At 41.1% G+C, this 265971-nt stretch overlaps 8 protein-coding genes across 13 annotated transcripts; 5 read left to right on the top strand and 3 right to left on the bottom strand.

The window, feature by feature from the left end:
• Positions 1-2083: 2083 nt before the first annotated feature.
• usp28 (ubiquitin specific peptidase 28) lies at positions 2084-47104 on the top strand. Of its 4 annotated transcripts, none has more exons than XM_049593040.1 (26): positions 2084-2251; positions 6345-6422; positions 9152-9272; positions 11010-11097; positions 14210-14372; positions 18073-18159; positions 18242-18379; positions 20021-20088; positions 20179-20252; positions 20348-20496; positions 21938-22065; positions 22295-22390; positions 22734-22907; positions 23176-23384; positions 24743-24813; positions 25407-25635; positions 26611-26952; positions 27077-27216; positions 29372-29650; positions 31272-31367; positions 32164-32342; positions 34421-34499; positions 37142-37221; positions 39212-39335; positions 40984-41182; positions 44300-47104. In XM_049593040.1, the coding sequence occupies exons 1-26, from the start codon at positions 2207-2209 to the stop codon at positions 44473-44475; spliced, it is 3612 nt and encodes a 1203-aa protein (XP_049448997.1). In that variant the 5' UTR covers positions 2084-2206; the 3' UTR covers positions 44476-47104. The 4 variants fall into 4 exon arrangements, with proteins under 4 accessions (XP_049448997.1, XP_049448995.1, XP_049448998.1 ...); XM_049593038.1 differs by having other exon boundaries at positions 20176-20252; XM_049593041.1 differs by having other exon boundaries at positions 2085-2251; positions 6348-6422; positions 20176-20252.
• Positions 47105-51431: 4327 nt separating this feature from the next.
• Positions 51432-62424, top strand: orai2 (ORAI calcium release-activated calcium modulator 2). Its single transcript, XM_049593092.1, has 3 exons — positions 51432-51761; positions 56953-57188; positions 58866-62424. Exons 2-3 carry the CDS (start codon positions 56958-56960, stop codon positions 59436-59438), a joined length of 804 nt encoding a protein of 267 aa, XP_049449049.1. The 5' UTR covers positions 51432-51761; positions 56953-56957; the 3' UTR covers positions 59439-62424.
• A 2757-nt stretch (positions 62425-65181) lies between these two features.
• bckdk (branched chain ketoacid dehydrogenase kinase) lies at positions 65182-91786 on the bottom strand. Its single transcript, XM_049593076.1, has 11 exons — positions 91377-91786; positions 84300-84368; positions 84088-84198; positions 81359-81406; positions 76789-76908; positions 76385-76483; positions 75036-75109; positions 73138-73266; positions 71373-71462; positions 70944-71099; positions 65182-69327 (listed from the first exon to the last, which is right to left on the bottom strand). The coding sequence occupies exons 1-11, from the start codon at positions 91620-91622 to the stop codon at positions 69183-69185; spliced, it is 1287 nt and encodes a 428-aa protein (XP_049449033.1). The 5' UTR covers positions 91623-91786; the 3' UTR covers positions 65182-69182.
• Positions 91787-101134: 9348 nt separating this feature from the next.
• On the top strand, positions 101135-103061 carry LOC125898601 (serine/threonine-protein kinase pim-1-like). Its single transcript, XM_049592441.1, is given in 4 exon segments — positions 101135-101275; positions 101793-101973; positions 102098-102262; positions 102364-103061. Coding segments are annotated over 4 exon segments (579 nt in total). The 3' UTR covers positions 102456-103061.
• A 1815-nt stretch (positions 103062-104876) lies between these two features.
• lrwd1 (leucine-rich repeats and WD repeat domain containing 1) lies at positions 104877-122761 on the bottom strand. Its single transcript, XM_049593058.1, has 16 exons — positions 122706-122761; positions 121710-121796; positions 121027-121261; positions 119181-119300; positions 118903-119049; positions 117823-117915; positions 117251-117616; positions 114294-114408; positions 114022-114128; positions 113475-113685; positions 113115-113187; positions 112596-112739; positions 112064-112167; positions 108580-108741; positions 108068-108177; positions 104877-106952 (listed from the first exon to the last, which is right to left on the bottom strand). Exons 2-16 carry the CDS (start codon positions 121787-121789, stop codon positions 106800-106802), a joined length of 2220 nt encoding a protein of 739 aa, XP_049449015.1. The 5' UTR covers positions 121790-121796; positions 122706-122761; the 3' UTR covers positions 104877-106799.
• Positions 122762-124566: 1805 nt separating this feature from the next.
• On the top strand, positions 124567-128597 carry alkbh4 (alkB homolog 4, lysine demthylase). Its single transcript, XM_049593090.1, has 3 exons — positions 124567-124699; positions 126037-126225; positions 126611-128597. The coding sequence occupies exons 1-3, from the start codon at positions 124583-124585 to the stop codon at positions 127130-127132; spliced, it is 828 nt and encodes a 275-aa protein (XP_049449047.1). The 5' UTR covers positions 124567-124582; the 3' UTR covers positions 127133-128597.
• Positions 128598-131537: 2940 nt separating this feature from the next.
• Positions 131538-162251, top strand: LOC125898957 (E3 ubiquitin-protein ligase CBL-like). Of its 2 annotated transcripts, none has more exons than XM_049593055.1 (15): positions 131538-132014; positions 138019-138266; positions 141390-141536; positions 142874-143030; positions 144108-144229; positions 144434-144571; positions 145265-145352; positions 145618-145749; positions 149214-149420; positions 149621-149737; positions 150328-150617; positions 154189-154356; positions 155249-155352; positions 155663-155848; positions 157373-162251. In XM_049593055.1, the coding sequence occupies exons 1-15, from the start codon at positions 131871-131873 to the stop codon at positions 157732-157734; spliced, it is 2610 nt and encodes an 869-aa protein (XP_049449012.1). In that variant the 5' UTR covers positions 131538-131870; the 3' UTR covers positions 157735-162251. The 2 variants fall into 2 exon arrangements, with proteins under 2 accessions (XP_049449012.1, XP_049449011.1); XM_049593054.1 differs by having other exon boundaries at positions 155246-155352.
• A 2170-nt stretch (positions 162252-164421) lies between these two features.
• On the bottom strand, positions 164422-249156 carry mcama (melanoma cell adhesion molecule a). Of its 2 annotated transcripts, none has more exons than XM_049593062.1 (17): positions 249128-249156; positions 248733-248881; positions 196526-196659; positions 191678-191906; positions 191510-191580; positions 191273-191360; positions 188851-189030; positions 185925-186052; positions 183018-183162; positions 182608-182723; positions 181269-181410; positions 180055-180185; positions 179492-179633; positions 177887-177922; positions 172733-172862; positions 170579-170699; positions 164422-169092 (listed from the first exon to the last, which is right to left on the bottom strand). In XM_049593062.1, exons 1-17 carry the CDS (start codon positions 249139-249141, stop codon positions 169090-169092), a joined length of 1959 nt encoding a protein of 652 aa, XP_049449019.1. In that variant the 5' UTR covers positions 249142-249156; the 3' UTR covers positions 164422-169089. The 2 variants fall into 2 exon arrangements, with proteins under 2 accessions (XP_049449019.1, XP_049449020.1); XM_049593063.1 differs by having other exon boundaries at positions 170579-170696.
• Positions 249157-265971: the final 16815 nt, after the last annotated feature.

The following is a 265971-nucleotide window of genomic DNA, read 5'->3' as shown; positions in this document are numbered from 1 at the left end:
CTGAAGGAGAAAACTGAGACCTGAATTTGAATTTTACAGACATCAAAGTAAATGAAAAATGTTTAAAGTGTGAGAGTCTAGAGTCTTAAGTCTTTCTTTCAGATGACAGATACAGTCAGCAGTAGCCGTCAGTCTTTGTGCTGTATCTTTAGCACTATGCTGTGTTATCAGGTCCCAGATGCTTTAAAATTACTCCCAGATGTTCTTAGAAAAACAGAAACACATAAACACATTATAAAACAGTAGTAGTTGCAAATATGATGTTGATATGTTGTTGTATAATGTTGTTATTATATCACAGTTTTAGGATTTTTTTTTTTTTCACATTTTCATTTTTATTTATCATTGGCACAAAGAAATTATGACAGTCTACAACTGTAAATATGTGTACTTTATGCACTGAATTAAAAAAAGAAAGCTTTAACATGTTTTACACGTCTACGGCCTGGCCCCTTTTCCTCTGAATTTTGTCAAACCTTAATGGCAGTGGCTCGTCTTAAGCCTTCTTAGCAAGGCTAGTAATGGATTCCAAATCCAAAAGGCCGCTGTAGAGGTGCCATCTTGTGGTAAAACATATTTTTTAATGCTCATTTAGACCTTTTTTTTTTAATGTTGATAGGCTAATTTAGACTGAATTCGCAGTGTTACTATAAGGCTCAAATTTTGTTTTGCAGCTCCAGGCCAAATTTGGCTCTTTTGATAGTTAAGGTTGCTGACTCCTGTGAAATCCAGAAAACAGAAGGACAGCAAAATTAAGGTCAGTTAATAAAATGAAAAATACAATACACATAAACTATTTTTAGGGGCTGCAAACTTGATTGTGTAATGTATTTGAAATTAAAGTACATTTTGTCAGCAGAGTGCTGCTGGAGAGAGACATGGAGAAAGATGTCAGCTGAAAAATGCCTGATTTTTATTTATTTATTTATTTTTTATCACAAAACCATGTCAGTGTTGCTTATTAAAATGTTAGATAGGCTATAATGACAAAATCAAAAAAGAAATCTGTTTTGAGAGCAGTGGCGTTGTTAGGTTTGGATGAATTTTTTAGAATTAGTCCCAGATCTAAACAGGCTGTATGTTTTTTTAAAAACAAAACAAAACAAAACAAAAAACAATAGGCTTCATATATATATATATATATATATATATATATATATATATATATATATATCTATATATATCTATCTGTATATATATATATATGTCGATTTAGATATGTATATATATAGATATATATATATATATATATTTATTGATTGGTGTGTGTGTGTGTGTGTGTGTGTGTGTGTGTGTGTGTGTGTGTGTATATGTATACTGCTGGGTAGTTTAATCTATAATTATACATCATCATTTATTGGCTGATTATAGTTTGTATTATTATCTAAGTGTTCAAAGGAACCAAAAGCAGACAAACAAATGTAGTGGAGTAAAAAGTACAATATTTCCCTCTGAGCTGTAGACGAGAAGTATGAAGTAGCATAAAATTAGGAACTGTTATTCATGCTGTTAGTATAGCAATTACTTGGTATCTGCCTGTACAGGTTAGATTTTTTTGTTCCCTTTTGTATTGATGTATGTGAAACAAATAAAAAATGAAATACTTAATTCAATCAATATTTGTAACATCACAAATTATAATAAGTTTGGAAAATGAAATTTAAAAAGAAACAGCTTTAAGGGTAAATAAAATGCCAAAGTGAAGTTCAGAAAAATAGAACTTGTTAATAAAAAAAAAGATAATAGTAATAATAATAATAATAATAATAATAATAATAATGTTAATTTCAAGAAATAAAATTCTCACAGCAGGATCCCCTCGGACCCCCCACCAGAGATCCGGGCTAAGCCCCCCGTGTCCTCAAATCCTAGAACCGCCCCTGTGAGAGGTAACAGTTTAAATGTTTTATATTTTATTGCAGAAAAACATCAAACACAGACACACTGTAAAATCATCTGTGTGAGGGTTTAAATCGGTATCAAACACTGGAAGTATTGTTTTACATTCACAACCGTCATGTGCGTTGTGAGAGCGCGCGCGTTGACGTTCCGGTGCACGCGCTTGTCCTGACAGGTGAGCGCGCGCAGCTGGCCGGTCGCTCTCGGCGGGTGACAGATGGAGTTGGTTTGACTCGGAGTCAGGGGCTGAAAGCTTTTTGGTGAAAACAGGAAGAAATTCACGTCTCTTTTTTATTTTTAATCTGCAATGAGAGGTGATCAGACAGAAAATGGAGAAAACTCAACGAACTCGGTGAGCGCAAAGGATGACGGGACAGTTATTAACGTAACAAGTGACATGTTTGCATCGGAATGCACGAGAAACTAACGTTAACACTAACCCCTGTGTTCCAAGGCCAAACCTCTACTAAAAACCTGTCATTTTAAAGTTACTTTTAACATCGTTTTACTTTAACACAAGGTAGGAAAACACTTTAAACAATAAAATATTGTTTAGAAAAGACTTGTAAATTCGGCTCGCAAAAAAATAAAATAAACTGCTCGTATTTAAATAAAATTTAAATGTTAAAGTTTGGCTGATTAGCTAGCTAGCAGGTGATTAATGTATTTACTTAAGCTTTGATTTTTAAAGCTTCTTAGCTAAGTACATATTTGGTTTAAAATTTTAATTAATATAATAAACAAAAGCTTGATAAATTAAATTCACATTTTTAACTGATGTTCTCAGCTGCTGGTCTCCTAAAACACTGGATTTATCAGTACTATATTCCATTAAATAGCCTATAAAATAAGATTTAATTTTTTGCTTTAGTTCTTGCAATTTAAAAGTTAACAACGTTATTCTAAAGTGTAACATTTACACTTTAATCAGTATTTGGCTCTGTAGCCATCCAGGCAGTCTATTGCTTTATCAATAGGCCTTTCTAATTAACTATTCCAGCAGACAGTATACTGAGGCAAGCTTCTAATGATGTGATGTGTGTGAGGGTTTACATACAGTGGGTCTGCTGTGGTGTTGTTATACTGTTTATTTGCCTGTGTTTTCTCTGTGGTATTGACAGAGGAGGTGTGTATGAGAAACACAGAGAGACACCCAGTGCCTTTGTCACTCATGTCTGGTGGCATGGTGAGTGGAATGATAAACAGAAGCCTAAGCTATCCATGTCAGGGGCCGAAAATAGAGGCTAACCAAGAGGGTCTCAGATAGCCCCCCTGGTCTCCATATAAGTCTGGTCAGCCTGCGTTTGGCTTCCTGTGTGTGTGTGTGTATGTGTGAGAGATACCCTGACTTGTCCACCTGCCGTTAGGGGAGCAGGCTTTATATAGCGTCTCTCACTCGGCAGACTTAGTTATGTCTTTTTCATGTTTATGAGGTCAAAACATATGACGGCCTTGGAGAGTTTGTGTTCACTTGTCTAAATGTGGATAATGGGATGTTGGCATTTTGGTAATATGGCACACAGTTAACCTGCTCAGTACATTTTTTACAGTGTTCAAGTTTAGTTTACAGGTAGGTTTAAAGAGATAGTTTCTTTTTTTGTTTGTTTTTTTGCAGTGTACCTATGCATAGACAGTATATTACCAACAGTAGACGTCAGTCGGCACACCCCCAGTTTGTAGAAGCAGGCTGGAGTCCAACATGGAAGCTAAGCAATCTACTGCTGTGGAGGGGTCAGCAACAGAATGTATTTTAGCCGCCTAAAAAAATCTTTATCAGTTTAAGTGTACGCTATATTACGAGTATTATCACTGTTTTACCTTAATGTCAGACAGCGATTTCCAGCAGGATAAAGAAGCCGTTCTATCGCTCTCTTCAAAGCCAGACTCCATTGAGAAAAACAATAATTTAGCATTGCTGAACACAGGAGCTACTGGTCTACTGTTGCCTCAGTCAGTTATTTAGTTTGTGTTATTGTGTGAATTTGGTGTTTAGAAGAGTTAGTTTGGATTCACCAAAGTCACACAATAACTCACACTAACTACCAGAGTGCGGCAGCGATAGACCTGCAGCTCTCGTGTTCAACGAGGTAAAATTACTGTTTCTCTTAAGGAAGTCTGGTGGCTTTGACAAGAGCATAGATGGGGAACTGAGGGCGTTAACGGCTTCCCTGTCAGAACTGGCTTCCTGATGGAAAGGTAAAGCGGTAAAAAATACTCTCAATATAGCGTACACTTAAACTGATAATGATTTTTTTTTAAGTGGGAATCAAACACAGTACATCGCTTAGATTCCATGTCAGACTCTAGCCTGCTTCTCCAAACTGGGGGCGTGCCGAGTGACATCTACTGTATGTAATATACTGTGTATAGATAAGTACCCCTTACAACCCCACTTAAAAAAAAAACAAAACTTAACTATTCCTTTAAGTAGTTTGTTCAACATGTTACCCCCACGAAGGACAGACTTGTCAAACACAGGGTGACAAAAACCTTTGTTCATGTATTTAAAGATTGTTCAACAATTTGAGAAATACACTCATTTGTCAGAACAGTAAATACAAAGCTACCATGAGCAGCCAGTTAGCTTTTGTTGCAGACAGACTGGAAAGTAGGGGAAATGGCTGGCCCAGCTATGTCCAATGGAAACACAGTCTGCCTACCAGAACACTAAAGTAGCTAAATAACATGTTCAATCTTGTTTGTTTATCATTTCAGACAAAAAAGTGCACAAAAACGTTAAAAATGACAAGTTCCTGATTTATGTGCTGAATATTTCTGAGTTAAGACCAGTAGCTTCCTGGTGTCTCTGCTAGTTGCTCAGCAGTTAGTCCTCATATAGGCTGTAGAGATGTGAGAGTGGTATCAATCCTCTCATCAAACTCTCTGTGAAAGAGCGAATGAGTACATTTTTATAATGTCAAACAGTTCCTTTAATTTCTGCATATTGAAGCCACTGAATTTGGCTTTGTTTCATCAAACCGTTGTCCTGACCGCGCTGACATGCAGGCCTCATATAGGCATGACAGTGTTGGCATTTGTACATTTGTCCTTCAGCTCCATATATACCCCATGAGTGTGCTCACAGCTGGGTCAGAGGCTAAAAGTGAGGCCCACGTAAGCGGTTATCCTCAGGTGCCACATAATGTCATACTGGGACCAATGGAAAGCCCATTTGTGGCCCAGCTTGGTCAGTTTGATGTAAGGATGTCAAAAGTATCGATACTGGTATACTTTTATCATCTCAAATGTTTTATTATACATTTGATAGTATCAAAGGTAACAGAGCTATAAAAAAAAACAGATCTACAGTAAGATTTTTAACCCCTGGCTGCACAGATGAAACAATGGGGGAGAAAATCAAAATCACATATGGCCCAATTTGATCTTAGATGGGCCAGACCAATAAAACCATTGCACAGTTACCTATAAGGACCATCAGCTCCAATATTTTCCCTTTGTTTGTGTAAGGAATTATAAGCACATTCTGTAGATGTCATCCTTTTACAAAACAGACGAACAGCCTGATATATCTTTAAAAGAAAAACAAGTGCAATTTCAACAGTTTGTGTCAGTCTTTCCACATTCAGTAAGTCTGCGTCTCACTGTCATTACATGTGCATTTATTTATACATTTCCTGAAACAGGTGTGACACAGTCTGATACAGATTCCTTTGAACTGAAGCTGACGATTGGCAATCCTGAAACCTGACACCTCTTATTCTAATCATCTAGTGGGGCAGAGTGGACCTTTTGGTGAGCTGGTTCTGGTCCACAGGCCGTATGATTGACACCTGTCACAGACCCTCATGTTAAAATGCCCAGCTTTACAGCAGAGATAAACATGTTAACAACCTTGTACAAGTAACGGTTTTGGTCTGTAAAGCTTCATGTAAGCTGCACAGGAGGTGAATTTTTTATACAATTCACCCATTTATATTTAATTAAGGTCCAGACTTATGCATAATTAAGGGAGTGGCCCACTTGAGTGACAGGCTGTCTGTGAGGATTCTCTACGGTCTATGAGTCACATCCACCCCTCGCTCTTCCACAGCTCCAACCTCTCATCGAAATACGGTCACTTGTGGCTCCAAAAAACCAAGATATTGATGGCCAAAATTCTTCAAGGCTTCAAAATGTTATCCCACAATGCAATGGGTGACGTCACTGTGGCTACATCCAATATTTATACAGTCTGTAGTTCTTTCAATATCACAGGAAAAAAAAATGTCCTGGGAAAACAAAATCATGGAGTGTCAATCTTTTATAATAGCATTATATCGAAGTTTTAAAATTCTGGTTTTGTGACAGCATCAGCCAAATGAAAGTCAAATGCCAGTCCATTACTAACCCAAACTATGTGTCGCGTATGACATGCTGGCAGAGGCATTGAATGACGGATTTCAAACCTGACTGTTGTGTTTTGTTTGTCTAATCATTTCCCTCAGCAGAGTGAAATCCTGATCAACCAGCTGAAGGAGATCACTGGTGTCCAGGACCCACAGATTCTCTACAGAGCCTTGAATGTAAGACCTCAGAGATCATCATCAGTCAGTGATTCATTTATCTTCCATGACTGCTTATGCTGGTACAGGGTCGCGGGGAGGCTGAAGCCTATCCCAGCTGACATTGTACTAGAGGCGAGGTACACCCTGGACAGGTTGCCAGACTATGGCTGAATCCAAATGTCCCAACTTCACCGCTCTTGCAGACTCGCAGACTTTGCAGGCGCGTTCCTGGGTAGTCTGGGGGTGCTTAGGGCTGTCCATATCTACATTTCATCCAGTCCACAAGGGGCCCTAAGCGGACTTTCTGCAGACTTTCAGAGAGTCTGCTTTGGGTGCAGACTTCAGCAGACTTCACTGATTTAATTGCCCTTCAATTTATTGCGAGCTGACATGACATTGTAGTTTTTTAATGCAAATATGTAGAAATCATAGGCTACAGGGGAAACTCAAAATGCATTGTATTATTGCAGCCTAACCCTATAGGTTTCGCACTGTAATGCCAAATATATAAAGGCTAGAAAACTGGCTGAAAAATAACAAAAGAAGATCTTCTGATGTAACTAATAGGCTTACCTGATTTATTTAGTCCTAGTCCAGTCCTTATGTACAAACATCTCTGTATTTGAATGTCTGCAGTCTGTATGTTTTACAGAAATTTATTTTGTTCACTCACAAAGCAACCCTATACATAAGATTTATTTCTTGTTACCTGCAGATAAGCAGACAGAATATGGCCCTGATCACACTGAAAGCGTCTTAGCAGCTGTAGGCGCTTTTTTGTAATAGTTTTTAATGAGAATGAAGCTTTTTGCTCGCTGTTTTGTGTTGCAATGCGCCTCGTGTTTGTGTGCTCTAAGCAACTGGCGTTTTGAATGCGTCGAGTTGAAAAAACCTTGACTCAGAGTGGAAAAGCTCCCTATGTCATCTCTTTTTCTCCCATTGTCCAGTCTGATGATTTGAGAGGCAGGCCTTCTGTGGTGGTCATGACAACAAGTTTACAGTTGGTAAACAATGGAGGAGAAACTGGTGGTAGTGGTTGCTGGATACCCAGAGCTATAGGACCCGATGATAGACAGCAGGTTGTCAAACTACCCCTGAGTCATCCTAAAATATGCCTGGAAATGTCCATCATGGAGGAGAGAAGCTCCTGGACCAACTGGTGGTACTCCCCATGATCCAGCCTCTTTTTTAGGGTCTCATGTACCCACACAGATCTCTGTTTATCTGCTGACAGCCTCTCACCCTCAACCAGAGCTACAGACAGTACCCTCTGCCTCAACATGTGTGTCAACTACACACAGATTACTGTTAACTAAAACAGATTTAAAAAGGGGTAGACTGATTGCACGGGAAGGGTAGAATAATGAGGTGAGTCTGTGGTTGCCTGACAACAATAAAAAGAGGCAGCAAGCGTTTTGTTTTTTTTTCACTAGCGGGGGAAAAAAAAGGCAGTGCAGTGCGCCTCACGTTTTCCTGCAAAACGCTTTCTCTGTGATCGGAGCCTATAACAGCAGCATGTACGTGGTTGTAATTGTGGCTCGAATGTTTCCATGGCAATGAGTAAAACAGTCTCGAGGGCCGTCTATCAGCAGCTTGCGATCTCTGTCCTCGCAGATTTTTCGTGATGGTGGTGAACACGTCACAGTATGTACCACTGACATCCGCAAGTCCAGAGGGTGGACATGTGGATTCAGACTATCACAGGACTGACACATAGAGACAGACAACCATTCACACTCACACTGCAGACAATTTAGAGTCACCAGTTAACCTGCATGACTTTGGACTGTGAGAGGAAGCTGGAGAACCAGGAGAAAACCCACGCTAACACGGAGAATCTGCAAACTCCCCACAGATTGGCTGGTGGATAGAACTCAGAACCCTCTTGCTGTGAGGTGACAGTGCTAACCACTGCGCAACCATGCCACTCGAAATCATCATCAGCTTTTATAACTGATTGTATCTCCCTTGTTTTGCCACAATGCGAGCCGATGAATTGCCTTCATAAAGCAAGTGTAACATAACCACAGCATTGTGATTTTCCAAATACTGAACATGCAGTAATAGCAGAGTAATAGCAAAAGCTAAAGGTGTTTTGTGACATGTTATGAGCATAAATGTGTGAAGAGAGATATGCTATTACAATTCATCCTGTAGAGAACAAGAGCGCCTGTACAAAATGTCATGGGAATCCATCCCTAGAGCCATGCTGCTAGTTGGCTAAAAAACATAGCCCTTGCTGTTCTTGTGTAATTAATGTTCAAGGAACACTCTTTGATTACATTAAAAGCACCCCCAGGGTGCCTAGTTTCCACCCCAGCACACCGCTTATGTTTTGAAACACGGCTGCAAACGAAAAAGTCCCTAGGAGCTTGAGTTAATAGGAACCTCATAAAAGTGATAATTGACAAACAGTACACTTAAACAGTCTGGCTGACTGTGGTGCAGGCATCCTACAACCTGTTGTACCAGGGGCAGACAGAGAAACAGCAGGAGCTCACAGGTTCGGGAGGGGCACACGCTCTCCGAGTTCTATACAAAATTAGAAATGTTTGTCTACCGCTGGTTTCAAACCCAGAAGCGGAATCATTCTGTGTTCCCTTAACACAGTTTGCTGTACTGTATTTGCATGCATTTCATATGCGTTTATTTCGTTCTTGTGGTGAATTGTATTCCTAAATCATCTGCAGACACTATTAATATCCAGAATATCTGACCTTATTTTTTCCTTGTTCCCTCTTCTTAAGGCCAGTCAGGGTGACATTGGACATGCTGTTGGACTGCTCACAACTCAGACTGCAGAGGTTCAGGATCCTGGAGAACCACAGGAGTCAGGGACCTCTGCAGAGGCCTGGGAGGGCCAGAAAGGTACACTGGAGACAAAACAAGCATATGCAAAATTCTGACTACATTCACTTTAGCATGAAATATTTAAAAAATAACATACAATCACATAGAAACTGACGGCAGTGATATCACGTCCAGCGCAGATGACACATGTTCAGATCAACAAGTAAGGACCACATTCATTGAGAAATGTTAGTATGTTAGTAATGAAAGCATTATTATTGTGAACAAATTAGGCGACAAGAAACAAGACATTCAACCACTCATATCTGCCAAACATGCTTGAGGTCTAAATCAGTGGTTCCTAAATGTTTCAGCCACAGTGTCCAGATTTTTCCTTATTCATTACTTCAAGGTCCACACAGTTTAATATATTCAGCATCACACTTGAGTTTGGCCATGTCGTCGAGCTAGTTTGCTGTGTCTGTCAAATAGTTGCCTCTTAGTCACTCAATCTACAGCAGGAAACGACACTTCAAAATAGAGCTCTGTGCCGGAAATTCACTGTGCTTGAAAATAAAATTGGTTTTTTACAAACACCTTTACAGTAGTCGTAAAACAGGCAGAGAAACACACTGCTCTTCTAGGATAAAGTAAGCTAAAGATGCATTCAGGATGTGGGCTACTGTAATTGCAATAATTAAATCAGTGAAGCTTTGTCCTGTTCAAAGACTTATTGGGATCATTTGTTGGCCCATCCAGTTATGAAACCTGTAACAGTGCTGGGATAATTTCTCTGTTAGTGAGCATTTGACCATGACCCACATCCATGCCTATCTACTTGTACATCACTGAAGCAAGTTTAGAACCTGAACTACTGGAGGTCAGTAAAAAAGAATCAAGGTAGTGACAGACAAGGCACACATGGCGGTCGACAGAGAGAGGAATATAGGCAATACACAGAGAAACAAAACAAACAAGCAAAAGATGATCAACTATAATCGTATTCTGGGGGATCCTCCTCTGGCTCCAATTTGATGCTGTTTATGCACTCCGGCACCTTATTTACATTCAAAGTACAACAAAAAAATTAATTATTCTATCTTCATTGTGAATTAGGAAATAGTCGGTGGGCCACCCAGCACCCTATCCCAGGCTAAATTTGGCCCACAGGCCTTGATCTAGCGGTTAGGATTCCTGGTTCTCACCCAGGTGGCCCAGGTTCAACTCCTGGTATGTCTTTGTAGTTCCAACAAGATTAATCATACAGTACAATTGTGGGTAACGGGGCTCACTTTCACATTCAAGGTGTTGCACTCAGTTGTTCACACAATAAGTGCCAGAAGTTGTTGTATGAGAAAATCATTCATACTTTCATACCCTAAAACACAGACCAAACTCTACGTAAGTTGGACGTGAATTTCATGTTGCTTTTTAGAAAATTACGATATTAAGGATCTGAAGTGGATTCAGAGGCTGCGCAACGATCCAACAAGCACATCATTTGAAGCGTACTTAGGCTTTTACTTTTCAAAGTCGCTGCCTTTGGCTTAAACGTAGGTGTCTCGATGCCTTTGGCTTAAACGTAGGTGTCCATTATGAAAAAGTTTTCTGCTGATTCCGATTCTGATATCTGAGAGTCAAACTTTCCTTTAAAGATGTTCTTCAGAATGTAGACAAGGAAGAGCAGAGTTAATCAGTAGCATAGAGGAGGGAATATTTCATGACGAGTTATGCAATCTGTTATGCCCCATATGCTGGTAAAATTGAGCATGAAACTGTTTTAACTAGAATGGCGGGACCTTGTTGTTTCTTCAGAACTTCCTAAAGATGAGCTGCAGACCGCCATCGAGCTCAGCCTGCAGGAGTCCCACAATGCCCAGGAAGAGGAGAGAGAATTCAACAGGTACAGGAGAACCTGCTTTTTATACAGTGCTACTTTGTTACAACTGACTGGTTTGTTTTATTTATTTTTTCTAATTTACTGCTGACTTTCATGGAGAACAGTGTGAAAATAGAAACAATGGTTGTGGACACTTGTAAATTTTCTGCTTCTCCGGCTCATGAACTGCTAAAATTAGAATTAAGGCTATTTGCAAGGTTATTGCACAGCCAAGGCGATCAGCAAAGGTAGCTCCCTCCATCTGGCGAAACGAGAAAACTCACTATAGTTTCCAGTGGAAATTAAGATGTGAAAGCCTCTTGTTAAGATGAAGATGAAATGAAAATTACCTGACAGCTTAATGTAAGTATATTTACATTTTAGTCACATTGGCGGCCTGGCTTCGGGGTTGGCATTGTGGTTAAATTGGTCTGACACTCCAACAGATACAGGCTGAAATACCTTGTCAGCTACTGGATGTTTTGTGAGGGAATTTTGTACAGACATTCATGATCCACGGAGGATTAATCCTGACTGATCCTGGCATTAGTGATCGGCTGACAAAAGTTTTTAATCATCTACAAAGATACATCTCAAGTTACTGAATGAATAGGCACAAAATTTGATACAGGCCTCATTGATTTCCAGACAATGACTTTGGTGAACCCCTGATTTTATTTCCAGCACCACTATGAGGTTGACATTTTCAGTTAAGAGTGAAATGTGTCAACAAAATTGCTAAAGTGCTAAAATGAAAATACTAGCATGATAACATGCTGAACCAGGAATGCCGTCATTATCATCATTACCTGCTAAACAAAAGATATATTTTATGATCATAGTCGCCCAAACGTTAGTCGACCAGAAAGGTCATTAGTCTGCAAGATTTCAAAAATGTTAAAGCTGTGCCTTGTCAAAATAAATCCAAACCTGTATGACTGGATGTGTGAATTTAATTTGAAAGGACAGACACAGGAAGTGTCCACGCTCAGCAGTCAGACAGGAGTCAGGTTAATTTCCAGGGCTGGTACCTGCGGTTATTCCACAGGCTAGTTAATAACATGTCGGACAGGAAATCCAAAGTGTGGCATTATTTTGAGAAGGTGAAGGACAAACCCAAGGTGATATGTACAAAACCCAAAACAAGTGAAGTTGGCACGTTATGTAAATCGTAGATAAAAACAGAATACAATGATTTGCAAATCTTTTCAACTTATATTCACTTGAATACACTGCAAAGACAAGATGTTTAATGTTCAAACTGAGAAACTTTATTTTTTTTTTGCAAATAATCATTAACTTAGAATTTAAAGGCAGCAACACATTGCAAAAAAGTTGGCACAGGGGCCTTTTTACCACTGTGTTACATCGCCTTTCCTTTTAACGACACTCAGTAAACGTTTGGGAACTGAGGAGACCAATTTTTGAAGCTTTTCAGGTGGAACTCTTTCCCATTCTTGCTTGATGTACAGCTTAAGTTGTTCAACAGTCCGGGGTCTCCGTTGTCGTATTTTACGCTTCATAATGCGCCACACATTTTCAATGGGAGACAGGTCTGGACTACAGGCAGGCCAGTCTAGTACCCGCACTCTTTTACTATGGAGCCATGCTGTTGTAACACGTGCAGAATGTGGCTTGGCGTTGTCTTGCTGAAATAAGCAGGGGCGTCCATGAAAAAGACGTTGCTTGGATGGCAACGTATGTTGCTCCAAAACCTGTATGTACCTTTCAGCATTAATGGTGCCTTCACATATGTGTAAGTTGCCCATGCCTTGGGCACTAATACACCCCCATACCATCACAGATGCTGGCTTTTTGCGCCTATAACAGTCCGGATGGTTCTTTTCCTCTTTGGTCCGGAGGACACGACGTCCACAGTTTCCAAAAACAATTTGAAATGTGGACTCGTCAGACCACAGAACACTTTTCCACTTTGCATCAGTCCATCTTAGATGAGCTCGGGCCCAGCAAAGCCGGCGGCATTTCTGGGTGCTGTTGATAAATGGCTTTCGCTTTGCATTGTAGAGTTTTAACTTGCACTTGCAGATGTAGCGACGAACTGTAGTTACTGACAGTGGTTTTCTGAAGTGTTCCTGAGCCCATGTGGTGATGTCCTTTACACACTGATGTCGGTTTTTGATGCAGTACCGCCTGAGGGATCGAAGGTCATGGGCATTCAATGTTGGTTTTTCGGCCTTGTCGCTTACGTGCAGTGATTTCTCCAGATTCTCTGAACCTTTTGACGATATTATGGACCGTAGATGATGAAATCCCTAAATTTCTTGCGATAGCTCGTTGAGGAATGTTGTTCTTAAACTGTTCGACAATCAGCTCACGCATTTGTTCACTAAGTGGTGACCCTCGCCCCATCCTTGTTTGTGAATGACTGAGAATTTAGGGAAGCTGCTTTTATACCCAATCATGGCACCCACCTGTTCCCAATTAGCCCGTTCACCTGTGGGATGTTCCAAATAAGTGTTTGATGAGCATTCCTCAACTTTCTCAGTCTTTTTTGCCACTTGTGCCAGCTTTTTTGAAACATGTTGCAGGCATCAAATTCCAAATGAGCTAATATTTGCAAAAAATTACAAAGTTTACCTGTTCGAACATTAAGTAACTTGTCTTTGCAGTGTATTCAATTGAATATAGGTTGAAAAGGATTTGCAAATCATTGTATTCTGTTTTTATTTACGGTTTACACAACGTGCCAACTTCACTGGTTTTGGGTTTTGTAAACTCATCTTCATTGGTCGACTACAAACATGACGTATCATCTGAAACATGGAAGTAGGTACATGCCCATTAGCCCACAGCGTTATTAACAGGCGGCTCGCTCAGTGTGTGACGTGCACTTGTAGATAAAATATAGGCCTATATTAATGAAGGTTCATTAGTACAGTACGACTAATGGCCCTAAATGATGACTGTTGATCAACTAGGAAAATTCTAAGTCGGGGGCAGCCCTAAGCATACCATACACTCCTTCTTTCTTGTGGCAGTTTGTGTTTTCTTTCAGGAACTTAGAAAGGTCTTATTATTCAGTCTATACACAAGAAAGGAAGTCTAACTAAGTCAGCCTGTGTTTAATACAGTCGTCAGTTCAGTGCTCTCAGACGGGTAATTTGATGTACTGCAGGGCTCTGGAGGCCAGTGCAGAGGAGAATGCAGCGAGAATGAAGAGGAAGAGATGTGAAGCCCAGAATGAGATGTCCAGCCCTGCAGACTGGATCCGTCAGGACGACTGGCCTGTGGGCATTCGCAATGTTGGAAACACCTGCTGGTTCAGTGCTGTCATCCAGGTGGGAATCAGTGTCTAATTGGATACATCAAAGTGATGAGGATGTTGTGACTCACATAGATACAGTACCACATGTTTGCTTGCTTTCTTTTTTTGTTTTCTCACAGTAACACTGTCGTGAACTGTGGGATAGGCATTCTTACATGTGAGACACTTGAATAAAAGTATTCATAATATAATTGCACAGTGCACACCTAGCATTTAGTCTGTTAAGTTCACTAAGCTCCTTCTAAGTGTCCACCTGTTCTTACACATCCTTTGGTGCTAAAACTTAAAATAGCCTTCTCACTTGGCTGAACAAACATTTATAGACTTGGAGTTTCCCATCCAAGATTTCTAAATTTAGTCTGTCAGAGGGGTCGTACCTAAAATTCAGTGAACAAATGTTTGTTTTTTTGGCTTTCAACAAACTCTAAAACATGGTTTTGATCGTTTTTATCCTCTACACTGGCAATAGATGCAGCCAGCATCGTGTTTTTAGGTTATCTATCCGTCTGTCCGTCCCCTCAAGAACACTTTGTGGGAGTTTCCTCAAATTTGGCACAAACGTCCACCTGCACTCAGCGATGAATTGATCAGATTTTGGTGATTATAGGTCAAGCCCACTGTGACTTCATCTGTCTCATTCTTGTGAGTGTGATGTCTTAAAAACAACTCAAGGGAATTAGTGTGATTTGGTCAAAGGTCAAGGTCACTGTGACCTTGCATCCGTCTCATTCTTGTGAACGCAGTAGTTAAAGAAGGCCTTTAGGGAGCTTCCTCAAATTTGGCATGAACATCAACTTTGAGTCAAGAATAAACTTATTAGAATTTGGTGGTCATTATTTGAAAGGCTCAACATCTCTCTATTTATACTCTCAAAAACTTTGACAGCGCAAATTACTAATGTGAGACAACTAGGATGTGTCCCCAGGTTCATTGTAAACTCTGACTTATCCATCTGACTGTTAAGAAGCAGAAAAATAACTTCATTAAAGCCTGAATTCTTTCATAATCTGCAACATGAGGTTTAAACTTGTGTCCTTTCACAGAGTTGGTGATTCAAACTAAACTTTCATCTCTGTCAGAGAAAACTGATCTGAGTTCAGACTGTTTACTTACAGCACAGCTACACTCACTCACTAACTGAGCCTCCTACCTGCCTGTCAAACACCATCAACCCAGAAACCTTATCCAGTCCGGACTGAGTGGAGTCCTGCGGGGTGAAGCTGTGAAGTCCGGCGGCCGCTGGCTGCGATCGGAGCTAACTGCTAACAGCCACTGCTGCAACTAACAAACTCCACAAATCCATTCAGCAGCTCCACCATCCACAGTCAGACACACATGGCTGATTATTTACTGCTGAATTACAGCTCACAACTCACACCAACCGAAACATCCTGGTGCAGACTATTTACTGGAGTTTACCAGCCTGACGCTAATGTGGCATTTGAAGATAATTATAAGCACAGCCGTTCTCGGTTTTTGATGTCCGAAAGTCCACCACTAACATTTTCATCACGTCTCGTCTTGTCAACAAAAATGATTTCAGTGATTTCACAACTTAGAGGTTTTTTTCCATTTTAAAATGAATGTACATGTGGTTAATTTACTACTAGTTTTCTGTGTTTTCAGTGACCTGGCTCAAAATGACCTCCCATCACATGTTTTTAAACTGACAGCTGAAACAGAGAGAGCTCCTTTCAATCACATCTTTTCACTGACTCTATGTCATCTTTATAAAGTTATTAAAAACATCAGAGAGACAACAAAAAGGTGTTTCTGCCAAAACGGAGCATGCAGTATTTCTCTGAGGTGCTAATTCTATTACAAGTCCATTCCAGTCTGAATTTAGCCAGGCCTATCAGGTGGCCCGGCAGAAACTGGAGCCCTCATTGAGATGCACAGGCTGTGTGGATAATTAAATAGCGAGTGATGTGATGATGGAGCGAGCAGTGGACTTCCTAGTATGAGCCTGGAACGGACAGAAAGCAGACAGTAATTGTTTGTCTCTGTTGAACTCAGATATGCTTCTGCATTGATGTAGGAGTGAAACCCCCAAAGGACAGGGGTTATTATCTGGGAATAGAAATGGGAAAATGAGGCAGTGTTGTTTGAATACTAATGGCGTTCAAATGATAGCCTTTTGTTTATTTTTTTCGCTGGTGTCGATACTGTTTGTTACAATTGAGCCGATTGCTGTAGATCCAACAGAGCCTGAGTCTTGATAAAGCAGGCTCGCCTTAAAAAGTAATTATGCTATCAGATTGAGGCAGAGTGACCACATGATTCAGTTGTCGGCTCATATTCCCTCTATTATCCTTTGTGGTATAAATTACAGTAAAACTGAGATAAGCCATAATTGAATTTCCTCCTGAAATGGAAATATGTATAAAGATATTCATAAGGGCTCAGAAGCTCCACTCACCACCACACACGACACGAGAGTAACTGACTGGTATTAATGCATTTAGTTTATCATGACGAACACAAGTATCTTATAACAAAGTGGTGTGCTTTGTGTGCTCGAGTATTTTTTGTAAAATTAAAGAAGAAATACATTTAAATTCTGGAAACGTCTTTCAAAACATTTTCCAAAAGTTTCTGAGACACTGGTATCTTCTTTGTTACATCCCTGAAGCTAAAGAAATATTTTTATTTGATTTTATTAGTGATTGGAGCCAATTTTGGCATATACCATAATACTTCTATTCGTAGCCCGGGCTACTATTTGCTTAAATCACTGAAATCAACAGGCCTGTATTTGGGACAGGCCTTTAATTCCTCACACAAAGCTGTTGCTCAGCAAAGATCATAATATACAGCCAAATTGTTTATTTGAACCAGTATGAATATTAATTGTATAACAATTAGGCTTTAGATAACATATCAATTATGAATCATTCATTTGATCTAGCACTGACTGACAGCACATTAGACAGAGAGTGTTACAACACCTGGGGATTTCGGCACCCAGTATATGGACACAACACCACTATATCCTATTAAAACAAGACTCTCAACTTGGATCAATTTCTATGGAAAAACCCTTTTGATTCTTTTGATCTGAGGACCCTTATGGACTAAAGGACTATGAATAACTTACAGAGTAGTCGAGGAATGGACATATAATTTGACGTAGCCAACAATCCGGTTTTATACAGCCGAAGAACTTCTATAACAAAAATGAACTGCTTTGCAACCAGACCAGGCCTCTAATAGAGACAGGTCTTTATTTGACAAAATGTAGGACCAGGCTTTTGATTGCCCCTTCGCTACATCCCGCCCCTCTGGAGGCAGACTGGCCAGTCATAACGTAGCATCTGGCCAGCTCAGACCAGGGTCCGACAACAACACAGCTGTACTCCATTGACTCTAATGCAGTCATTTCAGATTTCAGGCTGGTTTTGTGGATTTGGAGCTAAATGTTGTGCCTGGGGCACATTGTGTATTAATGACACTCGTTACCTGGAAAGGTTGGAAAAAGATTTACGTTTCTTCCCTGTTCCAAAACCAAAATCAAACCCTGAAAAGTGTAGGGTTAGCTAGCTAGCTACTGAAGATAAAGCCTACTGAATGTATACACATGCTGCTTTTGCTTTTGAATGATTATAACAGTGAAACAAAGGCCGACCCTGCTGTACAGGAACCATCTAATCTCCCACATCTGACCATGACTGGAGAGCTTCATTAATGGTTCTTGTTTTGTTGTCTTGTTGCAGTCACTGTTCCACCTGCCTGTGTTCAGGAGGCTGGTTCTCAACTACCATCTGTCTGAGAGAATACTGGAGAAGTGTAAGAGCCATTCTGTGAGTAAACTACTGTCATCAGCACAAAAGTTGGTTTCTCTGCCACTTTCACAAAAGTTTGACTCTGAGCTTGTGTTCAAAGGACAAGAGGAACATAGCTTTCATGCAGGAGCTGCGTTGTCTGTTTGCCCTCATGATGGGCTCCACTCGCAGGTTTGTGGATCCTTCTGCTGCCGTGGAGTTACTGCGAGACGCCTTCAGGACTAGTGAGGCCCAACAGGTACTATATGTTTCCTGTCTTATGACAAAAAATCTTAACTTAAGGTCCACTTAAAGTATAGGGGGCCTCCCATTTGTTGATGAGGCTCCAGGCAGAGGCACCAATATAGTAATATAATAATCATGAAATTATGCAATGAAAATAGCTTTATTATTTTGTTTACTATTTGTCATTTTGTGGTTTGCTTTGTTTAGTGGATGAGTTTTTACGTACGCATTTTTGTTAGCTGCTCTGTAGCATGCTTGCTAGTCATGTTAGCTGCTGTGTCAGTACAGCTGGAGATATCGCTATCCGCAGAATCCAGCAAGTCTCCATCCTTTGGGCCAAAAAATTGAGGGTCATGGGCGCCCAGTAGCTTACTGGGTTGAGTGGACGTCCCACAGAGACAGGCTGTGGGTTCAATTCCAGCCCATGCCCCCTTGCTGCATATCATCCCCTCTCTCTCCCCCCTCACACTTAGTCTGTCCTGTACAATAAAGGCCAAAAACATGCAGTGGTCTAACAACTCTTCGTCCAGCTCGACATAAAATAGGGCGCACTGTCACCAAAACAACCACCATGTTCTGCACTGATGATGTAGTCCTTGTTGGGAAAACATGAGGATACATTAGTGCTTATACTACAAAACATGGTCAAATGCGTCCCAGACCACCTCTGCAAGTAGTTTGAGTGATTGGCGGTTGTTTACACTTGAATTAACGCTGTCCACTTGCGATTGGATCACCCAAAACACATGTTAATACCAGGTATAAAAGGGATCATAGAGACGGACAGCTATTAATGCTCACATTTACACCTGTGGGCTGTTTACAGTCACCAATTAATCTAACCCGTGTGTCTTTGGATTGTGCGAGAAAGCTGAAGAACCCGGAGAAAGCCCTTGCTGACACAAGGGGAGATAGGCATGCAGACTCTACCTGCTGGCCGGTGGGTTTAAACCCAGACCCTCTTGCTGTGAAGCCACAGTGTTAGCCACTGCATCACTGTGCCGCCCCTCCTGCTTAATAAGTGTATCTCCAAATACTGAAACAAAACGTGCGCCCATGCACATAGAAAAACATAAATACCCCCTTTAAAAAGAGATGATGTGTCTCAAGAGGCTTGTCCTGTGAATAGATTTTGTTAGAGGGTTGATGCTCCCATGTTGAGTGACACAGCGTCCTCTGAAATACTGACCAAGTAATAAATGATCTTTTAGTTTTTTGCTCACTCCTGTCTCTCTCATTTCTGTCTCGCTTATTTTCTACAAGGTTGTGAGGCTTTTGTTTGTGTTTTGGGAGGATAAAAGTGGAACGAGATCGTGCCTGAACCAAAACAGACTGCATCTTGTAATGGGAGGACCCGTGTCTTAACTGCCTTTCTGGTGTGTGTACTGATGGGGTGTGAAGAGGACAATTGTCTTGGCCAGATGTTAAGATCAGGAGGAAACCTTTGGAAAAATGGACCTTTAGTTAATATTTTTTGTCAAAATATACTGTTTCTGAGGTCATGAATGAACTCATGATGTGACATATTGATTCTTAACCCTAACTCTGTCCTTTAATGTTACAACTACACATCTTATTTTAGCTTTGACCTTGAGGCAATATATAGAGGACATTTGTTTTTACTGATATTTTTCTTCTAATGTGTTTATTGCAGGATGTCAGTGAGTTTTCCCACAAACTGCTGGACTGGCTAGAGGATGCATTTCAGCTGGCTGCCACTGAGTAAGTTATTTTCTTGTCTCAGTTGTCTAAGTTCTTGTCTCTTTGTTTACTAAATAACATAAATATGATGTCATGTTTTGCTTTTAGTAGCAGACAAGACAAACAACAAAACCCCATGGTCCAGCTTTTCTATGGCACCTTTGTGACAGAAAGAAGACACGAGGGTATGACTTTCGTGAGAGTTATTGTCACGGTGACAAACAATATGAATTCTGTTCTCAATCACTCACCCTCTGACTCTGACTCTGACTCTGCGTAGGTAAGACGTTGTGTAATATTGAGCAGTTTGGCCAGTACCCCCTGCAAGTCAACGGCTTCAACAACCTGGACGAATGCCTAGAAGGCGCTATGGTTGAGAAGGAGATTGAGTCTGTGCTGTCAGATCACAGCACCACATCTGGTCGTGAGGTGAACAATTTCATTACAATTTTTTCTCCCCATTAAAGGTCTTTTTTCTGGGGGGGAGTTTTTCCTTAGTGGCTGTGAGGGTCCAAGAACCGAAGGATGTCGTATACTGTAAAGCCCTCTGAGGCAAATTATGATTTGCGATACTGGGCTTTATAAATTACATTGAATTGCATTGCAGATGAAGGACTTAAAACTGCACTAAACAAACCAAAGCCAAACAGAGCAAAATAGAGAAAGCAGTGACAAAATGAATGGTAACAACACTTAATAGTCCCCACTTTATGATGTGTATATAAAGGCTCTAGGCCACAGAAGTCCAGGTCCAAGTTCATTATTGATCTCCTCTTGAAAAGAAAGAAAATAGTGGTCAGGTCAGTCTCTCTAGTGGTAGGAATTCTGGTACTTGGTCCAGGAATAGCTGAAAAGAAGGAGGTGATTCATTTTTCCAAGATAGAAGTATACATCTCTTTGCTAAGTATGTTATGGTCATTAATATTCTGCATTTTTTCAGATGTGATTGGGAATCTGGCATATCATTTTATACAAACAAGGATTTCAGTTAAATGTTATTTCCAGGAGTGATGTTGTGAATGAATGAACCAAATTTCAGAATTTGTTTTAACAGATGACATCGCCAGATGCCATCGCATGAATGTTCGTTCGTCAGTTTTGCATCTCGGACAGTTAGGTGTATTGTCCTTGGAAATTTTATGCATTTTTATGGGAGTGAGATAGAATTATTTATGGATAGACGTAAAATTAGTTTCCTTGATGTTGTTACTTGTAAATGGAAAATGTTTAACCAGGTATTCTAATCTAAAACATCCCCAGATCTCTTTCCCACATCTTTAAAAGGGTTGGGAAAGATCAATGATCTCCTTTGGCCATAATATAAAATTCACTAATCTTACCTTGTAATAGAGTGTAATAGAGGAAATTAATATATCCTGTACTTCAGATAACACAAAACTAAACTCTCTTATTAATGTCTTTTAATAAAGAAATTTGCAAATTTCTGTCATTGGACACATCATGTGCGATGAAGCCTTACGTCAGAGAAAAACAAACAAATCTGAGCCTTAACTAGTGATATTTCATAAAAAAAATCTATGTCTCCTTTAAAATTTGCTCATAAATAAACCTTCTGCATGAACTAACCAGCATGCAGGACAAGAAGAACCAAGGCTTTTTTCAGCTCCGAATTTCATTTTCAACTTTTAACCTTTACCTTTCAAACATCAAAGGGTAGGTCTTAGAAAACTAATCACTAATTAATGGTGGAGGGAGGGTCATCACCGTCCGCCAGGAAGAATATTTGTCGCTTTAGGGAGGGTCAAAAACCCCAGCCACCCCCCTCCTCTGATAATTAAAGAACAGTCCCGAAAGTATTTTGTAGATGTTGATTATTTGCAAAGACGATCGTATTTTCTCTTGGTTGCAGAGATGGTTCAAAAAGCTACCACCAGTCTTGACATTTGAACTGTCCAGATTTGAATTCAACACCCAGCTTGGTCGTCCTGAAAAGATCCACAAGAAACTGGAGTTCTCACAAATCATTTATATGGACAGGTGAGCTTTGTACGAACAGCGCAGCCATAGATGTGCACGTTCATTCAGTTTTACTCATTCCAACACCATAGAATAAGCTTCTGAAGTAGGAATGGGGATAACTTTAAAGAACATATAGGCCATTATGCCATCAATTATAGGAGGGAAGAATAATTGAAGCTGTTATCTGTCTATTTAAACATTTAAACAAATCTCTGGGGATTGCCTGATGTTTTTTTCCTGTGTCCAGATATCTGCACAAAAACATAAAACAGACCCATGAGAGGAGAGTAGAAGTAAAGAAACTTAAAGAGCAACTTGCAGCCCTTCAACAGAAACTTGAGTGGTAAGTTAACTGCTGAGACATGACTTTAAAAAGCATCCACAAATCCCACACTTGCTTTGATGAAAGTGCTTTTAATGTTCTCTCATGTTGGTGTCAGCTACAGAGTCACCGTAAACTAGATTCTATCATGAGTATACAGGATTAAGGACTTTTTGACCACTGAATGCACATATGTGGTTACTGAACGCTGCTTGTTTTGCTGGTGTGTTTTTAGTCTCTTTGTTCTTCTCTGCGAAATTCTTCATGCTGATGTCTTGGCCAGGACTCCCTTAAAAACATTTTGAATCTCAGTGGACTGGTCCAATAAAATGAAATACTCAAGGTGTTCTGTTCTTAATCACAGCTACAAAAACTATGGCTCGGGACCTGCCAAGTATCCTCTGGCTGACATGCTGCAGTTTGTGCTGGAGTTCGCTACCACCAAGCCATCGAGTGTTTCCCCAGCTGAAGATCTAAGACCAGCTTCTCCAACTCCTGCAAACCACCCCCTCAGTGAACCCATCTCCACAGACAACAGGTTGAGTAGACACAGCAGTGTAACATATACAGATATCTACAGACTTTTACACTCACAGCATATCATTCATATACCTAATGCCTCTTTCTATGCTGATGATACTAATATTTGGGGTTAAATTGAAAAAAGTAATTCTTTACATCTTGTTTGTCTGATATTAATCTCCTTGAAGAGAATAACATTTGTTTAATGAAAAGAATATTCACTTACAGTATTGAACATACTGGATTTATTTACAGGCCTTTGATGATTTTCTTGCTTCCCTCAGTGAAGCTGGAGATACAGATTCATCAGAGGGCCTGGCTTCCAGTGTTTCCAGTTGCCAGCGGACTCCTATATACAAGCCCTTCACCCAGTGCAGACACCCCATTGACTGCCCACCACATCCAGCCCCCCACAGCATCACTGAAGAGGAGCTGCACTTTGTGAAGACCTGCCTGCAGCGTTGGAGGACCGAAGTAGAGAATGACATAAATGGTATGCTATTGCAATAGTGATAGATGGTTAACAGATGGTTATCAGGTTTAGCTGGCTACAGCGTTGATGAGTGCGGTGAGAGTGAACTGAAATATTAAAGTTATGGTGCTTAAAACCAGAACAATGAACTGAAAGGCGCTAAAATGCTGCAGAGAGCTGAGAGGGACAGCGGAACAGGGTGACAACTCTGAGTTCCTTCCTCACGATAAGTGACGTGTATACAATACACATAGTAATTCTATCAATTGTTTATACAAAAATATTGATTATACCAGTGGTTCCCAACTGGTCCAGCCACAGGGTCCAGATTTCTCCTTTCTCATTAGTTCAAGGTCCACACAGTTTAATACGTTTGGCGTCATACGTGTGTTTGGCCATGTCCTTGAGCTCGTTTGCCATCTCTGTCAAGTAGCTATCGGGAAACAATACTTCAAAATAAAAGCTCTGTGCTGGAAATTCACTGTACTTAAAAATAAAGTGTGTTTTTTACAAACTTGACACGTTTGCGAGTCCATTCAGAATGGCCCCGAGACTCACTTTTGGACCCTGACCCACCAGTTGGGAACCACTGGATTAGAGCACTGTATTGCTCATAGATCATAAACATTTTGGACGTAGCTACTGTGACGTCACCCGCTGGTTTGTAGACTCAGCATTTCGGTTGTCGCCATCCCACTTTTCTAGAGCCAGAAGTGAGCATATTTGGGCGAGAGGCTGGCACTGTGGAGGAAGGGGTGGCAGCCTGTCGCCCAAAGCGGCCTGCTCTTAATTTTGCGTAACATTTAGCATTTTAACATGGGGGTCTATGGGGACTGGCTGGATTCTGGGGCCAAACTCAAGTGGCCATTAGAGGAATGCCAGCTTTTGCTTCATTTCTCAGCCCCACAGGTTGCCACTTGGTATAAATGCAACACAAACAACTGGTAACAGCAGATGGTGCAGAACGAGGTCAGTCTTGACAGTGAGATTGCAATGAGCCCCTGATTTGCCAAAGGCACTTTTTTCTGTTGCACTTCTTCTCCCACTTGGTCGCACCAAAATACCTGGTATATAAATATAAATATAAATAAGTGGTGCAAATGAGGCAAGAACTTCAGCGCACCATGGGAAATAGTCTCCACTGGTTCAGAGCTGCACACCTGAACCAAAAAAGAATCCCAGGTAATATATTATAACATGTGGGAATTGCTGAGTTGTATTCCTCTGAATTTAACCCGGCTCCTCCAAACTTTCCCGTTATGAATCAAATAATAGGTAAAAGAATAAAAACATGAGAAATTCATTTCTTTTTGTTTTGTTTTGTTTTGTTGTGTGTGTGTGTGTGTGTGTGTGTGTGCGTGTGTGTGTGTGTGCGCCAGAGCTAAAGGCCAGCATCGACAGGCTCACTCAGATGCTGGAGGGCATGTACTCAGACAACAGTCTCTGCCAGGTAAGACTTACATTCAACTAATTCACTCTGGCAAACAGCAATTCAATTACGTTTTACATCTACAGCTGCAGAGAGAGCAGCAGCTGAGACTGGATGAAACTTTATTGATCTCTGTGGAGAAACAGAAAATAATGTAATGTAAACAGAACAGAATACAAATAAGAACCTGTCAGATTAATATCACACTACAGTGGATTTAAAGCCCAGCTCAGACCAAAGATTCACGACGAGACGAGTTGAAACAGGCAACAACTTTCAATGCGCAGTTCTGCAACGTTCTAAAAACCTGCAGGTTCACACCAAGTCAACTAGATGAGGTGGTGTATCATCTCAATGCAACAATTCTCTGTTCTTCTGTTCTGATTTCCAGCTTTTCGAGTTTATTTTGTGGCTGAATATAATTTACAGCTTCTTAAAATATGAATGAGGATAGTGATACATAGTGATAGTGGCTACAACTGCATTTGCAGTAGTGATGAAACGGTGAAAAACAATCACATCTCAGTACTCGGATATCGGATGCCAGTGTTACAGGGCTTCAGTGTTTTATACAGCTGGGATTCAGTGCTGTCTCCCACTCTGCTCTTATTAAGGCACCCTACAGACTCCATGCGGTGCTCGTCCATGAAGGCCAGGCATCAGCAGGCCATTACTGGGCCTACATCTACGACCATGCCAACCAGCGCTGGATGAAGTACAACGATGTAAGCATCACTGAGTCATCATGGGAGGAGCTGGAGCGAGACTCATTCGGGGGCATGACCAACGCCAGTGCCTACTGCCTGATGTACATTGATGACAGGCTACCCTATCTCATCACAGGTACATCTCTGAGTGTGTTTCAGTTGTTTGATTCAATTTGATGAGATGAGATTAACCTTAAATAATTTTAGAGGGTATATTGGATTATTGCAGTGGCACTGCAGAAAGGAGAAACAAAATGTAGTAGGAGTAAACTGTGGTGTGTGCTGACTCTCTCACAGTGCTTGTCTCTGTCCCCAGTCCTCACATTTGTGCAACTGTAGTGGATACAGTTTGCAGATCAGGTGGTTGATAAACACATATTTTTAGCATCCCATGCATCTTTTTGTGTTATTTTACACCCACTCCTGACACTACTAAATAAAACTCGTCTCATTTAGCATTCACTTTCTGCAGAAGCACCTCCACTTCAAAACAGATGTTTTTTTAATGTTTGGCATCTGGTGCTCCACCCTCCTCAGACTTTCAGTCAGGCATTCTTGACTTAATTTGCTCAGCTTCGTCTTCCTCTTCACTTTCTGTGTGTGCACACAGCCCTGCGGTCTCATAACCTTATATGGGGATTTGCGGGGCAATTAGGATCAACTGGCACACACTTCTAACTTACGAGGACAGTGGGATTCATCATTATAAGAACACTGGTGTTAACAGTTCTGCCGTTTGAATCTGCTGTAGATTTTTCTGAGGACATTTCTTCAGACCAATTTTTAGAAAACACTCCGGAAGATATTTGTGAAAGAAGCCCAATCTTAAGATGTGAGAGGGTGTCAGACTTTGGTCTCGTTTAAGAAGTATTTTAAGTCTTTTAGTGCATGAAAGGTGTATCCTGATATTGAGAAGCAGGCTATTCCATCATGTTAGAAACCAGAACAGTATAAGCACAGTCCTCTTATGTATTTAACCATTGTGTAAATATGTATTAACATTAGCCTATTGAAAACTGCAAGTATGTATAACAATAATTAATTTATTCTACGGTAATTTCTAAACTATTTCTAATTATCTGTGAACTGACACTGTCCCCCATCCACCCAGAAGACACAGATGATGAGACAGGCCAGGTGCTGCATGGCATGGACTCCCTGCCACCTGTCCTCAGACGCTACGTCCACGAAGATAACCGCTGGTTCCAGCAGGAGCTCAGTGAATGGGAGGAGCAGTTCTGCCAGACCGCAGCGCCACAGGGAGAGTCAACAGCGTCTACAGAGCCCCCAAACCCCAGTCCTGAAAATACACAGCAAACACCTGTCGAGCCAGCACCCCAGTCAGGACCAGCTACTGAAGAGCCGGACCAGGGAGCTTCTTCAGAGCCACAACCAGAGCCAGAAGCAGAGAAGGAGCCAGAGCCAGAGCCTGATTCCTCAGAGAAACCTGAAGGTCTGTATGTGCCGATGAGAGAAGAGGAAACAATAAAAATATAACTACTTAACAGTACTTTTCATCACAGTCATGTGTGTCCACTCACAGCCTGTCTCCTCTCTCTTTCTCTTTTTGACCCCAGAAGAATCAGAGTTAACGCCACCCCCACCACCATCACAGGGCGCCGGCTGCCAGCCAGACGACACCAGCAGTGCGGCAGTCACTGACACCCTGGAGCCAAGCCAGAGCTCCACCTCTGCTGAGAAGGAGCTTCAGAGTCAGGTGGGCAAGTCTGTGACACATCACCCACCCACTCCCCCTCTGTGGAATATGGGTCAGAAATTTTAGGCCACATAAATAGAGTGTGTACATCTGGGTCAAGGATCCCATTCCACCACTTGCATAGCAGCACAGATCCAGGCTTAATGTTAGACGGAGTAATGCACCGATGAACCAAAGGTTAGGGGTAATTACTGCCATCACTTTATCGGTTTAATAGTCAGGAGCTTGTTTGGGGGCACATCATATAACTTTCACTTCATCGCTTTCAGTTTTTGTTGTGGTCAAAATATTAGGAACACCAATGCAGACCAATACAACGCCATGCACTACAGAATGCAAAAATGACCTGTAGCACCCAAGAATGTAATGATCTCCTAAAAAATGTAGTTATTATTGAGAATTTATTACACTTTAATGTGTTTTATTTTCCCAGAACTGATGATGTAATACGTGAGGGATAATACTATGTTCATTTTCTGTCCAGAGTTCTACGTTTTGTGTTTTAACAATCTAAGACTGTTATACACATTTGATTTGAAATCAGAGAGTGACCACTGGGTTAAAGCGCAGACCCTGAGCACCATACAGCCAATGACACATGTGCAGAAACTCAAGGACGTGCACCTACATCCTGGTCTCCTTGAGAGGGTGACAGACTTGCCTCCTTTGGAGACCACCATATGGAAAGCCCAGCTCAGACCAATGATTAGCGATGAGATGAAACCGTTTCAGAACGTTGCAGAGAAATGTTTCAGCAGTGTGAACTGGTTTGGTCTGAGCTCGACTCAAGCCGGCTGATGGTGTCACCTGCAGCTCAGCTGGTCAAATCGCAGATGACTGGTTTTAAAGCATGTCACCTGTTTCAACAGCCAATCAGCTTGTAGTGAAGTCTGCTGGTCAAGTCAAAATGACCGCAGACGGCGTGTTGGCTTGCTGCAGCAGGTGCTCCGTCCCCACTGAGTCCTCTGTTTGCGTCCTCACAGTGTGCCGGTGTCGGTGGGTCGCTGCTGCTTGCTATATGTACTTATGCCCCGCACACACACACACACACACACACACACACACACATCCTCACTGACTGATTAATTGGCGCAGGTTATCTATATTATCGTGGAGTATTTATTATGAATACAGTCTATCTGATGCTCTTTTTGTTTCTGTTTTTCGGCATTTCATCTCTTCTACAAATGCAGCCGTAGCCAGTATCTCACTATCACTATCCTCATAAAGATTTTAAGAAACTACAAATTATATTCAGCCACAAAATAAACCTGAGAAGCTGGAAATCATAACGGAAGTACAGAGAGTTGTTCACTAGAGATCTCATCTAGTTGCATTGGTGTGAACTGGCAGGTTTATAAAACGTTGTAGAACGGCACATTGCAATTGCCTTTTTCAACTTGTCTTGTGGGGAATCTTTGGTCTGAACTGGGCTTAACGATCCAGAATTCCAGATCAGATAAGCCTCTGAGCAGCACAGGAGACCCCAGGTGACTCTTTTCTAAATGGTCTATACCACAGATTTCCAACAAAACACTACCTCCTGAAACTAACCGCAATCCAACGAAACAACTTTTGTTTTATAAGGTTATTATTGGGGTTTATTACATTTTCGATTGAGTCAAGTGCACATATTATTACATTTTCAGGAAATTATTACACTATTGGGTGCTACATGACCATCAAACATTTATTGTGGGCTGTTCTGTTAAGTGACATTAAATAAACTGGTAATTTAGTTGAGATAATAACTCTGTCTTGCCATTGGTGTCAGGAGCCCCACTGACACACTGATTCGTCACATGTAAGTGAGTGTTTTTCCAAATGTATTGAGCTGCAGTCTGTCTGCTGACCCTCCCTGACTCCCTGATATAATAATACCAACCTTTCACTGGATACAAGTAGCCATTTTGAATTTCACACACTCCCTGAGCCAATTTGTTCACTGTCCGAGTGGAGTTAAAATAGAAGCACATGCTGTATGACATTTTTAGATATATACACTTTGTTTCACAGGTGTTTGTAACACATACAGAGGTGTAGATTAGTGTAGGTGCACTATGCAGAGCCCTAAACAGGATAAGCACTTATAGATTATAGATAGAATAGAAAGAAGGTATAGTCGTATGCAGTTTGTTAAATCTGTCTCTATCAGACTCCTGTTGGCCCTGAAGCAGAGCTCAGTAACCAGGCACCACCTGACCTCCATGTGGAAAACGATGACACACAGGCAGCAGGTGGCGGCCCTCAAGCTGAAGGCGAGCCGGAGGCTTCCAGAGAAGCTCCTGAACATGAAGCAAAGCAGGAGGATGAGTTGCAGCAGCAGGAGGTCCCAGCTAGACAGCGACAGACTGAGAATGAGGTCTCAGAAGTGGAGATCCCAAATGTTGGCAGGATCATGGTGAGAGCTGATGCTGATGGATACAATGAGGAGGTGAGTAGGTGCCATAATGTAATATGAAGTCAGTAGCTCGTACAACATAGCTGCACTTGCGAACATCTCAAGTTAGTGGCTCCAGAAATAAATTAAACTGGGTGAAATTTGAGGATAAATGCATCTTCGATATGTCATAGGCATGCTGTTATTCAAATCAACATTGTGCAGTGTCTGCATTGGTTTAAAGTCAGACTTTATAACATTTAAGCCAGTAGAGCCAACATGTGACCAATGCAGGCAGGCTCCAGCCACTCTGCTGCCCACTTTGGACATGTCCAAGGCTATACACATTTTGGCAAACCATCTTCAAGACCTTTTCTAAAATAATTTGAAAAACTGAAGAGCCATTGGCCCCAAGACATCCCTCTTTTCCACCAAATAAGCTCTGGTTCTTGAGCTGGTCTTGGATATATTGGTGCTATCCAGCGAACCCGTCCACATTTCTACCAGTTTTGCACAGAACCTTTGTAATCATGAATGTGTCATCAGCAGAGGGCGTTGCACCATGCACAGTGTAAGTAAACAGAAGTAGCAAAATTATACCAGAACCAGTTTAATGTTGGTGGAAAAGGGAAAATGTAGGCCTCCTGTAGTTACTGGATCAGGGAAATCATGTAACATCTTAAACTGGAGAAGAATAGATGTACTCGCAGAAGGTGTACTTTGAAATGTCACACTATTTTGGCAGCCTTTTTTAGCCTTTGTTGAGAATATGGAAGCTGGCAGCACGACAATGTCACCAATGTCTCTCTAATTCCAATTTATTTGTGTTATTTATTTTCCTTTTGGGGGTATCTGCCTATGTGTAATGGATAAATGTGTGTGGAGCGGGTGGTAAAGTTTTTTCTTTCTTATTTTTTCTTGTTGGACCTGTGAAAAAACACAGTAAAAAAAAAAAGACCTTAACTAAAAGTAAAAATTGCTGTCGGAGAGCCTTAAAATGAAGAAAGGATCTGTCTGCCCTCACTCTTCTGGGCAGGAGTTCACATTTATGACTCCACCGGACTGATTAATAGTTCAACATCAATTCAAAATTTAGCCAAGGTTGACCATTGAGACACAGAAATCATTATTAAAGCCTGTGAGTGTGTGATTTCATCTTCCTGCTGCTCTTTTACAACTTATAGCGATGCATTTGATTGTTGCTGTTTTGCAGTTTTAATTTTTGACTCTAAAGGTAAAGATACTTTGCAGGATTCCTGTTTGTAAACAGTATTGCCAGCCAAAACGGAAAGTGAAAGCCAACCCCATATCGGCATTTCACCTCTTATATTTGCATGTTTCCGGTGCTGTGTCTGTGATTTTTGTTGCTTCCTCTTGGATGCATGCTGCTTAGGGTTAGGGTTAGGGTTAGGGTCTGGCACGTGGTCACTACCTTTTTATAACACAGGCAGAGGGCAGGGTCTCTACAGATGAATACGTCACACACTTCTAATGGGTAATGAATAATGATTGTAAGGAATTATCTTTTGTATGAGTTTATACATTGTTGTTTAGGAAAATCCTGCATAGTTTATTGTAAAGGAAGTTCAAGATGTTTCCGCAGACATCACAAGCAGCCTTAATTGTCAAACTGTTTGCTTCACTCTTGTTTCTGCTCCTCACACTCATTTCATAGATGATGCTGACTCCAGCGATGCAGGGCGTCATCCTCGCCATAGCCAAGGCCAGGCAAACTTTTGATAAGGAAGGCCCTGAGGCTGGCCTCATCAAGGTACGGCCCTGCAGGGATACTGGAGGTTCTCACATCTCACATCCACAACATAATCAAATAATCTCGTTTTCTGAAATAGTTTGCCAGCCAACATGAAATATTTACACGTCTACATTCAATTAGTTCTTTCTTTCCCCACATATGTATCAGAATCATGACATAAAGACAAAAACATTCACATATAGTGAGGTACCTGTTGGCTGCGAGGCAATTTCTTTATTCATCGGCATGTACTGTGTTAACAACAAGCAGCTATAGAGGATCAGACGCCTGCTAAAGATTTCTTTCTATAAATGATGAAGACCAGATTTTTTTATGAACTATTCCAAATACAGGAAGGTCAAAGTCAATAACAAGATGAGCGTTTTAACCTTGTCTTTTGACTCATGAAATCCAATATTCCCAACATTTTAATGACAACACGGCAAACACTCAGAAACACAGAAAATATTGCAAATAGTCTCCCAGTGTCTAAGTTGAAAAATCCATATTTTCTCCTCATGTGAGGAGAAACTTGGCTTCATACGAATAATTTACTTGTTTGTGTGTATTTTTGATGAGACTTTCAACTTTGGTAACCCATAACGAATGAATAATGTCTGCCTGTCTTAACTCTGTTCGCACCAAAACTCTCAAACATACTCAGTTTTTGTATGAGTCATTCTGAGGTCGGTCACTGAGAGGTTGCTGCATCAAATAAAATCTATCCAGTGCTGTTACATGTTTGCTCACTATGAGCATATCGGAGAATTAAAATATAATTAAAACTAAGATACGTTTCCCACTGTTCCTTCAGGCCTTCCATGAGGAGTATTCCCGCTTGTATGAACTCTCCCAGGAGGAGACCACACCCCAGGAGGACGCTCGTCTGCAGCACGCTCTAGTCTACTTCTTCCAGAACAAGGCACCCAATCGCATCATTGAGAGAACGCTGCTGGAGCAGTTTACTGACCGCAACCTGAGCTTCGATGAGAGGTACACGCAGATAGCAGAAAAATGGACCCTCAGTGAGCCTCGGAAATCAGTCTATACCAGTTTTACCCCATCGTTAGGGCACAGTTTTTCTGAAATTGTAGCTCAAACACAAAACTGAAAAGAAATAACTATTTAGTCAAAACTCTCTTGCAAAATGAAACACTGGAATCAAAACTGATTCTTTACACCAAAATGATTCACACAACAATCATATGAATACCTCCGACATAGCACCAATTAAACAGTTGTCCCTGTGATCATGGGAGCTGTGTTGTCCAAGGCTAACAGACTCTGCTAGGGTCTCCCAAGGCAAAGTGGTCCCAGGGGAGGGGCTTTGATATGACCTCGAGTACCTCGCCCTGTATGGGGACATTGGGGCCCTCCCTGTAGCCCAGCGGGGCTCAGCCCGAATAATTGAGGCTGTGGGCTCACCACCTGCAGAGGCAGGAATCAGAGTTGGGTGCACTCTGTGCTAGGCAGCAGGCAGGGGTCCTGGGCATGCTGATCCCTGATGTCGCAGACTAAACATTGGTGTGATAAATTTAAAACACTACCATCAAAATATTGTTATATATGATTTGGCTTCATGAGGCCATGTAACATATTCAGAATTCAGATGTATAAAAATGTGTAGAATTTATTTCCTTTTTTCTCATTTCTTAAAGATTTTTTTTTTTGTGTGTGTCCCAACATAGACTGCATTTTTTTTGGTACATACAGTACACTGCACATTTTTTTAATACTTTTTATTTGTCAAAATTATAGTCTCTTACACTAGTTGGGCTACTTTTCATAGAAACAAAGAAAAAAGGAAAGCGTCAGTCTTTACAACAGCTACTATACATCCCTCCTATCCCACTCCATCATCCCAACATACCATATATATATATATATATATATATATATATATATATATATATATATATATGTATATATATATATATATATATATATATATATATATATATATATATATATATATATATATATATATATATATATATATATATATATATATATATATATATATATATATATATATAAATTCTAACGTACATACATAGGATAACAGCAATTACAATGCACATGGGAGCTCATTGGATAGACAAAGCTTCCCAGAGTCATACTGTAAAAGTTGATATGAGAGAGTCACTTATGGCAAATCACGGTAACTGCACTGGTACTGTGAGTAACATGAGAAACACTACAGCACTTTAAGACAGTGTTTAGACTGTCCTGGTGATGAAATGATGAAATCAGTGCACAAATACAAAAAAGGGAAAATACTTGTTTGTTACTGTAACACAGTAAAATGTTCAGGAGACTAAACTGGCCTCAAAACAAATGTTTTCTCATAGTCGTTCCTCTCTGTTCTCTTTGCCGCACCATTTTCCCCCCAACATGGTCTCATGGCCTCCTTTATGCTCTGACACATGATGGGAGTGTTTTGCCAGTTGAGTTTAAACAGAGCTAGGATGTGGCATTTTGAAGGCCAGTGTCTTCAGGGTGACCAAACTGTGCTAAATGATGCAATCTGTGCTTTGAGTTTTGCTAAAAAGTGATTTAAATTTTCTTTTTGAGTGAAAACAGTGAAATCATGCTGAGACTTCAGCAGCCTGGAGTCTTGCTGTTGATACATGAGCTTCAGGTTTTCAGAGTTATGTGCATAATTCCCTTTTTTGCGCGTGTACGCTGGAGGTTAAAAGAATTACGAGATAAACTAATTTGCCGGAATCAGATGTGGCGTCAGGTAGCTCACCTGGTAGAATGGGCGCCCCGTGTACAAAGGCTGTGTCTTTGCTGCAGCGGCATGGGTTTGATTCAAGCCTGTGGCCCTTATCTGCATGTCATCCCACAGAAATAATCTTGAAAGAAAGACAGGAAATAGATCATGTTTGAGAGGTTTCTGTGCAGAAAATGTGTGTGGTTTTACTCAGAGGTGCAGCACTTTAAGGCCTATACAGCATGCCTATTATGCCATCTAGTGTCCAGAGCAGAGACCTGCAGCACATGGTAAAAGTTCTGTATCCACCCTGATGTAAACTTACAGCACTCGTATGTCCTTTCTGTACACACAGGGCCATCAGTATCATGAGGGAAGCCCGAGCCAAGCTGCGCCTCATCAAACCGGAGGACATGGATATGGATGAGTACTTGGTACGGTCTAACAGATGCACTAACCTCTGTCTTTTAGGGATACACTGTTTGTGTTTTAGGGCTTAATCTGTCCCATTTTTGTAATAATTTCACTGGAAATTAATCTGTCTCTGTTGTCTTTTAATTATTTGGTAATTTGGGTTATGTCCTCGCCGTCTGCGGGTTTTATTCTGACATGACCTTTTGCTGCAAGACATCGCCCACGGTTCCCACAGTCATGGAGCGCCTAGAAAAACCATGGGATGTCACAGTCACATTTTCCAGGCCTGGAAAAGTCATGGAATTAGTCAAGATCATTAAAAGTCATGGAATTTTTTCTGTATTGAAATTGTTACTATAATCTCGAAAAATCATCCATAACATAACGGCAAATTACTTTTCTTGAGCTGTCAACTGAATGTAGCTTGATGTCTGACGCTTCGTCTGACGTCATGTACGTTTCATTATTTTGTCTCTGGGCTGGTCTCTCCCTCGCTGTGTGCCAGCAAGCTGGAATTATATTTGAATAGAGTTTGAATCTGATATGTTTGAAAAACACCAGGCAAGTGGAGCAAAAAAATAAATAAATTCTATGATTGATGACACGGCCACCTGCCTTGGCGTGGTGGGCTGGTCACAGGCATGGCACACTCAGGTTGCGTAGAGGAATGGGCATTGATTTGATTGGCAGACAAGAGGCAGTGCAAATTAAAACAAGAAAATGATAAAAACAACACTCCAAATCTGAGCACATACTGCCAGACTAGTATGTGTATGTAAAGGCAGGACGTGTAAGCCGTCCAGGTTAATTGGTGACTCTAAATTGTACGTAGGTGTGAATGTGAATGGTTGTCTGTCTCTATGTGTCAGCCCTGTGATAGTCTGGTGACTGGTCCAGGGTGTACCCTGCCTCTGGCCCAATGACAGCTGGGATAGGCTCCAGTATACTACACTAGTGTACTATAACCTTAACATCAGAATCTGGTGATGTTCTATGTTTTTCTCAGGACGGGAAGTATTTTTTGTGGAAGTGGGATGGGACACAGTAAAGTCCACTCCTGTTTTACCCTCTATCACAGTGGTTTTTAAACTTTTTTTGCCGTAAGCAATTGAAGGGCATGCACACACACTATTTATAGATGGTAAAACACCACCAAAGGTGGATGGCTAATGATAATCTGTCATGTTCCTGCACTCAACAAGTACCATGACAAGACCAACCAATCCATCTGTCAACTGTGCTGTGTGTGTCCACAGCTTGATGAAGGGCATTCCTCTGTGCAGTCAGCTAGGCCTCCATTCTTTGTCCAAATTGGAGGACATCAGTGAGCCAGAGCCTTGGCTGGGTGTCATGCTCCCTCTTTAGCATGAGCACCCACGCGACATTTAGTTTTGAGTTAATGCACGTATACTCACTGAGTGGAGCGGCATATGTGAACTGATCAGCAGTGCGGCACACTTTAAGGAGGCATCTTCCCAGTGCATGGTGAATGCCACAACTGAGAAATGGAGTTTGGTTACCAAAAACTACTTAGAAAGAGAAGTTCAAAGTTTAAACTACATTGTAAAGACAAAACAAACTAACAATATACATGTGATAAGAAATTATAACAAAATATAATACAAAAGAAAAAAACAATCACTTCAGAAAAAAGTCACTATAAGATAGATAACTAAAAAGGGCGAGCCAAAATCTCAAGGCACACCTGTATTTATATCTGTGCACAGTAGCCTCTATAACGTGTGTTATCAGTCTTATCACAACATGAGACAATTTAAAAAAAAAAAAAAAAGTTTTTCTCTTTTCTTTCGGTGGTAGGTTGTCTTCGCTGGTGTTTTGTTGTAATTTGCTCCACACAATAAATCAATCCATTGCCCACTCACGGGTTTCTCCTTTTAAACATTAACGTCCCTCACACTGGCTGCCAATCAGGGCTTTAGATGTGTCACACACTGATAATTCCAATGCACAGACAGCGACAAATAGGTCCCCCGTGAAGGTTTTTTAAAATTAAATTGAATTATTTTTTTAGGTAGAGTTTGCCTTTTTATTGGGAAATGGGTGTGCACAACATACTGATACAGTCAATTGAAAGTCTTTCATTTAGCTTTTTGTAACGGCCCAGTTGAATATTGCAGTAACAATGTGTGGTTATCACAATATCCCACAGCACACCTGAAATGGCATCCATTTGAGAACCACTGCTCTATCCCATATACACTATCCTGCTGTTGTGAATATAGTAAGTCCGCAGTTGAAAATAGTCCCCAACTCCTGTTAACATAGTAACTAACATTTTCTAAAAACTACAATGACCAGCTGTTTTTAGAAACTATGGAGCCTTCTTTTAAAACACTGTCACTCTGTCAGTAGGAACCTGTTGACGTGAAGCTGAGAGCCACTAAGGAGGTGGGAAGTTGGAAAGTATTGAGAAACGGACTAAGGCAATGTTCGTTTTGGTCTTTTCATGAGATTTGTTGAACAAAAATATCAAATATCGGCAGCTTTATCTTTGAAGGAGGAGTGAAATGGAATCACCGACTAACCACATGACAACTGAAGAAGAAATAATGCCTGTATTTAGTTCCATGATCAGACAATATAAAAACATGGCAAACAGTGATTGAAATAATCGTCTGTTGTCCTGTTTTCTGTCTCACAGCAGTGGCATGATGACTACAGGCTGTTCAGAACAGTGTTCGTCTACCTGCTGACTGGACTGGAACACTACCAGCATGGGAAGTAGGTGTCCAACGTTCATCACTGCACCGCCTGGCCCCAGCATGTGTCAGATCACCTCTGCAGATCAATATCAATCTTCTTGTTTGTGTTTGTTCTCTGAAACTTGACCACTGAAGTTTCAGAGTTATAATAATCATACTGGACATACAGCAGAGAGAAAAAGACACAATCCTCATATTACAAATGATGTACGACTCATTTTCTTAGACTGTGGTTGAGAGGAACAGGATTTTTAAAGTTCAGCTGGCCCAGTCAGAAGAACAGGATGGATAAAATGCATCTTTTATAGATGGCTTTGTTAGATAAGAAAAGATATGCAGCAGTAACGTTATGTGGCAAGGTTTGAGAAAGTTCAAACCTTCAAGTACAACTGAGAATACTTAAATATGTTTAACCCTCTCTGGTACACTGTGTGATGCCATTTGGTTAAACTTTTGGGTATGTGACGTTAAAGCAACACCGTACCATAATGGTAAGAAATTTAAAAAGATGTAGGGCTGCCCCCGACTAAGAATGTTCCTAGTCGACCAACAGTCATCATTTAGGTCCATCAGTCGACTAGCTGCCTGCATGTTTCTGATATGAATGTAATGATTAAATGATATATTTTGGTGGTTTGAGTTGAAGGTGTGAGAAAGAATAGTATCAGTAACATTGTTAACACTGTGCTACATTACAGAGAAATACAAAAGCATACTAATGAACCTTCATTAATATAGGCCTATATTTTATCTACAAGTGCACGTCACACACTGAGCGAGCCGCCTGTTAATGACGCTGTGGGCTAATGGGCATGTAGCTACTTCCATGTTTCAGGTGATACGTCATGTTTGTAGTCGACCAATGAAGATGAGTTTACATATCACCTTGGGTTCGTCCTTCACCTTCTCAAAATGATCCCACACTTTGGATTTCCTGCCCGATATGTTATTGACTAGCCTGTGGAATAACTGCAGGTACCAGCCCTGGAAATTAACCTGACTCCTGCCTGACTGCTGAGTGTGGACACTTCCTGTGTCTGTCCTTTCAAATTAAATTCCCACATGGTCCAGTTATATAGGTTTGGATTTATTTTGACAACGTGCATAATAATAGAGGTTCACTTTTGTTTGTGTTTTTGTTTTTTTCTTCTGCGACTAAGCGACCAATGAAATCTTGCTGACTAATGACCTTTCTGGTCGACTGACGTTTGGTCGACTATCAGGGGGCAGCCCTGGTCTCACCTTACTTGCTATATGTTGTCACCATTTGTTTTGTTGCTGCCAGGCTGCTGCAGCATGTTGTCTTCCGAACTTTAAATTCTTATCCATCCTCACTAACATCGACTGGGAGCACTAATTTCACCCTCTTCATCTTTGAGGGGTTATAGAATAATAATAATAATGCATTCATTCTGTAAATGGAAGGAAAATATGTGTAAAATATAAGCACAGTCACAAAGTATAATTGACTGTATGGTGTCACAGCCCGAAATTTATTTAAACTAACATTGTTAAACTTATCTAGGTTAATTTGTAGAGATAGAAAGGAAACAAACAGTGTTGCTTCAAGGCAACATTTGCATTTTTCCAGCACTTAATTATCAAAGAAAGTACATTAAACAATTAAAAATTAAACCTTACTCATGTATTTTTGTGAATCCAATTTTTCCCGCATTTAAAATGACAGAAAAAGACACTTTCAGACCACTTTTGTGGAGATGCCTGATGGAGCTAAACCATGTGAGGAAGGCCCCAGAAAGAGAGACTTAACATGGCCTCCAGAAAGTCATGTGACAGTTTAAACACTGCTATTGGTTTGAGTAGGGCTCGGCTCTTTTTTAAGTAATGCAACATATTTGAGGATGTATTGTGTGAGTGTAAATGGGCAAAAATGAGATTGTTACTTCGCGGCAACTCAGCACCACAGAGGATTTAAATATGGCCTAAACTGGAACTGCAGTTTTTGTAGAGGATGACATGGTGACTGTCGCCTTGTGTTTGTGCTGCAGGACGCGGGAGGCATTGATCTTCCTGGCTCATGCGTACGAGACCAACGCCACCCTGCTGAAGAATGGAGAGAAACGTGGCGTGGACACATCTCTTATTGCTGTTTACAGGAGGAAATGTCTCACTGTGAGTACAGCAGCTCTTGCAGTCAGTGTGTGTGTGTGTCTACTGTAAGTTATTGTGGCAGCACTGAGCTCAGTCCTTCTGCAGAAAGGTTAGAATAACAATGGAAAGGTATCATTAAAAAAAGTGTGACTTTCATGGAAGCCTCCTCTTGTGATTTTACATGTCTTATGTACAAGTAGAAGTTCTGGCCTGCATGAAAGGAAATTCAGAGGTCATTAGAATCATACCATTCATCCTCTGGGAGCTGGCCGTGTCCAGTAGTTGCTGAAATATCTCCGTCTGGAACAAAGTGCTGGACAGACAGAATTAGACACAAACTATATTTAGGCTGTCTGTGTTAAAGGACATATGTTTTAGATATGAAGCTCTTGGCTTTGAATCCTACTTACAGTCTCGGTAGTATATATAGTATATGTTGGATTTAAAGTAACGACTACAAAGTCGAGGTTCAAGGTTCATCACTCACCCTGGGACTAGAAGTTGGAAAAACAACCTCACAACAAATTCCATTCAGACTTGTTGCCAAGGTCCACTGTTTGAAATGGAGTTACGGAACATTTAGGAGGAGTGCTGTCCATCGATATCGGCCGCTTTCGCCTCAGTTCAGCTCAGACAGTGCCCTGAGCAGCATATTGATTCTTTTCATGTTTTTTTTGACAGGACTTTTACACTTTCTGACTGAAAGCTGTGCACTTCCCAGCATCTGCACCTGTTAGAGGCCGGTGCTGGTGGACAGTGCAAACTTTCAACATGTCCCGAAACTACATTATAGACGGTGGAGCTCAGTGATATATCTGTCTATCCTGCGGTGCACTGAGGCCAAGAGACAGTAAAGAAGGGAACAAGTGAGAGAGACCATAGACATACACTCACTGGCCACTTTATTAGGTACACCTGTTCAACTGCTCATTAATGCAAATAGCTAATCAGCCATTCACGTAGCAGCAGCTCAGTGCATTTAGTCATGTAGACATGGTGAAGACGAGCTGCTGAAGTTCAAACTGAGCATCTGAATGATGAAGAAAGGTGAATTAAATGACTTTGAACGTGTCATGGTTGGTGGTGCCAGACAGGCTGGTCTGAGTATTTACTGGGATTTTCACACACAACCATCTTTAGGGTTTACAGAGGATGGTCCCAAAAAGAGAAAATATCCATTGAGCCAAAATGCCTTGTTGATGCCAGAGGTCAGAGGAGAATGGCCAGACTGGTTCAAGATGATAGAAAGGCAACAGGAAGTCAAGTAACCACTGGTTACTGCAGGTGGGCTTTGCCGTAATTTACTGTGTTGATCGCAGCCGTTCACGGCACGTGGGCTACAAATACCATTATGAAAATAAACAACACACTAAACGAAGAGAGGTATGAACAAGGCTATGATGCCACAGTTATGGAAAAATACAAGATAAATTGACTGGCTAGCTTCCTATGATGTTCATGGTGTTTATGAAGTTTGGAGAATGACGTATGACTTGCAGATTCTACTACAGTCATATGTCATCTTTCAGTTTTAGTAACAACCTTCTATTTTTAACTTTGAGCAGAAAATATTTGGCGAACACAACATAGTAAATACAGGAGAAACCTCATGACAATAACTCTTACTCTCTTCTCCATCCTCCTCCTCATCCTAACATTTACCCTGCAGGCACTGAATGAAAGCGCGTCACAGCTGTTTTGCAGCGGTGAGGAGACCAACGTGGAGGAGGGCATCGCCATCATGGATGAGGCCGTCATCCCCTGCCTTCACCTGATGAGCCGGGACGAGGCTTTATCCCAGGAAGACCGGGACGCCATGGAGAGCATCCGCAGCCACTGGTGCTGCTGCCTTGGCCAGGACATGGATGGTAAGATGTTCAGCAAGATAATCTTTACAAATGAACTCTTTTATGATTTTTGAAGCCTAAATTCAAACACCAGAAAGCTATGGTTAAGCTATAAACAAACTACATTACGGTCACATGACTTCAAAGTCGCCCCCACAGTGATGCTGCAAGGCATGTATGGCGTGATGATATTCTGTAGTCTCTTTTAGCTACTTGTTCACAACTCCCTCCTCACTCCTTTTTGAGACACATAAAAGCTTCAAAATTCACAGTGGGGTATTTACTGAAGTATTTTTATGTCAGAACAAAACGTGAAAGTCTCTCAGCTTGTGTTAACCACAGACCTCATTTCAGACATCTAACCAAAAACCCACTGACTTCAAGATGAGGGAACCAGGAGTGTAATAATGCTAACTCAGTTCTAGGTTTTAGCACTCATTCCTCTGGCACTCTATGTAGCAAATAGGCAACGACATCATGGCGCATTGCATTCTGGGTAGTAGCAGCCATACCATAGGACACACTTTTTCAACAGAGACAAAATCATGAATGGACCGGTCAAAGAGCAAGCGCAAAAGTCCAAAGGAAATTAACAGCCCCAATTATTATGAACTAGTGAAGTGATTAGGCGGTTGGGGTAAGCTTGTTCAAAAATATCGCAGGTTTCAGGTGGGTGGGTCATAAATTGGCAAATTAGTGTTCCAAGTGAGTTATCAATAAATTTTAGAGCCGTGCAGTAATCCAACTTTGACCTTCTCTTCCCCTCTTTTCCTCTCTTTCCCTGTGTACCCGTGGTGCTTCTCTAAGTCAAGGATGCTTCCTTGGTGGGATAGGTCCTTCCAAATGAGGTCCTAAAGGGCAGACATCAGAACAGGCTAGCGAGTGCCCAGGTGTGCATCACTGAAGAGGCCCCGCCTTCAATTCCGTGGGTACTTCATGCCCACTGAGGATATACACATGCATCCTTGAGAATTCTCTGAAGGAAGGACTTGGTCCTCAGTAGAATTCAAAGGATCCTTGACATAAGAATTTGATGGCATGGCCTCCTTGAAATTCAGCCGTTTAAGGATCCTTCCTCGACTTCAAGAAGCACCATCAGTCTTTAATGGAGCCTCTGTGTCCTTAAGTCCCACACAGGGGCGGCTGGCCAATAGAGGGCAATAGGGCGCCGCCCCTCGAGCCACAAAAGAAAAGAAAGATGATAATAAATGTATGATCATCATCATTATTGTCATATATAGCCTACACACAATATATTAATTATTCTGATAATTTTCACTTGAAACAGCTCGTCCTGCCTCTGAATATCCAATCAGATGCAGTGTGAAGTCACATTCCGGCCCTTTGGGGCGATATCAGCCTGGCTGGAAATCTCCCCGACTCACTCTCATAGACTTCCATGTAAAATGCTTTTTTTCTAAATGCAGGCACTCCAATGCAATCTCTATGGGATCCGGGATGGCTTGCCCCAACGTGTTTTCGTCATACGTAAACCACCAAGTATCATTCATGTGCTCCTCGGATGGTCCGATTTCCCATGTCGGGAAGTCGTTCTTACTTCATTGTGTGTTCATGAGCGTTTAGGTGGCAATGTGGAGACACCATGGACATTACAAAGAAGATGTGTTGTATTTTATCACTCAAAATGTTTAAAAAACACGTCGTCAACCGTTTCCACTGAAATATTGCTTTACGGTCGGAAACTCATTTTTCCAATTATTCCGACATCACATGAGGCAGCGCCACTGCGCAGCGGTCACATCCAAGATCAACATGGCTAACGTTTCCAGCAGATCCAAGAGGTTTTTTAACCATATAGGTTAAAAAGGAATGACACATAGTGCATCCAAATTCACACCTGTTCGTTCCTCTCTATGGATTTTCTCCGTGACCATTAGCGAGAAGCCACGCATATCACATGAAACAGCGGAACTGCAGCTTTGTCGGACACTTGTTGGTAGTCCAATGTTTTCACAGTGAAAAAAAATGATAAAGTTACACTTAAATGATGTACAACAGAGCTTTCATACAGCTTTGCACACACATTACTCTTGGATGGATTACTCGCGAACGCAGCATCGCGCAGAAATGCCACGCATATCACATGAAAGTGCAGGAGCAAAGCTTTCCAGTGATACCACACACATCATTGTGCTGTCATCCCATCACGCTATACCTACAGATCAATTGTCTACAAAATGAAAACCTGACGAATTTCTTTACAATCCATTATACAGATCTTGTTATCAGTCACTTCATATAGTGAGGAATATCGTATCTTACCACGTCTTAGGCTTGCGTGTGTTTCTCCCTGTCTATCCACATTTGTAGTCCGGCTTTCAAGATGCAAATATCTCCATATTGTCCAGTTGACACTCCATCAAACTTTGTATGACAAGACCAGCCACTTCACCTTTGTGCACCCAGACAACTGCAGCCTAATTAAGCATGCATGACAGGGCCGTAGTCAACATATACATTGAGGGGGACATGTGTCCCCCCCATTGACCAAAATGTCCCCCCAGTATATAACTGAAACTGAAAAACAACAACAAAAAATGTTCAGGTCAGGTCAAAGAGCAGTGATACTATGTGATGTGCATTGTATTAAGTTGTAGGGTATGCCTGCATTTATTTCTTTAATCAGAACACAAAATTAATTTCCATTTAGCTATAATAAAATGTTTTCTGATTAAGACTGACAATGACTCAGTGAATACCTTACTCAATTTTATTTGATTAATGGTAAAACAGGTCACTTTTTACATTCAAAGGTATTTGTGTGGGCAAACTGATGAAAATTAGTCTGTTGATGACCACAGTGAATTGTTCAGTCATTGCAGAGCCAAATTAATTCAAATTTACCCATTGATCGGGTCACCTCAGCCATCATCACAACAATTGCCCCCCCTGAGAAATTTGGCAGGAGCCGCCACTGGTCCCACAGTGCTTTGCGTTCCTCGCTACTGCTCATGTCATGATCCTGTTCTCTACAGCAGACTGTGTATCAACCTTTTCTCATGTGCACATGCATGCATCTTCCTCTGTGCACTATTAGGGTTGAAATACACAAACAGACATTAAACTACAGTGCACTAAGATAACCTCCCATTTCTGCTGCTCTTCCTTTGTTTTCAGACTCATTGCAGGCGAAGCTGGGTGAGTTTCTGCCCAGGGTTCTGGACGGTTCAGCTGAGACAGTAGTTCTTAAAGACCCACCCAAAGTCCATGTCAACCAAGCCCATGATCTGTGCAGCCGCCTGGCCGCTGTCATGGAGTCCATCCACAGCACCTCGATAGTCATCGTGAAGTAAAGTCCTGAATGAAACCCCCAACAACCTCCTTGAACTGTGCGTCTGACCTGCAAGCAACATGGCTGATAGCTCGTTCTGTGCTGACAGACTGTGGGGTTGAGACAGCGTGTAGTTTTCAACAAGCCAAATTATGTATTTCATTTTACCTTCAGTTTTAGCATTGCACATGAAATTCACTTTGATATTTTAACATAGCACACTGTAAGCACTTGTTAGGGATAGACTGGGATGGGGCAGGGTTCTCACCACCTGAATACATGCTCATTACAATGTTATCAGGACATTTCAGCCCAAACTTCTCTATGAAAGCCCTGTGAAAGAAATGATCAGAATGAATCCTCCGTTTTCTTCTCAGCAGCTTTCATGAATTCTTTCTGTCTGCCCACCACCATCAGCAGCCCCCACCCAGTCTGCTGAGAAAACACTAACAGTGCTTAAAAATTGGAAAAGCCTTAAAGTAGCAGCAGGTTATGTGAAAGAGGCCAACTGTGATTGTTTTCATGCCTCCACGCCGGCAATAGCCATAGCTGGAGCATTATATTTTCGGGTTCTCCTGAAGGAGATATCTCTAGAATGCCTTCAGGGATTTTTTCAGATTTAACACAAACGTCCACTTGAACTCAGCAATGAATTGATTAGATTCTGGTGGTCAAAGGTCACTGCGACCATGTCTGTGTCATTCTTGTGAACGCAATATCTCAAAAACACGTTGAGGAAATTTTTTTCCCAAATTTGGCACAAACTTCCACTTGGACTTATCAATGAACTGATTAGATTCTGGTGGCCATAGGTCAAAGGTCAATGTAATCTTGCATCTATCTCATTGTTGTGAACATAATATCTCATGAATGCCTTGAGGAAGTCTATTCAAATTTGACACAAACGTCCACTTGGATGTTCCATAGAAGAGTAGACTGATTAGAATTTGGTGGTCGAACATTAAAGGTCAAGATCAGTGTGACCTCACAAGATATGTAGAAATTATTTCCTTTCTCTCCTTTTTATGTCTCCACGCCGGTGATAGCCGAGGCCGAACAACTGATCTTATCAGCTTGTCCATCCCATTCTTGTGAACGCAATATCTCAAGAATGCCTTGATGGAATGTCTTCAGATTTGGCACAAATATCCACTTAAACTCTACAATAGACTGATTAGAATTTGGTGGCCAAAGGGTCAAAGGTCAAATGTCACTGTGACCTCACAAAATATGTTTTTGGCCATAACTCAAGAATTCATACACAAATTATGACAAAACTTGACACAAATGTCTAACAGGATGAAATAATGAAGTGATGACATTTATATCCAAAAGGTCAAAGGTCAACTTCACTGTGACAGCATAATGTTCTGCATCAAACACTTTTCTGGCCTTCAGTCAGTGTCATATCTCAGGAACAGAAGGGGAGACATTTGGTCAGATACTGAATTGGTGACTCTAATCTTGAAACTGTGCTGATTGTATAGATGTGCTGCATCCATGTTTTCACTGACATGGATGTAAACTGTAAGAGTGCGCGGAGGCATCAACCGCGGGGCGGTAATTCTAGCTCTCCCATGACCCACAGAACTGGCAGCAGTTATTTGTTTACCAGATCAGTTGACACCTGAAAACATGTTTAAGACTTTCTGCCTCATTTTGGTAGCCTGGCATCACCCAGCCAATTCAAAATGCAGATTAGTGAACAATGCATAGACAATAAGTAAAACATAAGGTTGCATATTTTCCATTTTGGTACCCACTTCAAAAGCTCATCACTTACCGCCATGCCCAGTTCTGGTTCTGTGTAGCGGCTCTGATCTGTTACCTAAAAAAACTGTGTAGCTGTTCCTGTAATCAGCTTCTCATCAGCCGCACAAACAGCTTGAAGCTCAGATCGGCACTCTGAACAGTTCAGGCATGGACGTGTTTTATTGGCCGTCAAACCTGTTAACTTTAATTACTGGTAACAACTGGCGTGTCACTCAACTCTGCAGGAAGTGACTGGATCGGTAGGATTTTTTGTTGTGTTGTTGTGAAGCAGTGTGAACGCACAATAAGGCCTTCATACAGGGCTGAATGATATAAAAGAAACACTAGATTTTTACTGCACAGTAACAAATGCTTTTTTAAGTATATGTTTTATATTACTTTGTATTTTTCCAAAACAGGAAGTGTCACATGTAGGTGAAGCTGGAAAAAGATATCCACAGTACTATTATGCATAAAAATATAAATGGTATGGCATCTGTAACTGTTTAAAGAGCTGCTGCATGCTCAGATGTTCAGACTGCAGTAGATCTGTGCACTTAGAACTATCAGTCAGTGGCGACTCTTTGTTTACGTCTGACAGAGCACTGTTGGACAGCACCTTGCTCAACACGTGCCTTTTCTCCCCTTTTAAAGGGTTATTTGTAAACCATGTAAACCCTTTAAAAGGAAAGACATGAGACAAGAGATGAAATCCTTTTTTCTGAGGTCCCAGATGCAACGCAGTATCAAGAATGAATCCTCTTAATCAGGATTTTTTAGGACAGCAACATGGAGCTCCTCGAACAGCCATTTCTGGCTGCTGATTTCACACTGCTTTTTCACTCTGTACTCTGTGATGATACTCAATAAATGTTTTAAATACCCAGTGTACACCATCATCTTTGACTGTCTTCATTTGTGTAGTGGGAGAAATGCTTGCTAAAAAGTGTCTGGCTGTAATGAGAAATAAAAATGACGTGATTTACGGCTTCAGTGGACTAAAGCCCTGTCACCACCAAACCCTTTCAGTACAGTACCTTTGGAACCAACAGTAACCCCTCAGACTCGGTCTGTTTAGTGTTTCCACCACAGACAGTCCTCTTAAATGTGTGCGGAGTTGTTGTCACTCACTGCTCCGTCCAGCACTCGCTGTATTTCCTCATCAGCGGTGACACAGATGGAAGTCTGCACCTGGTTTATCGTCCACAGAACGAGGCTGCACGCCGACATTTTCAGAACAAAATAGAACAGGCTGCAGTGAGAGTCTCTCTCCATGGGATATTTAAAAGTAGCAGCTTTGTGCATTTAGTCCTTCTCAGGCAAGCTCAGGGGTTTATGTTGCTGTAGCCCACAGGAACAACGCTTTGCGACATGAGGAGTAGAATATATGCAGTTCACATAATCCAGCCAAAATTAATACATATAAATGCTTGAAGATCCACTCATTACTAAAAGTGTCTGTCATATAAAAACTAAAGTGATGGTCAAAGTTGTCACAGTGAAATTTTAGATGTGTTGATTGAGTCACCTCATCACCTCATGCATTGAGTAACATAACAAGTAAACATTCCACCTTAAAAGTTGCCAGCAGTCGGGCCAGTGAATGAAGTTATTTTTTCTCCGACTCCGGGCAAAACATCCTTTCATTTATAGTTACAGTTTACTAATAAAACTCAACCAAAAAAACTTCCCCAGTTGATTCATTACAATGAGACACCTTTTTTACTGTATTGCAAGTTTTCTGAAATGTTATCTTTAAATATGCACTAATTTGCACATTTCCAGAACAGAAATCTGAACATTGGATAAATCCAGGTTCAAAATTCTTGTTTTATTTCATTGACATTTTAGAGTCAAATGTTTTTACAGAGGGGATTTGGGATATTTATTCTTTGTTTCTTAATAAATCAGAAGTCACTGTGCAAACCATTTTTTTTAAAAATCCATTTTCGCGATGTTTTTAGGAATAAAGTGTTACATTAATCAGTTGATATATAAACTCATTTTGAGAAAATGGCCTTTAAAGATATGTACTCTAAGATTCCATATGTTTTTAAGTGTACGAATTTTGACTAATAGATATCACGATTAAAGTTCCTCAGTTGATTATTTCTATCGCAACCATGATTTTTTTTTTTGTTTCATAATTGGTTTTTTTTATTTTTTATTATTGCTAAATATGCAGATGAGGCATAATCTAATTAAATATGTACCTTTTGCATAGAATTGCAGAGCTGAAATCCGAATTAAAATAAACACTTAAATATATATTTTGGACATTTTCTTTCTACTCTTCTGAAAGAAGACATGTTATGGAAGCAAAAAAAAAACAAAAAACAAGTCACCAGACTCCATTGAGAGAAACAGTAATTTTGGCTCACTGAACGCAGGAGCTGCTGGTCTAACGCTGCTTTGATCAGTTAGTGAGTTTGTGTTACTGTGTGACTTTAGTGAATCCAAACTAACTCTTTTAAACACCACAGTCACACAATTACACAAATAAAATAACCGATCGAAGCAGCAGTAGACCAGCAGCTCCTGTGTTCGGGACTGTTAAATCACTGTTTTTTTTTTAGTGGAGTCTGGCTTTGAAGAAATGACATAAAGGTTTCAGTTCCCCATCAGCAATGGCTGTCTGGCCGAAAGGTAAAGATTTCTGCAATGTGAAGTTAAAGAAAATACTCTCAATATACACTTAAACTGATAATGGTGGTTGTTGTAGGCGGGACCTTTTTTCAGGTGTTTAAAATATATTTTATCGCTGACCCCTCCACAGCAGTACATTGCTTAGCTTCTGGGTCAGACTCCAGCCTGCTTCTCCAAACTGGGGGCGTGCTGACAATCATTTACTGTAGGTAACAGATTCACCATGGATGAGTACCTCATACAACCCCACTTCAAAAAAATCTGAACTATCCCTTTAAGAGAATTGCAGATTACCTCCAGGCTCATCGTTTGACAAATGTCCCTGCTTTCTGACCCCTGACACCCATCTTATTTCATACTTTCACACATGAGGCTGTGAGTAACTCTACCCATCTGGTCCTTGATTTATGAGCAGCAGTGACATTCTTACATTTCAGCCTCTTCCGCCTGTGTCTTAAGTGCTAAACTTCTGTGCTGTTTTCATGGCTTCAGTTTGCAATGGCACACATAATCTCCCGAGTCCCTTCTGCAGCACTCCACCAGAACAGTGTTCTGTTTCTTCACTGTTAATTAAATCCACATCAAAGATGAGATTAAACTGAGATTAAGAGAATAATACGAGTGAGTCAGGGTCTGTGCTGGGCTGGATTAAGATCTGATTTTCACTGTCTCTGTCGTCCATAACTGCTCGGATGCAGGATGTGTGAAGGCTGCCAGAAGGGGTGCTTATGATGACAAGTCTTCAGCTGTCCGAAGGTGTCAAGACGTGCTGTTATTGTTCCATCTGAAAACCTGTCGTTTGAGGAGTGTGGTTGGTTTTAAATCCAGCCATTCTGTGCAAAAGTAGTCATCATGTGGTTTGTAGTAATGTTCATTTGCACACAACACATTACAGCAGTGCAGCTGTTACACTCTTAAGATGACAGGACTTGGTCTTCTGTTTGGCAACTTTATTTTTCCCGGCCCTCTCCCCCTCTCAGGGTGGTATCTGTATCATCCTCAAGTTCAGGTCCTCTACCAGCGGCCTGGGAGTTTGAGGGCTCTGCACAGTACCTTAGCTGTTCCTAGGACTGCACACTTCTGGACTGAGGCTTCAGATGTTGTGCCTGGAATCTGCTGGAGCCACTCGCATGGTCCAACTACCACGGGGACCATGCAACATCAACCACATGAATGCCAGGACCCAAGGTTTCTGTTGGGACCTTGACAGGTCAGAGCCAAGTCCGATCCAAGGAGGACCCACTGTGGATTGAGGTACTTCCAGGGTAACAGCACATCACTCAAATGTTAGATCAGATTGGGATCTGTGGTATTTGGAGGTCAGGTCAACACCTTGAGCTCTTTGTAGTTTGTAGGCAGTTTCTGTGGTGTGACATGGTGCATGGTGCATGCTGGTGGGGCACTGACATCCACTATTGCTATTGCCATGAGTGTAACGGATCAGTGTAAATACATATATATTTATTTATTTTATTTTATTTATTTTTTTGTAATAATTTGCTCGGAGCAGCTTGATCTCACATGGCAGCAACAAACATGTCCTCTGAAAGAAAAAGCAAAAAAAAAAGGTGCCCCCTAATGACGTTTCTCGCTCACAGATTATTTTACCCTCTGTCTGTATATACAATGAACTCAGGCAGAAGAATAAACAAAATATTTAATCAAGGGACAGAAAAGGAAATTGAAATGTGTTCTGCTGGAGATGCCTGACGCATGACATTTTCAATGAGTTCATAAAGTTGAATATTTCACAACACCATTCCTGTTCATTCAGATTCAAACAGTGCCAGCATTGTTATCATTACGATTTCCTGAGGATGTTTTGGAGCTTTCTCTCCGCTCTGCATCAGTGAACATTTCCACATCCAGCAATGACGGGTTACATGAACACCATGCATTGTCTATTTCATCTCAAGAGTTGCAGCTGAGTTTAAGACGGACACATGTGAAGCAACAACAAACAGGACGTCTTTGAGGAGATTCAAAGTGTCAAATAATGGCCAGTAACGTGAAATGTGTCGGCTCTATGAGGCTTCAGCCTGCTGGAGGGAAATGTTGCAGTGTGAAACTGAGCATGTTATTCAGAGTTTGAGGCCGAGCCAGGGGTCATTTTGGTTTCCTTGCATTGCGAGCCATAAACATTCGGAGAGCGGCTGGCATAGACGTAGACTCTGGGCCCTTTATAAAAATAGGCTACATCCAAATTTATAAATGGAGATGTCTGAAATAATGTTTGACAGTGACGAACGCACTGCTGTACACTGACGTGTGACTTGGCTGACACAGTGTTAGAGGTACCGAGCTTTATAAATCTGCAGCGACTGTGACACAATGAGTGATGTTGGGAGGAGGAATAACAACACGTGTATAATGATACGGGTCATTATTTCTTCTTCGCCCATTTAAGTTTTTATCCAGCTGCAGTTCTGACATCTGTTTTGTGCATCAGTGGACGGGGATTATTTGCTGTATGTGTGTGTCACACACCTGATTTAATTTGACAGTTTTCTTAATGTGAACCTTTCGTGCTTTTATTTTGAAGGCAACACGCCCAACCGGAAGCGTTCGTTTTAACTAGTTTTCCTGATCTTCACCAGCCACGGGAGTTTCTTCCTGCGAGCGGCCCGAAAACAGAGAAACCCGACGCCAGGTGAACATACCTGGGAATGAGGAAAGCCAGCAGCCAGGTGTGTTAAACATGGCGGGGAGGAGTAACGTTACAGAGCCTGGCTCGACCGCTGGAAGCTGAACAAAGACGCTGCTGATTACCGCATCCGAAGAGCGGAAGTTGTTGAACGAAAACAGTCGGAGGGACCGAGACGGTGTTCATTTATTGCCTTGTGCAGCGTGGACAGAAGACTTGTCGGAGTTTAGGAGTTTGGATAATTCAGAAAGCACCTCTGGAGACAGGTAAGACGGAAAAAGTTGCAAACGGACGAGGGATTTTTTTCATCAGAAGTCGTGTTGAGTAGTTAGCTAACTAAGTTAGCTAGCTAACGTTACAGGAGTGTCTTCCCTCTCTGAATATTGTCTCACTGTCACTAACTTTCTGCTTATAACCGTGACGAATACAGATGATTTAATGTCACATTTTTGCACCAGAAAGTTTGACTTTAATGTTAGTAATTTTCCCTTCCGGCTTAAAGGCACGTTGATGAAAATAAACCAGCGTTGTGTTAGCTAAACTCGGTAAACGGATCCTGCTAACTTGGTCTAAATATACATGGAGGCGTAAAGGTGCACACATCTGCTGAGGTGTGAGCTCTGCACAGATCAGGCCACCACAGGAGCACCCGGTGCTTTACTCTAATTAGATAGTGTATGTCTTGCATTTTGTTGTAACCGGGTGTTGCATCACTCCCAACTTTGCATTTAGATTCACAGCTGTTTTTGACACAAGCCATTTTGGTACTTCCTGTTTATTTTAAAAGTAATCAGTGTGAACATTAACGTTACATATCTTGTATTTCTACTGTGATCAGTTGAATATGTGTCAAAGTGTCTGCAAATCACTGAATTCTGTTTATTTTGACACTTCACAAATGTCCTAACTTGTTCTGGAGCCGGGGTGTTGTACAGTTTCAGGATAAATGCAGAGGATAATAACTCTTTCTTATCTGACTTCCATCTGTCGTCACGTTGACAGGTGTGCTCGCACAAACTTGGGAAACCAGTGATTTGTGTTTGCTCAAAGTCTCTGTTGTTAGCAGAGATGAACAGGCAGTGAGGGAACTGAGCTGAGCTGAAGTATATGGACACTAGAACATTAAATACATTCTTGTGCAGACTGCTGGATATATCTTTCCAAATACATGATTATTAACAGGGCTCCAGACTGACTTTGGTTAGTCGGGGCACTGTAGCCTTTAACTTTGGGAGCACAAGCAGAACATGTAGGGGCACACCTTAAATCGTCCTGCAACACAATTATTCACATTTTTGGCCATTTTAACTACATCATAAACTGTCTGTGTCTACTCTATGTTAACCTTGGACTGTTTTAATTATTGAAGTATTTAGCATCACAGACGTGTGGTCAGTGGGATGTGAGGATTCTTAAAATAACATCTGTACAAATGTGAAGCCCTGACTATATCTGACTGATCTTTAATGAAAGCTTTTGTCTTGTATTTTTTCCCTTCTGACACAATTTATTTAGGCTATGTAGTTGAGGGAACAGGTCAAACTGATATGATTATGAGAATACATGTCAAATGGAGGTTGAACCATGAACATAAATTACAGAAAGCCTGTAAAGCATTTTAATAACTCAAACTATCATAATTAAAACAATTGGAGACTCAGAACTAACTGATATGAGTTTGGATTCATTTGGATTCAGCACAAATGTCCGGACTTCACTGGGCATGCAGATGCACAGACTTTGCAGGCACGCTCCCGGGAAGTCCGGGAGTGCTGTCCAAATCCACAGTTCAGTACTGACCACGAGGGGCGTCAAGTGGACTCTCTGCAGACTTACAGAGTCCAGTTGGGGTGCAGAATTCAGCAAACTACTATTAAATAACCCACATTTTATTGCAATACGGACATGACGTTGTGGGCTTTAGAACTGCCGAAAAACAAACAAACATATGAATGTGAAAAATAGTTATTGATAGTTAGGTCTATTAAATGTTACTTGAATTGTGTCGGCCAGAAATAATATTCAACCACATCATGATACAGAAATATGTATAAGTATGGGCTGTAGGGGAACTGAAAATAAATTTTATTATTGCAGGCTGTGTAGTGAAATAGGCCAAAAAATGGGCAAAAAACAAGAAGAAAAGGATTCTGATGTCAGCATTGCCCAATTTATTGAATTATAGTCCTGTTCTTTTTCACAAACATTTCCGTTTTTATACACTGTAGCCTGTAATACAGAGGTGTATTAATAAATTTTTGTTTAGTCACAAAAAAGGCTATATGTGGGAGTTATATCTTGTTATCTACAGGAACAGATGAGTAGGCATGGTTCATCAAGTTATATGACATATATATATGAATATGACAGCAGCGACAGTACAGCTGAAGTCCGCGAGGGCTCAGTCTGCAGGTCCAGAGTTTGGACATTTGAATTCAGCCTCTGACTTGACCGCAGCTTGTTGTCACCGCCTCCTGCTGCAGCCGTCTGCTCTCGTCCACTTTCCAGGCGAGGCGCATTTCGGCTCCAACGAGCCTACTGAGATGAGTGTAGATGATGTGATCCTCGCAGTTAACCAATCCCTCACTCCCGGACTTTCCTCCTGTCACACACTTTGGCCTACACTGACGGCCTCACTCCCTTGTTTTAAAACATAAAAAAAAGGCTGCAAATTTGCGGGTTGCACACGAGTGAGTAGTTGTAAAAAGCACTTGCACTGACTTCAAAAACAGTGGCACAATATGCTGGTCTTCTTTTCTGCATCTTTACTTTTGGGACCTGGCTGCAGACAGTTGTTCCCTTTATGAGCAATAGTGAGATGATGTTGGGTGGTAAGTCTTGGCTCTCAAGCAGTGCTCCAGATTATCCTCAAAAGTGTTGGGCAGGTTAACATCAGGGCTCTGTGCAGGCCAGTCAGGTTCTTCCACATCAAACTGAGAAAAACAATGTGGTTTGTGCGTCGGGGCATCGCTGCGTTGCAACAGGAAATGATCATCATCAAGCTGTCACCGCAAAGTCACATGAACATCAAAATACATTTGTATGCTGCAGCAGGAAGACTGTCCATATATTTTTAGTCATGTAGTGTATATGACAGGCGGTTAATGAGCTTTTGTGTCGCAGTATGCTACAACTGCTTTAACTTTATTTTCACAGCAGAGTTGGAGTGTAAAAAAATGTGCACACAAACCGTTTTATTCATAATTTTATGTTGCATAGATAATGAAAGCAACTAATCAAGTGAGCCAATGCACCATGCATCAAGTTTGTCCTTTCATTATTGATTCATTTTAATCGTTGTTGCATTTTAAAATACTACAGTCATCAAACAGTAACTAATCATCATCAAATGAAGTTCTACAACTGCATTTTCTTTGCCATTAGCAAATTGTTGCCAGTAGCTACACACTGTCAGTTTTTGTCTTTATATTACCTCATTCATTTATTCATACATTAATTAATCAATTGACAAGCTCTGGCTCAGCCCTGGGACCTACAGGAAGGTGCATCAGACGGGTCAGCAAGTTAAACCTGGACATAATAATAAACCAGCTGCAGGGTAACAAATGCATTATGGATCAAAATGTAGACCATTTTCTTTTTCTCATTTCTGTCAGTTATGGGGTGTATTTGTGATTTTTAACCAAAAGGGGCGGTGTGTAGGATTTAGGGGGATTTAGTGGCCCCAAGCTGTGAGAACTGCAACCAGTTAAAACTTCTCCTGGTCAGAAAACCTTCAATGTTCATTGTTCAGGAGGTTTTTAGCAGGAGACAAGTGCTTGGTGATTTTAAACCAGTAAAACCAGTCCAAAAAAAACTGTTGTTTTCCAGACGCTGCTGTCCCTGAGAGGATGCTAACTTTGTTGGCCGATGTGAAAATGCAGAGACGCCAATGGCCTGATCTAGAGCCAGTATTTGGCTTGTCCGTTCTGAGCTACTGTTGAAACATGGTGGTGCAATATGGCGGACTCCATGGATGGGGACCTGCTTCCTGTATAGACATAAACAGCTCATTCTAAGGCCAAGAAAACACAACCATTTTTATGCCTCTGTGCAGTTGATTGCCGTGGTTGGAGGCATCATGTTTTCAGGTTGTACATGTACATCCATCCCATCTTTGTGAATGCAATATCTCAAGAACATCTTGATGAAAATTCTTCAAATTTGACACAAACATTTACTTAGACTCAACCATGAACTAGGGGTGTGCCATATCTTCTTTTTCGTGATAATACTGGTATAATTTTTAATCTGAAATGAAAAATTCATATCGTGATATTCATGATATTTTGCCTTGTTGATGTTGTTTATGAGCAGCCCCGGACTTCTCAGACTCTTTTAGTGACTTACCGCTCAGAGGGAACTCAGTCAGCGGCTCCTCTGGCAGCATCGCAGTTGGTGTCATCAAGTGATTTTGTCATGAAACTTTGGTAATGTAAACCTACGTGATGTTTGCAGCTCAACAAAAAACTCCATATATGTGAATGTGTGATAGTTGTGGTATCATAACAGCCTGTCACAGGTTACAGCGTGATGATTAGAGGAGAAATGGCAGAGCATAAAGGTCCAGGTGGGAAAAAACAACTCAATTATTTAGGATTTTACTAAAAGAAGGAAATCACCTGTTGATTTAAATATATAGATCCCAGGGGACATTTTTTGTATTTCGGAGCTGTTTAAATGTGTAATTTGTGGTAGATTTTGTTAATATTGTAACAGAATCTGAATCTCACTCTGAGTTACTGTTGTTGTTCACAAACTAAAGAAATGAGAGATCATTTCGCATTCGTTTTAATTCCGTATCTGACATTTGGTCAGATACTGAATTGGTGACTCTAATCTTGAAACTGTGCTGATTGTGTAGATCATCTGTGTGTGAAGCATCCATGTTTTCACTGACATGAATGTAACCTGGAAGAGAAGCGCTAATTCTAGTTATTTTCAGGCGATTATACACCTAAGAAAACATTATATTATAGTCCATTTCCGTCATTAATCCTGCACACTGCGTCTTCAATTGTGTTTTAAGTTATTTTCTAATCTTAGAGGTACAAAAATACTGTGAGGAAACAGAAAATAGTAGTAAAGTTGCTGCTATTTTTAAAGCAATCTTTATTTCTATTAAACATGCTTTGTCTTTCTCATAATGTTTCTTTCCTGTCCTCCATTTCCTACTGCTCCCACTCAAACACTGAGTGACTGAGTGACAACTCCTCTGTCTCTTTGCCAACAGCATGCCAGAGCAAAATATTATTGTGACAGACAGACATTATGCCTCTAAAGAGTTCACTGCGGGTTGTGGAAATATTTGAGTTTTTCCTTAAAAGGAGAGAGTTATCGTTGAATATGAACAGAAACACGGAGCTACAGTGATTTAACTTTTGGGAAAATGTACAGTTGTAGCATCTTTTGTATTGTTGCATTGACATGACCGTCTCTGCCCTTTATACCCACCAGGTGCTATGAGCAGTGAGCTGAACGTGCCGATGGGTTCTCCAGCCCCAGGGGTCTCAGAGCGGGCTCCGGACTGCGGGGGGATGGACTACAGGGACTGGGTGCGACGCAGTTACCTGGAGCTGGTCAGCTCCAACCACCACTCCGTGCAGGCCCTGTCCTGGAGGAAACTCTACCTGAGCCGGGCCAAGCTGAAGGCCTCCAGCAGGACGTCTGCTCTGCTCTCCGGCTTCGCAATGGTTAGTTTACTGTTAAAGAACGTGACCGCTTATTTTTCATGTTTCAGCCTGTGGAAAGTTTTTAGTTTCTCACCGCTGATTTCTGGGTATTTCATGGTTTCAGTTCATTTCACTACCACAAATCATTGTAGTTGATCTACCACAGTGACCTACATGTCTCATGGAAATACAGTGGTGGCAGGATCTGGGTTTAAACTTCCTGTCTGTGCATTCAAGATTCAGTGTTGGCTGCTGAACAATAACATCAATCCTTAAACTTTAATGTGTTGTTAACATAAATCATAATCCAGTGTGTAGGATTTAGGGGGATATATTATATAATAGGTATGTCTTTTTTTGGTGTATAGACTCTTTTAGGGTGGAGGTGACAATGATGTAACCTTAATAGCTGGAGGCAAAACACGACTCTCCTGTTTTCACATTTTGGCGTTGATCACTGTCTTTAGCAGCCCATCCACAACAAGCGTGTCAGAAAAACACTGAGTTATTTTAATGTGAAGGTGCTTTATTTAGTGTGTTTTGGTTTTTTTTACCAGTTTTAGTAACCTCTGGCCTCTTTTATTGAACTCAACGGAGAAACCACACTAAATGTTTGCGTATGCACAAATGAGGGAATGTATGTACGCCAAAAATACTGTGATTTATAAAACCATGAGTACGCCTTTTATAAAGTTCAAATCAACTTGTCCGCACGTGGACCGGCCTCATATCCCTCCCTCATTCAGGCATAAATGTACAATGCAAAGCACTTCATGGTGCTGATGTATTGATATAAGCCAGCTGATCAGTGGTTATTTGCGGTGAATCATGGCAACGGCCGAGAGGAAAACGAAGAAGATGAATATTCCTGACGCAGATATTGAGGTGCTTTTGGGTGAGCTGGAGGTTAGTAGCACATAGCCTTTTGTTTGGTGGGCGGTGGGGTCACAAGCTAAAGAAAAGGCTGTTGCTGCTTCTGCTTTTAATGCAGTCAGTTTTAAAGCCTGGTTAATGTGGTTGGGGTGAAAATGACTCAGTATATTCAGGCTTATTATCGGGTTAAGGAAAGCCAAACTTTCCTGGATCCTGTCAGCTTTTACTCACAGTGCCTGATTTGGTGTGAATGTAGCCTTATCATATTGTGACGCAGTAACCTGTAGGGGTGTAAATCACCAGTTTCATCAAGATATGATATTGTATAAATTCTTTGGACAACGATACGATATTTGCTGAAATTACAAAGTCTGCCACGATATGATTTCGGTGAGATGCGATTCAGTGGCCTGCGATCCTTAGGAGACGATTTTATCTGCCCATTTAACACAGTCAGTTACAGAAGAAGCTGGCGCACCTTTGTTTTTTACTTTTGGCCATAAAAGATAAAAACAACACATTGATAATTTAAATAATTGTAACTGTTTAAGTGCAGTGAAGTTTAGTTTAAACTGACTCCACTAGCTTGCATGAAACAGCACATGGGATAAGCTAACCTTCAGGGCTTTCTGTCAGAGAGACCTTTGTGAAATAAATCTTTTCCATTTAACCCAAACTATCATCTGTTTCCTAAAACTTAACAACTGTCCGACTTAAAGCCCTTAAGGCAAATTTCTCCCAGCAGTTATGTAACATGGACTAACAACAACATCACTTTACACCCCTGGTAACCTGGTTATTTGTGTCCCTGTAAACATGTCACAGGTGGCCATGGTGGAGGTGCAGCTGGAGATGCAGTACAGTTACCCCCCTGTGCTCCTCATTGCCTTCAGTGTGTGCACCACTGTGCTGGTGGCAGTGCACCTCTTCGCTCTGCTGATCAGCACCTGCATTCTGCCCAACGTGGAGGCCGTCAGCAACATCCACAACCTCAACTCCGTCAGCGAGTCACCACACGAGCGCATGCACCACTACATCGAGCTGGCGTGGGGCTTCTCCACAGCGCTGGGCATTCTGCTGTTTCTAGCAGAGGTGGTGCTCCTCTGCTGGATCAAGTTCCTGCCCGTAGACTGCAGCGGGGCCAAAAAACCAAGCGCCTGTAGCCCCGCAGAGAAGCCGACGTCAGCCTCATCTGAGTCGCAGGAGAGTGGCTGGAAGGCCGCGCTGGCCTCCACCATCATCATGGTCCCAGTGGGGGTGATTTTTGTGTTGTTCACCATTCACTTCTATCGCTCTCTGGTGCGCCACAAGACGGAGCGCCACCACCAGGAGATCGAGGAACTGCACAAGATTAAGGTACAGCTAGATGGCCAAGAGAGGGGCCTCCAGACTGTGTGATACCATGCCTGCAGCTTTAAGGACTTCACTTTGTGTCTCATATTTATCTCTTCTCTGACATCTGTTCTGGTCCTTGTTGATGCCTTACTGGGACTCGTAGACAGCGAGCTTTAAAGCTCCTCACTCTGCAGCACAGACAGCCCACACATGTCAGACTGCTAATTTATTCTTAAGGTAAAGTTGCATTGTGCAGTGCCATGTCTGTGTTTTAAATCTGTTTTATGTTTAGGTAAAGGATGTAAAAAGGTTTACAGAAAAAGGGCTACTATGTTCTGTGTGCCATTTTTGTGCCATGTCTATTTTTATTGTAGGGTTTGGTGACAGTAACTGGTTCCATTGGAATCTGCTTCCATGTTGGCAAAATACCCTCATTCACTCTGACGTCAGGTTTACACTGGACGCTGAAGTGCTACAAAGCACGATGATTTTCCGTGGACCAGTGCCCGCTTTCTTTGGCGCTCATGTCAGAATAGCCCCCGAGGTCTGCAGCCGGCTTGCAATCCGAGCAATAGTTCCGGTGTCTGGTCTGATTTTTCCGTGAGTAAATCTGGCAAGAAAACATAGACCACCGCTGTAAAATAGACGTTGATAAAACTGTTGACAGGACACCTCCAACTGCAAACAAGGTCACTTATGACTCTTTCTATTCTGAATTTTTGAGCCGTGGAGGTTATATGTTTGTAAACTTTCCTCAAGCAGAGAAAAACTGTTTTAAAAATCTGTGACGTCATCACAATGTCAAGTGTAAGCGCCGAGCGGGGCCAGCAGGAGAAACACTTCTGCTCATATTCAGTGGGCCGCCTACCGGGGAAGTAAACCTGGAAGCTATAAAAAAATTTTGTATGTAATTGTAATTGTGTATGCACCAGGCGTGCAGCTCCATTGGAATAAAGTGGCTCCATCTTGCCCTCGAGTCATCCTAAAATATGCCTGGAAACGTCCATCATGGAGGAGAAGCTCCTGGACCAACTGGTGGTACTCCCCATGATCCAGCCTTTTATTTAGGGTCTCATGTACCCACACAGATCTCTGTTTATCTGCTGACAGCGTCTCACCCTCAACCAGAGCTACAGACAGTACCCTCTGCCTCAACATGTCAGCAACAAGACACTAATTACAGTAAAATACAAAAAAATAAACATTACATGGGACGGTTAGTGTAAGAATGTAATGGGGTGGTTGCCCGGCACGTGGCATTCCATTGAAATAAAAAAGGCATCACGGTGCTCCTCACGTTACGCAGCCTGCAAAATGCTTTCTGTGTGATCGGGGCCTCACGTGTGATTAGAACAGAACAGAATCTCTCGCTGACCAGCAAGGAGAAATGCGCTTCTGGTGTGAGTGACAGTTGACATGTCGGCGCGCTTCTGCTTCCAGTGTGAACTTGGCATGAGGCCAATAGGTCTCTTCTCAAATGTTTTATCTCCTCACTCCTTGCTAGCAAAGAGCTGCCATCACTTTCACCAGAGGAAATGGTAAATGCCGTAAGTAACTCGCCAATACACCAAAATCCAACTTTATATTATTGTGCTCTCCCTAACATGAGTTTTGTGCTTAGCCAAATACTGTTTGTTATGGTGCTCTCACACCTGTCCTGTTTACTCTTGTAAACTCTTACTCTTTACTCTTGTAACTCCTGTGTACTCTTCTTCAACATTTGGTTTACTTCCTGGATTTTTCCCGCATGGAAATTCTGACCAATCAAGAGCAGCTTTTTCACACAAGTCATTTGATCTGGTCCTCTTGTAAATGCTGCCATGAGAACACGAACCAACTCTAGGCAATTATACAACGTTGTAACAACATGAGTCCCTGATTCAGACCAAAGGAGACGTCTCTAGGTCTGACAGGACCCTAACAGATAGAAGAATCACTTCCTTAGAACACTCAAGGATCAAAATCTGATCACAGATCTGATAGTTTTAGTTATTTATAGATCCAGGTCTTTGCAAATGTTAACTGGATTCAATAAGAGATTTTAATTGGATTTAATATCCTGATTTAATAAACCCAACCCTGCTGCATGGATTATGTGGTGAGTAAAGCCACAGTGTTTACACTTGACCACCTCTTTCGTCAGGCTCACATGTTATGTAAAACCGAGCTTGTTGTTTTAACTGTAAAGAGCTGAGTCATCACACTGCCAGGACTTGTGTGTGTTTGTCTCTTTTCTGACTGATTGAGGGGTTTTAAAGTCTTAAGAAATGTTACATTCTGTGTGAAATTGTCAGAAAGTTGGTGTCACTGTTTTTCCGTCTGTCATTTTCCTCCTTTAAATAGCTTTTATTGACTTTAACAAAGACCACAGCGCCTGTGTCAAAGGTGTCAAACCAACCGACTCTGCACATTGATGCTGCTCCAAGTGCTTCAATATGAATGTTACTGTCCAAATATAGTTCTGCCTTACAGAATTAATGCCTTTTATGAACTACTGTTTTACTAAAAGTCAGAACAGGAGCAGATGGTTATAGCTGGGAATATTGGGTGTGACAAAATGTAAAATAATGATGTTTAAATGTTGAGTCAGAAGAAAGCCCAGAAGGGATGGAGGAGAGATGGGTAAGAGACAGAGTCAGAGTGACGTGTTGCCATCAGCATGACCCTGTGACCTCCTGTGTATACAGTATATATTGGTGACCTTTCAGTAAGTGCAGGTTCATCAACACACACACACACACACACCTCCTTGGATGAGGTTTGAATATGTTACTGTGTTTGACAAAACAAAATGTACCATCCTGTTGCCACATTCCAAATGAGATGACTGACCAAAGTGTTGCTCAGTTTGTTTCTCGCTCCTCAGAAGAGACAGAAGTGCACTTGTAGTTTAGTTGTGCAGCGAGTCAGCGCAGAGAATATGTGTTTCGTCTCGTGTTTGTGGTTTTGTGCTTCTTCAGGGGATGCTGCAGAGGTCAGGGAGACTTGTGTCGGGGAAAATGAAATTCACCGCCTGCGAGTTTCATAATAAAAACATTGTTAAAATTCATATTGTCTCCTGTGTCTCTGTAACCAGTCACAAGCAGGATTTACTGTTTGTTTGCATCTCAAGTTGTCAAACCAGACATTCCCCCTGTAAGTGCATGTACAAACACTGCACTTTTTTTTGTTTTGTTTTTTAGTGACATACTACATTATGACGTTTTATGACTTTTTTTTTTTTTTACCACATGCTGACTGTTTTTTAATGTTTTTTTCTATGAATTACCATACAGTTTTTTACTGACTTTCTGACATTTTTGTAATGCCACACTGTACGTTTTTTAAAAATGATTTTTAAATGACATATTTCACTGTTAATTTTCAGGGATGTTTCTGAGATTTTTTACAGCAAATGACACTATCACTTTTTAAAAACCTATTTTGAGTTATTTAGTTTTGATGACATACTACACTGACTTTTTTTTATGACATTTTCAATGGCATACTACACCAGTGCTTAATTGCATTTATTTAATCATTTTTACTGACATCTTATAACATGACAATTTTATGAACTTTTATGACATAATGTTTATTAAGTATTATTTACATACTATTTTTTATTTTGTATGACATGCTTTACAATTTTTTTTTTAATACTTTAACTATACTGTCACCTTTGAATGATTTAATGACACACCACAGGCAGACCATTTGACTTTTTTAATAATTTTCTATGCTTTGACTTGTTATATGTTTTAACATACTTTACTATTAAGTTTTTGTCATATTTCGGACGACATACTATACTATGACGTTTTTATCATATTTTGGACGACATACTATACTATGACATTTTTATCATATTTTGGACAACATACTATATACAATGATGTTTTTATCATAAATTTAGACGACATACTATACTATGACTTTTTATCATATTTTGGACAACATACTATATACAATGATGTTTTTATCATAAATTTAGACGACATACTATACTATGACTTTTTATCATATTTTGGACGACATGCTATACTACGACGTTTTAATCATATTTTGGAAGATATACTATACTGTGACTTTTTTTTATCATTTTCCGGATGACATATTATACGCTGACCTTTTTATCATATTTTGGACGACATGCTATACTATGACATTTTTATCATGTTTTTGACGACATACTATACTATGGCGTTTTTATATTTTGGACGTATAACGTTTACATCATATTTCGGACGACATACTATACTATGACCTTTTCATCATATTTCGGACGACATACTATACTATGACGTTTTTATCATATTTTGGACGACATGCTATACTATGACGTTTTTATCATATTTTGGACATCATACTATACTATGATTTTTTCATCATATTTTGGACGACATACTATACTATGACATTTTTATCATAAATTTGGACGACATACTATCATATGACCTTTTCATCATATTTTGGACGACATACTATACTATGACATTTTTATCATAAATTTGGACGACATACTATCATATGACCTTTTCATCATATTTCGGACGACATACTATACTGTGACGTTTTTATCATATTTTGGACGACATGCTATACTATGACGTTTTTATCATATTTTGGACGACATGCTATACTATGACATTTTTATCATATTTTGGACGACATGCTATACTATGACGTTTTTATCATATTTTGGACGACATGCTATACTATGACGTTTTTATCATATTTTGGACGACATGCTATACTATGACGTTTTTATCATATTTTGGACGACATGCTATACTATGACTTTTTTATCATATTTTGGACGACATGCTATACTATGACGTTTTTATCATATTTTGGACGACATGCTATACTATGACATTTTTATCATATTTTGGACGACATACTATACTATGACGTTTTTATCATATTTTGGACGACATGCTATACTATGACGTTTTTATCATATTTTGGACGACATACTATACTATGACGTTTTTATCATATTTTGGACGACATGCTATACTATGACGTTTTTATCATATTTTGGACGACATGCTATACTATGACGTTTTATATCATATTTTGGACGACATGCTATATTATGACATTTTTATCATATTTTGGACGACATACTATACTATGACGTTTTTATCACATTTCAATCATATTTTGGATGTCATACTATGGTATAACTTTTTTTTTTATGATTTTTGTATAACATATACTATGATTTGTTTGTGTTATTTTTCATGACATTAATTTTTTAGAAATCTTTTTTAATGATTTAACCTTTGATCTTTTTAAATGTCATTGTGTATGGCTCATTATATCATAACGTTTGTACAAATCTTCCATTACATACTATGCTACCAATTTTTTCAATCAAATTTGTTTTGTGGTATAATATGATTTTTTAATGTTATTTAATGACATACTTTATTATAATTTTTCAATATTTTTTTCGCATATCATCCAATGAGTTTTTCAATATTCTTCTAAAGTATACTATACTATGACTTGAGTATATTTTTCACGACACATTATATCGTGCTTTTTTTATTATTTTCTTTTGTATGTATTTAATATATGTAAAAGGTCTTAAAATTAATTAAATCTAACTGTAGGAGTCCTGCCTATACCCTGCTCAGGTGCACTTACAGATTCTTCAGGTAGCTGCCAGACTCATGTGACAACAGTAACTTCACCATCCTGAGCAGCACAAGAGGGCGAGAGCATCCTCATGACACTTAAATACTTCATCCAAACTTTAGAAATTCAAGAGATAGATCACAAATGAATTTTTAAAAAATAATGATCACTCTCAAAGTTTCAACCAAGTAAAATTTAATGTCTACAGAGTCCTAAACACAACAGAAAATGTGGGAGAAACTAATTCAGTCAAGGAGACAAAACACTCCACGGCAGCACATTGTGTCAGTAACATGACTCCAGTATTTGGCTTCGTACTGGAGGTGATGCTGAAATGAGTATTTTGTTGTTGATTCTTGTTTCTATCTGAAAATATTACAAAATCAGAAATCTGGATAACAGAAATGAACTCAAATGTTGTACATTCTCTTCCCCTTCAAGAGCTAAAATGGAGCATTAAATATTTCCCTCCAAAGAGTAAGATTTTTAGTCTGCCTGCACTTTTCTTTTTACACCAGCAGAGGGCATTTCATTCCACAGGCTGGCTGTTAATCCAAAATCCATAAACCATCTTCAACATTTTACTCCCAACATTTTGGAATAGAGGAAAATCTCAGAATGACAGATTACCTATTAATTTGTCTCAAAAGGGACACAAACCTTTTGTTTTCCAGCATCTGGCAGCTATGTGCTGTCACATCCCCCCTCCCCTTTGCTTTACATGCAAAAACTACATATGTACTACATCTTCAAGACCTTCAAATCCACAATAAACACATAAATTCATATACATGGCCTCCGTAAGAATACAGGTACAGATAATACAGGCTGTTCTCTGTCACTCTGAAACTGTGACTTATACGAGGTTATTTTTGTTTCATAAAATGTCAAAATAAATACGTTCACAAATTAAATCAGATTGTGTTTTGATACACCTTACAACTGAAAGAACTGGGTCACTCCCATTTGCACAATGTCTCACAAGCTAAAATCTCATTTTAACTCAAGGAACACTTGTATGTAAACTCATTTTGTATTGTGTTTGTGAGTGCAAATTAAAGTGAAGCAGTTACTTGATTTGTAAGATCCAAAACATTTCAGAATCTTAAATTATTTATAGCTTTTTAAAGAAAAAAGGCAGCCCCATTTTCCCATTAACTAGATTATATCATGTTTCTATAGCTTTTGAGACAAAGCTTCAGATGTACAACGATCATATAACCATGAATTAACAGGCTGAGTTACTGCCTAAAATGAAAAGCTGGTTGTTAAAATAAAAAGATCAGCTTTCAATACTTCTGCAAAGTTCACAAATTCCCCATCTTGTTAATTACAGCTCAGGATTCACAATGTCCTTCTTAATAAAAAGATAACAGCTAGTATAAACTTACATAATAACAAATACTCCCAACAGATTAACTGAAGTGTAACTTAGAGTTGATCTGTTGCGTGACCGCTGGTGCCCGCTGGTGCCTGCTGGGGAATGTTCAACAAAACGTGAGGAGTGCTTGAGGTGGTTACCTACTGGGGCAAACTTCTAAACTTAATGACTTGGCTTCAGTTGTTTTTTGTACTGTTTTATTTGACTCACATAACTCTTAGTGGAAACTCAGAAAGGCCAGGGTTTGCTAATAATTTTTGGTACAATGTTTTGAAATCACAACTTTGACATTTCGTCAGGTGGAGAGGAATGACTAAAACCGACTTGGATAGATGTTTAGATGTCCTTCAGGTGACGGAACAGGAAAAATGTCTGATAATCCTAACCCTAACCTTTGTCATCATTCTGCATCTCTGAATTCAGAGGTTTTTGTGGGTCCCTGAACGCAGTGCAGGCGGAACTCTCCGTGAGTTCATTTTGCACTCAGCGGCAGTTTGTAACTCGCAGGGTAGCTAATTGGTAGTTGATCCCTTCAGAGCTGATCAGATTAGATTGATGGGTAAGAGGAGCAGCTACTGCGAGTGAACACAAACTTTTAGACCCAGCTGAACGAACGGTTAAGTGTCACTTTGAATGTGCCTACTGTTCTGCTGCTCTTTCTCTACCCTGAGTGCACTCTCTGCTCCGACAGTGCAGTGATATAAATAACCCAATGGTTTATATATTTCAACGGTACTCTTAATGAACTGTCCAGCCCCAAATATAGACACGCTATTCATGACAGCAGATGTTTTAATCATGGCGGGCCGCCACAAATAAATCAATGCGTGGGAAACACCGTGTGCTGATGAGGAAATATGCTTCAAACAAAGTGCTTGTGGGGTCGTCTCATAACGTTTGAAACACCCTTTTTTTAATGGCGAAATTGACAGCGTCCGTTTCCGAAATTTGAAACAGACAATCGACAATTTCGCTCACTTTACAAAGAGATTGGCCAGATGTTTGAAGATGTGAAAACATGCAGAGTTTGAACATCTCCCACAAGCTCCCATTTTCATTTTTTACAGAACTACAACCATCTGCTTTTTCTGTCTTCAACCGAGTGTAACGCCACATTATCCCAAACTGTACGATGGATTGCATCAAGAATACAAAGACGCAAAAGCGCAAAATGACTGGAGAGTAGGGACAGGAATCACAAGAGGATCCATGACACGATATTATCACGATACTAAAGTCACGATACAATAGTATTGCGATTTTAAATATGTTGCAAAATGCTGAGTATTAAAATAAAATACCTACTACTTTAAATTATGTAACTGTAAATTATGTCCCCAAAGGAAAACTCAGGTCAACATCTGTTTATCTAATGGGAGTGTTTAAATGATATGTTGTACGTTTGAAGCATATCGAGACCTTTAGCAGTAACAGGCCGTTATGGAGCCGAACATTTCTAAAACAGTGGGAAAAAAGTGGCAAAAATGCATAAAACACAAAATACGACCATTTGTTGTCTCAAGTTAATGACATCATCAAGTTGTGATCTGAAGAAAATTCACCAAAATTGAATAGCAACCTGAGCCCATCTCAACTTCCATGGTTAACAGTGCAGAAACTGTTTTTGACCCACCCTGAAATGTATTCTTGTACAAAACTTATTTCAAAAAGACAGAAAACTTGACATACAACTGACACACGCTAACTAAAGTCGGATAAAACAGAAAAAAAGAAGACAATATTAGACAATACTTCTCTGGTATACTGTTACTCTGAAAGTCGTCAAAAACTGCTATGATCGGTGCAAGTGCTGAGCATTACAACTGGAAATCTACTCATTGTGCAAAAACATCTGACATCGAGCTAATGAAGCTGACGGACACGGTGTGCATCTGTGCGAACCGATGAAGGCAACAAAAAGAAAACTATAAACAGTCAGCATGCAGTTGAAGGACTAGCGTCACACAGTAAGGCAACTGAACATCTCGGTTGGCTTCCCTGCCTGAAAGCTCCGCAAAAGTACTGCTGAACAAAGACGTTCATCGCGGCGACAGAAATCTGTTTGTTAATGAGCTTTTGGTGTTTTGGCAGTTTTGATTTCTGAGCTGAACTCAGAGATTCGTTTGTAAAATATCAGTCATGAGTTGAGGTTTACAGCAGGTGTTTGACTTGTTCTCATGTGCTGCTCCCGCCAACAGAGACCTTAGATTTAGACACAAATAACAAATCGGTTATTCTGATCTTCGTGGAACACGTGAGCAGATCAGCGCACTTTGAGGAGATTTTGACAGGGTTGCTGGAGTGTCTCAGAAGTTTCATTTGAAACTATTAATCTTTAAAACTTATCGTTACTATTTTGAGGTTATTAGATGAGTAAATTCAAAGTGAACTTCTTTAAAACTGAAGCTCTTTTTTCCTTTCCTTCCACATTAACACCAATGTTCACTTCTCATGCACAGTTTGTCCCGATAACCTAAACATTCAAAGGTTCATACGCCCCTTAAAAACTTCAAGACGACATGCCACAGGGTACAAAACACAGAGGAAAAACAACTGAAATCATCAACTTGAGAGCTAACATAGCTTATAATCAGTCTAAGGCAAAAAAAAAAAAAAAAAAAAAGAACAAGTAGTGGGTCGGTGAATTTAGGAGCTTTCTGACAACATACTCTGTGAAGGCTATCACTTTGTGGACTTAGTCCTGTAGTCCATGCCAGCCTTCCTGGTGGGGAACCCTCTGTTCTCCTGCATGGCCTGATTCCTAGGTCAGGATCTACGAGGACGACCGGCGTGGAGCTTTACACTCGGAAGCTCTCTCCTTTGCCGTCAATGTGGCGCAGACGCAGGTAGACGTCGGTGCCGATGCCCTGCATAGACTGTAGGGACAGAGAGCCGCCCAGGTACTCAGCGTAGGCCCTGGACGTGGGCAGGCCAAATCCAAACCTGCAGGACACAGAGATGAAGTTAACATGACAGTGAGGCACAGAGACTGAAGATGGTCTGTTGTAGGTAAAACATTAACATGAAGCGAAGATGAAGTGTAAAACGGGTTCTGTGCAGAACTGTGAAATGCCACCTGCAGGTAAATACGGGTCTCAGGAAGTCTCCGCAAAAATAAAGTGGCATCAGTGTCATAATTTACTGAATCCAAACTTTACTCTCATCTCTTTCCTCTTAACTATGTCGACAGTGTTGCATGATGGACAAAATACTGTTGGAACCAGATGTTGAAAAGCTATAAAGCATCTGCCTCTCCAAGATCCATAGATAACTGTTTGTCCTCCCATGTGTAACTCCATCAGTAAATGATCAGTGGAAGTACGGTCTATCTCCTGTGATCATGGCAACCAATCCATGTCAGCCACATGTGTGTTTCTGTTATTGTTGTTACTGAACAGTTAAACTGCACATGCTATTCTTCTTCTGGTGCATTATCACCCCCCTGGGCTGGAGCAGGGCTGATGTGCACACAGCCTGAGAAAACTGAGACAAATGTAATAAATGACGTGTCTGACAGAGACGTATACGTGTAGTTAAGCTTCCACAAAAGTGAATTATATCACATCAGGTTCCATCCAGACCCTAGAAAGTGTAAAGTGTGCCTGAGGCGTGACTGTCAGGTGGTTATATTTACAAGCCGACACTATGTCTCACACAGATGGGTGACAAGAAGAACAAACATTAAGTGTGTTAGTGAGGCATTATTCCACCACCAGCCTTCACAACAGCTTCTCAGCTGCTGCTTGGCTCAGACTCTCAGCCGTCGGAGGAGTCTGCATTTGTTTTGTTTCTTCACTCACATATTCAGGTTTCTATAGAAGTTTGTCTGTTTATGTCTTGTACCAGATGGTGATAGCAGTGCAACGTGTCAACTGACAGTAAATAAAAAAGGGGGATGAAGATATTTATATTCTTTTCTGCTTTTTGTGTCAGATTTATAGAAACCAATGTGTCAATGCTAAATGTGTCTTATTTGCTTTCAGATTTATGCATGTTAGTGTGGCTGAAATCTGATGTTATGACAAAACCACCACGTTTCAATGATCACACGAGGCAGGTTAACGGGTAACTTTGGCAATTTTCAACATGGACTCTGTTTTCCCAACATGTTGTGTCTAAGTGACTGATGCGAACGGCAGTTTTTAAACTGGACCGGTATTGAGCGACAGGGCTGCAGCTGGCAGCAGCAAGACAGGCTGCACTGTAATCACTTGCTCCATGTACATCCACTAAAAGTGTTTGTTTTAGCCACTAACAGGCTCAGACTGTTATCATAAATGTCAAGTCAATTTTATTTATATAGCACATTTCATACAACAAGCGCAAACTCAATGTGCTTAAGATACATCAGCAGTGTTTCCCCTACCATATTAAGGGGGTGCCATTTAGACCATAGCACAACACAGCAGCATGTCAGGTGGGTCTTGCTTATTACTGAATTTCAAAAACTGCTGTTGCCATGAGTCACTTGGACACAGAAACATGAGAAAGGTTACCCTGCCATTTCCTCTACATCTGTAAATCCTGAACCAGGATCTTCTGTATTCTCTAACTCTTACCCATGCATAGGGTTGGACTGGTTTCCACTGTTGGTAATGCTGTTGAAGAGGTTGCTCATGCGAGGGTCCTGTGCGCTCTCCTCAGCCGTGCTGAAGTGGTAGTCCATCACCTTGTCTATAATATTGTGAGGTATGCCGCCACCACGGTCTGAAATCCTTAAAGGAAAAAGAAAAGTTAGCTTCTATAGCTTGGAGCGACACAGTAGCTGACTAGAATGATATCCCTTTGTTTCTGACACGGATTCATGAAGCTGGATTACAAACTTTAGGCAGTGGTCAAAGGATTTGATTTAAGGTTTAGTGTTAGATTTTATCGTATGATAGCAGCACTCAAAGGATCCCTACACACACATCCCTGAGGATCTCCATTAAATATTGCTGCAGTCTTTTTAAATTAGTAGCAACTTAACAAACATTTTAGCCACTCACCTGATGACAAAATCAATGTCATTATTGGCAATAGTGACGACCACGTCGGGCACATTGTATGGGGTGTCCAGATGGCTCTCCATGGTGGCCCTGAGGAGACAAACAGATGGAGGTCATGGGGAGGAAACAGGTGTGGAAATTGTGCTCTCATTCTGAAAACTTACAAAATGTTTGCAAAATTCTTTTTGCTGTGTGGTCACCTCAAGAGCTGATCTCCAGAGCTATGATATATTTTTTTGGCCATTGTCTTTATAATGACATGGTTGTGGGTCGTGTAGCTTGGGATATTTCTCGACCTCAACAAGTCTGTCCTCATCCATTCTTCAGGCCCGTTTCCACTGAAGAAGTTCCTGGTACTATTTGGGGGCAGGAACTACTACAGGAACGTCCTCTCACTCGGCCCTCTCAACCGCCATGTCTCCACTGAGAGAGCGGAGTAGGAGGAAGGTTCCTGTAAAGGTACCGGGCTCTGTATGTGACGTAATCGTTGCGCGACCATTTTGACCGGGGTGACGAAGGGGCGTAGGGACGCCGTTAGCCGTTAGCGGTGTCTGTAATAACTCCGGTCACGGTCTGTGAAAAAAATATTTTTTCCAGCGGATGTCTTAGTTACAACATGATTGAGGTAACTGGAGTAGTTTCATGTCGTATCCAACAACGGGAGGCTTTTAACAGATGACGTCCTGATGTTAGCTTTGCTGCTGCTGTTAGCTGTCCCTGTCAGCAGATGCTTTCTAGACACCGTGATTTCCCAAAACTGAATAAATACCACACATAGCAACACAAAACTGCTTTGCTAGCTCAATCATGTTGTAACTAAGATATCAGCTGGAAAAAATATTTTTTTCACAAGTTTATTGAGTTATTACAGACACCGCTAACAGCTAATGGTTAGCCCAGCTAATCTATGATAACCATGTTATTAATTACAAAACGTCACATCCCGCCTTGAGTATATCCAGTCATCACCAAGTAATCCCCAAGCCCCAGCCAGGAGTTTCTCGGGGCCGTTCTGAGTACCTACTCCAAGGCAGGGACTTGTTTAGCCCCTGTAAAAGTTCCGGAACTCTGTCCTTCGGGGGTGGTTCCTGCGGTGGAGACACGCACCAACGGCCCCGGCTCCATAAAATTACCCCGAAGTTCCTGCGGTGGAAACGGGCCTTTTGTGACACACGAGACACAGCAACAGCAACACAGTTCTCTCTGTACATCAATGGTAAGGAGAGGAGTCGAGCTGCCATAGGCAGCTGCTACGGGAGCTGGTATGTACAAGGAGAAAGTGAGTGGGGGTAGGACAGTGGCGTGGCAGGGCGGCACATCTCGCTGCCACTGGTGTGGGGTTCTACACTGAAAATAATAGGGCTGTATTTTTTGAAGCCCGCCTTAAGGTTTTAAGATACACAGGTAAAGACAGTGGTGCGCCCTATCTGACATTTCTTGTGTGTTGTGTGTTTGCTCTGCACCGTTTGATTTTACGTACGCAACAACAGAATTTTCTACATCCAGGTTATTGTGACTAAACATTTTGATTTTGTCTATATAGGAGATTACTAATCACAATTAGATTTTTTTCTCCATACACTTCAGCATTACAATCAATCATGAGCCCTGTATTGTGGATCATACAGAGAACTGACTGTATCTTTCAATGTGACATTGTGATTTCCATCTCTAGACCTCAAGGTCTTTAAACGTCAGCAGCAGACAGTCAGGGTGGAGACAGATAAGCATCTACATGTATGGTATGAATGAGTGATCAGGTTACCTCATGGCGTTCTTGAGGAGCTCAGGCAGGATGTAATCCAGAGGCAGAGGGATGAAGGGGAAGCGAGCTGCTACGTGTCCGTTGATCCTTACTCTGGGTGCATTACCGTACTGGTGCTCACACAGACGCCTGGTGGACATGAGGAAATGTTAATGTTTACCATGGTCGCCATCCCAGTTTGATGTGTCAGCATGCTAACGTTTAATAATTAGCAGTACAAACAAAGTACAGCTGAGGATGATGGGAGTGTCATTAGTATTGAAGACATTTGGTAAAAACACCAAATTAAGATTCTGACCTGATGACAGTATTTGACAACTAGAATTACCAGCTCGCGGTTTCAATTTAAATTTTATTTATGAAGTCCAATATCACAAATCAAAATTTGCCTCAGAGGGGTTTGCAGCATATGACATCTGTGTCCTTGAACCTGCCGCGGTTGTATTCCTCCGTGCACCAGTCAAATTGCACTGACACTGACAACTGACTGTTTTTGAGTTATGACTTTCAATAATGGCCAGAGACGTTTTTGCAGAACAATATGATGTCACAGTGATATTGGCCTTTGGCGTTTTAGATATAAAAAGTCATAATTTCATGATTTTATTCTATTGTGTGTGAAAGTTTGTCATATTAGTGTATGACCTAATGAGTTATGGCCAAATACATATTTTTGTGAGCATTACCACGACCTTCTAATCAGTTCATGGTTGAGTACTAGTGGATGTTTGTGCCAAATTTGAGAAAACTTCCTGAAGGCCTTCTTGAGATATTGTGTTCACAAGAATCAGATGAGCGCCAAGTCACAGTGACCTTGACCTTTGACTACTAAAATCAAAACAGTTCATTGTTGAGTCCAAGTGAATGTTTGCGCCAAATTTGAAAGAAGGAAAAAAAAAAAAAAAAGTCCTCAAAAGGTGTTTTTGAGCTATCGCATTCAGAAGAATGAGATAGATGTCTCAGTGACCTTGACCTTTGACCACTACAATCTAATCAGCTCATCGTTGAGTCCTAGTGGATGTCTGTGCCAAATTTGAGTCAACTTCCTGAAGGCTTTTTTGAAATATTATGCTCATGGGATTCAGACATTGACCTTTGATTTCCAAAATCAAGTCAGTTCATTGTAGAGGTCAAGTGAACATTTGTGCCAAATTTGAAGAAAATCTCTCAAGGTTCTCTTGAGATACTGGGTTCAACGAGAATTAGATGGACACATGGTCACAGTGACCTTGACTTTTGACCTTTGACCACCAAATTCTCAAGGTGTTTTTGAGATATCGCCTTCAGAGGAATGAGACAGATGGGAGGTCACAGTGACCTTTACCTTGGATCACCACAATCTAATTAGTTCATTCTTGAGTCCAAGTGATATTGCATTCATGGCAATTGGACATACGGACGGGCAGCCGGACAAGCCGAAAACATAATGCCTCCAGCCTCGGCTATCACCAGCACAGAGGTATAAAAAGTTATTACAATTCATCCTGAGGACGACCTGAATGTGTGACTCAACTTCATGGCAATCCATCTAATATTTAATCAGATATCAAATGTATCTTAACGTGATTAAACTTTACATGTGCTGATTTGATTGGCCCAAACTGTAACAACAGATAAATCAATTATTTCCAAGCTGTTCACTGATTATTATTCTACAAACTGTATGAATGTTCTTTGTGAACTTTCTTTTGAACCTGGTCAAAATGAGACTCCCAAAAGGTCATTTGATAAGATTACAGAAGGTAAACAAGAGTGATAGCTCATATCTCATTCACAGCTGCAGGCGCTGAAACTCGTATGTTCCTGACAGTTTATCAGCTGAACTCTGACTTCCGTCAGTCAACACAGCGCTCATACAGAAGCAGAAAGTCATCTAAAGGTGATAAATAAACACTCACCTGGCAAAGTCCACCCACTTCTCGATGATCTTTTTGGGTGAGAGGCGTCTACATATGATCCCAACAAAGTCAGGCTGAAACAAGAACAGAAAATAACTTTTAATTATTATTGTTTAAATAACTCATTAATTAACTCAGCTGTTTTTACACAGTAATACCTTTATACTGCCAAAACAAACACAACAACTTATCTGCTGTTTCCTTACAAATTACTGTATTACCCAAAAAACGCACCTTTTCCCCTTGTTTGAGTAACGTTTGCTAAAATTACAATGGCCAGCTGGTTTAGAAAATTACTGAACTAAACAAATTTGTGTCCTGTTTTCTTTTAATATTCATTTTAAATCAGCGATTTATGTTACAAAACACACATCAGGACAAAAGCAGTTCTGTCTCCTCTGCTGTCCATGGAATTTTTCAGAATTTAAAGGTCCAATGTAACAGATTTATACTGGTATATATATATCGTGTATCACCATTCAGCCTGAAAATAAAGGGATATGAACTTTGTCCATATTGCCCAGCCTTAATACATGTCATGCCTCTTGATTCTGCGATGCTGGCATGCTGCCTAAAATCCCACACTGGAGTGTCATGACACCGCTGTCGTTTGGCTCTGTGTAAAAATGCAAAAGCAACATGAAGAAAGGACTGCGTAGCGACTCTATAGCGCCAATCTTTGTGTAACAAGGGCTGAAGTGTCGACACAATGCAACAAAAAATATGTCAGGGGAGCCTTGAGAGAAAACATAATAAAAATCTTTGAGGTTTGCTACAGCAGAACAGCAAGGTCATTCATTCGATACCTCAACACAGGACGCAAAGAATTAACTATTTTTTGTGTTTGAAGTCATTGACTTTATCTATCCCCTGCTGTGTTGTGGGGGGTTTAGGAAGTAAGCTCTGCCTTGTGAGCACTTAAGCAAGGATTAAAATACCAAGCACAAATTCATAGTCTCGCCTGAAAATCAACATATCCTAAAAATAATGTGGAAAATTACAAGCGCAGATCAGTGTTAAGTGTGCCTTAAGTGCTTTGTGACACTCAGAAAGCACGTCTTATAAATGGACATTCCCAAAATATATGCCAGTGACTGGCTTCCCAAAATACACCATCTCTAACATTGTGTCCTGTTCGTAAAGATTTTTGTCTTCAGTAGGAACTAATGGACTTTGGGCTGAGAGCCACAGACAAGGGGGGAAGGTCAGAAGCTATCAGAGAGAGATGAGACTGGGCAATGTGCCAACTTTGAATAACCAGATGACAAACAACCGTAACTCTAGGTGAAGCACATATTCTACTGCAGACGGACAAGTTCAAACATCATCACAGAGACACTCAGACGTACATTGTCTTCGTGGAGAGCAAGATGGTGCGTGGCCAACATTCGGATCCCCAGACGAGAGCACAGCGTTGTATCCAGGAAGCTGCGGAGGAGTGCCTCATCCTGCAACAGGAATAAAGACTGATTTACTGTGAAACAAACATCTGTAATATGAACCTCATCCATTTTAAAACCAGATTAGTCGGTTTTATTAGAGATTCAACAACCTTTTAAAAAATTTAAGACCTTTAACAGGATCCTTCCAACAGCTGAAGGACCTTCAATTCCCCTGATGAAAGTTAATTAAATGTCCTAAATAAAATACTCTCCCCAGGCTATCATTACAAAATCACCAGTGGGGAATCATTTCCACTGTGGGCTTCATCCTGCAGTGTGTGTTCTGAGCGTTTTGGAGGTGCATTTCTTACCTGGACGTGTCTGCGACACTCCCTGAAGCCCTGAGCCAGCATGGTGACCACATCTTTGTGGTCGTCCAGCAGCTGCTGCACCAGCTTACAGAAACGAGCCTCCACGTCCTGATCGTTGATCTGTTAATTTAAAAAAGGAACACTTCAAATTAAGGAATTCCAGATGCTGCTGGCACAGGGCCTTGACACATCTGCACATCCCACACCATGGTGACACAGACCTGATTAAAATCACCAGGGTTTCTCTTCAAGTATATTTTATATCATTTTCAACTGAGAGGCTTCCTTGTTTTTTCATATGCTCCTCTTTTAGTTTGATGTTTATGCAAACACAACACTTATTCCCATATTTACCTGTTGATGATAAATTCAGCGTGGTATATTGTGTCACTGTTAAGTTACCGTCAATAAAACTCTACATTTCCTGCACAGACATTTCACAACAAAGGCCTCCCTGCAGATCGAAGGGCATGAACCCTCCATTTTCTGGCTTTTAATATCAAAAACCTGCACAAAGTGTTGAATTCCACTGCCATTAGCTTTACAAAAGCCCTTTTTACACTGCCTGTTCAAGGCGGGAATATCAATATCGTGCTACTATGTTCGTCCTTCTGTATAAAAGGTACAATCGCGGAATGGGGGGACAGAGTTGTCTCACCTGAGCCGGGAACAGAGGTAGCAACAGTGTTGAAAAGATGTCTGTGTAAACGGACCAGCCAGCAGGCCGGGATCATGGGCACCAAAGGTAAGACATTTTGACAATGTGTAATGGGTGCAACCCACAGCAAGAGATTTATGAAGTAGCGGTTTGCAGTTAGCAGCGAACTCAAAGAAGAATAACAGCAGCAGAAAATCTCCACAAATAATGAAACCAATGAGGTCCAGGAGCTCCTTACCCTCCAAGCAGAGGACCAGATCAACGGCCATATAGCAGAGATGGTAAATGATTGTTATTGACAGTTTATGCCATTATTATTGTTTATAAAGCGCCGCAGACACATATGTCATACATCTAAAAATCACACACTGGAGCGGCATGATGCTACCGTTGTTTGTCTCTGTGTAAAAATGCAAAGGTGGCGTAAAGAGGTGACTCGTAGCGATCTCTGTGCACAAAGGGTTAATGATCGGAAGAATAGAAGCAACTACTGTTACTTGGCAACTGAAAACAGTAATTCTGTTGAAAAGAGAAAGAGACACCTATGCTAAAGTGATGGAATTAGTGCAGCAGAAATGTGCATTATTTACATTATAATTTATCAGTAGCCCTTTTCACACAGAGATGGCGCTACAGAGCCGCTACAAGTCCCTTCTTTATGCCACTTTTGCATTTTTACACAGAACCAGAGGACAGCATCATCATGCCGGTCCGGTGTGTGACTTTAGACAGCATGCCGGCATCATGGAATCATAAGAGACACGATGAGCGTGACATGTAGCTGCTGTTCTTCATTGAGTTAGCCACTAACTACTAACAGCTACAACTTAAATTTCCCGCTGTGGCTCACACACATAACGTGTTATCAAAACATCACCCCCATGCTACCTATGATCTCATCCTGCTGGCTGTCCCTATCATACACTGACATCGTTTTGGCGCTGTTACTACCTCCTACGCTGCCTTAAAGACAAGACAACTCTGTCCCCCCATTCTGTGATCATACCTTTATACAGGACGAGGCGGTATAATAGCGTTAAATTCCCACCTTGAAGAGGCAGTGTAAAAGGGGCTCATGTGAGCTATTGGTAGAGGTAACTCCATTCCCTTTCAATGCGTTTCAGTCCGTCTTTATTTGCTATAAAATAATTACAATTTAAAGATCTTTTGACCTCTGATAATCAAAGAACTATTTATTAAACGACATTACAGTTCAGAACTAACCGTCATCTCCTGCTGGTGTCCTGGTGCTTCTTCAAAAACAGACTGTGAAGGGTTATTTTATACTTAAAGTGGATGGCCTATGTCTCCTGGGATCTGTTTCCACAAGAGACCCGGAGCTGAACCATCCATCATGATTCAGTGCAAAACATGAAAAAGTCTAAGAGGGTACATACTGTATCTTTACAAGTACAGACAAGATGAGTTTTCTGACTCTGAGCAGTCTGTTAGCTTCTTGGTTAACGTCCAAGCCAGGGGCACAGATTAGACTGATAAACAGGAGGTCTGTCATTTTTAACAGTGCTACGTGTACTAACACAGGACCAAATGGACACACTTGACATACTTTCCAAGAACTCAACAAAGGCAGCAGAGTTCAGTAAAGAGCCTCATCTGCTAACTGTCACTGTCGACCAATAAATAACTGAAGGGGACTGACCCACATTCCACACTGTGCATGTTTACTGAAAGTGAAACCATCCCGAACCCTCAAACTCAGATTGCCTAAGTTGTGTTAGCTGTTTATCTTCTCTTCCAACTGCACCACATCTGAATTTAAAAACACATACTTTATCGCAATCAGAGTTTTCTGACGCAGTCAAGCACTAGAAAAAACCTCACAAGATGTGTTTGTTCTTCAGCACACTCAAGTTTAACTTTATTTAAAAAGCTGCTTTCTTTTTCTCTCATTACTTTACACTAAATGACAATATTATATTGATCTCAGACACAAAAAAGACAAACATCATTTTTAACATGGTATTTCATGCAACAATTGTAATAGGGGTGTCCAGCATTTACCAAATATTAGGGCAGATTCCCAGAGAAAGTAATAATATTATTAATATTATCACACTTTCAGCACATGGCTGAGCTAAGAGTCAGACGTGTTCAACTAACTGAGGAGTCAATGTGTGACACACTGCAGTGAGAAATGAAGTTGGTTTCCAAGGAACCTAAATGTTGCAATCATGTTCTTTCCAGAGCACTGATGTGAGGAATTACTGTTGCTGTTTTTTTTAAGTACGGGACTGTTTGTTATTTATAACAAACAGTCCTCAATCCTGGTTGTTTGTTCGTTGCATTGGCTCCAATATCTTAATTAATTACCTTAATTTGGCGTAAATATAGAAATAAAAATGGAACTACCGTGTTGCTATTGAAAGCCTCTATAAACCCGTCTTATGTTGTGCTCACACGGGGTGTGAATAAAACAATTCACACAAGTGAATTACATGTAAAGTCAATTTAAAGACGCAATACGAGACATGAATTGACGAGACATGAATTCCCACTGGGCAGCACGATGGACATAACGCAAATGACATGAAATATGCAAATTTAGCAGTGCAAATAAAGCAAGTAGCACAATTTCACACCAACTGCTTGTTTGTGAGAGTTGAAAAATCTAAACTTTAGCGACCAATTTGCACTGTGACAGCCAATCAGCATTGAGATCCTCCAGGGACATATGACGCCGTAGACATACTGGCGGAAGCTCATTCATTGATTCACCAATTTCATGCACGTATGATGCGAGTTATACGCACATGTGTAGCTAATCAATGCGGAACAGCTTTCAAACTCACGCAAGTAAATTTGCATCACGTGAAAATTTGCATCGTGTTTGTTAATATTTCAGTTTATATCCATGTCTGTGAAAACATGGATGCTTCATACACATCTTCCCCCCAGCAGCAAAGAAGATCTCTATGATCAGTTTCAGCACAGTTTGACCTTTGACTACCAAAGTCTAATTTGTTCATTGTTGAGAGGACGTTTGTGCCAAATTTGAGAAAATTTCCTCAAAGTGTTCTTGAGACATTGCATTCACAAGAATGAGACAGACAAGGTCACAGTGACCTTGACCTTTGATCTATGACCACCAAAATGGAATGAGGTCATTGTTTAGTTCAAGTGGATATTTGTGCCATATTTGAAGAAATTCTCTCAAGGCGATATTGCATTCACAAGACAAAGATGGATGGATGGACAAACCAAAAGATATAATGCGTCCAGCTACGGCTATCACTGGCACGGAGGCATAAAAAAAGAAAAACAGTTTGGAAGTTTGGAAAATAACTTTTTTTGTCCACGCGTCACTGTGGCTGGTAGATTCCAAAATCTACCAGCCACTTTATAGATTACAACTGATTTTTTGGCTGGTGAGTAAAGCAAATCGAGCAGCCACTTACATATTTTACCAGCATTTGGCCGGTGGATGGTGCTAATTTCCAACCCTACACACAACAGCCACCAGCATCCTCAGATAAATAAGGAACAGTCCCTAATCAATGATTATTTGGGGAATTGAACAATCATATTAGTACTTGAAAAAAAGTTAAAATGTAAGGTGGTTCCAGTTTGTCATCTTCTTTCTGGCTATTCATAACTGTAAATCAAACACCTTTTGGGGGATTTAGGTCAGACCAAATCAGCATTTTTGAAGATAGCGCTTTATAATAAATAGATTTATTGAAAAATGCGTCTTATTAAATTTATTAAAACAGTAAGAGTTAGGAGCTAGGGTTATATTCTGATTGGCCGAGTGCTGAACAGATCAATAGTCCTGAAACAGATAGAAGTCTGGGTGGTACATGTTCACACTTCCTGTTTATGATCATAAGTAAAAACCACACCCTCAGAAATGATGAACTTGAACCTTTGACTGTGTGTGTGTGTGTGACTCACTGGGGGAAAGTCGCTGACCATGTGGTAGGCTCGGATGTACAGTTCATGCTGCAAGAGAGGAGAGGAGAGGCTGCAGTTAGACTGATTCTCTGTGATCGCCCATCCAAACATAAATCATCACCACACACCCCCTCCCGACTGGGCCCCACACCACCACTGACAAGTCCACATGTGGCCAACATTACAGACCATTTCAGAACACTTATGCTAACAAAATTGAGCAACTCCTCCCCAGATAATAAGATTTGTTCCTAAATAACTGGACCATATCAACCTTCAATTCACAATCTGGACGTGCATCAGATGAAACACAAATCCTGCTTTGAGTATTGTTTTCTTTTTGATAGAAAAGCTGATGGAGCGAGTAAAGCCACCCTGACCTACATTACAACTGTTGGCACACAAAAGGAGCCGAGCTTTATGTAATCTGCGCTGAGGAGCTCCAGAAAGGAAGGAATCTGGGTGAAAGTTCATCAGAAACGGTACGTGCAGGAGGTGAAACGGACCGCAGGGGAAAAAACCTGTTCCCACACGAAGGCCCTGGGAACAGAACCTCTCACTGACAATGAAGAAACATGACACATGTCGATTCAGACTGGTTTAACTATTTGTGAATCAGTGTGCTGTGCGGATAGTGAGACATATGTGTGTGAGGCCCGTGCCACCACCTCCATACAGGGGGGTTTAAAGGAATTTTGTTTGTCCAACATGGCATCTGAAAAACTCAGCAGCAATGTGTCTCTCCAGGAACTGTGTCCTGGTCGCTCTGGATATTCCAATAACAGCTTTCACTGGAATGACCTTCACCTATGCAGTCTATATGATAAGTGTGAAAGCAAGTGGCAACCTGCAGGGCTGTAGAATGAAGCCAACATTTAAGTGCTAAAAACTGCAGTTCCTCGAATGGCCAACTGAGGTTGGGCCTATCAGTTTATTCTTGAGTCCAAGTGGACATTTGTGCCAAATTTAAGGAAACTCCCTCAAAGCCTTTTTGAGCATTGAGTTCACAAGAATGAGACAGATGCAAGGTCACAGAAACCTTTACGTTTGACCACCAAAATCTAATTACTTCATTGATGACTCCAAGTAAACGCTTGTGCCGGATTTGAAAAAAACACTCTCTCATGGTCTTTTTGAGATATTGAGGTCACAAGAACGAGACAGACAAAGTCACAGTGACCTTAACTTTTATCTATGGCTACCAAAATCTAATTAGTTCATTGTTGAGTCCAAGTGGACATTAATGATAAATTTGAAGAAACCTTTTTAGGGTGTTCTTGAGATATGTTCACGAGAATAAGATGCATGCAAGGTCACAGTGACCTTGACCTTTGACCACCAAAATCTATTCAGTTCGTCCTTGAGTCCAAGTGAACATTTGTGCCAAATTTGAGGAAATTCCCTCAGGTTGTTCTTGAGATATTGCATTCACAAGACTGAGACAGACAAGGTCACAGTGACTTTGACCTTTTACCTATAACCTCCAAAATCAAATTAGTTCATTGTTGAGTCCAAGTGGACATTTGTTCCAAATTTAAAATAATTCTCGCAAGGTGTTCTTGAGATATCGCATTCATGAAAACAAACCGGGTCACAGTGACCTTGACCTTTTACCTATGACCACCAAAATCTAATAAGTTCATCGTTAAGTCCAAGTGAACGTTTGTGCCAAGTTTGGAATAGTTCCCTCAAGGTGCTTGAGAAATCACACTCACAAGAATCAGACAGATGGGGTCACAGTGACATAACCTTTGACCTATAACAACCAAAATCTAATCAGTTTATCAAACAATTCCCTTGAGGTGTTTTTAAGGTATCAAGAATGAGACAGACAAGGTTACAGTGATCTTGACCTTTGATCACCAAAATTCTATCACCTCATTCTTGAGACCTGTGCCAAATTTGAAGGAATTCCCTTATGGCGTTCTTGAGATATTGCATTAACGAGAATGGGACGGCCAAACAGACAACCCAAAAACCACAATGCCTCAGTCCACGCGTATCACCAGCAAGGAGGCAAAAAAAAAAAACTCCTTAGACTGTCTCTGTGCACTCTGTCCCCTGCTCCTGTGAAAATGAAAGCTTTGTTTGCCAGTAATGGGGTCATGTCACGTTGACCTACATACTGATAAGGAAGGTTACGTCTGCTGCCACTCCACATATTGTATTATACAAGCAGATAAAGGGTTTCTGGCACAACTTCAACCACTTACAAGGCAAATAGACGGAAGAAAATCTGAAGAGGTCAGAACTTAAAACTGTCATAAACACACAAGCCAGTAAAATATGAAATATGTGTAATCTATGCTAAGTGCTTTCATACAGCAAGCTGCTACCACTACATCTGCTCCCCAGTGACACTGGTGTTCTGTGTAGCTTCATGGAGCAAATTGTAGCTTAATATAAGGAAATTATGAGCAATTACTTGGCTTAAACTTCAAAGCTGATGTTGCTCCAAGTACATCTTTGTGTGGATGTGTCTGTTCACTGCTTGTGAATTGTCCAAGGACACTAGTTACTACATGTGGACTGAAGAACGCTGTGTGAAAAGCACATTTTAAGAGCGCTTCCCTCCTTTCATTCAAAGTTCAGCCATGATACTCCTGTCACCACTTGTCACATTCTTATTATAGAATCTGCTGCAGGGCCGATGTGTTCTAGCACCACGTATACCTCCACACTGTAGCCAGGGGCAGTACTGGGTGTGTCTTGTATTAATGTGTTCTTACCACTTGCAGAATGGTGGGGTTGCAACCGATAATGAAGGGCAAACTGCGGAAGCCCTTGATGCGATGGGCGATTCGTACAGGCAGCTCCTTGTGTAGGTACTTGGCACTGCTCTGAGATCACACACAGACGACAGACAGCAAGTGAGTGAAGATTCACAGAGAGCCTCTCATTAATGCTAAAGTCAGCAGTTCTCTCTGGATGAAATATTTACCAAGATGTGGTGTCCATCAGGAGACTTCCCAGAGTACAGCAGAGTCGCTAAGGTCAGTCGTACTGAGGCCTGGGGAGACATTAACACGTACGATCACACACACATTCACAGTCAGGAACGTATGAAACATGACACTGTGGGACCCACAGTGACCTTCTGCCATAAACATTGATTACAAAAGACACAACTTAGGAAAACATTAACATAACTCAGAATGGGTACAGATTTTTCAGCACTAGAACTTACACCTGAGTTTCAGTACTAATACCAGAAAAATACCTTTTTAATGCTTTATTTCTACATAAACGTGTTTTTGTAATCACAATATGATAATATAATATATATATACATATAATTTTTCCTTTTACACATTTCACTGCATTTTTTCACAATTGTTGTATGAATTCTTGAGTTATGGCCAAAAGCGTGTTTTGTGAGGTCATAGTGACCTTGAACTTGAACAAATTCTTATCAGTTCACTCTTGAGTCCAAGTGGACATTTGTGCTAAATTTGAGGAACGTCCTGAAGGCTTTCTTCAGATATTGTGCTCTCGAGAATAAAAAAAGATGCTAGGTCACAATGACCTTAACCTTTGACCTTCAACCACCAATATCTAATCATTCAATTCCTAAGTCTAAGTTGACATTTGTACCAAATTTAAAGAAATTCCCTCAAGGTGGAAAGCCCCTTAAGGCCTTCTTGAGATATTGCATTCTCGTGAATGAAGAGTTTGCTAGGTCAGTGACCTTAACCACCAAATCTAATCAGTTCATTCTTGACGACAGTTGTGCCAAATTTGAAAAAGAAAAAAAATAACTAAAAATTCCCTCAGGGCCTTCTTGAGATATCGCATTCATGATGACGAGAAAGATGAGGTCACAGTGGGTGCGGTTACATGATGGCTTCTCATTCAGAATGACATAAATCTGAATGAAATCATTCAGAATTAAAGTCTTTCCAGGTAGTTTACATGAGAAATATTCATTCCGAATTATGGTTTACACGGAAGATCAGTTTAATCGCCTGTATTCGGGTCTGCACAAGGTTCGGGGCAGGGAAGGTTTCTGATTGGATAGGGGGCTGGGCGGATGTCACGTGTTTACGTTTACCGGAACACTGTAGTCCTCACACCGGATAACAAGATGCTTGACGACGCCGTTGTTAGTGCCTTTTTCGGGCTTGTTTTGTTTATATACTTAAAGCAGCAGTACGACAACAACCTTGTTCTGCTAATGCTTTGTCTGTTGAGGAGGAGAAGAGAGGTAGAAGGTCGAAGAAGGGAGACAGAAGACCGTGCTGTGGCGAATGGAAACCGGTGAGTGCAACGAGTCCAACTGCTCTATCTCAGCCCGTTGCTATGCGCACTATATACGTCATCGCGCCAGAGGGGCAAGGAAATGAGCATGCGCAGAAAGACCAGAATGAACTTAAAGAGGAATGAGCGTTTACATGCACACAAAATTCTTTCTTTCAGAATGACCAACGGAATAAACCACCCCCTTTAATCGGATTTAATTTTCAATCGGAATGACCATTTTTCAATCGGAATGACGTTTACATGACCACTTTTAATCGGAATGGCCTTTCATTCCGAATGAAAGCGGAATTAAACTGTCCTCGTAAACGTACTGAGTGACATTGACCTTTAATCTTCAACTACTAAATTCTAATCAATTTATTCTTGAGGCCAAGTGGACATTTGTGCCAAATTTGAAAAAAAAAAAAAACCCTCAAGGCGTGAGATATCATGTTCATGACAATGGGACAGATTGATATGGATGGACAACCCGAAAACATAATGCCTCTGTCTACGGCTATCACCAAGGCAAAGGCATGAAGACCAAATTCAAAGAGACTCAAAAATCTTTATGTTACGCATTTGTGTGGCTCTACTAAAAATGACTGAATCAAACCTCTAGGTCAAATATATTTATTAAAGCCAAAAACTGTTGTCTAAAAATAAAACTCTGTGTGCGGGGAGTCAATCAGGCTGAACCAGAGCAAGTCACTCATGCTCATGTATTACGGGGGAGAAACCTGTGATGTGTTTCCAAACAGTAGCCTGACGATGAATGACTGGATTCCAGGACACTGATTAGATAGCAGATTGAATGAGCCCCATTACGCCACAGAGACACATGATTCCAAGGCAGCCCAACACGAGAGACACACTATAGTGCTAAATGTCTCTAAATAAACTGTACTAAGCGTTAAGACTATGTCGACATTGACACATATTAAACCTGCTTGTGAAGACAGACTTACTGTCACTAGCAGCTAACACATGCAATCTGGTTATCTGGAGGAGGAACAAGTGCCTGTTAATGAGAGGTGTAAATGTCTGCAGGAGGCATTGTGATTGGACCACATCTGGAACTGGTCTGGCTACACAGGGATCAGATTTCATGTTAATACAACGGGTAAACAGGGTCTAACAGGCACACCTAAGTTAAACTGCTAAAAGCTGTAGCTGTGTTTACTCTGCTTTAACAGAGTTTTTGCTTAAGTGCCTGTGTGCACAAGTGGAAAGTACAAGTGCATGATGTCCAAGGGGGGGAATCTGACCTAATTGTTACTTTAGGGAAAAGACTGACAAACATCCAGAGCAAGTTCACTACAATTTAACATTTTCCTTTTTTATCTATTTTTTTTATCCTCCCCTGGGGCCCCGGGCTGGGACGCTGTGTGACTACAAGTCACAGGACAAAAACTGCAATCAGCCAGATTTGTGGTTTTAGAACATCAGCAGCTACATGAACTTATGTTGACTAGTTTCCTGCATGTTTCTGATATGAATGTAATGATTAAATGATATATTTTGGTGGTTTGAGTTGAAAGTGTGAGAAAGAATAGTATCAGTAACATTGTTAACACTGTGCTACATTACAGAGGAATACAAAACCATACTAATGAACCTTCATTAATATAGGCCTATATTTTATCTACAAGTGCACGTCACACACTGAGCGAGCCGCCTGTTAATGACGCTGTGGGCTAATGGGCATGTAGCTACTTCCATGTTTCAGATGATACGTCATGTTTGTAGTCGACCAATGAAGATGAGTTTACATATCACCTTGGGTTCGTCCTTCACCTTCTCAAAATGATCCCACACTTTGGATTTCCTGCCCGACATTTTATTAACTAGCCTGGTGAAACCATCCTAATCTCGCGAGCTCATATTCTATTTCGCTCCACAGATCAGTCTGGCCATGCAATCATAAAGGCGCATTCTGGCATCGCTTAAAGCTTAATGGGCCAATCACAACTGTTTATTACTTTGGGGCGGGCACGTCATCAGAACCGGAGGGACAAGGAGCAGAGTGAATGCATTTCGTAAACAACCAACATGGCTACTAATTTTGAAACTGCGATGGTAAATGTGTTGAACGGACTGGAATGTACATTTTCTTTAAAAGCAGAACAAACGGCTGCACTGAAAGCTTTTATTGAAAAAAAAAAAAAAAAAAGGATATGTTTGCCGTCCTTCCTATGGGGTTTGGTAAAAGTTTAATTTACCAACTGGCTCCGTTGATCGGGAAAAACCCAGTGGCTATTGTTGTTTCTCCGCTAGTTGCTCTCATGGAGGAGCAGGTCAGGGAAGCAACCAAGCTGGGAATCACAGCCATGCAACTCGGAGTCCATAGTGAAGAGGAAATCCGCAAAGACGGCAACACTCTTTCCCAGTCATCATCACAGCTCATCTCCGCTGCAGCTTGCTGGTCTGTTTACAGTGGCATGTGCTAGCCTACGTCACACGTTTTGTTTACTCTGATTGGTTTTCTGTCTTTCCAATTGCGTGAAGGGGCACTTGGAGTGACAGCCGTTGATACCGCCCCTCAGGAATAGAGGAAATGTACACTCCGTGTCCAGACCCATCCGCGTTTTGTGAATTGGGTCTGGCAACACCATAACTGCAGGTACCAGCCCTGGAAATTAACCTGACTCCTGTCTGACTGCTGAGCATGGTCACTTTCTGTGTTTGTCCTTTCAAATTAGGGCAAACAAGGGCTTCCGCAGCCTTAAAGTCTATGAGCTGAATGGGAACTCGCGGGTGAGGCCAACGAGAGAAACACTACTGCACATATTCAGTGGGCTGCAGTAAACCCAGGAGCTAAAAACATTTTTTGGCACATGCGCCAGGCCCCCAGGAAGTACACTGGGCTTTGAAGCCAGTTCTTGTAGTGGCCAAATAGTGGAATTACAACTCCAGGGTCCATTACGTAATGCCTTTGGGCCCCCCCCCAAAATGCCAGGCTAGCCGCTAGGCTAATTTATGCAATGTAAACATGTTTAAGCTAATAATGTGTGACTTGTTATGTCCATGAACATCAACAGTTATAACTGAACTGAGTTTGATACTTTTGTTAAACAATGTTGTTGTTAATCCATGGTTTATGGCTGTTTGGAGAAGTTTGCCTTCGAGGCTTTAAGCTGTTTCATGTGTGTTAGTGGAGTCAGTATAGAGCCGCAAGATTAAATCACTTCATCCCCATTCAAGCGGTGCCGATCATCTGGGTAAATTCATACCGCAGAATTAAGAGCTGTTTTATGGCATCATGTGCATGGATGAATTATGAGAGTTGGTTACAGCCCCCTTCATTCCTATGAGAGTTGCCCAGTGGCACATGAAGCAGTAATGGTTCAACTGTCACAAACATTACCCCAGTGATCAGGGGATAAAAGGATCAAATCCTGATAGTTAACAAGTCATTTTACATAGATTTTATGCCCCAAAAATGTATCCACTGATTTACCTATCTCTTTCCCAATATAAGTCTATGGGAAAAAAATCACATCACATGACGCAGAGTCCTGCACGGGCCATTTTTGAAAACCTGTACCTGCCTATACCTGTAAAGCTCAGTACCAGAATCAACCTGTTAGCCATGATTTTGACAGCTGCACCCATGCCAGGATAGCCAAAACATTCCACGTAATCACTGCCAAGTTAGGAAACATTTTAGCATGCTCCTTCTACCACCATAAAACCTCCAAAGGATCCTCCTTGGGTGTCTTGAGCTCGATGTAGGCTGCCACCTCATCCTCAGGCTGCAAAGCTTCATTGCCTAAATCCAACATGTCATTGATGAATGATTGATGGGGTCAAAGGTTCGACTTGTGTCAACGACTTTCAAAATAAAAGGAATTACGGCTTGATAATAGTGATTTAGATGTCAAAATTCATTCATTCATTCATTCATCTTCTAACCGCTTCATCCTCTTGAGGGTCGCGGGGGGGCTGGAGCCTATCCCAGCTGACATCGGGCGAGAGGCAGGGTACACCCTGGACAGGTCACCAGACTATCGCAGGGCTGACACATAGAGACAGACAACCACTCACGCTCACATTCACACCTACGGACAATTTAGAGTTACCAATTAACCTAGTCCCCAATCTGCATGTCTTTGGACTGTGGGAGGAAGCCGGAGTGCCCTGAGAGAACCCACGCTGACACGGGGAGAACATGCAAACTCCACACAGAAGGGCTCCCACGCCCGGGATCGAACCGGCAACCCTCTTGCTGTGAGGCGAGAGTGCTAACCACCACACCACCGTGCCGCCCTAGATGTCAAAATATTACATATAAACTGTATATTGTTTTATTCTGAAAAATAAAAAATACATTTTTGTTCTCACCCGTTGCCTGCCCATGTGTAATTCATTTTCATCAGTGCCCGTACCCATGAATGTATATTTATATATATACACACACAGATATTTTTACCCATTATACAGCTTTTTGCGGGTTATCTGTCAGTTACCAAGGGGTTCCTAACCCAGTGCAGGACTCTAACGTGACGGACCCCGGACATTGCCGAACCACTGTTTGGCCACAACAGTGAGCAACTTTCATACAAATGAACAGGGTACTGCCTCCGATGCTGCATCCAGGTCTTTTAATACATCCATAGTATGCAACAGGCAGGACATTGGAATGAATAGGCACCATCTTGGGATCCAGTATTTGGGTATTATTATAAATCAATGGTTGGAGCAGTGTTTTATGTTCCAATCTGAACTTCACATGCAGCAGCAAATTCCTTCCTCATTTAGTCAAACTATGAGGAAATGCTTGTGACGTACATGTTTTGCTCCACACTGAGTGAAAAAAAAATGCTGACCATTAAATCCTGCAGACAGCTGAAAGTGACATGGCAAACAATTGTGGCATCCATGTTCTTGGCAAGCTTATAAAAGAAATGGCAAAACATGGCTTGAAAATAAAAACAGGAGGAAAAATAAATCAGCAAGAGTTTGTTATGAACTTGTTGTCTGCATCTACGGGAACAAAGCTCCCCATGACGACAACATGATAATTTGAGCACAAAAACAAAAGTGCTGGGTTAAGCTGACTTCCTCTGGTCAACTTGACCTCCATCGCTGAAACTTGACACCAAAATGACAGCTTTGTATTGACAGTTTTTCGTGCACAGTCAACACTGGTGACAACAGATTATCAGGGCTGACAGGGTTTATTAACGTGATGGTGTATTTTTCACGGTTAACGGAAATCAGCTGGCAAAACATTATGTTCTTATGAAGAACATTGACGCTGCGTTCAGGTCCTCACGGGGAAAATCAGTCATATCGCGGTTCGAGCTAACGAAACGGGTTTAAAGACGTTTAATTATTACAAACGTGTTTAAATCGTACATATAATCACAATTTTAAACACTGTAATGACATGCAAGATAATTAAAAGTAGCTACAGGTGTTTTAATTTAACTTAACGTTACACTGTGTCTTCCGTTTTCCTTTTTTGAAATTAAGACTTCATTAAATAAATTAATTACGGGTTTTTAACAGTAGGAGCTGTAACTAAGTTGGGAAGCAAAGTGAAGGCTCATTTGCCATCCAGTAACGTAATCTAGTTAGCTAGCTTTGGACGTTAACGTCTACGGAATCGGTCAGATAAGAAGGTGAACCGTCTTATTTACTTGCTTTCGGTGTCCCTGAACGCAGCACAAGCCTTGCTAACAGCTAGCGAGCTAGCTAGCTTACTCCCTCGTTCCCACAGTGAGTGCGACCAACGTTTCTGAAAAGTGTCCCGATATAAAAGTCACAGTCTTACCTTTTCTGCGGACACGTCAATGGCCGACTGGTTGTAAAACGACGTGACAGTCTTCGACCGCTCTCTCGCCAACTCCGAAAACCCCTGCATCGAGGACGTGGAGCGCAATCTGCGGCTCCCCGTGCTTGACATCGGCGGCACTGTTTTGGTGAGGGGCGCCAGCAGGAGGCTGCCGATCCTCGGCCTGGCCCTGCAGGTCGCACCGCTCAGCATCTCCACCGCTATACCCGCCAGTCCCGGACGCATTTGGAGACGAGCTGTGTGTGTGAACAGGGCTGCCCTGTTCCCGTACTAGCACTCGGTTCTTTGGGGATTGCTACGAGGCCATCAGGGTCGCGTCGTAATGGTGCTCACAAAGGCACGTATCTGAATACAGTACAGAGAGGGTAACTACAGAAAGGGCTTTGTGCGCATTGGCCAGTCGGGGAGAGATATGAGGAGACGACATGACAGATGAACCAATCAGTCAGCCAGAGGCGGAGCCACACAGCATCGACACCGCTCCACCCCCCCACCACCAACACCACCCTTACTGTACTGCAGGGACAGCAGGTCGGTAAACAGCAAGGACAGTTTTAACCGACTCTTATTTAATATGTAATCAGACAGTTTCACACAGATTAAGATCTCAGGAACACACAGGAGCACAAACAGCAGGACTAAATCAACACAGCTGAACTGAAGAAAAAAAAAAAACATCAGTTAAAACTTTAAAGGTCCAGTGTGAAGGATTTAGGGGGTCATATTGGCAGAAATGGAATATAATAAATATGTTTCTTAAAAAAGCTTTAAAAGAACATGAAAAATCCATTTGTTAGAAACATGAGCGCTGTGTGGTATTTATTTATTTATTTGGATAGTCAGTACCAAGGTAGAAAGTACTTGCCTGGGATCCATACAAGCAAACATTACATCATAGTGTAACACAAATATGAAGTTTAAAATCCAAGGTAAAAGGAACTACATACAGCCAAAATACAAGAAAACACACAAAAAAATGTTGCACCGCCATGTTTCTACAGTAGCCAAGAGCAGACAAACCAAACGCTGGGTCCTGGCATATGCCTGAGGTGTGCAGTTAATTTTTAATGCAGTCTGATTGAGATTAAGATCTTAAGAACACAATCAGTAAGACAACATCAACACAGGAACAACACAACTACACATATAAAAAGAAATAAAACAGAAAAAAAGAAAATAAACAGTCACATGAATCATTAAAAAAAAAAACATCAAATAAAACTTTAAAGGTCCAGTGTGAAGGATTTAAGGATATATATATATATATATATATATATATATATATATATATATATATATATATATATATATATATATATATGTATATACATATATATATATATATATATATATGTGTGTGTGTGTGTGTATACTATCCCCCTCTGGGATGAGAGCGTGGGAAAAACACTGATTTGACCATGATTTTAATGGGAAACTGCTTTATTCAGTGTTTTTACTGGTTTTAATCACGTTGTCTGTTTGCTTTGAAGAGGAGAAGACCTCTGCGGATAATTCAGCTCCGGGTAAAAACTTTCTGAATGTCTGGGGCCTGTTGAACAAACACCTTAAGTTAAGATTTTCCTAAAAGTCCTAGTCAAAGTTTCCTCATAATAAAATTTGTTGCACAAAACACCCTCAAGTCTTCTCCTTAAAGTTTCTTTAAAATGTTTACTTAAGTATTTATCCCTCAACTGTTGCACAAAAGACTTAGCAGCCAAAGCAAGGTAAAAATAAACGTAAGGTACCTCTGACTCTATCTTAACTGCAACACGATCAAGTTTATGGTGATAAATGAAAAATACTATCACACCCTGAGAAAAGTGTTCTGCGACCAGACAGATACATTTTTGATTTTACACTTTAGATTTGACTGAATTCATTTTAGGATGTGTTTTCTATGGTTGTATTCCCCCAGATGTGTTATATTTTCCTCCTCTGACCGATATGGTTTTCTTGTCTTCTTTTCTTATGCTATTTTTCACTAAGTATAACCAACTTTGTGAAGCGAAAACAGGCATCACAAGCTGTCAAAGCTCTTTCAGTGCAGTAAATTAGTTTTTCCCTCACAAAGAAAACCTTTTAAGGGATTCTGTGCAACTGTGTTAGTCCCTATGCTAAAGAGAAATTAAGCCTTAGGTGTCATACTTATGGTAGAAAACTTAAGGTGTTTTGTGCAACTGGTTCCTGGATCTTAAGTTATCAGAGAAAATAAGTGAGCAAACATTTACAGGTGCTGGGCAGGCAAACCATCTGCGACATGCTGAACAGCCTTGGAGAAATACTGATTTGTAACGTGAAACTGCGTTATTCAGTGTTTTTACTGATTTAAATCACCTGCTCCATTTGGTTTGGAGAGAAGGGGACTTCTGTGGATTTTTCGGCTTCTGGTAGAAACCTCTTGACCGTCTGGATCTTAAGTTAGTCTGTTTGTTTTGGAGAGGAGGAGACCTCTGTGGACAATCCAGCTCCTGGTAAAAACCTCCTGAACAATGAGCACTGAGGATGAACACCGGGAGAAGTTTCAGCTGATTGCAATCTGCATTTCTCACCACTAGACAGAGATGCCACTAAATCCCCCTAAATCATACAACTGGCAATTAAGTCGGAACTGTAACGTGTCCTGTAGTTACTGCATTTAAATGAAAGACTAATTGTGAGGTTGTTTGGAAGCTTTAAGAGTACAGATTTATAAATGAATAACATGGTCTTTCTCTTGATTGTAAGGAAGTCCATCACCTATGTAACACAGAAAACAATGATGAGTATGGAGTTTGTCATTTGCAATAAAGCCTTATGATACACAGGATTTAACTGCTCAAATGTTGATGGAGCAACATGACAACACAGATTATCTCCACAGTCAGGTACAAACATGAAGGTTGATTGAGTAACAGTTTTAAATCTGGACCAAGACAGACATCCTTTGATTCTGTACGAGAAGCCTGGTTTGGTTTTATTGTTTGAGTAAGCTGAAGCTTGCATCATCGTCTGGCGGAAAGCCAAATTCCTAAATATTTGTATGACTCAGTGAGAGTAATTAGGGTGCCATTTACAGTTTGGATGGCAGGAACGTGACAGGTGGACATGGAGAAAGCCACATACTTTGTCTCTTCAGCATTTAAAACTACCCTGTGATTAAGGAGGGATAATAGGAAAGCAACAAGCGCAGACTGAAGATGAGTCAGGGCCAGGCCAGGCTGGGGTGAAGCCTGGGGCATATAAAACTGTAACATCAGCAAAAATATGTCATTGAGGATGTGATTAGGATGAACTGTGATATGTGTAATATAAACAGCCACAGACCAGCAACTTATTGCTCAAGAGTAAAGCGGTGCAGGGTTCTTCTGCATATTTAGAAGTCCTGCGTTTTTACCTTCAGGCTGTAATTTATCCTCCCACCCAAAACACAAATAAGTTAAGTACTGCAGCCAAGAACTTCATTCATTGTAAACATTAACAACAGAGACATATTTGACATGATCGGATCAACCTGGTACAGGGCCCCAAGGGCAAAAGAAAATTGCTGCTGGGCACCAACTGACCCCCTTCTATCTCATTCAACTGTATGTATACTGTTACTTCCAAGTTCCCATTTAATAGTTGCTACACAAATAAAAGCATCACTAATCTCAGAAGGAAAACTAAAACTCCCACTTTGCAGTTGTATGTCTCTGCAAACGTACGTATGCCGTATGCTGTTGTGAACATTTATGCTTGTGCAGTGGTGTCTGTGTCACTCTGCAGTTACACTTCCAAATCACTGATCGGCAGTGGGGTTTCTGTGAAGTGCTGTTAAGTGTCTTTGATTCAATACACACATTAAACACACATTAATCATACATTAAACACACATTAAACATGGCTTAATAGAGATAGTTTCAAACACAAGTACACAAATCTGCTTCACGATAACTCGCAGCATTCACAAACAAACAGTTGTCTTTATCCGGCACATTTTTCCCACAAATACAACATGCTAACGTTATTAGCACAAGCCTATGGCGTTTTACATTGTATAAATTAGCCTAGTGGCTAGTGGACTTTTCCTCTTCTCATATGAAGCCAGGGACGACACCGATATTTAACAAAGGTAACATAACAAAATTCTGCTCCATTTCAACTCACAAGGTTCACTGACAAAACAACTGTCTTATACTAAAGGCCCGAACATACTTGGGCGGAACGTACGCGGAACGGACTCCGCGGAGGTCCGCGCAGACTCAAAGCGGACGTCTGCAAGCCCTGTGCGCGCAGAGCTCAGATTTTACAACCGTGCGGACTCCGCTCCGCGCACCAGTGACTGCTCGGCATGTATTTTTCACATCGCGGGGATTTTTCACGGACATTTTTACAGGAAACTACAACGTGGAAGTGCGCTCGACTATGAAAGCCAGAATGACTGCGGACATTCCTCGCGGAGTCCATTCCGCGTATGTTCCGCCCAAGTATGTTCGGGCCTTAAATACGTTTTCCAAACAAATACAACATGCTAACGTTATTAGCACAAGCCTATGGCATTTTACATTGTATAAATTAGCCTAGTGAAGAGCAGAGATTTCCTCTCCACATAAGAAGCCAGGATAAATCACACACAAGGCTTAAAATGCTATTTTTGTGGAGGCTTTATTGTCTTCACAATTTATTGTTTCTTTGGTGTAAAATTAAAGTCAATAAAAGCTTTGTTTCCACTGAGGGAAATGGTTTCAGCATACAAAAAAAGACAGGAGGTCTGCATCGCCGTGACGTATGTTACATTCCTGGGGAGGTGTGCGTCAGGTTACGGCATAGGGTACGGCATTGATTCAACACAGAAGTATAAATCCTGCATTATAGTTTACAATCATGTCTGCAGGCACGTGCACAGACAGACCCCAGGTGGTGCTCAAACACCTGCCGTTTTGCCCTCTGTATAGATAAAAGCCCTTTTTGCAAGACATTTTTTCAATTTCTTTTCATCATTTTACAGTTTAGTTTTTACATTTGGCTAATGGCATCCATTCTCAATGAAAAGCATGTTGTATGTCAGATAACTGCATTTGAGTCGAGCCCCTGCCCCTCTCTCTACAACTTCCCCTGTCAATGTCACCACAGTTAACCAACACAAATCGAGTGCCCTGCAGAGCAGCATCATGTCACCTGTCACCATGTCTAATTTAGGCAATGACCCACCATCGAGCTTAACGACAAGTCAGCTAGTTGGCCTCAAGGTAAAATCACACCATCTCCCTCCAACTCTCTGGCTGATTTGGGTTCACCCACTGCCTAATGCCAGAGACAGACGCCGAATTGCTTTCCCACTTCCACATCTTTTTAACCAGAACTCAACTTCAAATATTGTTTATATCCCCCATAGACCCTTTTACTGTTAGTAAACAGTATGATGTTTTTTTGGTGGGCGGGGCTTAGCTGGAGGCAAAACAATTCTCCACATACGATAGCTGATGCTAGCTAACAAGTTCTGTTGGCTTGTTTTAGACAATGGAGGAAGATGATGCGAGTGGTGAATCAGAAATACTCATTCTGAGTGCTGGAGCGCACTCTGACACAAACTGGACCGTTCATAAATTCGAGCTCTGTCTGAATGCACCGTCCAGTTATCCAGAGCACCGCACTCTCAGAGTGGCAGAGCGCACTCTGGGCACTCTGTCCGTGGAGACGGAACAGCGGAGCGTCGAGCGGAGTGAATGTGTGATTAACTTCACCGTTCGTTGATTCATGTAGAAATATAACACTCCGTATCTTCCACCAACAGGGCTCTCATTTTAGTGTAGAGCATCAGACTTAATTTATGAAAGCACCATGTCAGGTCACTCACTCTCCGGGACCGCCAGTGTTACTTGAATAAGTAAACACTGACCAACAAGACCAGACTGGCCGACCCGTGTGCTCGCACTCAGTAGATGGATGATGTCACAGGAAGCCAATCTTACAAAGGAGGACCACACTTGTTTGTTTTGCTATGGAAGCTAACCTTAGCTAATGTGCTAAAAAAAAGTTACAGAGTTACAGAGAAATCCAATATTCCTCTTAATCCCTCCCCAGTTTCTGATGAGGTGGACATGATAACCCTTAATACACAACACAACAAGACCACATTTTAAGACTCCGATGTAGCCTACAGCCCTGTGGTGGAGAGTTGTGTTTTAGCTAACAAACTGATGTCATTGTGACGTCGGCCCTAAAAGGGTGTATACTGCAGATTTGATAATTAATTTAAATAAACCTGACATGCGTTTTGGTGCTGCACATACATGGTGTGCACAAAAGGGCGCAGAGGAGCGCGAAGCTGCACAGACCTGTTCTCTAGGATTATCTTATTAAAGTTTATTTAGAAGATACTTAGAAGAACTAGTATGTGACTTATTGAAAAAAAGAAGAGGAGGACAAGAAAATGAGGAGTACAAAGGAAAGCAGTGGAGGAGAGGAGAGCAGAACGCACTTGAAGCCTGATTGATGTAACTAAGCACAGGCCTGCTTGTAGTTTGTAGGGTGGCTTGGTGTATTGTTTATTTTATTTATAGACCACTAAAGTGCGCACAGTGTGTCATTGTTTTCTTTGTGTGTGCCTGTTATAAATAACTGATAAATGTTCTGTGTGTGTGTGTAGCAGCTGTGAGGTGTATATGGTATAGATATTTAGACACCTCAGACAAACATTTCTCCCACTCATTCCTGTGCACAAATGTACTGAATGTACTGCGACCTCCAGAGCTCTTCTACTGCAGACAGACACACAGAGACCTCCTGGCAGGATGTGCTTTGCAAGCAAGCAAACAAAAAAAAATCCTAATGCCCACATGCAAAAAAATTTGTGGAAGGGATGCTTTTTTTTCCACTTGAGCACCTGCCCCACAACATGTCTGAAAACATGGATGCTTCACCCGGCAGCAAAGAAGATTTGCGCAATCAGCGCAGTTTCAAGATGAGTGTCACCAATTAAGTATCTGACCAAATGTCTGTCCTTCTGTTCCTGAGATATGAAGATGAGTAATGGACAGAAAAGTGTTTAATGCAGAACATTATGATGTCACAGTGAAGTTGACCTTTACTGTCATGACTTCATTGTTTTATTCTATTTGACATTGTGTGAAGTTTTGTCAGAATTAGAGTATGAATTTCTGAATTATGGCCAAAAACATGTTTTGTGAGGTCACAGTGACCTTGACCTTTGACCTTCAACCACCAAATTCTAATTGGGTCATTCTTGGGTCCAACTGGAAGTTTGTGCCAAATTTGGGGAAAGTCTCTCAAGGTGTTCTCGAGGTACTTGTTCACAAGAATGAGATGGATGCAAGGTCACAGTGACCTTAACCTTTAACCACAAAATTCTAATCAGTTAATTGTTGAGTCCAAGTGAATGTTTGTGTCAAATTTGGGAAAAACAACTCCTCATTGTGACCTTTTGGCCACCAAAATCTAATCAAAATCAAGATCTTTAGTGAGATATCATGAAACAAGACAGAGACTGACTCAAGGTCACAATGACCTTTGACCACCAAAGTCTAATCATATCATCCTTAAGTCAGGGTAGATATTTGTGCCAAATTTGAGGAAATCCCCTCCAGGTATTATAGAGACATCACAATTACCAGAATCTGATGAACAAGATCAAAGTGACCTTGAACTTTGACCACCAAAATCTAATCAGTTCATCATGAAGTCCAACTGGACATTTGTGCCAAATTTGAGGACATTTTTTCAGTGTGTTCTTGAGATATCAGGTTCACAAGAATGAAATGGATGCAAGGCCACAGTGACCTTGACGTCTGACTACCAACGTCTAATCAGTTCAACTTTGAGTCTAAGTAGATGTTTGTGCTAAATTTGAGGAAATTTCCTCCAGGTGTTCTAGAGACATCACATTTGTAAGAATGCAACACACAAGGTAAAAGTGACCTTGAACTTTGACCTTTGACCACCAAATTCAAATCAGCTCATCCTTCACTCAAAGTGATGTTTGTGCCAAGTTTGCAGAAATTTCCTCAGGCCGTTCTTGGGACATTAGGTTCATGAGAATGAGACAGACAGACAATCCAAAAACATAAGCCTCTGGCCACAGCTGTTGCCAGTGTGGAGGCGAAAATAAATGTGCAAACAAAATCCATTATTTTGAAACACCTGTGATTTTCAGGATGAATGTACTGATTGTAAGAGCTGGTAACAATGAGGCCAAAGAAATGAAACATCATGATCTGATCCTAATTTCAAATTTTACACTGAGCAGGGATCAGATTTGATCATTTGATCAGTTACAGCCTAAATTAACAATTATTGGTTTCTATTCATTATATATCAGTTATGAATGTCTTGTTTGGTGTCTAGTCCAGACATAGATTTTGACCTGGTAGCTTAATTTGTTATAGTGTCTCAAACCAACCCCAGTCACCAACATCCACATTACTCAGTCATTGTACCTAGAGAACAATGACAAGATGCGTGAAGAGAAAAACCTCATGACAGACTTTATAGTGGTCTACTGAAGATGATATCTTCAAACATGTTCACCCATACACCTGCTGCTGTGAGTCTTCTGTTGAAATGTTTGCTGTTATTCTAGGAATTAAAAATAAATGTCAGGCAAAGTGTTCCCAGGCTTTAAATAATTTAGAGGAGCTTCAGAGGTATCCTTACTGCGGATTCGCCAGCAGATGGTTGTCTTTCACACAGAGGAGAGGACACAGTTTGACACAGTGACATGGAGTTAATAAAACAATGTAGAGTTTCAGTTACTCACACAGCAAGACAAGTAAAAACTCATCGTTCATGACATGAAATAACTATACACCTGTCTGTTCGTCTGCCTAAATTAAAAAAAAAAAAAAAGATAATAATTATATTTGCAACAATCAGTGAGAAAACAAAGCTTATTCTTACCAGTCCAAAGGAATGTGTTGAAAACTGCTAATGGTATTATCCTATCATCACCACCTTAATGTGGTGGAGGGGGTGCATGTCTGTCTGATCATTTTGGAGCAATACCCTTAACCCAACAGGAAATCAGCCATTTTGAATTTTGTACACAATTTTTGTGCATTTCTTGGGTTGCACTGTAACAAATTCCTCCCAACAAATTTAATCCAACTGAGTTCAAATTTTGTCTGCGCCATCTAAAGACATTGGACATCAAAAGCTGCTTAAGGCTTGAGTTTTTATCCATGTGACCGTGACAAGCAGTCAAATTTCCATGTGTTGCCACCAAACAGGAAGTTGTTGTAACTTCTGTGTACCTTGTTCAATACGCACTAAACTTGACATGTTTTAAAAGGGTTCAGGCCTAAAGACAACTACATGCTCATTAGCTGTCATGGTGATTGTGCCACCTTCTGGCAACAGGAAGTAGGTCTTTTCAGACACTTACCACTAAAATAAAGAAACCTACCATAGTGTGCACCTTGTATCACAATCATAATTTGTTCAGCAGAGCTATACTGGAAGGTATGAAAGATTTCCGCCCTACTTGGGACTTCTAACGGGCTTAACTTTCGTTCTTGTCCTGCCTTGTTTCCCCCTAACACCCGTGGTGTTGTTAAACTAAAGGACAGCTTTTTTGATCAGTGTCTGATGCTGCAAGTCACTGCCCAAGCGCCGGATTTTGATGTCCTCAGAGTGAGACTGGGTTGGGTGTTGAACTCTGCTGTGTTCAACGCTGCACTCTGACAGAATGTATTATGAATGAATGACAGTTCTCACTCTCACTTTGTTGTCATGTTTCAGCCTGATCAAGAAGGACAGTGAGGATGTCAGCGCCAGTGTCCCTACTGGGCTGGTACGATCTGGACCAGGAGCTGATCCTGGTGCTGGAGAGACCAGTTCCCGCCTTGGACCTGCTGAAATATGTCAAGGACAACGGGGGCTCCCTACAGGAGGAGGAGGCCAAGGTAAACTACTGAAGGATCCTTGTGAATGTGTGTGTTTGAGGCTTCAAGAGGGACTTAGTAGAGTGACCTGTATAGTGACCTGTAACTTAACATGTAGCCAGGGTCACTGGGGGCAAGTTCAGGACATCTTGCAGAATATCAGATGGGGCTGATATTTTTTTGGCCATCACTTATGGTTGGTGATTATGATGACACTATACTCACCAAATTGATTGTTGAGATCTAGGTACACTTGACATTTTGAAAGAGAAGTCTGAAGCAAGAAACAAACAGTTTATCACTGAGACAGGATGTAAACAAAGACTCAGCTCAGCCAAACACACAGATCACACAGGTCATCACCGACTATACTGAAAATCTCTGAAGGATTTCACCACCTACGTACCTACAGGCTTGAAAGATGGTTTTGCATCTTACAGATGTGGTGAACTTCAGTCACAGCAGCTAATCCAGAGTCACAACCATGAAAAAATGTCAAAGCTCCTCTCTGATCCCTCCCTGTCTTTTTGTCTTTCAGATCATACTGAAGCAGCTCTTCGATGCAGCACATGAACTTTAGCATCAGCGCATCTTCCACCGGGACATCAAGGTGGCAGATATCCTCATCGAGACCGGCTCAAATGTCCCACGCGTACGAATAATCGACTTTGGCCTGAGCTGCTTTTTCAAAGACAAGTCCACCTATCGCGTCTTCTACGGTAAGATGTCCAGCTTCTACTCCCCGCACTGTACTAACTTACCTATCTCTGACTTTTACATTCAAACAAAGTTGCACCTCCTCCTCCTCAACCTCACCATTATTATTATGTCTGTGTATTCTAGGTACCTCTTCCCACTGCCCTCCAGAGTGGCACAGCAGCAGTACCTACACGGCTGGTCCCACCGCGGTGTGGCAGATGGGCGTGGTCCTGTTTGAGACACTCCACAGGAACACAAAGTTTGAGATGAAGAAGTTCCTGATAAATGAGCTGAGGATCAGCGAGGAGCGTCCTGAGGCTAAGAAAAAGACACGCCAGCAGACACAAATCTGTTGAGTTTAGATCACGTTCAGATGGATCACCTTCACCTTTCGTCTTCTTTCCCTCCAGACTGCCAGGATTTCTTGAGGGCACGTTTGTCCAAAGACCCCAACCAGCATCCGACCCTGGAGGAGCTCAAATGTCACTCATGGCTGAGATAAACCCACACACACACACATCATATCCTAACACCAGTCAATGAATCCATCCAATGCCATATATCAGGGTTGTAAACTGGTCACATTTCCGTGAAAATTGCTGTTCTGGATCCAAAATAGGACATATGTGAGATATGTCTTTATTTACTCCAGAAAGTGGCGTCCCTCGCTGTCAACTTCACGCCTCCTTGCTGTGGCCGTGTCTGCCGCCTCACAGGAAATGTCTGTTTAGAAACCGTTCGTTTGCTTTGGTTTTCCATCTGTTCATGAAAACACATTAGCTCCATCTTTGTAGTTCCTGCTTGGTGCAAGTCTACAAACTGTGTGATAGTTCTGCCATCGTGAAGCTGGACAGGAAAAAATGCAAAGTGATTTTGCTTGATTAACCAGTCGTGTGAGGCGGACTTCGGTTCATGGGACACGTGTGGCCCATGAACCAATGTTCACGTTTGGACATGCCTGCTCTAGCGTGTGCAGATAGTTTAAAAAAAATCTCTTCCTGGTGGGGCAGCTTTGTCACCTTTTACACTCCTGATGAGACTAAATGACACACAACCACTAACACCGTTCTGTCTCACAGGAAGGAGGATTTGCTGCTTGACGTAATCAATTTGGCTGATTGGATGGACTTTCTGGCAGATCCTGTAGTGACCCCAGCCGTCCGAGGAAAGGGGATCTCTCTTCGAATTGCCTTTCCCGAGGTTTCTTCCCAACTTCCTTACAGCCTCAGGATTTTGGGGAGTTTTTCCTCGTCTTCTTAGAGAGCTTGGGCTGGGTCAGGACTGCTGCTGATGCGGGCATGTGAAGCCCAATAAGCCTTACGTGATGTATGCTAATCTGTAACACCGAACAACAAAAATAAACCTTTATTAAATTTGAAATCAAATGAATTTGTTTTGTTTAGACCAGATGACCATCACACCCTCTGTCTGATGCATTTTAAGTTAAATAAGGTTTTAATCCACCTCCAGGCTTTTGTCTACATTAAAGTGAAGACACAGGCAAAATAAATAAAACTGAGATGATCTTAAAAAAAAAAAAATCACCAGTTTCACACTGTGATAATCAGTGGATCAGAGTTTGTAAATAAATTACACATGGAGTTTTGATTACTTTATCAGACATTTTAGGTTTCAGTAAAAATGTTTACTCACTTCCTCTTTCAGTAAGAAAAGACAACTTAAAATATTGATAATGCTAATAATAATAATAAAAAGAAGAGGTGGACCTTTCAAAGCAATGTTACAAGGTGCTTTACATGGGAAAATAAGATTAAAATACCCTACTAATATACACTCACTGGCCACTTTATTAGGTACACCTTGCTGGTACCAGTTTGGACCCCCTTTTTAATTCTTGGTGTCATAGATTCAACAAGGTGCTGGAAACATTCCTCAGAGATTTTGGTCCATATTGACATGATGACATCACACAGTTGCTGCAGATTTGTCAGCTGCACATCCATGATGAGAATCTCCCGTTCCACCACATCCCAAAGGTGCTCTATTGGACTGAGATCTGGTGACTGTGGAGGCCATTGGAGTACAGTGAACATTGTCATGTTCAAGAAACCAGTTTGAGATGATCTGAGCTTTGTGACATGGTGCGTTATCCTGCTGGAAGTGGCCATCAGAAGATGGGTACACTGTGGTCATAAAGGGATGGACACGGTCAGCAACAATACTCAGGTAGGCTGTGGTGTTTAAACCATGCTCAGTTGGTACTAAGAAAATCTCCCCCACACCATTACACCACCAGCAGCAGCCTGAACCGTTGATACAAGGCAGGATGGATCCATGCTTCCATCTGAATGTGGTTTTCCAATCTTCTATTGTCCAGTTTTGGTGAGCCTGTGTGAATTGTAGCATCAGTTTCCTGTTGTTAGCTGACAGGAGTGGCACCTGGTGTGGTCTTCTGCTGCTGTAGCCCATCTGCTTCAAGGTTGGACGTGTTGTTAGTTCAGAGATGGTCTTCTGCAGACCTTGGTTGTAACCAGTGGTTATTTGACTTCCTGTTGCCTTTCTATCATCTTGAACCAGTCTGGCCATTCTCCTCTGACCTCTGGCATCAACAAGGCATTTTGGCTCACTGGATATTTTCTCTTTTTGGGACCATCCTCTGTAAACCCTAGAGATGGTTGTGTGTGAAAATCTATTATAATAAAGTGGCCAGTGAGTTCATTTCACTGTTATGTTAGTTGTAGGAACATATTTTAAACAATAGCCAAAACAGTCCATATTTAAACCTTTTCTAAAACATTCTGTTTACTCCAGACAATTTCCAGGCCTGGAAAACAGTTTTTGTTTCTAACTTCATAACTTTTCCAGGAAGATCAGGACCATGGGAACCCTTTCAAAACAACCAAGGCAGCCTGGTGACCTTATGATAAAAATACACGTCCCTGGTTTGATTCCTCTTTAAAAAATATTGATACTGTTTTGTTCAGTCTGTCATTTCATCCCACAACTCCACAAAGACAACAATGACATATGTGTTTTAAAAACAAACAGTAATTTGGTTTATTAAATGAAGATTTGTGTACAACAGGTGAAAACACGGTGAGTCGCACACAGAAACACAGTTACAGTAAAAATACTGTAGGATTAGACAGCAGGAGAAAACACGCTCTGCTGCATTTATTGTTTCAGCAGTCAGTCGGTTGCCGGGCCACCTCTTCACTGCTCGCAGCAGTATTGACTTTTTCAGTGAGGAGTGTTTGTTTTCTTTAATGTTATCAGAACATCACAAAGTCACTTTAAACAGCAAGGTCCAAAGACTGGCCTTAAAATAACAGATAAGGTTCACTCGCATACAATTGTTCATATTCAGTGTGTTCATCTGAAAAAAAACTGAGTCCTGTTCATGGCAGCTGACATCAAAATGTGTCCAATTAAATGTGCATTCATTTTTTTGCCTTTTGTTGGCAGCACACAAAGCTATAAGCATATATCTTTAATAACAATACAAAATTTTCATGGCTAATTGGCGACATTTGCATTTATTTGTAGTCAGAAATTAAATTAAATGGAGGCACACAACTAAAATCATATCTGGGCTGTGACATGAAACTGTGTTAAAACTGAAATAAAGCCAAAGAATATAAATCAAGATGTAAAATAAAATGATTGAGGCCCTTTACAGCTGCATTTGCATTTTACAAAAACAAAGAGTTCTGTGTCACATAGCGACAATTCTCTTATCCATCTGCGTTGAAATAACGACGTACCCTACGTCGCAGCCTGACGTGCACCTTACCAGAAATGTAACTACATGTCACGACGACGCAGACCTCCTGTCTGTTTCTGTAAGCTGAAACCATTTCCCTCAGTGAAAACAAAACTTTTATTTAATTTCACAGATAAGAAACAATAAATTGTGAAGACAATAAAGCCTCAATAAAAATAGCATTTTAAGTCTTGTGTGTGATTTATCCTGGCTTTATGTGAGCAGAGGAGATCTCTGCTCGTCGTGTGGCTAATTTATAAAATGTAAAATGCCATAGGCTTGTGCTAATAACGTTAGCATGTTATATTTGTTTGGAAAACGTGTTTTGTTTAAGACAGTTGTTTTGTCAGTGAACCTTGTGAGTTGTAATGGATCTGAATTTTGCAACGTGACCTTTGTTTAATGTTGCTGTTGTCCCTGGCTTCATATGAGTAGAGGAAAAGTCAGCTAGCTGCTGGGCTAATTTATACAATGTAAAATGTCATAGGCTTGTGCTAAAAACATTAGCATGTTGTATTTGTGGGGAAAGTGTCTGTCTGTGAAAGCTGCGAGTTATAGTGAAGCTGATTTGTGAACTTGTGTTTGAAAGTGTCTCTATTAAGCCATGTTTAATGTGTGTTTAATGTGTGTTTAGAATCAAGTTAACTTTACAGCATTTCACAGAAACCTCGTCTGTGCACATGTATAAAAACTCACAACGGTGTAGACCACGTGCATAGGCTACAGCCTAGGGTCTGCAGCACAAGTATAAATCCCGCTTAAGCGTGACTACTACTCTCGACAGCAGCTTCTTTTATGTATATTAGTATAAAATTCTGCAAATTTTATAAAGTTTCACATTTGAAAAAAAAAAAGTTGTATTCCTTCAGTCTGGTTGTAACTTCCTCCAAGAGATCTCACTGTGACATCAACATAAAAGTCACATTCCCCAAACTATGAAGGAAAAACATTCCCAGACAGGATCACTGCAGTCTGTCTCTACCGGCTGAGACACAGTGACATGTTGGGGTTATGATAAACAACCTTTACCTCACAAATACCAAAATTTGGTAAACTGTCCTCAGCTTTTTTCCAGTCCAAAAAAGTTTCCAAAAAGAGTTTCCGTCACTCCTCCCGTGCTCCTCAGGACGACTCCTCCCTCTTCCACACTGTCACCATGTTCTTGTCACTGAGAGCCACCAGGAACCGGAGCTCAGGGTCCATCACTACACTGTTGATGGAGGGGCCCTCCACCTGGCCGAGGCCCTTCCTCACCGGGGTTGGCCACTCCAACACCTGCAAAATAAAAAAGGACCATGTCAGAGGCTTAGTGGTGAGAAACGCAAATATGAGGAGTTGTACTGAATGGCACTCCATCTAAGTTTTGATCTTTGCTCAGTGTAATGTGGTGCACATGGAGGAGGTTGCTAAGCGACCATAACAAGCACTGTATTATAACCTACTTATATGAAATCCTGAGTGCAGAGCTGATCTTCCAGGCGCTGTTTACAAGTGTGTAGGCCCAAAATATCATCCATGGAACGGATGTAAAGCTCTGGGCAGCCCTTTTACTTCTCCTCCATATTTATCACAGACTGATATTTACAGATGATGGGAAACATATCTGCCAGCTATGATTGGTTGTTCCTCATCGCATGACATGCGGTGTGTGCTGCTGTGTTCCAAAAGTTGAACTTTGCATATCTCAGAGTGCAGCCATCGCACCCTGAAAAACAGACGCTCTGGAAGGCTTGACGAAAGAAAAGAATCTATGAACGAAGCTTCAAACTATTCACATTTGAGAGTAAATGATCTCTGTATTTCCTTGATTTAATCTTCAGGGTGACAAAATGAAATAAATGAAATTGTAAAAGTTTTTCACAGACAGCTGCTGACATTGCCTATTCTAAAATATGAATGTTTTATTTAGCTTTGTTGTGATAAAGTTAATTCATAGAGCTGGACGGAGATGGCGGCAGACGTTCAAAGGTTTAGATTATCCAAACCACTTTATTGTACCCAAACTGTCAGTAGTCACCTCAAGCTGCAGAGGAAACTGTGCACACACATCTAATGTAAGTACAGGTGTTTCAAGCTGAACCAGAAAAGTGGCCTGTAAACTGAAACAGATGTTTACACTGGAGTCATTTTACTGTTCAACACTGTTTTTCTCTTCTAAATAACCTGAGGCATTTGTTTACAACCTGTCAAATTATGAAGGTTTGTGTTTTTCCCGTCAAACTACTTATTTTTAGTAACGTCACCATGTTCTCAGATTTCAGTAATTAACTCGGTGGGTGTGGGTGTCAGACAGAGAAAATAAATGTTCAAACCTACGACATGATTAGAGAGTTCTCCTACAGTGTTTTAGGAAGGTGTTCAGTAAGAGGACATTTAGAGGACAGTGATACCTCAGTGGGCGGTATGGGTGTCCCCGTCTGGAGCCTGTTCTTCTGCAGGTCGGTGACGTGATATGTCCACAGTCTGCCTTTGTCATCACCACACACGATGTAGGCTCGACCTGAAGAGACAGGAATGAACACACATACGCCACTTAAAACATGAAAGCTGCCTTTACCTCAGGTTTATATATATATATATATATATATATATATATATATATATTATAAATAGTTTATTTATAAAGCACATTTAAAAACAACTTCAGATGACCAAAGCGTGAGTTTGTTTCTTGTGTGAAATATTACTTTTAAAGGGTTTATTTATATGAAAAAAAAGATTTAAAAAATATTATATCTGCTTTCATTTTTTAAATGTTAAACTTGCCCTGAAAAGCCTCATTCCACACAAGAATTCATAACTTCAAACAATTAAAAAATGTGTGAGGGTGTTTTCACCCTTGGTCCTTTTCAGCCCTTCATGATAAACGTAGTGCCGTATGGATTAGCTGACTTGGACCTACCAGGACAGGTGTTGAGAGCCAGGTAGGGGATCTCAGTGTTGGCCCACTGCAGCTCAGCCAGAACCACAGCACACACCGTCCTGTCCTTCCTGTCAGGCCGCTGAGCCTTGGTCCTGCTCCAACTCCACAAGTAGATGGAGCCGTGCATGTAGTTCTTGGAGGCTGGACGACCGTAATGACCCGTAATTTCACAAGGACAGAAAAAAGGGAGAAAATTATAGACATGAGCAGAAGGAAGGGTGAACTGATCTTAGAGCTGAAATGTAGGACTTTAAAGCTTTGTGACTTTGATTTAAAGTCAATTTGACACTGAAATGAAGAAAATATAACGAAAACTGTCCTCAAAAACAAAAATGAGCCTTTTTTCAGTATAACTACACAGCAGCAGTTCATACAGTCATCTTTATTTAAGTACTTTTACAGACCGATCTATCTTTTTAGCTTTTTCCCCCAGAAATGATAGAACACCAAAATAGAACATGCAGTGTTGTTCATTTGAAATAAATAAATGCCAATAATAATAATTAAATAAACAATTTTAGAGTAAATAAGGGCATTTCATGGCTATAAATTTTCCACTTCTCTCTTAATTTACTCAAATTTAATTTCCTGAAGCCTCATGGAGAAGACGTAGTGGTCTCAACAACAAGTTTACAGTTGGTAAACAATGGAGGAGAAACTGGTGGTAGCAGTTGCTGGATACCCAGAGCTATACGGCCTGACGACAGACAGCAGGTTGTCAAACTGCCCCTGAGTCATCCTAAAATATGTCTGGAAACGTCCATCATGAAAGAGAACCTCCTGGACCAGCTGGTGGTACTCCCCATGATCCAGCCTCTTATTTAGGGTCTCATGTACCCACACAGATCTCTGTTTATCTGCTGACAGCCTCTCACCCTCAACCAGAGCTACAGACAGTACCCTCTGCCTCAACATGTCAAGGACTACACATTGATTACTGGGGGGCAAAAAAAACAGTAGATTGATTTAGTGTAAGGGGTTGATGGGATGGTTGTCCGGCAACAATAAAAAGGTGCAGCAAGTGTTTTTTTCCCCATTCAATTTCAAAACAAAACACAGCGCATGAATGTGTTACCTAAATTACTGTATCTGTTTCAAATGCTACCTATAGACATCCCAAAAATCTCATTTGATAAATTAGACAAGCTAATCTCAACATTTATCTGGCAAAGAAAACGGCCAAGAATTAGATTAAAAATACTACAGCTATCCAAAGCAAAAGGGGGGCTCAAACTTCCAAATTTGAGATATTACTTTTGGGCTGCGCAATTAAGACCATTAACAATATGGATTCAGGACCTGACATACACACACTGGCTCAACGTTGAGAAGAGTTTATGTGAGAGACCTTTACAAGCCCTGCCATTCCTTGGAACCCACCCAAGTGAAATAGATATGGGTGAATGGAACAAAATCACACTAAAAATATGGAAGACAATGAAACTTAACTTTGGCCTGCCTACAACAATTTCAACACTCACAAATATTGGATATATAAATGGTTTTATGCCCTCCAAAATGGATTCAGGGTTCAGAAAATGGTCAAAGTACGGACACACCAACCTCCATCAACTCCATGATTCTGGCAACTTTAAATCATTTGCACAGTTATCGGAGGAATTTAAGCTACCAAATACGGATTTTTTCAGGTATTTACAGTTAAGGGATTTCCTATTAAAACATGAAGAATGGGTCAAAGTTGTTAAGCCTACACTAATTGAAGAACTATTGATAAAAGTACAAACAAGGAATTGGGATAAGAAATTAATAAGCTATTGTTATCAAATATTTCTAGGTATGAATTCGAATAATACAATAAAAGTTAAAGAGAGATGGGAAATTGAGACTAATTCAACTATATCACTAGATATGTGGGAAGAAATATGTACTGAAGCACATCTGGTAACTAATGCAAATGTGTGAAGGGAATTTAAATGGAAGGTAATCATGAGGTTCTTCTGGACTCCTGAAACTGTGGCCCAATTTGGCACAACACACTCAAATAAATGCTGGAGAAATTGTGGCCCACACATTGGCAACCAAACCCACATATTTTGGTGATGTCCAAAATTAAAAACATTCTGGGAAGAAGTGTTTGGAACACTTAAAGAAGTATTTGGAAGTAACATTACAATGGGCCCTACAGTGGCTCTACTGGGTCTACTACCGAAAGCCATCAAAGGAAGAGTCAAAAAATATCTTCTATAAATACTACTGACAACAGCAATTAAATGCATCACAGTTAGGTGGCTAAAGCCTAATCCTCCAACACACAATATGTGGATTGAGAAAATAAAGGAAATACACCAGATGGAAAAAATAACTTACTCCCTTAGACTTCAAAAAGACATATTTACTAAAAGGTGGAGCGCTGTCACGGGCATACTATGATAATGAGGAATGCCTGTATACATTTCAAATTGAATCTATGTCATTAATCTGACATTTTATTTATTTTTATTTATCCAATTATCTTTTCAATGTTTTCTACTATTACAGTCGTGGGTGCTTTTGTTGTGTCCCAATTGTCACTATGTTAGTACTACTGTATATTGAAAGTTTGTGTTGAGAAAACAGCAGATATGAATATGACTGTATGTATGATTATATGTGAGCTTCACATCTTCCAAAGAAATTCACAATATTTTTGGGGATTTCCTCTGGAATGAACTTGGATTTCTGTACAGCTGGTTTATAATGACCCAATACACCGTTAGAAACACTGATGTACAGATAGACATGAAGTTCTTTGGCAGTTGCGCCCTTCACAGACAGGGATCGACACAAGACTAAACTTTAGCGCCATCAAGTGGCCAACTTAAGTAATAATTTGTGATGATAATTTTTTAGGACCAAAATTTATATAGTTTTGTATTTTTCATTAGTTTTTATTTATTTTTATTTTTTATTTTTTGTCTTCAATTCAGTTTAGTTTCAGTTAGTTTCCTGAGTGGATTTTTTCAGTTTAGTTTTACTGCTTCAGTATCAGTTTTAGTTTGTTTTCCTATAATATGGGGGTGTTTTTCAGGGACGAGGTTTAGGATGTTCAATTTAGGTTTTATAATACAAACACAACATGTTATGAAGACTCACAGTCATGACGACATCCCAGTGTCAATAAACAGATGAATCATCGTGCTGGTTGTGTTGTCTAAAAAGTAAAGATATTTCCTGTATGTTCTTATTCTATTTTAGTTAAATTTTAAGTATGCAATATTGTTTCTGTTCACTTTATAATAACCTTTGCTGGAGACAATAGAATCATTAAGCAATTTCCACATCTAGTGTTCGTCAGGCTCATTTATGCACTCAGTTTCATACAAACTTCAAATTCAGACTCTGACCTATCCTATCCTAATTACATCCAGTATGACCCAAGTACTGACTGAGAGGACATATCTTTATAGGATATTGTAAATAAGACTACAGTGGTACTGTGGCTTACTGTGAGAGCCTCACTTACCCACGATGTCATCAGTAAGAAAACTCAGGCCATCAATGGTGTGGTAGTCGTGGTCTTTGTCTTCCTTCTTATATATGGGGAACGTTATCTCCATCTCATCAGACCTGTTGAGAAGAAACACACACACATTACAGGCTACAGGCTGGCTGCACACAGCTGACATGAATTCAATTACAGCAAAGGAGCGCTGGTCTGATTAATAAGTGAAGGAGAGTCGAGGCAAAATTTTATTTTTACAGACTGAGCTCATGACTCATAAAACTGATTTAATTTTCTTACTGCATAATTCAGTGATGCATTTATGGCAGTGCTCTTAAGAAGGCAGTGACAAAAGTGACTCAGGTGCTCATTCATACATTAGACCAACATGTAAAATCACCATCACAATTGCTTAACTTGGTTCATGTTTGAAAAGGACTCAATAACCTCTTGAAAAAAGGTGTAGATCAGCCAAAGTTTTCAGGCTCTCCAAAGCAAACTGACACTCAGGGACACAAAGACACACAAACACACACACTGTGGAAGCCTTTACCTCTTCGCGCTGTTGTTGGTGCCGAGTTGTGTGTTGAAACAGTACAGGCCGTCCTCACAGGCAGTCAGCAGGTGTGAGCTGGGGGAAGTGGGTGGGAGGCAGATGTGCAGAGGAGTGGCGCTGAGCTCCAACACCAGCAGCTGACTGGAGGAACAAATAGGGCAGAAATATTCTCAACATGTAAAATACATTAACAGATTAATTTAAAACTTCGTCATAGTCTTTCAAATGAGCTACTTCCTGTTCTTATTTATTTTTATTAGTATTTTTTTTAAATTTTGTCTTACTTATTATTATTTTGATTTATTTCTTTCCACTTCCCTCATCCTTTCACCTGTCAAACCCGTAGAGTTAAGACACACAGACACGCGCACACGACAGCCAATACAACCTTGTCCCCTGACAACAATTAATTTACTGGTCTGCATCCACTGTTTTTGTTGTTTAGTTAGTGATTTGTATTGTCTTGTAATTAAAAAACAAACAATAGAATAGTCTCTCCCCGGCAGAAATACTCACACAACTTTGAAGTTGTACTGACTGTCCACTCCGCCGATGTCCCACATCACTATCTTGTTGTCGTATGATCCCGCTGCGAGAGAAAAGGTGAACTGGTGAGACCACACACTGATGTGAATGAGTTAAAACATTTTTAGTGAGCTTAGATTGAGCACAGGAATCAGGAATAAGCCTTGATGACACTATTTGCTTTATCGCACTGGGGCTGTTTGCAGCAGAGTGTGATCTCACCAATTAACTCCAGAATCATCAACAGAATTATCCTTTAATCTTACTGGTCTGACCTCAGAACGTAGAGGCTGCAGACAATCAGAACTCATAATGTTTGTTGTTTATTTATAAGACGTAACCATGACTCACTGAATAGGAAGTTTCCCTGGTGGTGGTTGAAGCGCAGGACGGACAGCGCCTTGCGGCTGGCTCTGAACTCCCCGTAGGCCACATTGTTTCTGGGATGGATCAGTTTGACCAGTCCTCTCTTCCCTCCAGCTGCCAGGATGCTGCAGTGTTGAGCCGAGGCCCCGCCTCCTCTGGACATCAACACCGTGGACCAGGCCAGAGAGAAGAACTCCTGTCGTGAGGAGACAAACACATTGTGGTGGCAGAAGTGAACAGAAGTTGTCTTTCGTGTTATTTAATAATAATAAAGTTTATCAGTGGTTCAATGTTGGAAAAACTCCTGTCACTAAATGGTTTTGTGATAGTTCCTCAAATACTTATAAATATGTTTTTAAAAAAATCTGCAGATTCTGTTTGGGCCTGGTTATGTCACACTAGAGGCCAACGCTGTTCTTACATGTCACGCCTGTCACACACTAGAGCGGCGTGATGCCGCAGTTGTTTGGTAGCGGCCCTAAAGCGCGATCTCTGTGTGTTATCAGAGCTTTAGAGAATAAATGAGGCAAACCTCGCCAGGAACTTTGTACTTCTTCATCACCATCCCAGTTTCACAGTCGATGACACAGAGAGAGTCTCCACCACAGGTAGCAACCAGACGGCTTCCTCCACCAGTGCCTGTTAATGCAGGAATAGAGACTGAGTTTAGAGCTATTTTTCTCGGATGAACACAGTTATAGACATGATACAGATTTGTTGACATGTTTAAAACCTTTCATTTTGATCACTTATGCCCTGTTTTAAATCTGATGGATCTGCTATTCTAAATCAGGTGAACAGTACCAGTGGAGTCTGGCATCGGCTGGAAAGCACAGGCCCACAGCTGAGTGGAGAAGTCCTCTGAGCTATCCTGTTTACTGTGGCACTGCAGGACGTGGAGAGGCTTCAGACACACCGGCTGGTGGAGGAAGGAAACATGGGCAAAGAGGAAGATTGAGAGAGGGAGATAGGACAGTGGGAGGACAGGAGGGACTTTAATGACATGACACTGACAATACCAACAGATGGGCATTTGATATGGCTGTACAGATATACACCTGAGGAAAAAACAAGAACATCTCTTCATGCCAACTTTTCATGCCATTTTCATCATCTTACCATAGCGTCACAGAATGCTTGAGCTGAGGCTGATGGGAATGGTATTGTTTTTGCAATTATTTGGTCATAAACTGAAGTATTTGACCTGATGATGGTGGATGAAAAGTTAAAGGATCTCTACGGTTATTATAAATCACCCTGAGGACATGAATATGTACACCACAGTTTATGGCAATTCTTTCAATGGTTGTTGAGATATTTCCATCTGACCGATCAACTTATATTGCCATAAAATACACACCAAGGGTTTTTTAAATCTTTCTTAAAATAAAGGGTTCATCCTCAGAGGACTGTGAATATGTTTAAGCTTCATGAGAATCTAGCCAGTAGTTGTTGAGATAGCTTTGGTTGCTCTGGGTCAAAGTGGACAGGCAGACTGACCATCATTAGGGCTGCAGATATGCGATTACGTTGTTGAATATTGTGATTCAAAAAAGGAAACAAATTTGTTGCTCATTTCTCTAATTTCAGAAACTCTTCTTATTTGCTCTTTTATAAATTACAATTGCCTTTAAATAAAGCTAAAGCAATTTAATGAAAACACACAGTATTTCTTATCCAGTCACTTGATTAATTGCCAGAATAATCGGCAGGATACTTGATTATCAAAAGAATTGATAGCTGCAGCCCTGATCCTACATTTTCGTAAATTCGAGAGTATTTCATGAAACTTTAAATGCAAGGTTATTATGGAAGTTTTTATTGGACTTTATTATTTGTAACTGGGGACGCACCAAAATGAAAATTTGTGGCTGAAGCCGAAGCCAAATAATATTAAACGCGTGGCCGAATACCAAGTACCGAATATCGTTGTTTAGTTTTTCATTAGTTTTTGCAGATGAACTCCCTCCAGATTAGTGTTGTCACGGTACCAAAATTGGGACCCGCTGTACAATACCAATGAAAATATCATGGTTCTGAGTAGTATCATGATACCACAGCGAAAATGAGGCAGATGTGCCTTTTGTCATTTATAAAAAGATAAATCACTTTTCTATAATACATCAATGATATTTCAATGGAATAAATTACTTACTGACTTATTCATACTTTAAAAACAGCATCAATGAGTGATGAACATAGGGGGGATCAAAATAAAATAAATAAATAAAATAAGAATCAACCAGCCGCCCTCCTCCCCTGACAAGTAAAGAACAGTCCCTAAAGTGCGGTGAGGTTTGTGGGCCGTCAACGGCTCGTTTCTCCTCTGACACGTCACATACCTGTGTTCGGCTGGCTCGGCTGTTCAGGTACTTCTGGCAAGTCCACACGCCAAGAAGAGGATATTATTAGAGCCGACTTATCCGTCGCCGGTAAGCCGATGGCCGCCGTATTTGACAGGAATACATTCCTGTCTGTGTCTGTGACCCCCGTTCAACCAGCAATCGGTGGGATTCGCCTTTCGTTTCTGCTGCTGGCTGAAATCTGTAGGCTGCTCACACAGCGTGCTGAATGAATTAAGCCTATTTTGCTCGCTCAAAACTATTTTTAGTCACAAATGCGAGTGCAGTGAGGGACAGATCGCCACACTGCAGACATTTGACTCTGCACGTCATGGCACGCTGTTTGATTGCGTTATCAAAACACGCCACTATTATTTGGCTTTGCTTTTATAATTTATTTATTTAATTTTAATTTATTCCACCGAATACCGAATGTGTATTTTTTTGCAATATTTGGCCAAATATATTCGGTTACCGAATATTCGGTGCATCCCTATTTGTAACCCACACAAGACAATCTACAAATGTGTACCATGATCCACGACGACTATATATTTGTGGGTTGTTTTTCTACAGATCTGCTCTGATGGGATTTGGACAAAATTATGCAAACAAATAGGAAAGAAGTCACAAATATCACATGACCTGCAAACTTACAGGAAGCAATCCACAAATATGCAAAACCAGTCTCACGTGTAAAAACAGATCCATAAATGTGTAAATATGACTTAATGCAAAAATCTTTACATTTGTAAAACCTGTAACATTTTCATGTGAAATTAAAGTGCGTGTTTACAGAGTAACTTTGTGCATTTGCTAATTAATCTGTATTTTTGTGGATATGAATTTACACAACACAAACGTTAAAAAAAACATGTTTTTGGATTGTGAATTATTTGTGGATCGTGGTACACATTTGTAGACTGTCTTCTGTGAGTTACAAATAATAAAGTCCAATAAAAACTTCCATAGGTTAATGTTTAGTCATCGAGTCATCGAGTCATCGGGGACCTCCGTACCGCCCCGCCGTCTTCACAAGAAAACAGCAGCAAATTAATTTCATTGAATTATAAAAGTCACGCGACGCCACTGTTTCTACACAACATGCAGTGTTTGAATGCACAGCACATGTAAACAGTAGCTCAAATCGTCCTTTGCAATACCTTTATTGTGCATGTTAATATCACCATGAAGGTAAACTGCAGTAACAATTAGCAGACAAAAGCTGTAGATTGTGGACCGGATTTAAAACCATACAGACAATGTCTGACCCTCTGAAGATCCCTTACAGGCATTTCTGCAAACTGTTATTTAAGTTCTTGGAGTTCCAATAAACAGACCACTTGCTTTGTGGTCCTGTGATCATTAACAGCGCCAGGAACAAGACAAGGTTGAGTATTTACTGGCTGTTGATATTACCTGTGTCTTGCTGCAGCTCTTCATTGTGGACAGCATGTCAGCATCTCTCTTCAGCTCTGCTCTGTTCTTCTGTTTTATCTGAGCTCCATCTTCATCTTTAGTTTGCTGTCCTTTAGAGCCTCTCCTGGGCGTCTCTGCCTTCATCTGTCCTCTGGTGGGGGTAGAAGGAGGCTGACTTTTCTTGCGGGGGCTCATCCTGACTGTGTTGGTCTCAGTTAGCGTCTGAAGTTGGCGGCTGGATTTGCGAGGACTTTCTGCAACTGGGGAGGCTGGGAGATCTGAGCGCAGTTTCTTGTGAGGCGTCAGCCTTATGCTGGTGTCCATTACTGATGCAGTTTGTTTCCTCTTAGAGGGCGTTGAGACATCCTGGAAAGCAAACACATGATCCTTTAACTAACTCCAGAACTAATCAGCTACACAAAATCCTGAATTTCCTTTACTATCACTATCACCATATAACCATTACTATCATCACTTTCTAAAATCACTGAATGGTTTCAGAATCAAAATGACCATCAAGCCAAATCTGGCACAGACAGTGAGTTAAAGTTGGTCATCCTTCAAAATCTTACACAGTTCTCTTTAGTGTCAGTGGACACCGTGCTCTCCGATTCCTCTTTTGGATCCGTCAGAGAGCGCAGATACTCTTTAGCAATAATCTCCACCTAAGAACCAAAGGACACAAAAACACAGTTACTAAAAATGTCAAAAGACAACAGACAAGAGTCCAGAATGTCTCAGATGTCCTGCGCTGGATCGCACCAAATATGTGTCAGTTCAAATGTTGCCTAGTTAGAACATATTTCTTAATTTAGGTCAGAGTTTACCATAAACTGTATATAAAGATGGACAACATGTAGCTCCTCAAAAGTGAAGCCAAAGCATCTGGCTGCAGTACAGGTCATAAACCATAAACTCCACCCCCTTTATTTTATGTACATTTTTGTACAGCAGGAGGAAATAAGGAAATAGACACGTATCATCCATCTTAATATAAACAGTATGGACTTTACGCACTACTAACACCTTAAGGGTTGCAAAAGCTGAATTAGTTCCAACGTAGGCATCGTTACAGCTTAAATCTTAAACCGAGCCCTTAGAAGGTGTAAAGACCCCCCGTTGAGTAGCGGTTGTCATGGTGCATTGTTTGAAAAGGTGGGATAACTAGGAGGATGAGGACCGAGTTATACTGGCTGTTTGGCGTCGACAACTCATTCTCCATGATAGATTACACCCACAGGTGATCTAGTGCCTTTCATACTCAAACTAGAAATGCCTAGAAGTCAATGGGGATGTCTGTGAACGTGCAAAAAAAAAAAGTGCATACGCATGAAAACAAAAGGAGGTGGCCTATGACACCACTTATCACCCACCCTTACAATACAGTCTTGAGTTCCCTCCCCAGACGGCTCAGCGCCCATTCACACCTGGACCCATCTAACCCAAAGACACACACGATGGCCGGGTGGGTCAATGACTCACACGTGACCTCAACAACTCTGTAAAGGTTCACACCCACACAGGGTTTTAAGCCTACTATTTGACAAGACAAAGCAATAGCTAACCTTCAGCCTTTTTTTTTAGTTTGGATATTTCACCCTGACTTAAGAGAGAAGTTGTGTACAGTTGCTGCAGCAGGCTGCTGAACTTACCCTCCACTTGGTGAAGTCACTGACTGAACTGGGTCCAAATTTAACCTGTTGGCGGGCAGTGTTGACAAAGCTTTCCTCCAAGGCGGTCATTTTCTCCGCTGTGATGGGATCTGGCAGACAGAAGTTCTTTTCCCAAACTGCAATTATCTAAAACAACCAAAGACAGTTTATAAACTGACAACAGCAACAGCTTGTGCAATAAAATAATGCTGTACTGGCATGTTTGCAACAGAAATAAAGATCATAAAATAAGACAAAATAAGCATTTAGTTTCGTACCCTGGTCCTCAGGTTCTCTGTGTAGACGTAGCGCAGGTGGTTGGCGGTGGTACTGACATCTTTACCACTGTAAATCCTCAGCTTGGACAACAACACCATCAGCTTGTAATTATCACTCACCTGGGGAGGGAAAGCAACATTAACAATCAAACTTAAAACCCCTGTGATGTGTCGTTTTATTTTGAAAGGACTCAAAGGATTGATTGTGAACACAAAAAAAAAATCATGTTTTATAGTAGTGCAATACGACATCTCTAGAGCCATCTTTAAAGCTTTTTACATGGCTCAAAAAGTGATGTTTTCATGTGATATTTGGTGACAGTAAAACAGGTGTGAATAAAGAGAAAGTCTCTGTGTGATCAAATGCTTTATACTGAATAAGAACCTGGGGTCGGTTGCACAAAACACCTTAAGTTAAGAGTTCCCTTAAAGTCCTAGTTGAGTTGATTTTTTTGAGGAAACAAAAGTCTTCTCCTCGAGGTTTCCTTCAAATTTTCACTTCAGTATTTATAGTTTGATCTTTGTCTTTGTCTTAAGTCTGTGGATATTCTCATTTATCCAGGTCAATTCCATTTTGGCAACAATTAAATCGTAGGCAACTGGACTTTGATTTTGTCTAGAAGACGTTTCGCCTCTTATCCAAGCGGCTTCATCAGTTCTCAACGCATCGGTCTGACTAGTCCTCACTAGTCTGACACTAGTCCTCACTTGTCTTTGTCTTAAATTTAAGGAATTTCTAGACCTTTGCACAAAAGACCAGAGCAACCAAAGAAACGTGAAATAAACTTAAGGCAGCCCTAACTCATACTTAAAAGAATAGTGCACCCGAAAATGAAAATTCAGCCATTATCTTACTCATCCATATGCCGAGGGAGGCTCAGGTGAAGTTTAGAGTCCTCACAACACTTACGGAGATCCAAGACGTTTTCCAAACAACTTTTTATGTCAGTGCTTCAGGACACTTGGATCACTATGGACGAGCAGTATGGAGATATTTTGTGGTTTCAATTATGTGTTTTTGGACGTTTGAATCTGGGGCGCCGTCAGCCTCCATTAGGTGGAGTTGTGTTGCTACCCCCTCTCCCCTGGGATCTCCGCAAGTGATGCAAGGACTCTAAAACTTCACCTGAGCCTCCCTCGGCATATGGGTGAGTAGATAATGGCTGAATTTTCATTTTTGGGTGCACTATCCCTTTAAGGACACTAACACAGTCATGAGAATACACAAACTTAGCTGGCGAAACCAAACACAGGAGGCATGTATAAACAGGACAGCTAGCAGGATGGTATGATGGGTGGCAGGTGTGTGACATTTTGATGACGTGTTATGAGTGCGACCCACTGCAGGAGATTTAAAAAGTAGCTGCTAGCAGTTAGCAGCTACCTCAAAGAAGAAGAACAGCTGCCCGCAATGTCCGCAAATTGGGAAAACAATGGGGTCCAGGAACTTCTTACTCTCAGAGGACAAGATCAGCCGCAAAATAACAGGGACAGTAAATGATTGTTATTGACACGATAATACCATTGTTATCGTTTAGAAAGCACAGCAGACGCGTATGTCATATGTTGCACTAGAGGCTGAGGCTATTGTGTTTACATGCCACATGCCACTTTTGATTCAGCCATAATGGCATGCTGTTTAAAATCACACAATGGAGTGACATGGTGCCACCATAGTTTGTTTCTGCGTAAAAATACAAAGGCAACATAAAGAGGGGACTTTGTAGCGGCCCTATAGCTCAATCTCTGTATAGAAAGGGTTTGTGTCTTAGAAAGGATTTGGTCGTTTTTGCTCCAGAATCACTCGACCAATAACCAAATAAAAAGCCATCAGCCATGTCCTCACAGTGATATAAAGATTGTCCTCCATCTTGAGCTCCTCCAGGCTGCTTAGAGACTCCAGAGTGGTGACGTCCTCCATCTGGTTGTCGCTGAGGTCCAGGAAGCGAAGTGCAGGCAGCTCCAGGTTCTTGGGCATCTCTTGCAGCCTGTTCCCAGAGAGATCCCATCGCTCCAGGGACTGGAGGCGGGACAGCAGCTTGACCGGCAAGTCCTGAGACTTCAGTCCAAGTTTAGAGAGACTGAACAAAAAAGAGCTTCAAGTCAGTGTTTCTACAAAGTTGGCAATCGAACTCAACATGTTATTAAATGACCTCTTCGACAGCTCTTCATTGTTAACACGTGGGCTTCTCAATCACATATGCAAACAAAAACACACAAGAAAAACACCAACGTACTTAGACTTAAGTTTCAAACTATCTCCAATGCTGTACTCTAAAATTTGTGACAGAAAATTAAACATTTTGAATCAAAGAAACAACACTGCACTCCAACACTCCAAAACCAGCCAGTCCATCTGACTAGTGCACAGATAACAATTTCTAGGTGGTGATGTCCTCAGTATAGCCAGGTGCTTCTTGCTGCATATAGGTGTCACTAACATACAAATACTGGCCAAAGGCGCTTTAACTACACACGTCCTGGGCTGTCACACACAAAAGATCATAAGGAGAATAAAGCCATGCTTACTTCAGCGTCTTGATTTGCTCCAGTTTGTTGGTTTTGGGAGAGCCTCTCTCCAGTAAAAGTTTCTCTGTTATTTTCTCCATTGATTATCTGGGGAAGAGACCACAGTTCAAAAATTAAGGCACCAGAGAAACAACTGCTAGGACCGGGTATCAATGAGTTAATGGCTTCAGCTCCATCTTCTGTTGAAAGATTCAGGTCTGTGACCACACATAGCATCAATGATGGGTGTGTCCAGGTGCTCTGCTGCACCTATAACCACACCCTCGCATTTGTATACATTTGCTCACTTGTTTTATTTGCGAGTACTAAAGTAGAATAAAATAAAATAAGTAAAATAAAACTAAATAAAGTAAAAAAAAAAAAAAAATCTAAATGAAATAAAGTGAAATAAAATAAAATAGAATGAAACAAAATAAAGTAATATCAAATAGAACAAAATTAAATAAAGTAAAAATAAATAAATCTAATTGAAATAAAGTGAAATAAAATAAAATTAAAATAAACGATACAGTAAAACTCAAAGAAGTAATAATAAATAAAACAAAATAAAGTAAAATAGAATCAATTAAAGTGAAATTAAAATTAAAAGATAAAATACACCCGTTCACAGTGAATGTGTATCAGAGTTATCACCGATAAGTTAAGAGATCCCTCAGGTCAGAGACAATAACAACACTCACGAGTCTGTAGTTTTACACCTCGAATAAAAACAGCTTTTCAGATATGCTGTCGTACCTTTATAAAATACTTCTTTATATCTTACACCATCTTATATTTGTTGAGTTAACACGACAGAAGTCGACAGAAACACCAGAGGTTAGCTAAACACGCTGGAAACACCGACGGCCGTTTCTCTGTATCTCTCGGTCACTAAGTTCACATTACAAACAATGAACTACTTGTTACTGATGTTTAATTCACTTTAGAACCGTTTATTTCTTATAAGAAAACAGCAGGTGGGTGAATGTGTTAATACTGGTGGATAAAATAACTTACCGATACTCCTACAGCAACTTCAGCGAACTCACCACAGCACAAACCGAGCTTTCCCGGGGAAACTCTACGTACTTCCTGTGGGCGTGGCTTAGATGAACTTTAATCTTTACTGTGGTTTGTTTACCCTGAGCTTGGCCTGCCAGGCACAATGTAACTGAAGCCCACAGCCCAGTCTGCACCAAAAATACATGTTTTAATATAGTGGTATAAATCTAGAGTTTCATTAAGCATAAAGAATAAGAACTGTTTTTTTATTTAATAAAATAAACGTGTACAAAACATCAAATAACTGCACCAAACAACCACTGACAACACAACAGATAGTTTGCACTGGTGTTGCCTCAAGTTATTATAATAAAAGCCAGAATCAGAAATACTTAATAATACTATTACATAATACTTATTATAAATAGAAAGAATAAGAGTATGAAAAAGAAGTATGTAAATATAAAGCAGTAAATAAAATAAATTAAAATGTACATTAAAATAAAAACAGAATGTGCATTATGCTAGTGTTTAACACTAGTACTTTAGATATTTAAATATTAAAGAATCAATATACATTGTCACTTTTTATAACATTAATTATACACAGTAATCATACATATTCATGTTTATATGAACATATCCATGTATTTCATATACGTGTATATATACTGTACTGTAAGCACAATAATATCGGCATGTTATTGGTATCAGCCAATATTGGCTTTAAAATGAACTCTGAATCGAAATGGGACAACATGCTTTTTCTTATTTTGCACCATAAATGAAGAGATTTGAGACTTGATGATCACTAAAATTAGGTGGGGAAAAAAGTGGATATATCGATTATTGGTTATCGGCCGGAGACATTGTTATATATCAGCATATCGGATATCAGAACTCGTGCATCCCTATCATACTGTGATACATGCCTGAACAATTTCCTACTGTGCAATATTTATCACCACTGTGCAATAACATTTACAGGCTATATTTCTATATTTGTACAGTAAATATATGACACCATCAGTGTATTTCAGTCACCATGTGCAACTATTAATCATTAACATATAGAATCTGTACAAGTGAACGGTAAGTACATAGTGTATATAGATTTGATTTTATTTGAATGTTATGTTATCTATTATCTTGTATTTTTGTAATAATCTTATCCTTGTTTTTATTGCTTCTGACTCTTGAGCTGCTGTAACAGGTATATTTCCCTGGTGTGGAATTAGAAAGTCTTATCTGTTGTAAAAACAAAACCAAATAGGTAAATGTGAAGAGTATAAATAACAGTGTTTCAAGACAGTTACATAACAATAAACAAACAGACGAAACAATAAAAGAAAAAAGATAAACAGGGGTACAAGCATAAAGTTGCATAATTTTCCAAAAGAAAAAAACGCAATGATTTGAGAGAAGCTTTAAATCCTTTAAAAATTCAGGAAGTGACTGAGAGAATTTCAGTTTGTGAGTTTAAAAAAAGGCATTTAGAATACCAAAATTATTTAGATATTCAAGAGCTCTATTATCTTGATTATTACCATAACAAATAATAAAGGAGTGAAACTTAATAAGAGACGAGATTACAGATTTCACATAAAAACAGATGAGAAATAGTTTCTATATAATGTTTACAAAGGGAGCAGAAGTATCAGTGTCTGTAAATTTGGCATTAGGACAACTGGCAGGGTGTATTTATACATATATACTATTTATTTGAGATAAAATATTTGTAAGAGCCAGGTCCTGCTCCAGTTGATCTTTTAAATCTAATTCCAACCATTTGTGTGGGTGATAGACCATGCATTCCGCTAGGTGGCGGTGTTTATCTGTTCCCACAGGTTCGCTACATTAAAACCAAAATGAGAAGAAGAAGATGCAGGAAGATGATGGCTCCTGACAGCAGGGATGGCGTGACTTCATGTGCCTGTAAAGGCATCCGGCGGTGTCTCAGGTGTGAAGACGTGGAGGAGAAAGGAATACAGGAAGCGAATGAACTGAAGGTAAACATGTCTGACTGAAAACTGATGTTATATTGTTTTTATCAGCCGCAGCTGCTGCTGCTCTCTGCTAGCTGGCTAACTGACTGCTAGCGCCACTCAAATACAGCTACGGGTGCCCTCGCAGGACATTTCATGAGCTCTCAAAAAGTTATTCGATTAGTTGTTACAGTATTTTGTCGTTATTACGCCTTAATAACGTCTTTCGTTAACTACCAGCTTCTCGCGTTTCTGTACATTTAGTCAGTGATAGAAAGTAACAAAGTACATTTTGAGGTATTTGTACTTTGCTCGAGTATTTTCACTTTATGCTACTTTATGCTAATAAGTGAGGCATGGTACAACAACCATCTCAGATAATATAGCGGTTTCACGGTATTACAGAATTTATATTATTATCAGTTAGACTGGTCATTAATTAAAGGAATGAAAACTGAAGGGTTGTTGTTGGTTGAACAAATGTTTTATAACTGAAACTGAAACCATTTTGTTAATGGAAGTTTGTGTAAAAAGTCTCCCCTTAGAAAATAACTAAAATAAAGATAAATAAACGGGAGATTCACATCGAGGTACATTTTTTGCAATATCGTAGATAAGCAAATGTCACAGTATATCTTGACACCAGTATATTGCTGCAACCTGTATAGCAATATCTGTAGACACGCTGAGAATGTTCACTACATTCAGTCCGATTTTGCAGTCAGCAAGCCAGCATGCTTTTCTGTCTGCTCTTACCCACAATCCTCTGCACAAGCGACGATATGTCACATCAACTGACCTGCAAAGAGATGACAACTGATTGACAGCTCTCAGAAGTTGCAGTGATGGATGACAGCGCATTTGAGTAACTGATGACTAGTCGATTAGTAATAACAGGGAATATTGATTGTTTAGGTGAACAAAATAATCATAAATATTACAAACAACAAAAGGACATAACTAAAAGAGAACTGCAGATGTAATTTCACTGTTGCGAATATAAAATGGTAGAATCTACAATCTGTGCAGTTAGAACTTTAAAGTTAAACTACGCACACTTGGATTGATCTCATCGGATAAAAAAAAAAGCAAGCGGGTCAAAGTTCAGGACGTAATGTTATGATGCAGTACTATCCTGATTGTGTGCATACTGCATGCAACAGTACATACTTTTTAAGAGCAGCTGCAGTACCTACTAAAAGTTAAAAAAAAAAAAAAAGAAAAAGTATGCGATTCATAACGCACCCTAAATATCCTTATTGTGTTTGCCCTTGTGTCTCATTGTCACAAATGACGACATCAGTAATATTATGAACGTAGAGTCGACCTGACACTATTATTACTTTGTTTTTTCTGTGAAGATTGTGCATCATTTCCTCTACAATCCCGAGACGAGGCTTGCCGTTCCCAAGGATGCCGAGGCTGCATCCTTCCCCTTTCCTGGTGTCTTCCTGTGGGAGAACTTCATATCAGAGGAGGAGGAGAAAAACCTGATAAGCGCGATGGACCAGGATGTGTGGAATGAGTCCCAGTCTGGCCGAAGGAAACAGGTGGACCACATGTTGTCCGCGTGCACACACAACATGACCAAATGTGTTCTTTGTATTTGGTTTTCTAGGGTCCTGCTTCCCAATGACAAGAGAACGAGGGCTTCATAAGTAGTGTGTTTACTGGTCACAGTGTTACAAACCTGTCGTACTGGCTTTGGGCGATTTAACCTGTAATACTTGTAAATTAGTTTTGCACCCACTGAGCTCATTACTGACCAAGTAGGTGCAATGTGACATTGTTTCCAGTGTAACTTTTGTTTAGCAAGACTATCTACAGTAGTTTGTGGAAATAAAACAGTCGACAGTGTGAATATCCCACAGTGATTATTATAATTATTACAATATTCTGATGCATTAACAAAAGTTTTCTCTCATATCGTTGCAGGACTTTGGCCCGAAAGTTAACTTCAAGAAAAGGAAAGTGCGTGTCGGTGGCTTCAGTGGACTGCCTCCTCTGAGCCAAGCACTAGTGCTCCGAATGCACCAAGAGCCAAGTCTAGCAGACTTTCAACCAGTGGAGCAGTGCAATCTGGATTACCATCCTCAGCGCGGCTCTGCCATCGATCCACACCTAGATGACTCCTGGCTGTGGGGGGAGCGCTTGGTCACAATCAACATGTTATCAGACACTGCACTCACTATGTCGCTCGAACAGGGTCTACCAGAGCTGGGACTGACAGAGGAAGTCAGCGTGGCTGTGCGTCTTCCTCGCAGATCTTTAGTGGTGTTATACGGCGAAGCGAGGCACAGATGGAAACATGCCATTCACAGGCACGACATCCAGGAGCGTAGAGTTTGCAGCACCTACAGAGAGCTGTCTGCAGAGTTCCTACCTGGAGGGCAGCAGGCAGAACTGGGAGCTCAGCTGTCGAACATTTCTTTGAGCTTTCAAGGAACTCCAATATAGGCTCGTCTGATGAGACATAAGGAAGGCTGTGAAGGCCCGACACACCAAACTATTTTCAGAGAACTAGCTGCGACAAAGGCCCCTCGCTGCGTCACCAGACTTTGCTTTGTCTCAGCCAAAAAGTTGCACATGAAACCACAAAGACTGCAGCTGACTGTCAACCAGCACATACGTTCTGCACCTGTGTGACAGGAAATTACTCTCCACACCAGCAGACAGCGGTGGTCTGTATTCGTCATCAAAAAAGGGAAATCGGAGCGTCTTGATGCTAGTTAGCCAGTTAGCACATTAACAACAAAATCTAATGCACCGTGCTTCAGTGAATGATAACACAAACTGTCAGGAAACATTTCTGCTAAAGAGCTCAGTGACTAAAAAATAATCTGACCTTATGTAACAACTTTGTTTTGGTCTCACTCCCTCTTGACTTTAGCTCTTTGTTTACTTTCCTCACTTTCATTTCTCTTCTCATTCACTGTGAGGGATTTCATTCTCCGACGGGCTCCAACATCTCCAATTTAACATACATGTACAGCTGCAGACACATTTCATTTGTAGTGTACACGACAAGCCCCTAAAAACCATTGACTATTATCTGAGCAGTGCTACAACGTGACATTGTTGTGAATAAATATGAGGCCAAAAGTAGCAGTTATCCACTTCATAATTTATTATAAATGAGGACATAATTCACTGTAGCAGTGACGAGATGAAACCCTTAACATACCCTAACCCTAACCACCTCTCTTTTAAATCTAATACTTCATGGCTAGCTAATTGCTAACTAGTGTATTTGTCGGGGCTTTTGATTGTGGGCCAAGGAGTGAAGGATCGTGGACTGACGTGTAGGTACGGTGGGTAAGTCATATAGCTGCTCCAGCTACAGTTATACCTTCTTGATTCAACATGCTGAATTGCCCAAAAAAAAAGCAGACGAGGGACAACGGTGCAGGACACACTGCATTGATTAGGGCAACAGACGCTCATCAACTGCCAAACCCTGACCGATGGCTGACCGTCAGCTTGGTGTGTCCTGGCCTTAATACCAGAGGAGGAGGTCCAGGCTTCTTTGGTGCCTTTATAAATCAAAGTTTATACCCAAATGTCTATCAAATAGAGTTATATAAATGTAGTGATATGTTTCAGACCTACTGTCCTTCACATATGCGGTTGTTACTGTTGTTGATGACACATACAGACAAATATTCTGCACTAGTGATCACATTAAATTAATATTTTGCTTATCTGCCTTGTAAACAAATCTATAATGCATGAAAATGGAATTAAAACAAAAACTCTGAGTCACAAAATTGAATCAAAGGATCTGTCACCTGACACAGTCCTGAATAACAGTTGTCCTTCTATGTCATAACTGGCTTCATTTAATTGGTCCGTTGTATTTTTCTGCAGACTTTTATCTTTATCATCTCTGTCTTTAATAAAGAAAAACATTTTTTTTCATACACGCTCAGCCTCACCTTGTTTTTTTATGTAGAATGCATACTTACGTTTCTTGCAGTTGTGACTGGAAACAGGGGTGTCAGAGATTTCATCCCAACATACAGCTTTTTACACCAATTACACCATTTATTATAATCCATTAGAACCCCTTTTCAACTCCAGGATTTCATCTTCAACTTTTAAGTGAGATTTATACTTATGCGTCAAATTGACATCATATCTACACTGTAGGCTCTGAGGAGACGCGTACTCTATGCTGTGGCCTGATGTGCACCTCCCTAAATGTAATTGCATATCGTGGCAATGCAGACCTGTAAGCTGAAACCCTTATTTCCCTCAGTGGAAGTAAAGATTTCATTTACTTAATTTCACAGATAAGAAACAAGAAATTGTCAAGATAATAAAACCTCCACAAAATTGTATTTTAAGTCCTGTGTGGGATTTATAAAACTCTGTATTTATAACGAGGCACTACGGCCCATCATCACAGTGTGCACTGTGGCAGAAACATGAGGCACATAGCAATGCAAAAATAGCGAGCGAAAATTTTATTCTTATTAAAATTAATTACAAGAAGCCGCCTCCAGCTGCTAAAACACTTTTTGTGTTAATCTGCCTTTAACTTTCAAACAAGAACAAAGGGTACGTTTCAAAATCTAATGACTAATTTATAGCGGACAGAGGGTCATGCATTTTTCCTAAAACAAGCAGGGCCAGTGTTGGGCTGGTGATTCTAAACATGTAATATATTACTCATTACTCTTTTCAAAAGTAAAAGCATTACTTACTACTCCCTGCCAAAAATAATTCGTTACACTACTCGTTACATTACTTTTCTGTTACACCCCATAAAATTGGTAACTGTGTATCTCCCCCAGATTCCGACGTGTGCCTCTGTGTGAACATCATTGTAATCACCGGTGACTGTAGCTAAGGCTCGATAGCTTTTTATTTATTTATTTTTTGACCTGAGGGGGTCTTCAGTTGCCTGTCTGCCTATTTTCCCAAGGTTCTACCAGAAACACCGAGAGTCACTCATGGAGCATCATTTCATCCACAAGCTTCATTACCTTTTTGTAGCTGCAGCTGCCTGGTTGTTTAGCCAGTGTGGGCGAAGAGGGCTCTTTGGTGGGGTGTATTTCCTGGAGCTTAACGTTGTTGTGCTGCCGGTTGTACCCCGCCAACATTTGTATGTGGGGCCCATGTGGGTAGTGAATGGGCTGAAAAATGGGCCCTATATGGGACTATGGGACTGTTCATGGGTTCCATATTGGCCCCATGCCAACTGCCCACATGGGTGGGTTTACCCAAGTGGGCTCCAGATAAGATGCCCTTTTTGGGCCCATACCCACTTGGTACCCAGGTAGCCCTAGCATAACCATGTGGGACTCACTTATGTAAACCCACTCATGTGGGCAGTTGGCATGTGGCCAATATGGAGCCCATGGACAATCCCATGTAGGGCCCATTTGTCAACCCATTTACTACCCACATGGGCCCCACATTCAAATGCTGTCTGGGTAGTAAATGTTTCAGAGCGGACGTTTGACAACGTGTTTTTCACAGTGGAAAGAGTTTTTGTCCGACTATCTGCAGCAACAGTGTTCTTGTCATCTTTCCACCCGACAAAATCAAAGTAACTAAAATAAGTGCTTCCATCTTCCAAACTAGCTTGCTGCTTTGTGACGTGCCTGCACAGCACGACGATCACTAAAATGAGTCCGCTGATGTGACTGTTGTATTTCATGTCAGTAGTGATGTGATAAGAAAAGTAACATTGTAACGAGTTTGTTTTGGGGTAACAGTAACATTATTACTGATTTTTTTTGTAATAAGTTACAGGAGAAAGTAATATCCTCTTGAGACCCTCTGTCCTCATATGAGGACACCACATTTTGGGTTTACTTGACCTAATACTTCATTCTACTTAACTTAGACCTGTTGTCCATGTTCATGGACACTTTTTTGTGTCATCTAGTGGTAATAAGAGCACATTACAACAATCAGTGTAAAAACAAGATGGCAGCAATCTTTGTCAAGTCAGTCTGCAGCCGGTCCTGACAGGAAAGTGGAGAAGGTTCAAAACCTGATCACATTTTATGGTTCAGACTTGTTTAATTATGATTAATAATGTTTGTAGTTTAATATGGCAAAAAATTGACCAATTTTAGCAACAGTAACAAGCTGAGACACTGTTAATTAGAAAGTAGAAAGTTCAGGTCTAGCCTACGCACATGGCCTATGATGTGAGCATTTATACTTGTGCAGGGTTGTGTCTGTGTCATTCTTAGTTACACCTCCAAAACACTAGTCAGCGGCAGGGTTTCTCTGAAGTGCTGTAAAGTTTAGTTGATTCAAAACACACATTAAACACATATTAAACACACATTAAACATGTATTAAACATGGCTTAAGACAATTTCAAACACAGTTACACAAATCAAAGAGGCACTATGTCAACCCAGAGCCTACACCGTAGGTATGGCATTGAATCAGTGCAGAAGTTTAAATTCCGCCTTAATAGTAATGCATTACTGCCCAACACTGCTCAGGGAGGCCCAAGGAAAAATATTTGTGGCTTTGGGGAGGGTAAAAAAGATGTCACACCCAGCCACCCCTGTCTTCAGTTAAATAAAGAACAGTCCCTTACATTTAAGCACTGCTCTTAGTGCAGGACTTTATCTGGCCTTTTGCTGTATTTAGTTTACTCGGTTATCAGAATACTTCCTCCATCAACACACACACACCTGTCTGAGACCAACTTTGCCTTATTTTTTATTTGCATGTTCATTGGTGATGCTTTTATTTTGAAGGCCGCAGCCGGACATCCGTGTTTACTCTGCTGGCTTTTCGTTGGCTGAACTGCTGCTCAACCTGTTTGTTGATCGCTCTATGAGGCTTATTAACACCCCGAGTTTATTACAAGCCGGCCCCATTTCTCAGGGGGCTTTAAGTTGCCGTCGCCAGGAGGAGGTCGCTGGCTCTCTGGCAGCAGACATAGCAACACAACGAGTATGTCCTCAGCTCGTATCTGGCGACGGAGTTAAAGTGAGAAGAGGCTTTTCAGATGTAGCTTGTTAGCTAGCTGCGTCGCGTCCAGTGTACACACAGCCTTTTTGTTCTGCTCTTCAACAGCCTCTGCATGACAAGTCATCACAAGTGCTGAGGACAGACAGGGCGCAAACACAGCGGCTGGCTTGTTGGAAAACGTGTCAAGAATAATCCCTGGTTGTCAGTCACCAGCCCCGGGGCTAAACCCCGGTCGCCGACCGACTTAATGGCCGGAAATCCGAGGAGGGGCGCCGGTCTCATCGGCTTGATGAAGGACGCCTTTCAGCCCCACCAACAGCCTCTCCAGCCTCACCAACCTGCCGTGGTCGATAAGAAAATGGTGGAGAAATGCTGGAAACTCATGGATAAGGTACTGACTGCGTGTCTATATCAGAATTAAAGAAACCGTTAAAAACACAAAACATGGAACTGAAAATGAGTCACTTGACTTTTGTCAGTCATCAGGAGTTTTACATCAGAAAAAAAAACCATGCAGCCTTACTTCCCTCTTTTTCATCATCAGTATGGACAAAACATGTTGTTTTCTTACACCTGAGATGGAGATAGATTTGTCTCAACATCATCTGTGTGTAAATGTGTAATATGTAAATATAAAACACCTACAAATATAAAAGAGGCTGTAAGGGACTGTTCGTTATTTATGAGAGGGGAGAGAGTGGTGTAGAAAGAAGGAAGTAAGTCAAATAATTTTTTTAAAGACTTTTTTTTAAAAAAAAAATGGCTGTATTTTGTATTTATTTTACTGCTAATTTTAGAAACAGAAATTATCGTTGGATCTAACTAGGAATTTATGATGTAGAATGTTTTGGCGATATCCGTTATGCTGATTTATAACAACGTATTTGGCTGACAACCCATACTGATGTATCCATTTTTTCCCCTCACAAAGTCGTAGTGATCATCAGCTCTCTTCTGTAGTGGAATTAGCATTATATTACGCATGCATAATCTTGTTATTTTTTTAAAGGGATTTTTAGGGATTTTTTTCCTTTATCAACGGGACAGTCATTAGCGTGACGGGGAGAAGGAGAGGGGGTGAAGGAGAGGGGGTGACATGCAGCAAGGGGCTGTTTTCACACTTGGTCCTTTTTAAATGAACCGAACTCAGACCTCTTAAAGTGGACCAAAAAGTGGACCGACAGAAAAGGGACTCAGTTCTTCTTGCATTCACATTGTCAGTTCATTTGAAAAAGGACTCAGTTCTCTCTCTGGTCAACTTCAGCTCTGATGGGGCCTCAGTCCGCTTTCTGTTCACACTATATATAATATATATTGATGTAGCTTTGTTTTTACTTTGATGGCTTTGATGGCTCTGCAGTGTGGTTATGAATTTAAATTGGAGGAAAACCTTGGCATTTCTTTGCGTTGTGGACAGTTGATGATGATTTCCTCGTTCCATATCTGGGGGAATGCAGTTGTTTCATCATCAGACCAAAGTGCTCCTCGTCCACTGGTCGTCCTGTCGTAACTTGGGGCCATGGTTCTGTTGTGTTATTATGCGTCCCGCTGAAATAGCGTGTGATCTGTCTACGGCAAAACTGGAGTGCTATAATATAAAAGCAAAAGGTAAAGTGGACCCGGAGTGCTTTGTGTTCACAAGGCACAGGTTAAGTTAACCGTACCGCAGACTTGAAGCCAGTGTTCACATTTGCACAAAAAATGCTGAGTCACTGCTCTGAGTCCGCTTAGAGGGCTGAAAAGGACCAAGTGTGAAAACACCCTGAAAGTCCGAGTCGAGTTGCAAGTCTATTTTGATTTGAACATGTTGAGTCTAAAGTAAAACAAAACTGACTCAAATCTGACTCGAGTCGAAGTCTGCACCTCTGATGTTCATATGTGTTACCGTGGTTACATGTATGCATTATCAGGGCTTGACGCTAACTTTTTTCCCAAGGAGCACATGTGCTCCTAAGTTGAAAAAGTAAGGAGCGCACAAAGAACTTTAGGGGCACAATGTAAATTGATCAAATAATGTGTTTTCCGTAATAAACGTGATGCAAATAGACATTTACAAGCAAAATTATTTAATGAATTTGTATACAAAATGTACAGAAAGGTAAAATCATCGTTTTGAAAAAGTATTGCAATTTAATGTTGTCTTTAATGTTATTATCTTATATATATATATTATCTTTGCAATATGATTATCTTATATAATGTTATTACTATCCTAAAACATTCTCCAGGTCCTCTGAAACTTTGCAGGACTTAAGCCTCTTTCACACAGAGCTTTCGCGGCGCCCACTGCGGGGTAGGGCGCAGAGGACAGGATTTGGGGGAGTACAGGCTCGTACAGGAGCTACAGCTCCATGGTGACCGCTTTCGGGTCTACTTCAGGCTCTGCTCTGCTATTGGACGCGCGGCGCCGAGGTGTCCACAGCGCATTGCAGTGAAATTCAAAAAAAAATTCAATTCGAGTGCAGGCTGGCGGCGCGCGCCGCTCAGCTCGGCGGCAGAGAGGTGCACTCTTGCACTGCGGTAACACATACACAATAAATGGGTTCGTCGGCGGAGGTCTGCACTTTGCGCACTCTGTGTGAAAAGGGCTTTATTTCCACCCTGCCCAGCAGCGGTACTGTGGCGAACGGTCCCTAAAGGCCTCTACACATGATCAGCTGTAAAACCGCTTTGCGCTGGCTGTCCCATTGTTTGTCTATGGAGAGGGCAGCAATGCCTGACAAAGCGGCACCTCTACCCTTGGTGTCGCACACGATATTCATTGTGCCGACAGTGGCTTGGAAAACCGCCCATAACCGTGTCACACCGGGAAGAGGGAAAGCGGCTGGAGTTCCTCGAACATTTGCGCTTAGATTATCATATTTTTTTATTGACAAAAATATAGGCTGCTTCGGCTGATTTTTTTTTATGCGCACATGTGCCCCTAAATATTTTTTACAGTTCGCACACACCTATTTTTAGTCGCAAATGCGAGTGAAATGCTCGTACTGTCGAGCCCTGATTATCATAAATAGATTATGGCAGTGGTACCAAAGGGCGAGCCAAAATCTCAAGGCACACTTGCATTTATATGTGTCCACAGCAGTCTCTGTAATGTGTTTTATCACTCTTATCACGACATAAATGTTTGTTTTTGTTTACTAATATCAACTAACAATTGACAACCAACCGCTACCTATGAAAGATTAATGAAATTATTTAAGAATTCATTTTCTTTTCAAAACTTATTAAAGTTACATCAAAACACCAAGAACACATCCATTCAAACGGAAAAAATAATGTTAGATAATGTGATGTGTCACACAGTTATGATGCCTAAGTGTGAACAGTTACAAATAGGTTCCCTGCAAAGTTTAAAAAAAAAAAAAAAAAACTAGATTGTATTTTTCAGGTGGAGTTTGCCTCTTTATTAGGAAATGGGTGTGTACAAAATACTGATACACACAATTAAAAGTTCATTCATAACCTTTTGTATAGGCCCAGTTGAATTTTGCAATAATGTGTAGTTATCATAAAATCCTGCGGCGCACCTGGACTTGCATCATGGCACACCATTTGAGAAGCACTGGATTATGGGATATACGTGGCCTTTATCAGGATCAATTAATGGATCGCGGACAGATGTCACGATAAGCAGATGGATTTATTATCAGTGTAGCTGTTGAAATCCTGCTAAAATCACATATCTGCTATCATAAAACTCTGTGGTTCATTTTCTTTCAAACCACAAACTGCACCAGAGTCCATTTGGAAGTGAACCGAGACCCACCTTTTTGAGAGGTCTCGGTTCGGTTGTTTGGTCCGCACCAGGGTTTGAGAGGCAGCTATCAAACCAGCCCAAATGAACTGCACAAACCTTGCAAATGGATCTGAGTTCGTTTTAAGGTGAGTTGTGAAAGCACCATTAGACAATATCTATTCTCATATCACAACATAGGTATAACATCTATATATTGCCAAGCCCAAGTTATCTATTGTGAAACAGATGTTCTCTCATTTAATAGACATTTCACTAGATTTAGTCTCAGAGAGGTATTTTGGCAGTAACTTAAGCTTTTAGTTTTGGAGCTGTCTGCTTCGTCTGTCTGGGAGAATTGAACCCTCAAAATTGGAGTACAACAGTGTCCCTGATGCATTATCTAATTGGGATAATTTTAGTGAATTAGGTCAGGGACGGTAATCTTTTAAATGACTTTGTGGAAACACCTCAAGGGCCAATGGGTGTCTGTGGGACTACACCTAGCTAATGTTTGGTGTTAGACTGAAAAAGGTGCGTTTGTGTGTGTGTGTGTGTGTGTGTGTGGACAAAAGGCTTAGTTTTGTATATTCATGGCCGAATGTCACTCCTGTTTATCTTTTCCACAATCTTAACTGAGGCAGACAGGAGAGAGGGATGAGGAGACAAGAGTTCACAAGAGATTAATTCAGGAGGGCTGGAGTAAGAAGAGAGGCAGCTATCAGATAAGACAGAGTATAGTACACTATTTGCATGCCTGTTGTGCAGTGTGCTGTGCAAAGAGGTGGCTGTGCTGCCTCATTTACATCTATAGTACGATGTCTTTGTGTCACATGGAACTGACTGATCCCTTTTGCAGTCAGAGGGTTTAAAACTTCTTTTCAACGCAGGTCATATGCTTCCACTTAGGACTGGCTGGGTAATAATACAGTAACACAGTAATGTTGTTTCTTTGCAGTGGAATTTTATAATGATAATATGTTTTAATGACAAAATAAGAAAATTAGTTACTGGAGTTTTTTTGTGAGGAGTTTTGTCTGACGGACTGCACAACAGTGGAGCAGTCTGCAGTTGCATCATCTTTAACCACATCTCCCAACTCTGTTCCCTCAGTCCTGAAGTAAACAAAACATTTGTTATTAACTGTCATGTTGTAAAGCAAAGCTCTCACAATTTTTTTGCCATGTACGGCACATAGCTTTTAAAAAACAAACTGTATAAAATAAGTTAAAGGTCGCCTGTGGAGGATTCAGGAGCATCCATTTACAGTTTGGGTAGTTTCTAATCATCTGAAAATAAGATTCGTTGCGTTTTCGTCACCTTAGAATGAGCTGCTTATATCTACACACGCAGTGGGTCCTGTCACACCAGGTGTGCCATGATATTCTACAGTAGCCCGGAACAGACAAATCAAACACTGGCTCTAGATTGGGCCACTTGCGTTTTCGTGTCTGTCACCATAATTCTTCTACATGCTTTGCACTCGGAAAAAAAGTTTCAGTTCTGCAACCTCACTGCTAGATGTAACTAAGCCCTACACATTGGGTCTCTAAAACCAAACTAGAATTAACACTTCGTAGTTGCATGCATTGAGTAATGGACAGAAAAATGTTTTATGCAGAATATTATGATGTCACAGTGAAGTTGACCTTTGACCTTTTGGATATAAAATGTCATCACTTCGTTATTTTATCCTGTTAGACATTTGTGTGAAGTTTCGTCATAATTAGCGAATTAATTCTTGAGTTATGGCCAAAAACATATCTTGTGAGGTCACAGTAACCTTGACCTTCAACTGCAAAATTCCAGTCAGTTCATTCCTCAGTTCAAGTGGACGTTTGTGTCAAATTTAAAGGAAATCCCTTAAGGAGTTCTTGAGATATTGTGTACACTTGAGTTAAACAAGAGAATGAGATGGATGCAAGGTCACAGTGACCATGCACCACCAAAACTGATCAGTTCATCATTGAGTCCAAGTGGACATTTGTACTAAATGTGAAGAAATTCGCTCAGGAGTCCTTGAGATATCACTTTGCAGTGTCTCCCCTAGGTGGGGGGGGCTTATCTACTACTAGCTACTTTTTAAATCTCCGGATGGTGGGTTGTATACATAACATGTCGTCTAAATGTCAAACCCACGCTGCCCATGGTTGTGTCCTGCTGGCTGTCTTGTTTAAACAGAGATTATTTTGACGCTTTTACTACCTCCGATGCCGGCGTAAAGGCGAGACAGCTCTGTCCCCCTATTCCACAATTGTACATTTTATACGGAACGGCGAGGTGGCATAACAGTGTGAAATTCCCGCCTTAAAGAGGCAGTGTTAAAGGGGCTTTAGTGTCAGTTTCAACCAGTGTTGGCAGTAGGAGGATGGTATGCGCACATCCCAGCCCTGCTGTTAACTGCTGGTGGCTGATGCCCACTCTCAATTCTACTACGAATGGAACAGCTTGCACGCGTTCACCTGTCACATTTTAAATGCAAAAAGTATACCCAAGCCTTAAGTTGTTGATGTGGAGGATCTTGTAATTGCCAGTATGGACAGCAGGGATGATTCTAGCAAGCAATTTCAGTACTCAGTATGCTGGACTGTTTCTGTCAAGACAGCCTTTAAAAATCACGAACCCCTCCTTTAATACAGTCTTTGTGCTTCCTATCTAGGTGGTGCGTTTGTGCCAGAACCCCAAGGTGGCGTTGAAGAACAGCCCACCCTACATCCTGGACCTGCTGCCGGACACCTACCAGCACCTACGCACCATTTTGTCCCGATATGAGGGCAAAATGGAGATCCTTGGGGAGAATGAGTATTTTCGCGTGGTCATGGAGAACTTGACCAACAAGACGAAGCAGACCATGAGCCTTTTTAAAGAGGCCAAGGAGAGGATGTACGAGGAGAACTCCCAGCCCAGGTAGACCTATATCCTGATGAAATGTCAGTCATTCCCAGTGGGGGGAAGCAGGCAGGGGAAAGGAGTAATGACGCAGGGAAAGTGTTTAACAGATGTTACAGAGATCAGACTTAGCGTTGTTTGAGTTGGCTCTGTTTTTATGAAATGAACCCTGAAGATCATGATTGTATAAAACTGCCTGATTAGCAGTACTGCAGCTGACTGAAGCCACATCTGTGTTACAAGTGTCAAAGTTAATTCTTTGTGGATTACTTGTGCTCAGTATTGGTTGATTTGGAATAGGTTGTCTCATCTAAGTGTTCATGCCTTTGTATATATTCAGTCTTTTGTATATACAAGGAAGACGCTAACGTTTTCCAAGCTAACAACAAAATTTTAAGTAAAGTAATTCAGTGAATCTCTGTTACTTTTTTATTTTTAAAATTAAGAAACATGTCAAAGTCATTTACGTTGCAGTGGCCTCATTTGAACAACAGCCATACTCTGTGCATTCACCACTAGGTTGGCAAGGACCTTTTGCCCTAAATACAGTGCTTGTATGTGCTTTAAACAGGTCAGACAACGAATGAATGACACTGCTTTCCTCTATTTTTATGATTTCTTAAAAAAAGAAACATGATATGTTCATGTGAAGTCGAAACTTTCCACACTCCATTTTTACACTGTTGTAACACTGTGATGAAATCTAACCTATGACATTTTCGTAGAAATACACCAGCCATGTGAACACAAGTTAAATCAGATGTATGATGGTGGCATGATTAGACTGTCGCAATCACATCCACTTCCTCTGTTTCTCAGAAAGTCATTGCTAAGCAAAAGTACATCCTTCCTCTGACGCACTCTGATTTTTATCAAGCATTTCCTCATAGATGCTCTGCATCAACAACTATTGTGAACGTCTGCAAATGTATCAGTCACAGGGGATTTACTGAGTTCATTCTAGGTAGCTGACCTGTTGGCGTCTTCAGTCACTCGCTGTCTGCCCCCATCAGCAGGTGCATGCAATCGCTCACACCACTCCATCCTTGTGAATTTATTTTCAAATTAGAAAATAGTGGGCTCCTTTTAGCTGAAAATTCTGTCATGAATCAAAAAAATCTATAGATATTAAAACACTGAAAAGAGGAAGTTTGATTTAGCTTGTAGAGAAGGCTACATTTTAAAGTTACACCCTTTGATAGGGATGGAAATTGAGAACCAGTTTGAAGTTGTTCGATCTATTAGACATATACCTTCTAGTTTATCATTTCATTTTATTGATGTTTTTCATTTGCGCGTTGCAAAAGTACAATGTCAAACTCATACGTTTACGCTGCTGGAAACTTAGAAAGAAAAGGTTCAAATGTGGCTTCATTTCATGAAGAAAGATGACAGCAGTGCTGCTTGTAATCAGGGGTGTCATAGTGGGGAAAGTGGGACTATGAAGACCGTTCTTTATGCCACCTTTGCAACTAAACGACTATGGCATCATTCTGCTCCAGTGTGTGATTATACACTGCATCCCGGCTTTGTGGAATCAAAAGAGGCGTGACATGTAACAACAGTGGCGGCCTTTTAGTGTGATATATAACATGCGACTACAGAGCTTTATAAACATTAAGAATGGCAGTAACAATCATTTACTGTCTCTGTTATATGGTGGCTGATCTCCTCCTCTGCCCGGAAGGTAAGGAGCTCTCCAGGCCTCATTGTTTTTCCAATTTGCAGACATTTTCAACCACTGGTTTTTTGTTTTTTTTTTTGGAGTTAGCTGCTAACTGCTATCAGCTACTTGCACACATCAAACCATCACACCAGGGCTACCCATGATCCTGTCCCTCTGGCTGTCCTGTTTATACAGACATCATTTCTTCCTCTAATGCCGACTTAAAGGCAAGACAACTCTGTCCCCCCATTCCACGGTTGTACCTTTTATAAACAATGGCGGGGCGGCATAATTGCGTGAAATTCCCATCTTGAGGAGTCAGTGTAAAAAGGGCTTTGGATTCAGACAGAAAGGATGGGGGGACCCAGACAGAATGCTCATGCTTAGGACCCAAAATTTGTTGCTACAGCTCTGGTTGTAAAGTCTGTAAGACGAGAATTTAAAGTGGGGATGGAAACACCAGCAACATGCTAAAACATCTTTTAAACCAACAGCTAATGCATGGGGGGGGGGCATGTAAAGGAATCAGGTACAACAATTTACTTACTGACTAAAATCACTGACAATACAAGTTAAATGTGTTTGCATGATAAATAAATGTCATTTTATAATTAAAACACATTTCAACATGCCATCTGATACTCCCACCCCCTGCAGGTACTGTGAAATGGTGTGGTCCATCTGACATGGGTCATGTGTGTGATGCACAGAACTCAGTGTTGTTAATGTAAATGTGAAGCGGACCCTGATGAGCTAAGTCAGAATGCCTCACCAAAAATCAGGGGCTCCTTTAAGAAAAGTCAAAGTACAGAGAGAACAAGACAATGAAAGGAGAAGAGGCAACAGCCAGATGTCTGGAAAAAGAAAATGTGAACAAACAGCAGGTGTGACAGGCAGAGCTTATGGAGAGATTAATTTTTAGCAAATAAAACCTGCTCTATCAGGCTCAGTTTTAAAGCCACAGTGAAGACACGGGTATGAAATTAAACTTGAGACCTAAGGTATCCATTAGCACCAGCCATGTCATGCTATCTTGTTGGAAAGGGGGCCAAATAAAGCTCCAAGCTTCCAGAATTGGGAATCAGTTATGTGACCAATGAAAAAATGGGACTGATGAGCACAAGCGATAACAGCATTGATGTCAATAAAATCTTATAAATTCCCATCCCTACTTTGACTCCCATATTAGAATAAGTAGAAGAAGAAGTAGAAGTAAAGCCGAACATTTTAAAGTTTGTCTTGCGTCTCTTTTTGCCGTAATATGTGGAAGTTGACTGAAAAGCTCTCAGAGGAACTCGGGAAGTGTGAATAATATTAAAGATATGTTCAGTAAATACAGGTGTGATTTGCCTTGTGTAGTTCTAGATAAGCACATTCAGTATGTTTGTTAATAATCTCAGACCAGTGATATGAATTTGGACAAACGCTGGAGCTCAGTCTTATCACTTGTGTTTGTTTCCTCTTCTCCCACTCAGGCGGAACCTCACCAAGCTGTCTCTGATCTTCAGTCACATGCTGGCGGAGCTGAAAGCCATCTTCCCCAACGGCTTATTTCAGGGTGACAACTTCAGGATCACCAAAGCTGATGCTGCTGAATTTTGGAGGAGGTCTTTTGGGGACAAGTGAGTTTCTACTTTAGGTTACTGTAGTTTGGTATGTTAAAAGTTTATGTTTCTTTTGGTTTGTGATTTTAAATGTTCTGCAGCTTTAATTCAGGTGTTTAGTTTCATGATTAGAGCTTGTTTCACACGTTTTTACATTCAATTCTATTTTTGTAAGTTAAATTTGACTCTGTTACAGCCTTTTATTCACACAGATTCTGTTTGCAGGGTTTCTGCAGATCCTTAAAAAGTCTTAAAGGCCCAGACACACCAACTTCAGAGAACTAGCGGCTACAAAAGTCGACTGTTGTTAATTGGTATTAAAATGTATTAAGTCAATCTTTATCTTAAAATAAGGCCTTAAATTGGTATTAAAATGTCTTGAGTCAATCTTTATCTTAAAATGAGGCCTTAAATTGGTATTAAAATGTCTTAAGTCAATCTTTATCTTAAAATGAGGACATTAATTGGTATTAAAATGTCTTAAGTCAATCTTTATCTTAAAATGAGGACATTAATTGGTATTAAAATGTCTTAAGTCAATCTTTATCTTAAAATGAGGACATTAATTGGTATTAAAATGTATTAAAAAGCTAAGACATGAAGTAGGATTTTACAAATCGGGTTTTTTTTCTGATGGAGCATTGTAAAGTCTTTAAACAATTGGTAACTTTTATATTTCTAAAGCAATTTACCAAACGTCTCTCATATTAATCTCACGAAGATTAGGATAGTAGAACCAACAACGCTAACATTTATTTTCTGGCCAGGATGCTCAGAGCAGAGGATCCACTGTCACAACATGGGGAAATATAAATTCAACTAAAATGGGCCTTTTAACCAAGACTTGATGGCGTGGCTGACACCGGTATAAGGCAAAGCATTTGAGGCTGTGTCATTTAATGCCAAACATGTTTTAAACTCAGCATAATGGGAATCAAGGCAATGGAATCTCACACGCAGGGTGCAGAAACACAATGCCACCCAGAAAACTCGCCAACAAATGCAACATGTTTACCCATTCTGTTGTGCCCTTATCTCCACCACGAGATGAGAAAGTCATGTTTTATGTTACAATAAACATTTTGGCAAAATTCTCCCTAACCCTACATAACTAATGTGAGTTCATGTTGCCCTTCAGTGGGGGTTATTGTATAATTGTTCTTAAATTTAATTCAGAGTGGCTTTACAAAAGTCTAAACTCTAACTTGTCATAAGCTGTAGGTGTCCAGTGTTTAGTAAGTTACTGTCTGAGCTTTAGGTTTTGAGACTGTGATATTCAAACTTATGAATATATAAGTTCCTTCAAAACCTGTAACTTTCTGCCCCCCGCCCCCCCCCCTTCCCGTGTGTTGCAGGACCATCGTGCCCTGGAGGACATTTCGTCAAGCTCTCCACGAGTTTCACCCGATCAGCTCGGGCCTGGAGGCCATGGCTCTCAAGTCCACCATCGACCTCACCTGCAACGACTACATCTCTGTCTTTGAGTTTGACATCTTCACCAGGCTCTTCCAGGTAAAGCGGGATTTATACTCGTGTGGCAGACCCTACGCCATAGCCTATGCCAAGACATTATCTGTGAATTTTGTTCCTTTAAATCCCCCACTATGAAGAAATAACATTCTTTGCTAGCCTGATGCTAATGGCAGTACTCAGTGGGTTGATAGTGTCTCTGCTGTTTCATGCCTTCATTTCTCCTTTTTTTTTTTACTCTGTGTGCTCGTCCCCAGAGGAAATATCAATTACACTGGTGTTTGTTGATACACGGTTGTCTATGGCAGTAGATCACTCTGTGTTTCTATTGGTCAGAGTGACGGCTGTGGCGGGAGAAGTCGTGGAAAGACAAAAAGAAAATCAAACATGCTAGACTTTCTGTTGGAATGTGGCATCGGTTGTCATTCAGGATCTGAGTTGACACTATACAACACTACGATGGGCTATAACCGAGCTAATGTCATGTAGTGTGTATCCGGCACCAGGCCCAAAGTTATGCATATTTAAGGGCGGGGCCGCTTGAGTGACAGGCTGTCTGTGAGGCGTTGCTACAGTCTGTAAGTCAGATCCACCCCTCGCTCCTCCACAGCTCCACCCACACGTCCAAATATGGTCACTTCTAGCTCCAAAAAACCAAGATGGTGATGGTCAGAATGCCGAACTCGAGGCGAAGTCACGGAAGCTACGTCCGTTATTTTACACAGTCTTTGCTACTCATGTTTTTTTTTTCTTTGCAAGTACTTGATTATAGATGTTACCTAAATTGCCCATCCCTACTCTGAATCACATTTTAGTGAAAGGCAATAAAATTTAGAGGCTTCCAGTCAAAATTGGCGCATAGAATCAAACCTTTTGCTTTGTAGAGTGGAAAAACCTTGGCACTTTCAGTTATGTTGGTTTTTGTCTCTTTGAAACCTGCTTTGTGTACGTATATGTTGTTGTCGTTAGCCGTCTTCCTCCCTGTCGTTGCTGGTAGACACTGCAAACTGTCACAGTCTGATTCCTGTCTGGATCATGCAAATCTGATTTGGGCATTGAAGTTGAACGAAGCCTCAAAGCAGTTGATATCTGCATCATCAACTCCATCTTGTTTTGCAGCCATGGTCGTCCCTTTTAAGGAACTGGAACAGTCTGGCAGTCACACACCCTGGGTACATGGCCTTCCTAACGTATGACGAGGTCAAGGCTCGGCTGCACAGGTTCATCCACAAACCTGGCAGGTAAATATTTCTGCATCGTAATCCGATGTGAACCAGAAATACATTGAAGTAAGGAAATAATTGTCGGTTGAGCTGTTGCCTCGTCATGATATTACAGTTGTGGATGAATCTAAGAGGGATAGGAGATTACTCAAGATAAACACATTGTTCCAATTAAACACTGCCAGTATAAACTGTTGGTTGAGATTGTCGTCTCCCTCTCAGCTACATCTTCAGACTGAGCTGCACTCGGCTGGGCCAGTGGGCAATTGGCTACGTGACAGCTGATGGGAACATCCTGCAGACCATCCCCCATAACAAGCCACTCTTCCAAGCCCTCATTGACGGATACAGAGAGGGATTGTGAGTGCCATTACAACACAGTGTCAATGCACCATACATACATTTTAGGCTTGTTATAGCTCATACATGCCTCTAAGGATGGAAAAAAAAGATTAAAGACAAAGACATAATGACTCCAAAACAGCTAGAATGTTTAGTCAGTGTATTGAAGTTGAAGTATTGTCTTTTAATGTGTCAGTAATGGGAGTAGCAGTAACTTGATTTATTAGAGCTACAGTGCGGGACTTCAACATATAAATAAACCTCCACTACATTCGCGCCCTTGCAAAACGAGTTGCTGCCAGGGAAAGCTCTCTGGAGTTTTGCATTTTACGTCAACTACCCAAAGTTTTTTTTTTTTTTTTTCCCCGGCAAATATGACAAAAGGAAACGTTGGAAATGTTCTTTATAAATATAAATCAGATGATGAAATAACAGTACTACTCACTGAAAACACAAACACATGGTCTTAAACCAGGGTATCACATAAGTAGGCCTACATAAAGTGGGGTACAAGCATACAGATAAAGAGGTATATTCATATTTTTAAATGTGTAATTTGAAAGGTTTCTCCTGTAGCGGAGAAACTCACAAAGAATTAACATCTGTTGGCTGTTTCACAATCTTTTGACTCATTGTTTTTGCTTTACGACTCTAGTTAAGACATTTCTTGTAACACTAACCTGTGTGTTTACATCTGTTGTGGCTCTCTAGCTATTTGTTCCCAGATGGTCGTGCACAGAACCCAGACCTCACAGGACTGTGTGAACCCTCTCCACAGGATCACATCAAAGTTACTCAGGTTTGAACTTGTTTGTTTCTCATCTGTAAACCAGTCAATCTTGTTCTCGTGCCTCGGGAAGGCCGTCAGTAGTAAACAAGTTCAGTAGACACACTGCAAGAGATGCGTAAGGCAAATCAGTGCCACCATGTCATGCTACAGTGTAGACCATAAACAATGAATGGATAAAATCTTCTAGGCTGAGATTGATGTGGCTGAGTGTTACAGCTATGATGTTTAGTATAAACAACCCATGTCTCCTCTTTCTCCTCCTTCCTCCCTGCAGGAGCAGTATGAGCTGTACTGTGAGATGGGCTCCACTTTCCAGCTTTGTAAGATCTGTGCAGAGAACGACAAGGATGTGAAGATCGAGCCCTGCAGACACCTGATGTGCACGTCCTGTCTGACTGCCTGGCAGGTGAGGCTGCCTTCACACTATAAAGTTTTATTACGTTGTTTTCTAGCTGCTCTGTGATTCCAGACAGTCAAAGAGGAAGAGTATCTTTTTGCTTACTGCTGGAAACATTTATGCAAATAAAGCTATGATTCAGTCTTGCTAAATATTTGCACCATTGGACCAGGAAACAGTCGGCTTTATTCACAACTGTTGAGACTTGTCGGCACACACATTATTGGCATCTGTATTCACTGATATTCTGATTATGAATTTTTTATTCAAAAACCCAGGATATGATTATTGTGTCTCTTAAACACTGGAAATGATTGATTAGGATAAATGTTTTAGGGACAGTTTAAATTTTGTTAAAATCAAAATCAAATCTCAGCAGCTGCCACAAAGTCACTATTTCCCCTTACCCACTAGCCTCAATCGCGGAACAGTTAAAAGACAATGTTCGGAGGATCTGAGAGGTCGGGAGCTGGAGTAGGGGCAGAGAAGTTCAGCAGTATACTGTGCCAGCCCATGTGCGGCTTTAAAAACGAAGCAAAACAAAGTTACTCATCAAACCAGACGCTCAGGAATGATCAGCCTCACGTGACTAAATAGAATTGACAATTAATAATGTCAAAAGTGTTTCTTGCTGACAGACGCACTCTCCTGCTCTCTCTGACTTTAATTATCTCCAGAATAAAAGTTAATAGGGGTAATAAGAGATCATGAAAAGTGTTTCTGGTCTTTTAGTTTAGTTTTACATATCAGATCAGTCTGATCAGCTGCAGCGTCCAATAAACAACTGATAATCAATAAGAAGGCGTGTCGGTCGGCAGAAGACTTAAATGAAGTCTGTTCTCGTGTATCCTCGCTCATGGCTCCTCAGAGATCCCTCCCCTCTCTCCTCGACTCCTCCATGCACATCTAAATAATTTAGACATCCCTCAAGATGGTAGGTATTGATCAGTTTCCAGATCAAGTGATCGAGGACAGAGGAGTCAAGGAGGGATGTAGGGATGAACCCAAAGAGTATAGCCAGTAGGGATAGACCGATATGGATTTTTTAGGGCCGATGCCGATACCGATTTTTTTCCATCACCCTTAGCTGATGACCGATTATGGACTGCCAATTTTCTTGAGCCGATATTTGGGGCCGATACTGCTTTTGCTCCCTCAATTTACATAAAAAAAAATGACACAATGATAACAAATATTACAGGTCTCAAGTTTAAAATAAGAAACATTTATTGAACAGTAAAAAATACTAAAACAAGATGGAAAGTTGAGGTAGAACAGGTAGAATATTATTATTATTCTTATACATTCAAATAAAAAAAAGAGTTCAGTGCTCTTAAATCTTCCAGTAATGTCTTTTATAAAATAAACAAATATTTAAGCTGAAGCATAAATAAAACAACAACTACTGTACACAGTAGGATTCGCTGCATGTGCGCTGCAGGGTCTTCTGGCAACACAGAGCTGCCCGTGGATGCCTGTCTGTAAATCACGCCAGGGAAAAATAAATCCGCAAACCCACGCGCGTATCAGCCGATGCCGATACAAGTAAAAAACTCAAATATTGGCCCGATATATCGGCCGGCTGTTGTATCGGTTTATCCTTAATAGCCAGCCACCATATTGTTTCCTGTATCAAAACGGCGAAGCTCGCATTACGTCACCCACTTGCAGGAGCATTTATTGATCCAATGCGGCAGAGTGCATTGTGGTAGTTGTAGGTTTTCTACATCTTGAGCAAAAGTAAATGCCACAGTCCTTTTCCTGTTTTCTCTGGTTATGTCGCACTAACTGCAAATGTGTGTCTTTCTTCTGCACAAACAGCCCAGTTTTATGAAAAGAACATCTTTCCAGTAGTGAAATACTTCTTTAAGTTTTAAGCCCAGTTACAACTTCAATTTGTAAACTACTGATCCATTTATTACAATCTGTTCAGATGAGAAAATTCACTCACAACCAGTGATATCAAAGGAACAAACTTCAGTGTAATCCTAACATAATTTATTAAGTAAACAAATGTAGTGTCCACTTGAATTTCCACAAGGTTTGTCCAACTCATAAATGTCCTCCTTATAGAGCCCCCTAGTCCGACCAAAAAAACAAAAGTGGAATATACATGTCCTCTTTTCAAAACTCAAAAAATACAAACCAGCTACAGCAGTCTACTGCAAAAAGGACTCCAAAAGAATTGAACTCACATGTAGAGCTCGCGCCGTTGTAGACCTGTGGTTTGGTAATCTGGCCTTGGCTTGATTTCCAGTCTGCTCAGTAGTTGTGGTCCTCAGGTCACGCTGAAATTCCTTCTTCACTCCACAAAGATGAAGTGAAACCATTAAAAGGAGCAAAATGCTTTTTTCTCTCTCAGTTAAAGGCTGCTGGGCTCCAATATAACTTCTCCGTTGACTTCCAAACACATTTTCTTTTCCCCAACACCAAACAATTCTCTTCTCTTTGTTCTCCAGGCCACGCCCCTTACACCTGTGAGAGGCCGTTTACACGTACACGGTGATTTTGATAAACAGAGACATCTTCCTTCATTTGTGCCCTTCATTTACATGCAAACGGAGATTTCTCCTCTGAAAACAAGTCTTTCTTAAAACTCTGGCCAGAGTGGAGATTTTGGAAAACTCCGGTTGCGTGTTTGCATGTAAACTGAGATAAACAGAGATAAACAGAGTTATAGGCAGCTGACGTCACAGTATGCACCGGAACTTGCGCCTGTGTCAAAAGTGCGACCTATGTTGCTATGGTGACAATGGATACATGGAAGGCTTGAGCTTCTCGTTACACTGCCACCTACAGGTTTGGCACGCTCTTGTGTATATATACATGGGTAAGTGTAAACGAAGATCTTTTTGAAAACAGAGACAGTGAAATGTCCGTTTATGAAAATAGCCGGCCACGTGTAAACGGCCTCTGATACTAGAGGAACAGATCACCTGACCAGTGTTGGCCACACGACACTGTGCATGGCAAACATTTATATTCATTTTATTTCATATTTTTAATTTATTTCGGTGTCATGCCTTTGGCCCGTGCCATCTTCCAGTCGTTGCACATTCGAAACAAAACGTGGAAAAAGACACTGACAAACAAAACTGGCGACAAGGACACAGTGTACCAGAGGTTAAACTCAGCACTCTGTTGTTTCAAGTGTCAGAACAAATTCATTAATGCAGAGCAATTTTATTTTACTTTGCTATTTTTAAGGTCCATTTTTCAATGTTAAACGTTCTGCAGATGTTTTTGTCGTCAATGTGCCCCTCACCTCCTTACATCTTTATCTTGTTTTATGCTTTTGAATAATGTTTTTTGTATTTAAAACAGGTTTAGGTTTAACATGAAAAATGTTCTACACTGATACGACTTGTTTTCACCATCATTCATCACATGTTAAAGAAATGCTCGCAGGTGTCATCTGTGTTTGAGCTCATATCTGCCTCGTGTGTGTGTGTGTGTGTGTGTGTGTCTATCAGGAGTCGGAGGGTCAAGGCTGCCCATTTTGCCGCTGTGAAATTAAAGGCACGGAGCCCATCGTAGTGGACCCCTTCCACCCGAAGGCCAGCGGGGCCTCCTTTGCTGGTTTCCAGGGGTCCAGCAGAGCAGAAGCTGCAGGGAATGATGAGGAGGAGGATGATCGCCTGGAGGACCACCTTGTCATGAGCAGGCTGGCCTGCTCCAAGGTAATGTCAGGAACCCTCCAACACACACACGTCAACTTGACAGACATACCCTTAGTCAGATTTCATCTCAGGAATCTATGTGGGATCATTTAAGTCTTTATTTAAGGATACTTTATTTTATTAATTCGCAGTGAAATTTACCTCTCATTGCTTTGTGCCATGCAGCCTCTCTAAATGTATCTGTGTGTGTATGTATGCAGGTGGAGCGCCCACCATCTCCAGTGTCTCAGCTGCCTCCAGTGCCCCCCCGACTGGACCTCCTGCAGCAGAGACCCTCCAGCTCCCACAGTGTTCAGGTTCAGGGAGCTACAGCCAAGGTAAGTGTCGCCCTTTTTACACAGAGATGATGCTATAGAGCCGCGACTGAATCCCTTCTTTATGCCGCCTTTGGATTTTTACAGAGAGACGAACAACAGCGGCATCATTCTGCTCCAGTGTGTGATTTTAGACAGCACAACAGTGTCAGCCTCTAGTGTGACATATAACATACAGGTTGGCAGCACTTTCTAAACAGCAAAAATGGCATTAAAATGGCAATAACAATAATTTAGCATCCCTGTTATGTGGCGGCTGATCATGTCCTCTCAGAGGGTAAGGAGCCCCAGCACGTTTCAGTGCTGTTACTATCTCTGTTCCCGGCTCAGAGGTGAGACAACTTTGTCCCCTCCATTCAGCAATTGTACCTTTTTATAAAGAATGACAAGGCGGCATAATGGTGTGAAATTCTCACCTTAAAGAGGCGCTTGTAGAGGGACTTGTGTGTGTGAGAGTGCCTTTAAGTGGAACAGAGTTTTAACGGGGATCGATGGTCAACAATCCTCTAATCTACTGCCAGTGGTACTAACACAGTCAACGTCAGGTTGTGTGTGTACGTGTGTCTTTACATCCTCTCCTACCTCCACCACAGATGGCAGCCACTCACCGAGATAAGCCTCTACCTCTGCCTCCAGCCCTGAGAGAGCTGCCCCCTCCTCCCCCTCCGGAGCGCCCCTCCCTGGTCGGCCAGGACTCTAGACTCCAGAGGAGACCCCTGCCCTCCACCCCCGACCAGCCCACCTGGGCTTCCAACTACATGGTCCCACGTCCGGCAACCAAGGCCCTGTCAGGCTTGTCCTCCGCCCCTCAGAGCAACGGAACCAGCGCAGAGGGAAGCAAACCTCAGGCAGCTACAAACGCTGTGTACTGCCTGGCTGCAAGGTACGGCACTCTGCTGCTGTGAGCTGTGATGGATAGGTAGCTGTTGTCTCATCAGGAAGGAAGAGCAAACAGCTGTAAAAGAACCGTAGGACAAAAGTATATTCACAGTTGTTCATACTCAGTCATGGTGTGACCACTTTGTCCTGGACAGATCATTGTCATCTTCTAAATATGATGGTTTCCATTTTTAATCAGAGTCAGTGACATGGCGCAGGAAAAATATGTGAGGAAGTCAAGTGAGTCAGATCTTCTAAAATATAAGGCATGATGTGCGATGCTGCCGGCACATCACAAGCAAAATGACCCTGTTGGGATTTAAATACCTTTACAAGATGCAAGAATACAGCAGACATGAAGTATGGACATATCATACACATAAGTGGCACACATCTTTTTTCTATCTTAACATGTAAAAATAAACACAGTATTGCAAATGTTATTACCTGCTCAGGTGCAAAGTACAGAATCAATAGCGTGATGCAGGAATGAGTCCTAAAATCCAGAAATGAGTTAGCAGACCGTTCCCTTGTCTAAAAATCAGTAGGTTTTTGGAAAACTTTTTTGGTTAGATGCCTGAAATACGGTCTGTGGTGAACACAAGCTTAAGAGACTTTGACGTTTTCTTCTATGACACAAAATACGTCGGTAAATCCCCCACTCATGATTTTTTTAAGCTTTTGTGTGTCTTAAAAAAAAGCGAAATTAAACTACAAAGTGTCATCATGCATAACTGTGCAGAGCACGGCTTTATAGCCTTGTTGTGGTGGCAACGTTAAATCATGCAGCAGTAGCAATAATACTGCATGCATTTCACCTGTTTTCTAGTAGCGGGACAAATCATGTCCTACCAAAAAAACTCTAACTTATCAACACAGTAATTCCTAGGGTTGGGTACCGAAACTCGGTACTTTTTGTACTTGGTACCGATTCATGTCGGTGCTACCGAGTACCGATTCACTTAAAATTAATCGGTGCCAAATTTTGGTACCTGAGGTGGAGGTGGAGTGAGAGCGCATGACTCGCACCTCAGACTCAGCAACAATGGCGACAAAAAAAATGTGCAGACAAAAGTTAACGTGCAGCACTGTTCCTAAATGTTCTCAATAAAATGTTGAAACTGAGAAGTTTAGACTATGGGCTCGAACGACGCATAGTGCGTCCAAATTCACACCCATTCTTCTCTGTGGATTTTCTCCGCAACCGTGCGTCATAGCGAGAAGCCACGCATATCACGTGAAACAGCAGAACTGTAGCTTTCCGACAAGACCAAGCATTTGTCGGCAATCCAATGTTTTCACAGTGAAAAAAAATGATAAATTTACAATAAAATGATGTATAACAGAGCTTTCATACAGCTTTGCACACACATTACTCTTGGATGGATTACTCGCGAATGCAGCATCGTGCAGAAATGCCACGCATATCACATGAAAGTGCAGGAGCAAAGCTTTCCAGTGATACCACACACATCATTGTGCTGTCATCCCATCATGCTATGAATCCAGATCAATTGTCTACAAAATAAAAACCTGATGAATTTCTTTACAATCCATTATACAGATCTTGTTATCAGTCACTTCATATAGTGAGGAATATCGTATCTTACCACGGCTTAGGCTTGCGTGTGTTTCTCCCTGTCTGTCCACATTTGTAGTCCGGCTTTCAAGATGCAAATATCTCCATATTGTCCAGTTGACACTCCATCAAACTTTGTATGACAAGACCAGCCGCTTCACCTTTGTACACCCAGACAACTGCAGCCCAATTATGCATGCTGACAGGGCCGTAGTCACCATATACATTGAGGGGGACATGTGCCCCCCCACCAATGCCCAAAGTGTACCCCCAATATATAACTGAAACTGAAAAACAAATATTATCTTGGAGGACATCATTGCATTTGGTTGACTATTTTTCTATAATCTTAGATGTAAATATTGCATGTTTCTTTCAGAGAAAACACATTGTTGACTTGTGAATGAGTCAATGGAATTTCTTGCAATAATGAAAAAATACTGTCAATCATGTCCGCCTGGCACAAACCACATGTTTTGGACAGCTGTGAAGTGACAGAATGTCCCAGCATCATGGTTCTTATATTGCCAGATTCCAGAGAGTCTCCCCTCCTCATATATGGCAGAATATGTCATTTTCCAACTTGCTATGGTGAGATACGTGTAAAAATGTAAGAATTTAGGCAAACAGATTTGTTTTTTTCATTGATATAAAAATTACTATAAAATACAGGCACATAGAAGAACATGAAATGATGGCAAATCTGGTTAGCCCAGATTGTCCTGGAAAAAAAACAAAACAAGATATAGCATGTGTATGTAGCCTTTATAATGACTGTGATATGAGCTTAAAAGTAAAGGCATTAAAATATACCCCAAAAAGGCCTAGGGCCCATAGGGTTAACAAGTACCGAAATAAGGTATCGTTTGGTACCGGTACCGAATTCCAGATACCGGTACCGTATCGGTTCAATTATGAACAGTACCCAACCCTAGTAATTCTGTATTTGGGTTAAAACATTATTTTTAAGAGATTGATTTATTTGAAATAAATGTACTTTATGAAATATTTTGATCCGCTATTATTTTTTTAACTTCTAGGCTTGCCCTGCAACAGAAAACAATCTTGACCGGGACAAGAATTCACAACTTTAAACATTTTTTCTGCAATAATCTAAAATCGAATGGAAAAATTCCACTGGCTTTTCGTCGAGGGAACCAGGGCGATGTTAACTTCCACAAAAAAATGTCATCCCGCAGCCCTCTATACATGAGATATATAACGGACCTCACAGAATCGATTCACAGATCAAATGTAACAAAGGTTCAAATCAAAAAGCATCAGTGCATTTATCAGTTTGGTAATTCGAAATGTGAATTTTTATTTTTATTTATTTATTTATTTATTTATTTTTGACAAAACAAAAAAAAAAAGGTTCAGGCAGCTACCGCTCTTCATCACTCATAAATTCTGACTTCAAAATCATCACCAAAGCTTCAGCCATCAGATTAGATACAGTCATTTCCAATTTAATACACCACAATCAGACAAGCTTCATCAAAAGAAACATGCTTCAGATAATGACAGACTATTTAATATCATCAACCTCTCACAACAAACTGAAAATAGGACAATTATTGTACCACCAGATGCAGAAAAAGAGAGTCACAAACTTCACCGGGGCACAAGACAAACATGTCCACTCTCCTCCTCATAGTTAGCTGTCTTAATAGAACCTCTTTCTGCAGCTATACGTCATAACCAAACCATTAAATGAGTCATACAATAAACTTCCAACATAAAATTAGCCTCTATAAATTGTGTATTTTTAACTCAAAGTTCACTTACTGAGATATTTTCCGAATAGCCTTTGTCTAAAGAAAGCTGAGGATACAGCTTTCGGATTGAGTTTATAATTTCTATCACAGCAAAGGTCAAGACTGAACCTACACACTTAAACTGTGTATCCTTAAATTAGTCAGAAATAAGAGGAAATTTCTTTATAAGCCAAATCAAGACAATCCCATCATGCTTTGTGTTGTCTGTATGTGAACAGATCTCTGCCAGCGTCAGCGGTATCGAGTGCAGAGAAGCCGTCGTCCGACTGCGAGGAGAATGAGTACATGAGCCCCACCTCTCTTCCAGCCTCTGGTGCCCCCTGGGTCATAACGGGCTCCTTGGTGCCACCGCCACCGGCCCAGGCAAACCACCACAATGACATCAGGTAAAAAACAGGAGAGCCAGTGGTGATGTTAGGGCTCCCCGGGGCCAATCATTGTCCTGGTATTGAAAACCAATCAAGTATTTTTCAGTGTCTCAGTGCAGAGATTGTAGATATTAAAAAAGTTCAGTACAGGCTGTATTTTCTGCTCTGCCCATGAGGTGACACTACATGCAAGCTCCAGCTTACTCTCGATCATATATATGTCGATACACTCGATCAGTATTGTTCAAACAGATGTGTTGATACAACAAGAAAGATGATTACAACAAGCACAGCAACAGAAATCACAATGGTACCACTGCATTTGTACCAACCAGGACAACCAATGCTTAAAAAAAGACAGACAAATGAAGATGAGGTCCAGGCCCTCATTAGTCTTTGAGGATGTTCAGATCGACCTGGAGTCTGAGATTAGAGATCAAAATGTGCACCAGAAGATTTAATATTTAATACCTGGACAGTGTTATAGTAATACTGGACTAACTGCTGCAGTAATGTATCATGAGCAGTAATGTCTTTGTCCACCAGGGGGCTCTGGAGCCTCAATTTTTTTGTCCATGGATGGAATTCTGAAAGGTCTGGTTAGAGCATCCTGATGACAGGAACTGAACAGTCTCTGGACTCAGTGCCACCCCAAACTCTTTCCAGAAATTAAAGTCCAGTCAGGGCCAATCATGTAGTTCATAACATAAGCAGCCAATCAGGGACTGCGTTGTAGCTAATGACTTAAAATGCAGGCTGTAGCTTGCAGAAGTTTTATTTCAGGTACGACTTGAGAACTTTATTTTTACTTTTTGCAGAGAGGAGTTGATGTTGTGGAAAGACTGGACAGAAAGAATGATTAATAATAACACTCTCAATTATTATTTTCTCTCCCTCCTTGTCCCAGCAGCGAGGCGGCTGACAGCGACTCTGAGGACCCCCAAGTCTACGAGTCCATGTGTAACATCCAGGCCCAGGCTGGTTCCTCTGAGACTGCACAGGCCTCCAACCTGGGTAACATTCATAGCTAATTATGAGTGGAAATAAAAGGGGAATATTTCACTCCTCTGTTCTTAAACTGTAGTCTTTTTCTAATTCCAGTATTACTTCGCCCAGAGGTGCTAACATCACTGGTGTTAATGTTTTGGCCGATTGTTTTATGTACGTCAGTTTTGTATGAACAAATAAATGCAGATATAGTCTCACCATGAACTGAACATTATAATAAGAGGGTGTTTATTACATTGCGATACATGGTACAGATCTTTTTCTATTGTCTTCTGTTCTGGTCCCTCAGTGTGTGAACTGTGTGATTGTTTTTCAGACCTCCCTCAACATCCAGCTGCGATTCCCCAGGAGAAGAAGGAGGAGACCACTGAGGAGGATATTTACGAGTATGACTGTCCCAGGCCGGTCGTCCCTCCTGCCCCCACCAGGAGAACCCTGTCAGATATGGGCGGTGCCTCAGCGGCCTTCAACGCTCTCAGTATTGATGGTGCCGTAGATGCTAGTAAGTGTTTCTGCAAATGATTTCTAGAGGATCTGGGGCCAGACGCATAAACAATGTGTACCTTTTTTTACCACACATAAACTGGCAGTTAAAAGTAGTGAAAGCGCGGTGAAAACATGCACACCTCACACATTCTTAAGACCAGGAGCACGCATAGTTTTAGCGGAGAAAGCTGCAGGTGATGACGAGATGAGACGAGAATAAATATAAGTTGAAAGACAGATAACAATGTTTTTTTAAGGTTGTTTAAAAAAAAATTGCAGGCTGCGGGGCATTCTGTAAAATGTCATTCAAAGGCGCATTATAAACTTAATTTTAAATACTTCATGAGTGATACATTTTAGCGTTGTTTTTTATTTACCTTCATCTCCCTGGTTGTTTAATTTCATCTTGTGAAACATTTTGAAAAATCAGTTTCAACATGAGCACTATGAATGAATCATTGATCATCCTTCTGATGTTTAATAATCATAATGATCAAGATTTTACTGCGACAATGGTTAGCAGAAATGTGATGAGTTAGTGGTGCAGAGGCTACAAATTGCTACAACAGTGCTTAATTACAGCTGCACTGGCACTGTTGGAGAACCTCACCGATGTGACACGGTCGGTGAAATTGCGCTTTGTTGCAGGGTGTATAATTGTAGCAGAGGAGCAGCTGCTGCGAGTGAATGCAAACTTTTAGTTTCACTTTGAATGTGCCTGACGCTCTGCTCCTCCGTCTATGCCTCCGACAGTGTGGTGCCATAAAAACTAAACGTATATATATTCCAATAGAGCTCCTAATGAATCTCCAAAAATAGAAAATATATTTGTGGTGGCAGATGTTTTCATCACAGCGGGCCGCCATAAATAAATGAATGTGTGAGAAACCCTGCATTTATGGTGAACTGTGAGCGCCCATCATCACAATGATTGAGATTTAAGAAGCAGATCAGGTTTACGCACGGCTTTATAAATGTGACGACAAGAATACATACGTATTTTACTGCCTTTGTGCGTACACACAATTTTATGCATCTGGCCTCTGCTGTTTTAAAGCAGAATGCCACCAATTGAAGTGTATGGCTGCAGCGGCAAAAATGCAAGTGTTGCATTTTAATGCTTCAAAAGGTTGTTGTTCTGTCTTTGGATAATGCCGGTAGCCAGCCATCAGTGTTATAACATCCTGTCACTCATCTTACCATGATCTATGCTTAGGTGTAGGGATGGGACGATGTATGATTTCATCACAGACTGCAATAAAAAAACACAATAAGTTGATCGTGGTAGATTTCCATTACTCTGTTATTTGTAAATATCACATCCAGCAGCACCCAAAGAGACTAAAAGAGACTCTTTAAGTGGTATTTTAAGACTTGTTACATATTGATGATTATCAGGATATGTTGAAGTATTTTGGCCAAGATAATTGTGCCAAGTGTTACCAGAAATCTAAAGTCTATGAGGGAGCTTTAACTGTCTCTGTTCACCTCCCTGACAGCTAAGTTTACCAACCAAAACCAAATCACCTGTGTGTTCCAGGTATCTTTGCAGCTGGTGTCGACCCTGAACGCCCCCCCAAACCTCTCCCACGTCGAGCCAACTCTGACCGACGGCCTCGGCCTTTAAACCGTGAATTTTCTGCTCCGCTGCCAGAGCTCCCTGGCCCCTCCTCTGCCTCCTCCTCCCCTCCTCCTCCTCCTCCTCCTCCTCTTCCCCATGCTCCTCCTGTAGGCCCTGGAAGCCTGGCCCTAAACGGGGAGATTGAATGCCTGATGTCCCAAGGCTACTCCATCCAGGACATCCAGAAAGCCCTGATGATCGCCCAGAACAACCTGGAGACGGCCAAGAACATCCTGCGCGAGTTTGTCTCCATCCCCTCCGCGGCACACATCGCCACATAGTCACTCCGGGCGCGCCCATCCTCTCTGTTTCGTCTCTGTCTCCACTCTGTGCCATTATCATGGATAAGCATTTACCAAGCACTTTCCTGCAGGGCCACAAGTACATGTCAAAAGGCTTTACTCTGAGGAGTAGTGCTGCGTTCACGTCATATCAGGAGATGAAATCATCTGCAGGGTCTGGTTTGAAACACTCATGTCCAAAGTCATTTCTAACAATGACATAACTGCGGCAGGTTTTGTGTGGAGTTAGTGTGGATATATATGATTATCTTGGAGTACTGTTACGCCAATGCCAAGTGTTTGACATAGAAACCTCAAAATTTCTATTCTTTTTTTCGTAATCGCCACTTGAAGGTTGTTTTTTTTTTTTTGGCTTCCTAACTATCTGTTAAAACTTTGAGTGGAGTTTGGTTTGAGGAGCAGCTCAGGAGAGGCCGATATGACCTGAACGCAGCATACACGGAGAATGGAAGCCTTTAATGTGAGCTCTCTGTAGCCACGCTTTGACCCTGTCGTACTCTGCTGAGGTCCACTCATGCTGTGGCAGCGTTTCCCCTCAGTCTGAGTACTTCCTCTCATTAAGCTATGTGTTGAAGCTGCAGTGATCGGCAGAGGGACCCTGCAGATCGTCGAATTTGACTCAGTGTCCCGCCGCTGGCAGCCGTTCAGTTTGGTGCTTTTTACGGGCTTCTTGGCAAATTTGTGGCGTACGAATATGTAGCGACGCGAGTCCGGTCAGAAAATTAGTGATTTAACTCCGTGGTGTGTGTGTGTGTGTGTGTGTGTGTGTGTGTGTGTGCGCGCGCGCTCATGCTGATGAATGTGAATGTTAAGTCGCAGTGCAGTATCGCAGGGCTTCACGTCGTACGTGTCACTGTGGCTCGCTCCGTTTTCGATGGTATTTGACAAGTTGAACATGACTCTGTGTTTTCCTCTCAGCTCCCGGTTCAATGATGGTTCTGTAACGAAATAACACGTTTTAATGTTTAAGTACTCTCATAACTCGTCGTGCTGTGTGTAGTACTAACAATGGCTGAGTTTTATTTTGTCATTTCAGGATCGCCTCGCGGGCGGTCCGACCCTGAAGGCTGGTTTATTTACTCAAAAGCTTCTTTTATAGTTTCTTACTAATAAGCAAAAGGACTTTAACATGTGCTGTTAGATTTCCCCTCACATGTTCATGTGATTTAGCTCAGCGTCACATTTGTACCCAGAGCAGCTGAGAGATCAGATCGAAGGGATTTACATTGAGCTCTAAAGCAAAAAAGCAGGTGGTGTGTTGTCATGTGTACTCAGGTACTCAGTGAAAAGCCAGGGTTGAATGTAATGAATGAACAGATGCTGAAGGACACGTGATATCATGTTGGCAGTGTGACAGTGACGAGCGCCAACTCATGACACGTCACAGAAACATTCCAGTGATTGGATTTTCTTCATTATTTTTACTTTACCTGCATAGATTTACCACTTTATTCAATATTTTAAAATCAGCTTTGCAATGTTTCCCCGTTCTCTTCCTCCAATTTCAGACTCTGGAGATGTTCTCATGTGGTTACAATAATCCGCCCGTCGTACTCGGACATTTCAGTCACTCAGCAGTTCGTAGAATTTGTTGCAGGATGAAAGTTGAAAACATCAAATCACCGCAACCTGTTTAACAATTTATATTTGAGCTAAAATGATTAATAGATTAGTTCCTGGGTCCTCAACAGGGTCTGCGAACCCCAGGAGTTCTCCAGGGGGGCTGCCAGATTACTGTTTAAGGTTTCATACACATGCCGTGCTTTTTGCAGCCTCAAATTCATTGTTTTCAACGTAGACGCACGGCAGGCACGCTCAAACGCCATTTTTTAGGGCACGAGGCACTGATTTGCTGGAGCTGAAAGGCCAGTCAGAGTGACGCCTCTCACAGACTTGCTCAACACATCGAATCAGCTGGAAAAAAATGGATAAGGGGCGGTGGAGGACATACCGCAAAATCTGGGGCTACAGCCTGAAATTGACTGACGGCCTTAATCTGAAGACATCACTTTCGGCTCAGTGGCCATTTTTCACAATTTTCTGACATTTATAGGCTATAAAATAAATAGAGAAAAATATCAGCGGGTAATTGAGGATGGTAAACATTGTAAAACATCAGTGTCGCCGTTGTGAGCATGTTAGCATGCTCTGCTAACATATTTTAGGAAGTGAGTGACTGAAATGTCCGAGTTCGAGGTGTACTGTGATAAACAGAAGGCCTGTCCAGGGGTCTCATTTATAAAACAATGAGTAGGATCCATACTTTAAATGTGAGTACGGACAGAAGCCAAAAACGGCACGTGCCAAAAATATCTGACAATTTCTACAACCAGGCTTCCACCTCACCATTTGTCGCTAATGTCCTTGCTCCAAAGTGTTCGTAAGCGTGGGTCAAAGTTTCTCCCATCAAGTCTGTTTTTATAGAACACAGCTTTTGCGTGGGAAGTAGCATGCGCCTCTTTCAGGCCTCGTTTTGTGTGAATGCAATGTTTATAAATGAGACCTGGGATCAGGGCTCGGCCTGTCAAGTTTCAAGTGCTCAGTTTTCAACCCGTTGCACTGCATTCACAACAAAATACCCAAATGAACATAAGACTGAAACAGACTTTAGTGAACGCTCTCAAGTCGTGGATTTCACTCAGGTTTTTAGATTCTTTTCCAGTGGACCAATAATGAGCAGCTGTCACTCCCAGTCACTGCCAGAAACAACACAGGACTGAACGTCTCATTTCCACTTCCACGTATGAAATAAGTGTCCGGTTTAAGTAAGTGTAAAAAGAGGAGTGTAATTTCCTCTTTTTCTCCAAAACAGATCCTCAGTCGTCACTTATGATTTCTGCAGTGACATGTAAATGTGCCTTCTGTCAATCACGCCCTGCACACGCCAGCAGACGAACCAAAACTAAAACCTTTCAGCCACATCCACACAGTTTCTGTGTTTGTCTCTGATCTTCACTTTGAGTGGTTCCGCTCCATTTCAGTGCGCTGTGCACCACCTAACAGGAAGCGACGAGAGGCGGGAAAACTGTCAGTATGAAGTGAAATCTGTCAGCCGGCGGCAGCGACCACGAAACTGTCATGGGACAAACGAACAACAGTGTCTGCCTACAGGGCAAAAGCAACGGTAGCATTCCCAGTTGTTCACAATACAATTTCATAAAAGCCTGAATGACATCATCAGTTCTCTGTCCTATCAGTCTCCCTTGACTTGTTTGTGTTTGTATAAACCATGTGGTCTTGGTCGCCGCTCGCTGCTCAAATTAAGCGCTGGATTCGGCTGATCTGCCGGCGACTGTACCCACCATCAGATGTTGTGCAGGCTCAACCTACTCGCTGCGCCACAGGCGTATGTTGGCGTCATAATGTTGCGGACCCAGTATCAAGAGTTTGGAGCCAGGTCATTTGATTCGCAGGCGGCGTCACGAGACGTCAAACCGATAATTTGAGGCCAGTCAGCCCTTGATTTCTTTCAAGCCGAACTCGATAGGAGACTGTCGAATAAACACTGTTGATACAGACTTAGCTGAACACTTCACAGTTGCAAAACAAACTGTCAGTGCCCCCTGGTGGACAAACGATGTGATGGCGACAGTTTCAAGCAGCTGTCTGCTACATTCATCACAGGAAACTAATGCAGACCTTATCTTGCATGTATGACTCCTGCAATTATGACGTACTGTTACTAATTCTAATACATGTCATAATAACGAACCTTTAATACCCAGATTTTGTCGTTGCTCACCCCGAGTTGATCATATTTATCAGGCTGCAGTTTTTAATTTCGTAAGTGTTTCCTCTAAAAATAGGTTCAAAATGTGTGGACATGTCAGTAAACACATTCAGGGCCGGCTCCATGCGCTTGAAAATGTAAAAGCAGACGTATTTTTGAAGTGATTAGTAAGAAAACAGTCCTCACACTGCTCCTGACGAGACTGAGGTCGGTGAACCTGAGGTTTCTTTCTCGCAGCTTTAATTGCCCCCGAAACCCAAAGCATCTGAGAGCGGCACGCTGCCCCTCAGCTCGCGTTGATTCACAGACAATGTGCCGTCAGTCCTTCGGCTTTGTGTTGGAGCGCTCTAACAGGGACTAACTCCTGACCGTGAAAGTGCCGCCGTGTGAGGACACACTCGGGGCTGACAGTCATGTTGAATCACTGCCAGAGGCTCCGCTCTCTCTCTCTCTCTCTCTCTCTCACTCATACACACACACACACACACACACACACACACACACACTCTTTCCCTCACTGGTAAACTCAGCTGGTGCGTTGGCTGGTCAGATCCACTGGTTAATGATACATGTGTAGTGTAACCATGGTAACTAGCCTTTTCAATGAGAACTTGCCTACTAAAAAAAGTTGTCTTCATTGCTTTGTTGTTGCCTGTGTAAATATGATTTTATTTATTGTCTTTTTAATATCCTCAGCATTCGTTGTGTTGCCATGTTTTTCATGCCTAAGCCATTAAGATTTTTAATTAAACAGTATTTTCTTTAACATCTGATCTGTGTGGTTTGTCTGCAGTGACCACAGGCTGGCAAACACCACTGTTTCCATAAAACACATTTCTGAGCAATAAACTGCAATTTTAAGTCTTAAGTTACTTTTAAAGAGTAACTAAACCTCAAACTACTTTTTTCAGCTGAAATCCAACATGTGTATATTAAGTGGTGTTGTTGATGGACTCAGGTTCAAATCTTCACATTTTTAGTGCAAATTCTATATATTGGATTATTAACATAAGCAAATAAGAGACATAAATATTTGAATTTGAACAGCTGTCAAATGCTTAATATTGACATTTAAACACAGCATTGGAAGTGTATTTTGAAAAATGTGTGTCAGAATTTATTTGTTCTGAAGTCACCCCTTCGAAATCAAAACATTAAATTTTTTTAATTTGCAGTTCTGAAAGCTGAATTTTAAGGGTTTCTTTTGTCAGTGCTCATGAATTTAGAACCAAAAATTCAAGATTTAGAATTAAAAAAAATAAGAAAATAAATAATACTTCGTCAAATTCAGATCCCAGGTCACAAAATTTCAAATAGCAACAACCAGGCTACCCAGGACCAGCGAGGCAATAGAGTATAAATGACCTATCAGAGCACAGAGCATCAGAGCATCAGTCATGAACCAAGAAAACGTCACAAAAATTGAAACCCTGGTTTTTACTGTTTATGTGTAGTTGATTGCAGGTAAACATTCATGTTTGACTGCCAGTTCTGTCATGGATTGCTCAGATGTTGCCATTTGAATTTTTTTTTCTTGGATTTTTGGATCTGAACTGAAGACAATGAATATAAAGGGAAACTTTTCTGATACTGAACCAGCTGTGTGGCATCACAGTGTGTTCAGATGAACGGTGTTTGGCTTCACCCCTGTGCTGCTGCCAGCACCTGGAAGTCAGGGATCTCCAGGGGAAGTCAGACAACGTTCGTCTGCGTACACTGTGATGACACACAGCTGGTTGAATATCAGCAAAGTTTCCCTGCTTTCCTTCACTGGTTCCTGTACAGCAGGGTCGGCCTTTGTTTCACTGTTATAATCATTCAAAAGCAAAAGCAGCATGTGTATACATTCAGTAGGCTTTATCTTCAGTAGCTAGCTAGCTAACCCTACACTTTTCAGGGTTTGATTTTGGTTTTGGAACAGGGAAGAAACGTATATCTTTTTCCAACCTTTCCACGTAACGAATATCATTAATACACAACGCGCCCCAGGCACAACATTTAGCTCCAGATCCACAAAACCAGCCTGAAAATGAAAGAAACGACTGCATTAGAGTCAATGGAGCACAGCTTATTAGTTATGATTGGCCAGTTTGCTTCCAATTAGTGTTTTCAGTTCCCAAACACTTAGGTCTACTGAGTGTTGTTAAAAGAAAAGGTGATGTCACACAGTGGTTAACAGGCTCCTGTCCCAACTTGTTTATGTTGCAACATCAAATTCAGAAGGAATTGAATTGAATCAGTTGACTTTGTTCTGTCTTCAGTTGAATATAGGTCAGAAAAGATTCGCAATTCACTGAATTCTGTGTTTATTCATGTTTTACACAGCGTCCCAACTTTTTTGGAACTGGTGTTGTGACATAACGGCTGTCCAGAACACAGAGGTAGAGCAGGTCAGCCACTAATCTCAGGGTTGGTGGTTCAATCCCTGCGAAACACTGTGTTGGCGGTGCACAGGGCCAAAAGTGTGAAGCGCTTATCAGGGGAATGCAAAATAAAAGCAGCAACCAAACTGCTGTTACTACTGTGTAGTGTTGTTTTAAACTTTATCTCAGAGATAAACCTGTGGTCTTCACCTGGATCGTCCTCTTCACACCAAATGAACAGAGACTAGCTGATATGTTTTGCAGCGGAGGGGCGGCTCTGAGGTGCCTGAATTCGTTGCAGATGTGAGCTTTTGTCCTTCCTCCCTCCAGACTGCAGCTGGAAACCTGAGCTACTGTTGGAGTCATTTCCAGCTCTTGCTGACAGCGGTTTGGAGGCAGCGCCACTTCCTGTCTCCTCACTGTGGGACTGAGCAGCGCTAACAGAGAGCACAGTGAACCCGCTGCTGCTCTGGTTCACACTGAGCCTCTGGGCAAAAGACAACAAAGAGAAAGCAAAGAGCTCTTTCATAGCTCTGCAATGATGATTTTATAATGATAGAAAAACAGTCTTCATTTAAATGAAACGTTTTTATTTGGCATTATTTTCTTGCAAAAAATATAAAAAAACGCAAGCATCAAAGAATCACATGTACAGGACTTAATTTACACACATTTCGAAGAAAAACAAAAAACATAATGTTCGGTTAACTTGTTTTCCCACTGGTGAAAGATCCAAACAAAAACTGTATTTGAAGTCGTATTAAACAGAGGAGGTGCAGATGTATGGATCAAATCAGAAATGCTTGGCTGCACCCTGCAGACGGTTGGTGTCATGGCTTTGTGCAGCGTCTCTACACCCTAACAACAGCATGGCCCTGCACAGGAGGACACGTCTGGCCTGAGGACGTCCTGTACCTGGATATTTATACAATTTCAACTCAGTGGTAAAAAAAAAAAAAAGAAAACAGGAAACATCACTACTTTGTTAATGTTGCAAGTCATCTGGGCAAACGTGGCGCTCTCAGCAACGAAATGTCTCTTTTCACAATAAGCTACACGGTGAGCAATCAGAACATCATATTCACAACATGGGCCTATGAGGGAGCGTCACCAGGGTCCATGCGTGTTTCAGATGGTTTACTTTAAATGTACTGACTGGTTTTGTCAGCATCCTGAAGGTTAGCTAGTTAACCTTTGTTTGTTTGTGACTCTCTTCTATTATCATGACATTCAAATATACTTTTTGCAGAAAAATAAACCCCTGATGAGATTTAAAAAACACTTCCTGCTGATCTGAAGGTGTTTTAGGACTCTTCAAAGACTCTTTTACTCGCCAGGATTAAAAAAAAAACAACAACAAAAACGTCTGTGAAACGGCAATTTCTTTTTATATAACAGTATCCACAAATTAAACAGCTTCTTGTCCATTTTGTAAAATGCAAGAAAAAATATAAAACCTGTTGTTTATGAAAATATAGGATATTGTAACTTAAAAAAAGGTTTGATTTATTTTTTTACTCCTTTTATGTTTAAATATTTAAACAATTTTTTCCCAAATGTAATTTTTCATTTTCTCTCCTAAGGATTCCCAAGGATTTTTAAAAAATCTGTACGTGCACAATATTTGGAATTTTAAGCAGAATTCTCTTTTCTTACTTTGTTTTGGAACTATTTTATGTTTTTCTTTTTTTATACATTTTTTTTTTTACTCCTTTTATATTTAAATGTTTTAAACATTTTTTCCCCAATGTATTTTTTTCTCCCCTTAAGAATTAAAAAAAATCTGCGTGCACAATACTTAATATTTTAAACAGATTTTTTCCTAAAACAGTGTCCGCAAATTGAATAGAATCTTGCTTGTTTTGTACAACACAAGAAAAAATATAAACCTATTGTGTATGAAAATATACGATAATGGAAAATAAAATGAATCTTAATTTGTTTTGGAAAATTTTAATTTTTACTCCATTTATTTTGTTAATATTTTAAACAAATTTTTCTTAATGTATAAATGTTTAAATTAAAGTTAAATTAAACACATTTTTCCCAAATGTAAATCTTTTTTCCCCCTAAAATAGTGTCCAGAAATGAAATAGCACCTCACCTGTTTTGTACAATGCAAGAAAAAAATATAAAAAAAAATGAAAAATTATGTAAATCTTACTTTATTTTGAAAACTTTTTACTCCTCTGTCTTATTTTAACTCTAAGTTTTTATCGTCTATTATTTTATAGTGTGTTGAATTATTTTTTAAATGTTGTCAGTTTTTAGATTGTTGTTTTTGTGTGGACCGCAGCATGAGTAGCACCCACTTTGAGAAAAATAATTAAGAATAACAGAGAAAAATAAGATAAATTAACATAACATTTTAGTTTTTTCTGTAACATCCTACAGATCAGGTGAGGAGCTGCAGTGTGTCACTGCCAGCTTTGTTTGGATTACAGAATATCACAGTGTTTGATCAAGTCAATATTTTCATACACAGTACAGACAGCGAGGTGATGTTCATGTGCAGTTTCAGGAAATACAGATGCATCTTAGATTATGGGTGAAGAACTGGAATATGTTGTTGATACAGCTGGCTGGAAGAGTCTTTATAGATTCTGGAAACACCTTCAAAACTGAGTATTTACCAACTTTCTAGGTTTTTCAAAGATCATCGGAGATTTATCGTTCTGCAAAAAGCAGCTCCAGATGTTCAGCTCTGTGATTTGAATGTTACAATAATTGAATGCAGTGATAACACACGACAAACTGGGGAGAGATGTCGTATTTCTATGTTCCACAGCTGGTACTTTACACTCAGAGTTCAGTAATCCATCACAGACAAGAACGTCCACATCTACTTGTGTCGTTGTTAAAGATTCATGACAGTTTCATGCAGAGCAGACCTTTCAAATCAATCCGCAGTAAATCCCCATGGATGGAATAATATTCTAACTTTGAACAGGAAACTAAATGTTCCCAGTGATGGATTATCTGAGCGAAGCTGTCTGCCAGTTTCTTCTCAAACTGCACAGAAACAAACTGAAATGTAAAGTCTAGAAACCCAACGGTCAGCAGGTCTGCGTGTGTTTAATGAGCAGTAAACATCCGAACACACACAAACACTGGAGCGCTTCTCCAGGCCCAACGAGCTCTCAGTGGAAACACAAAGAAAACACACAGAGCAAACCAAAGGAAGAAAACAAATTCAGTGTATGATGCAAAAACAGGCACAGCAGATCACTAACCTTTGACCTTTTCACCCTCAGTTACAGTCCAAGGCCACCACTAGCAGGTCTGTACACTACATGTATTTACAAACAGTACGAGGGCTTGACAGCAGTTTGCAGAAGAAGGTTGTCAGCATAGACATATAGACATAGATGCCGCACTGACTGTGTCAGCCTGTTGCAGTGATGCGTCAGCGGCACTGCCATATTGGAGACCGCAAGACCAGCCTGTAAACAAATGCCAGTAAACGGAGGAGCTGGATAAAAAGCTCTATAATGTTTATATCTCTCAACCGATTGCGATGAGTCGTTTCTATATTCATGGGTGTAAGATCTACGTGCTGTAGAGGAAAAAAATTTGTCTTCATTTAATTATAATCTCGATATTCAGGCTATAAAAACACATGGACACTCAGCAGAGTCGTGTGTGTTTGGCTAACATGAACTAAATTACCTGTACTAAGTGATTTTAAAAACTCACATTTGTCTGCATGGATTTGACTTATTTTCCTTTCCTACTTCCACATTAATATATATTATATTATAAAGGGATGTCTCCGTAATTATTCAACCAAGAAAAATAAGTCAAATCCATGTCTGACAAATGAGTTTTTAAATTTCAAATTGACAATTAATTATTTATCACCAGGTAAGTAATTCAGTTCATGTAAGCCTAACACAGACTCTTTTACTGAACGTCCAGCAGTGATTATAGCCGAAAGATTGAGATTAAAATTGGCTGCAAACAAGTGATACTCAACTTACGCCTGTGGGCCAGATAGGGTGCCAGGTGGCCCCCCAACCATTTTCTAATTCACAATGAAAATAATTCTGTTGTAGTTTTACTGTAAATAAGGCTCCAGGGTGTGTAATAAACATCAGAACGGAGCTTGTTTATCAAAGAAAGTGCCAAGGATTCCCCGGACCCCCGACAGAGGCCTGGGCCTCAAATCCTAGAAATGCCCCTGACCTATGCAGGGCTGCTGTGACTGGCCCCTGGCCTAAGGTCATTTTTTCAAAAGTGGCCCTCAAACAAAGCAAGTTGAGTATTCCAGTCATAAACCCATGAACATAAAAACAACTCATTGCAATTGGTTAATAAATAGTAAAGTTATAGAGCTTTTTATCCTCTTCTGTTTACTGACATTTGTTTACAGTCTGGTCTTGCCTTTTACAATATGGCATCGCCGTTGACGTACAATCCAGCAGCCAATGAGGCATCTATGTTACTATATCTGTGGCTGCCAGTGTGTCTGACCGACAGCTTTTACAGATAACATCATGATTTTCCTGCGATGACATCAGTTCTGGAGGAAATGCCTCAGCATTTGGTAAATCTTAAAATCAATTTCTACAAATATTGGTGTCAATCAAAAATCAAAGTGAAGCAAACACACTGACACGCCTTCTCTCAGTGCGACTGTGAACCAACAGGAAGGAGCCGCCGCAGAGGAACGGCTGGCGTTTGGTCTCTGACATCATGTCCCGTCTCAAAACACACCTGGACCCATGAACACGGATCAACATGCACATGACCCAGACGCTACCATGAAATGAAAATCTGAGTGCCAAAATATCTTAAATAACAAAATATATATAATATATACACTTTCATTGAGAAAAAAAAAAAAAGATGATGCTCATGAGACACCATCGTACACACACTGAACACCAGCCAAGAGCTGTTTGAGGAAACAGTACAAAACAAACTGAATGTCGAGGAAGCGAACGTTCATTTGAAAGAAAATACACATCTGTACATACATACCTGTGTGTTTGAGTGTGTGTGTGTGTAATGTGTGTGTGTGTGTGTGTGTGTGTGTGTGTGGTTGTGTGGTTGTGTAAATCTACTGAATACTGCTGAGAACAAAGCATGATGGGGGGGAATGTCCGGACTGTGAGATGGTGGTGTTACCCTGCAGGTCTCAAATCAGTGGGAGCGTCTCACACACACTGACTGACTGACTGCTGGCTTCATGTGTCCTGCCTCCTGCTGCACAACATCACTGCTGAGCCGTCAGGGGCTTTACTGGAGGGACAGAGGAGGACATCAATGTTACACCAACATATGCACACTGCCTACTCATTACGACACATGACTAATGAGTTGTGAATGAAAGGGAGATTCCTGTTTATTAAATGGTAACGAAATCCACCTAACAGCACCTCTAAAGCTCAGTAATTAAAGGGTGAGCTCAGTATTTAACATGTTTTGTGTCTAAGTGACTAATGGGAACATCCATTTTTGGAGTTTGTTCAGGATTGAGTGACAGCTGTCTGGGGTTAAGATGGAGTCAGGTACTTTATGTTTTTGTCCTTGCTTTGGTTACTGAGGTTTCTTTGTGCAACAAACTTTAAGCAATTCCTTAAGTACAAGTACAAGATAAGGAGAAATCTTAAATCCCGAATTAAAAATATTAAGGAAAGCTTCAGGAGAAGACTTGAGGGTGTTCTGTGTAACCGTTTCTTTTTTTTTTGAGGAAACCTTACTCAGACTTTAAGGAAAATCTTAATTTAAGGTGTTTTGTGTGACTGGCCCTAGGTTGAAAAATACAGAACTTACCCTTTTACACATTATATCAGTTGAGGTGCTGGTAAGTAGATTTTGTTATATTTGGACAGAGCGAGGCTAGCTGTCCCCCTGTTTCCAGTCTTTGTGCTAAGCTAACAGGGTGCTAGCGGTAGCTTCATATGTAGCGTACAGACACAAGGGTGGTCTCAATCTTGTCATCTAACTCTCAGCATGACATAAATAAACTAATTTCCGAAAATGTTGAACTGAATTTGAAAATTCTTGACTTTGGCACCCCCCAGTGGAATAAATATTGCCACTACACCTAAAAACCCCCCAACAAAACACACAATAAAAAACAAACCTACAATAATTATTGTGATGTCGCATTTTCATAACATTATGTCATCAGAATAATTTGAAACACAAACACTTTTCTGTTGAATGCTCCCCGTTTTTATATAAGCACAATGAAACACAGTACTGCATGTAATGTTCCGATGCACAACAACGAAACTGTGGCTGAAAAGTGATTTAAAACCATCAACAGTCTCATACTAAATCTGCTAACACTAATAACAGCCATAACCAACCAGCAAACAGCATTAAAAACACGGGAGAATCCCTTAAAGTCTTAAACACTTTGTATCTGTTTATATCACATCCAGACATCCTCATATCATCAGATACGTTTTCTGTATGCTAGCTGCTGCTGTAGGTTTATTTATAACTGTTAAATAATTGATGGAAAAAGCCACGACTATTACCCCACATAAACATTACATATCCAAATTTAAAACAGCGTCTGTGAAGTTACTGTGAAGAGGATGTCCAACTCTGCGTTTCCTGACTTGCATCAGTGATGATTTCTTTCTCCCTCAGGACAAACTTTAACATTTAAACTCCACAGCTAATGAATTTTAGCAGGACAAACTTCTGGCTTTGAGTCCTTTTTTAACAGTGTGATATAAAGATGTCCTATTCATCCACCCGCAGTAGTTACCTGGTCATTGGGGCCCTTTTTGTCTCCGTTGACGGCCTTTAGGAGGACAGCTTCCTCATTCTTTGTGTTGGTCTTCATCTCCACGACAATGTCATCTTTGGTGGTCTTCTCTTTGGTGCTGCTGACAGGCACAAAGGTTGACTCATGTGGAAATCAACACACACAGGTGGCTGCAGAGGCACTTCTTTTAATGTAAGTTAAAATTTAACACTGGCTAAAACTCAGTACGTTCACATGCACAGTTAAGTGGAGCTACAGTTACAGCTCGACCAGGACATTTAACTGGACTACCGTCCTTGTCCCAGTATACAAGCACAGGAGGGGAATCCATTTATTGACCCAAGTATGTCCGACTCCTCTATGATAGGTGGAGATATGCCCCCTTTCAGCTTGTTTGTATTGGACCTTTTTCCTGTTGACCTATTACGTCACAGACCAAACAATCTACAAATGAGTTAGCTACGGTTAGCTAGCAGCTAACTAGTACCATGGTGGAGGAGACACAGCATGAACTGTGTCTCCTTGTCGATCCAAAAAGTCACGTCTCTGGATGTAGATTTCTCCATGTTATTACCAGCTTCCTCTTCCGTTATGCATTTATTGCCATTCAACCTCCGGGTCAAAGCCCGGGGTGGAAACTGTGGAGCATGCTCAGAGCGCCTCGGCCAGTTTGGGTCTGATTGACTGTATACATGCAGGAGTCACATTATCTGGATGTGTTAGTCTGACTTTGACGAATCAGATTTAGTATGATTTCAGTGAGACTAACATTTTAAAAGTCCTGTTTTAGTCAGACTAATACAATAAATCTATTTTTCTAATGTCATGTAAACGTACTGACTGGGTTACTCTACCCAGGTTTAGGCTTTTCTTAAGTAGGGCCCTATGATTTCCATAGCCCCTGAATTTGAACAGGCAACTAGATTACCACCTCGGTTTGTATGCCTCTGTGCACCAGTCAAGTTTCTCTGACAGTTTCCATCCATGTCAGTGAAAACATGGATGCTTCACACACAGAAGATCTATACAATCAGCACAGTTTCAAGAGTCACCAATTCAGTATGTCTCCCCTTCTGTTCCTAAAATATGACGCTGAGTAATGGCCAGAAAAAGTGTTTTATGCAGAACATTATGATGTCACAGTGAAGCTGACCTTTGACCTTTGGGATATAAAATGTCATCACTTCATTATTTTATCCTGTTAGACATTTGTGTGAAGTTTTGTCATAATTACTGTATGAACTCTCAAGTTATGGCAGAAAACATGTTTTTATGAGGTCACAGTGACCTTTGAGCACCAAATTCTAATCAGTTCATTGTTGAGTCCAGGTGGACGTTTGTGCCAAATTTGAAGAAATTCCCTTAGGGAGTTCTCGAAATATCACATTCACAAGAACATAATGCTTGGTGAAGGGAGCTTCATTCAGCTTTAAAGGTGACCACAAACGGAGTTACACTTCACAACGGAGTGGGAGTGTGTAGGGTTCGGTTTTGGAACAGCCCAATGAGCACAGTCAGGAGGACTCGGAATAAATTAATTACTTAAGTTAAAATCACAACAGAGCTTTGGAGAAAGAATCGAGGTGATATTTGGGCCCATATAGGATGTATTCCTTGAATTGATACCATCAAACCACCAGACCAGACACTTTCTGCAAAGCTCTGCAATACTCTTAATCATTTCACTTCTGTAATTATAAGATAAAATCTAATATGAAATAAGTTTGACTAAAATGACAAAACTTTTGGCTAGATTTTCTGAAATGTTCAAATTAATTTGATGACTAAAGGAAGTCAGTCGACAGTTTCCAATGATGAAAACTGTAATAAAAGAGTTGTGTTTGTCTTTGACTAAGATAAGGCTGAAATTACTAGACTTTTAGTTAACTGAAACTTACCGTAAAAAAACACAGGCTGACTAAATATGATAAAAAACTACACAGGACTGAGAGTAAAAAAAGATTAACACTACATGTAACCCAGTGCAACACTGTGGCTCATTGATGTGCTGTAAACAGTATCTGGTCAAAATCTGAGCTCTGTTGCACAAAGACATGAGATATATCAGACTTTAGATTCACAGGCTCGTTAGTCGGACCAGTATTTTTTGTTCTGTAGACGTCACAGACAGATTTTAGAAGAGACTGTACTCACATCTCCTGTTTCCCTGAGCGTCCACACGGGATCTTCCCCTTCTTATGCAGGAAGTAGAGCACGCTGCCGAGGATGGCCAGCAGCAGCAGACACAGTATGATCACCACTATGATCACCCCACTGCCCTCAGCTACACAAACACACACACACAGACCAGTCACATTAGTGTCAGTCCATCTAGCAGAACAACTCACCTGCTACTTTGACAGCAGTGAAGCTAAAGGACATTTACAGCCACAAAAGAAGAAATGTTCCTGCTTTTAGCCTCAACACGAGCAAATTATTTTTGCCTGAGCATATAGATTCTGCACAAAGTCCTGAGGGAAAACACTACATCCTGTATATCTTATAAGGGGCACTGTATTAGTTGTACACATAGAGGTCAGTTCACTAGTCTTATGGAGAGCTACTCTGTCTGTGAAAACTGATGCAACTGTTGCATAATGTCTTCTGTGATCTCTGGAGGAGCTTTGTCAAGTCTTGGAAAAGGACCCCAGCCAAAAGGAAATAAGGCCTGGTCCACACATACGCAGATAACAAGGGTTTTCCCTCCTTCGTTAAAAAGTTAAAAGTTGCCTCATTTGCGGCGCCTCACAAAGGAGACAAGCATCGCACGCTCTGACATTTAAAGCCAAAAACTCACACGTCTGTCATATCAACCCTAAAAACAAAATTCCTGTAAATCGTCACTCTGGACGCAGCTTTACAAAAGGTCAGTTTTCAGTGAGTTTGAGCAACGAAGGGTCAAAATGCTTAAAAAAACCCTACTTTTTCAAATATACCCATGCTCATGTGGACTATAAGTCTACATTTCTAACAGAAAAGCCTGCGTTACAGACTGGGGTTTGATTTTTAAGTGGGGAAGTATGAAGTAGCTATCCACTGTCAGTGTATTACCTGTCATAGATGTCTGTACCCCAGTTTGGAGAAACAGCAGGAGCGCTGAAACAGAAGCTAAGCAACATCCTGCTGTGGAGGTGTCAGCAGCAAAATGTGTTTTAGCCACCCAAACTAGAATCACCCCCCCACACACACACACCCCGACAGCAGAGACCTAAACAATCAATACAGTACCTGACCAAATGTCTCTCATCTGTTCCTGAGATATACACTGACTCTGATTAAGTTCCTCATACAACCCCACTTCAAAAAATCCAAACTATCCCTTTAAGGGGAGATCAGAACAAAAAGATCCTATAGGTTATATCATGGGAGGTGTAGGACGCAGTTTTTCTGCAGCTTACTAGAGACTAAAATTCAGAACGCTTCACGCTTTGCTTTTTTTTAGTCTGTCTCTTACAAGTCCCCCGACTTTATGGCAGTGCGGCGCTGAATGACTCGAGCACCCTTTTAAAATCGAGGATAAGGAAACATCTGCTCCATACCTACACATTTCATTATTTAAACTTTTGTTTCCTTAAGTGGCTTATTTAACAAAGCCAATTTCCTCAAGCATGAGAAATAATTAGCTGTGCGTGAAATTATGTCGATTACATTTCAGTGTTATTAAAGCGGCAGGACTGCAGAGAAATGTCATTTATTTTGCGCAGCATCTGTGACCCATTCTTTAATAACTGACTTTACATTATCCACCCAGAGTGAAAAGCTTTTTATTCCCCTCTTTTTCTTTTCAAAAACAAAGAGGCTTCACTTTATATTCACACTCTGTTAATTCAGTTTGTGTGAGAGGAGAGGAGTAGGAGAAAATATTAACTAACACTTCAAAGAAAACAAAGCATTGTTTTCCATGCTATTAGAGTTATTTAAACCCTGTCTAACAGTCCTATAAGGACTGAGGATGTATCTGGTATGTAGTATCTAGTTTTATTTGGGGACCTCATGTGACTTAGAAATGACCCTTCTCATTGTGTCATATGGATTACTGTCACAGTGAAGTTGACCTTTGACCTTTTGGATATAAAATGTCATCACATCATCATTTTATCCTGTTGGACATTTGTGTGAAATTTTGTCATAATTAGCGTATAAACCAAACATTTTTATGAGGTCACAGTGACCTTTGACCATCAAATTCTTATCAGTTTATCGTCAAGTCCAAGCAAACATTAATGGCAAATGTGAAGAAATTCCCTTAAGGCATTCTTGAAATACCAAGTTCACAAGAATGACACAGATGAGATCACAGTGACCTTGACCTTTGACCTGTGACCACCAAAAAACTAATCAATTCATCCTTGAGTCCAAGTGGACACCACATATAAAGAAATATGGTAGGTAATTTGCAATGGAATTTGTACTTGACGAATTATGGACATAGACGATTCCCCTAATAGTCGTGACTCGTGAACGTGAGTTGACCCGAAAGGTCATTAGTCGGCAAGATTTCATTGGTCGTTGCAGAAAAACAAACGTGAAACTCTATTAGGAGCTGCACCTTGTCAAAATAAATCAAAACCTATATGACTAGACCTTGTGTGAATTTAATTTGAAAGGACAGACACAGGAAGTGTCCACGCTCAGCAGTCAGACAGGAGTCAGGTTAATTTCCAGGGCTGGTACCTGTGGTTATTCCACAGGCTAGTTAATAACATGTCGGGCAGGAAATCCAAAGTGTGGGATCATTTTGAGAAGATGAAGGACGAACCCAAGGTGATATGTAAACTCATCTTCATTGGTTGACTACAAACATGACGTATCATCTGAAACATGGAAGTAGCTACATGCCCATTAGCCCACAGCGTCATTAACAGGTGGCTCGCTCAGTGTGTGACGTGCACTTGTAGATAAAATATAGACCTATATTAATGAAGGTTCATTAGTACGCTTTTGTATTTCTCTGTAATGTAGCACAGTGTTAACAATGTTACTGATACTATTCTTTCTCACACCTTCAACTCAAACCACCAAAATATATCATTTAATCATTACATTCATATCAGAAACATGTAGGAGACTAGTCGACTGATGGACCTAAATGACGACTGTTGGTCGACTAGGAATATTCTTAGTCGGGAGAAGCCCTAGACGATTCGCACAAGATTAAGGTCACACACAACCTCCGCAATTATTACAAATGTACCTGATCAGCCAGACACCATCCTGATCGGGGACTCAATAACCAAGCATGTAAGAATGGCAAAGACTGAAAATCTGACATGTCTGTCAGGGAACTAACCGAGCTGTTGCTACTGATCCTCTCTACACACCCAAGTAACATGAGGATTATCATCCATGCTGGGTCTTTTGACATTGACATTTTTGACATTCTACGAAGGAAAAACTGGCTCTGAGATCCTGAAAAAAGGACTTTTTTCCCTGCTCCTGGAGAAACTGAGTGACTGTCAGTCACAAAATGTGTTCATTTCTGACCCCATTCCAACCCTGGGGAAAGGAATCAAGTCTTTTACCAGACTCCTTGCCCTGAATACATGGCTGACGTCGGTGTGCTTCACTCATGGGATAAAGTTTATTGACAATTTTAACACCTTTTGGAACTGTAAGGATCGCTTTCAGCGTGATGGGATTTATCCGAACATCACTGGATGCAGACTACTCGGGGCCAACCTACGTCATGCTCTTGGAAATGCCATACCAAAACAAGAATGGACAGATAAGAGCCAAAGACAAGTACAGGGCACAGAGACAGACAGCCTACATCTCTCCCCCTTCACCTGACCCTTTGCTCCACATCACCACATAGTTTCTATGCTCCCTGTCTGTGGAACAAACTTCTGGAATATCTGAGATTGGCTGAAACTGTCAGCTCATTTAAATCAGGGCTTAAAACAATACTATTTACTGCAGCTTACCAGTGAACTAGATATGTAACTTATTGTTAGGATAATCTGTAGCTATTGTTTTTATATTTGTCTGTCTTGCATTTTCTGCACTGTTTTTAACTATTTATTGTCTTGCTTAATGATCTCAAACACAATTGTATTGTTCCTTTAATGTTTTATTTCAATGCATTTCTCTTGTAAAGCACATTGAATTGCCTTGTGTATGAATGGTGCTATATAAATAAAATTGCCTTGCCTTGCCTTGATGAAGGCCACAAGCTGAAATGCATTCCAATAAAGTTGTTTTTCATACCACAAGTGTTGCTGGAGCTCTTTTGACATTTTTCTAATGACCAGAGGTCCCCAGGCGACACTCATCCTGTGCAAATAGGGCTAAAGTCATATTTGTGCATTAGTGTATCCTCCTCGACTGAATTAGTTTAGTAAGTCCGTTTAATGTCAGTTTCTTAACAACAAAGAAGTTTCCGTGATGATGACAACAGACAGAATTTGTAGCAGATCAGTTTATAAAAACAAACACATTTCTTTAATTCCACAGTTATGTTATCTCAGACACCATCACTGTCAGCTTTAAGCCTATTTTTGTGGATTTTCTTTGCTCTCCCTGCATCAAATTATCCAGATCAGCCCTTTGAATATGCTGAATGCACAAAAAATGAGACACAGACTGAGACGGCGTCACTCGTCATAAAACGGTGATGCAATTCATTCTTAAAGTAGATCTTCCACTCCTCGTTATAAGTGTGTAGGAAGATTCTACTCTGAGCAACTGTGCAAGTGTTTAAACACGGTCCCAAATGACCTCGGTAAATAATTAGGGGACTTTCTGACACTGTTGTTTTAAATGGTTGTGGGTGAAATGTTGTTTATTTGCCCGCTGTATTCCCCACAGGCTGGTGAAGGGTTTAATGGTGTCAAGTGACGGCTCAGATAAAGTCAGATAATTGTCCCATGATAATAATAATAGCTCCCCTCTCCATACTTCACCACAGTTTCACCTGGTGTGTAAAACTCCACAATAAAACACAGACTGTCTGGAAACAGTCAGTAAAACCGAGACTTATTTGTGTTTGTTTAACAAATTCTGGGATATACAAATAATGTGTTTAAGACTGCAGAGCGTTCGGTCCAACTATCATTATAACTGTTGGCGTGCTCGGGTTTGCTGGTGTTATGATTTTTCTCTCTGTATCAAACAGAATATTTAATATGCCCACAGGCCATCCCAAAGATCTACCAGCAAACTAAAGACAGTCCTGCTATACAGTCCCTGTATGAAACCCATGAATAATGTACACAGTCCTGCAACACATTCATTGTGACAGAGTCTACAGAAGAAACTGCGCTGAAAGGAAGGAGGCGTCTTGAAAAGACTGTAGAGCAACAAACTTACCGGGGGAGAAGGGAGCAGCTGAGGTGACTCTGGGAACTGTGAACAAGCAGAACAATATTTTAATACACACAAACACTTCTCGCAGCTGCTTCAGTGATTACAAATAGGCTCAGAAACCAACAGCTTTATGGATTACAGCAGCACAACTGTCTGGACTGCGGACTGTGGCAAAGACAGAGACACAAGGACTGAGCGCTGTGGCATGTGTGTGTGTGTGTGTGTTTTTGAGAGTGAAAGTGATGGAGAGAGGAGGAGAAGGTGGACTACTGCACGCAATGTTTCTGTAAGCTATTAATAGCTTCCTCAGGACACTGCTTTGTCACTTTTTTTTTTTAAAGATATTTTTTAAGGCATTTTAGCCTTTAATCGATAGGACAGTCGAGCGTGAAAGGGGGAGAGAGGGAGTGGCATGCAGCAGAGGGCCACAGGCTGGGGTCAAACCCAAGCCACTGCGTCAACAGCCTTGTACATGGGGCACCTGCTCTACCCACTAAGCCACCGACACCCCCTTTGTCACTTTTTGACCCATCTGTCACAACCTGTGATATTTATTCACCAGTGAATTAAAAACACAGCAGTCAGAGCAGCGCATGTGAGCACATATTGATTAGGGCTTGGTGATATAACCACTATGTACGAATAATAGATTTATTTTATGGGGCTGAAAGAGATGTGTGATATTTATACTTTATTGGACAAGATCCTTCATTACATACTAGACAGACCGAGCGACCAGCCGGTCCCAGAAATAAATCTCAAATTGCAAGATATCATCAGAACAGCCGGCAAAAAAAAAGGGTTGCCTGGAATGGTCAGCACTTCTCAGTATATCAGAGGTCGTTACAATTACTGATTTTAGACACCTACTCAACAATAAAAAGAAAAACCTGAAGAGAATATATGTGAGTGGTCGCCCTGTATGGACAAAAGAAAACTGTACAACCGCAATCATCCAACAGTCCCTCTGTATTTTTTTTCATTCATGAAACTGCACTGATGAAAAACTAAAATTAGGAGTATTAAGCGAAACACGTCAGATACAGCTTGTGTCCAAACTAAGATAGTCTTTGCTTTTACACACTTTGACATTTTAAGCAAATGTATTAGAGGCAAGCAGCACTCACACTCATGATGGTCGTTAATAAAGCTTCAAAAGCAAAATCATTTTTAGAATCCATCACTGATACAGCCTGTGAGAGAGCAGAGGACGCTCTCCCTCCCTTATGTCATTACTTTTCAACTCACTGCAGCTCCCTCAGTGAAACAGCAATACTTGTGCAGAGTCTCAGACAAAATACTACGGGGATAATAAAGGATACATATCGTATCGTATCGTCAACAGAAGCTAAATATTGTACAGTCGTCTCACATTGGAATAAAAACTGGAACTAAATGGGCTAAAAGATGAAAAACGATGCCCTGATGTAGCAGTGGAATTTACCAAACAAGTGCTGTTTAAATGCAAATGTTTGCATGTGCAGATTTCAGAAGGTTAAAAAATAATCTTAAGTGACTATTTCAAAGCCTGAATGTGTCCCCTTCTTCATCTCATCAACCCATAGCACTCGTACAATATTACAGTGTGAATGGGCAAAAAGCTCTTACTGGCTTTGATGCTGAAAGCTTTGACTTCAGTGCCCATGTCGTTGGAAGCGTTGCACAGAGCGCTGATGTCTGAGGTGACTTTGACCGACACCACGCTGTGGGTCACGTGCTCGGTCGCCTTGTTCACCACCTCGTGCCAGATCTGTGGAGACACACACACACACACACACACACACACACACACACACACACACACAGACTATAATTTCAGATATAGCAGATCATTACACAGCTCAAACCAGCACCTAAACATATTTGCACCACGCCTCCATATGAATGTAAAATACTGCAGAGAGCGTTTGAATGGGTGGGGTCTCTGCCTCTCCTCATTCACCATTTACAATCCAAACATCTGTGCCTCCACAGTGTCAAGGCTTCAGTTTGACTCCACTGTGATATCTGCTCACTGCAGTAAAAACGCTGCTCTCATCATCTTCGCGTCGACTCTTCATGAGCATCACCACAAACAAGGCTGCTGTCAGCTATACATGTACACCACATGATGAGCTAAATCTAATAACCACCTACTGTGGATCGACAGTGCTGTGAGTCAGACAGGATACCTGGCTGCCGATGATGCTCCAGGAGATGCTGGGCAGCGGATGACCCTGAACCTCACAGCTCAGGTTCACCATCCTGCCTGTCGCCTCCTCCAGCTGCACCTCCTGCTCCGCTCCCACCAGCTGAGGACCACCTAGACACACACAAACACACCATGTTGGGTTTACAACAGAGTCCAGCATGGGTTTCCTGTCTTTTTTCTCTGCACTGTGTTCGATAGATTTCTTGGCTTTTATTGGATTATTTTTCACTGACTGTTCAGTGAGCTTCCTGTTGTCATTTACCTTTTGCTGTACTTTTCTGTATAATGTTTCTGTAAAAGTTTAGTTCTTTTGTCTAGTTTTCTCCCTCTGTTACCTTTTTTTCTCCTTAGGTTGAGGGGAGGTCCGTTTGTTTCAGCCTGTGGCTTCTTGACTTCTCCTGACACATTTCACATTTTTTCTTTTTCACTATTTGGACATGTCTGTGCAAATAAAAAACTAAAATAAATCAGACAGATGTCAGCGTGCAAATGCTTCACCAAAGCTGATAAAGCACCATTTTGGAGTGTGTGAATCACCACAGACCTGTGGATGAAACTAAATCGAAGAAGTAAACTACAGCGGTTGCTAAATGGGTCGACATCATGTAAGACTCGGGTCTAAGAGACGTTCTGAAGTTGGCATGTTGCTGTCGGGGGGAACATTAGTCACACATAGAGGACCTGTATGAATCACAGAAAGCAACTACAGTGAAACTTCTGAAAAGTGTAAACGCTGCTTGATTTAAGTTTTACTTGCAGCAAGTAAGAAAGCTGTTACCAGGCACTGACTCAAAGTAAACCCCCCAAAAACAGGAACACTGGCTGGAAACTGTCCAAGAAATGATATTGATTGAAAAGTTGACAAACGGTTTGAGAGTTAAAGAGAATACATTTAAAAAGTAACAGAGAAAATTTTACTTTTTTATTAGACATGACACTGAAAGAATGCCTAACTTTAAGACATGTTACTTTATATTTTTTGTATTTTATTGTATTACTTTTATGTCAATGTGTTTATACTGTTGAGTTTATATATCTGTGAAAACTCAAAAACTTAAGTGGAAAAAAGTGCAAATGCTGTGGCATTAACCGGGCATCATGGGACATCAGTGAGTAATCCAAATGATATCAATGACTCTGCAGAAAAGAAGACGCAGGTACAAAAACATCAAGATGGATTTGTTTCCTTCTGACCTTGGACGATGATGTGCACAGAGCCACTGGTGTGCAGGGCAGGCAGGGAGGGAACGGTCACCTCACATATGTACTCTCCTGTTGTTTCATAGGAGGCATCCTTCAGGTGCAGTGTGTTCCCCGAGCCCAGCTGCTTTCCATCCTACGCACACAAACACAGACAATTAGTGAATGAACAAGGTGATGTTTGACACTGAGAACAGTCAGTGGACCAGCATCAGTTAGTGGTGTGGCTCTAGTAAGGACAGCAATGTCAGCTGGTGGAGCATTTATATTATCTTGACCACTACTGCAAAGACGCTCGTGATTCCAAGAGGTTGAATTGTATGGAGCTCTGAAGGCAACATGAGGGAGGAAAAAATAGATGGTGGAGAAAAAAAGATGGGTGAAGAAGGGGATGATACTTTTACATTGTCCTGGGGGTGGGGTGGGGGTGGGGGGTGGGGGGCTGCAAGTCCATCTTGATTTTAAGTGGTGTAGAAAAAATATACATAAATGTCAGCATCAGTGTTAATTTTGGAGACAAAAATTTTAAACATGACAATGATGAGCTAAAAAAGGCCTTGATAATAAAAACAAAGACAAAATCTATGCTTTATGTTTGTTGACGAGATGAGACACCAAGAAAATGTTGGTAGTGGACTATTGGACATTGAAAGTCGAGAACGGCTGTGCTTGTAATCATCATTTCTTTTCTAACGTTTTTTTTAAATGAAGAAGACCGTAGGTTACCAGAGTTCATTTTTGTGGATATGATCATGTACGAGGTGAGATACATCAGAATGACGGCTATCATACACCATCTGTGTCTGGGTGCAGATTTGTGTTAATATATGTTCATGTGGTGATGTCCTGGACCATCCAGACATTTCCTGAGGTAAAGATTTCTGTTTGCAGTGCTCGTTATCACGTTTAAGGGTGGCAGAGATGTGCCAGAGCTGTGAGACCAGTAATGTGACAGACTGAGAGAGTATCTAATAATTACCGTACCCACTGATCTAGAGCATATTCACTTTTACCAAGCCATCTGCACGAGCATGGAGACTTAAAATTTCTCAGGACAATGCTAAAGTATGTTTTTTTCTCCCCTATGTCCCCTTAAGGCCCCCGGAGAACTGTCATAATATAGGTGATATTTAATCAGGTAAAACTTTAAAGTCCTCCAGCATTTAAGGTTGAAGTCTAAATACCTTCAAAACTAATACCCCACTCGTGAAAAAGGCGGTTGCTAACAAGTGGCTAAATAAGACAACAGCACGTCATCACACCAACCCGTGCTGAACACAGCTTTACTTTGACCTAATAGGTCCCCTTTAATCTAGTCTGACGTCTAATGTACCTTGTACCAAACAGTGGATGTTTTCAGGGAGGACAGAGCATTGCAGGTTGCAGTCAGATCTTCTCCTTTGAGCATAACCTCTGAGTCTTTAGGTACAACCACAGCCGGGTCCAAGTCTGAAAACAACCAACATGAACAAATCAAGACACAGGAAATACCAAGTTGGGAGAAATGAACTTGGTGGTTACAGAAACACGTCTTTCTATGCTCACTCGCTTTGTTTTTTGTGTTTGAGACAAGATGATTGATATTAATCTGATGTCTAGTAGCCTCCAGAGCTGGCGTCAGAATATGGTTAGCATAGCTTAGCATAAGGACTGGAGACAGCCTGGTTCACCAACATGTTATGTTATACACACTTGTGCTTATGTTTTTCTGTGTGTATGTATGCTTGTGTGGTCGTTCCTCACAGTGCACGGTGAGTTGCATTTCCCCTTTGACGTCGGTGTAGCCGTCGGAGTCCAGGGGGTGACACTGATAGATGCCACTGTCTTTCCGTGACACTGGTGACAGCATCAATACATCGCCGCTGCTCTCCAAGTCCACATCTGGTTCCTGCGACAAATACTCTCATTTGTAAACGAAATCGGAGTTGTGATCATGTGACAGTCACAACAGAAACTGAGGTATGTTGTGAGACATATTACATTTTAAATTAGTGTCAAAGAATTTTGTCTTACAGGGCACAGTTGTGGACTTTATCATGACAGTCAGTACGTTCACATGACATCAGAGAAAACCAATTTATCGTGTTAGTCTGACAAAAACTGTGAGTTCATAACATGTTAACATGTTAGTCTGACTGAAATCGCACCGAAACCAATTTCTCAAAGCTGGACGAACACACCCAGATAATGTGACCCCGGGCTTTGACCCAGAAGTCCAGTAGCATTAAATGTGTAACAGAAGAAGAAGCCGGTAACAACATGGAGAAATTTACACCCAGAGCTTTGACTTTTTGGACGGACAAGGACACACAGTTCATGCTGCGTCAGTACCAGTTTGCCGTTGACTAACCGTAGCTAACATGTTTGATGATTGTTTGGTCTGTGATGTAATAGGTCACCCGGAAAAAGGTCCAATACTAACAAGCTGAAAGGGGGCATATCTCCACCAATCGTAGAGGAGTCGGACATACTTGGGTCAATAAATGGATTCTCCTCCCATGCTTGTATACTGGGACAAGGACAGTAGTCCAATTAAATGTCCTAGTCAAGCTGTAACTGTGCATGTAAACATACTGAGTGAAAACATGACTGAAGTCCTTTAGTTTATTCTGCGTAAAGAGAGTTGTCAGAGATTGATGTAGGTTAGAGAACATTTTTCCTTTTTTTTCACAATCCGGATCTTCTTTTATTGGCATCGGCCATCATGCTCACACTTTACTGACTCTCATTCCTTAGATCTGGACACAGCAGCTACAAAGGCAGCCACAATTTACGCTGGAGTCCATTAGGGTGAGAAACACAAGTGTTGAGATCATTTAAACAAATCTTAACTGTTTAACTATAACATCCAAACCTACTGAGAAGAAAGTCAAAATGAAAGCACACAAAAATGTCTGTTACATTGTTCAGTGTACTTGTGTACAACTATGGTGAGAAGTTTTAGTTTCACAGCTGAAAGACAAACGTTGATCTAATGAACATGAACAATTAACAGTTTGATTAATAACATTATCAGTATTTCTGTAGGTTTCATGTCGACTGGTCCATACAGCAGTATGTCTTGATGACCATAAAGAAGGGGCAGTAAAGACTGTGTAACAAAAAAACACCTGTTTTACATGCATCCAACCCTTGTGTTTTCTAGTGTGTAATGAGCCCGAACCACTGACAGACCTTTGTCTGGTTAAATCAACGTCTGGCGTAGTCATTTGTTTCTGGATCTTTTACATTTTGTGAGTGAGTAAAATATTGTGACTTTTAAATAAGACCTAGACTGTAAAAAACAACAACATAGAATTAACGCCTCATGGTTGCACTATGTCTCTGGGAACCAATCAAGTTGCAGATACAGTTTACATCCATGTCTGTGAAAACGTGGATGCTCTCAGTCAATTGAGTCTCTGATTAACCACTCAAATCTTCGACTTTCAAGCGGCAGGCTTAGCAGGGATGTACATTTTGCTATGGGATTGTCATTGTTGTCCTGTTGGCTGTGAGATTGATCACTGCAGATTACATTGGGACAGAATACACAGTTCTCAACACAACATGATGCGATTTGAAACTGTAGGGGCGCTAAATCACAAATATATTAATTCTTCCATCCATCAGGGTTGCTTTAAAGACATTTTAAAGTATTTCAAAAAATTGAGTTTTTGATTAATTAAAATAATAGTCAGATTAATCACCTATAAGAATAAATAAATATTTGGGCTGCTCCTTAACCAAGAATTTTTCTCGTCGACCAACTGTCATCATCACGGTCCATCAGTCGACTAGTCTCCTGCATGTTTCTGATATGAATGTAATGAGTAAATGATATATTTTGGTGGTTTGAGTTGAAGGTGTGAGAAAGAATAGTATCAGTAACATTGTTAACACTGTGCTACATTACAGAGAAATACAAAAGCGTACTAATGAACCTTCATTAATATAGGCCTATATTTTATCTACAAGTGCACGTCACACACTGAGCGAGCCGCCTGTTAATGACGCTGTGGGCTAATGGGCATGTAGCTACTTCCATGTTTCAGATGATACGTCATGTTTGTAGTCGACCAATGAAGATGAGTTTACATATCACCTTGGGTTCGTCCTTCACCTTCTCAAAATGATCCCACACTTTGGATTTCCTGCCCGACATGTTATTAACAAGGTGCAGTTCCTCATGGAGTTTCAGGTTTGTTTGTTTGTTTGTTTGTTTTTCCTGCGACTAAGTGACCAATGAAATCTTGCTGACTGATGGTTGACTAATGTTTGGTCGACGATTAGGGGGCAGGCTAAATGAATATGAATGGTTAAAATCAAGCATATCTCCAACCTAAGCCATGGTTATAAATACCACTAACCAAATGCCCCTGACTGCCTAGTTAGTAAAAGTTAAAACTGGAGTCAGCTGAGTGTCTGTATTGTCCACACATACAATGTATGTGTGTCTGACATGGGAATGAGTCCTACCCATGAGCCCTGTCAGCGTGGCCTCCGGTCTCAGACCCCGGCCTGGATCTGCAGGGTCAGAGCTGCACACTCATGTCTACACGGGGGCCCTGTGAGCTCTGCATATCAAAAACATTCCCAACATGTCTCCTGTGTGTCACCCATTCTCTCTCTTGGGGACTTTTAGGGTGAGAAAATGCCTCCTATTCTTACTTGTTCTCTGTTGAAAATGAAGGGCGGCGGGGGGTTGCCATCACCCTGGCAACGCAGCTCCACAGTATCCCCCTCTTTGACCAAGCCCTGGGGCGACTCCTTCCACAGCTCCACCATGGTGGTGGGGTCTGCGCACACACACACACACACACACACACACACACACACACACAAAATCAAATTAAGCAGGCTTATTCAGCGAGCTCCTAAAGTCACTTTACAAGGCCATTTCCATAACGCTGACAGCACAGACTGTGTTTGGTTCTGCCTGCCACAGTATCACTAATAAACTGTTTCAAACAATGGACCAGCAGACAAATAATGTGTCTGTTAAATACATGATTGACAATTACAAGATTTAAAAAATGTGTTGCAGCAATTTAATATTGAGACAGTTTAAAAAGAATGGTTAAAATCAAAGCAGCTGTGACTGAAATATCCAGACTTTTAATCCCTGTTGTGGGTCAAGCTCTAAAAATAATGGACTGACATCAAGGATTTTTTTAACTTTGGAAAGTTTCCGACAAGCTTTTCTTTTTACAGGCTTTTTATGACTAAACTGAACTTCATGGGTAATAATCCACAGACCTTGTTGTGAGCAGTTTCATGTAGGTACTATTTTCTCTCCACCAAACTACATCTGCCAACCTTATGATTTGGAAGCCTGCATCTACTGTTTGCTCGCCTAGCACTACTGTGCTTGCTAATGTTACAGCCCAGCAGAGGAAGACACAAATTTGCGAATCCTCAGCTTGCAAAAGTATGACCGGCCCTACTCTCCCCATGATTGGCTAGTGCCCATTGGCTGGTAAGCAAGAGGAGTGGGATTGGTTAAGGTAAGAATGTCAGGGTTAGCAAATCAGGGGCAGAGTAATATAGGCCATTCCTTCGCTATCCTAGGATTCGCAGCTTCTGAGGAGGACACTCTTGATGTTTACACTCAGGGCTGGAACTAGTATATTTGGCACCCCAGGCAAGACCTCCACCCAAAAAAACCCTCTCTCTCTTAAGGCCTTGACGCACCAAGCCGACAGTCAGCCGTCAGTCAAAGTTGGGCTGTTGGTGAGATTTTTCCGCCCTTGTTATTGTGGTCATTTCTGCACTGACAAGCATGTTGAATTGGCGTCCCCATAGCAAAGCCTGTCAGCGAATTAAATCACTTTGATTGTCAGCTCAGTGCACAAGAAGACAAACACAAATGAGGAAAGTAAACAAACAGCTGAAGTCGAGAGGGAGTGAGATGAAAACTTGTTACATAAGGTCAGATTATTTTTCTTTGTCCACTGAGCTCTTTAGCAGAAATGTTTCCTGATGGTTTGTGTTATTGTCCACTGGTGGATAGTAAATATGCTCTGTCCTTTTAACACTGGCTTGTGTTGTTAATGTGCTAACTAGCTAACGAGCATCATGACGACCGTCCGGTGTCCCTTTCTGAATGAAAATTACAGACTACCACAATGTGCTTGTGTTGAGGGGTATGTCCACGCACACAGGCACAGAACATATATGCTTGCCGGGGCGCTGGTGGCTTAGTGGTAGAGCAGGCGCCCCATGTACAAGGCTGTTGCCGCAGCGGCCCGGGTTCGACTCCAGCCTGTGGCCCTTTGCTGCATGTCACTCCCTCTCTCTCTCTCTCTCTCTCCCCTTTCACGCTTGTCTGTCCTATCCATTAAAGGCTAAAAAGCCCCCCCCCCCCAAAAATATCTAGAACATATATGCTTGTTGACTTGTTTGGTGTGTTCATGTGCAACTTTTTGGCCAAGACATGGCGACAAGAGGCGAAGCAGCAGGGGGTTCTCATTGCTGCTAGTTCTACAATGTTGCTCTGGTGTGTCTGGGCCTTTAAAAGAATACTTCACCAATTTTCAACCAGCTTTGTATCAAAACAATTTGGGTAGTGTGTATAAATGAACTGTGGTAAACTTCCCTCCATCTAACCAGTGCCTAGATATCCCCCCTCCCTATTCACTCACTGATGGCAACATTAAGGTGAACTGCATTGCCAGGACTAGAGGTGGTACCCCTTCTACAGATCGACCAACAGTTTGAACTAGATCTTTGAATCTCTTTTCCCTCATGTTGGTGCCCTAGGCTGCTGCCTATAGGAAGTGCCAACCCGTTTATGTCTTGTGTGTCACGAGCATGAGCCTCTCGTCCATGGATAGATGCACACCTTCTTTTGTGCGGTGATGCTGTTAGAGGATGTAGCTCGCCAGAAAGAAAATAGTTCCTAAATCAACCTGCTCACAACAAGGTCTGTGGATTATTCTCAGTGACCAGGTCATGATTTCTGGAAAGACACACAGCTGTTGAGTTCTTCAAATGTATTTTTGGTGCTTTGAGCAACACAAGTCGAATTCGAGCTAGTTCTATTATATTGGAGAGAAGGCAGAAATCTCTAAGGCAATTTCTCCAACACTCAGCACCTCACAACCAAACAATCTAGACTGATAAATAGCTCTACGGTTGAGAGAAAAATATGTATTTCCGACTTTGTAGTGAACTGTCCCTTTAAGAAGAAAGGGAATGACATAACCTCAAAGCTTTAATACTGCAGACATGGACATGAACCATGAGGAACCAGGCAGTGCCAATTTTCCTCCATAACTACAAGGCCCTTGGCTTCAGTTTGAGCTCCCTACAGAAAAGAAAGCAAAATCCATGTGTAACTAAAAACCTGAGTGCTGGCTGTAACTTCATCTGGCCCACTTGGCCTCACAGCAGAGAAAACACTGAACTGAACAAGCTGAGGTAGGGTGTCCCAAAGATGGAAAAGCTTTGCAGCAATTATTTTACCTCCATCCAGGGACTATTACTGTCAATAACTGATGTGATGCAAACACCACCTATCGTCAGTAGTTGATCAGATCACTCTATCAGCCAGACCTATGTGACAGAAGTACAAAAAGCCTCAGCGTTAACTCACAGTGAATAGTGACGTTGATGCCGTTGGACTCCACTGTCCTGATGGCTCCGGGGACAAAGAAGCTGACCTCACAGGAGAAATGGGCATCCTTGTCCTCCTTAGCCACTTTGTACTCCAGCGTACTCTGGACAGAGTAGAAGCCGCTGGACTCCCGGGTCACCAGGATCAACACGTTCACATCTAGAGACAAGACAGTATAGATCTGTAACAATGGACCAGAGCCAATTTTCACACATCAGGGTCCCAATATGTGATGAGAAGTGTCTTCTTCTGTCTTCTGTGTGGTCGCTCAGTGGTGGAACCGGTTATAGAAATTTGATTTGTAGACATAACTGTTGTGAGAGTAGTTACTCAAATGTCACTTGCTATGCGCCTGTATGTTAATTCAAGCTCCTGCAGCCTTGGTGTATTTGTAGAATAATTGGGACACTTATTCTTGATTTACTGTGGCTTGGATTGTGCCTTGTATGTAAGTCACTTTGGATTAAAGTGTCTGCCAAATGGATAAATGTAAATGTGAAGGAACACAAGGGACAAGAATAAGAGTCTTTGCAGCTCTGTGAGACCAAACATCAGCCTGCTAACATGCTTACTAGGGGTGTAACAATATCCGTATTAGTGCTGAAATGTTAGGTATGAGGCTTTCGGCTTGAATGCATTACGAACGAAACAATGCGCTGAACTATCCTAATTAGGGCATTAACGACTGATTTTTTTCAGGTCGACTTATCTGTCAATAAAGTCGAAGTCAAGTCGACAAGTCATTTGATGATGTCATCACATTGACACAGTGGAGGAAAGTGAAGTGTCTCCACACATGTGATGTGTGTCTGTCAAGGCCCGAACATACTTGGGCGGAACGTACGCGGAACGGACTCTGCGGAGGTCTGTGCGGACTCAAAGCGGACGTCTGCAAGCCCTGTGCGTGCAAAGCTCAGATTTTACGACCGTGCGGACTCCGCTCCACGCACCAGTGACTGCTCAGCATGTATTTTTCACATCGCGGGGATTTTTCACAGAAATTTTTACAAGAAACTACAACGCGGAAGTGCGCTCGACTATGAAAGCCCGAATGACTGGAGTCTGCTCCGCTTAAAGTACCCCGAGTACGTTCAAGGATAAAGTATCAGTGTAAGCCAATCAGAGGCAGCGATTGCATTCCGTACACAAGCACAGAGAGAGAGAGAGAGAGAGAGAGAGAGAGAGAGAGGGAAAAAACATACGACTTGTCGACTCCTCCCGGGGGGTGTCGACTTGTGCCACTGATGTTGACACGTCGACAAATCGACACTTGTGTTAATGCCCTAATCCTAATACATTCGGAAAACAATATATACAGCTTAAACTGTGTTTAATATGATGTTCTCAACAAGGTAGTTACACTGGGAGGCAGCTATGCTAAGCTAGATCCTTAAGATGGTTAGTAAGATGGCAGTGGCTGATGTTTTTCTGGTGTGTCACATTAGTTTTGCAGGCTAAAAGTAGAGCCCCAGACTTATGGTCGCAAACTTAGATTAATGAGCTGTTACAAGAAGAAACAATGACTGTTTGGCAATGGTGCTCTGTGATGTCACTGTTGTGTGATTGGCGTCCCAATAAAATGTGTTTTGGACAAACAGAGATCTTCCCCAGGGATGAAAAGACACAGTAAACCCATTGTTGTTGCATCAGAGGATGCACCTTATTGTTTCTCTGATAATGCGACACTCAGTGCGTTTACATGCAGCTTGAGAAAATCGAATTATTGGTTTAGTCCGACTGAAACCGGACTTTTAAATGCACGTACACAGCTTAGTCCGACTGAAATTGGACTATCCGTGGCTCGACTAACACACCCAGATAATTCTATTGATAATTGAACTACTGCTCCATCTATCCACTTAGTCCGACTGGAGTCTGACTTGGCGCTCACCGCATGCACCGCTTTTTCTTTTGTGGGCTTTCACCAGGAAGAAGACGGAGATGACGTAACAGCAGTGTAGTAACTCCCAGAAAAACAAACAAACAAACAAACAAACACCATGCCGACCGAGAAGCAGGAGATGCACTTCTGGACGGACGAGGAAAATACATTAATGCTCCGCCATCTTCATTCGTCATTAGCTTCCTCTTCGGATCAAATGGAACTAGTTCAATACGTACTATATTAAAAAGGACACAGCGCAGTCTATCGAGCCGGAGTCAGAAGGGCTTGGTCAGAAATTCGATTTTCTCTTCTGCATGTATACTCAGACAAGACAAGAAGTCTGACTTGACTGATTAGCCGAGCTATTAGCTTAGCTTGACTAGTGCATGCATATAAATGTACTGACTGTGACCAACAGATCCTGGTTAAAATCAGGAGGAGAGCTAGGCAACTCTGTGGTGTTATAGGCAGACCCTCTGAGACACACACAATGGTCCATCTACTGTTTGCACTTACGTCCAGGTGCCGACATCAGCGGCATGCTGTTCCTGTACCAGGTGATGTTGGGTTTAGGAAAGCCGTTCCGAGCTTCACATGATGCAACCTGGATGGAGAGTCACAGATGACAAATCTTTTATTATCTTGAAGTTCAGCAGTCTACAAATACTCCAGAAAGACAGAGATTTCATTATCTGATGTATATTTAACATGTTAATCCTAAAGACAACAGTGTCTACGATTAGGTGGACCCACCTTAGACGGCACCTCATTGGTTACAGATATCCCAGTAAGGACACCCTCCATCACTGGAGCCTCTGGAGGAGCTGAATCCGGAAAATAATCATTTCATCATGTAACATTAAGACTTTACAACAAGCTGTTCTGTCTACGACTGAGAAAATGTTTTCTGAGTTTCCTTACCAAACACCCTGAGGTGGGTCTTGCCTTCAGCGTTCCCGGCGGCCAGCCCGTTAACCTGGCAGAAGAATTCCCTCTCGTCATACAGCTGGACATCTTGGATGATGAGTTGAGTTCCCTGCTGGTCTGAAGTCACCTCGATGCGTCCGGTGTAGTCCGTGTTGTTGTCCACCATCTGCTGACTGCCATCACCGTAGAAGATCCGCATCCGGGAGCTGTTGCCCACAGATTTCTGCACAAGGACACGCAGTCAGGACACAATTTTACTTGACTCTGACATCTTGGATAGACAATAGTTCAAGGTTAAATCACTGGAAACCTTTTGCTTGTGTATTTGGTAGATACTGTCGAGCTTTGTGTGCAGGTATGATGCATAAAACAGCTGCTAATTATCATACTAACTTCAGCCTGGTGTCCGATTGGCAGAGCAGTGATGATTTTTGCCTCTTAGATCCACACGACTGGAGCCATGTTTATATTAAAGTCATAGTTAGTAACATTTTTATCCTGACAGTAGTACATGAGGCACTTAATCTGTGAAAAAATCATGCTCCTCTGTCTCCTCATGGTGCTTCAAATTAAAGGTGCTGTATGTAAGAATGTGGCCAAATGTACTGGGGACACTGCTAATGCTGCTTGCCGTGCTGCTGTAGCTCAGTCGTAACTGTAACTGATGCTGAGACTCTACTGACTGTGTGACTGGTAGACGGCAGTGGGTGGCGCAGCAGGCCAAAACACAAATTCAAAACATAAACATGATTTGCAGACTGCAAAAATTTTTTTTAGATGAAAATATTCTGGTTGTACTATTATTGTCAGTGAGATCAGTATGTTATATGAACATTATTCCTTAGTCTCTGTGACGTATTAGGATGTTTTTACGACTATTTGCTTTAAATTTCTTACATATAGCTCCTTTAAGTTTCTAAGCAGTGAATCATGTCAATTACTGCACATGAACTGTGGTCAAACTGTCGAACTAGGCAGTGCTGATCAAATATGAATCAAGATTCTGTTATTGCATTGCCTATTTCTCACTTAAAATGTTTTCAGAAACATGTTTCAGTGTACTCAGTAGCTGTAAAGTTTGCTCCGGGCGGTGGGCAGTGTTTTGTTTCAGCTCGGCTGTTTTCAACATGGCGGCCAGGTCAAAAACAACCTCACTGTACAGCCTACTATAACAATAAAATATGTTTCTGAAAACATTTTTAGTGACTAGTTTGACAGTTTTACTGCAGTTAATGTGCCATGATTAACAGCTGGTTCACATTCAACCTCAGAACGTTGTGCAGCATTTTGCTACGATTTCCAGGTTGAACAACATGTTTCTTTAAGACCATATGAAACGGTGTGCAACAGGCTCTGAGGTTTGTCAGAGGTGTTATCCAATCAGCAGCAACATCTATATAAATAAAAATCTAGTAGATCTCTCGTACTTATTGTATGTACTTTTTTAAAAAAAATTTCACACTTGTTTTGTAAATATAAACATATGTATGCCACGCCCACAAAGCCGCTTTGAACTGAATTAAATGAAACCACACAGTTCTAATAGGGAGTGCACCTGCGTAACACAACAGCGTGTTCGACGCATCACAGTTTTTGTTTAGAATGACCTGTGATTGACTTTAGATTTTCTAAAGTCTGAAACAGATCCAAGGGGAGGTGCAGAGGTGTCGTGTTCTTTCAGATCACTTGAATAACAATACACTCAAAGTTTATAGTGGGATTTTGCCCATGAAGAGAAAATTAAACTGCCTACCACTGCCCTAAGTGATCTTTTGAAATGACGCAAAAAAGAAATGTGAATCAGATGTGTTTCCATCAACTGGTTTGGAGTACATAAATTAGGCTCTGCAAAGCATACTTTCATCAGAAGTTTGGGGTATAAGCTACGCTTTACACATGACTGTGATCCACTACTAAACAGTAGAAGAAGAGTAGAAGAAGTAGAGGATGCAAACTGGAAACAAAACAAGTCACCTTGGACATCTAACACAGCTACGAAAGAAATTGAGAAAAATGTCTTCAGAAATTTCTTTAATCTAAATAAGTACTAATCGTTCTTTCAAGTCAGCTTCTGTCGGCCATGTTTCATGCTGTCCAGAGATGAAGACAAATTAATGTTAATGATTCTAATGCAAGGGAAGACACCAACAGAGGTCAACGTTCGCTAGGTCAGAATTTATGCACAAACCACCTCAAGCGAGCGTAAAAACTAGAGGTCGATCGATTCATAGGTTTGGCCAATTGATCGGCGCAGATAGGACTGCATATAAACTGTCGTTAATAGGGCTCAAAAGGGCACGTGACTTCGCAATGCATTGTGTGTAACCAGCGCCATTTTTACGGGCAAATTGTTTTGTTTACATTGTGTTGCGCTGGGAGAGAGATGTGAAGCGAGAGATTTAAATGGACCGGGCAAAGGAAAAGTGTGTCGGACTGTACCGAGACAAGCTGGACCCTGTTCCAAAGGCTTGGTACCTTGACAAAATCCAGAAAATAGGTGGAGTGGATCCGTATGAGCACGGAGACTGGACTCGGGATTTAAAAGCCCTGCCACCGTTGACTGAAGCTGAGCTTGTCCTCTATCTCGTCAACAGTATAAGTTATTATACCAGCAACGAATTTAGGATTGCCAAATCTTTAAGGGCTCATGGGCAAGCAAACTTTGGGTGGGTGCAGGACCTTCGAATTTTACGCCTTAAAGAGAAGACTGTCGTCATTTCAGAGGTATGGTGACTTTACAAGCCTCACTGTGTCCCACCTCCGTGTGGTGCTGCCTGTTTGCTTGCTCAGGTTTTGACTAACATATCTTGGTGTCTGCTGGACCAATTTATTTCAAACAAAAAATATTTTGAAGCATGAAATCCACTCTGCATTTATGTGGTAAATATGTATGGGCTTCTCGGTTATTTATTTCAGAATTAGGGCATTTTCACACCATAAATCTCTAACTCTCCATCGTCATACATGGGTTGGCACAACATGGAGTTTATCTTTATTTTTAACTTTCACTTCTTAACCACAATTTAGGACAAGTTTACTCCTGTGGAGACAACTGAGAAACAATGTTTTTAGTGACATCAAGATGGGTACTTTTTTTTTTTCTTTTTTTTAAAAAACGGGATTAAAAGTCCTGACTGCACAGCTGTGTTAGATTTGTCCCTAGTTCTATTTCAGTTTTTGCTATCAAGATATATCACATTATATAGCCCATCAATCTTCTTCCCGTAGCGATCGTGAGAACAATTGTGGCAGTTAATGACACAGCAAGTCTGCACTATTTTCAAATGATATAGTTACTTTTAAAATGCTAAAACAACAACAACAGAACACAAGCGTAGCGTCGCGAAACGCAAACAACTTTCCAATTGCCCGCAAAGCCCACAATGCATTGCGGTTTTTCCACTTCCGCTACGTCACCCTTTTGAGCCCTATGGCGGACCGAGGCTCCGATAGTGGCCGACAGCTGTAACCTCCACTTTGCACATTTGATGAAGTTTTGCAGAATTTAGCCGTTTCAATACAGCTTTTCCAATGCAAAACTTAAAGAAAAAAAAACATGCTGGGCTACACATAGTTGTGTAGCCCAGCATGGGCTCTGATCCATATCACCTGCTGACCGTGGGTCAAAGCTGCCAAACACGAAGTGAGAGCTTCCAATGGGTTTAATGGTAGAGGGACTATACCATTTTGTGGTAACAGATAAGGAACAAATAACTTTTGTTTACTTTTTACATTATGAAGAAATAACATTGTTTGCTAGCTTGATGCTAATGGCAGTACTCAGAGGGTTGATAGACTGCCTCTGCTGTTTCACACCATCATTTTTCCCTTTTACTCTGTGTGGTAATGTCATTAGAGCAAATATCTAAAACCCTGGGCTGTTGTTGTCGTACAGTTTCCACGGCAGCAGATCGCTCTGTGTTCCTATTGGTCAAAGTGACGGCTGTGACAGAAGCAGTCGTGAACGACAAAAAGAAAATCTAACGTGCTAGACTTTCTGTTGGAACATCATGAGGTATCCCAGATGTGGCGTGGGTTGTCGTCTGCTATGACACACTACATAAGATGAAACGATGGATTATCGTGTATGACACTCGTCATTCACGATCCATGCCAACACCATACATTGCTGCATCGGGCTCAAATCAGGCTGATATTGTGTAGTGTGTACCAGGCATAACAGAAAGTATGAAAATAAGAAGTATGCAAAAAAATATATAAAGATTACAGATTAGCATTATGCTACAATATTTAACTCTAGTATGAAAAGTATTTTGAAAATACAAAAAATAAGCATATTATGCTACGTATGCAGATTGTAAGAATGTAAAATTATGTGCATTTTGCTAAAATGTATGAAAAGTTTTTATAAATATAAAATTGTGTATTTGATACAACTGTTCACCCTTGCTCTGTCATTATGACCCATAATTAATAAATTAATAAAATCTAAAATAAAATCTATTTTTTCCAGAGCATAACAAATATCCAGGTTTATGTGAAATTTTATTTTTTATATATTTTTTTATTATTTGTGTGTCACTTAATTTTGTCCTTCATAACAGATTTTTTGTAGGTGCCTTTATCCTCTTATTTTATTTAATTTGACAATTTATATTTGTTTATTCTGATTTGTTGTCCACTGGAAAGAAAAGTCCGGACACACTAATTTGATTTAAAAGTGAAATAAAAGTCTGACGCTACAACTAGAAACAGATCTTGGGGCCCCTGAATATGACTGAAATTACTGGCTTTAAGGGGGCAGCCCTGCTCCACACATGTGCGGTTGGATAGTTCCTGACAGGCAGTGTCAGTTTTCAAAGCGGGTCCAGCACTACTCACCACAAACCACTGGATCATGACAAAGCTGGGCTCGTTGTTGGCGTCAGTGAAGCTGTACTGGCAGGGGATCTGAGCCGAGTCACCCAGGTACACCTCAACACTCTCATGCATAGTCAGCTCCACCTTGGCCCACGCTGAAAAACACACAGACAGACATGCACATAAATCAGCGTCATGCTTCCTGCAGGTACTGCGCCACAGCCACATTATTATTCATGACCCAATTAAAGCTATAAAACAGTATTAAAATCAACATTAAAATATGACACTTCACTGTGACCGTGTTCTCCGTTACCTACACCGAATTCTAATTTTGACCCTGAACCCTAATGTAATTCTACACTGCATTGTGTTTGGCAGATGACTGACAGTCTTCTCAGGCCAACCTGGAGCCAGTCTGCCATGTTAGCAGAACAAAGAAGAAAAGGCTTCTTGTCCACATGGCATAATTTTCATCTCCCTTCTGCCTGGCTGACTGTAACCACAAAACCACATCTTGGCCAGAAAACCAGTTCCCCAGGCATCATCGAGAGAATGCAGGCATGAGAAGGCCAGCCAGTTTGACACTGGGCTGTTGACTCAGAGAGCCAACTGCTTTTTCAGCCATTTTGGACTTGGCTGCGGTTAACTGGGGGGGGCAGCTCACACAGTGACAAAGAAGAACAAGATGGCACAGCAAGTCTGTTTTCTCAGTTTAATCTGGGTTGGAGTTGTCATGTAAGATGATAAAGGATACTTCCCCTCGTCTCCCTCTCACACTGTCAGGTGTCACAGCGGGATGCTAACTCGTGTTGTCATTGTCTGTTTCCCTGAACTCACACTTGTCTTGATTTTCTACATTTGTCTGCAGGACTTTTGTTCAAAATAAAGAAAAAAAATCAGAACAGAGACTGTTGCCTCCTCTGTCGATGACTTATCTCAGTATGACTGTTGTGTATCTCTTACAGTGCAACATGGGCCTGTATGTCACATCAGTCTGTGTAATGAATAAAATTACAGCAATAATATCCGTGCATACAGCTTTGTGCTGCCTGTGTGTGAGACAGAGTCACTGGTTTGTCTGAGGCGAAGTGACAGTGCAACACTGTTCTACTTGGTGGTTGCAGTCTGCTGAGTGATGTGAGACAGCACCTGGATGCAGGCGACAATGTGTTTACAAACACATCCGGCTGCAGTTCAAAGACCGAGACACACTAAGCTGATGGTCAGCTGTTGGTCAATGTTGGACCATAGGTAAGCGTTTGTTGACCTAGTTGGTGTCCCTCTTTGTCCCGTCGGCGTTTTCTTTTTTGGCCAATTTAGCATTTTCAAACAGCAACGACAGAACAGTAAGTGAATGAAATCATGAAATACATCTGATTGTCAGTTCAGTTCAGCGCAAGAGAAGAGAAACAGAAGTGAGGAAAGTAAACAAAAAGCTTAAGTCAAGAGGACGTGAAAATGAACTTGTTATATGAGGTAAGATTATTTTTCTTTATCCATTGAACTCTTTAGCAGAAACAAGAAAGTCCTCAGGTTTCCCTTTTTGAATGACAATTACAGACTACTACCCTTTGCTGGTGTGAAGAGTTATTTCCACTCACGCAGGCGCAGAACGTACGTGCTGGTTGGCCGTTGGCTGTGTTCTTCATGGTGTGTTCATGTGCAACCTTTGTTGTTGCTAGTTCACTGAAGTCGAATTGGTGTGTCTGGGCCTTAAAGCTACATCACCCTCTATTAGCTTTAACATTCCCAGATCTCTGACCAAACTGCTGGCAAGTGTAGTTGCACTGTGGGTAATGTAGACGGCAGGTTTTGACAAAGAAGGAAAAAAATGACATGTCTGGTTCTGTTCAACAATTTGGATCTTTTTTTTTTTTCATTTTCCAGCAGCATTTTCGTTTGAGCAGGTGTGAACACAGCAATCACAACAAAACAACTGGACTGAGACCTTCTTGAAGAGGTGGTCTCGGTCTGGTTACAAATGAACTCTGGTGCGGTTGGTTTGTGGTGAGAACGTGTTCCGACCTGGATCTGAACCAACTGCAGTCACATGACACATTGTTTGGGTTAAACATGAGCATGTTACAGTCCTGGAGGATTATTAATGTGCACCTCCTCCTGTACTGCCTTAATATGCACATTCAGCACATCCAATGCATCAAAACATTGTTTTCTAGTTGGAGCCGCGCCTCGTTTTCAAACTGTATGGTTTGACTAAAATGAACAATGACAGCAATATAGTCCACGATGAGCAGTGCTAAAATCAACCTGCGTAGTTGTCCCTCCATTGTGACATTACAAAGTGTCACATTTATCTTGCAAGTGTACTCTTCTACAACGTTTGCTTTACTTCCTGGATTTTTCCTGCATGGAAATTCTGACCAATCAAGAGCAGCTTTCTCGCACAAGGCATTTGATCTGGTCTGCTTGTAAATGCTGCCGTGAGAACATGAACCAACTCTAGGCAATTATACAACTTTGGAATAAAATTAGTCCCTGATTCAGACCAAAGGAGATGACTCTGCTCAGTTACTTTCTGCCACAGAACACTAAAGGAAGAAGAGCAAGCTTTATGGTGTTAATGCAGAACTGTTCATGAATGTGGGCCAAATTTAGTTGCACTGTGCGGCTGTATTGTGAATGAAAACATAAATTTAGTGTGACAAGACACTGAGGGGCAGAAAACAAACAAAGGCGAGAAATCCCAGTTTTTGTTTTGTACTGTGTCATGGTTTTCAAAAATAAAGGAAAAACCATTAATGTGGGCGAGACCTCAGTGTCCTCATATGTGTTTTCAGCGTTGGTTGAAACAGACCAAGCATGAAAAGAGCTTTAAGAGTCCAGTTGCCACCCTGCTGCCCCCATTCAGCCTTCTGCTCCCCCTACACCACCCTGTCTACAACCCCCCCACCTCAGCACCAATGATTTTCACAACTTATTTTTTTCTTTCTGTCCCTCCCTCCTCTGCCTGGGCCTATGCTCAGCCAACCATTCCTTTAAGACAACGGGTGCGCCATTGTTCCCCCACCTGGGTGGACCAGATCTTCCCTCACACACACACACACACACACACACAGACGAACACACCCCACCCACCAGCCAGCCAAAAGATGCTTTTCCACCCGTAAACTAAAGGTTAAAAACAGTTCATCATGTACTGAAGTTGTTGTTTACTGTGACTCAGCTGACGTGAGACGGCTTTGAGACAAGCAGCAGATTATGATGGAGGCTGGAGAGCAAAATATGTCACAGAAGTCAGTGTAAAAAATGTCGTGTCTCTTTGGGGCCGTGCTGCTAACTTTTCAGCTAATCCGATTAGCGCTGGGGGGTTGCTGGGGATTTGGCTCCCAAAGCCAACCTGGGACCGGTCTTATCTGTTCCTGTTGTGACTTTATGCTGCATGGACTAAAGCACAAGCACACATGACCCATGATCTATGGACCCTGACAACCAGAACTGCTGCCTGTGGTTGTGTGTGTGTGCATACATTTGTGGCTGTCTGCAGTCTGTGTCTGGATGATACAGAGCTAATTAATTCAAGAAAAAACACAGCAGAATATTTGGATATGTTGACAGGATCATGCCTGGGACTGGACAACAAGACCTCAACTGACCGGCCTGTTGGAGGGATCAGGAAGAGAGACTTTCCCAGTTCAACAACAAACACAATTACACTTCAAACTGCAGATTAACTTCTCAACGAGAGGTAGAGCTGTTCACAAAACATTCAGTCATTGTAGTAACAGTATAACTGCAATTCAGTAAACCATAATGGAGATGACAGCCATGATATGGTTAGCGCTGATGTTTTTTCTTTCCTTCCCGACATCCTCTGTGATCCAGGAACTGATTTCAGTGCTGCCATCCTGCCAGTCATCACAGCAGGGCTGGGAATCATTTAAAACTAGTGCCAGTATAATATATTTTGGTGCAAAATGTTTTCAATACCTTACAATATTAATTTAAATATTAAGTGAGTTGAGGGTGTGAGAAAGAATAGTATCAGTACCATTATTATTAGAATAGAATAGAATTTTCTTTGTCGACCAGCAGTCGAGTGTCCATCAGTCGACTAGTCTCCCACATGTTTCTGAATGTAATGATTAAATGATATATTTTGGTGGTTTGAGTTGAAGGTGTGAGAAAGAATAGTATCAGTAACATTGTTAACACTGTGCTACATTACAGAGAAATACAAAACCGTACTAATGAACCTTCATTAATATAGGCCTATATTTTATCTACAAGTGCACGTCACACACTGAGCGAGCCGCCTGTTAATGACGCTGTGGGCTAATGGGCATGTAGCTACTTCCATGTTTTAGATGATACGTCATGTTTGTAGTCGACCAATGAAGATGAGTTTACATATCACCTTGGGTTCGTCCTTCACCTTCTCAAAATGATGCCACACTTTGGATTTCCTGCCCGACATGTTATTAACTAGCCTGTGGAATAACCGCAGGTACCAGCCCTGGAAATTAACCTGACTCCTGTCTGACTGCTGAGTGTGGACACTTCCTGTGTCTGTCCTTTCAAATTAAATTCACACATGATCTAGTCATATAGGTTTTGATTTATTTTAACAAGGTGCAGCTCCTAATAGAGTTCCCTTTCCCCCCCCCCTGCGATTAAACAACGAATGAAATCTTGCTGACTAATGACCTTTCTGGTCGACTAACATTTGGTTGGGCTACTGGGGGGCAGCCCTACACATAACGTTACAAACGTTAAATATGTTTTTGGCGCTGTATGAAAGAGAAAGACCTACTATTTTTGGCCCTGAAGCTAATGTTAGCCATTGTGCTACTGAAACATGGGCTCCAGTTTTTCTGCGACTAAGGGACGAACGAAATCTTGCTGACTAATGACCTTTCTGGTCGACTAACACCAGAATTCCACTGGATGCGTGTCCGTTGTGGAATGGCTGCGCTGGTTATCCGCTGCGTGTTCTGCCATCCGTCAACACCCACTGGCTGCGTTTGCTGTGCAGAGCGGTGCAGCTCCGCCGGACAGCAGAAGTCACTAGGACCCATGAGGTCTCGCGAAATCACGCATAATCGTGTGATATAACAAGATGTAGTTTCTATAAACAGAACCATAAAACCAGAGGAGTAGTAGGAAGACATCTCGGTGCACCTCCACGATTAACATCTCCTCGTCCATGGTGTCAACGGGGTGAAATGACGTCTGGAAACTTCTGACCTGTTGACTCAGGCCTGCCTCTGCCCATTATGACGTTTTCAAGGTGTAGTGCAGGGAAATATGATCCACCATGAACACTGTGTATTTTATTTTGAAAATTAACCGGATGTTTTATTTTGTTTCTGTGCACGACTTCCTGCCCCCCATGATCTGCTCTGTGCTGAATTGTTGCCTTGTGCTCCGGTGTCCGGCAAAAATAGAAGTCCTGCATATCTGTTGCGGAGGGCTCCGGAGCGCAGCAGTTGTGACGGAGCCAAAACACAGCACAGCCGCAGCCAGTGGAAACACACACATTGACTAGAATTGAAATGGATTGGCTCCGCTTCCATTCCAGAGCGCAGACGCAACCCACACGCATCTGGTAGAATTTGGGGGTAATGTTTGGTCAACTATTAGGGGGCAGCCCTAGTTTCAGTTCTTATTAATTTTAGCCATGCTAGCGGTGCAGTCGGAGAGGTCACTCCACCACCACTGACATTTCTACCACAACAATGGAATGCCAAGAAATTTGGTTCACATGTTTACATCTCCCTTTAGGATGGTTGTATTAACTTTGGTGAACTTTTCATTGTGATCAGGCTGCTCGTCTAATGCCTGCTGATGTTTTTTGTTTTTTTTAAACTTCTCTTTTTATTGAGTTATGAGTACAGACATAACTTAATCGTACTCATAGGACGTAATAGCCCTGTGTTTCCAGGCCTTCTGTAGGACACAGTTACAACAGGTCGTGACATAAAAGTGAGTTACAGTATATAATACAGAAGCCAAAATGGACCAATAACATAAATGTAAATACAGGTATGAACATAAGTAAAAAAAAATCCACAAAAGGAAACTGAACTTAATGTATAGAACCAGAATGATGGAGTGTGTTTTCATGATACTCTAATCCTTTTAGGGACAAGGATAAAATAAATAAATAAATAAATAAATAAAAATAAACATTTAAAAAATAATAAACATTTAAAAAATAATAAAAATAATGAAACAAAAATAAATGTTTGTTTTCTAAATCAGAAAACCAAACAATGGCTGCCTTATTTATGTTCACTCCTGTTTCCTTCACTTCCCTCTCCTCCTTTCCTCACATCCTTGGGCTTAGGGGTAAGAGAGCATGAGGAATTCTGATGGAACACAACCTTCCCCAAAATTAAATCCACATTTCCCATAAATGCCAACCCTTCCACAGAGGAGCCGGGACGTGGCTGCTTACACTACTTGGACACAAGACCAGTGACTCTACTTTTTCAATATAATAAAACTCTCTTCATGTTATAAAGTATTTCAGCTGACTGCAGGACACATCTCACCTACAGTGACGAAATTAATTCTTTAGCGTGATCCTATTTGTTGAGAGTAATTACTGTGAAGTCTTTAAATTAATGTGGTAATGATCTAGGCTGTTACGCAGCACTTTTAACACCTCTAAAATGTTTATAGAGAAGGCGGAGTGTGTTAGAGGGGACACAGAGAGACTAAAGAGAGACAACAAACCAGTTTTCTGTCCTTCCATTGGAGGCAAACAGAGACAGACTCTCACAATACAAATGAGACAATGACAGACATAATGAGGGAGACACTTCCAGGACAGCCTCTGCATACAGTCGCTCATTATCTGCCTCATACACAGACAATACCCTCAGACGCTAACTACAGTGGTCACCATTATTGGCTTTCCCATTCGATTAAGGCTGTCAGCTTAAGTCTGCAGTAGATCTGCAGTTCCACTGCTGATAAGAACCCAAATCACTTCTGACACAACAAACCAGCCTCATTTACTCACCCTAATCCCGCACATGCCTGCTGAGCCATGAAATGAGCCCCAATGCTTCTGAGAATATAAAAAAAAGGTCCCGTAATAAGTTATCTATAAACCCTGACGTCCACTAAATATGGCCGGCTGATTTGGAGGAGATGAGCAGAAAATAATAGAAAGATGTGAAGTAGTTTCATTTGATGTAGCCACAGGAAAAGCTTTAATGTTTTAGGATGAGTTCAAAGAAGCAGAAACACCACATTCTGCATATGTAATGTCACACGTTTTATTCCACATATACGTTCTAGGAAAGAACATCAGCCTTTTTGAAGCTCCTTATGAGGAAATGTAAGAGCAGATCAGCATTTCAGACTTTTTCAGGACCGGGTGACTCTGAATAAAAGTTGAGCGCGGACACTGAGTGTCCCCTCAGAGAGTGGAGGGTGTAAAAAGCTAGCATGTAAGTGTGGATGACAGGGAGGAGGATTTCTCAATACGCAACCGCGGTGTGGTGTCGAACACCTGGGGGACACTGTGTACTCCCTGACATCAAAGAGCGCAGACACACACTCACTCAAACACACACAGTGAAAGCGTACAGCCCTACAGTGGAGATGAGAGCTCCTTGTACCACTGCGGCTGTGCTTTCAGAGGCAGCATCTGGCACAAATCTCTCAGCAGCCTGTTCCCTCTGTGACAGTCAGCAGCGGTGAAGGGTCCAGGATTTATTCTTTCACATATAGAGATAAGGAAGTGCTGCAAATCTCCTCAAAGGCACCACTTTATGCATCAGTGAGTCCCCCCTTTCATGCAGCAGAGCATATCACAGCTCCAGGTCGGGGCCTCGCACACAGCCCTCCATGATCACTGTTGAGGTGAAATCACTCAGGTTAAGACTGTTAGAAGTGTGTGGGGCTGATACTGACCTTTCATTTACAAGACTCTGCATTGTGCAAACTAAGCTGCAATACAATTTTCACGGTGCAGCAGTCATTTTTTTCTTTGCACTTGCACCTGTTTTGTAGTTTCCTGTTGCAACGATATGAGCTCTGCACGATACGATAATCATCTAAGACAATATCACGGTTTCACAGTGTGGTATAACACAAGTATTATCACAGTGACCCTACAAGGAACGAAAACAGAAGGTAATATATTATATATATAATAAATTATCGGTTGATAATAGGACATTTTTATTATTGTGTATTATTCTGATGATGAAATTATAGCCGATAAATAGCACAGATAACACAAAGCCAGACTGCTTTCATTGACTTAACAAAGGCAGCATCTGCACGCCCCAACACAATAACTGGTGGTGCATCGTGCCGCCAATAGGCCAAACACAGAGAAGAATACGGAACGACAACAACTGCTGCACGCTGACTTCAGCTGACTTGAGGGCAAAACAGTGTCGCTGATGTGGACGTCTTTGACAGTTTCAGAGGAAGACAACATGACTACACCGAGGGTCTGATCCCCAAACACCAGACTCCCCACCAGATCTGCAAACTTCCCGCAGCCGTTAAACAGGTCAGACACAGCCATCTCCACAGCGTTAGCACAAGGTAACAGCAGTGACTCACATTAGGCTTGGGCGATATCACAGTAGTACAGCCTAGCTCACACCCAACACTGAGCCTTTAAATGGTCCCAAAACCTCACACCAAAAAGACACCACTCTGTTGTTAAACCCATTCATAACAGTTACATAACCTATCCGTGTGATGCTACAGTTAGTCCTTATTTTGTATGGTTACCTGGCGACCCTGCCTGACAGCGCCACCCGACAATGTCTCTCTCTCATTGCAGGTTTACGTGACACACAGCTGCTTGTTTGATTGAGCTGAGGGTTAATGTGTGAGATTGGCTTGGTAGCAGGCCAGTCTATAGTGGGACGGTGAGACAGTGGCTGAGTGTGTTTATAAAGATGCAGCTTGACAATTATTTCATACAGCAGATGCAATGCTGACCTGCCTGATGTTCATATGAATCAGCTGACAGTGTTTGTCTCTGTTAGTAGAGACTCCACTCTGCAGTGTAGTTTATACACTTTACTGATACACCAGAGAACTACACAGTAACACTAGGCTTCATCATCTCTCTCCCTCTTCCTCTCCCCACACACAGCTGTGTAGGCGACTACACATGTAGCCTACACCCAAGTAACAAAGTCAAAACACTATTGTCTAGTTTTGATGCAAAATTTAAACTTTCTTTTATAAACTTTTGTTCATTTTTTTTTTCATTTTACAGTTAGCTGTGAATATAATACTGATTAAAAGTAATCTTACTTTCACATCCTGGTATTTATCATGTCCATCTGTAGTGTAGGGTTATACGGGGGCAGGCATTGTGGGTGCACCATTTGTCAATATCCCAGAAATGTTACCCTACGTAAGCAAACAAAGAGGGCAAACACACACAGCCTAAATCCAGGTGACTCAGAAACATCTGGAGTTGTGCTCACTGATGGCCGAAACAATTGACCAATCAGAGGTTTACTGGCAGGATGTGGAAGAATGTGGACTCCATCCTCCTACACAACTCAAGTTTTCAATCAGATCAGACTGTAAAAGTCCTTTAAGGCAAATGTGACACTGAGCTTTATGGATAAAATGTCCCTTTATTATTGTGAAAATTAACTGTTCCTGGCAGTTTGGGTATTCCTTCTGAACGGGTTGTTGTGGTCTGGTGGTGAGGTAGAGGATGTTTCAGGGGGTCGCCAAACAATACCCCTTCCGCACACTGAAAATGATGCATGCATTTTGCTCCCCTGTGCTAATAACCTAGTTGTGGCGATGCAAACATCTTTGAATTTGCTTGGTTAGACACACTTCAGCTCTCTTTATGTCCTCAACTATTTTTTCTTTTATATTCATAAAGCAAGTCATCTTTGTTTTCTTTAGTTTAGCCTTTACTCAAAGGCTCAATTTCAAAGATCTCTTTTACAAGGGAGACATGGCCAAGAACAGCAGCAACACAGAGTTTCAGCAATTATTAACTATTCAACTATGGATTCATCACCCTCCTTCAATCATACCATCTGTACGGAGTCTAACTGCCAAAGAATTTCCACATTTTTATTCTCATGTGCACGTTAATAAATATTGTTTTTATTTTAAACAACAAGTTTCTGCAACAAAACAGCCATTAAAATCTTGATTGATCTCAGATTGGAGAACTTGATCAGGACATCCCTGATCTGAACTCAACATGTCTGAACTGAATGTACCAACAAGATGGAATCCGTGCTTCTGAGTTTCTGCTCATTTTAGGAAATCTGTTGAGACTGTACTGCCATCTTAACTCTCAAAAATCTGCCAGCATTCCCACACATGACTCACAAAACAAGCAACATGCCAGCATGCTGGGAATGTTTCTCCACTGGTTTTATGGGTTTTACTACATCTTCCAACCTCCAACAAACAGTCCGCCATCACTGGCTTTTAAAGAATTGCTAATCATCCCCGCTGGTTAGCAACTTCTTCAGCAGCTGCATTAATTTTTCATCATCACACCCGATGGGCGAGACTTCATTAAAGGAGCAACATGAATGTTTTATTTATGCTTGTATCTGATGTTCAGCAGTGAGTGTGGCTTGTTCCTCTGCATCCACTACCCATCAGTAGACCCCCTCCAGAGCTGCCGGGCTCTGGCATGCAGGTTGCTCCGCAGCCACAGGATGGCTAATTAAAGGTCAACAGGCTAAACACTGTGTCTACATCAAGGGGGGGTTCCTTCAGCTATCAGCGGAACAAAAACTGATCCAGAGAGTGAGCATAGAGTAACACATTTTCCTAAAAACTCATTAAGCAGTCGTGCGTACCTCATTGCTAGAAATCCACAGGAAATACAGCATAAATTTATTATGTAGTAACTCCACTTACCAAAAATAGACCCGATCCAGCTATAAAAACTGTGGATTCATTATTATCTCGTACCTGAATGCTAATTCCTGGCAATGCAGTGCAGTAAATGAAGCTAATGGTGGAACTGGGAGCAGCTTCAGTTCCACAATCCAGAAATACCCGTTAACCACGGTGCTACAGTTCTGGGGAAACACTGAGTATAATTCTGTTTGGTTTCCATTTCAAACATAAATATCAATTCAAGGATGCGTGATTGGATTTCCTTCCTTTCCCTAAATGGATTGGCATGTTTGGACAAAGCACTAACCACAAGTATGGAGCACGTCCTGACCTATCAAGAACAGAAGGCATCATAACAACCAAATGTATGAAGCTTTGGAGCCATTTATATTGATTTATGTAACATTCAGCAACATGTCGAGGGACCCTGCTTCACTCAAGGTGGACAAATGACTTTTGGAGGTGGACAGAATCTGGAAAAATTTGTGATTCCTTCTACGTCTCATATTAAAGTGTGTGAAAGACGAGACATTAAGGTACGAGGGGCCAGGTATGAGGCCTCGGCTGTTATTCTAACACTATAAATAGGAGACCTTTTTTCCAATCAAACCTCTGACGACAGCAAGCTGACTTGCTGCCGTACTCCAACAAAGGCCTTCTTATCCCAGCCCCTGTGGTCATCATCACAGTGCTGAAAATCCTTGAAAGCTACAAACTAGGTGCCAGCTAAATCAGCTTTCCCTCAACCATCCAGCAGAAAGGGCCAGAGATAATCACTTCCATTTCAATCTCCAGAAACCAAAGAGCACTGCCAACTTTAGATAAAAAAGTCATTGTTAAAAGAGCATCAGACACATTCAGTATTGTTTTTTGGCACTTCTGTCTTTATTGGAGAGTTGACAGTGTAGATACAGGAAATATGCAGAGAGTGAGGGTTATGACATGAAATAAAGGGAGCTGGCCTGATATGGGCCTGCTCTTAATGAAATACTTCACGTCTAGGGATGTCACAAGAAACTGATGCTATGATAACAAGTCAGGCTGTTCTCATGCACTGTTCACATATTTACCTTCAAAGTCTTTTATTGAGAGCCTCCTGTGTTTTTATTTACCTGCTGGTTTCACAGCCTCACGCTGAAAGACAGAATCTGCTCTAAGATCACAGGAGTGACACAACTGGAATTTACCAGATTTTGCACTTAACAAATCCTCCAGAAAGCCACAACTATTTTAGCTTCTTCTGAACATGTCCTTGCAGGTAAATTTTCACTGTTACCATCAAGGCATTGGCTGCACCTGCATGTAAAACTAACCGCTATTCCAAATCTTTTATTCTCTTGCCATGAACTGCCGTGTGCACACAAAGCGGGAACAGCCCACTCTGCAAAACCTGTTGTGCCGGAGACGACAGACTATTGACATTACAGAAGGAAAAGGAGAAGTGGTGCAAAAAACACATCCGCTCTTAGCTTGTCATAAATGTTTTAATGTTCAAAAAATGTATAATACATAATGTATATATACATTAATATTTTTACGGTAGATATTCATGTTTTTTTTTTATTGAGCTTGGGCTAAAAACTGCTGCCGTGGGTCGGGCTTGGACAGAAACTGTTTGGATTCATGTAGGGTCAGGCCCATATTTTTTAGCCCAATCAGAGCTCTGGCATAAGCCCCATTTCCACTGCAAAAAGTTGTGGATGGTACCAACAGAACCGTTCTTTACTGTCCCCATGTTTGGTCCCCCCTCTGTTGGGGTACCTAGCACACAGACTTGGTACTAAAAGGTGGAGCTGTGAAGACTGCAGTCTGATTGGTCAGTAGAGGACAGTCACTCTGCTCAGGGCTGAGTTGTGTCTGGTTTTGAGGCTCATGTAACCACTGTTCATACTGTGGAGAGTTTTATTAGTAAACTGTAACTATAAAATGAAAGGATGTTTTGCTGCCTCTCACAGCAGCTGGAGTCTGAGAAACAATAATTTCATTCACTGGGCCGACTGCCGGCAACTTTTAAGATGGAATGTTAACTTGTAATGTTGTTGTGTAGCATCGTTCCTGTGGTCTCCAGCAAACACTAAACCCCTGATCTTGCCTGAGAAGGACTAAATGCACAAAGCTGCTATTTTTAAGTATCCCATGGAGAGACACTCTCACTGCAGCCTGTTCTATTTGTTCTGAAAATGTTGGCATGCAGCCTCGTTCTGTGGACGATAAACCAGGTGCAGACTTCCATCTGTGTCACCGCTGATGAGGAAATACAGCGAGTGCTAGACGGAGCAGTGAGTGACAACAACTCCACCCACATTTAAGAGTACTAGGGTCTAGGCAAAGAGCATGGATACCAAGAGGCGAAGCTCAATAGAACGCCCCATAGCAACAAATCCCCCCATGATTTCGTCCTACCGCCGCCATGTTGGACTGTCAGCAGACCGCATGCTCTTTGGTCTAGGTACCATGTCTGAAGGGTACTTTTGGTTCCACAGGTATGATGCTGACAGTGTTTGGCAGAAATGGGGCTATAGACTACTTTACGTTCAAGGTAGATAATCAGGGATTAATGATAAGATGGAAACTCATTGTTTTCAATGAAAGAGTGTTTGTTTAAGAACATGGGATTTATCATTTTGATCGTGGAATATCACTTGTATTTGAACAGACTACTAAATTTCTGGTATCACGACATGCCTATTCACATCAATGGAGTCTGATCATGACAGTCTTTCTTTGTTTCTAACTTTAGAAAACTGAGCAATAAGTGAAAAAAAATTCAAGGAGCTGCTCACACTTACACTGCAGCAGAAAGTAAGTAAGACAGTCTACAAAAATAATTCCAGATGATTAATTCCTCTGGTCTTCAAACCCAAAAACATAATCATTTATGCAAACAGGCTGAATCTATTTAGTGGGAATGTTCTCTGATTCACTTTGTACTTGATGAGTCGTCTGGGTTTTTACATAAAAATCGTACACAATTAGCTTTAATGGTGATTACGAGCTACGCCTCCATCACACACACACATCCTGAGAGAAATCACAAACACGTCCATTGCTGTGAACGTGTGTCTGCCTGTGTGCCCCCAAATCTGTTTGAACTCTTTCAGATTGTTTTGTGAGTCTGTGTCTGTTTGCATCCAACTGTATTAGCATTCGAGCTGCGCCTGTCCCACAACAAAGGCCTATTTGTGCACTCCCTCTCCTTTTATCCCATCTACCAGACATGAGGCGAGCTGTCGGGCGAGCATGCCACACCTAATTCACCGGGATCAAAATGGCGAACCCCAGCCCACCCCCCAAATCCCCCGCTGAGAACCTTAATGCTCTCAAAGAGAATATCAGAGTGATCACAGGTGCACTGCTGTGTTAATGAGGAGGAGAGGCTACTCCCTGCGCCCAGGCCAGTCCTACTACCCCCAAACACATGCACACACAAACACACACTCCGTCCATGATTCAAAAGCTGTGCGGTTTATTACTAAATAATAATCTTAACTCCAATGGCAGACCAGCTAATCAGAACCCATCTGAAACCCACAGTCTGATAACCACGCCCGCTCTCCACGGCGACTGGTGTGAAAATGGGCAGAGCTCCAATCACCTCACAAAACTGTTGTCTGTGTTTCTACAACTGACCATATGATCCCCAATGTGTCGGCGGCGATGAGACACAGTGTGACAGAAACCTGGATCAGATCCAGCTGGACGTGACAAATATTCAGGGTCAGACACTTGGAGAACCCGTGCCAAAGGGCACTGAAGCTGTTGACGTGAGGTGAAACGAAACTTTAGTGTGACGTCTTATGTTGATTTTTACTTTTACCCATTGATGACACCTTGGTCGACATCAGATCTCCTGTGCTGCGTCTTTTGAAAGAAATCAAACTTACTAGCTCAGGTTTCAGAGGGTTAAGTCGTCACAAGAATTGATTGTGATGCTACCCAACCACAGGAAACACGTTGCAGTTTAACTTGAGCCTTTCTGTAAATTTCTTGGTAAATAGGTTACCTTCCTAAAGGTGATTTACTGTAAGAGCTTGGTGACATGGACAAAAATTCATATCTCGGTATTTACAGGCTGACTGGTGTATTTTCTACAAAATGGGCTACATGTTTTCAGTTACAAGTCAAAGCCACATTTGAGATGTCCCAATGAGTTTTATAAAAAAAAAGAAGACTGTGATAAAAAAGAAGATTCAAAGACAGGGACTTTATTCCTGTTTGAAAATATGCATTTTCTCAATAGTTACACCTCCAAAACACTAGTCAGTAGCGGGGTTTCTGTAAAATGCTGTTAAGTTTAGTTAAGTGAAAACACACACACATTAAACATGGCTTAATAGAGACAATTTCAAACAAAAGTATACAAATCAGCCTCACTATAACTCGTAGCATTCACAGACAAACACTTGTCTTTATCTGGACATATTTTCCTCACAAATACAACATGCTAATGTTATTAGCACAAGCCTATGGCATTTTACATTGTATAAATTAGCCTAGCAGCTAGCAGAGATGTCCTCTACTTATATGAAGCCAGGGACAACAACAACATTTAACAAAGCTAACGTTACAAAATTCGGCTCCATTACAGCTCAGAAGTTTCACTGACAAAACAACTGTCTTATACTAAACACGTTTTTCTTTTCTTTTTTTTTAAAGATATTTTTTAGGGCATTTTGCCTTTATTGGACAGGACAGGTAAGCGTGAAAGGGGAGAGAGAGAGAGAGAGAGAGGGAGTGACATGCAGCAAAGGGCCACAGGCTGGACTCGAACCCGGGCTGCCGCGGCAACAGCCCTGCACATGGGGTGCCCACTCCACCACCAAGCCACCGACGCCCCACTAAACACGTTTTTCAAACAAATATAACATGCTAACGTTATTAGCACAAGCCTATGGCATTTTACATTGTATTAATTAGCTGAGCAACGAGCGGAGGTATCCTCTGCTCATATGAAGCCAGGATAAATCACACACAAGACTTAAGGCCCGAACATACTCGGGCAGAATGTACGCGGAGCGGACTCCGCGGAGGTCTGCCCGGACCAAAAGCGGACGTCCGCAAGCCCTGTGCGCGCAAAGCTCAGATTTTACGATCGCGTGGACTCCGCTCCGCGCACCAGTGACTGCTCGGCATGTATTTTTCACATCGACGTGCAAGAATTGTGGGTAATGTAGTGTGTTTCACAGACATTTTTACAGGAAACTACAATGCTGAAGTGCGCTCAACTATGGAAGCCCGAATGACTGCGGATATTCCTCGCCGAGTCTGCTCCGCTTATAGTAGGCCCGAGTATGTTCAGGCCTTTAAAATGCTATTTTTGAGGAGGCTTTATTGTCTTCACCATTCATTGTTTCTTATCTGTGAAATAAAAGTAAATAAAAGCTTTACTTCCACTGAGGAAAATGGTTTCAGCTTAAAGAAATAGACAGGAGGTCTGACAAGTGATGTGGCCCGACCTGTGGCATTCCAAGTTGTTAATAACTTACAGAAACACTGCTTTCAATAGTCCAACTTCTTCCATCTCTTCCCTCTCATTATCACTCCCTGTCTCACACACAGGCCAAGTCACTCAGTACAGTTACAGCTCGACAAGACTGGACTTTAACTGGACTACTGTCCTTGTCCCAGTACACAAGCACGGAAGGGGAATTGATTTATTGACTGAAGTATGTCTGACTCCTCTACTGTATGGAGATATGCCCCCTTTCAGCTTGTTAGTATTGGACCTTTTTCCTGTTGACCTATTACGTCACAGACCAAACAATGGACAAACAAGTTAGCTACGGTTAGCTAGCAGCTAACTGGTACCATGGTACGTTTTTAATGCTATTCGACTTCCCGGTCAAAGTCCGGGGCAGAAAGTGTGGAGCATGCTCAGAGCGCCTCGACCAATTCGGGTCCAATTGACTGTATACATGCAGGAGTAATTCGACTCCCAAACACATTATCTGTGTGTGTTAAGTCAGACTTTGAGAAATTCAATTTAGTATGATTTCAGTTGGACTAACATGTTAACATTTATTTTAAAAGTCTGGTTTTAGTTGGACTAAGACAATAAATCAATTTTTTCTAATGTCACGTAAAGGTACTGACCAAGTCCTGCTAAAGTCAGCTAAGATAGCTGATTAGCAGATATGAATATGATTGATTACTGTTATCCCCCCCAGGTCCTGTCCCATTCCGTCCCGTCAAAGCTTCAAATATTCGAAGAAAATTTTCACTGATGCTTCAAAGTCCCTAAAAGGCCATTCAGGACAGCCCTTGTAGTTGCAGCTCAATTTTCTCCAAAGGACGAATTGACCAATTGTTTCAGCTCTAGACTCTTGTGGTGAATTTGGATATTAATTTTCTAGGATTTATTACATTGGGTGGTAAAACATGTTACTAGGTTACTTCTAAGCTTTTAATCTAATTAAAGAACCAAGTTTCTCTTGTGCATGAGATCTAATAAATCAGCAAGCCAACAGTAATTTGATTACATGAATACATGTAAATGCATACAAACTTCTGCCAAGATACATCTAACACATGATTATAGAGTAAAATGTCGGCACACTAACAGTTTAACGAAGCAATTATGAGTTTATGTCACTGCGATTAATACCAAAAACCTTTCTAAAATGTTCCACCTTAGAGGACTTGTGTTTGTTTTCCGTCTCAACTGCTTTTTCATATTTGAGGCAGTGTTTGAGCGGTATGCACGCAGCTGCTCTGACAGAAGAGGAAGATGAAAAGCACTGATGTGCATGTGTGGGTCGGTGAATGTATTCCTGTGCTGGAATTTTATCAGCCAAATCACTAAAACTGATCTCCCCCAGCAGTTCTCCAGCTGCTGGATTGCAGCAGGGTGGGAGATTCACAGGAAACAAACAAAAAAAGAAGCAAAGAGATCTCGGGGTCAGATTAGACTTTCAGAGGTTAATGTTTTGTCTACTTAATCAGTAAATCATTTGTTGTCTTTGTAGGTGTTCTGAGGCTCGGTGAAGGACAATTACGTGCAGGTTAAGGAGAGTGCAGCCCAGACAGTAGCAAGCATCACAGGGTGGGGGAGGGAAACTTGTGGAGGAGGGCGGGGATGGGGAACAAACAAAGCACATGTGGGCTTCCAGCTTTGCAGGGTTTTACGACTCTGAGAGGCTATCATAGCAGCAATCATTTCATCCATGATCAGTAGGTAAACAGAAGATATACTCATATCTGATTGGCCAACAAAGTGCATTGCTGGTTGCATTGTGCTGCAGCAATAGTTGAGCGAAGTTTAAATTTCTGTACACAGAAAGCTTGTCATGAACTGTTCACACATACCTATGAAAAGTGATGCAATAGATTTTGTGTTTATACAACAGAGTCTGGGAGGGCTGTGATCATGTGACCAATGTGGGGGTAAATAAGAGTAAATCTGTTCTGTATATGGCATCTATTGCACATCATTCATCCTGGGAGATCCCTCCTTAGTTGCTCCTCCTGAGGTTATTTTCCCCCCGTTTAAGAGTTTTGGGGCAGTTTTTCCTTATCTGCTGTGAGGATCCAACGACAGAGAGATGTCGTATGCTGTAAAGCCCTCTGAGGCAAACTGTCATTTGTGATATAAGGCTTTATAAAACACTGAACTGAATGTAATTTAATTGAATTAAGAAAGCAGAATAAACAGTGAATGTCTGTGTAAAGATACAGCTTGGGGTGGTGCACGGTTCAAACAAACATAGGATTTTACCCGAGGAGTCTCGTGTTCATGTAACATGTCTCGTGTTCATGTAACATGTAAAACCAAGTGAGCCAAGTTATTTTAAGGAACGCTGTCACCATGTTTCTTTTCCTAACCCTAACCTAGGTAACTGTACGTAAGGTACATAACGTGACGACGCCCCAACATTTTTCTTTTCCTACACTTAACCTACATAACTTTACATTAAGTATGTAGCATAACAACGCCCAACCATGTTTCTTTTCCTAAAACTAACCTACATAAATGTTAAGTACATTACTTTATGTTAAGTACATAACGTGACCATGTCCAGCCATGTTTCTTTTCCTACACTTAATCTATGTAACTTTAAATTAAGTACGTAAGGACGACAGCCAACAAGATTTCTTTTCCTAAACCTGACCCACGTAGTTTTACATGCCTAAACTGAACCTATATAATCTTATGTTAAGTACACAAGGTGATAACGCCCAAACTTGTTTCTTTCCAAAAGCTAACCTACATAACTTTATGTTTAGTACACAGCTTAAAATTAAGTACACAATGTGATAATGCCCAACCATGTGTCTTTCCCTGAATCTAACATACCTAACTTTATGTTTAGTACATAACTTAACGTTAAGTACGTAACGTGACCATGCCCAACCACATTTCTTTCCCTGAACCTACCATATGCAACTTTACATTAAGTACGTTACTTTACGTTAAGAGCATAATGTGACAATATCCAACCTTGTTTCTTTTTCTAAACCTAACCCACTTAACTTTACGTTAAGTACATACATACAGTATGTGACATGACAACGCCAAACCATGATTCTTTTCCTAAACCTAACCTAAATAACTTCACATAACTTTATTTTCCTAAGCCTGATCTACTTAACTTTATGTTAAGTGCATAACGACCTGTTGTATGAGGATACCTTGACTGGATCAACAAAGCAACTAATCAAATTCTCTCAGCTCCATTTACTACGTAACTGTTCTTATTAAGTAAGGACAATGTGTACAGTCCTTACGAACTGGTTTTCTCCCAGTAACCTGGGTTGCTGTGTGCATGTAAACACTGTCTGTGAGAGTCAAAGGTTCAACCTTCACCGCAGCCGTACTGACACGTCTCCCAGATCTAAAACACGTGTATTTTCACAACAAACTTGCTCTGTATTTCACGTCAAAACACAGCGCTCGCCTTTAGGAAGTACTAAACACTTTCTCCTTTTACTCTAACCAGAGTCACATGCCCGCAGCCGGTCAGACACAATGTCAAACACAATGACATAACTGTGTCTAGAACTCATAAACAGCCGCATTGTTTGATATGAGAGCTCAACGCCTACTTTATCTTGATCTCTAGACTGGGAGGCTCCAGTTCTCAGGGCTCAGCAGACAATATCCACCGCTTGTCTCATTCGCTCGGCCACAACGTGCCAAGACCTTGAGCCAGGGCTGTGGTTATGACTGGATTCCCAGTCGTCGGGTGGTACTGTCCTGCTGGGCAGCAGAGGATGGAGGAGGTGGGGTTCATATTGCCACAAGCAGCTGTGAACAATAGTAAGATCGGCCACCATTCCCATGCTGTGGAGGACGGGGGCAGCCGGGGAGGGGAGCGCTCCAACAACACCTGTGGGCCTCCCATTTGTCAAGTGATTTGTGGGAAGGAGGGTATAAGTGGAGTAAAGAGAGGAAGGAAAGCAAATAGGAGTGTGTGTGTGGGTGTGTGTGGAGAGATGGGGGGGCAACTTAAAAGAGTATTATCACGGGACCACACACAATGAAATGCCTGTTGATTTCCCTCTCACTCACACCTGCGCATCTATAAAAAAAATCTTGCACTTCCTCTAACGCTCTCCCAACTCATGCCATGATCAAGTGCTGTCAAAAAGTACGACACTTTTTCACTCTAGAGGTCAAAAAAAGTATCCTTCACACTCACAACTGCCCCAATGAAAATGAATCATGCCCACAATTCATGCTCCCAACCCAGAGACTATTGCATCTGTACATCTATACTCATCCATACACCTGAATAGCTAGCAGCTAATTTAGGGCTGCCCCTGCCCAAGATTTTTCCTAGTCGACCAATGAAGTCAATAAATCGACTCCCCTCCCGTGCATGTATACTGGGACAAGGACAGAAGTCCAATTAAAGGTCCTGGTCGAGCTGTGACTGTAGCTCCACTTCACTATTTTTTCCCACATTAAATGTTTTTTGAGGAGTTTCCCTTATCTGCTGTGAGGGCTGAAAGGACAGAGGATGTCGTAGGCTGTACAGATTGTAAAGCCACCTGTGGCAAATTTGTGATGTGGGACATTGGGCCATATATAAAGAATTGACTTGACTACTGCACTGGAAAACTTAACTAAACTGCGATGGATGTTTACAACAGACAGTTTGGGAAACAATATTAATGTCCGACTTCGTTTTAATAAGTTAACCTGAGGATTCGTTTGACTGCTCATGTTTCTTGATTCTCTGACATCTTTCCAGTTATGTTGCAGCGTTCCCAGATCTTAGGAAAGAACTTGTGGAGTACAAAACCACACTACAAATAAAAACACACTGTGACCATCATGAAGTTGACTCCTGAAAACTCCATGATGTCCCTGCTGGAGTGCAAACAACAATCTGTGCAAGTGCTCATGAGACAAAAGTTAGACCCAATTTTATGCTGAAACATGTATAAATTAACTTCCACAGACAAGCACACGGGGAAAATCCTCCGCTCTGAACGCTCCTCTTTGATTAGACGGTTGATCTTTTAACAGGGTCCAATATCAGGGCTGAGGGAGTGGGGGAGGATTTGATATTTAAGCATCTCTTTATCCTCTCCCTTTTGAAATGTCAAGTTCAAAGATCCACACCAGCGGCCTTGATCTGTGAGCTAAGACGACCTAGAGAATTAGCAGGCAACTCCTAACCATCATCACACGGCAGAGAATGACCACAGCTTTGTGGCTAGTCGCGAGACGGTACACATGGAGTGTTATTAACTGTGATTATATTAAAGTCTGTAAACAGGCTTTTGATGTTTGCTCCTCGTGCTCCAGTCAGACCTGCTTAAATCGAATCAAAGCAGTGTTTTCTCTGGAATGAAATGCTTATTGTGTGTTTGAGATTTTTATCTAATTGAATCGAACTTATTCAATTAGGACGCTTTCCCAAGCAGACCCTCGTTCCCCTGCGGAGTGTAAAGTTCTCTCAGTTTGTGTGATTTTTAGAGACAAATATGAAAAGGTTTTTTGATGTCTATAATGAAGAGAAGTGATGGATGTGCTGTTCTACAATTCTGAGCAGCGTGCCAGTGTCAGTGAATGAAGTACTGCCAGTTCATTAAGAGCCAAACAGAGCCTGATGTCCTGCTGAACTGGAGCCAAACCACAATGCACTGAAAATAACACTAATATGCCAAAGATAGAGCAGAGCCATTATTATGTTCTTCACCTCAGAACCCCATCACAGTGCTTCAAAGTCATTTTACTTTTATAGGCAGCATATAAAACACTTCCAACATATAAGTGTTTATTAATGTATTTGTCAAAATCTGTTACACATAAGTGTGAACAGATGATGAAGAGCAATATAGTAAAAAAAACAGTTGTAACTAGAAGGACATTCAGAGAGTGCAGACCTTCACCAAGGCCAAACGCCCTATCCTGCAATGTTAACGAAAGTGAAAAGTAATTTGTGTCCCCGCCCTGTTAGCTTAATAAGCTCTTCCTCGGCCAATGCTTCACCCTGCCACCACGTTCCATGAAAATTGGGCCAGCAGTTTTTCTGTAATCCTGTACACAGACAAAGAACTTGGGGTGGAAAAAAGTAGAGCTTCACCGATAGTGGATTTTTGATGGCCGACATAATAACAAATAGTTTGGAGGAGGGAAAAAAACAGAGATGGGACCAAGTCACACATGTGCAAGTCTCAACTAAGTCTCAAGTCTTAACCTTCAAGTCTCAAGTAAGTCCCAAGTCATTTTTTCTTGGGCAAGTCAAGTCAAGTCACAGGTTATGTCAAGTCAAGTCAAGTCAAGTCCTGTAATAGGTCATGTCAAGTCCAAGTCAAGTCACCTTATTATTGTAAATTAACCTGCAGAATCTGATCTTAATAAAGTGAAAAGACAAGATATAAGTAACTGTCAGTAAACATTGACTTCATCGCTGCAATGTTTACTTTGCACCCCACCAAACCCCCGTATCGTATCAAGCTAACGTTAGCTAACTACCGACTAACCAGATAATATTAGCTAATTGACAAGCACTTACTGGGCAGAATGGCTCTTCAAATGATGAACAAAGTTTGAAGTTGTCACCTGACTGTTCGAGATGTTTATGCCGCATGTCTTGCACTGTGCTGTTCGTCTTTTGCCGTAATAATGGTAATTCCGAAAGCTGAAGACGATGACTCTCGGTGCCCCTCCCGCTGACATGTTGATGCCTATCTGATATAAGAGGGCCTGTTTCTCCAATAAACACGTAAGGTACGTAGAGAGGGCATGACTGATTGACAGGGTAGTGATCCAATCATGACAACGCCATTCTCAGCCTGCGCTCCTACCGGGTAATCAACATTATTTTTTAAATTAATTTATTAATGTTATATTCTAACCGAAAACATGATGTGAATAACACCCAAGTCATTCAAGTCATCGTGTCTCAAGTCAAGTCCTGAGTCTTTAACTTCCAAGTCCGAGTCAAGTCTCAAGTCTTTTATTTTTTGTCAAGTCACAAGTCATCAAAACAGTGACTCGAGTCGACTCGAGTCCAAGTCACAATGACTCGAGTCCCCATCTCTGGAAAAAACAGATAGCTGATTAATTGGCCGATACGTACGTCCGTGGCTGCTCAAGCCCCGAAGTGCGAAATTGGTGCCAAGCGGGTTTTAGGAGGATCAGATTGTGCGACTGAATTAAAACAGTGGATAATTATGTGACTGGATTATTTGAAAGAGAGTAGGTCCATGGGCCGGCTAGTCTCCAGCATGTTTATGATCTGAATGTAATGATTAAATGATATATTTTGGTGGTTTGAGTTGAAGGTGTGAGAAAGAATAGTATCAGTAACATTGTTAACACTGTGCTACATTACAGAGAAATACAAAAGCGTACTAATGAATCTTCATTAATATAGGCCTGTTAATGATGCTGTGGGCTAATGGATTTATTTTGACAAGGCACAGCTCCTTATAGAGTTTCCTTTTTTTTCCCCTGTGACTAAGCGACCAATGAAATCTTGCCGACTAACATTTGGTTGACTACTGGGGGGCAGCCCTACAACATAACGTAACAAACGTTAAATATGTTTTTGGCGCTGCATGTGAGAGAAATTTTTAGCACAGAGGCTAACGTTAGCCATCATGCTACTGCAGCAAGGGCTCCTGTGTGATTGTACAGCTTTCAGAAGCTTTGTAATCCAGTACTGAACAGGAGACTTAAAAATAAATAAATCCATGAAATAAATCCATACAGGTAAAATCATGGCTTTGATTCCTGAGTTAACACAAAACACCTTCTTGAGTTTAAGGGGTTTTATCTCATTTGTTTTCATAAGCACGGGACAGACTGCTTTGCCCTCAACAGCCGTTGAGTATCATTTCAGCTCAGCGAACACATGTACAGGACCCATCAGCTAACATTGAGATGATAAGGTGATCAAATGCTTACAGAAAATGCTTATGGCAGATTGAGTCCACTGAACGATGGTGGGTGCCTGCACAGTTAAACACAAGTGGATGGACAAGAAACCATAGGGGCCACATAAACCCTGAAAACGCTGAATCAGAGCTGAATAAAGTCGAAGAAAAGTAACTTTATTCAGTGAAGTTTGAAAAGTTATAAAGTAGGTTAAAGTTATTCAGGTTCCAAAGTGTCAGCTCATTTTTTGGTCACCTCAGAGTTTTGAAGTGAGGCTTCATCTATCACTGCGAACACGTCAGCACCTTTGACAGCATGACTGCCTCTTATTAAAGGAGCATTCCACTGATTTTACACATGAGGATAAGTTTTCTGACTGTGGAGAGAAGTGCTTGGCCCATGGAAACACTTGTATAATGTTGTCTGTGGCTCTGGAGGAGCTGAGAAAACCTGGACAATGTCGCCGGGGTTATCTCAGCTCTGTTGGAGACATTTTTTTTAAGAACAGTCCTGGAGAGTGAGCATAGAATCCAGGATTTAAAAGTCAGGATGTTTCGTTCTCTGCTGCTTCAATTTTGACTGTACTTTTTTTTTTTTATAATCTGTCTTTTGCAATTCCCCTAACTTTATGGAAGTTCAGCACATCACTGCAGTGTCCGTTTAAGAATAAATATAAAAGAAAAGATTCACATACATTAAAGGATAAGCTGCTGATATTCAAAATGTTTCTGTCAATCAGTGTCAGAAAAACTCTTAACTCAACAGTGAATTGATCACACTAATGCAAAACCCTGACAATGCTTATTCCTCTGTCCCCCAGACTTCAATGATGCCAAAAACTCATCTTTGTTCATCAAAATATTTATAAGAAAAATCTTTCATGCATTAAAATGGCTTAGATGTCACTCTACACCTTTGCCTCATTAAGCATACACAGATCTATGCATATATGCAAATTAACCACACGCCCATCTCCAACCACCCCACAGATGCTCGCCTGCAGCTTTTTAAAATACGTGGGATGTGCGTGAATTTGGACACATTACTTTTCATAGGAACACATACGAGCTGTGTGCCATATAATGGCCAAGTGGTAACACAGGAGTACTTAAGGCATACATCAGGGCTGCACAGTTCATCAAATATTAATCATGATCATGATTTTGGATTCCCACAATTAAATCAACATGATAGTCTGTAATACTGACGTTTAAAATAAGTGCTCTGCTCATAGAAAACTCTACTGCACATCAAATCAAGGGCTTTCGAAACCAACAGCAGCCTCCACTTTTAGGGCTGTGTCCGGAGAGCATTTTTTTCCTCAGTGCCGGCATCGTTTTTCAGCTGTTGTATGCGTATGCGGCGCATGCAGCTGCCTAGACAAACAGCTCCGCACCCAGCGTCTTTTTTGTGCAGTGCCTTTTAGAAAGGTGCCATTGACGTCAATGCCACTTCTTTAGCCAGGTTCCATCTACTGTCACAACAAAAACAGAAACCCTCATTTTTTGGGAGCAGATTGAATGTTGCCAGTGAGTGTTGTGCTTTTATCACTGTTAGCTTTATAAGCTTGAAGTTAACTGCGTCTACCTTCTTTTAATGTAGCGTAATGTCAGTGTCAAGGTATTGTTGTTATAGAAACAAAACCAACGCACAGTACGTCATTAAATAAAAGTGCGGTAGTAAAAGTGCAACAATGTCTATATAAACGGGACAGGTGCCACGATGGGATCATGGGCGGGTGTGACGGTTTGACTTGTTAGACGTGCAACCCACTGTGGGAGATTTAAAAAGTAGCTTGAAGCAGTTAGCAGCTAACTCAAAGAAGAACAGCTGCTGAAAATGTCCACAAGATGTCTGGGAGCTCCTTATTCTCCAAGCAGAGGACGAGATCAGCCACCATATAACAGAGATGGTAAATAATTGTTGTTGCCATGTTAATGCCATTATCATTGTTTATAAAGTGCTGCTGGCGCATACATTATATGTCACACTAGAGGCCTTTACTGTAGTGTTACATGTCACACCCGTCACGCCTGCATGCTGTCTAAAATCACACACTGGAGCAGCATGATGCCGCCATCATTTGGTTTTATGTAAGAATGCAAAGGTGGCATGAAGAAGGGACTTCGTAGCGGCTCTATAGTGCAATCTCTGAGTAAAAAGGGCTATTAATACTCTGCAGCTCCGAGCGGAGATGCTCAGCCATGGTGCTGACTGCTTATTTCACTCATGATATGGCTTGCAGCGTAGAAATTACACCATATGGACATGTTAAGGAGTTTAAAAAAACTTTATTTTAATTAGTGGGCGTCTTTAAAAACATCACTAATCCACATCAGTGTAAGTTCCTTCATAACACAGGCACTGTTGTTTATTTTTCCACCAACACTGTTCTAATGCTGAAAATACTCCCTAGACCACGAAATATGTATTAATCCACAGCTGAAGACAGTCCCAACAAATTCACTGTTTACTCTTCGAGCGATATGTGTTGGGAACTACAGCGCTACAAATGTCTTACCCGTTTCTTATGACTTGGGCTCGGGGCTGAGTGCCACAGACAGGATAAGGACGTCTTTTCATGAGAAGATACAGCAGCCTTAACCTTTGAGCACAAGGTCCTGAGAAATTTGAGCCTGTTTCTTCACAACTAATCTGTAGGATTAATGTTCGAGGCGACATTCTGTAATTTGAAACGCGATTTCTTTTTCCTTTAGCTGACGGCTAATCTCTCTCCTCTCTCTCTCAGTCACTCCTCTCCAGCTGCGGGTTAGTGATGGAAACATATCCAACGTACAACTCTAAATCTGTCAGAAACTCATTCACACCGTACATCATGTGCAGACGGCGAGCAGGAGAGGGAGGGGAGATGAGGCAGGAGATGTATGTTGTTGTCATGTAATGCCTTTGCCGCTGGGTAGCAAGTGCTGCGTGGTTGTGGCCCAGTCGCTAAGAATCACTGATCTAAATGACAATCCCAGCAGGCGGTGAGATATAAAGAACCGATCGTCTTTAAACGCAACCCAGGAACACGACACGAAGATCACAATCTAAATGCATCATCTACAGCCAGCGTAAGTGTGTCTCACTCCTGCACTATTATTTGCCATGTGTTGTGTACCCTTTAACAAGCGTGTTTTTTCAGGCCGGTCGATATCAGTATCCTGGTCTCTGCTGGGCAGCAGATGCCAAGCTGGCTGGAGGTGGAGGAAGCCCACAGCGACGTGACTCCTCCGGCTCTGTGGGGGGGGTTTGCAGACACGGAGATCTCTTCACCACATTTCCTGCTTGTCAACCACACAAGAGTATTTAAGGACGTAGTCTCCAAAAATAAAAAATAAAAAAAATAATGTAATTTTCTTTACATACACTTTCTGACCTAATGTATGCAGCAAGATGATGTACTGTGCACAGTGACACAATGAAGCAGGTGATGACTGTGCAGCCCTTCAGGAGCCATCACTTATTAAATGGGAGTCTGGATGGGGTCTGTTATATCGATATGGCTGCAAATTAGATAAGTGTGACATATGTTGCCACTTAAACAACAGGCTGACCCCTCCTCCGCCAAGATCTTTGGGATGTAAAACTGTTTTTATGTGACAGTTATAGACATCTTTAGGACAGCTTTTTCATACTTCCTGGAAGCTGAACAGAAATAAATATGGCTATGGCTGCTAATGAATAACAGGACCAGCCAAACTTTAAGAAGTACTTTGTATTACCACTAAAATCTACAACATTAAAGAAAAAAAGTGGTGTTTACATTGTTTTTTCTGTTACAATATGTTGTATTCAGGGCCTTATGGTGTGATGCGGAAAACACAGAGTCGCAGAATTTGACAATAAAAATGAAATCAACTGTAAAACAAGGAATTCTGTAGAATAGGCTTGGGCTTGGTATGCCAGGGTATCATCCAAAATACAGGCACTCCTCTTTCTAGCACGCGCCATTGGAGGTCAGTCTCCAGTCTCTACTGATAGGGCAGACAGCTGAGCTACAGAAGCCAAAGAGTTGTGACATCATGACAATTTATAGTGTCTGATCCGCGACAAATGATTCTGCAGTAGTACCAGGTATTTATCGTCTCCAGCTTCGATCAGCAGTGATGGAAATACAACACCCGGTTGGACGTGCTAATTTCAGCCCCTTTCCCTGCACGATGCCATAAAATGTTTCCACAAAATATCGTCCGCTCCATCTACACTCGTACATAGTTTAGTCAGTACAGAGTTTAAGAGAGACGAAATGAGTAAGAGAAACAAAAAAAAAGAAGTAGCAACCACATTCTCACTGACCTCCATGCTGCTTTCTGCTGTTTACTGACCTGTTTTCTGGCACATCTGTGACATAAAACTACAAAAAAAAGTGCCCTGTTAATTATTAGTTTGGAGTAGACACTCTGCCTGAAGACAAAATGTGCTGGTATAACACAGAATTTGGAAAAAAAAAAAAAAAGAAAAAAGAAAAAACAGATCATGGATCAGGATCATTAAACGTAATTTAGTTACACCACACTCACATTTTCAGACTGATAAACTAACAACTTCTCATTTCATATACTGACAGTGTTACACTTTAGAGTAACAGACACCATTTTTAGTCACCTATCCAGGTCAGGGTCACTTTCACCACAGGGCATGCAGAGCAGCCCAGACGTCTGTCTCCCCGACAACCTCATCCACCTCCCCCCGTCTCCACGGGTGGTTTCCATGCCAGATGCCCAAACCACCTCGAATGACTCCTGTCTGACACCAGGTCTGCTTCTGTCACCCGCTGATGATGCTAGAGGAACTGAGGGAGACTTTGGCTAAGATAAGATTCATTCAAGATTCTTTGCCTTGAGGGATGCTGGGAGGTTTTCCTGCGGTTCTGCTGTCACGACTGAAAGGTGCATTTAGGACAGAACTTCCCAGGACACAAAGACTATTATGGTTTACTTTAAATTTCACTGAGTCTAAAGCCACACTAGCCAACACTACCAAGTGTGTATTTGTTCATGCAGTATACAGCTCACACGCAGCTCCTGCTCACCGCTTTACGAGATGTCAAATCTGACAGGAATGTGAGTGGTCCAAAATGGAAAGTGTTTATCCATGAATATCCACAGCAAAACGTCAGGACACATGGACAGACAAACGGACAGACTGCACAGATTTCAACAAAATCTTCCAGCCAACCTACCAATAAAACCCAAATGTGTTGGGGGTTCATTTTGGTCGCACAGTCTGCCTGTGATAACACACACACACACACATGCATCAATTTTAATTTGTTTGGAGCTGGCCGCCACAGAGACAGATAATCCAGCACGGTAAGCATGATGTCTTCATTTGGTTTTGATTCAAGTTTTATTATTGAGTTGAGTGTTGAAAGCCATGAAATAATTTCTCACAAGCACAGTTTTGGTACGGCTTTATCACATTCTTGTTTTTAAAAATGTCAGCGGAGAACTTCCAGCAAGGTTTGATACTGTTGTATTTGTAAAGAATTATGGCAAACGAAAAAATCTTATGACATGCAGGAAATTAGGGACGTCTCCAGCAATTCCAGATTGTAATTCAGATTGATTCATTTTAGAGAGTCTGTACAGCCAAAAAAAACGACTTTTTTCGTAAATCGGATCCAAACCACATTTGGAGTTTGTCTGAAATGTTTTTCCAACCAGATTTGTATAAATGTGTCTCAGTTTGGATGCCCTGGCAGCGCAAAACCAGAGTTCAAAGTGTCTCTTGAGTCACTCAAGGTGCAACACGCATGTTGAAAAGCCGCTTTATCAGTGTAGCTACTTAGTTACTGATGTCTATGTTGTTACCACAAGAACTCATGCAGATAGACTGATAATGTCTGGACTTGTAACAGCATGGGCAGTCTGACTCAAAGATCTGATACAAGACACAAATCTGATTTGCCTGCAGTCTGAACGTAGCCTTTCATATTTGACTCTGCATCTCACTTCAACCAGGAACATGCTTGCCAACAGCTAAGCAGAGCCTTTGAATTATTATTAGTAATTCAGAGTCTCCAGTCCAGTTATTTAAGTGCATGTTGGGTTGACACGTCTTTATTCTGATGTTTTAGTTGTAGAAGAAACCCCACGGGGCAGATTCCAAACCCTGAATCTGAGCTGCAGCGGTAGATCACATTACAGCTTTCATCAGACACGTCTTCAAAAGACACAGGCAGTGTCTGCCAGCCACTAAATTACCCCAAAAGTCAACTCTGCACCGAGGCTGCTTAATAAATACTGTCTGTGACATGGACATCACCCTTCAGTGTCAGATTCTTATCAGTGAACAAAGCCTGTTATCATGTCCCACGTCAAGATCCGTGACATTTCTCAACAAAGCCCATGATGAGCCACTGTTCAAACTTTGCTACAACTAAACACTAGACTGGGGAAAAAAATCTCTCGTTATTCCATCTGCATACTGTGGGATCCATATTAAAGACTTTCTCAGTTAGAAAAGGACTCATTTGTTTGATCCTTTCCCAATTCAAATTCAGCTCATCTCCCTTTAGACTGCCAGGCATTTGTCTAAAATTTCTCCCACACGTCTACTTTTTGACTTCTGCTACGTCTACTGGAGAGAGACAAAATAAAAATACAAGTTTCTGATTCTTATTTAAACGATCAGTCTGAAATGTCAGTCGATCTGTCACAAGTTTTATCCTAAGCACAGTGATAACTAGGGCCAGGTATCAAGCCTGTGTACTTAGCACCTGGTATAAACAACCTGTCATGTACTGAAAAAGCTGGCAGCTATCGTGATCTTGTTTACTTGTTTTTTGATGCGACAGATTGAGATTTAAAGGTCCGGTGAGGATTTGGGGGCATTTACTGGCAGACATGGTATATAATATTCGTAACTATGTTTTCATTAGTGTATAATCACATGAAAATAAGAACTGTTGTATTGACTTTGAATGAGCCGATTATATCTACGTACTGAGCCGGTCCTCTTCCACGTAGACCGCCATGTTGTTACCCAGAGCCAGTAAACACTGGCTCTACATAAAGCCATACGCATATTCACAGTAGTTCTCCTACATGCTGTGCACAAGCGAGAAGTTTAAATTTTGCAACCTCACCACTAGATGCCAAGAAACCCTACACAATGGACCCTTAAGGAAAAAAATTGCCAGTTCCAGACTTTTATTTTGTAAAAATTCTTGTATCCTGCTTGTGTTTATACAACAATAGACTACATAAATAATGGACGTAGCAACCATGACATCCGCCACTGGTTTGTGGACTACCATTTTGAAGCCTCTAGTTCAACATTACAGATGTCGCTATCTTGGTTTTTTGGAGCTAGAGGGGACCATATTTGGATAAGGGGTTGGGGCTGTGGAGGAGTGAGGGGTGGATCTGACTCAAAGACTTCAGCGACGCCTTGCAGATGGCCTGTCACTCAAATAGGGTTGCAAGGATATGAGATTTTCACGGTACGATAACAGTCTCATGGTATCACGGTATTACAGAATTATTATTATCAGTCTGAATGAGCCTTAAGGGAACAAAAACAGAGGGGTTATTGTTGGTTGAACAAACGTTTTATTACTATAATTGAAACTTGAAACCATTTTTTTATGGAAGCTTGTGAAAAGACTTGTGTAAGTCTCCCTTTTGAAAATATGTAAAATAAACTTGAGATTTTCTGTAAATATCGTAGATAAGCAAATGTACACGGTATAGTAATTGTCAATTTTCATATCTTAAACTGGTATACCATTGCAACCCTACACTCAAAGCAGCCACGCCCTTAAACATGCTTTTGGAGCCGTCCTCAAGTGGCCATTTGAGGTACTGCACATTTTTATTTTTTAGTATTTGAAGTTGCTGCTTGGTGATAATTGGGGATAGGTATCGAGCCTGTATCCACAACGCTGAGTATGAAAAGCTAAAAGTTGTCATAGTCTTGTTGGCTTAATAGACTGAGATTTACGACAATTTTTTGCTAGTTGTAGTATTTTAATTGGTGAAAGTTTTTGCGTGCTGCTTGTGTTTAAACAACGTTAAGCATTTGTGATCTTTGTCTTCTTAAATGAAAAAATGAGCAAAACTAAAGGTTAATTTTCAGCCTTAACAACAATTTGACAAATAACAGCCCAGAGTCTGTAAAAGGTTTTGGATAAAGCTCGAAAGTGGAATTTGAGTGAAGCATTTTGTCAAGAAAGACTTTTTTAAAGAAAAACATGTATATTCATAAGAGAAAAACATATTGTTTTACTATCTGTGTCAAATTTCACAAATCATATCAGGTATTTGTCGAGAAAAAGGATGCCGGCCCTTGAAATAACCCATCATACACACAGATTTAACCACTGTCTACTTGTGTTTCTTGCTGAAACGATTAGTACATTAATCAGTTAGTTGATTGACAGAAACTTTATGTGCAACAATTTAGATAATCGACTAATCTTTTAAAAATATTTGCTGCTTTCCTTAGTCTTCTGTGATCATGAACTGAATATCTTCAGGCTTTAAACTGTCACTCTGAGCTCTGTAAAACTGTGATGGTGTTTTTCACTATTTTCTAACATTTTATAGACCAGACTTCAGACTAGTGATACTCAACTTATGACCCACATGCCAAATTTGGCAATGATAGGATGATAGGAAATTAAATTGATTCACAACAGGAGCTTTTTGTACTTAAATATAAATAAATAGGTACAAGAGTGCATAAAACAGCGTCACAATAGAGCTTGTTTATCACAGAAAGACAAAAAAAACCTTGAAAAAGGTTTGTGCTAAGCCCCAAATGTCCTCAAATCCTAGAAGCACCCTTGCTACACCTGAAGGAGCTGCTTTTTGTTTATTTACTGGCCCCCAGCCTCCTGTGGTTTTGCATAAGTGGCTCCTGGGCACAGCAAGCTGAGTGTCCTCACTATACACCAACCAACAGAATATGATCTGCAGATAAATCCATAATGAAAATAATCAATATTTGTGGTGTTTTTGTGCTACAGCGATGCAGAGAAACAAACAGACTGCTGATATTTCAGAGAAATTCCTCTGTCCAATCAACAGTTGCTGCTGGTTTTCCTCCACCAGATCATTTTCTGCCTCTCTCGGTTCTCCTGAGGGACACTAAAACAAAGAGAGGAGTCCTCTGGGGAATCTGCCAAACAAATGCCCCGCAACCACCAACTGAACAACAGTAAAAGACAAAAATAATTAGGCCTGCACTATGAATCAGCTGAGGGGGAGAGTCCCACACAAAGCATGAAATGTGAGTAAAATCTGGCCCTCTACCACCGCACTGATCGCTGAGCCTCAGGGGCTGGGATAGCATTTACAGACAGCCCTGACACAGGACTCTGTAATCCTGCTCTGTGCATGATATCATACACACACATCTCCTCTACTCCCTCATACAAAGTGTATTTTAAAAAGACACATAGTGTGGAGGATTTAAACTGAAGGAACCAGGTATTTAAGATTACTAAAACTAAAAATCATCAGCCTATTTGAGACTGAGAGCAGCTCAATCAAACCTATAGCTGCTTGCATAGTTTATAGTAATGAACGGACTAATTAGGGGAAAAAAACACCGCCAGATGCATGCCATATCCACGCCATGGCACAGCCCATTAGCACAAGAGGCAAACACCATGAAAGCCGCTCTGGTTAGCCCCAAGGTCGTCATGAATATTCACATGCACATGTACACGTTGAACACGGAGATGTCTTTTCACCATCAAAGTCGGTCTGGATTTAAACCGACTTCATATTAATTTGACAGCAGATGTGAATGCAAGCTGATGTGACAGGAAACTGACTGGCATGGCGCCAGACACCACAAGCTTCATCATTTCATCTGGAAGGACATTTTTGTTAATAATTGAATATATATTGTCTGATAGTGAATGTACTCTGCAAAGTAAAAACTCTAAGGATCTGTGAAGGTCTCAGCTGCTCCAACAGAAGCTTCAACTTTGGAAAAAAAAACTGATTGTGAAATGTGTAATGTCAGAAAGATAACACTGTTTAGCTAATGTCTGTGGGCTAACATTACTGTCTAAAGGCTGTTGTGCTCACACAGAATAAATTAACTCATCAACTAACTGTATGCCTGTAAAGCAAAGCGCGCACACGTGAGTGCGGTGTACAGAGAGGCAGTTAGAGCTACAGGCTACAATGAAGCTATAAACAGAGTTCAAATGACCTTTTTCCAAACAACTTTTTATGTCAGGGCTTCAGGACACTTGGATCACTACAGACGAGCAGCATGGAGATACTTTGTGGTTTCAATTATGTGTTTTTGGACGTTTGAATCTGGGGCGCCGTAAGCCTCCATTAGGTGGAGTTGTGTTGCTACCCCCTCTCTCCTGGGATCTCCGCAAGTGATGTGAGGACTCTAAAACTTCACCTTAGCCTCCCTCGGCATATGGGTGAGTAGATAATGGCTGAATTTTCATTTTCGAGTGCACTATCCCTTTAATGATTCTGGTTAATCGCCTGACTTTTCCTCTGGTTCCCCCATGACTGCCTCCACAGACTATTTGGTAGCTTATCTGGCTGTCAAAATGTAATCTCAGAAACTACACTTTTAAATTATTTGGGGGTTTTTATGACTTGCAATTAAAAAAAAGCAAATACAAGTCAGCTACTACTTTTCTGCCCGATTGCAACTCCTATACGGCATGCTTTCAGATGCAGCAACTTTTCCCATTTCAGTTACCAATCCTAAAAAAGCAGGTGATCCAGGTGCTTTCATTTCTACACATTTGAGGGAGCGCCAACTGAACCCCACTGTCTCCCGAAACATCAAGTTTATGACAAAGTGCAAGATGCAAACCTGTAACATCAACAATATGGCTGTGAATCTTTATCCAGAAGTTTTGAATGTTGGGGCAGACTTTTAAACTGTATCACTCCAATCCTCAAATCCCTCAGCACAGTAATATTTGTTATTCTTTAAACTGTTTAAGTACAAGGCTGGTAGGGTTAGCTAACTAATTGTGTTCAAAGCTGAATTTAGTCTCTTCACACACTTCTTCGGCTCTGAACTGAAACACTAGAATCTGTCTTAAGTGTGTTTGCTTGAGAACAAAATGAACTCTAAACTTAAAGCAGTTATTTTGTGGGGCTGTCACAATAAATCACTCCAGTCCAACAGTAATATAGCCTCTGTGCTCTATGCTCCTTAAATGTCAAGAGAATTACAGACATTACCTGCTGTATTTACTATTTAGTTACATTCGTCACACCTACCATGATATCACTTCGCAACTTGATCATAGTGACGAGCTGGACGCCACAGGAAACACATTTAGGCCATCTCCAGGTGACACTGACACACACTGGTTGGCAGCAGGACGTAAACCTTTAGAGTGGGGAAATCAGAGGACTTGACATTCCTCAGGACAATGCCGTGGTTTAAGGGGAAGCCTTGAGCAAGACAAGTCGGTGTCATCTGCATTGTTCCAGGAAGAAACATATCTCATATCCATTACAAGAGAACAGACTTAAAGATACAAGAGAAACCTCCAACCAATGACATACTGCTGTGGTCGCATTTCACACACACCTAACCCCCCCAGGATTTAAAGGGGATTCTGTACTTTCCACCAGCAGAGGTGAAAGGAGTTCATTACAGACCTTTTCCACAGACACATGTAGCTCCACAGCCTCCCTGATTAATAATGGGTAACTTAGACAGAGAAGTAAGGTCACATACTATTTCTTTAAGGTATACTATGCAGAATGTTCCTAAAAAATAAACAATGTTTCGACTCATATAAAAGTAATCCCTCTGAATCATAACTTATGATGAGTTCTAAGTCAGTATATTTACATGCACAGTTAAGTGGAGCTACAGTTACAGCTCGACCAGGACATTTAACTGGACTACTGTCCTTGTCCCAGTACACAAGCACAGGAGGGGAATCCATTTATTGATCCAAGCATGTCCGACTCCTCTACGATAGGTGGAGATATGTCCCCTTTCAGCTTGTTAGTATTGGACATTTTTCCTGTTGACCTATTACATCACAGACCAAACAAGTTGGCTACGGTTAGCTAGTAGCTAACTGGTACCATGGTGGACAACTTTACAGCTCTGTACATTTTGTATTGTCCAAAAAGTCACGGCTCTAGATGTAGATTTCTCCATATTGTTACCGGCTTCTTCTTCTGTTTCAAATTTAATGCTATTCACCTTCCAGGTCAAAGCCCGGGGCGGAAACTGTGGAACATGCTCAGAGCGCCTCGGCCAGTTTGGGTCTGATTGACTGTATACATGCAGGTGTCACATTATCTGGGTGTGTTAGTCCGACTTTGAGAAATTAGATTAAGTACAATTTCAGTCGGACTAACATGTTTACATGTATTATTAAAGTCTGGTTTTAGTCAGACTGACCCAATAATTCGATTTTCTCTGATGTCATGTAAACGCACTGACTGTGAGGTGCTTTATTTATCTGCAGAGACTCTGTCCATCCGTCTATTCATGTAGTTTTGCTGTTTGACCTCAATTTATTCAGTCTCCTTCTTTTTTTCTTTTTTTTGTTTTACAGTATCAGAAACAATTCGGCGCCTACTTCTTGTCCATGACTTCTCGTACTACAGCCAAACAGTGCATGAAAACATTTGCCTGGTAAGACCATCGTGATGACGTTAATCTGTAAACTCTGTTATTCGCTAGGCTAATTAATACAATGTAAAATGTCCTAGGCTTGTGCTAATAACATTAGCATCTTATATTTGTTTGGAAAAGGTCTTCAGTATAAGACAGTTGTTTTGTCAGTAAACCTTGTGAGCTGTAATGGAGCTGAATTTTGTAATGTTACCTTTGTTAAATGTTGCTGTTGTCTTGGCTTCATATGAGCAGAGGAAATCTCTGCAAGCCACTAGGCTAATTCATGCAATGTAAAATGCCATAGGCTTGCGCTAATAGTGTTAGCATCTTAAATTTGTTTGGAAAAGGTCTTCAGTATCAGACAGTTGTTTTGTCAGTGAACCTTGCAAGTTGAAATGGAGCTGAATTTTGTAAAGTTACCTTTGTTAAATGTTGCTGTTGTCCCTGGCTTCATATGAGTAAATGGAAAAGTCCAGTAGCTGCTAGGCTAATTTACACAATGTAAAATGCCATGGGCTTGTGCTAAAAACATTAGTGTGTTATATTTGTGGGGAAAATGTGTCCAGATAAAGACAAGTGTTTGTCTGTGAATGATGCGAGTTATAGTGAAGCTGATTTGTGGACTTGTGTTTAAATTGTCTCTATTAAGCCATGTTTAATGTGTGTTTAGTGTGTGTTTATATAAATCCTGCTTTAGAGCCAGCAAAAATCTTTGAGCTGAGAGATGAGCAGGGAGATCTGGGCGCCGGGTAGACGGAAGGAAGTTTACCACAATTCATGTACACATACTACCCACACTGTTATGGTACAAAGCTGGCTGAAAATCAGCGTTGTATCCCTTTAAGAGAGGAATCACTAGTTTCTACATTACTTTTCACAGAATATACAGATGTGTAGCTCACTACATGATCATCAGCTTTTATAAAAGGTAGAAGATAAAAACACCATTACAGCCAAAAATGAGCTGTTCTGAAATCAGATTGGTTTTGTTTAGCATCCGGATTTCTTGTTCCTGCTGGTTTGGACACTCGAGAGGTACAGTCTTCCAGCCTCTTAGAAACGTTTTTGATAGGCTCTCCACGTGGGTGGTATGTTGTGTAGTGCCAGCTTTAAGTGCCAAAGCTTGATCAACATGACATCAACTTAAAGATTCTTATTAATGCTCACAAAGATCAGAGTGGCTGAAAATTAAACAGACTGAGGATGGCAGGATCCATCCCTCCGGCATCATATCACACATGTACTTAAGTTAATCCGAACCTTTATTTGCATATTACTCTTTCCTGTGGGCTGCTGCTCTTTCAGTCAGAACTGTTGACAACAACAAGAGCAAAGTAAATATTCCCAGGCTCTGTCCACTGCACTCAAAAAAGGAAAAACAGGCAAAGGAGGGGGCATGAGAGAGGTGTGTGAGGGGACATGGATGAGGGGGGAGAGGGCTCAGAAAAGGCGGGAAGGAGGCGAAGACCATTGTGGTGTACGATTTCCCTGTAATGTGAGCCCCTGCTTGTTGCCCCCACAGCAGAATGTGCCTTGTCCGATGGATTGGGCGTCAGGTGTGTGCAGCTGCTGCTTAAGCTCTGTTTGCAGACCAAAGAGGGAAAGAAGTGGGAAAAAAGGAGGAAGGAAAGGCTTCTCAATGAAGGCCATACTGGGTGTTTTTTGTCTCTCCCTCTGGCACTGATGGGACTGCTGCCAAGACTTGGATTGTGGCCCAAGAGAGTGCCATGTGTCCCACAGATGGGCCTTCTAAATATGAAGGGACGTCATGTACAGATGGCCAATTTTGCCTGAGCAGAGTTTAGAGACAAATGGCCAAATCTGCTCAAGACTGAAATACTACTAATGAATGTCTTATTTTAAAACAGAGAAAACAGGATTGTCTTACCGCGTACACACCCGTAAATACAAGCATGGTTTCACATATGCACACATATATAGTATATTTGGCCTAACTAATGTTCGAGAAAAGATGTTCATGTAGTGAGGAAACAAACTAAATATGAAAACAGCCTTTAGATGATCCATTTGTCAAATAGATTTCTTCTTTGTTTACAACAACATGCCAGCATTGCAAAATCAAAAGAGATGTGACGGGCGTAATATGTAACACAACAGCGTCAGCCCCGACTGTGACGTAACGTGTTTCAGTGCTTTCTAAACAATGGCATTAACATGGTGATAACAATCATTTCCCGTCTCTGTTATATGGCGGCTAATCTCGTCCTCTGCTCTGAGAGTAAGGAGCTCATGGACCTCATTGACTTTTCATGTCAGCAAGGACAGTTTAACTCTGGTTAACCACTCAGTCATTGAATCTACTCTCACCTTCAACATTTCATCCTGGTGAAACTCACTCACCACCAAACACAAAACTCTCCCTTATAACTAATCAGGCCAGTAAAATAACCAGCTCACCCCAAACACCTCTATCGCCCTGTTTCCACCAAACACTTTTGGTACCTTTGGAGCCAAAAGTAACCCTTCAGACATGGCACGTAGACCCTAGCCTTTCCACTACAAACAGTACTCTTAAATGTGGGCGGGTTGGTGTCACTCACTGCTCTGCACTCCTCTTCTTCTTTGAGTTAGTTGCTAACTGCTAACAGCTACTTTTTAAATCTCCCGTGGTGGGTCACACTAATAACATGTCGTCTCGACCGTGCTGCCCATGATGCTGTCCTGCTGGCCGTCCTGTTTATGCAGACATCAATTCAGCGCTGTTACTACCTCAAATGCTGGCTTAAAGGTGAGACAACTCTGTCCCCCCATTCCTTGATTGTACCTATTATACAGGACGACGAGGCAGCATAACGGTGTGAAACTCCACCAGTGCATACTCTTGTTCAGGGTAAAGGACCCTTTTGTGTCAGATCCAACCCTCGCTCGTCCACAGCTCCAGCCTCTCCACCAAATATGGTCACTTCTGGCTTCGAAAACCAAGACGATCAAGATGCCAAACTTGAGGCTTCAAAATGAGAACCCACAAACCAATGGGTGACGTCACCATACGTCCACTGTTTTATACAGTCTATGGGTGTGCCATATATTTCACAATAATACCACTATGTTTGCACAATGACTAAAAAGAGCAGCGAGACACAAGGCTGAAACTCTGAAAGTTTGTATTAGTGGTTTGACATTAAAGAAACAGAGCAGAGGTACCATCTCATTACATATGCTGACATCTCATTACTAAATTGATCACGAGATGAGACACATCAGATCTGTCCAATTCAGCTGAGGTGACGATGACTGATTGATCACATCATATGCTCACAGTGTGGTAATTAATCAGCTGCATGCTTTCAGTGTGTGTGTTGTTAATTCAAACTGCTGCATGGTTCCTGAATGCACCCTACAACGTTCTCTGTCAGGAATAGGTGTTAGGCTGTTTATGATCCTGCGCTGGCCAATTCAGATTCCACATGGTGCTGCTGAGTGGCAAAACTCCAAATGCACAGCCTGGAGCCAGTGGTGGAAAGTAACTGAGTACATTTACTAAAGTATAATTCTGAGGTACTTCACTTGAGGAATTCAGTTTGATGTTTCTTTATACTTTTCACTCCCCTGCATTTATTCAGCAGCTCAAATGACTTAATACTAAAAAGAAACAGATTCTACAACCCTACAATGAGCACATAAAATACAATGCCGTTTTATACATGAAATGAATTAAACTGACAGCATATAAAATTGGTAAAATATGCATTACCTACCTATATTTTTAAGTTTATACTTACTTTTTGTACTTTTTATGATAATACTTTAGTTACCCATCCCAGGTTACTCACCCCAAAGACATGCAGTTTTGCGTCTGCGCTGTTAATGCATAAGTGTTTTAAATAGTAACATTTAAGTGAAAATGCAATAAGTACTTTCAAATTGAGGCATTGGTACTTTTAATAAAGTAAAAGATCTGGGGGCAGTTGCACAAAGCACCTTAAGTTTGCTCCTTAAGTATGACACCTAAGGCTGACATGAATACGTTGGCAATAACTAACTGTAAAGACACCGTTGCCTAAAACCGCAGAGCAATCATTAACTGTAAAGGGGCAGGAGGATAGTCGAGTGATCCAACCCCAGATGGTCACAATCATAAACATCATTTCTGATAAAATTGAAAGAGCAAAATCAGTTGCTCATCATCAAATGTGTCCATCGGGTTCTTCCGGTCGTGGAACACTCGTCTCAGGATGACTTAATTTTTCTCATTTATCTCCATAAACTCAACCATGTTGTGGTTTAGATGGAGTCAGATGTACTTTATGTTTTTGTCCTTTAGTTCTTAAGGTTTTTTGTGCAACGGTTTAACAAATTTTAAACAATTAAATAATATAAGACCAAGGAGAAGACTTGAGGATGCTTCACAACCGATTTCTTTCGAGGAAACTCCGACTTTAGGGCAAAATCTTAACTCAGGATGCTTTGTGCAACCGGCTCTTCAATACTTCTTCCATCACTACCTGGTGCCCATCGAACACTTGAGTCCTGTGTCTAAAATCGTGTCTTGTTGTATTTAAAATCTGGGTAAATCCACTCAAACACTGTGGGAGAGGTTCTCATTTCTAATATTCATTCATCTTCTAACCGCTTCATCCTCTTGAGGGTCGTGGGGGGGCTGGAGCCTATCCCAGCTGACATCGGGCGAGAGGCAGGGTACACCCTGGACAGGTCGCCAGACTATCGCAGGGCTGACACATAGAGACAAACAACCATTCACGCTCACATTCACACCTACGGACAATTTAGAGTTATCAATTAGCCTAGTCCCCAATCTGCATGTCTTTGGACTGTGGGAGGAAGCCGGAGTGCCCGGAGAGAACCCACGCTGACACGGGGAGAACATGCAAACTCCGCACAGAAGGGCTCCCACGCCCGGGACTGAACCTCATTTCTAATATCTCTATCAAAATCAGGTTTAAGAGTCAATTTAGGACATCTGGACAGACTAGCTGTCCATTTTACATGCTTCAAAATGTCTAGTACGGATATTATAGTCTAATGATATAATATGATGATATTATGGACTATCCAACCAGGGCACGTCTACAGTCATGATACTGCTTTTACAATACTGTATACAAACAATCAATCCAGTGCAAGCAGAGCAGCCAAATCCAATATTTAGGGTTCAAAGGGGCTTTTAAAAAACAACCCTCTCAGCACTCTCCCAGTGCAACGAGAAAAAAACTGTGATGTGAACCCCTGCAGCACTTTTAAAAATAAATACAGAAAAAGTGTGGTGCTGGAGACATTGTTCATGTTGGTGATAAAAGTTTAGCACTCTGGCACGACTCCATGACGAGTTCTTCACCACTTGAGTGTACACGATGTTCCTCCGTCTCAGGAGTAATTTCCTACATTCCTCTTCTTGATTGAATTTGGTTAAAACAACCAACTCCAGCTCCCTAAAACAGGTCCCGTCTTCTCCAGGGCGGATTGTTCACTGTATAGATTTTTCACTCTGCTGAATGATGTGCTTTGAATAACACTCCAGTGAAGGATGTTCAGGGCAGTTCTTCAGCACAAGAGACATAGTCAATATGGGAGAAATTCCCTCCCAGAAGGCCAAGGATCAAACTACAGAGACAGCTGTTGGATAAAAAAATCCCTCTCGAACATCAGCCATCCACTGACTGCAGAGATACACTGCACATGCAAAGACCAGATCATTGAAACACTTCAATTCAGGCTTAAGGAAGGATGTCAGCTCTGCTCCTGCCAGCTAAACAGCTACAGCTTTGATTTTCTACAACATGTCTTGGATCTTCAGAGCGTGCACAGGCTTTTAACCAAAGACTGACACAACAAACACCAAACAACTGTGCTTTTAAGAGCAAGGTAAATGCAACTAGTTTTTGCCAGTTTGAGTCAATTTGCTGCAGCTCAGATGCACAATTAGCAGATTTAAGGAGATAAGATTCAACACTGTCGCAGAAATCAATGTCCTGTTTGAATAAGGGGCAGGAAAAATTATTGATTCATTTAAGTATCATCACTTGTCTTTATACATCTTTTAAATACGCTTTTAATTGAATTGATATAATTCAAAAGCAAAGGTGGAGAGAAGTTGCTGTTTTTATGGTGGTAATCCACAAGCAACAAGATGACATATCTATTTTAAGAAAAACAAAGATGTAGCATGGAAGTTGACAATAGCAGACCATCCAAGGACCTTCAGCTGCTTGAGAAGCAACTTGAATTCAGCCAGCCCAGCACAAACTCTCTGTTGGACCAGCTAAATTTCTGTTGCTGCTGTTGCACAGATTAAACCCAGCCAGCTGAGAACCCTGATATTGTCCCAGTGCTGGGGTTTGTGCTGGCTGAATTCAAGCTGCTACTGAGCCCGCTATCCTCCCGGCAGTCTACAACTGGCGGGGAGGACAGAGGGACAGCGGGGTGCACAAGCTAGCTTGCTAATTCTTGTCTGTTTTGTAGGGCTGCTCCTTAACATTTGGAGAATGAAATTGTCAGTAAGAGACCCCTCAGTTTTTTTCTCCCAACCTTATTGAGAAAATTCAATTCATTAGATCTACATAAAGGACACAAGAGGAAGACGTGGCTTCACTTGTTAATAAAATTTAGAGGTAAATAACGTTAATGTAAACCAGGTTATTTTCTGTAGCTACAAATTACAGATGTCCCCTGAATATCTCACATGCAGACTGTCTGTAGACGTTAGTTGACCAGTGTTTACTGAGCATCTCATATGCAGGCTACTGCCATCTGTACTGATAGGCTATTGTTTTGTCCAGCGTTTGCACATTACAACCTGTTACAACAATGGCTTCTGTTTCAAAATCAAAGATCACTCACAGAAGAACGTAGCACTAGCAGAGTGCTAAATATTTTTTTTTTTAATTTCTGAACAACTCTCTGTCAAAATCAGCAAAGGGGGGCACACAGAAACAGCTGTTGAGGCATGTCATGTCAGCGTCACTGAGCGTTACCCCCACATGGGGTAAACATGTGCAAAAAGAGTACATTTATTCCAACCACAACAGACAATCAGATTAAGTGTTTACCTGGTTATTAGGCACTAATATTCCTCTATGGAACTATGGATTATCAAAGGTTTACACCAACCTCTCAACCGCAATTAAAGTTCCTTAAGATCAGGTTAGTCTCTTCTGATTCAGGTGGTTACATGAGGCATTTTTATTCTGATTGTGCTTTTATTCTGATCACAAGTGGAATATCAGGATCATATCAATATCATGTAAACACACCTCCTGGCTTACCTACATTAACTGTCCTTACTATTTTAACAGTCTAAAGCCAACATGGGACAAAGGATGTAAACCCTGGTCTCTAGTTTTTTGATCCATTTCTGTCCTGTCAGTGCAGCAGACACACACTCACAAGTGCTAATAATTAGTGAAAGTAAAGAAAAGAGTTAATTCAGTGGGAGGCGCAGTATTTGATTCTGCACCATGCTGACATACGTGTTAGTCGAATTAGCTTACATATGCTTAATGTTGAGGCGAGGCACCATTATAATGCCACAGGGATCAAACAGTGCACTCTCTTTAATGAAAACAATGAGCCAATACATTAGATTATATGGCTGTCATGCCTGGCTATCACTCAGGCAAATGCACTAATCCCACATGAACAACTGCAGCCAACAGCTGCACACTTCCTGCTACATCCAGACGAGCCCCGCAGCAGTGTGAAGGCATTCTCAGGCGCTCAGCCACAGAGACGGATGAAGATGAGGTCAGGGAGACCAGCCAGTATTTACACGAGGAGATTGACTCGCTGGGATAGCTTATGACTCATTTCTAGATACTTCACTACTTTTATTGCTACAAAAACACTTGTTCTTATCCGGCCTAGTGAATGATTAATGATACCTCAACACTGACAGCTAGATGAGAACTCCTCCTATATGCAATACATATATAAATATAATCTGATCAAAGTATCTGACCAAATGTCCATAATTCAGTTTGGGCTAATCTATGCAAACAACTTGATTTACAGCACAGTTTCAGCTCTGCAAATTAATTTTCATATTGAAATATATGTAGTTTCTTCTTAATGCAGTCTGACCTTGTGGTCAAAAATAATTAGAATATCTCAATTATATGATTGGCACTTTAAATAATTCAAATAATTCAATTAAACTAAATGCATCATTCTTGAAGTCTATGTAAACCACAATGAATAATGACCTGAAATACATCCCAAAACATTTATGTTGAAGAGCACCACACAGTTAAAGCATACTGTATAAAAATAAATTGGACAGTTAATATAATTTTTTGAGCTGCCCCCTAATAGCTGACCAAATGTTAGTCGACCAGAAAGGTCATTAGTCAGCAAGAGGTCATTGGTTGCTTTGTCGCAGCAAATTAAAAACTTGAAGCTCTATTAGGAACTGTGCCTTGTCAAAATAAATCAAAACCTATATGACTGGACCATGTGTGACTTTAATTTGAAAGGACAGACACAGGAAGTGTCCACGCTCAGCAGTCAGACAGGAGTCAGGTTAATTTCCAGGGCTGGTACCTGTGGTTATTCCACAGGCTAGTTAATAACATGTCGGGCAGGAAATCCAAAGTGTGGGATCATTTTGAGAAGGTGAAGGACGAACCCAAGGTGATATGTAAACTCATCTTCATTGGTCGACTACAAACATGACGTATCATCTGAAACATGGAAGTAGCTACATGCCCATTAGCCCACAGCGTCATTAACAGGCGGCTCGCTCAGTGTGTGACGTGCACTTGTAGATAAAATATAGGCCTATATTAATGAAGGTTCATTAGTACGCTTTTGTATTTCTCTGTGATGTAGCACAGTGTTAACAATGTTACTGATACTATTCTTTCTCACACCTTCGACTCAAACCACCAAAATATATCATTTACTCATTACATTAATATCATAAACATGCAGGAGACTAGTCTTCTGATGGACCTAAATGACGACTATTGGTCAACTAGGAAAATTCTTAATCAGAGGCAGCCGTAGTATCAATATAGAACTTCAGAACCATGCACTCACAGAGGAAGCATTGAGAAAACAAAACGAAAAGCAGTGCCAAACAGCAGAGCTAGCTATTGCCGTAAAGGGTTACGCACACAAACATCACTGCACTATTCTCCCCATTACACGTCAGCGTACTATCAGAATGATGTTATTTTAAGGTAAAGTTGCACAATGTTACTGTAAAATATAAAAGGAGCCCAGGCTTACATCTTCAAATTGCTTGTTTTATTTAACAAACCGTGCAGAGATTTTCAACTGGTGATGAAATAAATCAGACAAGCAAGAAATTCTCACATTTCAGAGGTTGAAACAAGATGTGGTTTCACTTCTTTGCTTGAAAAATGACTTCAGTTGCAATCATTCATTTACTGTCAACCAACTAATAAATTACTGACTGATGATTTCTGCAGTAATTAACAACATATTACTTCATTAACAATTAACAACCTCCAGGTCGCTTAATATCAGAGTTACAGCCCTTTGACTGTGTATCGATTCTATCAACAAGGACATTCTGAAAGGCAAAGAAATTCCCACAGCGAAGTCCCCAAACACGACTTCACTTAGAATCAGAAAGCTCTCCATCAAGAGGGAAGTGAGTTGTCTCTTTGAGGCTTCACTGAACAAAAAGTGCTGGTTCATGATATCCCCTGGCTCTAAAAAAGCGTGGTCATCCATTAAGGAAAAGCTGCTGAAATATCTTCACATGAGAGAAACAATGCTTTGTTTCTGGGGGACACCACCGCTATTTAAAACTGTGTCAGTCCACACACCATTAAAATGTCAACCTACCCCCATATCATCTCATAACCAGTATATACATCAGTCACCGCCTGACGTAGCTGGCTTTATGAATCAGACAAAGGGAATTACTACCTCATGGTTGTATGCCTCTGCGCACCAGTTACAGTTTACATCCATGTTTGTGACAACATGAATGCTTCACACACACTTCCCCCCGACAGCACAAAAGATCTATACAATCAGCACAGTTTCAAGATTAGAGTCACCAATTCAGTATCTGACCAAATGTCTCCCCTTCTGTTCCTGAGATGTGATGTTGAGTAATGGCCAGGAAAGTGTTTAATGCAGAACATTATGATGTCATAGTGAAGCTGACCTTTGACCTTTTGGGTATAAAATATCATCACTTCATCATTTTATCCTATTTGATATTTGTGTGAAATTTTGTTCTGATTAGCTTATGAATTCTTGAGTTTTGGCCAAAAATATGTTTTGTGAGGTCACAGTGACCTTGTCCTTCGACCACAAAATTCTAACCAATTTATCATTAAATCCTAGCAGATATTTGTGCCACATCTGAGTTAATGTCTTTAAAGCATTCTTGAGATATCATGTTTACAAGAATGAGACAGACACAAGGTCACAGTGACCCTGATCTTCGACCACCAAATTCTCTTTGCCAAATTTGAGGAAAGTCCCTCAAGCCGTTTTTGAGATTTCGTGTTCTTGAGAATGTGATAGAGAGAGTTGATGTGACCTTGACCTTTGACCACCAAATTCCAATCAGTTCATCATAAAGTCCAAGTGGATGTTTGTGTCAAATTTGAGGAAATTCTTTCAAGGCGTTCTTGAGATATCGTGTTCATGAGAATGAACAAGAATGACACATGAGGTCACAGTGACCTTGACCTTTGACCTAAGACCACTTACATCTATTAAGTTCATTGTTGAGTCCAAGTGGACGTTTGTGCCAAATTTGAGGAAATTCTTTCAAGGCGTTCTTGAGATATCGTGTTCATGAGAATGAACAAGAATGACACATGAGGTCACAGTGACCTTGACCTTTGACCTAAGACCACTTACATCTATTAAGTTCATTGTTGAGTCCAAGTGGACGTTTGTGCCAAATTTGAGTTAATGCCTTCAATGTGTTCTTGAGACATCACGTTCACGAAAATGAGACAGACAAGGTCACAGTGACCTTGAGCTTTGACCACCAAAATCTAAGAACTTCACTATTGAGTCCAAGTTGACAGTTGTTCTGAATTCTTAAAAAGAAATTCTGCAAGACATTCTTGAAATACTGCTTTCACGAGAATGGGACAAAGGACGGATGGACCACCTGTGAACAAAATGCCTCCTGCTGGTGCGACCCAAACTAACCACGTGTCTGTGTGTCTCTCGATGCTTTCTTGACTTAACTCTCTCTCAGCCCCAAGCCCTTGTATTCCGACTGAATATGCAAATCTTTAATAATGCGTCACCAAAATATAGTTTTATTTTTAAAAAAGGTTCAATAATTTCCTAAAACAGCTGGTCACTGTGGTTTTCAACAAACAGGAGTAGGACTATTTTCAGCTGTGGATTAATACACATCTGATGACCTATAACAGCAGCAGGATGCTGGCCTTGTTTCATGGTAATAAAGAAACTTGTCACCCAGTACAATAGTGTGGCTCACTGTGTTTTTAATAGTTTGTGGATAATGATGGAGCTCTATGGTACAAAGGAAGATTCTGTATCAGGCTTCACACAGACAATACTTGTTAGTGGAACCAATTTGATGCTGATTTGGAGCGTTTAATGGGATTAACTGACAATAGGGACAATCTAGAATATCACCAACATTTAAAGGCAATTAGGTCATAAGCTCTAACTTCTCCCATGTGCCAATTGAGAACTCTGGGTGTAAACCAGGACTCTGATCCAGCCCAAAAAGGATCAGGCCCAACCTTACATGAACCCCAGCCTGACCCATGGCAGTTTTGAGCCCGAGCCCGATTACAAACCCCAATTTCTACTTAAGAAAAAAAAATGTGCGCATGAGAACTGCCAGTTAAAAAAAAGCACCCAAGTAACTTGGCAAACCCAACCCAATTCAAGACTGGGGGAACAACGAGAAATTACAGTCCCCCCTGGCCAAGCCTAAACCCTGCGGGTTGGGCAGAGAATCAGAGCTCAAGTTAGAATTCCTTCAAAGTTCATTTTTCAGGAGGTTTTCATTTGAAACAGTAAAAACACTAAATAAAGCAGTTTCACATAAAAAAATCTGTGTTCTTCAACAATGCTCGTCACAGAGTGGCTAGTAACTACAACGGTCAATTTTCATAGTGGCCAAACAGTGGATTTCAACTGCTGGGTCCGTCACATGATGCCCTGCGGCCAAAAAATACTTTTTCCCATTGACATATATGGCGAAAGAGATGTTTATGAATTAGCTGATTAATTTTTTTGAGTGTCACAAAATGACTCATTCCTTCTGATAACATTTGGAAAGTCTAGAAAAGCCACACGACTCAATAACTTTATCCTCATTCAAGGTAACGAAGCACTTAACCAGAGTAGCCGTAAGAATTTAGTGCGCTTGCTCTATGGGCAGCACAGTGTGGAAGCAAATCACTCGTCCCTCTTGGATTAGCCCAAGTATCACTGCCCATATCACCTATTGCTGGTGTGGCAGTAGACATAATGTTCTAGAGTACCTCTGGATGAGTACTTGTACTTAGAACAGGCTGTTCTCATAAGGAACGCAACTAAATTCATACACATCCCACATATTTTGACAGTGTTCAATCACGTGACCAATGCGCTTATGAACAAGGAAGCAGTCTCGAGTCTCATAAGATGCAGGTTGGGGTGGTAGATAGGTCAGAAAAACTTGAACCGTCCCCCTAGACTGTCCCCTGGAGACGCATGGATGTAACCGCGTAAGGTTCAAGTCATTTTAAGGTACTTCCTCACCATGTTTCTTTTCCTAAACCTAACCTCCATAACTTTACATTAATTACATAACTTTATGTTAAGGACATAACATTATTCGTGGGGCACCAATTCATAAGATATGATATGAACCATTCTATGAGGATACACTGCAGTTAAAGACATCAAATCCTACTTACGTGTCATTACAAATGTATCTGTATCGTTCTTGTATCAGACTGTGATTCATGCATCTGAATGCATTTTTAATTGCAAAGGACATTTTACACAACAAAAACCTCAAATGCACTGCAGGATAAAGCCTTGTTAGATTACAGAGCATGGATGAAGTAAGCACATGTCTACTTTCTGTTCTGTAAATGTCTGCTGCTGCTCTGATTTACTGCACAACCACACTGCTCAGACCACTTGGCCATTCCTGTAACACAACATGCCCATCATACTGATGAACACTGGGCTGTGGGATCAATACGGAGGTTGGTGTACTCTACATCAGCTAAGCAACATGTTAGAGTTTCTTGTCATAGTCAGGATGGGTTTATTTCCATGCAGGAGAGATGCTTTTAGCCACAAATTGTATTCGTTTAAGTGCCCTTCAAGGCCCATTAGGGAGGAGGTCAGTTTTGACAGAGCCTGGTTTGGAAGCTCTTCAGATGGCCGAGGTCTCTATCACCAACCAACAATCCTAATCCAAAAACAGACAGCTTTACTTTGTCTCCAGAGGAGGTAGAGGGGAGATGAGGATTAAATAGCGGTAAACCAATTAAGACAGGGCTGATGGGTAGAAAAACAGGGATTTAGGAGAAGAAGAGGTTTAAGGTCAGGACAGAGTGAGTGTTGTCCTGTTGTGAGATGCTACATGGAGACGGAGGAAGGTTTATGTTTTGTTGTCCGTAGGTAATCCATCAGCGAACATAAAGTCTGCCTTAAAGAGTTTGCTTCCATACTCATTACCACTAGATGGCACAAAATAGTGTTCGCGAATGAGGACAACAGGTCTGAGTTAAGCAGAATGAAGTATAAGGTGCAGGAAACCCAAAATGTGATGTCCTCATGTGAGTCCAGAACTGAGTACATTTTACTACCTGTTTATTTATCACAAGTAATATCGTTATCATGATATTCAATTATGTTATCAGATATTTTCCTCATACCCTGCAGCCCTAAATTGGATTTTGGGACTCCACGTGTGTCTAGGGGCGTGCCATATCATTTCGTTCACGATAATACTAGAATAATTTTTAATCTGATATGAAAAATTCATATTGTGGTACTTGCGCTATTTTGACTTGTTAACATATTGATGTCATACTGTTACCCACGGCAACAACAAGCATGGCTGAAAACAAAATTATTACCGACTACGGGGTGGTTCCAAAAAACAGAGCAGCTTCAGTAGTGTGGAATAAACCGTGGCGTCCTGAATGTTTTATGAACAGCCCTGGACTTCTCAGACTGTTTTAGTGACTTACCGCTCAGAGGGAACTCATTCAGCGGCTCCTCTGGCAGCAGCACAGCGTCTCTCCCTCTCCTCTGTCTGATTTTGTCCTAAACCTTTGGTAATGTTAACCTACATGAAAAAACTGCATACATGTGAATGTGTGATAGTTGTGGGATCATAAGAGCCTGTCACAGGTTACAGCGTGATGATTAGAGAAGAAATGGCAGAGCATAAAGGTCCAGGTGAAAAAAAAAACAACTCAATCATTTAGGATTTTACTAAAAGAAGGAAATCATCTGTTGATTTACATATATAGATCCAAGGGGCCATTTTTTGTATTTCGGAGCTGTTTAAATGTGTAATTTGTGGTAGATTTTATTAATATTGTGACAGAATCTGAATCTCACTCTGAGTTACTGTTGTTGTTCACAAACTAAAGACATGAGAGATCGTTTTTGTTTTGTTTTTGTGATACCTTTTTAGGACCATATCACCCACCCCTACTTGGCATCGATATGCTTCCATACTCATTACCACTAGATGGCACAAAAAAAAGGTCCACGAACGAGGACAACAGGTCTAAGTTAAGAAGAATAAAGTATAAGGTGCAGGAAACCCAAAATGTGATGTCCTCATATGAGGACGCAGTGTGCACGTATGAGTTTGAACTGAGTAATATCGTTATGATGATGTTCAACAATGGTATTGCATAGTTTCCTCATACCCTGCAGCCCTAAATTGGATTTTGGGACCAAAAAAGACATTTGAGAATGTATCCTTGGACTCAAGGAAACTAGGATGCACATTTTTCACCTTGGTCCTGCGGTCTGTGGTTTTTCAGATGTTCACAGCAGTCTTGTTAAACCTTTAATAACTTACACAGACTCTGTGACACAAGCTTTTAAAAAAAAACACCGTCACATGCAGATATAAGCTCACACATAGCGTCCAGCTCCGTGTTGGTGGGTCAACTGACTCGGTAATTACGCGGTAATTGATTACACCTTGAAATATTTAACAACTCGAGTGGAAACAAACGAAAATAAGGGATAAAAACAAAAAGTGTCAAATTCAACATGCGTCTATTCAACTGTATGTAAATAAGCCTTCAAAATTACTGCCGAAGCGAAAAGCAGCTGATACACTTGTATAATTATCCAAAAAGCACATTATCAATGAGAAACTGTGCGTCTGGTAAGTTAACCAAGAGAAAACCTTTGGAAATGTCACATTTGGTGGGAGCATCCAAGACAAGCCACACGCTGCGGTCCCATTCAAACTCAACGGGTCTCCTCCTTCACTAAAAACTTATTTAAAATATCGTGTTTTAGTAAACTCACCGCTCCAGCTGAGGAGGCACATGTGGAGGAACAGCGGGAGAAACGTTGTTTGCAGGAGAGCCATGTTCTGCTGCTTTCCGTATCCAGTCCGAAATACTCTCTCAAGTGGTGCGTCGACGAGAAGTTGCAGGCAGCAGACCCGGAGGAGACTGAGGAGAGGAGGAGGCAGGAGGGAGGAGGGAGGAGAGGAGGGGGGAGGAGAGGAGGGGGGAGGGAGCTCAATTAGAGTCTCAGTCTGGCGGGGTCCTCCTATTGTGAGGGCTTTATGTGTGTGGTAGAAGCAGCTTATCGGTGTTTTCTTCTGCTACAAACTCCTAATTCACACACAGATTTCTTCTGGGGCACAAAGTCCTCAAGGTCACGATAAGGAGCGCTGCTTTATCACCCCTACACACCTTTGAGCCTGCATCACAGGGCCTGTTGGCTGAATTCACTTTAACTGGGACACTTATTCTGCATTTCCATGGTGGCTGACGGTGATAAATCCATTTACGCTTGAGCCTGAAATTTAATTTTTAAGTAGCGCACTGAATTTTGGGAAATGTGCTTATTTGCTCTTTAGATGAGATTGAAACCACTGTCATGATGTATCTGCAGCCAGCAGGCAGTTAGCATAGCTTAGCATTGGTGGAGAAACATTTAGATTCTTTGTAAAGGTACCAGAGGTCAAAGTCATTTTCAAGTCACAAGTAAGTCACAAGTCGATGCACTTAAAAAGTCAAGTCCCAAGCAGGATTGCATTGGTTTCCACCTTATTCCTAGCCCCCATGATGCCTTGCGTGAATTATGGGTGCAACTTCCAGCACTGAACTGAAACTGGCAGTTTCCAATGGTAACAGTTTGTTTACAGTCCTCTTTTCTTCTTTCCAAGATCAACTGGGAAATAAAACGTGGAACACACCACCTGTTATAGCTCAAACAGAATCATGTGATTATACCTCTGCCATCTCTGACAGCCATCTCAAAGCAACTGAGCGCACTCAATTAGCTTGCCTTGCTCCGTTAAAATGTTGAACAAAATCTTTAACATGGCCCGAGCTAGCTTAAGGTAACATCTGCTCCTTCTAAAGATGATTTATGATTTCTGACGACTTACTAAGAGATACTAACACATGATTCAGTATTAACTGTAGCTCCATGTAAAGTGAATAAATGTGATGTTGATAACTTGAGGCGGTACGGTAAATCAGTGACACATTCTCATCCCTAATGACTAAATACATATTTCACAGTTTATTTTCTAATGTAGGTTGAGAATGAAGGCAGACGGGGAAAGACGGGGATATCGTACTGACGCGGAGTGACGGACCTGTCAGTCTAATCTCTTCTGATAATTCTGATTTAATACTTTTTCGCTATGTCTTGTGTCTTGTGGTTTTATTTCTCAGATCAGTGGTAACCATGGCAACAGGAACAATCCCTTTTTGTTCTGGACACATGTTCAACACACAGTTGCTGACGACAAAAATGTAGCCCAGACTGGTTGTTAGTTGTTACAGACACGGACAGTGCAACAGGTACCAGAGCTCTGCAGAGGCATTTTAGAAAATGTTAAGTTAACATTAGTTCAATATTTGTCAAAAAATAAATCGGTATTTGCTAAACTGAAGGCAAATTACTTTGGAAAAGAACCAGCATTGGCGATTAGCCACCAAGAGTAGCCACTGGGACTAACCACAGACAGTCTATGGGACTAACTAGCTTACTGCTACTTCCTTTATGTCACAGGCAGTTGCCCGCATAATCATTTCTACTGTAGTGCCCTCAGGAATAAGGTAGGCTATGGCTGGAATCAAACCCACGTCTACTGTGGCAAGATCACTGCCCCTCTACATGGGACACCCACTCTAACCACTGAGTCACTGACTGTCTGGTATACTGGTTGTAACACATATGGTCCATAATCGATACCAATATCGATATATCCATATATTATAGAAAAATGATGTGACTTCCTTCACTGAATCCTCTGACTGAATATACCTCTGTATCTGTGCGCTTGCACCCTGGTTTATCTTTATTTATTTATTTTATTTGTATTTTAATTTATGTTGGCCGACTTATGTGATACCCTGGTTTAAGACCATGTAGCCTATCTGTGTTTGCACTGTTATTTCATTTCAGATTTATATGCATTTATAAAGAATGTTTCCTTTAAACCTTGAAAAGCGCCAAGGAAAACAATAATTCACAGCCTTTTGTTTTCTCAGAGTGTTTTACTTTTTGCTGGTTTAAGATATTTGTAAAACAGATATAAAAACTCATTTTTAAAGCCCTGATGAAGACCTTCTAATGATTTAGCCACTACAGTGAAGGCTCTTTAAATACCTCCCTCCTCTTTCCTATATATATTTTTTTTGAGTACCTGGATTGCCTTTGTGTGTCTGTGTGTTTTGTTGTTTCCCGTTTTCCATGAGCTACGTTTGATTAGACAGAGCAACCACTCATCACTCTTTCTTTTTCTAAAAAAAATATATATATATACACCAATATATATATATATATATATATATATATATATATATTGGTCTGTCATTTCAGCAGAAATCAACATGTTGGTCCATTCCACTTTTTCATACTGATGATGTGCCAATGTTATGGTTCATCCCTTGTAAAAGTACTGTTACAAGTTAGAGTCCTGCATTGAAATGTTTCTTAAGTAAAAACTATGTAGGTATAATCAGGACAATGTACCAAAAGTATTAAAATGTCCCCTGTGGCTGTTACACTATGATAATATGATCTCATTAGATTATTCTGACTCATGCATTAATGTAAAAGCAGGATTTTACTGTTGTAGTTGGTTGAGCTGGAGCTCATTTTAAACTGTTGATGCTGATTATGTGATTATTATTTATCTGCTGATTATTTTCTCCATGAATCGATTGATTGTTTGGTTTGTAAAATTGTCAAAATGATGAGAAATGCTGTCAGAGATGGTCGGTAGATTTTGTTACCTTCGGACAGAACCAGGCCAGATGTGTCCCCTCATTTCTAGTCTTTGTGCTAAGCTAAGCTAGCCGGCTGCCGACTGTGGCTTCATATTTACTGTATCCTACAAAACTGAGAGTGGTATCAATCTTCTCATGTAGCTGAGCTCTTGGCAGGACAGAAATGAAAGCTTGAAGTATTGTTATGAGGTACTTTTCTGATTGATCACTTAATTAATCCACTACATTTTACAGTAATGGGCTTTTTTGCCTTTTTACTCCACCACACGGGGATGAGACTCAATAAGATTTTATTGATATCAATACCATAATCAGTTCTCCTTACTGGCACGATTCTTTATTGATTCTCTTATTGATTCCTGATCAGTTTTCTGTGTGGAAAAAGACTAGGCCTACACATGATTTTAGTGTCAGTGCAACTCTTTTAACATATATGAGTCTAAACAAAGTGTCAAAACAAAAAGAAAAAAACATGTATATGACTCCGCTGATTAACCGCTGTTTGATTTGGAACTGGTTCCTGACTGGAACCAGTCAGAGGTCTGCTCAGCCTGCCTGTGTGGTGCTAATGGTAATATAACAGGATATTTACCCTTGGTGACAGCGTGCTACTTGGTAAGGAAGCAGTGTCGCTCGTGCGTAGAGTCTCAAATACATGGCATTCCTGAAAGATGTTTCAGCATATTGCTGATGTTTCCAGCCTCACTTATCATTTGACAGACATCACAGCTGCACTGTTATCGTCTTTCTTTGTGTGATGAAGCCACTCTTTGGACGGTTTCTTCTTCTAACTAAGTGGGTTCTTATCAAAAAATCCTACAGCCCCCCAAAAACTAACTGCAGTCCAACAAAGCAGGTGTCATTTGTGGGTAAACCTAACATTGCATACAGAAAAGAGTCAATAACAATGACAAATTTTAGAAAAGTAATTCATTAATTCATTTATTTATAATTTCATTTCAATTTTCTGCAACCCCTTTTCCTCTTGAGGGTCACAGGGGGGCTGGGGCCTATCCCGGCTGGATAACATCGGCTGAGAGGTGGGGTACACCCTGGACTGGTCACCAGACCGAAACACTGCAGCAACAAAATCATGATTTTTGCAAGTTAGACTGTGCGCGAGAGTTTTTCTACAAGTTGTGTTGTGCTCGTCCCTCTCCTTATGCACCTGTTTGGAAGCAGATGTGTGAAGTATTCCTTCTTGCAAGATTCCTGACACTGTCAGAATTTTATACCAAGCTGTCTTTGATCGCAAGACCGTGACAACTGCCATTCTTGAATGTCTCTCACTGTGTGATGTAGGACCAACTTTTTAGAGCCACAACTAAAGATATCACCACATTTCTTTCACATTGGTCATCAAAATTGCAGAGTGTATACCAGGCATAAGGAGGGGTACTAGTGTGTTGTACTTTGACACAATGGGCCAGGTGAGAGAGCGTATGTGTTGGCAATACATGCCAGCATTAATAAAAGGAATTGTTAAGTTTGGAGATGTATGACTCTGATGGATCAGACAACTGGAGCCAGTTCTCCATTCCCACCATACCACCACATTTGTTTTACACCCATAGTTACAAGCAGATTATGATTTGACTGACAAACATATGACCAGCATATAAAATGTGATTATAATAAATAACAGAGTCATATAAATGTATTCTTAACATTCCATCAGTTTATAAAACGCTGCCGCTGCATGTCCTGTATCACCACATAGTTCGGTATCTCAAGTTGTGGCGTCTGTGCGTATGTCTGTGGATATCACAGACATGTTAAAAAGCAGCTCAAGACTCATCCGTTAAGTTTTGTTCATTTATATCTGGCGTTTTGATTGTGTCCTTTATTGCGAAGAACTTTGAGACATCTGATGTATAAAAGGTGCAACATTAATAAACTTAAATCTTACACTTTAATTATAAAATCACCACACTAACCACAATCAAGCATCTTGGGAATGATATGGTAAGTTATAAATCAGGGAGACCATAGCAACCACCTTTGATCATCTAGCACTGACACCTGAACAACTGTTTGAATGTTCATAATACTTCCAGGTGATTCTTACCCACCCACCCACATGTTTTTCCCAGGAAATATAAGGTCTAATTAATATTCTTCTTCTTACAAAGCAACTGGAACAATGTTAATATTATCATTTCTTTCAACACAGGGATGAATCAGGTCTAAAACAAACAGTCATGATGCACAGTTTTCAGAGTGAGGTTTGAGCTGAGGTTACATACACTGGACCTCCTCCAGTAAAGCGAGCAGGCTTCTGGTGTTTCCATCACGGACTGTGGAGTCACCTTGGCTAACAGCTGCAGCAGAGAAGCTTCCTGGAGTCCGTCACCCAGCTGTCCTGCTCCGTCATACACGAGCCTACAGCTGTGGACACAGGACAGGTATTAGACATGGAGACCAACATCCTGCGGTCACAGAACATTTATAGCTGACTGTAGGTTTACCAGAGCAGACCGTGTGTGGGGCACTCATGTTGTGACACTCTGGTATTTATTTACTTCCTGCTGCTACAGACACATGATATCAGGCAGCGGTGGAGAGTAACTAGGTACATTTAAGGCATTTTTACTTTAGTATTTTAATCTTATGCCACTTCTACCTCTGCTCCACCGCACTTCAGAAGAAAATATTGTACTTTACTCCATATATTTGATAACTTTAGTTACTAGTTACTTTACAAATTAAGATTTTCACTCACAAACCACATAAAACAAACAAGTGCAGCTCAAACAATTAGTTAGAAAACTAATTGGCAACTATTTTCAGGATTGTTTAAAGGGTGTCTTTTGGCAATAAGTAAATTGGTGAGCAATCATTTTTTAAAAGTTAAATGAAGACAAAACTGAAATCCTGCTTGACAGACTTAAAACAAAAAGAGAAATGCTGATTAATAATCTCAGGAATTTAACTCCCCTGATTCAGATCTAAGTGTCATATCAGAGCTGCACATCAGGCCAGTCTGAGCTGCTCTGCTCCCTAAAAGGGCTCAGACCAAGCTATGTAGCTAACTCTCTCGTTAACTATTTGCCTCCAAGAACACCGCGATCATCTGCTGTTGGTTTATTGGAGGTTCCCAGAAACAGTCTGAAGAAGATCGGGGATGCAGCCTTTGTCAGTGACACCCCAAAGATATGGAACACACTACCTATAGATATCAGGGAAGCTAGCTCGCTAAATACTGTATTTTTAAAAGAAAGCTAAAAACGCATCAGTTCACTTTAGTCTTTAACTAACCCTGATACAGGTCTGAACTCTTTTGTTTTTACACTTCACGCTGTTGTATCTTACTTGATTTTGTGATTTATAGTTTTACAAAACGATTTCATAATATCATGATTTAGAACTTTTAATGATTTATTTCATCTTATGAGTTTTTAGGTTCATTAGGTCTATTTTCATGTAAAGCACTCATACTGCCCATATTGTGAAGCACTTTGTGTATTTCTTGTATAAAACGTACTATATAAATAAAATCCATTGTTATTATTTTTATTGGTAATGTGTGTTTTAGTGGCATCTAGTGGTGAGGTTGCAGATTGCAACCAACTGAAACTTCTCCCATGTGCCAAGCATGTTTAACTATGGTGGCAGTTGTGAAAACTAAGTGGCCCTAGAGCCAGTGGTGATTTGTTCGTTCTGGGCTACTGTAGACAGGGGGAGTCGTAGTCTGGGTAAAAATGGGACCTTTCAAAAAGCCTGGAATGCAAAGTTTGGTTTGGCTATTAGTTCTATAATTAATTAATTAATTATAATTAATTAAAACTGGTAGAATAAATCACTATTAAAACGTAACTTTTTCTTTATTTTTATTTTAAAGATAGCGGAAGTTCTCGGAGGCCCCTCGCACCCCTTAAAGGGGCAAAATAGTTTAGTCCGCCCCTGCACTAGAATTCATCTCTAAACACGGCTTGAGCCAAGTGAGTGACTGATTGTAATACTTTAATTAGCTAATCTTGAAGTTACCATTAGCATAAGTAACAAGCATAACCACATTTCTTTTGACATGATACTTCATAGGTTGCTAATTACTAGCTTAGCATTAGCATAAGTAATGATATGTAATCCTTCCCCTTCCCTTAACCTTAACAACCTCTCTTTTTTAATAATACTTTATGGCTAGCTAATGGTTAACTAAGCATTTTCATCGGGACTTCCGCTTCCAGGCCGAGGAGCGAAGGGGGCTGATCATGGTCGGATGTGTAGGTATAGTAGGCGAGTCATGTAGCTAGAGGACGGGTCACATAGCTGCTCCAGCTGCAGTTATACCTAATCACTCTTGTTCAGTATTTCGCCTTGCTATATTTGCTTTTACCAAGCTGTGTCTCTTGGATGCGTGCTGCTTCCTGGCAACTGGTCGGGAAATACAAGTAGAGGGCAGAGTCTCAGCAGAAAAATACACCACCACACTTCTAGTGGGTCCTAAGTGATGACTGAGAGGGATGACCTCTGTATGAGTCTCAATCTTATTCACAAACAAAGACTTTAAAATGCTGTTGAGAGCACTGTGTGACCATTCAGGTTTATTTTAGGACACTTGATGAAGTCTGGACTCCAGGTTGGAAGCATTACTTGTCTAACGTCTGACAGTCTGACCCCTATTTCTTGATTTGACACTATACAGCACCTATAGGTGAATAATAACACAATCAGCCTTTGTCAACTCAAAATAAACATAATATGAGCTTGATGTTGAGAGGAGGGCGGCAGCAGCTGCGCACGTGTAAAAGTGTATCTTGTGCTTCATATCAGGGAATATTTGGTTTGGATTTGAGCCAAATTTTCTCTCCACTGCAGAGGAAACCATCTCTCACATGAAATCTATCTACCTCTAACTCATGAGACGTGATTCTAACCAGGCTTCTGCTGAAACTGTTTTTTTTATCCTCAACTGTTGGCCCCCACGTTCACTCCTTTGTTAATACCTGCAGCTCACTGTCCACTGGTTCTTCTCACCTCAGCATAAAGCACACCCTAAATACCCTGTTACTTCAGGATCAGATGAATAAAGCTCACAGTTCCAGGGTGCTGTGTCGCGGAAGTGTTAAAGGAATACTTCATGTACTCAATGACCATTTGTGTATCATTTACTGACTGTTTGGTGCCTTGAATTCATGATTAATACGTTGTTTTTGTCGCATACCTCTGGAGAACGAAGAATCCAAAAACAGTGAACATTCTTGATGAATTGATGGAAACGGGGGCTGCACTTATCAACAGCAAAACTATATTTAACATCAGTTTACAATCTCTCACAACTCATGCAGTATAATAATATAACTGTTATTTATCCAGTCGTATGCTCAGTACTTCCCACACACATGCATTTTTGCTTAACTTCGGTATTTTTCATCCTGGGCTCTATTTCCCCATGTGTATGTGTGCGTATGATTCATGGGTACCACTCGTTCTAAAATTGGTTCAATATTGAGCTGTGAAACGAGCTAAAACGGTAACGGGGGCAAATGCATCCCGTATAAAAGTGCTTTTTTTCGCCACTGACCGGTTCAGATCGCCAGTGCTATCTCTGTAAATAGCATATTGTAGCAGCCCTGGGGCAGTGGTGAGTGTGAATGAGTGGAGTCAGCTGTCAGTCAGTGTTGGAGCAGAAAGACGGAAGGCATCCCCGCTTGGTAATGTAAATGAGTATGTGTGTGTGAAGTATGTGTTACGCTAGAAGAGTCAGAGGACGGAGTCTTTTACGTGCTACCCTCTGGAGTGTTACCGGAGTTTTTGGAGTGCTCAAATAAATGGGCCTTTTTCCCGAACGCAAGAACAGGATGTCGTGCAACACCCCGTACAGCTTTCATAGGCTGCCTTTGTCGGACGGCGAGATGCTGAAGTTGTGGCTAGTTGTGCTACAAATGGATGCTAACACTCCTGTCCAGACACTGCGCCTTGCAGACCATCGGGTCTGCAGTGCTCACTTCTCCCAAGATGACTACTGCCAGTCGAAGAAGAGAAGACATCCAATCCCGAAACACCTCTTCCTCAAGAAAACGGCTGTCCCACGAGTAGAGAGAGCTACAGACACAGTGGAGCAAAGTTTGTGACATCACACAGCCCAGAGGTAAGGGAGAGGCTAAGTTAGCATGCTATTTACAGAGATAACACTGGCGATCTGAACCGGTCAGTGGCGAAAAACACACACTCCACACACACATACTCATTTACAATACCGAGCAGGGATGCCTTCCCCCTCTCTGCTCCTACACTGACTGACAGCTGACTCCACTCATTCACACTCACCACTGCCCCAGGGCCGCTACAATATGCTATCTACAGAGATAACACTGGCGATCTGAACTGGTCAGTGGCGAAAAAAAGCACTTTTATACGGGACGCAGTTGCCCCCATTACCGTTTTAGCTCATTTCGCGGCTCAATACTGAACCAATTTTAGAACGAGTGGCACCCATGAATCATATGCACACATACACATGGGGAAATAGAGCCCAGGTTGAAAAATACCGAAGTTGTCCTTTAAACACTTCAGCATACAACAGTGGTGGTGCGTTACTCGCCTGTCCATGAGACAGTGTTTTAATTCGTAAGGTTTTAGCAAAAATGTACATTTTTGGCCAGGCTGTTCTCACAAATTTTTCATGTTTTCCTACAACAAGCAATGCACCCAAATTCATAAATATCCCACACATTTTGAAAGGCTGCGATCACATGACCAATGCCCTAAAGAAAGTCCCGAGCGCTTGTAAGAAGGCAGGTTGGGGTGGGGGATGGGTCACAAAAAACTGGACTGAACTAATAATGATAATAATACACTTCAACTTCAACCACTGCTCATTTTAGAAGGAACCGCGTTATCAGTCAACGAATCATAATTGTTTCATTCTGCCTGCCAGCATTAACAAGCATAGCTAGCACGCTAGCTAAGTTAGCTAAGAAGTTGCCTATTTCTACTTCAAAATGTAGATTAAGAATGTCAGTTGATACTTTGTCTAGGGTTTGAAGGATGAGTCCACCTGTCCAGAGGGTAGAGGCACAAAACCCCTGGGGAAGAAAGTCCACGTCTCCACATCCAGGGGTGTATGGCCACTGGAGGAAAGCCAACAGACCCCACCAATGTCCCACTGTCTGTCTAGTTCTTCTAGTGGAGGAGCTGAAGACAGTCCAGGTCAGTGGGTTTTGCTGGAGGCTGCTTAGGGGTTTAGAGCCAGGCTGCTTGTCATGTTTTTCCACAGGGGTTTCATGCCCCCGTCCTCCGGATGGGCAGACTTGTTCCTGCAGACCATCCATTTAAGTACTAATCCAAGTCAAAGTATCAACAGACAGCAACGTTTTCAATCAACATTTTAAAGTGGAAATGGACAACTTTTGAGCTGACAGCCAGAGACAAGTATCTATGATCGACTGTTTGATAATCTAAAAAAAGAACACTTCTTGCGTTGGTCCTCCTAAAATGAGCAGTGATCAAAGTTGCTATATTCTGTAATGATCCACGATTAAGGAGCTGCTAGGCAGACAGCGTAAGCTAGCGACCACCTTAATCAAGCAATTGTGAAGGCAAAGCTAAGGTTTTTGACAACAATGATCTTCAGTATATATTCAACAATCTCCGTCTGTACAACATAAAACTGAGGGTCTGGTACTCGCACATGCATATGTTAAAAATGGTGGCTCTCTGGCTCTGTAGGTGGATGTTTCTCATCCATTATCTATGCCATCAAGAAGGACCATGAAAGTATGAAGGCAGTGACGTTTGCAATATTTGAAACATACGTATCTATTTCTCTAAGTAAAGGAAGAATAAATGAGCCTTTAGAGCGCCTGATTCCCCTCTGCACTGCACCCATTTCATTGCTAACCCCACTGCTGTCCCGGAAGGGTGTGGACAGACATGTGCTACATCCATGACAGATGGTACGACCAGCCTCTTCTCCTCTTCACCTGCCACATAAGAGAGGAGCTTCACCAGGACAGCAGAACATGCCGGAAATTCATGCTACGCCCTTAAAATCACACCCTCCCTCTGTGCAGGCGCCCCGACAAACCATGAGGGCTCATGAATCAACTTCAGCTGGACTTTTTTTTTCTGCTTTTGTTTCCCCGCGTGGCTGTAAAGGAGTTTCAGACACTATTTTGAAAAGTGATATAAAACTAAAGTGATGTGAAAACTACATTTTGATTTTTATTATTTATAGTAGTACAGGAGAAGAAGACGCAATAGGTAGCAGTCGTAGCAGTATCATTATTATCAGTGTTATAGTTGCAGGTACAGACATAAAAGTGGGAGATGTAGCATCAGTATGTCAATGTAAAATTAATGCACCCATATGTTGAAACACATTACAAATATATACTGAAAACAAAAAAACAAACAGAATAAACAAATGTAGGCAGCAGTGGTGTCATATTTTTACCACCATTATTTCATGCTATTCCAAATAATTTACGAGCAAAGTAAATACTGATCATTTTGTACAAAGTTAACACTGTTTTGTAAATGCTACGTGCGGTCCAACAGCATTGGAGTCGCAGTGACCAGGGGTGATGTGATATTGCAGTAAAACTCTATATGTGTTGCTTAAATTCTCGGCTGTGTGGAGGTTAGGCCACACAATGTCGCTGGCCTTTGCAAGTGAAGTCTGTTTTATGAGAGAGTGGAAAGAAAGTCACAGCTCGTGTGAAAAAGTCTTTGAAGTAGGCAGAAATCCCAAACCCCATCTGAAATCCCTCTTTTCCCCTGTAATGGAGAGGAAAGGCAGAAAAAAAAGATGATTCCCTTCTGCCAAATCTTTCTTCTACTGTATTTTTAAATCAGCTGCTGCTCTTTGTTAAATCCCTTCCCCCTCACCTCTATTCTTGCTTCTGCTTTCTCTTTATTTCAGTCAACTCTGGTGCTGCTGTGAGGCTGGAGAGCAAAAAGAGAGGGGTGGGATTAATGCTCAGTCACAATACGCCCATACTGTGTACATGTAATCAGACCTGGAAGGAGACAGGTGGAGGTGATACTCACTCTCCTGTCAGCTTACTGAGGTAAACTTTTTACAAGCAAGATAAAAATCTAAATGTGAAGTTATGAGTTTCAATAAGTTTGTATTAATGCAACAGCAAGTCAACTCAAAGTATTTTTTGTCAAAACAAATATATATTTCTTTACTTAAAAGGTCCATAAATAGAATATAATATAATATGTATATTTTCTTTTATCACCTGAAAATAAGAATCGTTTGTTTTCATTTCCTTAGAATGAGCTGTTTATATCTACATAGGGAGCAGGTACTCGTCTACAGAGTCTGCCATGTTGTACCACCATGTTTCTACAGTAGCACGGAACGGACAAACCAAACACTGGCTCTAGAGAGGGACATTTGCTTTTTTTTTTCGTGTTGCAGCCTCGCCGCAATAGGAGTCCGGGAAAAATACTCACTACGTTTACATGACATCATGGAAAATCGATTTATCGTGTTAGTCAGACTAAAACTGGACTTTTAAAAAGCACGTAAACATGTTAGTCCGACTGAAATCATACTAAATCGAATTTCTCAAAGTCTGACTAACACACTCAGTGATGGGATTGAGAAATGAATTCCTCCTGCATGTATACAGTCAGTCAGACCCAAACTGCCCGAGGCGCTCTGAGCATGCTCCACAGTTTCCACCCCGGGCTTTGACCTGGAAGTCCAATAGCATTAAATGCGTAATAGAAGAAGAAGCCGGTAGCAAGATGGAGAAATCTACATCCAGAGCCGTGACTTTTTGGATGGACGAAATGTACAGAGCTGTAAAGTTGTCCACCATGGTACCAGTTAGCTGCTAGCTAACTGTAGCTAACGTGTTTGTCCATTGTTTGGTCTGTGATGTAACAGATCAACAGGAAAAATGTCCAATACTAACAAGCTGAAAGGGGGCACATCTCCGCCTATCTTGGAGTAGTAAGACATACTTGGGTCAATAAATGGATTCCCCTCCCGAGCTTGTATACTGGGACAAGGACAGTAGTCCAGTTAAATGTCCTAGTCGAGCTGTAACTGTAGCTCCACTTCACTGTGCATGTGAATGCACTGATTGATTTTTATAATGTGAAACTGCTTTATTTAGTTAGTTCCCCTTTTTTTAATCACCTCCGTTTGTTTTGGAGAGGAAGAGACCTCTGTGGATAATTCATCTCACGGTAACAACCTCCTGAACTTCTGGATCAGAAAATAGGTGAGCACACAGTAGCAGGTGCTGGGCTAGCAGCCCATCGAGCACTAGAGAAACACTGACTTGTACTGTGAGACTGCTTTATTCATTGCTTTTACTGGTTTAAATCACCTGGTCTGTTTGTTTTGGAGAAGAGACCTCTGTGGATAATTAAGCTCCCTGAAAAACCTAAATATCTGGATCCAAAGTTATCAGAGAAAAAAGGTGAGCCCACATTAGCGGGTGCTGGGCGAGCAGCCCGTTGCACAGCATCAGGGAAAACACTGATTTGTAACATGAAACTGTTTAATTCAGTGTTTTTACCCGTTTAAATCACAGAGTCTGTTTGTTTTGGAGAGGAGGAGGACCTCTGTGGATAATTCGGCTCCTGCTGGAAAAGTCCTGAACATCTGGATCTGAAGTTTTCAGAGAAAAAGGTAAGCACAGATAGCAGGTGCTCGAAAACACCAGGTAAGAATTTAATGATGTTGATTTTTTAAATTGTTTACTTCTTTGTGAACTTGACTGAAAGATTTTCATGAGGTCATCCCCCGTTTGATACTACTTTCTATTCAGAGTAGTCTGTAATTTCCTCACTGTGTAATAGTTTTCCTTTCAGTAACAGTCTGCCATTACTGGAGACGCAATGTATTTACCACCAACCTTCGCGCTGACAGCAGCTGTTCATCAAATATACATTTACAAAGAAAGACATGCCTGTTTTTGCCATTTTCTGACAGCAGATCAGTTTTAAATCTTGTAGGTAGTAATGGAACAGGAAGGACCGGACACAGGGAGTTGTTGGATGACGAGCTGCAGACCTCCACACATTAAAGTTATCAGCAAGGAAACCAACCTAAGCCCTTGTGCCAGGGCTTTGTTTCAACTTTGTGGGGGATACCTATGAAACGAGGGGTTCCAGGGTCCTCCACCAGAGTGTCAAAAACTGAATTTCCTGCATTCGTGTGACTGTTCATGTACCAGTTTGTGCCTTTGCTGCATCAATTTGTGGCCTAAATGCTTGACTTACCTTATTAAAACAATGTATTTGATCGACTGCACTGTCAACAAATGATGTACACATTGCTCCTTTGTTGTATTTCTGACCAAGTGGCTACTGAAGAAGTCTTTGCTGCCCCCAGAATTCTGGGAAATGTAGTATTAAGCTGCACAACAGTAGCCATGGGTGTTGCTACAACAACCAGGCTTCAAATATTGTAACTTATCAAGAAATAACAATTGTCTGTAATTAATCATTTAGGTTTGTCTTCATTTCTATGTACCCAGGAAACAAAGGAGTAAAGGACGACTACACATAACCCTAAAGGGTTTGCACTTCTGTAAAGTCGGGGGACCTGCAAGGAAACAGTTAAAAATAATGCAGCAATATAAAGACTTTTAGTCCCTTGTATGTATCAAGCTCCAAAAGCTTTGGATCTGTCAGGCAGGTGAGTGCATGGCAACAGGAAATGGAGCCAGATGCATACGATCCAGACTGACAGGAACACTTCAATGATTTGTTAGAGAGGTAAAGATTTATAAGCTCACAGAGGGCAGAAGTTCAGGTCCAGGTACACATGGCTGGAGAGCAGTGCACAAAGCAGCAGTCTGACAGAGTGCAAAGAGCTGATGAGGGAAAATGGAAACAGGTGAGCAGGTGGATGAGAGAGTCAGGTGACTGGGACAGGTGGAAATGTGTGAGGGCACCTGGTGGATGGTTGGAGTGGGGCATTGCAGGGGCCTTGAGAGGGGCTCTTTCTAGTCAACTTCAGCTCTGATGGGGCCTCAGTCTTCTTTCTGTTCACACTATATATAATATATGTTGATGTAGTTTTGTTTTACTTTGACGTGGCATCTTCTGTGGCATCTTTCTGTTCACACTATATATAATATATGTTGTCAGCATCTTGCCCAAGAGTACTGCGACATGCAGACTGGAGGAGCCGTACCGTTGTATTTTGTGATCTCTTTGTGTAACAGTGTTCACAAAAACTATATTTACTTTCCTCACGTGGATCCTCACCCACAGCTCCTCTAGTAAGCCTCCTCACTCCTCTCTCCTAGAGATGCATTTCAGGAACAGAGACGTCCTTCAAGACTGCGCGCTGAGATCCATTTTGGGGTCACTGGAGAGAGGAGGCACGATACAAATGAGAAAAGGTGAGTGAGAAATTAAGAACACCTCAGACAGGACTGCACATTTCCCATGATACAATTTCATGGTGTGCATTTATTCGACCCTCCTGCCTGACCTATGTGTAAAATCTAGTACCAATAAAAATGGCTTTTGTTCTTACTTATGGCCACTGCTACTGTCACAATCAGAGTTACATCTAACATGACCCTTTCTCGTAAAACTCTTGAGGGCAGGATTTCATGCATATGTGATGGATCATGAATACTACACAGCTGTAAGTGAAGTCGCTTTGAGCTGATCAAAGTACAAAAGAAATGACAAGTGAGCTCCTGTGTAGTCCAACATCAGGGCAATCATCAAATGGCATAAAAAATCTTTGAAGTAGTCACAAGATATTCCACTCAAGTTCACCATCCTCATTTACGTCTCTGCAGCTTGAAATGAGCCCACACATTGGCTGCTCTGCTCACACAGATTGGGGGCAGAGTGTTTCACCACAGGGATGCCAGACGAAGTCAAGGACCAATGGTTTGAACAGACTCTGTCAGAGGAAGGGGTGGGAATGTAACAGAGGACACCATTCACCAGAAAAAAAATGCCAGGGGGCTTCAAGGGCATGCTCCCCGATTGGAGAAACAGGATTTTAATAACTTGTTTATGCTGTAAAAAAAAAAGATTTATGTCTTCAACGTCTTAAAGGAAATTACAGCAATCACACTAACAAGCCTCCAAATGGGAGCAGGAGGATCACTCTGCCAGAATCTACATCACTGGACTGATTCTCTTGTGTGTATTAACTATTTTCACTGCCTAAGAGGGCAGGAATGGATTACTGAGCAAGCCTTCCAAGCACAGACCCAGGGGCCTAAAGTGTCAGGGGGCCACTTAGCCTTCAGTTGCAAACTCTCACTCAAATTAACAAGGGGCGACCAGAAAGAGGCTCAAAGCTACCAATAGGAGACACAAAGATACTACAAAGAGATGCAAAGGGACTGCAGATGACACAAAACAACCAAGAAAAGATATAAAATTACCTCCAACAGACCCAAATGACTACAAACAGCACAAAACAACAAAGGGACACAAAACGGCTGAAAAAGACACAGAATTACCCACAAAGACACACAAACGACTATGAAACAACACAAAACAACAACAAAGCAACACAAAATTACCTCCAAGACATACAAAATTATATTAAAGAAACTTAGATGACTACAAAGCAATACAAAACAACAATAAGGTGACATAATATGACAACAAGGAGACACAAAACAACAAAAAAGACACAAAATTTCCATTATAAGACACACAATAACCTAAATGAATAAATATAAGTAATAAAAGAAACAAAGATCACTCTGTGCACAGATTAGAGCAGGCATATTGCCACTTCATATTGAAACCGGGAGGTATGTAGGGTTGGAAGAAGACAGGCGAATCTGCCCAATGTGTGTGACCTTAAAGAAGTAGAAAATGAGTATTATTTTGTCTTGTACTGTCCTTTTTATTGGAAGATCCATGAGGAAAGATTAAGGTAGATTGGATAAATGCGGATGATTCACAACGACTGACTTCGCTGTTTGAAAAAAAAATATTTGGACTGGCAAAGTATTTGGAGAAAGCTTGGGACATGAGAAAGGGAGCATTGTATCAGTAGATGTATAACTTTACTTTTGTACTGCTGTAAATTGATTTTCCATTGCTGTTGTTATCAAATGCTTGTCCAGCACGACTGGAAATTTAACTTATGTAATGAAATATGAAATGTATATTGTTAAGCAGACACAACATTATCTCAGTGAGACACAGTTACCTCAAAGAGACCGAAGCGACTACAAAATGACACATAACAACATCAAGGGGACACAAAATGACAAGAGACACGCAATTATCTCAATAAGACACAAATGACCACAAAATGACATAAAACAACACATGGAGACACAAACAACTACAAAGACACAAAAACAACACAAAAGTGTAAC

Source organism: Epinephelus fuscoguttatus, linkage group LG12, assembly GCF_011397635.1.
Source record: "Epinephelus fuscoguttatus linkage group LG12, E.fuscoguttatus.final_Chr_v1".
Classification (NCBI taxonomy): Eukaryota; Metazoa; Chordata; class Actinopteri; order Perciformes; family Serranidae; genus Epinephelus; species Epinephelus fuscoguttatus.
This window is presented reverse-complemented; position numbering and strand designations above follow the sequence as displayed.

Coding starts and splice junctions, on each gene's coding strand:
- usp28 (XM_049593038.1), top strand. CDS start 2,207: ATGAGAGGTGATCAGACAGAAAATGGAGAAAACTCAACGAACTCG. Junction 20,089..20,175: donor TTTCAGCTGGCTGCCACTGA/GTAAGTTATTTT, acceptor TTTTGCTTTTAG/TAGCAGACAAGACAAACAAC. Junction 27,217..29,371: donor AGAAGGAGCTTCAGAGTCAG/GTGGGCAAGTCT, acceptor TGTCTCTATCAG/ACTCCTGTTGGCCCTGAAGC.
- orai2 (XM_049593092.1), top strand. CDS start 56,958: ATGAGCAGTGAGCTGAACGTGCCGATGGGTTCTCCAGCCCCAGGGGTC. Junction 57,189..58,865: donor TGCTCTCCGGCTTCGCAATG/GTTAGTTTACTG, acceptor AACATGTCACAG/GTGGCCATGGTGGAGGTGCA.
- bckdk (XM_049593076.1), bottom strand. CDS start 91,622: ATGCGTCCGGGACTGGCGGGTATAGCGGTGGAGATGCTGAGCGGTGCG. Junction 81,407..84,087: donor ACCCCACCATTCTGCAAGTG/GTAAGAACACAT, acceptor CCTCTCTTGCAG/CATGAACTGTACATCCGAGC. Junction 76,909..81,358: donor TGGTCAGCGACTTTCCCCCA/GTGAGTCACACA, acceptor TTAAATTAACAG/ATCAACGATCAGGACGTGGA.
- lrwd1 (XM_049593058.1), bottom strand. CDS start 121,789: ATGGAGAAAATAACAGAGAAACTTTTACTGGAGAGAGGCTCTCCCAAA. Junction 121,262..121,709: donor GAGCAAATCAAGACGCTGAA/GTAAGCATGGCT, acceptor TTTTTTGTTCAG/TCTCTCTAAACTTGGACTGA. Junction 119,050..119,180: donor CAGAGAACCTGAGGACCAGG/GTACGAAACTAA, acceptor TGGTTGTTTTAG/ATAATTGCAGTTTGGGAAAA.
- alkbh4 (XM_049593090.1), top strand. CDS start 124,583: ATGATGGCTCCTGACAGCAGGGATGGCGTGACTTCATGTGCCTGTAAA. Junction 124,700..126,036: donor AGGAAGCGAATGAACTGAAG/GTAAACATGTCT, acceptor TTTTCTGTGAAG/ATTGTGCATCATTTCCTCTA. Junction 126,226..126,610: donor AGTCTGGCCGAAGGAAACAG/GTGGACCACATG, acceptor ATATCGTTGCAG/GACTTTGGCCCGAAAGTTAA.
- LOC125898957 (XM_049593054.1), top strand. CDS start 131,871: ATGGCCGGAAATCCGAGGAGGGGCGCCGGTCTCATCGGCTTGATGAAG. Junction 143,031..144,107: donor TCTTCACCAGGCTCTTCCAG/GTAAAGCGGGAT, acceptor CTTGTTTTGCAG/CCATGGTCGTCCCTTTTAAG. Junction 145,353..145,617: donor ATCACATCAAAGTTACTCAG/GTTTGAACTTGT, acceptor TCCTCCCTGCAG/GAGCAGTATGAGCTGTACTG.
- mcama (XM_049593062.1), bottom strand. Junction 189,031..191,272: donor GCTGATGTCGGCACCTGGAC/GTAAGTGCAAAC, acceptor TCTTGTCTCTAG/ATGTGAACGTGTTGATCCTG. Junction 180,186..181,268: donor TGTGCACATCATCGTCCAAG/GTCAGAAGGAAA, acceptor GTGTGTGTCTAG/GTGGTCCTCAGCTGGTGGGA.